This window comes from Homo sapiens, chromosome 13, assembly GCF_000001405.40.
Source record: "Homo sapiens chromosome 13, GRCh38.p14 Primary Assembly".
Lineage (NCBI taxonomy): Eukaryota > Metazoa > Chordata > Mammalia > Primates > Hominidae > Homo > Homo sapiens.
In genome coordinates, this window is record NC_000013.11 from 83,110,812 (window position 1) to 83,399,169 (window position 288,358).

Here is a 288,358-nt window from a genome sequence, read left to right on the forward strand (position 1 = left end):
TGTTTTTAACTACATCACTTCAGCAGCCTGTCTTAGTTAATGTATTTGTAAAAGGGCAATAAAAATTTAGATAATTAACACATTCTTAACAATAAATATTATAATCTTAATGTGGTGATTGCCTAAACAGTTTTCATGGCCTTAGAATTGACTCAGGACTTCTTGTGAACTTGAAAATAAATCTATTCTAATTCAATCATAAAAATAAACTCACTACATTGAAATCACATCTCTATGTTATGATATAAAGACATTCACTACATTGGCATATTTGTTTGGGGGGAATGACAAAGTAGGTACTAGATATAATTTGAAATGGAGTAAAATGTCTTATGTCGCAAGTTCCAAAGATTCATCATTAAATTCATTTTATCACTGATTCTTCATGAGAAAACAGACATTTGGCAAAGTTGATATTTTACAAGATAAATTTACAACATGTTTTTATTTTGCTGAGGAAATGGTGGTGTTCTAGGTGGTGAAAGTTTGCATAGCACACTTCGTTGTTCTGCAAATTGATATATTGGAATACTTAGCAACTTGGGAGATAACAAAGAATTAGAGCATTCTTTCGAAGACAGATACAGAAGTTGAAAGCTATAGGAAAAAAGTGGGAGAAAGTAAAAATCAATGCATTCAACATATTTTGTCAACAATCATTTATTGAGATATTTCTATTTGCTAGAATTATGGTTCTGGTAATATTACAATACATGTTAAAAATCCAGGCCAATGAGATCATAATCAGTTGGCTAGTTCAAAGTTTACTAGCATAGGATAAACAAAACACAAAACGGAGATATAAAAAGTCATATTGTAAAGTGAAGATAACTTAAATAACTATGGTTATTTTTAAACAAATAATATATTCTCTGTGAATTAAATATTTTGCCCTTCTAAAGAACACTCTATACCCATAAATAGGTTATCTAACTAAAAGTAGACATGTGCTGATACAAATTTTTCCAATCATATATCATAATATTATCAGAAAGCAAAGCAAGTACTCAAAACAATTGACAACTAATTGCAATATTACAGTCTGAATATAAATGTTAATATAAAATGTGACTATTTGGAATACTATTTGATGTATAATGGACATCTACAGCACAATTTTAAACAGAACATACATTGATGATATGGCTATCTTAATTTTTCTTATCTTGAGTGACTATTCTGTATGTGTTTATACAGATGATTTATAATTTTTTCTTCCATCTGACAACTATTTATTGGCCTAAGTGAAAACTTCAATGAGACCAGAAGTTATTTTGTAGATTGAATTAATTAATTAGATACTATTATAAATAAAATAATTTAATTCAGTAGAAAACATTACTGTATGTAATAACAATTAATAAGAAAGGAGTGTTTTTGGTTGATCCAAGCATTATAATTACTGTCAATAATGTAATTTATTTATATCTCTCTGAACTTAAAGTACTTTGCTATTAGGGCTTTAGACTAAACTAAGATGTATTGTGTAAATAGAATTTCAACAAATAATATGAATAGGAAGTAAATAGGAAGGACAAAAGGAAAAGTAAAGAAGAGCATAAATCAGACTATTCTTCCATTTTATATAATATTGGGGATTTTAGAGTTTAACAATTTCCAAGTTACTTCATAAGAAAAAAAAAATATATATATATATATAGTTACCAGATAATATACCATGATTCATTTCCCAAAATATGCCTAACACAGGCAACTTTAATGCTATTATTAAGTAAATAACAAGTAGCCTATAATCCCAGCACTTTTGGAGGCCGAGTTGGGTGGATCACTTGAGGTCAGGAGTTCGAGACAAGTGTGGCCAGCATGGTGAAACCCCATCTCTACTAAAAATATAAAAATTAGCCAGGTATGGTGGTGGGTGCCTGTAATCTCAGCTACTAAAGAGGCTAAGGCAGGAGAATCGCTTGAACCTGGGAGGCAGAGGTTGCAGTGAACTGAGATCACGCCACTGCACTCCAGCCTGGGTGACAGAGTGAGATGTCTCAAAAAAAAAAAAAATTAAAGGTTATCTGTAGGCAATAATTAAAGGAATTATTATCTGTAGGAATTTATTTTCCTATCTAATATCCTCATGGCAAACACCCTCATTTGTTTCTAATAATTTTACGTATTATCTGCCTTTGGGGTCTAGCTTAACTAGACTATTTACTTACATATTTTATAATTGACAAATCAAATTGTATATATTTACTATGCAGAACATTATTTTGAAGTCTATTTCTATTGTGGAGTGACTAAATCTAGCTAATAAACATACATTTTCTCATATAATTATCATTTTTGTGGTGAGAATCCTTTATACCCATCCTCTTATCATTTTTCAAAAATATATTTTTAACTATAGTCACCATGCTGTACAAAAGATCACTTGAACTTTTTCCTTGTATCTAACTGAAATTTTGTGTCCTTTGTTCAACATCGCCCCCAAACACTCACTCAATCACCCCAGCCCCTGGCAATCAACATTCTGCTCTACGTCTCTAAAGTATAGTTTTTTAGATTTCACATATGAGTGATATCATGCGATATTTGTCTTTCTGTGTCTGGTTTATTGCAATTTACATATTGTCTCCTAGGTTCATCTATGCTGTTGCAAATGTCAGGATTTAATTATTTCTGAAAGCTAAAGAGTATTTCAATGTGTATATGGACCACATTTTCTTTATCCATTCATTCAATGAATGGATTGAATGTGAGGAACTGTGAATGTGAGGAACTGTGAGGAATATGAGAGTGCAAATATCTCTTCAAGCACTGATTACATTTCCTTTGGATATACACCCAGTAGTGGGATTATGGGATCATAGGCTAGTTCTATTTTTAATTTTTTGAGGAAACTTCGTACATTTTTTCATAATGGCTATACTAATTTACATTTCTACCAACAGTCTGCAAGGATTCCCTTTTCTGTACATCTCTGCCAATACTTATTCACCTATTTGATTATAGCCATTCTAACCTGTGTGTGATGTTATATCATGGTGGCTTTAATTTACATTTCCTTGATTATTAGGGATGTTGATTAGTGCATTTTTAATGTACCTTCTGATCATTAGTGTGCCTTACTCTGAGAATCTTTCATTCACATCATTTCTCTGTTTTTAAATTGGCTTATTTGTTTTCTGACAAGTGAGTTGTTTGAGCCTCTCATGTATTTTGCATATTAACCTCTTATCAGATGAATAATGTGTGTATATTTTCCCCCACTATTTACTTTGTCTTTTCACTCTGTCAATTGTTTGCTATGCAGAAGCTTTTAGTATGATGTAATCCCATTTGTCTATTTTTGTTTCTGTTGCCTGTACTTTTGGGGACATATCCAGTAAAACACTACCCAGATCAATGTCATGGAGATTTTTCCTTGTTTTATTTTAGTAGTTTCATAGGTACAGGGCATATACTGTCTTTCATCTATTCGGATTTGATTTTTTTATATGGTATGAAATACATGTCTAATTTTATCCCTCTGTATGATGATATCCAGTTTTACCAATAACATTTACTGGGTGGGGTGCAGTGGTTCATGCCTATAATCCCAGAACTTTTGGAGGCCGAAGTGGGTGGATCACCTGAGGTCAGGAGTTCGAGATGAGCTTGGCCTCATCTCTACCAAATGGTAAAACCTCGTCTCTACTAAAAAAGTACAAAAAAATTAGCTAGGTGTGGTGGCATGTGTCTGTAGTCCCAGGTACTTGGAAGGCTGAGGCACGATAATCACTTCAACCTGAGGGGCTGAGGTTGGAGTGAGCCGAGATCATGCCACTGCACTCCAGACTAGGCAACAGAGTAAGACTCTGTCTCAAAAATAATAATAATAATAACATTTGATTGTATAAGTGTAGATTCATATCTAAGATCCTTATTCTTTTCCACAGGCCTATGTGTCTATTTTTATGCTGGTGTCATTCTGCTTTGCTTACTATAGCCTATGACACCTTTTTAAGCCTGGTAGTGTGATACCTCTAGCTTTATTCTTTCAGCGTAAGATTGCTTTAGGTATTTGTGGTCTTATTCAGTTTCATACACATTTTAGCATTGCTTCTTATATTTATATGAAGATTATCTTGGTATTTTGATAGAAATTGTATTGAATTTTTCATCATTTTGGGTAGTATAAACATTTTAACATTAATTCTTTCAATAAATGAACATATAATATCTTTACATTTATTTATGTCTCAACTTCTTTGACGAATGTTTTTTTTTCAGTACACAGATCTTTGACTTTCTTGGTTAAATTTATTCCCAAACACTTAATTTTCATTGTGATTGTAAATAGAATTGTTTTCTTAATATAACTTTCAGATAATTTGCTGTTAGTGCATAGGAACACTACTGATTGTTGTATGCTGGTTTTGTTTCCTCCAAATAAGCCTTTGGAGAATATGGCTCAGAAAATATTGAGAAAACACTAACTAGGCCATAGTCCTGATTTCTACATGGCAGAAAACACTGCAAAATGATGTGATGAGAAGATGGCTGACTCCTCTTTAAAGAAACTGAATGATGAACTCATACATAATGCATCTAGAAAATGGTATACATGGGACTCTAATTAATGAATCATATTTTAGAAAGTGTTACCTCTACAGCAAATGATTTATGAAGAAATTTAAATAAATTATGAATAGTGACCATCTTTACCAATCAATTGTTGATCAGTAATTATTTGTTATAAATATCTATTGATGGTCATAATTAATAATTTATATGATTAATATATAAATTTAAATAAAAAAAGTGAATCACTGAGTATTTAAATAGATTCATGTTTCTATGCCAGTAAATGATTAATAATAGTGTTTTAGAACTATAACATAAAGGAGGTTTTAAATTTCAGATATGAAATCTAGTTGTACAGATGATTACATTAAAAATATTTATTGAGAGACTACTGTGAGCTAGGCACTATTCTGGACACTGAGATATAGAGTAGATAGATAGATAGGTAGATAGATAGATAGATATAGATAGATGCTAAAGACAAACAGTAAAAAACTTGAATATGTAAATTATTCATTCTGTAGGTCCATTTTCACTCTGTTCTTTGCTTCCTTTGTTGTGCGGAAGCATTTTAGTTTGATTTTAAGTACTAGTTTTTTCTTGAAAACACACAGAGCCTGTATTATTTATATTTTGTTTTCACTACTAAGTCAATCATTATAAGGCTATCCAAAATGTTAAGAATCACGGCTAAATATTGTCTGTCAATTCTAAGACAAAGGGTCATGTCAGGATTAAGAAAATAATGATTATATTGATATAAATTATTAATAGAAAAATAATGATGTGTCATTACTATTTTTACTCTTTTGTTTGTGAGTAGATTAATTTTAAATGTAGCTCTAGGAGCTAAAATGCTAATATATTCATTACTTTCCAAGTCTTCAATTAAGAATTGTATTTGCTAAAGTTTTATGACTTCTGTTGTCTTAATATTGATATGTCAAATTTATCTCAAAGGCTTTTTATATTATATTTTTAAAAATATTTCAGATACTTTTTATTAATATTAGATTTTATTTTAAAACTATTTTCATAAATCCAAATATAATTGATTTAAATAGTAGTAAGATCTTAGTTTTCCATTACCATACAGAGCTTGTACATAACTGAAAGCAAATTAATTTTTCTCCACAAATTTTGCTGTTAAGAACACATTTTTGTTCTTAACATAGCAAAAGATTTTAACACAGTTTTTCTTGGAAGAAATTTAGTAAGAGGCAATGCTTCTAGCTTGTGTAAATCTCTAAACTCTATCATGTCTGTGCCCAATTTTGATAAAAATTGAAAGCACTCAAATCAAATTTCTAAAATATCTAGAATTTTAAATGAAACTTTAAACAGAGAAAACATTTCAAATAAAAGGTAGATTCCATAACAAAATTGTAATGAGCATTTAAAGTATCTTCATTTGAATACTGACCATGTTTCAAAGTTTAGGTATTTTTGCTTTGAGCTGTGGAGACACGTTTTTTCTTTAGTAATTTAACTACATTCGAAGCCACTGTTCTCAGTGATATGAAACGGCAAAAGACAGGAATAATTGTTTTGAAAGTGGATGCAAAAGCACCCCTCCCATAACTTTTACACATAAGAATAGACACTTCTCCCTTCTTTGGAATTCTATCTGCTGAATTTTGAACATAGACCTTCTTCTGTGGAGGTAAATGACTTTCTACAAATGGGGAACATTTAATAACCTACTCAGTTAATAGCTTACTAGGTTACTCCTGCATTTTTTATGAGAAAATGTTTTACTCATCTATTGCCACTTCTTTTAGTGATCGGTGTGTTTCAGATGCCTTTGTCCTTCTCCTGAGACAAAACTCTCTCTACTTTGTTTTCTTTACTCTCATGGCCCTTAGATCGTAACACTGTCTGCTCATCTCTGATTGACAGACCTCGGAGACTCTGTCAAGGCTGCTGGTCCCCAATGCCATTAAACTGTCATTCATCTTCCCAGCTTCACAACTCTAAAAAGAGTTTTCCATTACTATTAGCTCACCTGGAGAGTGTGTTCTCTTTCTGTAGTACTTGCGTCTTTTATTCTAAAGGTGGCTTTATCTTTGATATAGTCAAATGTGTTTTAACAAAAATAACTTTGAGATATATGTGTGTGTATATGTATATATAAATTGATAAAATTGTATATGTTTGTGGTGTATGACATAATGTTTTGATAAATGTACACATTGTGAAGTGGCTAAGTTAAGCTAATTAGCTTATTCATTATCTTACCACTTTTGAGATAAAAACACTTAAAATCTACTATCTTAGCAATATTCAGGTATATAATATACTTTTATAAACTACTGTTACCTTATGGGGTACAATAGTTCTCTTGAACTTATTCTTCATGTTTAACCAAAATTTTATATCATTTCATCCACATCTCCCCTACCTCTCACTTTGGGTTACTGCCATTTTGTTCTTTGTTTCTATAGGTTTAATTTTAAGATTCCACTCCTAAGTCAAATTTTATGATATTTACCTTTCTGAACCTGGCTTATTTTACTTAATGTCCTCCAGGTTCATCTATATTGTCAATAAAATGACAGGAATTCCTTCTCTATATGGCTGAATAGTATTCCCTTGTGTATATGTATATATCATGTTTTCTTTATTTCTTTATCCACTTATGGACATCTAGGTTGATTCATATCTTGGCTATTGTTAACAATGCTGTAGGGAACATAGAAGTTCAGATATCTCTTCGACATACGTGTTTCATTTCTTTAGGGTATATATATACTCAGTAGTGGATGGTGGATCACATGATAATTCAATAAAGATTTTTGATTTAAATTTTTCTTACTGAAATTTACATGTTTTTCAAAGTAAATGTATAACAAATAGCAAGACTGTTAGAGAAATAAGTATCATTATTTAAATAGTTGGTTTACATTACAATTCCTTATCTTATTTTTTGACATTTTCCAGGAGTCTCAGTCCATTAGCGCTGCTCTAACAAAATACTTCAGACTGGGTCATTTACAAATAATACAAATTTATTTCTCATAGTTTTTAAGCTGAAAAGTCTAAGGTTCAGGTGCCAGTAGATTCAGTGTCTGGCACAGCCTTGCTCTCCACTTTCAAGATGGTGCCTCTTGCTGTGTCCTCACGTGCCAGTGTTTGTTTGTATCTTGATTGTCTAATTATCTGCGCATTTGATGTGGGTAGTTCTGTTTTACGCCTTGTAAGGATTACTTTTCGATTAGAGTACAATCTCTTATGAAAACTGTGGGTTTGAGCTTTGAACAATAATATGATAGCATCATGGACTGTTCACTTTCTCATTATTTAATTTTGCTATAATCAAACTTCTAAAATTTAAAATACTGGCTTCTAATTTTTCATGAGAATTATTCCAAAGCTTGTGAGACTGCATATCCTAAGGACTCAGTTGTCAAAATTTCAATAAAGAAGTCATTTAAGGAAGGAGTATCAGGGGTGCTTTGAAATTGTGTGCAGACTAATATGCATACAATCTGGGAGCCCTGTTAGAAGAAAAATCACACAAATTTACAAATACAAATTTAGAGCCATGGAAGATACTCATTCAAGTGAGAGTCCATACAGCTTAAAGTTTATTAGCTTCATGGTAAGTCCAATTTTACTAAAGAATATATATTTCAAAAAACTTCCCAGGTGATTCAAAGGTGTGAATTCTATAAACCATGCTTTTGAATTTTTTTCTTCTAACTTCGCATGATCAAGTTCAGATAGTTGCTATAAGTTTTTACACATGTATATGTATACACATGGTTTGGACATGGGAGAAATTATTCAAAAATAGTTATTTCTGGATACAAAACTTGACTTCTCACTTTATGTTAAATACTACATCTCCAAATTTAAATAAAGAGCTCCATTAAATGTTATTTCATGGGAATGCCATATGTTTGGTAGGTAATACACATTAATCAATCTATTCATAAATATTTGAAATTATTTTTAAGTAGAACTATTGAAACCTAAGTTAATACATGAATATTAAATATATGGCTCCAGATTTGTAAGGCAGACAATTCTGATAAGAGCTTTCTGTCAACATAATTATTTTTCTTTTTTAAGTTTTCTAAATTTAAATTGACAAATAAATGAAAGAAGACTTTGTAAGTATTTATTAAGTGAACACTTTCATGTCAAAGTCCACTCTGTCTTATCATCATCAGCCAAAAATTATTGAGAGCTTGAAAAATATTTTATTTTATAAGTACCAACACTATTTATTAGTCACTGTCATTAAGTTTGTATTTCACACATAAATACATAATTGTGTATATAAATGGCTGCTTTTTTTCTCTTCCATATATCAGAATAGCATAACTCACTTTCAAGTAAGCATAATCTCACTTTCAGGAGGTACTTCAAAACCTTCATTTGTATTAAACAAATAATTCCAAGTGTTCTTGTATACATTTGACCTCCATTTAGCAGTGGGACTCAGCTTTCTCTGAGTTCTCAAGTAACTGCCTTACTTAAGCAAAAGTAAAATATAAAATAGTCTCAATATTAATTGAGACTGTTAATGACTCTTTTTCAAAATATGATGTCTTAATAGAGTGAATATCAATATTTAAACATACAACCTCTTTACAGATCAATAATGGTTTGTCCCTTAAATTCTGATACAATTATTTTTTCATTCAATTAGCTAATTGCTTTTATAGATTACATAGACATACATATATACATATGTATATATATTTTGTCTTTTCATAGTAGTTTTACACTTGGCTTATATGATGTAACTTTAATCACAGGATGAATTCTTAAGTTGAAAGTGATACCAATATTGTAAAACAGCTTCAAGCTCCAGAGTTGTGCATTTGAAATATCAAATGTGATTCATAATTTAGTAGACATTGAATTTTTTTACATTTTTCATAAGAAATTGAATGAGTTTTCCTAAAAGTAGTACATTGTGGTATGTTGTACAGATGGTATATTATACATTTTGGGAACATTAGTAGATTTTTGTAAAAACTAATTTTTTTCTACTTAAAGAGAAAAAAGGCAACTTGGGTAATTTCTGATTCAAACGAGGTGACATGAAACAGTTTTTTCCTGGCTTCTCCTCACTAACCACCATGATCATCCCTGGAAATGGTACAAGAGATAATCAAAAGAGGACTCTGAAATGTGGTAAGAAAAAGGCAAGCTGATTTGGGATCTCAGGACTGGACAAAAAGCACAGAGACAGGGCATCTTGGGTCTTACTTCTCAAAGAAGGCAATTTCGATCCTACATTGCAACAAAATTTGTTTAGAAACACATGTGTTTAGTCTCTACTCCCAGTCCCTGACACAGAGCTTCTAAATCCCTTGGAATTCAAGGTGATAGGAGTGTCTTGTTTAATGGGGTTTCTCTTGGTGAGCTTCTGGACAGTTTTTCAATGGAGGCTGGTCAGTAGAATGACCAAGCCATGATTAGAAGCTTGGCACTTTCAGTTACCCCCAGTCCCTATCCAGTGAGGCTGAAGATTGAATTGATTATCAATAGTGCATATATGATGAAGCCTGCATGAAGAGCCTAAACTCTGGTGTTCTGACACCTTCCAGATTGGTGAACACATTCATGTGAAGGGAGGGTGGTGAAACCCAACACCAAGAGACAGAATCTCCTCCACTTGGGATCCTTCTGGACCTTGCCCTACGTACCTCCTCATCTGGCTATTCATTTGTATGCTTTATAATATCCTTTATAAGAAACCATTAATAGAAAGTAACTTGTAATCCCTGAATGCTGTGAGCTATTCTAGCAAGCTATAGAACCAAGAAGGAAGTCACGGGATCTCTCCACTTGTCAGTCTGTCAGAAATACAAGAGGTCTAGACTTGTGATTGGCATTTGAAGTGGGGGTTGTTTTGTATGACTGAGCCCTTAATCTGTGGATTCTGTGTTAACTCTGAGTAGTTAGTGTCTCAGTTGAATTAAGCTGTAGAAAATCCAGTTGATGTGTACAGAAAACTGGAGCACAGCTTGGTGTGGAAAACCTACACATTTGATGTCAGAAGGGTTTCGAGTAGAGAAATGGCTTTTCTCTTAGTGTCAGAGAAGTGAGATGTGGTAACACAGCCTGTGACATAATTTGTGAAGAGAAAGAATGAAAAGTTAGAGAGCTGAGGAACTTTGATCTCTGGATGGATACTTAGTCACCTGTGGTATGAAACTGCAGCTGTGCTGTCATGAGTTACTAAAGGTAAAAGTTACCACCACGAATTAGAATTGGTGGTAGACCCAATTCTCAAGAAGTCAGCTCATTAGATAACTAAGGAAATGCAAAATAATAAGAAACATGCTAAACATACAATCCCTTGGTTATTGTTTTTTGTAATGGCTAAAATGAAAGAAGATGTTGGGTCAGGCCTTGATGCTCAACGGAGCTTAGACTCTGTTAGTCTGAGCTTCGGCCAGTAGCATTAAAGCTGCCTACAAAAGGAGAATTTATGCCATAACAACAGAAAGTACCTCTAAGGCTTCTAGTGATCAAGAAGATGATCCACATGAAGGGAGGGAAAATCTAAACTAAGAAACTACTGAAACCAGTTAAAAGAGTTGTCCCATATTGTAGGTCAGTATCATCAGCTTCCTGAAGAACCTTTACTGAAATCGATTTTAAGAGTGACTAATTTGGAAGTAGTGTATTTTATTTCAAATGCTGCAGAGTGGAAGAGCATATCTGGGCTGACACAAGACCTGCAGTTCGCTAGCATAATTACACATAGCTCTGTGTGATCCAGACACACAGGAAGTTATTCCCAAGGGAACAGCCAAGCCAGCCGAGTGGATCATATAAAAGGGACTTCCCAACTTCATCTGTAAATGTCATGTGAGACACTGCAGATAAAGCAGTTAGTATACTTTCTATGCAAGCTAAGTGGGACTGGCTTCAAAACGGCTGGGATGTTCACCCACTGAATATGCCTGTTCCTCACTGCCTTGCTGCATTTGGGTTGCTGTAACTGAATACCTTAGACTGGGTTGCTTATGGGCAACTAACATTTACTTCCCAGAGCCAAATGCACTGTGATTCTGAAAACTGCTAGTGAAGTTTTAATGGTGACTAAGGTTAGATTGGGAAGCTATGGTGATGCAATGATTAATGAGATTAGAGAAAAAGGTTAGATAAAAATTGTGAGTTTTTGTCACATATCCTTTGCCTGAACGTACTATTGAAATAGATATTATGTTTCACTTGGTATTTCTTTTCCCACCTAATACTGTAAAATAGAAAGTGCGAAAATCCTCTCTCAGACTAGTTTTAATTGAATAAGCTATCCAGGAACCAGTAGAACTGCCTGAGCCCATAGAAATTGTTAATTTAAAACTATATAGAATACCTAGATACCATTTTAATTAATGATATGAGTGATGGTTACTTTTATGTGCAACTTGACTAGGTTGAGGAATACCTAAGCCCTGGTAAAATGTTATTTCTATGTGCGTCTGTGAGTGTATTTCTGGAAGAAATTAGCTTTTCAATCAGTTACTGAATAAAGAAAATTGGCCGGGTGCGGTGGCTCACGCCTGTAATCCCAGCACTTTGGGAGGCCCAGGCAGGCAGATCACGAGGTCAGGAGATCGAGACCATCCTGACTAACATGGTGAAACCCCGTCTCTACTAAACATACAAAAATTAGCAGGGCATCGTGGCAGGTGCCTGTAGTCCCCAGCTACTCAGGAGGCTGAGGCAGGAGAATGGCGTGAACCCGGGAGGCGGAGGTTGCAGTGAGCCGAGATCATGCCACTGCACTCCAGTCTGGGTGACAAGGCGAGACTCCATCTCAAACAAAAAAAAAAAAAAAAAGGAAAAGAAAAAGAAAATCTGCTCTCACCAATGTGAGCAAGCATCATTCAAATCATTCAATTCCCTGAGGGCCTGGATAAAACAAAAAGTAAGAGAGAGGGTAAATGTGCTTTCTTTATGGAGCTGGGAAATTGTATTTTCTGCTGCCCTCAGATATGAGATCTTCTCTGGTTCTAAGGCCTTTCGACACAGACTGAACCACACCATCAACTTTCCTGGCTCTCTAGTTTGCAGATAGCATCCTGTGGGCCTTCTCAGGCTCCATAACTACACAAGTCAATTCTCATAGTAAATCCACTCTTACGTATCTATGTATACATTATATATCTATACAGAGTTCTCTAGTGAACCCTGACTAATACAACATGCTAGAAGCCGAAATGCTGGTAACAACACATTTTCTGTATAATAGCCCTTGTATGGCCTATAAAAAAAAATGAATGTCTCATGGAGACTAACAGGCTAGTGAGGCTTAAATTAAGTTGCACCTGACATAGCCTCATCAGTCCCAGACATGGTTTCCATAATGCAATAACTACAAAATGTTAAAAAAGACTGGTGCTTAGTGACTGATCTCACAAATGCTTTCTTCTATGTCTCAATCCTTGAAAAGTACCAACAGCAGTTTTATGTGTGACAGAGGCCAATTTACGTTTACTCTACTGCCACAGGGTTTATCTAAACTCACCAGTTTACTGTCATAATTAGGTCAGAAGAGATTTGGACTTAATGCAGGTGTATCCATGGAGACCCAAACTGTTGTGCTGTTGCTTCAAACAACACAAATTTATGATTTTACCATTCTGAAAATCTGAATTCCAAAATGTGTCTTACAGGGATAAAAATCGAGTTGTTGGCAGCGCTGAATGCCTTCTGGAAACTCTAGTGCTTTTTCTAACTTCTAGAGGCTTCCCTCATTCATTGGTTCATGGCCCCATTGCATCTTCAAAGCCAGCAGTCTCATGGTTCAAAACTCTGCTTCCTTCATCATAGCTCCTCTGACTCCTCTGACCCCAATTACATCTTCTAAAGACCTTGTGATTATAGTAAACCTATCTGGATAATCCAGGAAAATCACCCTCTTTTAAGATATTTAACTCAATTATATTTGCAAAGTCTACTTTTCCAAGAAAGAAAATATAGTCATGATTCAGGAGATTAACATGCAGACTTATCTGGATTCCATTATTCTGTCTACCACAGGTGACATGCAATGGTGATATAATGTATTAATATTTTTGATATGATGTGATGAGAATGGCATTTTGCCACTATCTTCCTCCCCAAAACAAATAACAATGGCCAAATCATGAGAACGAACAAAAGATAAATCCCAAATAAGGACATTTTACAAAATATCTAAGTAGCAGTCCTCAAAAGTTTCAAGGATATCACAAATTAGGAACATCTGAGAAATGGTTCAGCTAAGAGGAACCTAAGGAGGCATGATGAGTAAATGTAATCTAGTATACAGTATGCCATCCTAGAATAGAGAATGGATATTAGGCAAAAACTAGGAAAATTTTAGGAAAGTGTGAAATTTAATAATGTATAAGTATTGGCTTGCTAATTTTGACAAGTATACCATAATAATGTTAATCATAGAAGAAACTGTGGCAAACTCTTTGTACTTTGTTGAGTGTGTACAATTTCTTTGTAAACCTAAACTGTTCTAAATTTTAAAAGTTTATTTTAAGAAGAAAAGAACAAACAACACTATGATAAAAATTAAACAAGTGCCTGGAAATCTCTAGGCCCAGATGGTTTTACTGGAGAATTCCATCAATCATTTACATAATTAACATAAACTTTACACATCTTTTTCTCCAAATAAAAGAGGATGAAACACTTTCCTATTCATTTTTTGAGTATTGTGCTGATATCAAAATGTGATGAGAATATAAAAAATAAAAACTATAGGCTAATATGCTTTATAAAATTATATGCTAAAAACAAACAAAACACTCAACAATATATTGGCAAACAGAATCAGAAAACTCATAAAGATTGATCTTTGACAAATATGTCCACCAAATTTGATAAAAGAAGAATACGCTTCTTAACAAATATTTCTAAACAATTTGATATTCACATAAAAAAACTTGACATCAATGAAAATTTCACACTTCATATAAAAGATAGCTAAGGATAGATTATGGACTTAAATGTAAAACATAAACTGTAATAAAAAAAAAACATAGTACAAAATGTTCCATAGGCACAGTGTTCCTAGACTTGGCACTAAAACACAATACATGAATGAAAATCCTGATAATTTGTACCTTATCAAAATTAAAACAGGATAAAATTGTTTTTTGAATGCCCATGTAAAGACATTGAAAGATTGGCTACAAACTTGAAGAAAACAGCCTCAAACCACTTATCCAAAAATGAATGGTATCTAGAATATATGAGGAATTCTTAAATCTCAAAACAGCTACAATACATTGAAAATATATTAACAGACATTTCAGTGAATAGGACATACAGGTAAAAAAATAAGCAATGAGAAAGTAATTAACATCAGCATTAGGTAAAATAAAGGAAAAGCAAAGCGAAATTCACTACCTACCTATTAAGATGAGAAAATAAAATATGATGCATATCATATTTAAGTTTTTATTTCTCAATTAAATTAATACATTTTAAAAATTAGTGACAGCAGCAAATTCAAGGCAAGAAGGGAGAAGCTGGATCTCTAATACTTTACTGGTGGAAATGTAAAATGGTACAGACACTCTGAGAAACAATTTGGCAATTTCTTATCAGAATAAACATGCAATTACCATATGACCCAGAAATTGCACCCTTAGGCATCTATCCCAGAGAAATAAACAAACACAATGTTCATGGCAGCTGTATTTATAATAGCAAAGAATTGGAATCCGTTCAGATGTCCTTCAACAGGTGACATGATTAAGCCATCTTTGTTACATATATATTATGAAATACTAAACAATAACAAGGAGCACAGGAACACATGCAGAGATCTAAATATATATTTGTATTTGTGCATTATATATGTAATTTAACTTTGCCAATAAATTAAATTTATAATAAAAATAAAAATATAATAAAAATAGTTGAGAAAGAAAAGTAAGTGACATGCAATTAGTATAAAAAGTTAAATGTGATCTAATGGAAAAATGGCTTCAACTAGATTAATCACAAAAGTCATTATAATAGAATTAGGTGTTGAGATAGGACTTAAAAAATGGAAACAAAAATCAGAGAACAGACATTGAGTCTTAATGAATTTGTTTTCCCAGGATCACTTTGCCCAGTAATTGAAGGCTTACAATTTTCTCCTTTTTTAATTGAAATCTGTATTAAAAATAATCTGAAAAGTCATATTCTGAATGGTATAGAGGAAAGTAACTGTAGCTGATGCATCCATGAAAGACTACATTACAAACCTTTACGGCCAATAGCAATGATTGTGCACCTACTCTGGATCAGACATTGGTCCTGCTTTTAGGGACAGGAAATAAATGTGATGATATATCTCTGCTATCATAATTTTACAGATGAGATTAAAAGATATGTACTGCAATATACAAATTGCAAGACAAAGCGGCTATGACCTATGTTCCTGAACAAAGACGTAAAATAATACACCACAATTAGATTTCTAACAATTAACCCTCTGTATTGGATGACAAAATAAATTAGAATATTGTGGATTTCTCTCTCTCTCTCTCTCTGAATCTCTCTCTCTGTCTCAGTGTGTATATATATGCACATAGATATACATATCTCTGTGTGTATAATATATGTATGTATATTATACACACACAGAGAGAGTACATATATACGTCTCTCTCTTTTTGTATATATATACATATATTCACATCTGTCTCTGAGTGTGTATACTATATACATATACACATACTAAGAGAGATGTAAATATATGTATATATACATACATATACACTGTGTACAAACATATATATACACTGAGTATATACACAGTGTATATATACAGATAGAGACATACAGATGTATCTCTCTTAGTATATATATATGTACAATGTATGTGTGTGTATATATGTGTGTTATGTGTGTATGTGTGTATGTATATGTGTGTATGTATATATGTATACCAGTTTTACCCCTATATATATATATCCATTCTTTAAAGTTTATTTTTCTATTTCATCATTATGCAAGTGTTCTCCCTCATCCAAACTAAACCCAATTCTTAACACTTTAGGTGTTCCAAAGTCCTGAACTTCACTGATGTCCCTTTTTCCTGGTTTTCCAATTTCTTTTGATAAGTTTGTCCTTACCAGTGTCATTTGAACACATGATAAACATAGTAACTTTGTCTTTATCCCTTCTTACCCTGTAGTTAATTATCTTTCTTTATACCCATTCATCACCATTCTTTGTGAACTTTTATTCCACTTTGGGCCCATTACAAAATTTATTGAAACATGGCTTTGACCCTTACAATTCCATTCAATCAATTCTGCTAAAATTATTAATAACTTTAAAAATAATCAGGTTTCACCAATCAATTTTCTTGTACTCAGCTGTTTTTGACATGGTTGAATCTGTATGAAGCATTATTTTGCATAGGTAATTCTCCTACTTTGGGGTCACTCATCTTCCATTTTTTGTAGCTGTGCTTTTTTTATAATACCTTAAATATTTTTTCTACCATATCTACATTTGAATAAATAGCCCCCACCATCATCCCATCAGTAGCAGAAGCCAAATTGGCTTTACTGACGAGACCAACCTAACTGGTATCTGTTTATGTGTCTATCTGTTCATCTAGCTATCTATCCAAACACACACACACACACACACACACACACACACATATATACACACATGCACACGCACACACACACACAGAGATGGGGTGGAGAGAGAGAGAGAGAGAAAGAGAGAGAGAGAGATCTCCCTTACAGAGAAAAGAAAACAATTTAATATATGCCGATTTCAGAAAACAATATGAATCCAAAATACGTTTGTGCTGGTTAATTACCAACCATAAGAAAAATTATTCTGATTTATTGGGTTTATCTTCTTTAGGTTGTGGTTTGAGACTGCAGCTGAGCCTTTGGAGCTAAAATTGGAGACATTTTTCTATGATTTCTGTAATCACCTTGGGAAAGAGAAACAAGTGGGAAGCGATATTACTTGGCTGGAAATGAAATTGAGAGAAGGAAAAACTTTGAAAGATCTGAATCTGGATACACTTGGGGATTTTGTGGTTAGAATTTTGCCTGTTGGTTAGGATCTCACCTGCTTGTTTGATTCTCCTTAAGATGAAAAAGAGTGTTGCCTCCAAAGCTGAGATAGAGCAAGGGACTGACAAGCACTGAGAATGTGATGTGTCAGAGGCCATGCAAACTGCAATAGTAGACATGCCTGAAAAAACACTTCACGTCTTTCCACCCAGGATGGTGTTAAATTAAAAAGCCAAGTTTTCTGCACCCAAAAAAGGCACAGGGATTGGCAAACAAACAAAAAACTGTCCAGCAGGTCTGAGGGATCTCATACTCATCACAGAGAAAGTGGTGTAATTCTCCAGCTTTCGGATAGAAAAACTCTAGATCTTGTGATTGTATGATATATGCAGGGCTCAGACAGAGGGGGTACTATGTCAGAGAAACCAACGCATACGTAAAGTCAGTATGGGACCAAACATCTTCTATCATTTTTTCATTACAAAAAAGCCAACTAGGCATCTCCTGAACATAGAGACAGACCAGTAAGATGGAAGAGGAGAGAAACACACACTATTTGAACTGATTTCAAACATGACATTACTGCAAAAATACACAGCTTGACAGAATGTACAACTTGGAAGTGCATAGATGAACATTTCTGTCATCATTTTGGAGTTACTGGTATCCTTGATAAGAATATATTTAATAGGACTGCATCCAGACTGCAGTGGTCTAAAGATTGAAGAGCTCATGTAGAAAGGGATCAGGTCTTAGTTAATTTCACTGAATTGTTTCTATTAAAGCCAGACACTGTCCTGGGGTAGAAGTGTTATTATTCCATTTCTAAAGGTGAAAAAATGTAATTTTACTGAATTTAACCAGTCTTTAATCATGCAGCTATTAGTTGATGATGTCACAATTTGAACTTCTAATTTCCTGAATGAACTCTATGTATGTATACTTATTGAATTATATATGCATTAAAATCATATTTGATTGACTAATTTACTAATACCTAGTAAATTAATTGTTCAATAATTCTCATTCATAATGTTACTGAGTTGATTTTAATTTTATTAAGATCTCAAAATATTTGGCATATTGATCTTCATCATGTAAAATGCAGCTCAGGATCAAGTGGCATTATCTTTCTAGCCTGAGATCATGTAACATGCCCAAATGCATATGTACTGCAGGAATGCTGAACTTCTGGCATAATTAGATACTTTCTAATTTCAACTGCATGATGTTTCTCTTGAATAAAACATACTTTTTGTCCCTTTGTCAACAGAGGACAGTTCCTTTTTTATTGTCAAAAGAACCCAGGTTTGCAAATATTAATTTTTTGAAAATAATTCTAGCATTCCAAGAAGACCTGAGAAATTTCTCCTCTGATTTTTCATGTATATACTGCCATTAGAGACTTGTCTTATTTTGTAAGCATAAAATCATTTATCTATTCCCTATGGTATATTGTTCAGAAGGGTATCTATAATCTTTGTGGCACTAGTACCTATTACAACGACACAATTGATAAATATGTAATCATTTAATAGCTAGATATAGAATTAAAGTAAATCTCTGAGTGTTCTAAAGAATCATTCATTGTTTTTTTAAAAAAAGCGTGCTCTCCTGAAAATCAAATCCATCCCTATATAATATTATTTTCTACCCTGTTGATGCCATCTGTTACTTAAAGCTACCCAATTTGTTTTGCATTCTCTTTCTATACCTTGATAATTTCCCACACCGTAAGTTCTACCTCCTCAAACAGAATCCAGAAAGCATCCATGTTCAAGACTCCTTCTAAGTAGACTACAAGCATTTAATTCAAGTTTCTCCAGTGAAATGCAACCAAGCAAGTCTTGGATATAGCAGTGATCAACATCTAACAGAAGATCAGTTTTTTGTCAACCACTCTGATAAGGGTGCTCTGTTTCTTGGGGGTAGCAATGGCAGAATTGCTGTTACCAATTGTTGAATGCCTTAGAAGTCAACAAATAATGGCTATCATTTCAACATAGAAAAATCCCTATGATGTGTAGGGCATTGTTGCTGCCTCTGCCTGGCTCTTTGGCTTTAGCAGAGATTTTTTAAGTTTCCAATGAAGCTTAAATGAATTACATTTCTGGTTAAGTAACTCAGAGAGGATTCCGTTTTGAGGAACCAGGAATTCTGAACAATAAAAACTGATGTTACAGTACATGCTTGTTCATAGAAAGTTATTTTGATAATAGTGATAATATACTACAAACCTTTACATACATCTTTTTAATTTTTAGCATATATGCTGCAATAGGAAAGTCAGCAAATTGGGACAATTTCATTTCTTTTCGAGCCTACTATATGATTCTCTTGTGAGGCATAGATTTGCTTTTCATATACAGTTTTCATTAAGCAAACTGCCAGCAGCTCAGGAAAAGAGGGTTGAGAATTTCCAGTTGACTTCCTCAAGCAGACAAACATATTTGTCTTAGACTTAGACTAGCCACAAAGATAGATTCCTGCAAAGAGTATGAGTATATAATGTTAATTGTCTGAGTCAATCTGGAAGTTCGAATAGTGTGAGTGCTCAGGTGAGGTTTGCACCTGTTTTCAATATCTGTGACAAATGCACATGGAAAATCCCATTTCTTTCCCACTGGAACTCCATAAGCAGCTAGAAAGTAATAAGTGCCTATGCAAATAAAGAAGAAAAATATTTATGCTTGCATAAAGCCAATACAATATTCATTGTTATTTAATGAATTAAAATTAAAATTCCATAAATATGTATTTTAAGTAACATGATTATTTGCCATACATTTTATTTCTATATTAATAACTTTTGTAACTCTCCACAATCATAATTTTACAATCAGTTCACTTAAACAAATGTTAATTGGAGAGCTACAATATACTATAAAGTTTATGGTGAACTATACATGATATGAATGCAAAGATTTAATAAAACACAGCCTAGGCCTTGATAAAATAACACTGCAGAAACAAAATGAATAAAATTAAAGAAATGTCATTTTACTTGTACTTCATGCTATGGAATGTGTAGGAATTTTCACCAGTGTTTTACTTAGTGCTCATCACAGGCCTATAATTGAGATTTCAAAAACATTTAAATAATCTGTTCACGAGTACATAGATAGTAGGTTTTGTTGTGGTTTAGGGAGAAGCATAGATTCGGCTCATGTTTTGATGATTTCCAGAACTTAGTCCTTTTCTCTTCATCAGTAGTTCTTACCCTTTTGTTTGTAACAATTAAGTATAGCATATTATTAGGTCTCAAAATTTTAAATATATTTTAACATTTATATAGTATTAAATTACATCACTGATCATAGAGAGGGCAAATATGTGGAATATTATTACAATAGTCCAGAGAGAATAAATGAGTTTATTGCTAGAAATGAGCATGAAGCATAACACAGTGACAGGCTGTAAAGCCTAGGTTAGAAAGGTAACCAACAATGCATAGAGACAGACAAAAACATGAGTAAATATAAAAATAATAATATCTATCATTTACTAATAATTCATATATTTTTACTCCTGTGAAGAGTTTTCCATGGATTGGCTTATTTAATTATCATCCTATAACTTCATGTACAGATAAAGTCTCTTTTATTTTAGTTATTTATTTAGAAACAGGGTCACATGTTGCTGTCCCTAGAGTGCAGTGATGCATTCTAGCTCCGTACATCCTTATACTCTTGAGCTCAAGTGACCTTCCCACCTTAGCCTCCCAAGTAGCTAGGACTGGAGGTACATTCCACCATGTCTTGCTAATTCTTATTTTTTGTAAAGACAGGGTCTCTATAAGTTGCCCAGGCTGGTCTAGAACTCTTGGCCTCAAGGGATTCCCACCACTTCCAGCCTGTATATAAAGTCTGTAAGGCAAAGGAGCTCAATACTTTACCCCCAAATAACTTAGCAAGTAGGGGTGGATCCAGAATTATAACCCCAGAGTCTAGCTTCAAGTTGATGTTCTTATACCCTATATTAAACAAAAACTTACCTGATGTATCTTAAATATAATGTTTGCATAAATAGTTCTCTCAGACACTATTCAGAGTAGCAAAGACATGGAATCAACTTAGATGTCCATCAACAGTGGACTAGTTAAAGAAAATGTGGTACATATACACCATGGAATACTATGCAGCCATTAAAAAGAATGAAATAACATCCTTTGCAGCATAATAGATGCAGCTGGAGGTCATTATCATAAGCAAATGATGGCAAGAATGAAAAACCAAATACTGCATGTTCTCACCTATAAGTAGAAGCTACATACTGAGTACACATGTATATAAAGATGGAAACAATAGACACGGGGGACTACTGGAGGTGGGAGGATGGGAGCGGAGTGAGGGTTAAGAACTATCTGTTGAGTACTATACTCACTCTCTGGGTGACAGGTTCATTCTCATGCTAAACCTAACTGACATGCAATTTACCCATGTGACAAACCTGCACATGTATCCCCTGAAACTAAAATAAAAATTAAAAAAAAAAAACAAAAAAAAAACAAGAATGCACATAAGGATGACCTTGAGGGCTCATGTAAAAAGCAATAACAATACACTCAAGGACAGATATAAGCAAAGGACATCATTTTTAATTTTAGCATAAAAGAAAGGACTCAGTAGAATTTCCATAAGACTAAATACATAAAAAGAAAGAGAAATTTAGAATGAAACAAAATAAAAATTAGCATCTTCATCTTATCCATTATAGATTTTCTTTAACAAATTAGAAATAAAGATTTGGGCATTAAAGTGACAAATTCACTTTATTTACCCTCTGAAGAAAAGGCCATGTTGGTTATATGAAGCCCACAAACATAAAATCATCTAAAATAGAAATATAAATGCATCTCCAAAGTATAATTTTAAACATCAATTCTAACTCTATCTCTACATTCTAACCAAACAGATATCTTTGCCCGAGAGATATTACCACTTTCATTTGCATTTCTTCTAGCTAGCCAGAATTAAACAGTTCCTTCTGTCCATTTATTTACAGTTTTAGAAAGTTGAAACCAATGCAAAATAATTCATTAATTACATGGCTTCTAGCAAAATTTTGGCTTTTACCAGACATCTTGAGAGCTAAATTTTGCTAATAATGCTTCCGAAAGTGATTTCTGATATACACAACAAATGCAGGATTACCTCTTTCCAACTGTTTAGGTGTTCTCTACTATAATGGAACACAATTTTACTTTCACATCTTTTCTTCTCATCTTACACAGATGAAATTCTGACTTATTGATGGGAGTTGAACAATGAGAACACATGGACACAGGGAGGGGAACAACACACACTGGGGCCTGTCAGGAGAGGGTGGAGTGAGAGGTGTGAAAACATCAGGAAAAATAGCTGATGCATGCTGGGCTTAATACCTAGGTGATGGGTTGATAGGTGCAGCAAACCACCATGGCACACATTTATCTGTGTAACAAACATTCACATCCTGCACATGTAACCCGGAACTTAAAATAATAATAATAATAATAAAAGAAATCGGTTTTCTTCCTCTTTTAGTTTATTTCTGATAGTAGTTTGGGTACTTCAAGTGATAACCTTAAATATAAAGTAATGGAAATTACCAGTAGATAATAAGGATGCTAGAGCCACTTTACTGAAATGGCTTTCAGAACCCCTTCACATGTTTTACTTAAGGGAAAAATAGCCATGAATATGATACAACCCAAAGAAAGAAATATTATGGGTATAAAAAGCAACAGCCTTATTTTAAAGCACTTTAATGTATTCCACAAAAATATAAAGTTACTTAAAGTTGTTATGTGTTACTTAAAAAACTTATTTATTCGACCAGGCGTGGTGGCTCACGCCTGTAATCCCAGCACTTTGGGAGGCCAGGGTGGGTGGATCACAAGGTCAGGAGATCGAGACAATCCTGGCTAACAAGATGAAACCCCATCTCTACTAAACATACAGAAATTAGCCGGGTGTGGTGGCGGGCGCCTGTAGTCCCAGCTACTCGGGAGGCTGAGGCAGGAGAATGGCGTGAACCCAGGAGGTGGAGCTTGCAGTGAGCCGTGATCATACCACTGCATTCCAGTCTGGGCAACAGAGCAAGACTCTGTCTCAAAACAAAACAAAATGTATTTATTCAATATAATGTAACTATAATTCTATCTGGAATCAAAACCTGTTTAAATGTCTTACAAGTAAATTATTTGAGTTATTGAAATGAAGCAATTGTGAAAATTTTCTTTGAGATTATTACTAATTTTACTTTAGTCATTATTTTGTTTTAATATATTAATTTTCATTATTTATATAAAAATAGCATCTATCCAAATTTTCGCTATCAAAACCAGAAATAATTGTATCAATAATATGTAATTTTTAAGAGCTTCATTATTAAATCAGGGAAAGTTAGAACAAATAAAGACTGCATATAGATAAAAATAATGTATTACCTTTTATGTGCATTTAAGACAAACAACCAAATAACACTTCAAATCTTATAGGACTAAGACTGATTTCAATATTAAAATTAACTGATTACATTTGAATTAACTAAAAACCAGTTACATCTTATTTTCATATCAAACATAACATTTCACTGAATATAAAGAGCTTTCTCTCTCCTTCCCTCCTCCTTTCACTCCCACTCTTTCCCTACCTCTGAATTTGACTGAAATAAACATTAAGAAGTACCAAACAAATGCTATATTGAGCTATAGTAAAAAGCAAATGATGTATTTCATAAGACGAATATAACCAGCACAAGTTGAAAATACACCCATACATCCCATTATTCTTCCGTCTCTTCTTAACAGAAAGGGAAACACTATCTCAATACTCAACATGTTAGTTTAATTTTGACTTTTTAAAGATTAATATAAAAGGTGCCAAAGACTATGTACTTATTTCAATATTGTGTTGGTAAAATTTTCTACAATTGTCTTCTGTAGCTGTTGTTCATTAATTTATATGACAATTTAGTATATTTTCACTCCACCGTTAATGGGAGCTTGGGCTATTTCTCACATTATTGACTATGAACAACTATTAACACTTTTATAAATATATATTGGTGTAGGTGATGTAAAAATTTGTAATACATTTTAATAATACTATCAATATGTTTCTGTCCAAATTTTACATAATTACACATTCACTTATGAACAAGAGTTAAACTTACTCAACATCATTGCATAAACTTATAAATAATATTCAATTATATTTATAACAAATAAAATATAATTATTAATATCATATATGTAATACGATACAATGTTAGGCAGCGCAATACAATTTAATATGGCATACCTATTCCTCTAAGTTTACAATGATTTGCATTTCCTGAGCTAATAATTTTGAATATTCTTTTGTAATGTTATTGATCATTTTCACAAGATTTTTTAACAAAGAAATTGTATTACTTTTTGCCTATATGTTTCCAAATAGTTTTCTCTCTTTTTATTATTGATTTGCAGGGTTTTTTTTTTTCAAATATTGTCTTAATAAAAGCTCTTTGTTAATAATGTGTTGCAAATTTTGTATTCTGTGTCTTACATTTTAACTTTTTTTTTTTTTCTGAGACGGAGTCTCGCTGTGTTGCCCAGGCTGGAGTGCAGTGGCAGGATCTTGGCTCACTGCAAGCTCCGTCTCCCGGGTTCACGCCACTCTCCTGCCTCAGCCTCCCTAGTAGCTGGGACTATAGGCGCCCGTCACCATGCCTGGCTAATTTTTTGTATTTTTAGTAGAGACGGGGTTTCACCATGTTAGCCAGAATGGTCTCGATTTCCTGACCTCGTGATCTGCCCGCCTCGGCCTCCCAAAGTGCTGGGATTACAGGCATATTTTAACTTTTTGAATGATATTTTTAAATAAAAATAAATTTGAAATTTTGATTTAGTTAAATATAGATATATATTTCCCTTATATTTAATGCTTTCTGTGTCCCAATAAAGAAATCTATCCTCAAACCAAATTAACACATTATTTCTTCTCACGGCTGTAATCCCAGCACTTTGGGAGGCAGAGGAGAACTGATCACGAAGTCAGGTGATCAAGACCATCCTGGCTAACACAGTGAAACCCTGTCTCTACTAAAAATACAAAAAAAAAAAAAAATTAGTTGGGCGTAGTGGCACGCACCTGCAGTCCCAGCTAGTAGGGAGGCTGAGGCAGGAGGAGAATGGCTTGAACCCGGGAGGCATAGTTTGCAGTGAGTCGAGATCTTGCCATTGCACTCCAGCCTGGGCGACAGACAAAGACCCTATCTCAAAAAATAAAAAAAGATATTATATCTTAAGGTCAATGAATTTCAACACTTGTCTATTACATTATGAAAAAAAACTCTAGCCTCATTTATTTCCATTTAAAGTCCAATTTACTCAATAGGAATTTACTGGGTTGGGGGAAAGTAATACTGCTACAGAGCAGAAAGTTTGTAAAAAACAAAATGACCCGCTGGGCGCGGTGGCTCACGCCCGTAATCCCACCGCTTTGGGAGGCCGAGGCGGGTGCATCACTTGAGGTCAGGAGTTTCAGACCAGCCTACCCAACATGGCGGAACCCCGTCTCTACTAAAAATGCAAAAATTAGCCCAGCGTGGTGGCGCGTGCCCTTAGTCCCAGCTACTCAGGAGGCTGAGGCAAGGAGAATGGCTTGAACCCGGGAGGCGGAGGTTGCAGTGATCTAAGATAGCGCCACCGCACTCCAGCCTGGGTGACAGAGTGAGTATCTGTCTCAAAAAAAAAATTATCTGTAGATCTGTTTCTGGCCTCTGTTCTACTCTTTTTGCCTATTTGTTTATACTGATGTCCAAACTACACTATCTTGGTTACTGTTGCTTTCCGCTAAATTTTGGTATCTGGTATAGAAAGTACACTCCTTTTGTTTTTCTCTGTGGCCATTCTTGACTCATCCCTCATCTCATAGAGAAAGCTGTATTTTTTTTTCTGTAGGTTTCATTTAGGTATACTCTACCAAATTCATGAGCGGATGATATTAATTAAATATCTTTTCTAAGTCTATAAAGCTGATTATTAAATAGTATGTTTTATCTACATGTAACATAGATGATATATTTGATTGGTACAAAAGTGATAACATTGTGTATTATATTTTGGTTACTAGGCTCAATTATGTTATTATTTTTTATTACTAAACTAATTTTGTTTTTTGTAATAAATGGAATTCATTTTGGTGTATTTTTCATATGCCTGCATTGTTTAATAATTTATTTTGGAATTTACATATGTAGACATAATGTTACTGGCATTTAATTTTTTCTCTTAATGCTCTTACAAGTTTTGATAATGAGTTCACACTAGTCTGACAAAATCAATTGTGAACTGACCGTACTTGTCCTCCTTAGGAGAATTTATGTACAATAGATATAATTTCTTTTTTAAACATTCAGTTGAATTTGCTAGAAAAGATATCTGGACCTAGGGTGCTTGTTCTGGGAAAGTAATCTGCTTACTTGTTTGTTTCAAGTTTCAAATTTTATCTTTCATATTAGCTATTAAATGTGTTATTGAAGTAAAATATACATAATAGAAGCTAAACATAGATAGCATAAATGTACAGCCTATTGTATCAAAAGAATGTATTCATACAGCAAGCTTCTCCATCAAGAAACAGTGTTTTCAGCACCCCTGGAGACCTTTCTGTGCTTCCTTCCAGTCACTTGACCCCTAGGAATACCTTCATCCTTCTAACAGAATAGGTTATTTTTGCCCACTTTTTAAATTTTATATAAATGAAATCATGCAGTTTGTACTTTTTGCTGCCTAGATTCTTTCAGTCAATATTATATTTGTGAGATACATTAACATTGTTATGTAGAATTGTAGATTCTTTACTTTTTCTTGCTATATAGTATTCCACTGTATAAATCATACCACCAACTATTTAGTAATTTCATTGGTGTTAGTGGGCATTTGGGAGCTGTTGCAAGTTGTGTTACTGTGTACATTACAGTCCACATGTTTTCATAAAAATATTTGTTCATTTTGGAAGGTACCTATACCTAGGAGTAGAATGCGAGTTCATAGAGCATTCCCATGTCTGTTTTAGCACATATCGCCAAACATTCTGCAAAAATGATTCACCAACGGATAGCCTCAGTGCCATCAATAGGAGTTATGATTGTATCACATGCTCGCCAGAACTTAATGTCTCCAATTTTTAAAATTCCTTATTTGGTATGTGGAATTGGAAAAGTTGGAAAACATATGTTTTGGTCTAATTTGCATGTTGATAATGAATAACGATATTTTTCAACTTTTGAATACTTGTTATTTGGATATCCTTTTGTGCAAAGTGTTTGTTCATATTTTTAAGAACAAATTTTTCTATTGCTTCTTTGACTTTAATTTTGGGTTTGAAAACAGGTGAGATTTATGTCTGCTTGAAAAGCAGATTTGATTGTAACCAAATTGTAGATATCTATGGAAATTTGAGCAACTCCATATGGAAAATTACATTTTAAGTTTGAAGTTATATGAAAAACTGCTAATAAAGAGGATTTACCCATTCTTCAATGGGATTAGAATTTAAAGGCTGAGAACTGAAAATAAATACATAAAAATGTCCTAAATCTTACCAAGCTTTTTTTGGCTGCCTGAAATGAAATAGGTTCTGATGACAATTTACACAATATTCCACCATTATTGATAACAAAATAAATCTTGGTTGATTTTTTTAATACAATTCATATTAAAACACACTGTTACTTGAAACATCTTGAATTTCAACAAAACATGACAAATTCGTGTTGGACTTAAACAAGATTTAATCATAATATTAAGCTTTTAAACTAAGGTGTTAGAATTTCATTTAGAATACTTAAAAATAATCTTTAGTAAACTAATCTGATCTATCTGTAGCTGAAATATAACACATCTATTTAATCAAAAGCATTTTTGTGTGTGTTATACACACAAATGTTATACAGATGTGTTACAGTGTATAAAGTTATATTTGATACTACTTTTTAAAATTACCCTAAGAAAAAAAATCTCTAAAAGTCTTTTGCCTTTGGAATATTGATAACCATAGTATAGTTGAGAAGAAAATATTCTCTAATAGTATAATTTAAAAACATAATATATGATTGATAAAGAAATTTGAACATTTAATTTTGTAAAATGTTAACTTAGAAACATTTATATTTCTTTGTGTGTGTGTGTTTATATTAGAATTATTAGTGGAATACCATCTAATCAGTTAAAAAGAATATATGGATACACATATATTTATACACATTTATATATGCACACATGATATATATTTAATACACATATATACATATACATACACTCCACATGAACACATACAAATGCACACACACACTTTAACAATATAGTTAACTTTTCAAATATTGACATTTTTCTAGGTCGTTGCAACATTTATCTTAAACTAAAAAAAGATTTGCTTAACTCTTGTTTGCTTATAAAAACGTTAAAATTAAACATGCAAGTGAAAGAACTTTCTTATTTTGTCATATTTGTGCCTGGTAAAATTAACATTAAAAGAATATCATAGCTTAGAAGTATTCATATAAGTTTAAGAAATCCAAAAGTATAATCCTAACACAACTCCACAAATATATTAGGGTATCACATAGTTACATAAGAAGATATTTACATCTTACCCTCTGTATTTGAATAAAATATTTTTTGTTTAAAAAATTGTGGATCACTTTTTGCATTTTAGTTTCCTTTGTAATTTGTGTTTCATGATGTCAATATTTCTACAGATTTAAATAAGAACATGTGTACATAAACATATAAGTAATACAAAAAGCAATTTCCTTCTTGTTTAGTTGAGGTTGGAATAGAAACTCTATTTGTAAGTGACTAAAGTTAGCACTACAAAAAATAAAAGACATTAGTTTATTGTGGTGAAAACAAAGACATGTATTAGCTCCAGAGACCATAAATATGCTACCAGGGATGCAATGAATTAGAAAATAAATAGAACGTTTATACCAACTTTTATAATGGAAGGGATAGCTGTTTTTAAAACAGTTTTAACAATCATGCTTTTCAGTTTTCCATACATACTTTTTAAGCCCTAAGAATACAATTTTATTTATCATTAAACTTGATAAATAGTGTGATGCAATAGAGTTGCAAAACTTATTTTCCACTATAATGCTGATGTGCCTAGAAAGCATAATTTTTAAATTACTCTATAATTAATCTTACATAACAAAAGGGTCTATGTAAGGATGAGAAAGAAAAATAAACTCTGTTCTATTTGGTCAAAAATTATATGACACATGATTTTTATTTTTAAAATTTTTATAGATACATGACAGTTGTACATATTTATGGAGTACATGTGATATTTTTATGTAAACATACTATATACATTGATCAAATCAAGGTAAGTGGAATATCCATCACCTCAAGCATTGATTATTTCTTTGTGTTAGGAGCATTCCAGTTCCTTTCTTCTAGTTCTTCTGAAATACTCAATAAATTATTGCTAAACATAGTCGCTGAATTGTGCTACCCAAAACTGAATCACATTCCTTCTAGCTAACTACATTTTTGTGCCCATTAACCATTCCCTTTTTATCCCCTGCCACTACCCTTCTGAGCCTCTGTTAACCATGATTGATTCTGTCTATCTCCAAAAGATGTTTTTTTTTTAATCTCCCACATATGAGTGCAAACATGCAAAGTTTATTTTTCTGTGCCTGCCTTATTTAACTTACCATAATGTCTTCCAGTTCATTTTATGTTATGGTTGCAAATAACAGGATATCATTCTTTTTATGTCTGCATAAAATTCCACTGTGTATGTGTACCACATTTTCTTTATCCCTTTATATCTTGATGGGCACTGACTTAGGTTGATTCAAAATCTTGGCTATTGTGAATAATGCTGCAATAGACATGGGAGTGCAGATCTTTTTGATCTGCTGAGTTTCTTCCTTTGTATATATATCCAGAAGTCATATTGCTGGATCCAGTTATTTTTGACAAAGACATTAAGAACATAAATTGAAGAAAGGACAGATTATTTAATAATGATGCTGGGGAAACCAGATACCCTTATGCAGAAGAAAGAAACTAAACCCTGTCTCTTACCATATACAAAACCCAAATAAGAATGGATTAAATACTGAAATATAAAACCCGAAATATGAAGCTACAAGAAGATAATTTTGCAGAAACACCCAGGACATGGGTCTAGACATAGATTTGTTGAGTAAGACCTAAAAAGCACAGGCAACCTAAGCAAAAAAGAAATGAACTCATATCAAGTTAAAAAGACTTTGCACAGTAAAGAAAAAAAAAAGAAACAGAATAAAGAGACAAACTACAGAATGGGAGAAAATATTTGCAAACTATGTATCTGATGAATAATTAATAACCAGACTACATAATATATAACTACATATGTATGCTACATACGTAGCAAAAATCAAATAACCCAATTCAATAATGGCAAAAGATCTGAACAGATATTTCTCAAAATAAGATATACAAATGGCCAACAGGAATATGAAAAATATTCAACATCAGTAATCATCAGAGAAATATAAATAAAAACTACAATGAGATATCATCTTATCCCAGTTGAAATGGTTTTTATCAAAAAGACAGATAATAAGCAATGCTGGCAAGAATTTGAAGGACAAATCCTGAATCACTGTCGGTGGAAAAGTACATTACAGCAGCCACTATGGAGAACAATATGGAGGTTCCTCAGAAAACTAAAACTAGAGTTACCATATCGTACCATGTTTTTGATAGTCCCTTTTTTAAATAGTGTAAATAACTTCTCGATAAAATTGTATCATCACTCAGTATCCTTTTTCTCTTTTTCTATACCTTCAATGGCAAATTTCTTGGAGAATGTCAACTATCTATGTTGATCATCTGACTTACTGTCCAATCTGGAATACTTGGACAATGAAAAGAATTGCTGTACTCTTTCAAGAGTTACTTCCAAATTTTATAATTAAAAAATTATTTTAATTGACAAAATAATTATGCATCTTTATGGTGTGCAGTGTAATATTTCAATACAGTATATAATATGTAATAATCGAATTAGAATAATTAGCATACCATCCCTTAGACATTTATAATTTCTTTATGATGAGAACGTTCAAAATCCTCTCTTCCATATAATTTAAAATATATTATTGTTAACAATAATCACCATAATGTGCAATGGAACACTGGAATGTATTCCTCTAACTGGAACTTTGTACCCAGTGACCATCCTCTCCTCATCCAACTCCCACCCTCCCCAGCCTTTGGTACTCACTTTTCTACTCTCTACTTTTATGAGATCAACTTTTTTTAGGTTCCACGTATGGGTAAGATCATGTGGTATTTGTCTTTCTGTGCTTGGTTAATTTCACTTAACAAAATGTCCTCCAGGTTCATCCACTTGTTCAGTGTTTTGCTGGTTTTTAATTATAGCTCTGTCAATGTCGGTCATAGTGCTGGTTCACTGGTTCTTAATTCTAAATCCAAGGGTTCGGGGAGGCTTATGGTTCCTTCTTCCTAAATACATGGAGCTCACAGTGTTCTATGGTGATATCTATGCACCAATATTATTTTAGTTAGTTTAGTTTAGTCTTTATTTTGGGTTCTAGGAACATGTGCAGGATACGCAGGTTTGTTACACAGGTAAACGTGTGCCGTGGTGGTATGCTGCACCTATCAAGCCATCACCTAGTTATTAAACCCAGCATGCATTAACTACAAGCATTCTGGGTAGCCACTCCCTGATTTTCACATGGAAGAAAAGGTCAGCACCTCCTATCTCTGCCCTCCTAGTGCCTTCCCTGTTGTAACCCAAATTTCCCTATTTTAGTCTAAGGCTACGTAGAGGGAAAATAGAACTCACATTCAAATCTCATATTCATTCTCTCTCTCTTTCTCTCTCTTTTTCTTCTCATCCATCTAATCCCACCAGACCAGAAAATAATGCTTCTTTTCTACCAAAAATTAACAGTAAAAACATGTAGATGATGCCTACCCTGCATCTCATGGAGAATATTGTTATCTGTTTCCTGCCAATTTATTATTGATGTACTAACACCAAAGGTTGCAGAAAATCCAAAAATCCTCTCATTATAACAAACTGATTGAGGACATTGTACTCTCTAAAATATAATTTTTCATATTGGAACATTAATATAATTTCCCTACTGTATGTCCACCCCTCTATGACATATCTTAATCACCACGTTCCTTTTATAATTTATGTTTACCTCTTCTCATGAGGTGAAAATTTTAGGTACATCAGGCAAAAGAGAAAAGCAAATAAATAATAAATAATCTTGTATCTATAGGAATACATAACTCGAAGTTTTGCATGGAGTAAACAAAATAATTAATGTAATTTAGAGAGCAAATTCTGTTTAGTATATGTTTAAAGAAAGAGCTATCATTTCCACATCTTTCTTTAGTAAATCTAGATGTTCATAATACTTTCATAAAATTATTTCCATAATTTCGTATTTTTCCTAACATGAATAATAAATATAATTTTCTAAAACACAAAATATTTTCTACTATATTTTTCTACATAATAAGTATATAGTCTCTGTAATTTTACAAATTATTTTTCCTTATTGTATTATTTTAAGAAGAAATTCACATTCCAAATGAATCTATTTAAAAAAAAACAGTGAATGCAATACTAGCAACTCTAGTTTTTAATCTCGCCAATAAACCCTGTCACTGGTGACAATAGAAAACTTAAATGATAGTTAAGAAAAGTTTATATCTATTGCTTTTTAAATTAATATATTTGAAAGACGTTGTAGTGGATCTATTTTCCACAAAAACAAATAAACATTCAATATTAGCAGCAGTAGCAATTATAACAGAAGATCAAGATATGTTTGTACCTTCAAATATAATGCCTTAAAAGGCGATAAAGCAGAAATTTTCAGATTAAAGTTTCTATTATTAAGCACACAATTAGTATTAACACTGATAATGCTGAACATTTCAAGTAGGAAAATTATGCTTCATATGAAGATAGTACAAAAGTGATTAGATATTAAGGAGAACAAAATAATTTTTACTGTTAAAATAACCAAGTTATAAATAACATTTTGGACTTTTTTTGTTGAAGGGGACATTTAATATTCAGAGTCAGCCTTGTTAGAGAATAATTTATGTGTTTATTTTGCAATATGCACACTTCCAATTGTCTTTGTCACTTCCTTGATATGTACCCTGCCATATAATTACTTGAAAAAAATATCATATAACCCACTGTTAGAGAAATGTTAATGCTGTTAAACTTCTAATATATGTCTTGGATGCTCCAACTGCTTCACAAATGAAATTCTTGCATGTCATTCATTGTATGTCTGCCTCAAAACCAGTTGTTTCACATCCTGCCCTATCACTTCTTTACTTTTTCCGTGGTCACTAAGGAACGTTAATGGTACCTGAAAAAAGTCATGGGCTTCACAGAAGATCTCTACTTCATTCTTCATCTTAGAAAATGTTTTGTGTGCACTTCAGCAACAAACTTCCAGTTTCAAATCTTGACTCCATCTCATTGTTAGGCCCTGAGCATGTTTAATATCTCTGAGCCTCAATTTCTTCTTGTAAAAAGGCCAAATATTATCCATGTTATATTGTTATGCCATGTTAAAAGTTAACATAAGTGAAGTACTTATAACTTCAGATACAACATAAACAAGGGTTGTTTAGCCTATTGGTCAATAATTTCCACATTTATCTTAATATGTGCCTTAGTGACCAGGTTTTATAATAATAATTTTGTTTTCATATTCAAAAATTTGGATTTATATGTGTATCTAATGGATTAAGCTTTTATTTTTCTATATATTATATGCAATTTTATACTATATTTCCAAAAAGGCAACCAATATTTGAAGATCACCAATTCAATAATAATTAGCCTTAGGGGAAGAATATTGTGTCCTTAGATGCATTTTAATGTGTTTGATTAATTACAATTGATTTTGCCTAAGAATTCTTACAATTATAGTATTTAAATTGTTAGAAAATCATCTAAATATATATGTATGCAAGTTTGCTTGTGAAAATAAAATATGCAAGTGTGGAAAACCGTTAGGCAGTCTTGAAGGAAACTGAGATATTATGTATTTCCTAGAACCATGTGTTTACTATTTAGATTGGAACTATGTTAATATTTAGGAATGTAGTATGATTATAAACACACACACACGTCTGCACACACATAGTCACAGTGCTCGTCAATGCTCGTCATGGCTGCACATTTCCCCAAAGAGGTCTTCAGAACATTCAGAAACCCATTTTTACTGAGGATGCACCAGGGCGAGCATTTCTGAGAGGTGATTACATGGATCCGGAGCCTGCTGAGCATCCAGGAGAAGGAATTTGAGAAGTTTAAATTAGCATTTGTAATGATGGGCCGACTCCAGTATAAATGAAGACGAGTATGAAGTAAATTTGAAAGACTTTGAGCCACAGCCTGGTAACATGTCTCATCCTCAGCCTTGGATAGGGCTCAACCACTTCAACACAGTCCCAAAGAGGAGTAGCTACACTTACCTTGCACAGGCTATTAAAATCCATAACTGACTTCCAAGCCAGTGTATTCAAGGCAAGGATGGTGTCTGCATGTGCCCCTTAACAGCCAGGGACTTTCGCGCCCGTGCCCTCTAGCCAGAGTCTTCAGCAAGAGGATTTGTTGCTGATGTGAACTTTATTTTATTCAGTCTGTTCAGTCTGGCGTCTCCTTAGCTATTGACTGCCTTTTTGAGCAAAATGAAGGTGTTTCTATAAAATACACACGCACACACACACACACACACACAGCCTTTGCGACTGCCATTCATTTAAGTTGGTTGAATCAAAAAAAAGTTATTAAGAAAACACTGCATACTTTTCAAATTGACAGATATTACTAGAAATGTGCAAAATGTGATTATTCAGTAACCATAGTCATTATATAACATATTCACAGTTTTAACTGGTTAATAAAATGACCATCTCTTCCTTTGTGTTAAATAATTGCTTCTCACTCCAATATAACTAAAGGGACAATATTGTTGTGCTATTGACTACCAGTAATTTATGGACTTTTGTCTTTTTTAACCACTAAAAAAGGCTACATTTCCCAGTAATGGTCAAAAAATAGTCATATTCAAAAATGAAAAATGAAATTACTTGTTTATACTTTTCTATTAATATAATGCAGACATTATCTTTCATTTTGTCTTTTTTTCTTTAAGGCAATCTTCAGAGTGATTATTAATCTCGTAACTATTTAAATACTATACATTGGAACAATTAATTCTAAATTTCATTTTGTTTAATAAATATCTTGTACAAAATTATATTGGTGCTATGACAGTCTGCACTTAATATAATTCAGTCATCACTTGTGATCAGTGACAAGGGCTAATATATATGCCACATTCGTTTCAGTCATGTCATCAAATTAAAGGCAATGTAACATTTTGTGGATGAATTCATATAGAAGTGTAATTTCTCTTGATAGGTGGTGGATGCACATATATTACAATTACCTAGAATACAAATAACCCACATTTGAAAACTGAATATAATGTTATTAAGAAGAAAAAATAAACTGTTTCCAAGTGCAATTTTATAATACTCTACCAAACCATATACATTCCAGACCTTGAGATGGTCTTCTTGCAATATTTAAAAATTAAGCTTTATGGGTTTTCAAGTAAGGAAATATTTCCATATTTCTGATAAATAAGCTCCTTCACTTGAAAATTGAATGGTGACTGGGCACAATGGCTCACACCCTGTAATCCCAGCACTTTGGGAGGCCGAGGTGGGTGGATCACGAGGTCAGGGGTTCAAGACCAGTCTGGCCAAGATGGTGAAACCCCGTCTCTACTAAGAATACCAAAATTAGCTGAGTGTGGTGGTGGGGTGCCTGTAATCTCAGCTGTTTGGGAGGCTGAGGCAGAAGAATCGCTTGAACCTGGGAGGCGGAGGTTGCAGTGAGCCAAGATTGCGCCACTGCACTCCAGCCTGGGCGACAGAGCAAGACTATGTCTCAATAAAAACAATAAAATAAAGAAGATCTAATGGTAACTTGTTTCCAATATCCTATTTTGAAATCACAGAGTAGTACATAAGGAAGATGAGAATAGATACTTTTTGTGAGTTTGCAAACATATTTTTTTTCAATAGTTAAATTTTGGTAAAATACACAATATAAATTTACCACCTTAACTATTTTAATTGTACAGTTCAGTATTATTAAATATATTCATAAGTTGCAACGATCACACCATTCATTCTTATAACTGTTTTTATTTTGTAAAATTGAAACTGTGTACCCATTAAACTATAACTCTCTATTTCCCCCTCCCACCAGCTGGCGACCACATTCTACTTTCTGTCTTTATTATTTTGATTGCACTAAGTATCTCATATAACTGGAAACATACATTATATGTCTTTTTGTGACTGGCTTATTTCGCTTAGCATAATGTCCATAAGGTTCATCCATGTTGTGCTTGTAGCATATGTTAGAATTTTCTTCTTTTAAAGACTGAAGAATTTTTCATTGTGTGTATATTTCACATTTTGCTTACTCATTCATTCATTGATGGACACTTGGGTTGTTTTCACTATTGTGAAAACACCATTTTCCATGTTTTCACTATTGTGAATAATGCTACTATGGGCATGGATGTACAAATATCTCTTTGAGGCCCTGCTTTCAATTCTTTTGATTATATGCCCAGAATTGGAACTGTAGGATCATATGGTAATTCTAGTTTTAAGTTTTTGAGGAACTGCCATACTGTTCCCTAGAGTGGCTATGCCATTTTACATTCTCACTAACAAGGGTTCCAATTTCTCTACTTCCTTATCACTATCTGTTAATTTCTGATTTTTTCTATAGTAACCATCCTACTGGATGTAAAATAGTACATCATTGTAGTTTTTTAATTTGCATTGCATTTTCCTAATGATTAGTGAAGTCAAACATCATTTTGTGTGCTTATTGGACATTTTATATCTCCTTTGGGGAATGTCTATATCTGATAAAGGGTTGTTATCTAGACTATATAGAGAACTCCTATATATAAAATTCAACAATAACAACAACAACAACAAAACAAATAACCTAGTGCCAACAGAAATTTTTAAATGCTGTATCAACAATTTGGTTACATTCAAATATTTGTGAAATTTTTCTAGAGAGAGAAGGTTGATTCTGCTTATTCACATACAGTGTAAAAGGAGGAATGAGGACTAGCAGTAGAGATAAAAGGAAAACCATTTGCCTTGCGAGTGATGAAGGATCTCCAATAACTAGAATTAGGCAGGGACCTTACACCCATTATTGATGAGAGTATAATTATCTCTGTCTTCTGTCAGAGTTTCTACCAAAGAGCTTTGAAAAATTTTCCTGTTCATATGATTCTGTTAATAGCATCAGAAGCACTAAGGTTAAGGATGTCTGTAGGGGTGAGAGAAGGGTTTACTACAAATAGAGAACTCTATGTCTGTCATTTCTTTTGAACACTATGTAGCTTTATTCTAACACCCTAATGTTATTCCTTAAGAAAACTGACTTTGGAAGCAGCAATAAGTTTATAAAATGTAACATTCAAGTTGTACAGACATGTTTCCTCTTATTTGTTTTAGAGTCCTAGTGAATAGATCTGTAATTATGCTAACAAAAAAAGTATAAAATGATGCTTTGAGAACAAAAATACTAATTGAGAATACTAATTGAGGCATTTATTATTATTTGGCTTAAAATATGTTTCCTGTTTGGCACCTGATTGCACAAGGAAGAGTAAGATGAAAGGGAAGCAATAATATGTTTTCTAAATGGAGGGTCTCTGATAATACTTTTTCAAATTTGACTTGAGGAATATTCTAGAAGTCACAGACAATATTCTCTAAGGTCAGATATGTTACTTTTGCTGGGAGATTCTAACTGAGGAAACACGTTTTCTTCTGGCTGAGGTGATGATGTCAAATTAAATACTTCATTTTATGAGAGAAGCAAATGGAGTAGAGACTATAGAAGTGGCACTTAGCCAGCCACATCAGTGAAGCAGTATAATAGATGAGAGGGCCAACTTGTTCTCAGATCACATATGTCAAGGGGTATTTTCATAATGTCCACTGTTAGGCTCACCAATACCTCCTAATTAAATCAAATCCTCTCACTCTCTCATAGTATTCATTTTGAAACAATATAAGAATTGGCAGAGATAACAGGGATAGATTCCACAGAGTCCCATTACAGAAGTTTCATTAAATGAAAATAATTAAATACTTTCAGTACCATGCTGTTTACTCTCTCACTTGACTGTTTGATGATGTATTAAGAACTGAGTGTTAGGGTAATTGTGATGATATTTCAAATAAAATGGTTTATTTGAAACCATGAACTAATTCAATTAAAAGTTTATTTCAAATATATGTTTTCTTTGCATGGGCCCATTTGTCATCTTGCAGTGTGATTTTGTGAAGAAGAGGTAATAAATATCTCGTGCCTCAAGGATTCTTATGCTTGGTTTCTTTCTAAAGGTCTGAAGTGTATATCTTAAAGTATGTGTTGTAAAAATGCAAATATAATTAAAATTATATACAATACCAATACTCAAAAGAAACCAGTGTCTTATAAACTATTATTGCAAGTAGAAAAATAAATGAAAGGCAATTATTAGGAAATAAGTGATTATGTGAATAAATATTCATATATATTATACTACATATGTATATTATTTATTCAGGCATAGCACTTTACTTTTTTAATGGAAACTTGCTCAAATTTAAGTGTTCCATAAATGATGATATTGATGTCAATGATCATTATCATTAATGTAACCTCATTGTGATTTTCTGTAGATGGAATATAATACTTGCTTAGTGAATGAGCAGGTGAGAAAATTGAAAAGGAAGATTTAATTACGCCTATTAAGAAAAAACAGTGAATTAATCATGACACAAAGCAGAATCTAACTCTGTCACCCAGGCTGGGCTGCAGTAGCACAATTATGGCTCAGCGCAGCCTTGAAGTGGGCTCAAGAGATCCTTCCACCCTGGCCTGCTGTATAGCTAGGATAACGGGCCTGTGCCACTATGCTGGCTATTTTTCTTTTTAATTTATAGAGATGGGGTGGGGGGGGGTCTCCTTATGTTGCCCAGGCTCGTCTCTAACTCGTGGCCTCAAACGGTGCTCCCATTTAGGCTTCCCAAAGTGCTAGGATTACAGGTGTGAGCCACCAGGCCCTTCCTTGTTTATTCTTACAATGTTTTACCATGTCAATTTTAAGAACATTGTATACAATAATTATGAATTGCCTTACTAAACTTCATAGGTTCCCTCTAGTTGTATTCAACGTATTATGCAGCCTTGATATTCCCCCAAGCATTGAACTAAAGGATCAGATATGAGTATGTGCCAATTTCATATCCATGCAGACAATGCTATTTGTATCCATGCAGACAATGCTATCTGTGTGTTCTCTGTTCATGTTTTCTTTCTTTACAGAGAGAACACTGATATTATTCAGTGTGTTGGCATTCAGATCAACTTAAATAATAAGTTCCAACGATTCCCATGCAGGTAAAAATGATGTACACGATCAATGCACTTCTGTCCAGTTGAGGTATCGAATGAGGATTATTGAAAAAATATGTAAATACCCAGGCTCAGCTGGCATGCGCCTTTTGTCTTTTATTTGTATCTCTTCCCTACTTCTTCCTGCTTGAAACAAATGAATTCCCGGAAAGGAGCAGACATCTGGCTACCATGAGCATAAAAGACACCATTAGAATGACATAAAATGCGGCCAAAAGTGCTTAGTGTTTGGAAAATTTCTCTGAATGTATGCCATGGCTGTAGACTGCCTCCATCTGGACACCTTGTGATCTGAGAAAAATAAGACCCCAAATTGATTTGGTCAAAGGCAATTATGAATGATGCAACACAGCAACCTTGGGAGAAATAATAACCTTAGAGGACTATATATACGCCTAATAATTAACTTAAATAGGAACATTCCCCAATAAAAATCAAATGCTGCATTTTAAAACATACCAGTGTAGCTAAGCCAAGAATGGTGGTAGCTTACAGCTTATCACTAAGATGATCTCTGTGGAAAATTAGTTTTTGTTATTTCACCATAGATGATGATTAGTGGCATAAAAATGCATTTTTTTCTTTGATGTTGCTCTTCTCTTCAGAAGCATGAGAGTCCTTTAATGTTAAGTATTATGGGATCTTGCTGTCTATCCCACTTTCTCCTTCAAAATGAAAAGAATCTTATTTTTTATTGGAAATAATTTTATTCCATAAAATGAATAAAATTTTATTAAAATAGATATATCCAATTTGTTAGTCTTAAATGTATGTGCGTTTTTGTTTTACATTTTTGTATAATTGAAACTGTAGTAGATAATTACTATAACGGTTAAAAAGGCAATTAATAAAAGTAAATAATAAAATCTTTTTAATCCCACCTTTTAAAGATAAACCTTAGTAGTGTATTTAATAGCTTTATAAATTTGTTTTGTGTTTCTGTCCATGTTTGATAAATTTGTTTATATATGCTTAAATATATTAAAATGTCTTTGTATTAATGATTCCAACAAATACATATGAAACATGTGTATTATTTCTCAAGTATGGTGCTAATTAATAATCCTTTTTTTATTGCAAATGACAAAAGATAAAATAATACACTTATAAAAAGTTTTCCTTAATACATTTTCATCCACATTCACATAATTTTTAGTTCTTTAAAGGATGCTAAATTTGTTTCAGGATTTTTCTTATCTTTAAGACAATTTTTGAAGTAATCTCTTCCTTCTGTACTTTTGAAAGACTGACATTTATCTCAGGGCCTCTTTTTTCCCTTCTCTCTTTTATTTTTGCCTTTGTGGGGATGACAGTGTATTCAGAAAGAGAAGACTATGGAGGCAAAGGAGGAGATGGGAAAGTAAGAGAGCAATACCGTCTCATTCCCTAGCTGGACATCTAATTAGGCATTGGCTTTAGGAGTATAAACAACTACCACCACTCCCATCACCACCATCACCTACAATCATAGAAGGAGGGAGGACACATATAAAACTGTGATGGGAATGTTAGACCAGATTGATTGTAAGACCAGAGATCCCACTATACTTGTATATGTTCCCTGGAGAGCACAAAAGACCATCGTTTTATCAAGTAGATGAGAATTGTTCTGGTGAAGGTTACGTTTACTTTCCTGAACAGTTAAAGGTTGCTGTCCTCGGTAGACAATGATGTACTCCAGGAAGTGCTGTCATGGAACTGTTTTCCTGGTATAAGGAAGTATAACAAGATTCTAGAATGGCAGATATTAGACGGCGGCCCTCAAACACAGATGAATGGTCAAAATTACTACAACAGGAAATAAGGCCAGAGTGGAGGTGAAGGTACCTTAACCTTCTAGAATCTGTGAAAATTACCAATGTATCACCATGTTTCCAGGTAAAGAAAAACAGAAGAACAGAGTAGTAGAGTATTAGTAAACCAAGTTTTGGTGAGCTGAAGGCTGACAAGAGACACCCTTATGCAAAAAATTGTTAGCTTAAGATTCTTTACAACTCTCAATGCCTACCAAATTCAGTGGAGGATGGGATTCCTTGAGGAAAGACTAAGTAATGACCTTGCAAGTGTGTGTGTCTGTGTGTGTGCATGAGAGTGTGTATGTGTGTGTCTATGTATGTATATATATTCTCCATTTCTTCCCATCTGGAGCCTACAGTTATTTACCATCTTAATTATTTGTTGGGGAAAAGAAATATCCAGATTTCAAGAGCTTTTCTTTTGGTTGTTGTTTTACAGTTCTAGCTTATATTGATCTCAAGGGATCTCAGAAGTTAAGCAAAAAAAAAAAATGATGACAAAGAGGATATCAAGAGCATTGAAAGTATTTGTGATGCTAAATAATTGAATTGGGAGCACTAAAGAGAGTGAAAAGCTGAAAAGACAGGACATGGTAATCAGAAAGCTTGTTCCAATAAATTGAGTTTATTCAAGTATTGCTGTTATTGACAATATCAACTCTAATCTACCTAGGCTATAATGTCTTTGAATTGAAAGGATCTGTAGAACAATAATGAAGCAGAAAATAAAATCATTGAGAAATGAGAGGAAATATCTCTGGAGTAAAGTACTTAACAATATAAGGGAAGTTAGCTTATGTTTTGATGACATGATACTCAAAGTTGATTAACATTGGGAATAAGGGGAGAAACAGTTTGAATATGGCCAAAAAAAAGGAAGAGATTAATACCACTTCCAGGACCAGTATGAGAGTTCTGGAAGAAAATACTAATCTAAATGTTTAGATATTTAGTATTTTAGTAGAGCATGTAGGAAAATCAGTATTCTCCGGAGACAGTCTGGATACCATTATGTTATGAACAAAGAGAAATCTAGGGATACAGGGGATTTTGTTAAATATGAACCATAAATTTCAGAGAACAGAGTGGAATGTGGATAAGAAGCAGGTGTAGGTGAATGAAACAGAATAGAAAATACATGTGAAGATTAGACTACAAGACAACAAGTGGCACCTGGAAAAAACCGTGAGTCTCAAGAGCATAACTTCATTAATTGTGATTTGAGGCATTCAGTAGTGTGAAACTGGTAATGTTCTGTACATAGCAACAGATGGAAGCTGGAGTTACCTCTTAACTGTTGACAACAGAGGTGAAAATATCTTGTAAACAATGTCTTAGTTCCAATGTGGGAAACCTCTGTTGAACCTGGAACCATTCCAATCTAAAGGGTTCTTGTTTTTCTATTACTGTAAAAGTGCACTCATGAAGTCAGTTGGTGGTTTCTAGACCCCAAACAGGAATAGATTGCAGGAAATAACTACAGATAAAGTGAAAATTAAAAGAATCGTTAGAACATTTTTCACTCAAATCAATATTTGTTAACTGGATTACATAGCTTTCCTAACAGGAAGATCTAATTTACTACAACAGACTGCAGAAGCAATACAATATCTAATAAAGCAACTTTACAAAATACATACAGTTATATGAAAGCACATTTTTTGCCCCTTAAAATGCAACATACACAGATATATTTACAAGAAAAATTACTCTAAGTCTTTATAGACTAGATGATTCCAAGAGTAATACATTTTCTTAGACCAGAAAGAAATAAGGAAATTATCTGAGTTATTTTTATGAGAATAAAATATTGACAATAAATTTAGATATTATTCACTTAATAACATTCAAAAATTTTAAGAAACAAAACCATGCAACATTTTTAATAGATAATCACTCAGGGACAAGTAAACATTATCCTGGCAATGCAAACATGGTTATATTAGAGGCATTTTCTTAAATAATTCAACAAATCAATAGATGAAAGCAGAAAAATATATAGTCCCCAGTGAAGATACCAAACATACATTTAATATATAACACATTCTTTCTTTCTTTCTTTTTTTTTTTTTTTTGAGACAGACTTTCGCTTTTGTTGCCCAGGCTGGAGTACAATGGCGTGATCTCGGCTCACTGCAACCTCGGCCTCCCGGGTTCAAGTGACTCTCCTGCCTCAGCCTCCTGAGTAGCTGGGATTACAGGCACCTGCCACCATGCCTGGCAAATTTTATTGTATTTTTAGTACAGATGGGGTTTCACCATGTTGTCCAGGCTGGTCTCAAACTCCTGACCTCAGGTGATCCGGCCGCCTCAGCCTCTCGAAATGCTGGGATTACAGGCGTGAGCCACCACGCCCGGCCAACATATCACTTCTTAATCAAAAATAAATTTTCAGCTGGGCTTGGTGGCATGTGCTTGTAGTCCCAGCTACTCTAGTGTAGAGTGGCTGAGGCAGGGAGATCTCTTGAGTTTAGTAGTTTGAAGCTGCAGTGAGCTAAGATCACACCACTGCACTCCAGCCTGTGTGACAGAGTAAGACCCTGTCTGTAAAATAAATAAATAAATAAATAAACTCTTGTTAAAAGAATAGATAATACAAGCTACTAAGAGATAAAATGTGACTATTTCCACCCAAAAGCTATCATCATGTTTGATAGAGACCCAAATTGAAATAGCCTCAGAAATTTTAAAGAGGAAGAGCAGTTTTTCCTCTCTACCATTAGTTAATATTACAGAATTTTTAATAAAAAAGGAAATATAGACACAAGTTAAAATTAACAAATAATAATTCTCATCTACATATGGTATTTCTGTAAAATAAAATAAATGGATACTGCTTCACACAACAGGAGGTTCAGTAATTAGTGAGATTCAACAAAACATCTGGCATTTAATGCAATTCATAGACACAAAAACACCAAGTTATCACAATAACAACAATAATAAAGGAAACAAACCAAAAAATACTTGATAAATGTGTAAATAAAGATAACCTTAAAACTTTTCTGAAGGAAAAAAACGTAAAAATTAGCTGAATGTTTTACTATTTGTATAAAAAATTTACCAAACAATATAGCCAGTAATACATTTTAAAAAGAAATAAAAATAGGCTTACCCTACCACATATTAAATTATATCATAGTAATACCACAAAGTCTTAAATATAACAGTGTGGTTAGAGGGAAAGTATTAAGAGATTTACTGGCAAAAATGTATAACTCAGAAATAGACTTACAGACATGAGAACTTCTTGTACTTGATATGCTGCTGACTCTTATCTCATGGGTGAAGAAACATAGATTAATCAATAAATGGCAGTGGGATCATAAGTTAAGTTCCTGGAAATCAAAATTTTAAAGTAATATTTATTCATTTCTACATAGTCTATTAGGATATATTTCAAATGAATTCCATATTTAAATCTAAATAATAAAAGCAAAAGTTGAAAACATGAAATAATTATTTTATATCACAGACATATCAAATCATCACACTGTACACTTTAAAGTTATACAATTTTATTTGTCAATTATACCTCAGTACAGATAGGGGAAAAAAAATCTGATGGAATTCTTAAAAGAATGCCGATGAAAGAGTGGGTCTCTTCTCAGAAGCAGCCCCCAGGAGTGCCTCACTCTCACAATAGCCCACACCTAGTCTCCTGAATTGTATCATTTTTTTCAATGTATTATCAAGATTATCGGTTCAGTGTTTATACCACTGTATAGCTCCAGTGGCCTGTGTTTCAGATAAACAGATACTGCCTGATGTAACTCTCTGGGTATGACTTTCTCCCCAGATTTACAACAGCAATAGGTAGCAATAGGTCTCATGACTTTACTTCTCTAATGGATTGAAGAAAAACCAGTGAATTTTAATTTGTCCTGCCTTTGCTTTTTGTGAAATGAGAACAACTTACAAGCCCTTCAGATATTAGAGCTAATACTAGAAATCCTCTGGTGAGGTTTTTATTACTTATGTTATATTTTACAATCACAAATTCTCTATTTGCCTCTTTTAAAAAAATGTTTTCTAGGTGGGAGTGGTGGCTCAGGTAAGCAGATACTGCCTCATGTAACTCTCTGGGTATGACTTTCTCCCGGATTTAAGGGTAGCAATAGGTCTCATGACTTCAGTTCTCTAATGGATTGAAGAAAAACCAGTGAATTTTAAATTGTCCTGCCTTTACTTTTTGTGAAACGAGAACAACTTACAAGCCCTTCAGATGTTGGAGCTAAAACTAGAAATCCTCTGGTGAGATTTTTATTACTTCAGTTATATTTTACAATCACAAATTCTCTATTTGCCTCTTTTAAAAAATATTTTCTAGGTGGGAGTGGTGGCTCATGCCTGTAATCCCAGCACTTTGGGAGGCCGAGGCGTGCGGATCACCTGCCTGAGGTCTGGAGTTCGAAACCAGCCTGGCCAACATGGTGAAACCCTGTCTCTACTAAAAATACAAAAATTATCCAGGCACGGTGGTGGGCACCTGTAATCCCAGCTACTCAGGAGACTGAGGCAGGAGAATTACTTGAACCCGAGAGGCAGAGGTTGCAGCAAGCCAAGATCGCACCATTGCACTCCAGCCTGGGAGACAGAGTGAGACTCTGTCTCAAAAAAATTTTTTTTTTTCTATTTACCTACTGATATGGTTAGGCTTTGTATCCCCACCCAAGTCCCATCTTGAAATGTAATGCCCAGGTGTTGAGGGAGAGACCTGGTGGGAGGTTAATGGATCACGGAGGCAGTTTCTTCCATGCTGTTCTCGTGATAGTGAGCGAGTTCTGATGAGCTCTGGTGGTTTTATAAGACAGTTTTCCCTGCTGTCTCTTGTACTTGCTCTCTCTTGCCTGCCACCATGTAAGACATGCCTGCTTCCCTTTTCTACCATGATTGTAAATACCCTGAGGCATCCCAATCATGTGGAACTGTGAATCAATTAAACCTCTTTTCTTTATAAATTACCCAGCCTCAGGTATGTATTTAGAGGAGTATGAAAATGCACAAATACATCTGTTACATTTCTTACAATTTCATTTATTCCAATATGTTTTTTATATCATTGTACATAGATATAATAGCTGCTTTCAAGTCCTTGCCTAAAACTCCCAACCTCTGGATGATGATCTATGCTAACTTTTTCCAGGATCTGCATGTGTCATTTTATTTTATTTTATTTTTTTGGTTTGTATCCTGAACATTGTGATGTTAACTTTTATAGCCTCTCAGTTTTGTTAAGTTCTCCTAGATAGCAGAAATGTTTTTGTTAAGTAAAAAATTAAATTGATAAATTATGAATTAGAATCAAACTTCGGGTAGATGACAATTCAAGCCTCAGTTTAATTATTTGAGCCTTAGCTTGGTGGCAGCCTATGAATATGAGGTTTAGCCAGTGGCTCGGAAAAGTTTAAACAGGAACACCAGGGCTCCCTGTTTCTGGATTGTCATATTAGATTTCTGCTGCAGTGGGCAGACCTTGCTCTGTCATTTGAGCCAGAATAATGGTGGGTTGTTGATTGGAGCTTCTGCCACCAAACATCACTCTGCCTAGCACCACTTCCTTGATCCAAAGCCTCCTAATTTAGTAATTTCTCCTCTGATTTCCTGAAAGTTTCAGCTCTTTTTTAAGATTGTGTGCCTTTGTTCACTCTATGTAGACTTCAGGCAGTTTTTCTTAATTTTTATTTTGTGTTATGTATTTTGTCCAGAGTTTATCATTGTTCTTCTAAAGGTTTGTACCTTACATATTTACTCTCATATTAAATATGGTGCTCTCCAAAAATATAATATTTCTTAATTTTCTCGATGAGCTGTGATTGTTTCTTTTGCCCTGAATTACCTAATGGGTATTTTTCTTGGCACCTCCACTGAAAGAAAAAAAGTGAAACCCCTTATGTAGAAAAACTAGTGATGACAACAATAAAAATTTCCATAAAAGCTTGTTACTGGTTTTGAAATTAAAGCATTATCTGTACATTCATTATTGTGTCAGTTACATTTGCATATTATCATAATGCTATTTTATGCTGTCCTTTTCATTGGTATCAAATAATATATGATTACAAAAAATTGATATGTTTCTTTCTGCATTGTTGTGTGACAAGCAATTGCAAAGAAGCCAGTGAAGTGAACATAATACAAAAAATGTTAATTAGCTTGATGTTACCCAATCAGGAGGAAGCAGAAGTAAGTCTGCAACTGAGAAGTGAACTAAAGTACTTTTATGTAAGCTACAGGGTACCTACATTTACAGAAATTGTGTATTTATAGATTGGGGAATTATACTTGAAGAACATATATAATATGTTCCTAGGTATTGGAAAATAAATAAAAACATATTATGGCTCTTTTGGAAAAAAGTTATTACCAATTTTCAAGTTCTTATAAACTATATCTAACTCTAAAATATAAAAAGAATTGAAGATATTAAAAATAAAACTAAATTTGTTTCAAATTTTATATTATGATCAACCCTTGAACTCTTTTTTTTTTCTTTTATTATTATACTTTAAGTTTTAGGGTACATGTGCACATTGTGCAGGTTAGTTACATATGTATACATGTGCCATGCTGGTGCACTGCACCCACTAACTCGTCATCTAGCATTAGGTATATCTCCCAATGCTATCCGTCCCCCCTCCCCCCACCCCACAACAGTCCCCAGAGTGTGATGTTCCCCTTCCTGTGTCCATGTGATCTCATTGTTCAATTCCCACCTATAAGTGAGAATATGCGGTGTTTGGTTTTTTGTTCTTGTGATAGTTTACTGAGAATGATGATTTCCAATTTCATCCATGTCCCTACAAAGGACATGAACTCATCATTTTTTATGGCTGCATAGTATTCCATGGTGTATATGTGCCACATTTTCTTAATCCAGTCTATCATTGTTGGACATTTGGGTTGGTCCCTTGAACTCTTTTAGTAACTCTATACATTACTAATTTTAATATGATTTAATGCTTAAATCTAAAAGTTCAAGGGTATCAACACTACTTTGCACCAAAATACTAGAAATATATAAACTCAAAGTGTTCAGATTTTGACTATAAACAACATAAACTAGTTAAGATAAAAATTATTGAACATGGCCGGGCGCGGTGGCTCACGCCTGTAATCCCAACACTTTGGGAGGCCGAGGTGGATGGATCACCTAAGATCGGGAGATTGAGACCAGCCTGACCAACTTGAAGAAACCCCATCTCCACTAAAAATACAAAATTAGCCAGTCATGGTGGTGGGTGCCTGTAATCCCAGCTACTCAGGAGGCTGAGGCAGAAGAATCCTTGAGCCCAGGAGGCAGCGGTTGCAGTGAGCCGAGATCATGCCATTGCACTCCAGCCTGGGCAACAAGAGCAAAACTCCACCTCAAAAAAAAAAAAAAAAAAAAAAAAAAAAAAGAACATTTTCTAAATGCTTGTTCTGCAGTTACCTCAATGAATCAATGTCATTTCTATCAGGAAATAATGTTTATTGAAACTTCATTTCTACACGATTGGTGGCTATATTGATACACCATTTAATAAAATTAGAATTTGTTAATATAAATATTACATTTATGCATGATCAATATTTATTTTCCATAATTGTTGCTTAAGATCCATTTTTATAATGCAAAGATTCACATACAATATGTATATTTTTATTAATGTTTCCTGATTTTTAGGTGATAATTATTGTCCTCATGGGTAGAAGAAGCAGCTGAAGGATATTCTCATTGGTTGTGTATTCATATGCACCACACAACTTTAATTCCTATTTCAAAGCTATACAAATAGCAAAAGCTGCTCAAGAACATACCAACAAATCCTTAAATCGGGTAATGCACTAAAAAAAGACATATTAGTCATGGTTGACAGGTTTAAAAAGAAAAAGAACATAAACTGATTATTTATGCAGGCAGTGCTGCTCTTTCTACTGTAACTGACTACTTTGCAACTCACAATTTGATTATGCATCCATCGGTATGTTATACAACTTTTTAGGTTGATATTTGGAAACACTTGTTAACTCTACACAAAAGCAAAATTAACAACTTCTCTTTTTCTTTTATTGTGGTAAAACCATATAAGATCTACCCTCTTAACAAATTTTAAGTGTACAGTAAAATATTATGAACTATAACCACAATGTTATACAGCAGTTCTCTATAACGTTTTCATTTTACATAACTGAAATTTTATACCCAAAGAACATTAAGTCCTCATTGCTCCGGCAACACTGCCCCTGTAGCCACCATTTTACTTTCTACTTCAATGAGTTTGACTACTCTAAATACCTTATATCAGTGGAATGATGGTATATTGTGGTTTTTGACTGATTTATTTCACTTAGCATAATGTCCTCAAGGTTTATTTATGTTGTAACACAGGGGTCTCCAATATCCGGGCCATGGACCAGTACTGGTCTGAGGCTTATTAGGAACCAGGCAGCACAGCAGGAGGTGAGCGGTGGGCAGGCAAGCATTACTGCGTGAGCTCCACCTCCTGCCAGATCAAGGGCAGTGTGAGATTCTTAACAGGAGCAGGAACCCTATTGTGAACTGCACACGCAAGGAATCTAGGTTGCGTGCTCCTTATGAGAATCTAATGTCTGATAATCTGAGTTGGAACAGTTTCATCCCCAAACCATCCCCGTCAAGTCCCTCCCATGGAAAAATTGTCTTCCACAAAACTGGTCCCTGGTGCCAAAAAGGTTGGGGATCACTGTTCTAGCATATAACAGGGTTTCCTTTTTGTGGCTGAATAATATTCCACTATATCTACATTTTGATGTAAAAATTTGGTTAATGGAGATTAACTAATTTAAGTTAGTTAATAGTTATACTACCTAAATTAAGTTAATAGATATACTTACTAATATTAACTACATTTTTATGCACTGCATAACAATGTTTTGCTTGATAACAGACTGCATATATGATGCTGATCCCATTAGATTATAATATTATAGTTTTTCTATTCATTTTCTATCTTTAGATACACAAATACCATTGTGTTATAACTGCCTACAGTTTTCTGGACAGTGACATACTGTACAGGTTTATAGCCTACGAGCAATAGGTTATACCACATATCACAGGTATATGGTAGGCTCTACCCACCAGGTTTTTATAAGTACACTCTGTGATATTTACACACTGACAAAATTGTCTAACAACACATTTCTCAGAATGTAACCTGTTGTTATGCAATGTACACTGTACTGTAGGAAAAGGTTTTCATTCTAAAAACATTATTTTTAAAAGTCCGTAGCATTTTAAATTGATGATAGAATTAGTTCTACATGGCTGGTAATAAAATATAACCACACTGATCTTCACACTTTAGCTTACATATTTTTATTTTGAGATATTTATAGGATAGTTTTTAAAAATCTACTTGTAGATGTTTACACAAATGAATATTATTTTGTAACCTCCTACAATGTGGTTAACTCAAGTGTTTTCCAAATTTTGATTGCAGATAAAATTAGTATTCCGCCAAAATATGATTGAATATTTTCTTTTTACTTACTTTTTATTCCTTTTTAAATCAGTAATACACAAAATATAATTAATATTTTGTTGATTAAACATTTATCAATATTATTTGATTCAAGTACAGGTAAATAGCAGTCTTGTCTTTGGTCAAGACAAATATTTCAAAGTTTAATGAACATTAAATATATTCAAATGTATTGAATTCCTTTTAGTATTTCAGCCAAAAATGTCATGATAACGTTTTCACTTATCATATATAGTTTCTTCTCTAAAATCTTTTAATATTGTGTCAATAAATTTCTTCAGAATACCTACACTTCTAACAGTTTCTGGTAAAGACCATTTTCATCAAGTAAAGGACATCAGATTGTTTCTGTTGCCATCTATGGCAAGCAGTGGGCTGAATCTGATAAAAGTTAGTAGTCCTATTTCTGTGAGCTCCTTGCAGCTTGTTCTCAGTATCAGATACTTATAGTGCTGACATTTCAAAAGCACAGATGGTGCAGAGGAAGTCCTAAGACGTCACCAGAGGGCGGTTTTCAAATCTTTGTCACAGGTTTAGAGAGATACAACTTGAAAGACCAAAACTTTTTCACTAAGCTCTCCATTTGCAACTGAAAGTTAGTTATCTTCAAAAACACTGAAATTACAAAGACCTTACCTGAATTTGTAAAATAGTTACATCATATGTTTTCTATGAATTAGAGGCAATGTTGGCGCTTTCAACCTTTGCATAAACATTGTAAATAATTTCTATAGGAGTATTTATATTTCCTTCCGTGTACTGATATTGTTGTAACTCTCCATCATGAGCTTTGTAAAATATAACAATAATAATCGTATAGTGTGGTATTAAAATATCTATATTTTATTGTAATTATTGGACTATAGGTTGTCTCAGAGTCCGGAATTTTCAGTCCTTCTTTTCTCTTGCAGACCATTGTGCCTAGTTTAGTATTTGGTATGCTGATGGTGCAAGTAAATGTTCACTGAATGTTTAAATGAATGAATATTTTTTCAGTTATGAGACTAAAATTATTTTATGTGAAGGAGAAGGGACAAAGCATTTTTATAAGGCAGAGGTTAAGTTAAAATTACAGAATGTAGAATAATAATTGAAATATTCTGTTTATTTTATGATGTGAGTAGTCCTTGATTTTAAAAAAACTACAAATTTAGTTTATAATTAGAGGAAAAAACATGAGCAGAAATAATAGGAAATATTATATTATCTTACTCCATAGTTTCATAAGCAGGTATTTATATTTTTAAAAAGTTACGCATACTTTAATATTATAAATGCTCATTTTTAAATCAAGACTTTTGGCAAAGTCTTAAAAACTACAGTTAACGTCTGACTTTTTCAGGCCAGTGATCAAAAATATCTGTGGTGTTTGCACAATAGGTTTTTTTTTCTATACATTTGGAAATGATTTCCCAACATTAATATAATTTGTGTGTATCTTTTAAAGAAGTATGCATTGCACAACATGTTAGTAACTCAGTAAATAGCTTCAAATGTAAATATAATATCTGACAAATATTCTTAAATTCCTAGTAATAACTTTAAAAGTAATGCATCATCTATTTTACACACTAATGTTAAAACCATATTGTATTATATTGTTCTGATCATTATTTCTGAACTGATATATAATAATCATATAAACAAACATATATTCTTAGGTCTATTTTATTTTTCACCTTTTAACTAATAAACTGATTTTTTAAAAATGATAAATTTATAAGCATCTGCAATTTAAATCACACAGTAAAAGACATGGAGGAATGTATTCATTATGTGAAATTCAACTTTCAAAGATAATAATGTATGTCTTTTCTTTAGCTTTACTCCAGATCTTACTAAATGCATATATGTACATAGCACACTTTTTCATATAGTTTTTCATAATGGAGATAGTATTATATGTGAATTTCTCTACATATACTATTTGTATATGCATAATTATTTTAAAATAATCTCATACTATAGTGCTTAATAGCTGAGGGAATGCTTTGTATATATTGTAATTTACATATTGTGTTCTCTTACTAGATATTCAAAATGTCTTCAAAATTTTAAAATAAAATCAAAGATTTTTGAGATACTTTATGAATTAATATTTTTTTCATCTTTGTAACCATATTTGTAGGGCAAATCCATAGAAGTAGAATTGCTGGATCAAAAGAAACAGATACTTTACAATGTCAAAATGAACACCCCAAAAGAATGCATAAAACAATGTGTTAACAACAGTAATGATATTCTGATGAATATGGATTTTCTTTCCAAAAGTAAAATATCATAAATGTTTCTTTTGTCCTCTAGTAAAACAGTTTTTATCATAGTCTTTCGTCTCTCATTTTATTTATTTTAACATACTGAGTGTTTTTGTTTTCTGTTTTCTAGTCTATTTTCTACTCGTTTAATTTTTGGCATAGAAAACTCTTCTTGTGTGTATTAATTATGTTATTAGCCAATTGATAGCAATTTCTAATATTTCAAAAATATTTTACTGTTTTACAGTGGGCTTTCACATATAACATCTTACTTGCATACAATCACAATTTTGTCTTTGTTTTTCTGTTTCAATATGTATACTTCTTATTTCATTTGCTGTTTATGTGCACTGGCTAGCTCTTTAAGAATAATATGAAAGTACCAAATATTTATTCATTATTTCCATGGTCCTTCTTATAAAAGAACTCTAATATTTTGATTACTATTATAAGAAAATGCTCACATTTTGCATTTGATTATCTTTTAAAATATTTAGGGGATACAATATTAACTTATTTGTGATAATCTTTTCCCAAAACTAATCAAATTTTCATCTAAGTTTCAGAATTCATATGTCAGAAATTATTAAAGGAAAACTGGATACTAGTATGTAGTATGGTCAAGAGGCTAGTACTTTAAGATAACACAATATTTATGTAAACAGAAATCTTGCAAATGAAGAAGAAATAAAAGATCCTTACCATTAGAAAGACTTCTTATCATATTTGCTATTATTAGAGCATAGTGGACTAATTTTTATCTTGTTTCCAGACTATTCTTATAAAGGCTATTCCACCTCTCTTTAACAATATTTTCATGCTTCTAAGTTAGGCATGTTGAAATGTATTTAATTGGCTATGTTTCAGATAAAATAGTGATGCAAGCTCAAAACATACTTAATCATATATTAAAAGGAGATAGTGTATAATTATGAAAGGCTTAAGGAAGAAATATAGTCTGTGATGGGAGTTGACAATATTGACAAGAGTTGTCAATAAGTCTCTAGAAAGTATTTTCTTGGCTTAAAGAAGGTTAATAAACTGAGATCTAAAAGTACTGGAGAGGACAACCTAAGTAATTATCTTGTTAGACTTATTTTAATTTCAGGTAATGGACTAGGAAATATAATAAAGTAATTGATCTTTTAGAAGAAGGGCTTGATGAATTGAATAAAAAGTTGTCTGCACAAGTTTCAGCGGCACAGTTGCAAACTTATGTAATAAATCAATTTTGACAGAGTAATTGATAAAGTTGACAGGACAATGTGCCATGTGTAATGTAACCAGGTTAAAGTCAAACTAAAGATGTTGTTCTGTTACTGCCTTCTTTTAACAAACAATGCATCCCGAGTATCACTCAAAAAGGTGTACTATGAATGAAATTATATGAAAATTACCCTAATTATTAGAAATATATTCTTTCAATCATGTTTGCTTGAATTGCTTCATTGTTTGGAGATTTCAAATTATATTTTCCTTAATTACTTTTCTGGAAGCCTTATCTATGTGTGTCAAAATAACCTTCCTAAAATTTTCTTTTACCATATGATATAATAGCAAAAGCCACAATTACTTTTGCACTAAACGAATATAATTTTATAAAACACAGTTATTGAACATCTCATTAACTCATTAAAGAGCAAATAGTTCTGTATATTTTTTTCTTTTTATTCATATAAAGGGTCTCAATCAGACCTTCTGCTACCCAGTATATAGTTTTGATTAATTGAAAAGACGAGTAGGCTTTGATTTCCCTCCACCCTTCAGATTACATTAAAACAGCTCTTTGTAAAACAAATAAAATACCTAAATATGAATATTAAGTAGCATAATTTTCTCAAAAATACGCACTTAAAATATGGAGATAATAAAACTGGATTACAAGTACATTTTTATATTCCCAAATTTAATTGTTACAACTATTTGTTTGTACCAGTTTTCTTTCCAAGCAAACTATTTATGAGCCATTATCTTATAGATTGTCCAAATAGTTAGCTGTAAGCTTTTGGGTAATATTAGTCTTAAATACTTAGAGGAGAATTCCCTTTCCTCTGCATTCATACATTCACTGACTTCCAACATTAAAAAAAAAATACCTCCTATGTGCCAAGAAAAACCTGATAAAATCCTTGCTCTTGTGGAGCTTATATTCTAGTAGGGAGTGTTGTTAATAAGTAAACAAACCAACATAATATAATTTCAGAAGTAATATGACAGGATAAGAAGATGAAGAGTGATAAGTGAGGAGACTCTTTTTATAAGGACAGTCCAGGAAGGCAGTGACATTTGAGCAGGCACTGAATGAAGTGAGGAGCAAGAGGAAATTGCTGACCTTTTTTTCTTTCCAATTTAGTCTTGAGGTCTCCCTCCAAGGAGTGGCTATAAACTCTAGCCCTACCCTAATGAGACTCCAGGAATTTGGTCCTAGATGTTTACAGTTTGCCTTTCACAAGATACTTCTTGAACCTTGTGGACAGCCTAATGCCACCGTGTCAGACCTGTGATCAGGTGTCCCTCACACAGGATAATTGTTCACACCAGCAGATGTCCTTGTGGCTTTTGTTTGACCTGTGCCCAGTTTATTCCTGCCAAGACAGTCATTCTCTACGAGAGCACTGAACAGGAAAGAAGTTAGATTCTAGTTTGTTAGGTGAGACACAGAGGAGGCAACTTAAGATATATGAAATAGCAGAAGCAATGTATTACTTATAAATCCCAGAAAGAAGAGAACAGCACACCTTGCAGGGCCAATGGGAAATGGGGAGTTGTCTGGGACATGTGCCCAAGCAGCAGGTGGAGAGCAAGAAAGACAGTGAGGGACTTGTAGGTCAAAGCCTTTACTGGAGTCCATGGTGTTACCAAGGTAGGTTTCCCATGGGGAGTTATAATTTGTGGGTTTAGAGCAAGCAGGCATGAGTTCCATGGGATCACGTGACTGAGAAGTAGTCATGGTGGCATAACTGTGCAGTCCATGGGGCATGTGGGCTCAGCGGTAGAAGTCAAACAGGCTGTATTTAGCTGTCTCATAGGAAAATGGTCACCAGGAGACGGTTGTATAAGGTAGATATCTGGATTAAACACATTGAAGAAATGAGAGAAGACAAAAAACTGGAACTGTATCAAGGATAACAAAGCCCAGCTTCTGGTATGAGCAAGTTTAACTTATAATCAAAGTGAATGCCAAGGCACCATAAAATTATAAGAAATCACTACAGAGGGCTGGGTGTGGTGGCTCATGCCTGTAATCCCAACACTTTCACAGAGGGCTGGGTGTGGTGGCTCATGCCTGTAATCCCAACACTTTGGGAGGCCGAGGCGGGTGGATCACCTGAGGTCAGGAGTTCAAGACCAGCCTGACCAACATGGTGAAACCCCGTCTCTACTAAAAATACAAAAATTAGCCGGGCGTGGTAGCAGGCGCCTGTAGTCCCAGCTACTTGGGAGGCTGAGGCAGGAGAATCGCTAGAACCCAGGAGGCATAGGTTGCAGTGAGCTGAGATGTGCCACTGCACTTCAGCCTGGGGGACAGAGCGAGACTCCATCTACAGAGAGATCATTCTTGGCATAGAGAAAAGGAAAAAAAGTTTATTGATATGAAAACTAAATTGTGATTATGAAGAAGAGCAAAGACGTATATTTTCCTGAAGTAGAGTGAGCTAGGGGTAATATGGCAGGAATTGACTTAGAGCAAAAGCTATGGGGTAGTTAATGTAGGTTTTTGTTTTGTATTATTATATGTATTTTTAGATGAGAGCAAGAATTTGAAGTTTATTCTGATGTGATCAAGAGGTTGGGTTTTTTTAGTATACAATTAATCATGTTTTGAAACTTTTTAAAATTATTATTTAAAGTAGCCCCCAAAAATATTTTAAATTCAATAAACTTACTATATTTTGTGACAACAAATAACAGACAATATAAATAATTTTCTAGCATTTTATCTATGTATGATATAATTGATTTAGATATTATTATATAGGTAAAAATGTATCATAAACGTATTGAATCAAACACATGTATCATTTATAGGCTATTTACTTTTTGCATTTATTTTGTAATATAGGTTAATAAGCCAACCTTCATTTCATACCTAGAGATGGATTAGGCAATTTAAATTTTAGTGGTGACTTGCTGCCTTGCTTTATGTCCTGCTCATATGGTTTTATAAACCTAAGAAGGACTTTTAAAAAAATGGTTTCTAGGATATACTATTTCTACATTCCATAGTTCTAACCATGTGGATTTATCATGGCAAATTCTTTTAACATTTCCTAACAATATCTTAAGTAGTGGAGCGTAACAAAAATGTGCTGCTAGGGAAATGCTAACTTACTGGCATGTGCTATAGGAGATTTTCTTTTTGTTACTTCTTCCAAGATTTATAAGTGTGGTTATGATGGTTTGATTCATTTGAATGATGACAGGCTAAAAGTCCAATACAGTCTTTTCTTCTGTATAAAACCAAGTAAGTTGTCCTCCTTTCAAACCCTTTTGTCTATGGAATGCTTACCTTTTAGAATTATTTTCACGAAAAGCAATTCCTCATGTGATGCTAAAAATAACATTGTTCAGTTCATGTTAATAGTGGATTAAACTCTGAAAACTATTATAAGGATTTGGCTTACATAAGAATTAGAAAAGTAAAAGAAGAAATACCTGAGACTCAAAATAAATATTTCTTGTAGGACTATTTTCTAATGGAGTATGGATTGTGTGATTATCATATAATATTATTTATATCCTCTAGAGTGAAAAATCTGTCCTGGAAAAGCAGTACTTTGCTACATGTTTGACTGTTGTAAAGCCATAGTCTATTTCTATATATATATATAAATATGCAATTACATATAACAAATAACAAAGTAAGATGATATGATAAATATCTAATGATATATGATATATTATATATATCATATTATATATATTATATGTAAGCCATTACATATATGTTCTGCTTATATATAAACAATTACATATGTATAATTGTACACTTATACATATGTATATATATGTATTATATACTTATTCAAATGTATATATATATGCTTATATATAAGCAGTTAAGATGTATCATACATAAACAATAGCCTACTTAATTTTACATTATTACATGCTTTTGGTGATAAAAAATAAAATATATTAGAAACCATAAAAGGTACCATAGCAAATTTTCAAAACAACCATACAGGCTGGTACAAACTCATACTTCCAACCATGTTGGAGTAACCGATAGCAGACATTCCATCTCCTTTTTAAATAAAAAGGAAACTGAAACATATATTTTTAAAAAGTGTTTTAGATATTGGTAAGCAGGCGGCCCAGGACTGTGATTCATGAGTGAAAGGAACCAAACAAGGAAAGTCCTAGTACTGCTTCAAGTATATCCCTGCAAAACCCTTTCAGATATAGTATAAAGATCAACTTTTTAAGAGAAAACATAATTATGATGATTAGGGAAATAAAAGCTAAACAATAGCCTGTAATCCCAGGACTTTGGGAGGCCAAGGCAAGTGGATGACCAGAGGTCAGGAGTTCGAGACCAGCCTGGCCAACATGTTGAAACCCTGTTTCCACTAAAAATACAAAAATTAGCTGAGTGTGGTGGCATGCACCTGTAAACCCAGCTACTCTAGAGGCCTAGGCAGGAGAATCACTTGAACCCGGGAGATGGAGGTTGCAGTGAGCCGAGATCATGCCACTGCACTCCAGCCTGGGTGACAGAGCGAGACTCCATCTCAAAACAAAAACAAAAACAAAAAAACTAAATGATAAAAACTCTGTTGTAAAAAATTTACTGGATAGATGGATAGATATCTGAGAAATATAAATAATGTTAAAGAAAATATCAGTGACTAACTCAAGGCATACTAAAAGACAATTCTATCTGGCAAGATTTTTTAGACATGGAGAAGACACATATAACAAACATGATTGATAAAAAATGGACATCACTACAGATGTTGAAGGTAACAAAAATAAGATGATATGATAAATATCTAATGATATATTTAAGAAATTTGGAAACTTACATAACAAAGGAAATAAATCTAGAAAAATGAAACGAACCAGAATTGCCTAAAGAAGAAATAACAGATCTTAAAAAGTACTTATCAATAATAAATTGACTATGTAATAATTTTGAAATACCTCTCCCACTGTCACTCTTATGCAAATTCCAGGTCCAAGTGATTTCACTAGTTAGATATGACAAAAGTGAATAAAAAATAATTTCAAAATTACAAAATCTATTTTTGACAATAGAAGAACATTTGTAATTTAGAAATTATTTTGTTACTAAATAGAATAGAGAATATAAAAGTCATGGACTTTTCCCAACTCTTGTTATATAATCTTGAATCAAAACATGGAAGAGACAGTAAAACAGGGTCATTATAGGTCAGTCTCACTATATGTCAAACAGAATACAAAAACTAAAATTGTAGCATATATAAAAGAGCCATGTTTTTTAGGAATGCATTTTAATCTGGACAAAAAGATATATTTAGAAAATTTTTAAAGTCATATTTTCTGAAGAAAAATAAGTACTTGCAAAAATACTAAATTCACACCATAATTTTAAATATTTTAGTCAGGTGTAGACACTTACTTAACTTAGTATAGTTTATCTACAAAGCCTAAAGCAGATACGTCTAAATAGTAGAATTTTCTTTGAAATAGAAAATAAAGACACTCAATAGGAGGTACCAAGATGGCTGAATAGGAACAGCTCCAGTCTATAGCTCCAAGCATGAGTGACACAGAAGACTGGTGATTTCTGCATTTCCAACTGAGGTACAAGGTTCATCTCACTGGGGCTTGTCGGACAGTGGGTGCAGCCCATGGAGCATGAGCCAAAGCAGGGCAGGGCATCGCCTCACCTGGGAAGTGCAAGGGGTCGGGGAATTCCCTTTCCTAGCCAAGGGAAGCAATAACAGACTGTACCTGGAAAATTGGGACACTCCCACCCTAATACTGCACTTTTACAATGGTCTTAGCAAATGGCACACCAGGAGATTATATCCCACACCTGGCTCCGAGGGTCCCACGCCCACGGAGCCTCACTCACTGCTAGCACAGCAGTCTGAGATCAAACTGCAAGGCAGCAGCAAGGCCAGGGGAGAGGTGTCTGCCATTGCTGAGGCTTGAGTAGGTAAACAAAGTGGCCGGGAAGCTTAAACTGGGTGGAACCCATTACAGCTCAAGGAGCCTGCCTCTGTAGACTCCACCTCAGGGGGCAAGGCATAGCTGAATAAAAGGCAGCAGAAACTTCTGCAGACTTAAACATCCCTGTCTGACAGCTTTGAAGAGAGTAATGGTTCTCCCAGCATGGAGTTTGAGATCTGAGAACGGACAGACTGCCTCCTCAAGTGGGTCCCTGACCCCGGAGTAGCCTAACTGGGAGGCACCTCCCAGTAGGGGCTGACTGACACTTCATACGGCCAGATGCCTCTCTGAGATGAAGCTTCCAGAGGAAGGATCAGACAGAAACATTTGCCGTTCTGCAATATTTGCTGTTCTGCAGCCTCCGCTGGTGATACTCAGGCAAATAGGGTCTGGAGTGGGCCTCCAGCAAACTCCAACAGACCTGCAGCTGAAGGTCCTGACTGTTAGAAGGAAAACTAACAAACAGAAAGGACATCCACACCAAAACCCCATCTGTACGTCACCATCATTAAAAACCAAAGATAGATAAAACCACAAAGATGGGGATAAACCAGAGCAGAAAGCTGAAAATTCTAAAAATCAGAGCACCTCTTCTCCTCCAAACGGATGCAGCTTCTCACCAGCAATGGAACAAAGCTGGTTGGAGAATGACTTTGACAAGTTGAGAGAAGAAGGCTTCAGACGATCAGTAATAACAAACTTCTCTGAGCTAAAGGAGGATGTTCGAGCTCATCGCAAAGAAACTAAAAACCTTGAAAAAAGATTAGACGAATGGTTAACTGGAATAAACAGCATAGAGAAGACCTTAAATGACCTGATGGAGCTGAAAACCATGGCATGAGAACTACATGATGCATACACAAGCTTCAGTAGCCAATTTGATCAAGTGGAAGAAAGGGTATCAGTGATTGAAGATCAAATGAATGAAATGAAGCGAGAAGAGAAGTTTAGAGAAAAAAGAGTAAAAAGAAATGAACAAAGCCTCCAAGAAATATGGGACTATGTGAAAAGACCAAATCTACGTCTGATTGGTATACCTGAAAGTGACGGGGAGAATAGAACCAAGTTGGAAAACACTCTTCAGGATATTATCCAGGAGAACCTCCCCAACCTGGCAAGACAGGCCAACATTCAAATTCAGGAAATACAGAGAAAGCCACAAAGATATTCCTCGAGAAGAGCAACTCCAAGACACGTAATTGTCAGATTCACCAAATTTGAAATGAAGGAAAAAATGTTAAGAGCAGCCAGAGAGAAAGGTCGGGTTACCCACAAAAGGAAGCCCATCAGACTAACAGCAGATCTCTCAGCAGAAACTCTACAAGCCAAAAGAGAGTGGGGGCCAATATTCAACTTCTTAAAGAAAATAATTTTCAACCCAGAATTTCATATCCCCCCAAACTAAGCTTCATAAGTGAAGGAGAAATAAAATACTTTACAGACAAGCAAATGCTGAGAGATTTTGTCACCACCAGGCCTGCCTTACAAGAGCTCCAAAAGGAAGCACTAAACATGGAAAGGAACAACCTGTACCAGCCACTGCAAAAACATGCCAAATTGTAAAGACCATCGATGCTAGGAAGAAACTGCATCAACTAACGGCAAAATAACCAGCTAATATCATAATGACAGGATCAAATTCAAACATAACAATATTACCTTAAATGTAAATGGGCTAAATGCTCCAATTAAAAGACACAGACTGGCAAATTGGATAAAGAATCAAGACCCATTAGTATGCAGTATTCAGGAGACCTATCTCACGTGCAGAGACACACATAGGCTCAAAATAAAGGGATGGAGGAAGATCTACCAAACAAATGGAAAACACAAAAAAAGGCAGGGGTTGCAATCCTAGTCTCTGATAAAACAGCCTTTAGACCAACAAAGATCAAAAGAGACAAAGAAGGCCATTACATAATGGTAAAGGGATCAATTCAACAAGAAGAGCTAACTATCCTAAATATATATGCACCCAATACAGGAGCACCCAGATTCATAAAGCAAGTCCTCAGAGACCTACAAAGAGACTTAGACTCCCAGACAATAATAATGGGCAATTTTAACACCCCACTGTCAACATTAGACAGATCAATCAGATATAAAGTTAACAAGGATATCCAGGAATTGAACTCAGCTCTGTACCAAGCGGACCTAATAGACATCTACAGAACTCTCCACCCCAAATCAACAGAATATACATTCTTCTCAGCACCACATCGCACTTATTCCAAAATTGACCACATACTTGGAAGTAAAGAACTCCTCAGCAAATGTAAAAGAACAGAAATTAAAACAAACTGCCTCTCAGACCACAGTGCAATCAAACAAGAACTCAGGATTAAGAAACTCACTCAAAACCACTCAGCTACATGGAAACTGAACAACCTACTCCTGAATGACTACTGGGTACATAAGGAAATGAAAGCAGAAATAAAGATGTTCTTTGAAACCAATGAGAACAAAGACACAAACATACCAGAATCTCTGGGACACATTTAAAGCAGTGTGTAGAGGGAAATTTATAGCACTAAATGCCCACAAGAGAAATCAGGAAAGATCTAAAATTGACACCCTAACATCACAATTAAGAGAACTAGAGAAGCAAGAGCAAACACATTCAAAAGCTAGCAGAAGGCAAGAAATAACTAAGAACAGAGCAGAACTGAGGGAGATAGAGACACAAAAAACCCTTCAAAAAAATCAATGAGTCCAAGAGCTGGTTTTTTGAAAAGATCAACAAAATTGATAGACTGCTAGCAAGACTAATAAAGAAGAAAAGAAAGAAGAATCAAATAGATGCAATAAAAAATGATAAAGGGGATATCACCACCAATCCCACAGAAATAAAAAGTACCATCAGAGAATACTATAAACAACTCTATGCAAATAAACTAGAAAATCTAGAAGAAATGGATAAATTCCTGGACACTACACCCTCCCAAGACTAAAGAACGAAGAAGTTGAATCCCTTAATAGACCAATAACAGGCTCTGAAATTGAGGCAATAATTAATAGCCTACCAACCAAAAAAGTCCAGGACCAGACTAATTTACAGACGAATTCTACCAGATGTACAAAGAGGAGCTGGTACCATTCCTTCTGAAACTATTCCAATCAATAGAAAAAGAGGGAATCCTTCCAAATTCATTTTATGAGGCCAGCATCATCCTGATACGAAAGACTGGCAGAGACATAACAAAAAAAGAGAATTTTAGACCAATATCCCTGATGAACATAGATGCAAAAATCCTCAGTAAAATACTGGCAAACCAAATCCAGCAGCACATCAAAAAGCTTATCCACCACAATAAAGTTGGTTTCATCCCTAGGATGCAAGGCTGGTTCAACATATGCAAATCAATAAATGTAATCTAGCATATAAACAGAACAGCGTATAACAGTTAATGGGTGCAGCACACCAATATGGCATATGTATACATATGTAACAAACCTGCACGTTGTGCACATGTACCCTAGAACTTAAAGTATAATAAAAAAATAAATAAATTAAAAAAAAGAAAAGAAAGACACTCCATATCACTTCTATATGAAGTTGTGATTAAGTATTGGCAAGTTCAATATGGTTAAAAAAAAGGAATATATGTATATTAAAAACTTCGTTCTCAAAAGATGTGATTGTGTCTTTATGAAGTCCATAAGTATCCATATATTAAGTATTAGAATTAATAAGAGTATGACAAAATCACTAGATATTAAATTACTACACAAAATTCAGTTGCATTTTGACTGTCTACAAATGTAATATTTTGATTGATATAATGCAGAATAACTAAAATATGAAATATACACATATACATTTTTTAAATTTGTAAGACATAAAAATGTAAACCTCTGATAGCTGTATTAACAGAGTTCATTAATTTAATTGGCATAACATGTTCATATTTTAACACCACACATTAGGAGATATCAAGTACTATCAAATTGTTCAATAGATTTATTGAATCTGAGCCAAAATAACAAAAATTGTAGAAATTTGTAAGCTTCTTCTAACGCATATATTAAGACGTATGAATCAAGTATAGTGAATACTATAATATACAAGATTTAAGAATTTTATTTGCAAAGTATCCAGATACACAGGTAAACCTTGGAGATATTGTGGATTCAGTTCCAGACCACCCCCATGTAGCAAATATTGCAATGAAGTGAGTCGCAGAAATGTTTTCATTTCCTAGTGCATATAAATGTTACTTTACACTTTGCCATAGTCTATTACATGTGCAATAGCATCATGTCTAATAAACTAATATATATGTACCTTAATTGAAAATTCTTTATTGCTAAAAAATATGGTAACCATCATCTGAGCCTTCGGTAAGTCATAATCTTTTTGCTGGTACAGAGGCTTTCCTTGATATTGATGGCTGCCAACTGAACAGGGTGGTTGTTGAATATTCCGGGGGCTGGGGCAATTTCTTAAAATAAGACAGCAATAAAGTTTCTGCATTGATGCATCAATTGACTCTTCCTTTCACAGTAGATTTCTCTATAGCATGCAATGCTATTTGATAGCTTTTTAACCACATTAGAACTTCTTTCAAAATTAGTCAATCCTCTCAAATCCTGCAGCTGTTGTATCAACCAAGTTTATGTAATACTATAAATCCTTTCTTATTTCAACAATTTTCAGAGCATCTTCACTAGGAGTAGATTCCATGTCAAGAAACTACTTCTTTGGCTAATTCATATGAAACAACTTCTTTTTCATTCAGGTTTTTAGATGACATTGTAGCGATTCGATCACATCTTCAGGTTTCATTTCTAATTCTAGTTCTCTTCCTTTTTCCACCACATCTGCAGTTACTTCCTCCACTTACGTCTTGAACTCCTGAAAGTTATCCATGAAGGTTAACATCAACATCCTCCAACTCTTATTAATGTTGATATTTTGCTAAAACAAAATTCAGTTTAAAATCATGAATTCAAAGTAAAACCATACCTTCTATTTCACTTTTTTAAAAAAACATTTTATTTATTTATTTTTTTGAGACACAGTCTCACTCTGTCTCCCAGGCTGGGGTGCAGTGGCGTGATATCGGCTCACTGCAAGCTCCGCCTCCCGGATTCACGCCATTCTCCTGCCTCAGCCTCCTGAGTAGCTGGGACTACAGGCGCCTGCCACCAAGCCTGGCTAATTTTTTGTATTTTTAGTAGTGACGGGGTTTCACCGTGTTATCCAGAATGGTCTCGATCTCCTGACCTCGTAATCCACCCACCTCAGCCTCCCGAAGTGCTGGGATTACAGGTGTGAGCCACCACGCCCGGCCCTATTTCACTTTTGTACACACAAACTCATAAAAAATTGCATAGGCATTCTCTAATAGTTGTTCCTTGATTTACATGGACTGATATTTAAGATAATATTCATCCTTACAAAAGAGCATATTATGTGGCAGATCCATGTTAGTGGAACTGGGCTATTTCAAACTTTAAGGTTAAAAAGAAATGTAGATCACTGTATCTGCCTTTCTGTCTTACACAATTATTTCAAGATTAATATTGTCTAAAACACTTTTAGTTTAGAATTTATGTTTTCTCAAATATGCACAATCAAGAGCTTTAGAATATAGACCTCTTTTGAAATATAAATCACTGAACAATTTTATGTAAAAATCTAATATAATAATATAGGAGATAGAGATACTGGCAAGAGAATGCACAGTATTTAATTATTTAAGTTACTTGATTAATTTTTCCAACTTTTATTTTCCTATTTGATATAGTTTTGAAGGAAAACATAATAATAGCAAATATATATATACATAATGTGTTAAAATAGGCTGGCAGTAATCAAGATACCTATGAAAACAAGACGTGGGTTTCACAAAAAGTTCAGAAAATTCTTATAAAGGAAATTATGAACCTCATGTACAATACGAATGAGTATTAAGGGGAAGACACTTCTTGCTTGGGGAATTTGAGGTCGGGAGAGTAGAAATGCCGTCAGTAATCTTGCGGGATGTTAAAATTAGCTCATCTCTGGGACTCTCTTCCCATCACTTAGAGAAAGGAAGAAGTACAGGAAAGAGTTTGTGTTTATGGATTTATCATGCTCATTTCTATACTTACTCTATTTGAGTCTGTAAGCAAATTTCTTTAGATAAATACCTTATAGCAGCATATTGTGGGGAAAAACTTTTCGATGATTTGTTGAACAGACCAAGAAGAGGGAGCTTCAACTGAGTGTATCAAGAATACATGCCATATTTAGCTACTGCAACATGCATTTTATGAAAAACAATTCTTATTGTTATTTTTCTACTTGTATTTAAATATCTACATCAATTTTTAGATAACAAAATCAACTTTTAATTACTTGATAATATAATACAGTCTTCAGTGAATAAATATGACTGGAACCTGAGATACTATCATACTAACATTTTATAACAAAAATATATTTGTCATTGTGAAGTAGCTTTTTTAATAGACTGAGTAAAGTAAAAGTATTTTTATTGTGTGTGTCATCTTCCAGAAACTATTGTAATTTTTCATTTTTATATACATTTACTCTTGTATAGAGGATATGTTATGACTATAAACCTCTGACTAAAACTTAATTCAAGTTTACATTCAGTACATATCTCAGATACATAGCACCATAGAATATGTGACAACTTTTCTCTTTTAAACAAGATTCTGTCAAGTGTCTGCAGACAAAATACAGATGTGAATTCATCTGAAGGCAATAGATGCCATCTTCTGCATGTGTGCGTGTATATATATATATATGTGTATATATATATGTATATATGTATATATATGTATATATACATATATATATATATATATAGTCTTTTTTACTCTTAGTTTCTTCTTTTCTTTAGTTAGCTTCACAGTTTTATGACTGTTAGTCACAGAAAGAACATGACTCAAATAGCTGGGTTCAAAGCTTTATGTGTGAATTGCCATGACATTTCTTTATTTTGTCATTTTTCAACTTTGCATTGAAATCTAACAAACATACAGAAAATTACATATAATCAATCTTCAGTTTCGTAAATTTACGTAAACTGAACATACCACTGTAGTCAGCTCCTAGATAAGTAAACAATACACCTAGCACTATCCATCCCACCTGCCCCCTGTTGCTCAGCCCCTAACATTCCTTCAATAATATCATTACTGATTTTGAGTATATTTTGAACAGTCCTACCTGTTTTTATATTTTATGTAAAGAAAATCCTATAACATGAACTTATTTGTATTTGACTTCTTTTGCTCAATATTATCTTTGGGAGATATATTCATATTGCTGGATGTAGATTAAACTATTCATTCTCATTGCTGAATAATAGTTTATTGCATATGTGTATCATAATTTATTCCTTTTAATGCTGATGTGTATTTGGATATTCTGAATTTTTTACCATTTTTTTAGACTTGCCACAAGGATTCTTGCACATAACTTTTGTCGAATATTTAAACACTCTTCTATAGGTTATCTGCTAAGGATAGGAGTTTCTGGGTTACAGAGAATGTATTTATTTAGCATTAATATCTACTAAAAACAATTTTCCAAAGTGATTATACAATTTACACTTTCACTGGCAGTGTATGAGAGTTCTAGTAGGTCTACATATGGGTAAACGCTTGACATTTTCAGTCTTTATTTTTCATTCTGTGTAAAAGAGCAATAGTACTTCTGTGCTTAAACTTATGTTTCCCTTACAATTGAGTTTAAGCATATTTTTAGATGTTAAGTGGCCACTAGAATACAGTGTTTTGAAGTGTTTATTACTGTCTTCTTCTGGTTTTTTAATTATGCTGTCCTGTATATGTACATGTATCTGTGACTCCATCAACTTTTCACTCTCTTAAACGTAACTTTTGAAAAACACATATTTTAATCATAATATACTGCAAAGTTTCAATATTTTATTTCTGATTAGTGGTTCTTGTGTCTTGCTTAAGAAATCATTGATAAGTTATCAGATATGTTCCCTTAAATTTTCCTCTAAAATCTTCAATTTAGCTTTCACATTGATATCCAAAATCCATCAAGAATTTAGTACATTATGGTGTGAGACAGGAATCATTTATTTTTATATGGATATCTAATTAATTCACAACTATGTATTAAAAAATACATCTTCCCTCCACACAATTCCATTGGTGCCTTTGTCATAATTCGAGTGATTGTGTAGTTATGGTCCTGCTTTTGGATTCTTGTGTTTCCTTGATCCTCATACCAAAACCACAATGTCTTAATTAATATAGTATTAAAATTGTTTCTGATATTTAGTACCCTACAGCTTAATCTTCTCTATTAAAATTGCCTTAACGAATGCTGGCTCTTTCTTTGTCCATATAAATTTTGGAATTATTTTATCAATTTCCATAAATTTTGATTTAAATTGTTTGGAATGTATAGATTAATTTAGGGAGAAATAATAACTCAACTGCATCCACTGTTTTACTCTATTCACATTGTATAATTCTTCATTTACTTAATTTAATGCATTTAATGTATTCTTTTCAGATTTTTTGTTTTCTCTCATCTCATTTGTGAAAAATGTTGTTAGTCCTTCTAAAGCATTATGCTTATTATTTTATTCTGTCTTGTTCCTCTTTACAAGACTCATAGTAATGTGCTCAAAGAGTTCTTAAAGCAAACAACCCTGTCTTATTTACAATAAGAGGGAAAGTTTTGATGATTCCGTTGTAGGATGTTTGCTAAAATTATAAGTTTGTATTGAGTTCGCTAAGAAATGTTATGAATTTTATGTATCTATTGAGACGATGATATGACTTTACCTTAATTTATTTTGAAATTTTAATCTGATTTTGGAAACTAACATAAACCTCACTTCACGTTATATTGATACTTCATCTTCTCTTCTATATCACCGGATATATTTTACTAAAATTCTGCTTATTCTTTTTGCACGTATTTAAATAATTGATTGTCCTATACTTTTCTTTTTAAAATTGAGGGAACAAGAACACCATGTTATTTATAAAATAAATTGCTCCTTTGAAAATACCTTTTTATACTAGAAAGAACACTTATATAAAGGCCATTTTTTTCCTTTAGACTTACAGTGCAGTTTATAACATAAACCATACATACACACATTTTTATATCTATTTATATCTATTTCTGTATCAGTCAGGTAGGACTAGGCTTATTGTGCACTAGCAAACAACATCTGAATATTACTGGTTTAAACAATAAAAATTCACTTCTTGCTCATGCTATAGTACCACTGAATGTTTTCTTGTAGACTCTGCTCTACCATCTATACTGAGAAAGGGGCTTTCAATGTAGCATTGCAGGCCACTGGTTCTAAAGTAAAGCAAATATAGCATATCATGCACTGGCCAAAAAATTTCACATGATCACACCTATTTTGACACAGCAGGGGACTTCAACTCCATTATGTATTGCAAAGAAGGAGAAACAAAACAGTCACACACACACACACACACACACACACACCCCATCATCATCACCTCCTTCCTTGATTTTCTAAACATACATTTGAAAAAGTAATTGGATTTTTCTTTGCTATATAATTCCAATTGTTCTCTTACCTCACTACGTATATTCTGCTTCAGTTATTCTATTTAAACTGTTATGAGACCACTATTGATTTAACTGTTAAGCTGACTGCAAGCTTTTGAGTATAATCTTATTTAATCACTTTTCAATACCAGCTAATATTGACTATCCTTCCTTTTTGGAAAAAAAAAAAACATTATTTTGTTCTTATTCTCCTCTTTTTACACCAATTTTGGCTTCTCTCCATAGTTCTTAAACAGTTTCCCAGCTCCTCCCTCTCTGGCATATTTTTCTTCTCACTCTATATATGGTCAAATTGATCTAGACCCAACAATAATATATAAGTGAAGGCATAAATACATATATATACATATATATGTTTGTGTGTGTATATGTGTGTGTATATATACACACACATATAGCCTAGATCACTCTTTAAAAATCCATGGTTTACATCCAAATGTCTCCTGAATCATTCAACTTATGTGAAATTACCAGACTTAAAATAAATTACCAGACTTAAAATAAATCACATCTCACTAGATGTGCCTTTGTTTTCCTTATAGTATTTTTTGGCTAATCTAAAAATCCAGTTTTATTATCTTACATCTTTACGTACAAGTAGGAAAGTCCTTTTCTTTTTCCATCTAATTATCTAGAACTCTAGCTTTCCTGCCAACATCACTGTCTTTGCCATTATTCAAGGTTTACTAACTCTCATCTCATTTCTCACTCTGAATGCCTCTTTTTTCCTCCTTTGAATTTAGGACAGTTACTCTCCAATTGCCAACTTGTCTTCTGGACTTCTCTTTTAAAATGTAGCTTGTTCATTACACTCAAGCTCATTCCTTACCCTAGCAAGAAAGGGATTTGTGCTTAGGCCTCAAATTTGCCTGCCTATCTCTTTGCAGGAGGCATTGAGTTGTAGAAAGGAGAGTTTTTTTCCAGAGGTACCAATAATTAAAATTTATCATGAGAAAATGATTACTCTCTGGTGACCCAATAGCTCTGACTTTTTTTCTTCTACTTTTTGAAAGATTTTCTTATCTATCACCAAATAAAGTTTTATGAGCATTAAACTAAGTTATTCATGTGAAAGACTAAATAGTCTAAGTCATAATGGGCTCTTAATAAATGCAATTACCTGCTGACACTTCGTCAAGAATGTTCTTATTCCTTATCATATCAGGTTACTTTCAGATCACTGAGTAGATAATCCTTTTAATTTATCTATGTCTTTGTTAATGTTGTCTCTTATTCCTGGTATGTACTTCTTAATTTTAAGGGGCAGGGGTGTGACAAATTTGTATTCTTTGAACAAATAATGTTTCATTTTTATTTCTTTTGTGGTGATTATTTTCTTTATACATAGTCTTTGTTAAAAATTTTTCTCATATTGTATGTTGAGTGTAACTAGCAGGTTCTACTTTACAACTATTTCCAAATTAAAACAAAAATAAAATAATTATATTGGTCTATCAGTTTATCAAATACAGGAATTTTATTTTACTAAACAGTTACAAAAGTGATTACATATTATATATATATTTATATATATGTGTATGTGTGTATGTTTGTATTCAATGTATGCTTATCTAATGATTGACAACATTTCACTGATTGAATGACCTACTTAATATATGAATGAATGTGTTACAGGAGCCTTAGGGTGTCTTTTCTCCAGCTGGAAACCTCTGGGGTCAGTGGCGCCTTTTCCCGAGTTTTGCTTGGACCTCCTGGGTTCGTTCTGCCCACTCTGCCTGGCAGGCTGCACTCGGCTCATGCAGCTGCCTGGATCCCAAGCCTGCCAAGGGTGAGCAACGTGTGGAGCAGTGAGGGGTGTATATGCAAGTGAGCGTGGAGTCTGGCCACTGTGTAACAGCCAGGCACACCAGCTGTTGCTGCGGGGCAGGCAGCTCTAGGTGCCAGCACAGGTGCCTGCACCATGCAAGGCTGTGGCTGGATCAGATATAGTGCAAGTGGCTTCCGCTGTGGGCACCTGCATCTGGATAAGGGGAATGCAATGATACTTGGAAGCTTGGGGGCACCAGGAACCTCAGAGCCCAAAACAGGGTGTCACAGCCCTGCCTCAGAAGGGTCCTAGGTCTGGGCTGCCCAAAAGGCCACAGCTCTTCTCTCCTTCTCATCACCCGTAACATGGATTGCAGGAGGAGAGGGAGTGAGTTTCAGCCCTATTTTTGTTACAGCTCTTTTAGTCCTGCCATTTGGTGTGTCTCAATTTTTGGTCCCGCATACAGGAAGAATGAGGTAGGCAGACAACTGGAGCATGAGCAAGGCAGAGAGGAGCTTTATTGAGTAAAAGGACAACTCAGCGGAGACCCGCAGTGAATAGCTCCTTTCAGCAGTCAGGTCATCCCAACCAGTGAGTGAGTCTGGCTCAGTCTAGGGATTTTATGTGCTCTGAATGGAGTAAGTGCATGCTGATTGGTCCATGGGTGGCCACAGGCAGGCCTGGAAAAAGCACCATCCAATAGGCCGAACAGTCATCAATCAAGTTCTCACTCTAAGCTGTGAACTTCGCAGGCAACCGGCAGATAGCCCCCAGGCCTCAGGCCTTCACTGGCCTGAAAGTGAGGTTTCACTGTGGACCTGCGCCTTCCCACCTAAGAACCTGTCTGCCTTTAACATGCCATCCACAGCACCCAAGCTGGACATGCTGAGAGTTGCTTGCAGGCCTGGGCCGAGCCTCCTTCAGCACCCCTGGTCCCCGCGCATGCTCGTTGGCACCTAAAGGCCAGAGAGGGCTAAGATGGCAGGGGCTGGCATGTCAGAGCCACCCGAAGTGCATGTAAACCCAGCCGGGTTGCAACAGTGCCCTGGCTCTGCCACAACTTTGCTCCGTCCTGGAGCAGGGGTGGGAGCAGGCAGGGGCCAGGGAGTGGGAGCAGGCAATTTCAAGCCTGTGGGGCCAGGGGCTTCCTGGGCCCCGGAGAACAAAGGGATGCTGTGGTCTGGGCAGCAGTAGCTGTGCCCAGGAGCATGGGCTCCTGCCCCGCTAACTTGGTAGCGGGCAGGGCTCTCTCCCAATCCTGGCTCTCTCCCAATCCCCGCTCCTGCCCAATCCTGGCTCCCGCGGGCTCTGCAAAGCCTGCAGCCCTGGCGGCGCCTTACCTGCTGCAGCCAGCATCCTTGCAGTGGCTACTCCAGACCGGCTACCGCTGCCATCAGAAGTATATATTAACTGAGTGGTTAAAAATAAAGGATTTGAAAAATATGTTCCATCATCGTATTTCATGTTAAAATGTTATTATTTACCTGTCGATCCTAACACTTCTTCCTAATCTCACAATAATTTTTTCACTGGTTAAATGCGGTTAGAAAACAATTCCATTCTTAAATGTTTGAATTGTGATTGATAGTTTATTGAATTTGATAAATTGATCCATGACACAAAATTTTACCAAGCACTTATATACCCAGTATAATTTCAAGTAATTAGGGGCATATTCTTTAGTTTTGCTAACAATATCCCATCTACCTTTCTTGTTGTTATAATAAATTTGGTTTGTAAATTCTTAAATTATGTGGAATTATGTTTACAGGACTATATTTCTGCTTTAATATTGAAAGAGATATGAAAGTCATATATACGGTATTAAACTTTGTAATAGCAAAATTTTTCACAAGTATCGGATGTTCACATCTAAAACTGTTTTAAGACCATCTACTTAATTATTTTTTATATGTACTTAGAACCTAACTAAAAACAGGTTTAATTACATTCAAACATCCCCAGATATTCGTTTTGGAAGTTAAACTTCCCATATCTCCAAATAAACAGATAGTTAAGCAAAGCATGTTACTCATTTCAAAAATATTCATGAGGCAATAGGACATTTCTTGTGAAATAAGGATATAAGAGTTTTTGAAGAGAATATCTCCAGGCAGAATTTCAATGTATTTTTCAAACATCAGTTTCACATGACAGCCACTACCTTTAGATGCAGCCAAAGGGATTTTGAAATGAGAGATCTGAGTCTGGCACTTAAGTTAATCCTGCTATTTAGAATGCAGTTTTAGATCACATTTGGCGTTTGATAATCCTCAGAAACATCAGGTATCTATGTGCTTTGTGTTCATCTGATATCAATTATAAGAAAATAAAAACTTTTAATTGAAGGAAACTGATTAGAAAAAAAGACAGTAATTCATTTTCATCCTTTTGGAGAATATAAGTATTTATTTTATTCTGGTTAGGTTTCAGCAAGCGTAAGTTTGGACATGAAAAATTTTGCTACCATTGTGTACACTTAAAAGGATAATTTTGTATCATTCTCCTATGTATAGTTTTCTTCCTTAATAAAACATATTCAATACAAAGTTAACAATTTTTCTGTAAATTATAAATTAACTTCTGTTCTTTTGAATTGTCTTCAGCATCACCAATAAAAGTTGCCTTGTTGCTATAATCACCGTTCATGTTTAGCCATTACATTTATTGTCCAGTTGGTGTCTATATTAATAAAAACATTCTTAAAGTCGTTGGTTTATGTAACAAAACATTTCTAAAATAGTAGATCTAAAATATTTTGAGCAATGTTGTTATCATGGCAAAGAATATGCACTGTCTTCAAACTGATTAACGGATATTTAAAGGGTTTTCTTAAAATAACGTTAGTTATTTGTATTACATACTTTGTAAATTTGGCAATGGTAACAGCTTCCAAAGCAAAAATCATCTTATTTATATCAGGAAAGCCAAATGAGTAACCGAATTACAAATTGTGGACAAATTAACATTAGTTCACTAGACACATAACATGGATTAAGGGCAAGGGATACCCTACAGCATTAATGGAAATATCTGTATTCATTGAATCTAGTGTTGAGATGTGACATCCAATGAAAAGACATGGAAATATGTGACCTTTAGTGTAAATAAAATCATAGAAGAATAAAAGTATTTCGGCAGTATGAAGTTGCTAGAAAGCCATGTTTGAGAAAAATGGAAGAATTTAAGTATCACTCTTTCAGAGCCAGACAGAGAAAAATCATCACTGAAGACAGAGATGTCAAAGAAAATGTGTGTTCTCTTCTCAACAAGGATAAAGAAAGTGGTTTCTAATAATACCTGTTATTATTCTCAAAATTAAAGGACAATGTAACTAAGTAATAGCTGACCTTATGCTTTTCCCCCATTCAAGTAGTAAATTGTTTTTTGATGATAAAAAAATTTGTTTCTAAAGAGTTTTACTATAGAAAATATGGGAATTTGTTGAAATTAACCTACTGTATTCTCCCAAAGATAATGTTTATTATTCTGCCATCCTATAAAAATTTATCTTAGCAATGCAAATAGTTTACAGTGTTATTTTATTTATATTTTATTTAACTTTCAAAGAATTTATAGGAATAAGGCCAATTTTTATATTCTTTTCTTATATTCTTGGCTTAAAATATTCTAAATTTTTTATAATTGATATTTAAAAAGTTATATAATACAGATTGATATGGTTTGGCTGTGTCTCATCTTGAATTGTAACTTCCACAATTCCCACGTGTCATGGGAGGTGATTGAATTGTGGGGTGGGTCTTTCCTGTGCTGTTCTCATGATAGTGAATGAGTCTCATAAGATCCCATGGTTTTATAAAGGGGAGTTTACCTGCACAACCTCTCTTCTCTTGTCTGCCACCATGGGAGATCAGCCTTTCAACTTCCACCATGATTGTGAGGCTTCCCCAGTCACGTGGAACTGTAAGTCCATTATAAAAGCCTTTGTAAATTCCCCAGTCTCAGTTATGTCTTTATCAGTGGTATGAAAATGCACTAATACAGTAAATTAGTACCAGAAGTGGGGTGAGCTGGAAAGATACCCAAAACTGTGGAAATGACTTTGGGTAACAGGTAGAGGTTTGAACAATTTGGAGGGCTCAGAAAAAGACAGGAAAATGTGGGAAAGTTTGGAACTTCCTAGAGACTTGCTGAATGGATTTGACCAAAAGCCTGGTAGTGATATGGACAATAAGGTCCAGGCTGAGGTGGTCTCAGATGGAGATGAGAAAGTTGTTAGGAACTGGAGCAAATGTGACTCTTGTTATGTTTTAGCAAAGAGCCTGGTGGCGTTTTGCCCCAACCCTAGAGATTTATGGAACTTTGAACTTGAGAGAGATGGATTAGGGTATCTGGCAGAAGAAATTTCTAACCATCAAAGCATGCAAGTTGTGACTTGGGTGCTGTTAAAGGCATTCTGTTTTATAAGGAAAGCAGAGCATAAATATTTGGAAAATTTGTAGCCTGACAATGTGATAGAAAAGAAAAATCCCATTTTCTGAGGTGAAATTCAAGCTGGCTGCAGAAATTTGCATAAATAACAAGGATCCAAATGTAAATCCTCAAGATAATGGGGAAAATGTCTCCAGGGTATGTCACAGGTCTTCACAAAAGCCCTTCCCATCACAGGCCTGGAGGCCTAGGAGGAAAAAGTTGTTTTGTGGGCCAGGCACAGGTTCCCCATGCTGTGTGCAGGCTAGGGACTTGGTGCCCTGCATCCCAGCCACTCCAGCCATGGCTGAAAGGGGCCAACATAAAGTTCAGGCTGTGGCTTCAGAGGGTGCAAGCCCCAAGTCTTTATAGTTTCCATGTGGTTTTGAGCCTGTGAGTGCACAGAATAATTGGAGTTTGGGAAATTCCAGCTAGTTTTCAGAAGATGTATGGAAATGCCTGGTTGCCAAGGGAGAAGTTTGTCACAGGGGCAGGGCATTCACGGAGAACTTCTTCTAGGGCAGTGCATAAGGAAAATGTGGGGTCTCGTGGGGTCAGAGCCCTCACACAGACTCCCTGCTGGGGCACTGCCTAGTGGAGCTGTGAGAAGAGGGCCACTGTCTTCCAGACCCCAGAATGTTAGATTCAACAACAGCTTGCACTTTGTGCCTGGGAAAGCCACAGACACTCAATACCAGCCTATGAAAGCAACCAGCAGGGAAGCTGTACCCTGCAGAGCCACAGGGGTGGAGCTGCCCAAGACCATGAGAATGTACCTCTTGACTTAGTGTGACCAAGATGCAAGACATGCAGTCAAAGGAGATAATTTTGAAGCTTTAAGATTTAACTGCCTTGCTGGATTTCAGACTTGCATGGGGCCTGTAGCCCCTTGGTTTTGCCCCATTTCTTCCATTTGGAACAGCTGTATTTACCCAATGCCTATACCCCCATTGTATCTAGGAAGTAACTAACTTGCTCTTTATTTTACAGGCTCATAGGTGGAAGGAACTTGCCTTGTCTGAGATGAGACATTGGACTGTGGACTTTTGAGTTAATGCTCACATGAATTAATTCTTTGGGGGACTGTTGGGAAGACATGATTGGTTTTGAAATGTGAGGACATGTGGGTTGGGAGGGGCAGGTGTGGGATGATATGGTTTGGCTGTGCCCCCACCCAAATCTTGTATTGTAACTCCCACAATTCCCACATGTCATGGGATGTGATTGAATTATAGAGTAGGTCTCTCCCATACTGTTCTCATGATAGTGAATGAGCATCATAAGATCTGTTGGTTTTAAAAAGGGAAGTTTCCCTGCACAACGTCTCTTCTCTTGTCTGCTGCCATGTGAGATGTGCCTTTCATTTTCCACCATGATTGTGAGGCTTCCCCAGCCACATGGAACTATAAGTCCATTATAAACCTCTTTTGTAAATTGCCCAGGCTCAGTTATGTCTTTATCAGCATTGTGAAAACAGATTAATACACATATTTATAATTATTATTGATTGTTTCTCAATTAATAATAAATATAGCCAATGCTTTATAGAATATACTATAAAATATTTGCACATATTTTTGAGAGTAGTAAATTATCCTTATGCCAGAATTGATAGTATACACTAATTTTTTCCCCATTAATAGTCCCATTCTTTGCAACAATGACTATCCTCCACTTTAATTAGAACATTCTGTACAATTGATTGTTTTGGTTACTTATTGCTGTGTTAAAAATTATGCCAAGACTTAGTGGCTTAAAGCAGTGATTATATGGGTCAGAAATTTAACAAAGATTTCATGAGGCTTCTTTTCTTTTCATGACATCAGGTGAGAAGGCTGACTGAAGCCAGAGGGTAGCCTTTGAAGGTGGTTCACCAACCACTCACATGGCTGGGAGGTTTATATTGGCTACCACCTCAGACATCAGCTGGTAAACTCAAAAGTGTCTTCACTGGTATATATGAACTTCTCAGAGCAGGGAGGCTGAGTTTCAACATATAGGAAAATGTACATTGTCATTCTCTTAAGTCCTGGGCCTTAAAACTGACAAGATTATAACTTCTATTGGTCAAAGCAACCAAAAGAACCCACTCAGATTCAGAAGGAGGAAGCACAGGCCCTACATCTAATGCAAGAATGTCAGTAATCTCCCCTCAGTCATACTGATAATACACTGATAAGAATAAAATTAATTTTCAATCAGCCTGACTTCAAATAAAACAGTTGTGTTGCCAGATAGAAGAAGGTTTGGCTGAACAGAGATATTATTTAGCACATCTACTTTGCTCAGTCTGCTCTCTAAATTAGACCACTGACACCAATCCATGGCAGTGCCCTTGAGAAAACTTTTCTACTTTGCCCCTTTGGTGAACATTAGAATACTTCTAAGACACATAAAAGCAGGAATTTTGAGGTATAAGATACAAAAGAATCAGTGATTGTGAATAAAACTGGTGAATATTAGGAAAGCAATACCTTTGTTTCAAACACTTAGTGTTGACAACTGGATTCTGAGACCAAATAAGCCACACTTCTGACTTCTTACGGAAATTTCAGTTGTGTCAGTTAGTCATTTTGAAGCTATTTTCTACTTTTTTTTCTCTGCTTATAGGACAAAATACGATATATAAATTTTATTATTTCTTATTCTACACGATTTATTCTTTCCATCTATTTTTTGTGTTTTGTGGTTGTTATTGTTGTTTGAGGTTTCTGTTTTATCAGAAAACCTTTGGTTAGGACAATGACTAACTTTGTGTCTATGACTAAGAGCAAACTGTTGTGTGTTATCAAAAGTGAACATGCGTTGCCCATTGCTATGGATGTGTTTTGTTGTTGTTATTGTTGTTTGAGGTTTTTGTTTTATCAAAAAACTTTTGGTTAGGACAATGACTAACTTTGTGTCTACTACTAAGAGCAAACTGCTATGTGTTATCAAAAGCGAACATGCATTGCCCATCTATGGATGCATAACATATTGGAAATAACTGTAAATGTGTCATGTATAAAGTACATATTGTGTATATGATTATGAAAGTTCACAAGATGGATCTTGTGATTTATATGGAAATGAAAGTTAGGGAAATAGCCAAAACAAGTATAAAGAAGAAAGTCCACTCTATATTAATTTATAATTAATACACAGATACTGAATTAACCAGAGTGCTATAGGTCCAAGAATAGGCAAATTAATCAATAAAATAAATTCAAGATTCCAAAAGGAGACCTATATAAAATGGATCTTCATGCACTGAAAAGATAGCCCTTTAGAGTGGTGTAAAATAAAGTCTTTTAAAATAATGCTGTTGAATCAAATCAATTGCTATATAAAAAACCAATAAAGTATGAATGCTACCAACAATCATACACCAAACCTATTCTGAGTAGATTGTAGATTTTAAAATAGAAGACAAAAGAATACAGCTTCTAAAAATAGCATAAGAAAAAGTATCTAGTATCTTGAAATAGCCAATACCATCTTAAATAGGACACAGAACAGAACATGAAAAATAATGGAAGCACTATAGATTGACATGAATTAAAAATAAGAGCTACTAGTATTTAAAAATCATAATTGTATTAGTTTTCTATCATTATGTGATAAATTACCAAAAACCTTATGACTTAACAAAATGCATATTTGTAATCTCTGCGGATCAGAAGTTCAGGCATAATTTAGCTAACTGCTGTACTCAGGGGCTTACAAGTCTACAATCAATATATTAGCTGGGCTGCTGTCACACACAGAAGTTTGGAAAATCCTCTTACAAGCTCATTCAGACTGTTGTCAAAATTAATTCTTTCTAACTGCATGACTGAGGGTTCTGGCTTTTTTCTGGATAACTCATAGAAACTTCTCTCAAGTCACAAAAGCCACATACTGTTCCTCGCACTGTGGGCTTCTTCAACGTGGCTGCTCACTTCATCAAGCTAATAAGAATTTTTGATTCCACTTTAATCAAAATGTCTTACAAAATAACATAATCATAGGAGAGAGATCTCAATTCTTTGCCATGTAATATAACCTAATCAAACAAGTAGCATTTCATCTGCTTTGTTATTTTCTATCTGTAAAAAATAAGTTTAGGGAAGGGTAACCCAAAGGCATGGACACCTGGAAGTTGAAAAATCATTGGAAGTGACCTCAGCATCTGTCCACTGAAACCATCAAGGAAGTAAAAGTGCAAACCCTGGAGTGTAAGAAGATATTTATAATTGTTATAATTTACAATGAGTTTATTCTCAGATATGAAAAACCCCTATAAATGCATAATAAAAAGAGAAGTCCTAAGAGTACAATGGGCAAGAGAAAACACAAATAATACGATTAATATTCATTAATATTTATTAATATTATTTGTATATTAATATACAAATAATACAATGTCACAAATAATACAATTAAATATAATATTTTAAAAGCTCTCAAATATTACTTATTAAGGAAATTAAATTAATATCTCACTGAAAATACACTACAATGGCTTAAAAAATGGTTGCATGGACATGAAATAATGTTAATATTCTAACTCTCCTGTTAAGAATAAATTACCCACATAAGTGATCATAAATGCCTCCATTCATAGGTATATACCCAACAGTAATGCAGTAATCAATGCATTAAAAGTAATGTGTAGATATGTTTAATCATACTATGACTGGAAACTAGTCAAACAGTCAATAGGAAATTGAAAAAAATGCATTGCCTTATTACTTAAATAATTTTATATAACATTGAAAATAAATGGAATATTGCTACATGAAACAACATAATATTAATTGAAACATATCAGAAGCAAAAAGTAGATACAAGATTATTCCAGTCACATAAAGTTCAAAAGAATGAAAATGAATCCATAAAAGTATACTTAAATATTATAGTTATTTTGGGAAAATGTGATTAAATATTTATAGTCTTACTATTGTTATTTTTCTAAATTTATGTGGTGGTTGCATAGTTACATCAAGTTTTTGATAATTCATTGAGCCTCTCACGTAAGATTTGTGCCCTTTTTTTATGTTTGCTATACCTCAATTTAAAAAATTGATAAAGTAACTGTACACAAATTTATGCTCTGTTATTAAATTTTATTTATAGTTATATGTCTAAAGTGCATATTTTTAAAACTTCCGTGAATTTAATCATTTGTTGGTGAAATTTTTAAATGAAGACAGCATCTGTCTAATTTATAGAAATAACATTTTTATTATTTTGGGTAAATTGGTTCAGCAGCTAATTTGCAAAAATATCTTGGTGCCTTTTTCAAAGCATTCTAAAATATTTCATTATGTAAAAGCTAGCCATATTAAATTTTTCCAGAAAACCAATGCTATTACCTTAAATATGTCTTTTTAGGTAAATAAATCTCATACTTAAAGGAAGTTCTTGAAAACAAAAATAACAATGAAAGTAATTTTTGTAGCAAACAGTATTAAAAAGAAGTGAACATTTCTGGAAACAAAGCAAAATGAATAAATACGTACATTTTATTTTGCTCCAGAATTTAAACTTCAGTAGTTGTAATTTTAAAATTAATTTCTATAATGTTGACAATTGAAATATTTTTAAAGTGTTTGCCCATGGACTTTTAATAGAAAAATGTCCATAGAAATATGAAACTGTCTTTGTATAACTCAGTTTCAAGTTAACATGTTTATACGGTTTAAGAAAAAATATTTATTTGTTCAGAAATTTTAGTTAAGATAAATGGATAAACTTAATGTGCACTGCAACTCAGTTTCAATGCTAACATGTATTAAATTCTTATTTACCTGAATTTTATATATATTGACTCAATTATTCTTCCTGGAAACCCTATGAATTAGAATTAGAAGGTTTTGTCTTCATTACACGTAGAAACTGAAACTTAGATAAATTAAATAACTTGCCTCAAGCTACCCAACTTGGAAAGAGAACTGCTTTTTGAACCCAAACTGGTTGACCGTGACATTAAACTGGTTGACTGGCTGACATTAAACAAAAATCTAATAGCACATCAAAAGGATAATATACCACAGTCAACTGGATTTTATTGCAAAGGTACAAGGATGGTTCAACATATACACAAATTAATAAATGTGATGCACTACATAAACAGAATTAAAACCAGAATCCAGATGATCACCTCAATAGATGCAGAAACAGCATCTGATAAAATATAGAATTCCTTTATGATAAAAACCGTCAACAAACTAGGCGTAGAAAAAACATATCTCAAAGTAATGAAAGCCATATAAAACAAACCCACAGCCAACAGCCTCCTGAATGGGGAAAAATTAAAAGCATTCTCCCTAAGAACTGAAACAAGAATTCCACTTTCACCACTGTCACTTTTACCACTTTCACCACTCCGAGTCAACATAGTACTGGCAGTCCTAAACACAGCAATCAGGCAAGAGAAAGAAATACAAGGCATCTAAATTGGAAAAGAGGAAATCAAATTATCCCTGGAGAAAGGACTCCATATTCCAAAAATGTGGCTGAGAAAATTGGATGGCCATATGCAGAAGAATTAAAATAGTCCCGTACATCTCACCATATACAAAAATTAACTCAAGATGGCTTAAAAATTAAATATAATACCTGGAATTAAAAAAATGCTGTAAAAAATTTAAGATAGACTCCTGGATATTGGCCTAAGCAAAGAGTTCATAACTAAGACCTCAAGAGCAAATACAACAAAAACAAAAATGGATAAATGAGACTTAACTAAACTAAAATGCTTCTGCACAACAAAATAAATGATCAGCAGGGAAAACAGATAACCTACAGAATGGAAGAAAATACTAGTGAACTATGCAACCAACAAAGGACTAGTATCCAGGATCTACAGGAAACTCAAACAATTCAACAGGAATAAAAATCATCATTAAAATTGCACAAAAAACACAAATAGACATTTTTCAAAAGAAGGCATAAATGGCCAAAATACATATGAAAAAATGTTCAATAGCAATAATCATCAGATAAATGCAACTAAAACCACATTGTGATACCATCATACTCCAGTCAGAATGGCTATTATTAACAAGTCAAAAAATAACAGACATTGCTGAGGATGTGGACAAAAGAGACATTTCTCAAAAGAAGACATGGAAATTGCCAACAGGCTAAGAAAAAAATGTTAAACATCACTTATGATCAGGGAAACGCAAATTAAAATCACAATGAGATATCACTTCACTCCAGTTAGAATGGCTATTTATCAAAAGACAAAAGAAAGAAAGTATTGGTGAGGATATGGAGAAACAATAACACATACTGTTGGTGGGATTGTTAATTAGCACAGCACTATGGAAAACAGTATACAGATTCTTAAAAAATTACAGATAGAACTACTATATGATCCAGCAATCCCACTACTGGATATATAACCAAAAAGAAAAAGAAAATCAGCATGTCAAAGAGACCAACTAGTGTCCAACAATTATAAAAGTATAAAGAAAATGCAATACAGTTAACACAACGGAATACTATTCCGTCATGAAAAATAAAAAATCTGCAATTTGCAACAACACAGTTGGACCTGTAGGACATCATGTTAAGTGAAATAAGCCAGACACAGAAAGACAAATACCATATGATTTTACTCATGTGGAATTATAAAAAAAAAAAACGGTTGATATCATAGAAGCAGATATTAATACAATGGCCTCTGGAGTCTGGGGTGGGGAAGGGGAAAGGAAGGGATGGTGGGAAGAAGTTGGTCAATTGGTACCACGTTATTTCAAAACAATTAGATGGAATGAGTAAAACCTGGTGTTTTTGCCACAGCAGGGTGATGATCATTAACAATAAGCATTGTGTATTACAAAATAGCTAGAAGAGAGAACTTTGAATGTTTTTACCACAAAAAAGGAAACATGTATGAGGTGATGTGTATGTTTAATACCCTGATTTGATCATTGTACAACTTATGTATCAAAGCATAAAACTGTACCACAGAGACATACCAGTTTTTAAAAATAAAATGTTGCAAAGTCATAGTATTTTATATGGACAATGGTGGAATATTAATGGTCCTCTTATGTTCATTAAAACACATTCGAACATCAGACAATACTTTTCATGCCCTGCTTTCACCTTATAATAAAAACTTTTCCTCATCTATATATTGTCCTGCTCAGCTATTTTTGGTTTTGTGCATTTCATCTTACTATTACTTTATCCAAGCAATAACCTAATTTTGCTCAAGTGTTTTAATTGGTATAATACTAAAATATAAGTCTCATTCCAATTCCCACATCACTACACAAAACAAAAAAAGCCATAATATTTAGAAACACTAACAAAATCAAATGAAATCATTAGAGTTACATGTTAACAGAGAAAATAATTATACTCAATAAAGTATATAATGTTTTTGGAACCAGTTAAGGTATTCACCATAGAAAAGAAACAATATGTTTGTCTCTAAGTCATGCAAAATACTAAGTAAATTGATGTAGGATAGAAAAAAATCACATAATTTGACAGCTACCTTTGTTTGGACACTAAAGATAATATAAAACTCGCTACTTCATTGAAAGTGATTGTGCATTTATAATTGAGAGAAAGTTTTATTTCCTTATAAGGTTTGCCACCTTGTTACTCTAACTTGATTGATTGGTTGATTAATCTTTTTTGAATGCTTCTATTTTGCCAGGCTATAGTACTGAGCCCTTGTTTTGTGTCATGGTGTATTATGTCTGAAATATAATAGTGATCATGACACAAATTTTGCATTATAGGAAATAAAGAAATATATATGTCAATAATGAGGTAAAGGCTATAAGAGAAATATATAATGATATAGGAACACTTAGTTACAAAAACGCACCAAGAAAACTAAAGTATTCCAGGGGAAAGCAGACTTCAGATGAAGACTATGCCTTATCCAGGTGAAGATAAATGTAAAGAGAGCAAGATCCACAAAGGGCCAAAATCAAACAACTCATACATTTAAGTGAGATGTAAAAGATTCAGGATGGCCAGAGTGTTTATCATTCATAAGAATATGAGGATGCTTGTTGGTCACATAAAAGTCTTCTTTTGAGAAGTGTCTGTTCATATCCTTCACCCCCTTATTGATGGGGTTGTTTGTTTTTCTCTTGTAAATTTGCTGAAGTTCCTTGTAGATTCTGGATGTTAGACTTCTGTCTGATGGGTAGATTGCAAAAATGTTCTTGCATTCTCTAGGTTGCATGTTCACTCTGATGATAGTTTTTTTGGCTGTGCAGAAACTCTTTAGTTTGATTAGATCGCATTTGTCTATTTTGGCTTTTGTTGCAATTGCTTTTGGTGTTTCAGTCATGAAGTCTTTGCCTATTCCTATGCAGCCATAAAAAAGAATGAGTCCATGTCCTTCGCAGGGACATGGATGAAGCTGGAAGCCATCATTCTCAGCAAACTAACACAGGAACAGAAAACCAAACACTGCATGTTCTTACTCATAAGTGGGAGTTGAACAATGAGAATACATAGACACAGGGAGGGGAACATCACACACCGGTGCCTGTCAGGGGGTGGGGAGCAAGGGGAGGGAGAGCATTAGAACAAATACCTAATGTATGCAGGGCTTAAAACTCAGATGACGGGTTGATAGGTGCAGCAAACCACCGTGGCATATGTATACCTGCACGTTCTGCACATGTATCCCAGAAGTTAAAGTAAAATTTAAAAAAAGAATAAAAATAAAATAAAATTGAAATTAAAATTAAAAAAGAATATGAGGGTGCATCATTCAGCAGCATTTGTGTTTGAAATGCTCTTGTGGGCAATGTTAGACAATTTGGACTTTATTTTAAGAAAACTATCAGGACTTTAAAAGACACTGAGCAACACAATGACATAATGAAAATGACTGTTTGGAACATCACTTTAGCTGCAGTGTGGAAAACCGACAGGAGAGAAACAGGATAGGACTTGTGTAAAATTTATAAATAGGATGACGGTGGTAGCTGAAATGAGTGTATTTGAAGAAAGGATAAATAGACATCCAGATTTTTGAGAAATATTTAGGAGAATAACGAAAAGCTTGATTAATTGGATGTGAGGGGGAATCATAGAAAATACCCAGCTTTTTTCCCGAGCAACTTCAACTTGGACTTATGCATAGTTTTGTAAATATGCTGACTACATCTTATTTCTCTTCTGTATTTCTCTTCAACTAAATGTATGGACACACTTGTATATATATCTGATCTAATCAGGCTTAATTGTCAACACAGATGTTCTTTAGCTTTATTATTTTATAATGTGGTTTCAAGACCATTGATGTCTAGATACAGATTAGTGTGTTAATGACCTTTAAAAATTGCAATAACTTAAATTTAAAATATTACTGTAATGTAAAATCACTGACACAAAATGTAGTGGAAATATTACTTTTAGTATTTAGAAAAAAATGAAACTGTATGGTGGCTTAAATATTTTTAAGAGGCCAGGCATGGTGGCTCATGCCTGTAATCCCAGCACTTGTGGGGAAGCCAAGGCAGGCGGATCACTTGAGGTCAGGAGTTCAAGACCAGCCTGGCCAACATGGTGAAACTCAGTCTCTACTAAGAAAACAAATATCATCTGGGCGTGGTGGCATGGGCCTGTAATCCACCTACTATATCGGCTGAGGCACCAAAATTGCTTGAACCTGGGATGGGAAGGTTACAGTGAACAGAGCTTTTGCCACTGCGCTCCAGACTGGGTTACAGAGCAAGACCTTGTCTCAAAAAAAAAAAAAGCTTTTTTTTTTTCTTTTCTTTCTTTCTTTTTTTTTTTTTAAAGAGGTGTATAAAAAAAGAAGATAAATATTTTTAAAGACTATATTATAAGCTTTCCTCAAACACTCCTACTAATGATTTGGTACCAATCCTGTATTAATAAATCCTCAAACAATCAATTATTTTTTCTATACATAATTTTAGTTAATAATTTGTTTAATTGTTACATTCACACACTAATAATTAACAAATACACTTCACCTTTTAGAATAACAAAACATTACAGTTAAGAATAAAATCTGCTTTTAACTACCAACCTTTATCTTTTTTAATGTATAAGCTTCAAGGATGTGTGTGTGTGTGTGTTCATGCACTTCTATAAACACACACATACAGTATATGTAATATGACATATTTAATGTTATACATACTCATAAATATTTATGTATGGATTTGCATATGTCTATATATGTGTGCATATTTTTATATAATCTTCCAAAAAGAAGATAAAACATTTGGCATAATGACTTGAAAGTAGTCTGAAAATTGCTTTATATTCATGAATATGCTTAATAATCTACATGAGTACTCATAATTCTCAGTCATTTCAAATCATTAATAATATTTTATCCATAAATATATTACCATACTGAACCTTCTACTGATTTATATTGAGGTATACAATTTATTTTCAATAAAATATAGATTTTTAAGTTTATTGACCAAGTTAATGATAAAAATGAATGGAAACGAGCTCAAATATAAGAAAAAACGGTTTTTAATATTACTAGCCTCTATCATGTTATTCAGCACAATTGAAGAATATTCTTTTCCCAAATCACCTTTGAATTGTTTTGCCATTCACCCTTGTGCTAAACATTAACAACAGATATCCAACAGGAGTGATGGAGGTTGCAAAATTTATAGTTTGCCTGTACATACGAAAAGAAGGTATGAGAGAAAGCCTTCTTATAATTTATGTAATTAGATTCTATTCTTCACTAATTACTCCTTCTCAGTGCTGTAATATAAGCTATGAGTATGAAAGTGGATATCACTAAGACATTTCCCTCCTCTTCAACCTTCTCCTCACCTTAACTCTAAAGTTTCAGAGTCCAAATCCTTCAGGAATTCATTTTTCCATCCACTCATTAAATCTGGATTAATAAAGTAATTCCTCAGAGTAAAAGACATATTATACAAATTCCAGCAGCAACTGATTTTGGTATTCGCCTATTTGGAATTTGACCTTAAATAACTGGTCAAATGGAAGTAGTTATGATGGATTCAGTGAACTCCATTGTTGTAATTGATTTGTTAATGCAATAACTGTTCCTCTGTAATTGCTGTAAATAGCATTCATTACTATTAATTGGAAGTTATTATTAGGGTCATATAAATCATTGAAAAGAGATATTTGTGGTATAGAGTGGAGAACTCATGGAGGACTGTAAACAGATCTTATTGCTAATGTAATGCATGAAAAGTAACTGTGAACTTACTGCATGATGTAGAAACTCAAATAATAAGTAATCTAAAGGTAATTTAAAATACCCCAGCAGACATTTTTTTATTAAAAATAAGGTGTTTGGATTATCAAATTGATATGGACAGGAGACAGGAACACTTGATAGAAGAGGGCAGTTCCCTGGGAAAGGCCCCACCCTCAAGCCTGGACAGCTGCGGTCCTAAAAGAGAACAAGCATTCCTTTTTCAGGCCCAAAAAGTTTCCTTTGGGCCCACACGCCCCCTATGCTTTACCCACATAAACCTCTAACTCCAGTCTCCAGAGCAGACCAGCAGACAAGGAGATGAGACAAGCAGATGAATGGCAGAATGACATGGTAGAGAAAGAGAAAAGAGGAGGAATGTCTGAACAATGAGAAGAGTTTGGCTGGGGATAGTCTGAGAGGAGTTCGGCAGGTAGACAGCCCAACTCCAGGGTAAGATCATCTTCCCACTCCATCCACCTTCCAGCTCCCCATCCATCCCAATGAGAGCCACTTCCACCATGCAATAAAACTACACATTCATCCTTCAAGGCCCTGTGTGAACTGATTCTTCCGGGATGCTGGGCAAGAGCTCAGCATACAGAAAACTGTCACAATGGCCCTCTGCCCTTGCAAAAAGGCAGAGAGTCCATCGAGTTGATTAACACTTAAAGCCATCTACAGACGACAAGGCTAAGAGAGCATTGTAACATTGGGTTTGCAGGCACCCACGCCTAGACACTACCATTGAGCTGGAGCCCAAAGCATTGTCCCAGCCTCTGCACCTGCCTATCTACATGCTCCCACTCCTGCAAGGGATTTGAGCAGTGGCGGTGACTGAATAAGCGAGCCACACCCCTGTCTCATGTCCTCCAAGAAGGATCAGGGAACTCTCCTGTTTCAAAATCAGAATAAGCCAACCAATGCATTTCCTTCTCCACAAAATTCATATCATGGAACAGTGGGGAGTGTCATTTTAGAAATATATTCAATGATTCTGACTTTGGGCAATGAAATTAATAGACACTGAAGATAATTTTGTGCATTCACAGTATGTTAAATGGCTTGTAGAGGGAGATTTTTGCAGAAAATTATTTTAATAATACAAATACGAGTACAAGGACTTACATGTGTAAACTGATGAAGAGATAAGAGTTCAAAATTTTAATCAATCAATATGAATGCATAAAATAAGGAAAATTATTGAGTCAAAAAATATTTCAAATTTCCTTCATTGGAAGAAACATAAGAGAAAGTGTGTTATTGCCTGCCAAGTTAAAAAAGTTGCATTCCCAAATAAAATACCAAAGGCATTAAGATATTTATATCAAGAGCTAATTCAATAAAATTTAATTCAGACTGAAATATAGTTTGTGAGGGAAAAAAATCCAATAGATAAGTAGACTATATTATATTGAGACTATTTATCACATTTGTTCCACTTTGTCTTATTTGATTAAAAATAAATTTGTATTAGGAACTACAATTAACCCTAATAATCCAGAACTCTTTGATCTTCATTAAACCTGTCCTCTTATAAAATTATTTTATATTGAATTGTGGCTATTGTTTTGGAAATTAAGGAAAAACAATTAATTATTTTTTTCTTCAAATTCCCTTAGTGAGTAAACTAGATACCACACTCATGTTACCAATTTATTGTAAACTTAGTGTGTCAGTTTTGAATGCTCTTATTTGGATAGAATTCATTTGGTTAAAAAGATAAACTTCCTTATTATGATAAAAGCATGTCATTAATTTATAAACCTTATTTTTAATCTATCTTGCTGAGGACTGGACAGAGAATTGAATAAAATGCACCTTCAAAATAAATAGTTCCTTCAGCTATATGAATGTGCCAAGATACCATGGTGATTTTTACAACACAATTGTTGCTAAGAGTGTTGAGATTATTCTCCCACCTTCCTTTCATCCTACTCAGAGAGTTCTGTTCAATTTATTCTTTCAGCAAGTTAACAAAAATCAAATGGACAAGAACCTGATGTTCTGAAGAAAGCATTTAGAAAGCAGCTAGAGGTTTTGCTGCCTCAGCTGGGAGATGCGGCATTTACCCTTTTCCAGTGATCTCTGACTGCGTTTGGATTGTCAAGATAGTGGGTAGAAGCCAGGAACATCTTTACCATCTGTGCTTGGCATCTTTTTATATAGTGCCTGCCAAAGGAGAAACAGCTTCTTTTAGTACACACCTCAGTGCCATTTTTCCTACCTTTTAACTCTCCATGAAATTACATTACAGATGACTTGGCAGCAGAGTCATAGACCAGCTAGAAATACGAGGAATGCACAAAATACAGTAAATTATCATTTTAGAAGAAGTATTTGTTATCTCAATACTTCTAGGCATAATCCATTTTGCTAAACATTATGCATTTACCTAATTCCTATACTGTAATTTGATAAAAAATCTCTTCTGAAATGCCATGAATAAAATTTATGAATGAGAAGGAATAGGTGTAAAGCCTAACTCAGACAAGAAAATCCACAAATATTTTGAACTTAGCAATTTTCTTAAATATAGGTGCTAAATGTGAAGGGTTAATTAATTTTGTTATATGACTTTGTTCTACTGGATAATTTTCTTGAATTTACAATATAAATATTTTACATGGAAATAAAAGATTTTTTAAAAGCTAAGTACACACTGAAGTAAGGCAGAAAATAAAATAATGGAAATGGAAAAGTCTGCAATCAAAATTATTTTTCAATTACAATGTATAAGTTAAAACAAAAAAAATCAAAATAATACATGCATTAATGCTCACTGTGCCCATTACATTGTATCTTATGTTACAATGGATTCATGTATTCATTATAAGCTCCAAAAATGGTTGGTAAACTATGTGATGAGAGGAGCCTTTTGTATGAAATTATTACTGAAATATGTTTTATAGTTTTCTGCTCCCATTGAGCTATGGATAAATATTTTGAATAAATGCACATTAGTTAATAACTTTTCCCAAGTAGCTTACAACTGATTAAAGAAAACACATATCTAGATAAACTTACATCAGGAAACTTTTGATAGTTCTTATAAAAATTACAAAATCTTTGTTATGTTTTCAAAATGTACAGAATTCATATGTACTTGAGTTAACAAGGAAATGGTATTTTAGATGTAATTGAAGACTTTGTAGAAAAAAACAGGAAATACTAGAGAGTATCATATGTGCTGAAAGAATTAGCAACCTATGTAATAGTAACTAGTTTGCTTTGATGTGTTACAGACAGAGGAATAGCAGGAAATAATACTGGGATGTTAATGTATTATATATCATCCTGAGTATCTGGCTTTAAAGTGACATAATTAGGTAAGAAAATAAAGGAAGTAATGAATCAATAGCTCAGGCAGGAGAATAAAATGTTTTAACACTTAAAGAAAATTAAGCCAAATATATATCCATATATAAATGTATGTATACACACATATATGTTTATTTAATTATTTATTTATTTATTTATTCATGGTGAGTTGAAGAAAAGATACTCGGTGCCAGGAAACTGGAATTGCAACAGATGAGGGAGGTAGTGATAAACGCTGGCTTGCATGAGGCAGTGGCTCTGGAAATAAGAGTGATTCAAAAGTAACTGGAATAATGATGGGCCATTTTGAGGTCTATTCTTGCCTAACAAAATCTCTAAACACTCATATAATACCAGAAACCTTGAATATTTTTTGAGTTAACAAAAGATAGGTAATCACTCTATGGAAATAAACTACTTTTAAAGGTTCATTAAGCATCGTATCTATTTTTCCTATGTCTCTCTGCACACGTTTCTCTCCTGATCCATTTTTCGTCTTTCTTCATTGCTGTTAGATCACCTTTAAAAGAAAATCTTGTCATGAAACATAAATCAGACTATTTTAAAATACATAACTTTTAGAAAATATAGTGTTTTTATAGTTCTTTGATATCTAATGAATGAGCTAACACGGTTTATTAATTGTGAATGCCAGAGTCTCCAATGAGTTGAATCCCGTGATTCATATAAAGTTATTCACAGAGTTCAGGGCATATACTACATAGCTAATCATCATTGGCAATTATACCCATTTAAATTCCATTTCTTATAGTTAGAGTAAATTGTTTTGACTAGGTTTTCCAAATACAAAAGTAGTTAAGTCTATGCTCTGCCATCTTCAATTTATTTGTTCTAATAATCCTGGAGCTAGTTTACTAAGAATTTTGGACAATGCTAGCAAGACATTCAGGTTGTAATTCCTAAAAATCAATTATATAAGAAAACTTAAAATAATTTCATGAGGAAAACTCAAAAGATATATTGACTGTGAAATCATTTTTAAAGTGACAGTGGCCAGTGGTAGAAGTGGACAAGATTGCCACAAGAAGTACAGCTATTTGCAAACAACAAAAAAATGAGAAGTGGAGAGAGGAGAGTATCTTTAAAAACACCTAGATTTGAACAAAAAGACCTAATCAAATGAAAAGTAGTGCTATGCTCAAAGGAAAATGAGCAAAGCACAATGATTGAAGGACCTGGGGTAAAAAGGCTTTATTATCATGACTTTTGCTGCAAGAGTGATGAGAAACATGAACATCTTGTGAGAGGTTTCCTTTTTTTTTCTTTTTCTAGTATTTGGGGGAGGTCAGAAATCAGATCTCTAGGAGTAGACTGCCGCTATCCTTTAAAGAGATTTGTAAATAGTGATAAAACGAACACTTTGATAAGGTTGTGAGTTTCTAGTCGCATGATTTAATCATGTAGAACCTGAATGACCACTAACGAATTAGTAATAGAGAGGATGGATCCAAACATATTTGGAATTTTTAACACATGATCTTAAAAACATTTTCTTACCTTACTACTATATGATTCCTATGCGTTAAACAGATAAGGTAAAATGTGAATATGTAGCAAGATTGGTGATGTCTTCCTGAGGTGTATTCATTCAGAAATGTTTACTCTAGAACTTTTAGTCAGATTCTATTCAAGAAATTGTGGATTCAGTGGCAAACAATGTGAAAAACACATGTAGTTTAATGGAATTTACATGAAAGTTAAGATCTATCAGAAAACAGTCAAATCACAAATTAACAGCGTATTTTGGATATTAATAGGTAATAAAAAGCACATGAAAAGAACAAGGTGTGAAACTTTGAGAAATGAAATTCTACTTTTATATGGGTGGTTAACATATATCTCTCTGCAACATTGTCTTCATTCGATTTATGCTGCCATAACAGAATACAAGAGGCATGGTAATGTATATGTGAATGAAATTTATTCATCACAGTTGTAAAGTCTCGGAAGCCCAAGATTGAGTGGCCAGCATTTTATAAGGGTCATTTTGCTGTGGCATTCCATGGCAGAAAGTGAAAGGGCAAGAGAGGGAAAGAGACAAAAGGGAACCAAACTCACTGTTTTATGAGGAATCCTCTCTGAAGATAATGGCATTATTCCATTCACAGTAGAGCCCTTATGCTTCCAATACATGCTTTTGAAAGGACACACTCAAACCACAGAAAACAATGACACAGCTGGAAATTTTAAAGATAGAACAGAAGGCAACCATGGAATGAGCTGTAGGGAGAAAGTTTCCAGCTGTGGAATCTGTATATTCAATGATCCTGAGCTTGGTGTTTTAAGAAATGGAATGGGCTAGGCGTGGTGGCTCAAGCCTGTAATCCACCACTTTGGGAGGCCGAGGTGGGCGGATCACCTGAGGCCAGGAGTTCGAGACTAGCCTGGCCAACATGGTGAGACCCTGTGTCTACTAAACATACAAAAATTAGCCAGGCATGGTGGCAGGCGCTTGTAACCCAACTACTCAGGAAGCTGAGGAAGGAGAATCGCTTGAATCTGGGAGGCGGAGGTTGCAGTGAGCTGAGAAAGCGCCACTGCACTCCAGCCTGGACGACAAGAGCAAAACTCTAACTCAAAAAAAAAAAAAAAAAAGAAAAAGAAAAAGAAAGAAATAAATGGAATGAAGACTGGTGTACTAAGTAGTCATAAATAAAGGAGGGCTTTGTAGAAGTTTGGTGCAGCACTGATAGAACTATTAAAGAGTAGAGATAGGAGATGTCTGCAAGGGTGAAAAATACTGGAGAAGTGGAGATCGGAGCAGCCTAAACTTTTAATTTTATTTATTTATTTATTTTATTTTATTTGAGATGGAGTCTCGTTCTGTCGCCCAGGCTGGAGTGCAGTGGCGCTATCTCGGCTCACCGCAAGCTCCGCCTCCCAGGTTCACACCATTCTCCTGCCTCAGCCTCCCAAGTAGCTGGGACTACAGGTGCCCACCACCATGCCCAGCTAATTTTTTGTATTTTTAGTAGAGACGGGGTTTCACCGTGTTAGCCAGGATGGTCTCGATCTCCTGACCTCGTGATCCACCCGCCTCCGCCTCCCAAAGTGCTGGGGTTACAGGCGTGAGTCACTACGCCCTGCCTAACCTTTTATTTTTAAAGATATGAGAGACACTTAATGATGCAGGAGTATTGTTGAGGTACAAATTAGGGATTCAGATCAGCGTTTATGTCATAGCCCTATTTCCAGTCGTTTATAAAGCAATCATCTGAGATAGAAGGAAATAAAGATTGTTTAGGCAGAAAGGGAGAGTAATGGAAATTTGTATCATTTTCTCAGGAAGTGCCAAAGGATTTTAAAAATTACATATTTCCAATGGCCAATTAGAATAAATGCATACATCAAATAAACATTTATTAAGCACTTACTATCTCCGAAATTAAGGACTAGGCACTGGGAACATAAAGAATAAAATATGTGATCCACGTTAGTTAATACTTGCATGAGAGATAGCACCACTAAAACTCCCATGAGTTTGCAGTAGTTCCCATCAACATAAACTTAAAAATGTATGCAATGAGTCCTAATCATACAAATTACAATAAATGTCTTTATTTTATTCTCTTCCATTAATAACAAAATCTGTAGTATGTGCACTGTGGAATTCTGCATTAATAATACTGTGGAAAGTAATGCATAACCATGAATTGGCCTCAGGCCTATAATTTTCTCTGTTGACAAGCATAGAAACTGATAATGTAGAGTGAATCACAGACATTATCTTGAATTAATGCAGCTGCTTGCTGTTATATGCAATTATTTGGATTCAGTTCCTTCACTCAGATCCATTAAAATATGTAAAAACATATGGAGTTTTCTTTAATCTTCAAGGTCAATATGTGCAATGCCAATAAACACTAAAATAATGTATAGATAAATATAAATGACAAATTTTGAACTCTGATGCCTTGCAAATTAAGCATACTCTTTGTCAGCTAAAGTGATAATAAATTTATAGAATGCTTAGTGTGAATATATATCTCCATTTACCTTTCTCTGGGTCAATAATAAATGGTTAGCCAAAACATTCTGAGGTCTCCTATATTGTTGAATTCATTAGTGTGCAATAAAGATATTTATATTTCCATATAATCCATTGTTATATTTTGACTTGCACTGTGCATATTAAGTTATTTAAATATTTTTCCATCTTAGAAATTAGGCTACATATTTTTTCCTACTAATTATACCCCAAATAATCATTTCCCCACATCTTGTTTTTTTGTATTGCCAGAGTCCTCCTCACCATTAGTTTATCCAAAACTGTAAAGGTATAAGAGATAAAATAATATTTTTAACTCACTAAAGGACAATCAATATTTTGCCAAACTCTTAAATGTTTAACTCCAGAACTCTCTTCTGTGGTTCACTGATTTTAAAATAAACACTAAGATTTTTATAACATTAGTCAATTCAAATTTTTCATGCACATTGTCTAATTAAATTATATATTTACCTAATAGAACACAAAAAATAAAAATGAAAAGCCTCAGTTGTCTTCCACATATACTTTCTCTGCGAAAACCTTCACTAGCTATACAACAATTGCAACCACAAATCTAAAAGTCATTTCTGTTTCTCTTCATTACATTTTATTTAACCAATTAATTGCCCCAGGGCTGAATAAAAATTTAAAATATTTAATCAAATGCATTTTATCGAAGTTATACTTGTCACTAATGCAAGCCTCAGGCCTTCTTGAACTCTGGTAATAGTCCCTTACCTTCTACCTTTTTCAGCTTTTAATCTATACCTAGCTTTGATTGCTAGCTTGATATTACTCAAAAAAGAACTAATTTTTGATTTAATAATCAATATTTGCATTCAAATGTTCAAGATTCAATAATTCTCTAAACTATTCACATTTGTCTATATGACTTCGTTGCTGCATAGGAATCCCGGTATTTAGCAGGCTTACTATTGTTTTTAATACGACCAGTCTCTGGGAATTGATTTTCTGACCTATGAGAATGTTTTATAATTTTCTAGTGATTCTTAGAATGGTCTTTAGACTACATATATCAGGATCATATGAGGTGGGACTTATTAAAATTAATAATTATATTAGTTTCCGATTGTTGCTGAAATAAAATATAACAAGCTCAGTGGCTTAAAATAACACAAATATGTAATTTTATTATTATGGAGGTCATATTTCTAAAATCAAGGTATTGGTGGGGTTATGTATTCTTTTAATGGGGGCTTTAGAGGAGAATCTTGGTTTAACCAGCTTCTAAAGGCCACCTATTTTCCTTGTTACATGTGCTTTCATCTTCAAAGCCAGCAGTATAGCATTTCCAAATTTATCCCACTTTCATAATTAAATTGTTTTTTTCTAACTCTGCCCATCCTGCTTACCTTTTATAATGACCTTTTTAATTACACTGGGTTCTTCCAGATATCCCAGGACAACTTTCTTATCTAAAGGTACTAAACCATCTCTGCAAAGTCATTCGGCTATGTAAGGTAACACAAACACAGGTTGCAGAGTACAGGACATGATAATCATTGGTGGGACATTATTTTGTCTACCAAAATGATCCTGATCACTTCACTTCACACTATAGAATCAGACTTTCTGCAGTTTAAATTACAAATATTCATATTTGAAGACAATGATGAAAACTTGGAACAAACAGAAAGAAGAGAAGAAGAGAGAAGGGAAATCCTGGTGACACTCTAAGACAAAATTTCAACTTATTGTAACAAGTTTCTAGAATTTGGATCCTTCTTCAAGCTGAGTTTTACAAACAAAATACTCAAAACTAATGAAAGATGCCATAAAGTTTCTCTTAAAACAAAATTTTCTAAATAAATTACTATTTCTTCTCTTTCAATCCATATTTAATTTATTGTGATATCTTACCATACTCCAAAAATGCTGTTCACTTTAATACATTAATTCCTTTGCTCTTGATGGAATGTTATTCTTTCAACCTGAAAGTTTGTTAAAATATATCAATGCAATTTTCAATGTTACTTTGTTTCTGAATTTTTTCCCAAATTTCTTGGAAAAAATTTATCAGACACTCTTGCATATCCTCATATTTAGCAATTGTTTTTAATATGCTGACAGTGTTCATTGTGTAGCTTTCTAATAGTTACTTTAACTTGGAGAACTCTTAAATATCTAGAATTTTTTCTAGCATCCCTGGTGCCACACAAGACATATTACAAGCATTCAAAGTCATTATACACACCTGCAAATAGCTTGAAAACCAATCATCTTTAAAATTGAGAAACAAGGCAACAAGATGACAGATAAGAACAAGCCAGGTTATTACCCACCTATGGAAACAACAATTTGGCAACTATCCACAAGCAAAAGTAGAAACCTTTTGGAAGTTTTTTGACCTAAGTAAGAGGTAATCAAAACCCAATGAGGTTCAAGACAAGGAAAGTTTCTTGAGAAGGCAAGTTCATGCCCCAGTAGCAGGTATACCACCAAAGACTTGGCTCCAAACCTGGAAGCATCCCCATTTTGCTTGTGGATTTGCTTCCATTTCCAAATGTCCATGGTCTCAGAGGAAGTACTGTGCATCCTGGGACATGGCAGAAGCCTCATCTATTTATAGATGAGGCTTTTAACGGGCTCACCAACTGCTAACCTACTAGAGCTCCATGACCAGGTCCAGCCCTGCTTCACTGCAGAAGATCCTTTCCTGCCAAATCCAGTCTATAAGAACTGAAAGGGAAGTTTTCTCCTTTAAATTTACAGAAACAATGCAAGAATCATTAAGAGTCAATAAAACACAACATCCAAATTGAAACTAACAAAGCTTCAATAACTGATCCTTAAAGAAACGGATACCCATGAAGTGATTGACAAATAATGTGAAATAATCATCTTAAAGAAGTTTAATGAGCTGCAAGAGAACAGAGACAACTGAAAATATTATAAAAATATATGAACAAAATGAAACATTCAGGAAGAAATAGAAATCAGAAAAAATAAACAGAAATCCTGGAATGAAGGAATACAATGACTAAACCAGAAAATTCAAAAGAGAGTTTCAATGGTTGACCTTATTAAGCAGAAGAAAAAAGTAACAAAATCAAACAGGTGTTTTCAAATTACTCAATTAGAAAAACAGAGACAAAGGAATTCAAAAAAGTGAAGAATGCTACAGAACTGATGGGACACCATAAAGCAGACAAATAATATATTACAGAAGTCTCAAAAGTAAATCAGAGAAGGTATGTAGAGAAATAATGAATGAAAATGTCCCAAATCAAAGAAAATGAATGGATATCAAAATATTAGGAAGCCCAAATATCTACAAATAGTTCAACTCAAAAAAAGCCAACACTGAAATATGTTATTATTAAATTTCTAAAATCAAAGACAGAGGATTTCGAAAGTAGTGAGAGAAAAATGACTTGCCACACAGAAAGTAATGTCTATTAGACTCTCAGTAATTTATCAGCAGAGATCTTGCAGGCCAGGAGAGAGTGGGATAATATATTCAAAGCACTAAAATTTAAAAAAAAAAAAAGCCCTGCCAGCTAAGACTACTTTGCCCAGCAAAATTGTCCTTTAAGAACATAGAAGTAGATTGTACCAGGCATTACGGCTCATACCTGTAATCCCTGCACTTTAGGAGGCCAGGATGGGTGGATCAGTTGATGTCAGGAGTTCAAGACCAGCCTGGGAAACACAGTGAAACCTCATCTCTACTGAAAATAATAAAAATTAGCTGGGTATGATTGTGCATCCCTGTAATTCTAGCTACTCAGGAGGCTGAGGCATAAGAATCACTTGAACCCAGGAGGCAGAGATTGCCATGAGCCGAGATCTCACCACTGCACTCTAGCCTGGGTGACAGAGTGAGACTCAGTCTCAAAAAAGAAAAACAAAACACTATATATATACATATATGTGTGTGTGTGTGTGTGTGCATATATATATGTATGTATATATAAATATATATATATATATATTAGATTGAACCAGGAAAAAATTGAAACCCTGAACAGATCAATAATGAATTCCAAAATTGAATCAGTAATAAAAAAAATACCAACCAGAAAAAGCTCTGGACCACAGGGATTCACAGTTGAATTCAACCAGATGCATACAGAAGAACTGACACCTACCCTACTGAAACTATTCCAAAAAATTGAGGAGTGGGTATTCCTAATCATCCTGAGGCCAGCATCTTTCAAATACCAAAACCTGGCCGAGACACAATGAAAAAATAAAAAAAAAAAACTTCAGGCCAATATTCCTGATGAATATAGATGCAAAAATTCTCAAAGAAAGTCCACCACACCAAATCCAGCAGCACATCAAAAAGGTAATCCACTACAATCAAGTAGTCTTTATTCCTGGGATGCAAGGTAGGTGCAACATACATAAATCAAGAAATGTGATTTATCACATAAAGAGAACTAAAAACACAACCAATATGATTATCTCAATGGACACAAAAATACTTTAAATATGATGGAATATCCTTTTATGTTAAAAATCCATAACAAATGAGGCATTAAAGGAATGTACCTAAAAATAATAAGAGCCATCTATGACACACCCACAGCCAACATCATACTGAATGACCAAAAGCTGGAAGCATTCCTTTGAGAACTGAAACCAGAGAAGTATGCTCATTCTCATCATTCCTATTCAACATAGTACTGGAAGTCCTAGCCAGAGCAATCTGTAAACGGAAAGAAATAGAAGGCATCCAAATAGAAAGAAAGTCAAACTACCTGTATTTGCAGACAATATGATTTTACACCTGAAAACTGCATAGTCTCTTCACAAAGACTCCCATATCTAATAAAAAAAGAAAAAATCTTCAGCAAAGTTTTACTGTACAAAATCAGTGTACAAAAATCAATACCATTTCTATACACTAACAACATCCAAGTTGACAGCCAAATAAAAAATACAATTCTATTCCCAAGGTCACAAAAAGAATAAAAGACCTAGGAACATGCCTGGCTAGGGAGGTGACATATATCTACAATAGGAGTTAGAAAGCACTAATAATAATAAAAAATAATCAGAGACAACACAAGTGAATGGAAAAGTATTCCATGCTCATGAGGAGGAAGAATCAATATTGTTAAAATGGTTATAATGCCCAAGGCAGTTTACAGATTTAATGTTATTGCTATCAAACTACCAATGATATTTTCACAAAATTAGGAAAAAAATGGTTCCGAAATTCATTCGGAATAACAAAAGATCCCAAAGAGCCAATACAATCTTAAGTAGAAAGCAAAAAGCTAGTCATCACACAACTCTACTTCAAACTATAATGCAAAGCTATAATAACCAAAACAGCATGGTACTGGTACAAAAACATACATGTAGACCAATGAAACTGGTTAGACAATCCAGAAATAAAGTCACACACCTACAACCATCTGATAATTTACAAAGTTGACAGTACAAAGCAATGGGTAACAGGCTCTCTATTCAATAAATGGTGCTGGGATAATGGGTTAGACGTATACAGAAGGGTGAACCTGGACTTCTTCTTTTTACAATATACAAAAATCAACTTACAATGCATTAAAAACTTAACTGTGAAACCTAAAGGTATAAAAACCATGTAAGAAAACCTAGGAAATGCCATTTTGGACGTAGGCCCTAGCAAAGATTTTATGATGTATTAAGACTCCAAAGCAATTCTAAAACCAACAAACAAAACTTGACAAGTGTGGTCTCAGAGTTTCTGTACAGCAAAAGCAACTATCAGCATAATAAATAGATAACTTACAGAATGGGAGAAAATATTTGCAAACTATGCTTTAACAAAGGTCTAATATTCAAAATCTATTAGAAACCTAAACAATTAACAAGCAACACCAAACAACTCTATTAAATGGACAAAGAACATGAGAAACATATCTCAATAAAAGACATTTTTGTGGCCAAGAAACACATGAAAAAATACTCAATGTCATTAATCATTAGAGAAATGCAAATCAAAAACCACAATAAAATACCACCTCACACTAGACTTCTCAAAGAACTTAAAATAGAGACAATTTACCTCAATTTATCTCTCTCTTCTTACATTTTACTATTAGCAGTCAGAAGAAACCAAGCCATTTCTGAAACATTTATTTTAGAATTTCCTGAGCTAAATAGCTAATTTAATTCCTCACATGTTCTGCCATCTACGAAATGCTACAACATAAACACAATTCAGTCAAGTTCTTTGCCACTTCATAACAAAGGTTACTGTTTCTCTAGTTTCCAATAATATGTTTTTCATTGCCATTTGTAATCTCCTCGGAATAGCTTTTAATGTCCATATTTCTACCTACATTCTAATCCATTTTTTTTTATTCTCAGTGTACCCTCAAATTTCTCTCACGATGTGTTAAGTGGGTTTTGAAGGCAAACATTTAATAAAATAAAGGTAAGTTAAAGACAGAACTATTAAATATAAGGGAGCCAAAAATTGCTAGGATGGAAAACTTAATTCTTATTCTTGCCTGTGAAAAGGCAAATGATGTTATAATTAAAAAAATACTTTTATACAGAATGAAATCCAAGGCACTCTTTCCTACCCTTTATTTGATGGTACAAATATGATGCCAAGGTTATTACTGTACAATCTTTAGCCAGGAGCTCAGAAATATTTCTTTAAGGCAGTGCCTCATAGACCACATCACGTAGAGAAAGGACTGTTACAAACCGACAAAAAAGCTTCTAAAAATCTTAAGCCTGTGCTTCGCAAATTATCTCCTTTAAATAGCAGACATCCTTTGGATTTAAGGACATTGCCCTACAGCATCTTGACAGGGATGCAAACAGGAAGTGCCTCATTTCAAATAGATCAGTGGAAGTGACTTTTGTCTAATAACATGTTCTTCATTTCCCTCATTTATATCACCAGAATGGGCTTAAATGTCTACATTTCTATCAACAGTCTGTTCGTGATTACTTAAATATTCTCTAAGAAGATGAAAGCATTCTCTCTAGTTCTCCTCTTCTGTTTCAGCCCTCACCAGAATAGCCAGAGGCTGGAATCATCTCAACTCTTGGTCAGGAAGTTGGGCCTGTCAGTAGGGACATTAGCTATGACTGTCAGCCAAAATTTTCATGTGGCTTTTCAATGTACACTGTCAAATACATAATTTTATGATATGCAAAAATTATCATATTTTCTAATTTAATCAACATTGAATAAAACAGTAGCATGACCAAATGTGTAGCTCACTTAATGATCATCTCATTAATGAAATATGCAGACAGCTAGAAGGAGATTTTTATGACATTATTTGTAACTCATTAAGTAGCAAATACGTGGTGCCCCTCTTTCTCAAAATCAAGTGAAAACAAGACAAAATGTCATAAAGATGAGTTTTGACAATAAATGCCAAAGACATTTTGTGATTCATCAAGACTTTTGTGATAAAGAGAAACTTTTCTCTTTTAAAAGCTCATGAAATGCAGTGTGCATGTGCAGGCAATGACGTTAGTATACTTAAGTTTGGTTTGTAAGAAGAAGAAAAATAATGCTTAACGATAATTTGAATAAAGAAAGAATAACATGATAATCTCAGATCTGAGAATGTGTTAAAAGAAGACATGGCTAAACCAGAAACTGGTTTGAACAAGCAAGATTCCCCATTCAATGCTGTGAAAGCTTCACTGTGAGCCTTAATTTCCATATTATACTGCAGATGAGATACTGGAATTCTCAAGTTATAGCTGTCTCAAATGATTCTCTTAAAATATTAATGAAAATAAATAATGACAAATGTTTAAAGAATGTAAACCATAACGTATTAGTCCATTCTCATGCTGCTGATAAAGACATATCTGAGACTGGGTTATTTATAAAGAAAAAGGTTAATGGACTCACAGTTCCATGTGGCTGGGGAGGACTCACAATCATGGCAAAATGGGAAAGGAACATCTTACATGGCAGCAGACAATAGAGAGAGAATTTGTGCAGGGAAACTCACCTTTATAAAACCAACAGATCTCCTGAAACTTATTCACTATCACAAGAACAGGACAGGAAAGACCTGCCCCCATGATTCAATTACCTCCTAGTGGGTCTCTCCCATGACACATGGGAATTGTGGGAGCTACAATTCCAGATGAGATTTGGGTGGGGACACAGCCAAACCATATCACATAATACAGATGCAGGTACAGGGATTATTACCGAAGCAGGCTTAGGTGATTAAGATCATGGACTCCCAAATCAGTGAAAATGTGGTCTGAATTTTGGCTCTGCCACTTCCTAGTCAAATGACCCTTTTTGTGTTTCTTGATATATCTATACCTCTGTTTCCTCATCAGTCAGATGGGGATTATGAGTGAACCTATCTCATAGGCAACTGCAGCGGATTAAATATTCTAAGTGGATATAAAGGAATCAGAACAATTCCCAGGAAACAACAAGAGCTTTATAATTGTCTTCAATTATCATTATTTGTGATTTATTCCTGGTTCTGTGCTTTTTAGTTTCTGAATTAAATTGAGTAATGGAAGTAAATTCTACTTTGTATAGTATCTTGCAAGTCAGAGGGAAAATCTGAACCACCATTGAAATATAAAAAATTCAGTGGAGATAGTTTTCTTGATATAATTTGGCAAAGGTTAGAGGTTCATTTTACTCTAACATATTCTTTCTGTGAGGAACAACATTTCCTTGGAGAGGACATAGGTTTATTTCAGTTTCAGAAATAACTACCCTACAGAGTAACAATTTACAGATTTACAAGTTTAAACAGTAAAAAATAATAAGCTAGCTAAATTACCCATTGGAGTAAACTCTTCCAAAATTTAGGAACATATTATCTATAAAGCACAAAGTTAACTTTAAAATGTTTAAGGCCCATGATAGTGCTCAATATGTTACAATCAAGAAACTATTAAAATCTCTCAGTCAGTTGATACCACATTGCTGAGTGAATGAATCATGCACAATTTCCTGCAAGCTAATAAAAGAACATTCCAATTTCCACATGGAAGCAAGTTTTCTTAGAAGATGTAACTTTTTTGTGTTGTAAGGATTAACTGCCTGAAGAATTTGTGTTTTAGGAAACTCCAAATTTTTTTTTACAGTTTGTCAATATTAATTCATTTGGGGAAATTGATGAGGAGATCTTTACCGATATTTTAAGTTAGATATTGGTCTACTTGTCTGTTGCAGCTTAAAAAGTTAATACCAAAATTTAATGACTTAAAGAAACATTTATTTTACTAATGAATATGCAATCCTGGAAGAACTCAGTAGGGATGGCTTATCATTGCTCTATTCTGCAAAAGCTAGAGGCCTCAAAGGCCAGAGACTGGAAATATCTAATCACTTGGGCAGGGATTTGGTGTTGTCAGTAGGGACATTAGCTGAGACTGTCATTGAAACACCTTTATGAGGCTTCTCAATGTAGCCTCAAAACTTTTACAATATGTTGACTGGCTTTCAAAGCAAACTATACCAAGAAATGAAAGAATGATGAAGATAAAACTATTAAATATAAAGGAACTCAAAATTGCTAGGATAGAAAAGTGAACTCTAACACAATTCCTGCCTTTCAAAAAGGCAAATGATGCTATAGTTAAGAAATTACTTTCATATAAAACCAAATCCAAGGCCTTGCTCCCTCCCCTTGATTTGGGTGGTACAGAAAAATGAAGCCAAGGTTATTATTCAAAAACCTGTAGCCAGTAACTCAGAAATATTTAAGGCAGTGGTTTATAGACTGTTTTACATATACAAAAGACTTTCCAACAGACAAAAGGCCCTCTGAGAATCATAGGGCTGTTCTTTGCAAATCCTCTCTTTTAAATAATAAAGCTCCTTTGAATTTAAGGACATTGCCATACAGTAGTTTAACAGGGATGTAAACAAGAAGGGACTTATTTCAAAGAGTTCAGTGGAAATGACTTATGTCTAATGTAATTGCTAGGGGTGGACGAGGGCATCAGCAAACTATAAACAAAAGGCCAGATCAAGCTCACTGAATATTTCTGCAGGTAAAAATTCATTCACACACTGCCACATACCTTCATTTACATATTGTTTATGGTTGTTTTCATGCTACAACCACAGAGCTGAATAATTGTGTCAGAGAACATATGGCTGCAAAAAGAGAAATATTTCTTTTCTGACCTTTACAGAAAAAAATGCTAACTCCTTTTACAGATTATTTACTCATTCATAAACAACTCAAATAGCTTTCAAATGAATTGTATTAGTTGGACTTAACAGGACCAGGACAGCTCAAAATGGGGAGAAGCTTTTGGACTCTCATATTTCTGTGGGCAACAAGAAGGATGATAAAAATACTGAACTACAAATTGGGGGTAACTTTTATATAAAATAAAGAATAACTGAGATGGTAAAAGAGAGGTCCAGAGGGTTGAGTCAAGAATTTGGAGAATATTTCCAAAGCTATAATTCTCCATAGCGCTATACTGTAATCAAGGAACTGACAGCATATGTCTGGATTTTAGGATTGTCATGGCCAAGTCACTGACTATAGTGTTCCTGCTATATTTCTCCTTTATGCTGGGAAGTATCTATGGCAGATATCCTATACCTAGTCCAACAGCATATGTTGGGATGCATGTGGAAAAATACATGTCTTGTTATACTGCTTGTTTTCTGAATGAGAAGGTTGATAACTGAAAGAGTTACACTGAGATATGATACTAGACTGAAAAGAATCATCTACACCTGGACCTGATTTAGATACCAAAATCTTCAAGCCTCTAGGCTAATCCAATGTTGTCACAGGATAAGACTTTGATGGGTTTGGGAACAATGGTGAGGGTATTTTGCAAATAAGAGAAATTTTTTTGTTTGTTTGTTTGTTTTTTGTTTTGTTTTTTTTTTTTTTGGTGAGGCCAGAAGACAATGTGACTGATATGGTGTGAATGTGTTCTCCAAAGTTTGTGCATTGGGAACTTAATCTCCAATGCAACAGTGGTGGAAGGTGGGCCTAATAAAAGGTAATTAAGTTATGAGGGACCTGCTCTCATTAGTGGGTTAATGTCATTATTGCAGAAGTTGGTTTGTTATCATGAGAGTGGGTTTGTTAAAAAAGTGAGTTTGGCTGCCTCTCGCTTGCTTGTGTTCTCTTGCCCTTCCTTCTGTTTTCCACCATTGGATGTTGTAGCAAGATGGTCCTCACCAGACGGACCTTGGACTTCCAGCCCTCCAGAAGTATAAGAAATAAACTTTTTTTTTTTTTATGAATTACCTAGTCTCAGGTATTCTGGTATAGCAGCACAAAATTGACCAAGACATTGGCAAATTTAATTTTCAAAAATATTTTCAATTGCACATGCTTTTCCAGCCCCTGCCACAGTTTACTGAGAAAATGGAATCCATGTCCTCTATTTTTGAATATGGATGGGCCTTTGTAGCTACTTCTATAAACAGAATATTTTGGAAATAACACTGTGTTTTTCTATGCTAGATCATAAAAGATGATACAGGCCTTCACCACTTGCCCTGACTCCAGACTTGAAGAGCCCTCACAATAGCTTACACTATTTTCATGGATGTAAAGCACTAGTTGTCACCAGCACCTCTCCCACTGACTGAAGAGAGACTACTTTGCTCATACTCTCACCAGACCGAACACATGGGGGTTCCACCTTATCCAGGGACTGTCAGACAGAAGCCCAAAAAGGGGACTCTGGCCAATGGGATACTGGAAAATTATTTGATATCCCCTTTTCTCAAGATAGATTATTCCAGCACAGAATGATTTCATGCATCTTCTATGGAGATGTTTCAAGTGATTAGGCTAACAGATTTGAATTATTGCAAAGCAATGTCTAGCTCAGTAACATTATTTTCTTATTTGCGCTCTCCCATTCCTTCTTTAGTTACCTGTTTCCTTTCCCTCTTATTCTCTGTTTTGCAACACCTGGAGAAAGTGTTAGCACATAAGCTTTTCATTTAGAATCTGTTTCTTAGAGAATGCAAGGAATGAATAATCCTGGCTAAGAAAATATCCTTGTCTTCAGAAGGCTAAAATTAGATTGATTAGCTGTATGTATGTATGTGTATGTGTATGCATAAACTCATATCGCTAAAATTATATTAATTTTCTACATATGTGTGGGGAGAGAGAATAGTCAGGAAATATTGACCTGGAATAAAACTACTTAAGTCCAAATCCCTACACTGTCTTTTAGACTCTGTGTAATCTCCTGACCCAGTTTCCCTTTGGTTAAAAAATGATAATCATAATTTTTCATTTGGGACTCATAGAACACTGGCTGCAATAGAGGAAGCTCTTAGAAATTTTTATAATTCATTTATTATTATTATTATCATTATTTTTATGGAAAAATCATATTCTACATGCAGGTTTCAAATACAGCAATAAAATTTATAAGGTTATTTTTAGAATATAACACTTTAAAAAAGTAATGGCATTGCATTAGTTATAGATATGTTAACTGTTACATTAAATTAATCATGAGCTAAATACATTCATGTATACATTAACCTACTTGAAATCACGTAATATGCAGATTGAATTAACTAACATATTTTTTAATAATGTGCTTGTCTGTATTATATCTTTCATGGGTTTATTAAACTGCATAAATCAGCATTAAGGATAAACATATATTTAGTTATACAGTTAGGCAATGCTACTAATTTTAGCTGTGAAAATGGATTTTATTTCAAATTATTTCAATTCAATACTTTCTATATACAATGTACAAACCCAAAACTAAATTATCTTTCATTTACTAACAAGAATTTTATTGAAGTTTTTTTCTTCTGTGGCCATGTTATAAAAATAAGTTAGCAGTTTTTATACTATTTTTAAATATTTGATAATCTTATTACTACTCTTTCATTCTTCTTTCATTCAGCTTAAATTATGCTACAACAAATGACCCTACTACAGCAGTGGCTTGTGAAATAAAAGCTTATTTCTCACTCAAGTTACATGTCTACTGAGTGTCAAGAATGTCTCTGTTTTGTGTGTTTACTCTGAATATTAGTTTAACGGAAAAGCCCCAATTTGGTCCAGACTGATCTCGTGGCAAAGAGAAAATAACTTGGCAAAAGTAAACTTGACTTATAAAAAGCACACATCATGTGTGCTCACATGTAATTGACCAAAGCAAGTCACATGACCACTTCCTAGTTCAACAGAAAACACACCTGCAACCCTCAAGTCACATGACCATATTTAATTTCAATAAGCTTGAATACAGTGTGAGGCAAAACATATTTTCACGATCATATCATTTATATGTTATTTCTTTTCTCCACACAAAATTCATGCAACCCCTTTTCAAGGGATACAAGATAAAAGTCACATAAAAATTCTGTATAGTCTTAAGAGTCCAGAATCTCATGATTAGATATAGATGTATCTCTATGGAACTAACTCTATAATGAGAGAAAGAATATATCAAGCAGGAATCATGAAAGTATGAATTACCTACCACTCCCTTCCTTTCAGGCCTCAGTTTCAAATACCTTTGTGAAGTTTCTCTTTCTGTATATGCGAAGGTGGCAATGATAACAGGCTGAACATACAGTTGCACCACTCTGTGATCTAGCTGGGCTGAGTCACATTCAGTGGCTTATTTTGAGACAGGTTTCTAAATAGAAGCTTACAGAAATAAGATCCACTGTCCTAGCCCCCAGCTCTTTTCATCCCATTGGCTCTAAGTTTTCAGTTGATGTCAGAGATGGTATCAGAGACAAATCGTTTAATATTAAAAGACCCCATCTTCATGATACCTAGAAATATAAATGGCACCCATTTTATTTCCTAAATATTTTCACACTGTAAAACACACACTAAATACACCCTTCTACTTTAGTTTTTCACAAAAGAGGCAACAATATCTTATTTGAAGAATAACAATTCCAGAATCCATCCCTCTTGTCAAATTGACCTTATAGTCTCACAGAGTTGTGCAATGTCTGGCAGTATGTATGTGTCAAAAATTATAGGTTTTAGTCATGGGAATACATTAGCATGACAATATGTCAGAAAAATAAAAAAGTATATATAGAAAGGTCATAAAATTTCATGCCAGACAGCCCTAAGTGTAAACCCTGATTCTGGTATTTGTCAACTATACAACTATCACTCAGAACTTCCCTGCTGCAGTTCTCACCCCTTAAGAGTAGTTATTTCTCTATACGAGATCATATAGGTTTGAGTAAACAAAAGTAACCATTTCAACCATCTGCAACCTATAGAAATTGAGCAGAATTAGATACAATTAAACAAGAACCACTACATCTTAATTGTGAAAAAGCACTCCAGCTGTCTGACTGTAATAATACCACCTTCTCTTCAATATTCATATAACTGTCAGAGCAGTGCAGTTGCTCAGAATGTAGATATTTCTATCTTCCCAGTAGCATAGATGAAGTTTCAGAAGTTGGATCTCTCTTATTAAGTAGCTTATTCACCTCAGTGTTCTAATCAGTTGATTCCAATGAAGTTTTCTAAATCTCAACATGCAGCTCCTATGTAATTGCTACTACTTCTCAAGATAACCATAAGCTCCTCCTTCTTTGGCTAGAAGCCAGGTCTCACAGCTACACTTCAGCTGCTAACAAGTAGGGAAGAGATGGAGATCTCTGCATAGCTACCTACTGGGTGAATGTTGGGACTTAAAAACAGTGTACGGAGTCTGGGATTTCAGCTGCTGAAGTTTTGGAGGCAACAGATTTGAGGAAATTAAGACATCTGGCACACAGACTTCACCTAATGACCAGTTTCAGGTGCTACTTTCTGAACTCATCCAGGATGCACAACTAATCTAAGGAACGCAATCATTACCCAAGTCACAGAAGGGTTCAGTGAATACTATCAAATTCATGTTTTATGTAGATTCCTTTAAAAAATTATTTGGCTATCTCTGAAGTTTCTGCCCCAAGGTTATTTCGCCTTATTAACAGGCTTTTCCACCAGCCCAACGGGGCAAACAAATACGTGCTTGTGGTCATTTGGTGGTTAAAACTGTAAGTTGCGTCTCATGTGAGGGACTAATGAAATGTTGTGGTAAGGTGATAAATGACGCATCAACAAATAGGCCCCAGGTAAGCCATCATCCATTTAATCATTTCACTTATACTTTAAGACCCTTTCCTGGCAACTTTTTCAATGTTAAAGAATAGGAAGTTGCTTTTGCCAAGGGAAAATAATCACAGAAGAATGAGACAGCAAATTACTCATCATTTTGGCAAAAGTTTTGAACAGCCAAAAATACGTCTTAGTTCAGGTCCAAGAATACAGATGTCTGTATTAGATGACTAAGCAGGTTTATCACTGGCAAATTCATCTAGAGTCCTTCTATTCCAGGAAGTGAAAAACTGGCAAGGTAAATGGTTTCTTCATGTATTAAATACTGAGAAAGGACCCTGAAAATGTCTTACATTTGTGACAAGAGAAGAAGCTGGGATTCTAAACCTCGATGAAGAAAGAAACGGAGTATTCCTATGTATGCCAATATAAAGTATAACAACTTGAAAGAATATATTAATACTATATTGTACACTTTGCAGTTGAGAGTTTTAGACAGAACATTGTGGCTAAGGAAACCACTCCTACTCTCACTTTCACATAAATAACTTGGCCTCTCAAGTGATCTACACTGGCATAGAAAGAGACGTACAATTAAAAAATAATAATAATAACCAGAAGTATAGTTATGGGTTACAAGACTATATGATTAAAAAAGAAAAAAAAAGATCTTGGAAAAAGCATTCTCAGCCCACATTAATTTATAATTCTTAGTGTTGAGGTGATATTTACATGTTAACTATCTGGTTGTGAAAGCAAACAAGAAATATATTCAGTGATAAAATGTGTAATATTCATGTGTAAACTAACCCAGAAAAAAATTCTTAATCATTTTATAATGAATGATAACTTTTCTCAGAAGCCACAAAATGGTGCTTTTATTTTCTTCTTTATACACATAAACACACACACGTACACAAGTATGTTCTATATAACTCAAATGATTTTATCCTAAACCCAAAATTCATGTAGCTTATTAGTATTTATTATTAAAGTTTATTATAAAAAGTGTTTAAAAAATGATTTAAAACACCAAGTTTGTTTAAGTGGGCTGACAAAGGTCAATGTATTTGGCTTTTCATCTTCCTTTTTTTTTAAAATAGTGTTTTAGAGCAGTTTTACATTCACAGCAAAATTAAGAAAATGGTACAAAGTTTTCCCATATATGAATACTTCCTCTAACCATAGTTACATAGCTTTCCCCCATTACCAACCCTCCCTTTTACCCAGCAGAGTGATACATTGATGAGCCTACATTAACACATCATCACCAAAATTTTGTAGTTTACATTAGAATTCACTCTTAATGTTGTACATTCCATGTGATTAGACGGACCTATATCCATGGTTACACTAGTATATAGGGTACAACAGCCTCCCCTTATCCAAAGGGGATATGCTACAAGACCCTCAATGGATGCCTAAAAGAGGATAGTACTGAAATTTATGTATCACGTGTTTTCTCTTATACCTTTTAGGATACATACATACCTATGATAAAATTTAGTTTATAAATTAGGTACAATAAAAGATTAACAGCAATAACTAATATTTAAATAGAACAATCATAACAACATAACTGTACTATAATAAAAGTTATATAAATGTGGTTTTTCTCTCCCTCTCAAAGTATCTTATACTGTGCTCACTCTTCATTCTCTCATAATGAAGAAAGAAAAGAGTGGAACAGTGTGAGATTTCATCACACTACTCAGAACAATACACAATCTAAAACTTATCAATTGTTTATTTCTGAAATTTTCCATTTAGCATTTTCGCTGTACTAACATCCTCTGTGTTCTGCCTTGTCATTGTTCCCTCCCCCATCAAACATCCAGCAACCACTGATCTTTTTATTTCATAATTTTGCCCTTTCCAAAATATCACATAGTTGAAATTATACAATACATAGCATTTCCACATTGCCTTCTTTCACTTAGTAATATGCATTTAAATTTTCTCCCTGTCTTTACATGGCCTGATAACTCTTTTATTTTTTAGTGCTGAATAATATGGCATTGTCTGAATGTACAGCAGTCAATTTATCTATTCACAGACTGAAGGACATGCTAGATGATTTCAAATTTGGGCAGTTAGAAGTAAAGCTGCTATAAGCATCTATTTGCAGGTTTGTATGGACATAAATTTTTAAATCCTTTGCGTAAATACCAAAGAACATGCTTGCTAGATCATATGGTAAAGATATGTTCAGTTTTGCAAGAATCCGCCAGATTGTCCTCCAAAATGACTCTGCCATTTTGCATTCCCACCAGCAGCAAAGGAGAGTTCCTCTTGCTGTACATGATCATCAGTCTTTGGTGTTTTCTCACCAGTCTTTGTCAGTGTGGATTCTGAGTTCTCACCTTTTTAAATAGGAATTCTCATAAGAAACTCTACAGTTTTATGTCTGTACAAGTAATCATTACTTAGCAATAAAGGGTAAACATGCATTAATTTATTATTTCATTCACTTAGCAGTAAGTATGGGTATGAAATAAGTAGAGTTATGCTAGAAATAAAAATATAAAACCGTTAAGTTTGAAGTGTCCTACCTTTTTAAAATTTTATCTCCAAATGCAGAAAAAGAAACATTACAATATTTTGTTATATGTGTTAGGATTAAAGTATTTAAAAAATGTCATAGAGTCCGAGACCAGGTGCTCAGTCTGGGAATGGGGAAAAGGTATTTGAAAGAGCTATCACTTATATTGTATTATTGTATAATGTGTTTAACTTAGGATATTTGCAGTTCAGATCATCCAATTACATTATTATATCAGGCATTTATGCTTTTATTGGATGTTTGAGTTTTTCTTATATTCAATTTTTTTGTATTATATTAATAAAGTAGAATTTGCTTTTTAGTTTATTCCCTTCATTGAAGATCTTATATATAATAACAAGGTACTCTTAAACTAATCAAATGATATTCCATTTACCTCTTTTATTAACTCATATTTGCTTTAATTCAGTAAATGTTTGAGATACAAAGGTGAATGTGACAGGTCTTGGATTGGATGACAAAGCAGGAATAGAAAGATCAACTTGATACAATCAGGAAAAGTTTTGCAATGTTTGTTAGTAATGTATGAATTGAATCTTAAAAATAGGAAGGAATTTGCCGATGACAAATGTGCACACTGTGTTCCAGAAAAGTAAAGCTGTATAGTAACATGAAAAATTATGTTTTCACCATAATCCCATTTTTCTTATTTATGAAAATATTCGACAAAGCTTTTTATTTAAATATCTTATGATACTCTGGGACACAGACACATTGTGTTAGAAAAACTATCACTCTAACCTGTCTACACTATGGTAATGCTAATACTACTTTTTAGTGATTTAATTAATTTTAATAAATCTCAAGAACAAAGAGTTTTTAAAAATTGTAACACTTCAAAATAATATATTTTTTTTTCTGCAAGGTGGATTGGTGACATCCAGCAATGATAACAAAATAAAGCAAACCTAAGTCGTTGAATACATAACATTAAAGGAACTTGTATTTAAAAATTTGTCAGCTGGTATTATTTGTAGGAGTAATCTAGATGTTGGCAAAATAGCACTCCTCTGTTTCATTTTTTAAAATAAACTATGAAATAGAAAATTACACACGATTAAAACTAATGGAATACTATGTTTTTAAAAACCCTAAAATATAATAATATAAAGTACCAAGGTAAAGGTGCAGGGTGGGGTCACTAAAGTACATGCTCCCCAGCAAAGGCATCTGTTTAAAAAAGAGCGAATTATAAAAGTGCAGCTTAGCTCTCTTTCTGCTTCATTTTGGGAGAGACTATTTCATTTCCACTTATTAAAAATAGTAGAGATTTTTTTTCCACATGAATATATTCAGCTTAAATAAGTATTACTGAAAAATTGGGTGATATGTTTTCAAACTTAGAAGGAAATATTGCTCATCCAGAATTAATAATAGCTTAGTATTATTAATGTATTTTCTAATACTCTCTATTATGAAAAATAGTTTTCATCTGATTCATTACTCAAAACCAATTTTTTTTATTCAATAGCCCATTTTTTTCCCAAGCAAATCTTATGCTGTTTAAAAAAATTAATTTTGGGGAAGAAGAAAAAATTTTAGTTGTTTTTCTATATCAATTTTGTCATGGAGTAAGTACCTTTAGTTACCCCTTTTTCCCTGTAACTTACCATTTTGCACACTCAGGTATACTTGAAGAAGTCATTTACCAGATGTGTTTTCAATAAACTTTTCATTAAATAAATAATTTTAAATTAGAGATATATGTCTTTATCATTTATAAATTGTACCAATTGATTCAACACTTTCTCACTCCCAGTAATTCCTAACATACTACAACTCTTTTACATTTTTATCCTCTGTTTTTAAGTCACCTACTATTTTATATATCATCCAATTATTATCAGAAAAAGAATAGAAAAATCAATTGTCCTGCAGCAACAACCAAACCAAATTTGCTCATTTTTCTAAGTATAGACTAACTTAGTTGTACAAAAATATCTCTAGGAATACCATATATTTTTTCAGTTTATCATTTGGGTAACAGACACTTTCAAGGCGACTTAAGTTTTTCAGTGATTGAGATGGACAGTGATGGTTCCTCTTCTCTCTTTGGTTTGTTTTTCTATCTCTATGCTAGTTAAGTCCTCTGTGCTGCACTCAGTGTACTTTCCACCCAATTCAGCCTTCTCCTGATAGAATATATCTTCTCAACATTTTCATACTTTTTTAAATTGTAAAATCTCACTGTCTTGTGTCTACTTCTTTTGCATTTTACTATGCAGCTAATTACTGCCCCGTGATCAATCAATTACTGTTTAGATACTAATGGTGATACAGGTTTAAAATCTCCATCTGTTTCTCTTTTCCTTTATATTTGAATTCTCCTACAAGTCATCTGAAAGCTTCAATGCTTTATTCCTGATTAACATTTTAGTGATTAAGTAAATCTTGAGGGTGGGAAAAAATGTCTGTCTTGATGGACAATCATTTGTGATTAAATGAATGAATGGATATTAAGATCTTTGTATGAGTATTTTTATAATACACACCCCTGAAAATCCCACATTCAGCATTCATGATTCTCAGCATTTAGGAACAAATCTTAAAATATGTGAAACTTTGTATTTTTGCTAGATAAAATTGTTAACAATATCTGAGCAGTTAGCTGTTAAATTAGCCAACCAATCTCATGATTTCCATGTGATATCTGAACTTTTATCATTATCTATTTTATTTTTATACCCATTAAATATCATGTTACCTTTTAAATAAAATAAAGTCCTAAAGAAAGTCATTTGTGAATTACTTCATTAATATTTAAGTGAAGATGTCTAATAAAATATGTCTACTGATTCACGAATCATGAGTTTTAGCCGGTTTTTTGTTTTGTTTTTATTTTTGAGACAGGGTCTTGCTCTGTCACCCAGACTGGAGTGCAGTGGTGTGATCATGGCTCACTGCAGCCTCAGCCTTCCAGGTTCAAGTGATTCTGCCACCTCAGTATCACAAGTAGGTTGGTCTAGAGGTGCATGCCATTATACCCAGCTAATTTTTAAGTTTTTTTGTAGAGATGAGATCTCACTCTGTTGCCCAAACTGTTCTCAAATTCCTGGCCTCAAGCAGTCTTCCCACCTTGGCTTCCCAAAGTGCTGGGAGTCACCTTGCTTAGCCAGAGAGTTAATCAGTTTTAATCAGAAAAATGTCTGGGAATATTAAAAAGACTAGGCTTAATATTTGCTAATATAATCTACATGTCTCACATGACCTATATATTCTCTACGTCACCCTGCTTGGTTACTCTAAAAATTTGCCATTATGTGGAAAACAGGTTAACTAGAAACTAAAAAGATAACATGAGTAAACTTGATTAGACTTTGAGAAAAAATAAAATTAAAACTGCTGTAAAAGATAATTTAAGTGAAAATTGGTCTAGATATCTGACAGCATTTTTTAATATATTGTATTAAGAAATTTCTCAGCCAGTCATAGTGGCTCACACTTGTAATCCCAACACTTTGGGAACCCCATGCAGGAAGGCTGCTTGAGACCAAGAGTTTGAAACCAGCCTGGACATTACAGAGAGACCCCAACTCTGCAAAAAAAAAAAAAAAAAATCCTGGGCATGGTGGAATATTCCTGTGTTCCCAGTTTCTCCCAGGGCTGCGTTTGGAGGATTGTTTGAGCCCAGGTGATCAAGGCTGCACTGAGCCATAATCATATCACTGCACTCTGGACTGGACAATAGAGTGAGACCCTGTCTCTAAATAAATAAATTAATTAAATTTCTCTTTACTTTCTTATGTGCACATGCACATGAAGGTTGGTCTTCAGTTGCCCTGTTGAAATTAGAGTGTGGTGAAACAATGCAAGATATACTGTGGAGGTTTTTTATTTGTTTTTGTTTTCCTGTGAGTTATAAACAGTTCATTCTCTGATGCAGAGGTATGGTGTTTCCCTCAACATATGTTGTACTAAACTGGCAGGCTAACTTGTTAGCTTGTAAGTAGGGTAAATCTCAGATCTTTCACAATTTAACTCAAAATTTTTGAAAGCAAGGATGATACAACATTGAAGACCTTTGTAGAGGAAGTCGAGAACCACACAAGTCAATAAGAATCAGTAGCAGACAGATTGACCAACTGTAGTTTCAATTAGGCAAAACTGGTCTTTCTCTTTGCTGTACATTAATAAGGAAAGGTTATTGAAGGCCTACATCTAGGACGTAGGGTTGAAATAAGTGAACGGGAAGCCCTAATGGTCAGGGGGAGAAAAGGTCAAGGAATTTCCAAAGCTTGTATAAGGCTTTTGTCAAGAAGAAAACATTAGAAATGATTTTGTTTGTTGCTGTCTTTACCAGGTAGGAACAGAAAGGGATAATTAGCTTCCAGAGCTCTTGTAAGGCTGAAGGTCATCCAAGAACATGGGTAGTTGAACCATAAAAAGTCATTGCACTGCTCTAACCTAGCTTACTTATTAGCATGAAGACTCTTTAATAGATTTGCCCATTCCTTTCTTCCCCCTCTATTCAAACCTCAGTTGCCTGAAGGATTCTTGGTGATTTCTTCGTCTCACTACAGCAAAGGGAAACTGGAATTTTTTTCTACCCATCTGAATATACCATGGAACTCAGGGAAAGGAGGGACTCAAACTTTTGTAACTATATTGCAAACATGTGCCCACATCACCAACAGGTCAAATTCTGTTGGGGAGGAGTGCTGAGTATATGAGTGAATGAAGATGTGGAAGAATGTCACTCTTGGCAGGTAAAAGGACAGAAAGGAAGAGCCTCTGACTCTGAGAGGCCCCCACCAACCATACAACCCCAGATGCCCGCAGTGCTTGGGGAATAAAATAAAGAACAAAATACAGAAAAAAAGCTCATCATCTTCCTCCCACATGCCCACCCTGTAGCCTTACCACTCTGAGTCTGTTTTTGCCTCAAAGCCCCAGATGAGAGAGAACATTGGGATTTCATGGCAGTTGTAATTATAGCCCTTGAAATGCCAAATTCAGCTACTAGGGCTTGAGCAAAACTTGCAGTGAATGAAAACAAAATGGTTAAAGTTATTTTATGATCAGAGTCCTTTAGGCTGATTTATGGAATTGAGTCCTTATTTGCTTCTACATTTAAATCTATGATAGAAACAGATGATAAGTTATATTAATTCCTCTTCTCATACGTTTCTCAGGGAATTATCCCAGTGAAAAAACAGCTACAGGTAGAGAACTCTGTTCCTGGGACAGATTTCCCTGCCATTTCCCACTGGTGAGATAATTTATATTTATAGCAGTTGACTCAAGCCACTGACATTCTAGCAAATCAAGAAAATACTATGTACCTCTGTTCCCTTATCAAAAAGGAGGCTTAGGACCTTATTGAGTCAAGCATTGCTTTTCAACAAGGGCACTGTAGACAAAAAGGAGCTGCTTTTAAAGTAGCATATCTAGTAGCCATGACAAAAGCCTAAGTTCCAAAAGCCCAAGAAATTTTTATCCCCTTTGGTCAGAGATACAAATCAGCAAAAAATATCATCAGTTAAAAGAAAGTTGCTTCACTTATAGAGGCCTGACAACTTGGGGGTTGGTTTAGTTAGGACTTTATAACTAGTAAAACAGGAAGGGACCAAAAAGCCTCATTTGTCAAATGGACACTGATAATTGAGGAATGTGGCCAACCTAATCCCCAGGGAAATAATGACTTTGCAAGAAAAATGGTAGCTATTTCTGTGAGTAAAACATGACTTCCAATTCACTGGCTAGAGCAAAACTACTCACTCAATAAGATATTCAATTCACAGAAGGGTGCCTTTCATACCTGTGTTTTGTTTAAGGATGTTAAGCTAAACCAAAGCCCAATGGTGTCTGCTGTAGCTGTTTCAGCCTCATCACCAGTTATGCTGGGATATAAGAGGGCAGTGGTTATTATTCCCAGTGGGAAGAACACAGACAGTAGAATTACTGCAAATTATAGACACCCCTTCCTTAGACGATGAACCATGAAACATCATGATTGCTGATCGAACCATCTGGGTTACTCTTAAATGCCCATGGGAAGGGCCCATTCTCTGATGAGACTGACTGGAATCGAAAACTTTCAGCCCGTGCTGCCTAGATTGTCATGATAATTCCATGGCAACCTCTCTACTATCGTAGACTGGATACAGAAGCAAGGATTCTAGGTTTCTGATGCAGAGGCTACCACTTCATGGCAGACTTGTGTCTCCTGCCAACAATTTGCCTGGTTATCCCAAGGTTGCGGAGGCCACATTCTAGATACTGTGACTACCCCCCAACACACATGCTCATTTTGAGCATACGGCTTACATGAGGTTTTTCCCTTCTCGGGGCTATTGGTGGTGCCTTGCTGTTGTTAACACCTTTTTAGGTTATGAAATCTCTGTCATGCTCCAGACATGAGACTATAGCTGCTCTGGAAACAAATATGCATTATGAGTTTAGCTTTCTAGACTCTTGGAATTGTGTCAATAATGTTCATTTTATAATGAAAGCCACTCAAGACCTTAGACTGAAAGTCAAGGTATTCAATAGATATTCAATGTTCATTACTATCTACAAGCATAAGATATTATTGAGCATTGGAATTCTGCTTCAAAATTTTACCCTAACTTATTTCTGTCTCTACTTACCATGCATTTTCCCAGTAAACACAGACTACATTAAGGTAGCTTAGTCATTAAGTGAAACCACCCCTGCCCACAAAAGGGATGATCTTTTCTAAGTTGTTTACTGAATAATGATCAGGATCATAAAAGTCCAATTTATAATGACCTATGTGAAAATTCAGAATTTGGTCCTAACCATTCCCAAGCATCATTTGCCATTCTGTATCTTAGAAGCAAATATAAACCCAGCTAATTGGTAGCCTGACTAAAAAGGGCTTAGGGGATTTAAACTTAGTTCCAGTTAAATCGTCTAAAAATATTTTTGATCCTCTTTTATTCAGCCACTCCAGACGAAAGGTCTGGGTAAAAGTTAGGGATGATTTTAAGAGGGGCAGGTATAGTTACTAAAATGATAACCAACAGAATTTGTGCAGATGGAAGGACAGAAAAATCCTCTGCATCTTGGGAAAGATTATCATAGATTTTTGGAGTATAGGGAAGGGGAAAATTAATTTTTAAAAATCTTTTAAAACCCCCTCCGGTGCTTTCTTCTCAAAGGAAAACAGTGTGGTGCTACTCTTGCAAACCGTTGTGGAAACCTGTGGATTAAACTCTCCACTGAGTTTCTCAGCCATAACCAGATGCCACTGACAACAAAACAGCCTGTCCCACACCAAAAATATCTCTACATTTGTCCTATCTTTATGCTTATTTATTCTATGGGGATCAATAAATTGGTGTACTGGACAAGTAGGACACATTGAACTGACTGCTTTTAGATGATACCTGCTAGAAAACCCCTCTGGAAGTATGAGAATGGCACTGTCAAGCTGTGCATACTGACTGATGTATATTCCATTTGGGTGGAAGGGGGAGACAACTATAAACAATAATTATTTCCAGAGGCACCACACATATCTTTGGGATTGCCTTTCTTGTGTGAGAGCCAGGTATTGACTTGTCTCCCTCACAGGAGACATGGTGATTTGTATGTTAAGGCATGTTAGTGACATTTGACTATATAAAGAAAATGCACAAATAGATCATGTAGCCTTCAGATAACTGCAGAGGTCTCTCAAAAATGAAGCTACCCTCAGATATTCAGGGAAATCCCAGAAGGATACAAGACTCATGACTTGTGCTATGTGGGCAGTTTTAACTACAATGGGAATCATTCGATTACAAATGATATTATAAAATGTGTCTGTGACTTAGGTAAAATAATCGATGACACCCTCCTAGCCATGGAAGGCATTCAAACCATCTTCAACTCATTAGACAGAAATTTTATGAATGATACCAGTATTCTCACCTTCAAACAAAAAGATTAAGGGGGAAGTAGCTATCATGCTAGGACTTTGGTAATGCCTCAAAGAAGTTGGAAAAGTCATTACAGAAATTTATATAGAAAACTACCTGGCTTTCTGAAGTTGACCTGAAGGTTTACGGTATTTGTTCCTCTGGCTATATCAAGGCTGCTTGACATGGTTGAGTTCAATAGTATAAGTTTGACACTAGTCTTAAGTAAGTGCTACATAAGACAAGCTGATGAACAGATTTGATATCAGCCAGGGTGAATTATATTAGAGTAACAGAGGGAGTGGGGAATAATACAAAAATTTGCCAAGAGCCAGGGCATTGTAAAACCAGGAAGTGGATATTCAGAGAGAAAATTCTCCTTGGGTTTCTCATATTCCATGCATTCTGGGCAAAGGACATGACAAACTATAATAAAAATAGAAAACACCTACCCACACACTCCTTGGAATTGCTTTTCAGGGTTGTAAGAAACTAAGGACCTCCCCCTACACTCACCAAAGAGAATTTGTTTATTTTGTAGAAGTAAAAATAAGGTTTTCATATATTTCCAGAGAAAACGGTAACAGATGTGCTAGCAGCCCCTGTGTTAGCTCTGAATCTCATGATGTTGGAGTTCCTCCTTTATGTAAAACCCAATACATGTGCTGAAAAACCACTCACCCTCACTGTTACACTGTTGGAAACTGGGGTGTGGGGAACTAATGGCAAATACTATCCTATCTTCTGTGCTCCGTGTAATAAAATGTTTGTTTTTTATAGAAACACCAGACTACTATATAAGATAAAAGACTATTACAACCAAAAAGTAGCTGAAGTGTGTACGTAGGCATATATGTAAGCATGTGCATACATGTGTTTATGTGTGTATGTATGTGTATACGCACACATAGTTTTAGTTAACAGAATAAAACTGCTTTCATTTTTAAAAATTTACATATAAACATATGTATATATATTTATAAAAGCTGATAGAATTTAGCCAATGTTAGTGTGTACCTTTAGCTTTGGATTCCTTGAAATTATATTTTCAAACCAACTATAACATAAAACATAGAGTATCTTCTCAGCTAGGTATTATTTTATTATATTTCTTGCAGCTATCTTTAAACTTTTTACAAGATACATTATCATATAATTTGACCATTATTTATTTGTAGGCACACATTTAAATTCAAATAATATAGCTACATTGATTATCTATTGTAGATTGGAAAAACATACAGTAAACATTGGAAACACAATTAAATAATTCACAAAGAAAATCAAATTGGTAATTATTCCAGATTGAGTCTGATTTCTTGATTACATTTTATTTACTAAGAATAATGCTTCTATACTTAAATTTGTATTTTTAAAAATTCTACTTGATATGCCTTTACCTGTACAGAACATGTAAGCTTTTTGAAAGAATTAAGTGCGTCATTATTTATTTTTATAATCAACTCTAATTATAATTAAGGCCTTAATATGTAATTTGTTATACGATTACCTTTTGTATCTTTCTAAATAATATGACCCCTATTTACTGTTCAAGTTCAACCTAATTATTACAGGAATTACTTTTTGGTTTCTAAGACATTTTACATAAAAAAAGTTTTGATAAATGTTATTGAGCTTCAAGAATCGATTTTGGTTACTGTACAAAAACTTTTTTGGATGGTGTAATTATTTAAGATTTCTTAGCAAAATATTCTATGACATAAATTAATGCAATGACAAATATATTAAATTCAAATGTCTTAAGAATTCTCATTACAATTATCTACAAACTCAATTATTATCATGCCAAAACAAATCAGTTGCCACATTCAACATTTTAAAAATACTTTAATTCAAAAACCTATTGCAGAAAACACTGTATCAGTTTCTTAAAAGATATACCTGTAACTGCCATGTGACACAGAAATTGCACTCTTGCATGTCTATCCCAAAGAAATAAAAACTCATGTTCATACAAAAACCTGTACACAAGTGTCCATAGCAGCTTTATTCATAAAAGCCAAAAATGAAATCAGCCCTAATGTCTTTCAACAGGTGAATGGCTAAACAGACCGCTGAAGTTCTATAACATGAAATACTTCTCAGCAATCATAAAGGCACTGGCTATTAATTTATACTCATCATGAACGACTCATCAGAGAATTATTCTGAGTAAAAAAAAAAAAAATTAATTCCAGAACGTTACATAGTGTATAATTCCATTTACATGAATTTTTAAAATTATAGTATAAATAAGAACCTAGGAAGTTAAATTGAGAGTTTTAGAAAAGCATAATGTATTTTTAGAATTTTTAAAACCAGTTAATGCTTATGTAAACCTGAAGTAGTATAGGTGTAGTAGTGGTATTGTAAGTAGTTCTGAGGTTTGTAGCAGTAAAAGCTTCCTCAATATTAACAGTTCCAGTGATCTATCCATTACCATGCCTCACTAACTTTTTTAAATTTTCTGTAGAGATGGGGTCTTGCTTTGTTGCCTATAGGTCTTGAACTCCTGGCCTCAAGCAATCCTACTGCCTCTGTCTCCTAAAGCACTGGGATTACAGGTGTAAGCCTTTGCACTCAGACCATTTTCAAGAGATTCATGTCTTACAATGCCTATATTAATTAATATTCACTCTTAATTTCTGAAATTAATTTATATTTTATAAAATATAAAATTTTATCATTTTAAAAGATTGATATCAGAAATAGCCTTAATTATTATTTTTAAATTGCATTGTCATTCTTCTTTTCTGCTTTTGTCCTTCCAATGATTTGGACTTTGTGAAAGAGAGCTTCCCTGAATGTTTTCAAAAGACAGATGGGAAACATGTTGGCTTTTCTTGCTTACACAATTTCCTGTTGAGTGTGAAATTAGTAGGAACATTCTAAATGACTCTGCCTGATTATCAGTGGAACTTTGTCACAGACAACCTTTAATAATGATTGGATATTATTAGTTTTAGGAAGTCCCAGAATAACTATATCTCTTCTAATTAAATTTTAGTTGTGTCAACTATCTTATCCCAAAAGTGTAATTCTAATTTTAATTATTTTTTTCCGACTGGATAATATGTTTGAAGAATAAACAGACATGTTTTATGACTCCTAAATCTTGATACAAATATAGTGAACTAAAAAGTTATAGCTTCTCAAAAAAATAGATTCAAACCACAAACTTGTTGCTGAGTGTTGACCGTGAGATTAGATTTGGGGATGGTCCAGGCTGATTCAGCAGTCTTTGCAGGTAGGTTTTACTGGGGGCGGGGTGGGGGGGCAGAGTAGGAATTAAAGATGAAAACAAATTATTTTTCCCTTCTCTCATCAAGAAATGAAAAAGATTTTTCCTTCCCTTAAACCTCGGCTAGAATTTTGACATGCTTTGACTAACTGAATATAGCAAAAGTGATGCTGTTTAACTTCTGAATCATTAAGAAAGATGCAGCTTCCACTTTTGCATGCTTGGAACCCACCTTTAAAGCTAAGAAAAGCATAAAAGACATGGATAGGCCACAAGAAAAACAACAAAGATCTCTGATCAACAGCCCCAGCTCAATTCCAAGCCTAGGGTTAGCATCAGCTGACAGTGATATGCAAAGTTATCTTGAACATTCCAGTACAGTTGAGCCTCCAGATGATTGCGGCCTCATTAAATAACACTTGGAGCAGAAGAATTGCTCATCTGGGCTATATTAACCATAGAATCATCCATAATAGTTCTTGTCTTAGCCTACATAATTTTAGGGTAAACTGTTATACAGCAGTAGATAACTACAACTGGATAAATTGATTTTCTGAATTTCAACAACTCCTTTTATATTACTGGACACACTTGGGCAACTTGGATAATAGAGTGTCATAATAAGCAAAAGGTAGAAAAAATACGAGAATATGAAATAAACAGTGTACCCTCTCATAAGAAGCCAACATATCAGTCCTTCTGATGAGAAGATGAGTGCAAAGGAAAAACGGTAAGAATCACAGGAGGAGGCAAGGTAAAGGGCACTTTTTGAAACATTAGATCAGTTTAGCTCTCTATGCTCCTTTTACTCAAACATCCTGCATAAAGGCAATAGAATGGCACTAATCAAGAGAGATTTCAACAAAACAGGAAAATGATGCTGTTATTGTGTATGAGACCAACATTTTCCTGCATGCCCACAAGGGGTTTTCAGAGAGCTAAGAGACAAATAAGCCTGGGGTCAGAAAATGGGGGATCCAGAAAGTGGAATCTCACCAAGAACTCAGGCTAAGAGAGCAGGAGATACCGGTACATATACAGACGCTGAATGGAACCTTTCATGATCACCGGCAGATTCAATTAAGACATAGGTTAAAGGTCAGGGAAACAAGGATGACAAGGCAGCACAACCAAAGACCAGAAAATACCAGGAGAAATGAACATTTTCCTCAAAATGAACCTCAAAATTCATTTCCTCAAAATGAACCTCAAAATTGCTATCATGAAGACATATAGCATCCTTCATACACAGATTATATCAAGGCACATTTTCTGTTTATTAGTTTCTGTAACGCTCTTAACTTACCTTAAAGAGATTCTGTTGATTTGACAGAGATGGGGATGTATTATCTTGTCCACAATTGTTGTACATTTGATAATGCATGAGAAATCAAATCTAGAGTCATGTAACTGGTGCAGCACTGGATCTGCATAAACACACGTGGATTCTTGAGGGCTTATATGCTCCCATCTCGACCTAACAGTAGAATAAGCAGAAGACTCTGGTATTAGCCTTTCTCATCTTGGGTTTTCCCACTCCCTATAGACTGCACTGGTCATTAAAATAGAAAATACTTAGGAAAAAAAGCAAAAACTTAGTCCACTCAGTTGTTTATATCCCTTTATCATACCTTTCTTTCTGAAGTGTTGTCACCTTGTGTGTTGTAAGTTAGAGCAAAAACAATTTAATCCAAGTATGGGTCATCATTGTCTCCAATCATTAAAGGGAGACAAAATCTTTATGGTTTAGCCAAGCTTGTACTTTTACAGGTTAAGATTAAATACTTCTTATAACTTAGTATACTGGGAATGATTTAAGAAGTTAAAACAATGGTAAATGCTATGTTTTTTGTTTGTACATCTGTGATCTTACAGCTTTATTATAACATGAAAATTCAACACATTCTTTCTCTATATACCTTTTAAGTTTTACAAACTGCATGATACATGCATTAAAATGTAGATGGCCTTAGATTATACAGCATAGAAGGCCAAAGGTCATAAGGCTAATGTTCACAAGCCAAAATTCAATTTCAGGTTACTATATTCTTGGGTTACGATTATGAGCTTATTTTTTCATCTGTAAATAGAGGACAAAAATGTCTGTTTTGTCTCTTAAAGAGTAATGACAACATTTGAATACGATAATTGATAGCAACAGTTTTTGGAGAATTTCTTAATGGGAGATATACAGCAGGAAATTGAGGCAGCAGAAGGTCAGAAGCCAGGAGACAGGAAGCGGGATGATAGTGAGAGAGAAATTGTAGTCAGAATCCTCAGCAATGAGACATTCCTAGGTATAATGGAGAATAGGGAAGGCATCAGTAGTTGAATCTCGGAAAAGACAAGCAGAGGCCTGATAAACTCCATCTCAATTATGACATATCATCGACGGGGCATTGTAAAGAGAAATCCAATTACCCAGGATATCTGAGTTTGCAGTGGAGAAAGATTTCTTCACTGCATTATTTCCCTAAGTAGCCTCAACATATATGCCCTTTCACATTATGTGAATGTAGAAAAATATCACATGTACACCAAAAAATATGTGTATCTATTATATATCAATTAAAATATCCATCAAGAAGAGAACAGAAGTGTGTCTTTTGCTTGCAACTTTAAAGAATCAAATTACAAAAATATAATATCTTGAAGGCAGGAAATGTACAAATTATATACGTTTTAGTAAGTTATCACAGTGGCTCACACCTATAATCCCAACACTTTGGGAGGCTGAGGCAGATGGATCACCTGAGGACAGGAGTTCGAGACCATCCTGGTTAAACTGGTGAAACCCCATCTCTACTAAAAATACAAAAATTAGCAGGGCATGGTGGTGGGCGCCTGTAATCCCAGCTACTTGGGAGGCTGAGGCAGGAGAATCACTTGAATCTGAGAGGCAGAAGTTGCAGTGAGCCGAGATCATGCCATTGCACTCCAGCCTGCATGACAGAGACAGACTCCATCTCAAAAAAAGAAAGTTATATTGCTTTTGACTTCAAAACTCATTCAAACTTCTATTAAAATATTAACATTTTAGTTCTGTGCTTTGAATTAGCTGGTTTAATGTTTAGAAAAATTCTTGAAGCCGTAAAGGTGGTTGTTAACAGGACTGCTGATTTGAATACAATCTTTCAGTCACCACCTTATACCATTGCAAAAGCAACAAGGGAAATTTCAAAATAAAATTTTCAGAATCTATTAGCAGTAAAACTAGAACACAGATAAATCAAATACTCCAAAATTTGGTAAAGATTATTGAAAGAGCTAAGATCAGGTAGAAATTCAGGGAGAAGAAGTAAAGAAAATATGATAAAGTGCTTAAAAAGCCCAAAGGTAATGAATTTTAGAAAAAAATAACAGAAAAAAATATGAAGGTAAAATCGTGTCATGAAATGATCTTTTAATCCCTTTTTTTGAAACAAGCTAAAAAATGATGTGAATCTGAACTCTGTCAGAATTTCCCTGGGACCTCCTTTGGTCAGATAACAGATGGTACAGCTTTATACTAATAATGACTACAACAAGATAGCTCAAAGAAAGTAGTCTGTCTGACTCTGTAATTTAGAAAAAGTTTGCCTTTGGATTATTAATACCAAAAGGCTATTCTGCCTCTTCCTCTTCATGATTATCCTAAACTGCCTTCAAATATCTACTTTGAAAAGAATCTATTTTATGTATTATTAAAAAATAAGATAAAATAAATTAGTACACATAGATACAATAACACCATAAGGAGAAACAAATTTTAAGTCATAATCATAAATCATAAGCACACAGTAGAAAAATGCTCAAATATTTCCACAAAATATTAGTTTTGTTGAAATAGGTTGCCATTAATTTTTAAAATAAAGTTAATGATGTAACTTTCTATCTGAAAAATTACAAAGCAGAATAACAGGGATGTAGAGAAGAATTAGTGAGACAAGGGGGATTAGAAGTGAACACAAAGAATTAAGTGGGATTAGAAAAAATTATTAATCATAAGAAGGGCAAGACAAAATGCAGATAGAGAAAGATACTGTGAGAAATGAAAATATAAAAGAGAAGAACAATTTAACTAAATGGACTAAGTGGAATTGTGAAATAAAATTAAAGAGAAGCTTTACTTCAAGCAGTGGAGTGGTTTGTAAAAGAAAAATGTTCTTAGATGAGGAAGACGAGGGAAGAGCAAGGAGGGGATGAAGGACAAGGACCACCACCACACACACATGCGCACACACACACACACACAAACACACACAGATTCACACTATGCATTAGATTATCTCTACAAATGTTCACATCAAATGTCTGGCACTCAAAAAAAAGGTAGGTAAGCATAAAAGAAGAAGCAATTAATAAAAAATTCCAGAGAATAGCATAAAACTAAAAACCATAGAAGATGTAGATATTGGGATGGCCAGACATGCAATGCACATTAAAATAATTGTGAATGAAACATATTTTTAACAAAAGAACAGGAGAGTCTTTTAAAATTAAACTAGATTTTTAAAAACTGAAATGAAGCATTAGTTGAATTGAATGAGCAAAATTTAGAAAATAATTTATTTATTTATTTATTTATTTTCAATTATACTTTAAGTTTTAGGGTATATGTGCACAACGTGCAGGTTAGTTACATACATATACATGTGCCATGTTGGTGTGCTGCACCCAGTAACTCGTTATTTAACATTAGGTATATCTCCAAATGCTATCCCTCCCCCCTCTCCCCACCCCACAACAGACCCCAGTGTGTGATGTTCCCCTTCCTGTGTCCATGTGTTCTCATTGTTCAGTTCCCACCTGTGAATGAGAACATGCTGAGTTTGGTTTTTTGTCCTTGTGATAGTTTGCTGAGATTGATGGTTTCCAGCTTCATCCATGTCTCTACAAAGGACATGAACTCACCCTTTTTTATGGCTGCATAGTATTCCATGGTGTATATGTGCCACATTTTCTTAATCCAGTCTATCACTATTGGGCATTTGTTTGGTTCCAAGTCTTTGCTATTGTGAATACTGCTGCAATAAACATACGTTTGCATGTGTCTTTATAGCAGCATGATTTATAATCCTTTGGGTATATACCCAGTAATGGGATTGCTGGGTCAAATGGTATTTCTAGTTCTAGATCCCTGAGGAATCGTCACACTGACTTCCACAATGGTTGAACTAGTTTACAGTCCCACCAACAGTGTAAAAGTGTTCCTATTTCTCCACATCCTCTCCAACGCCCGTTGTTTCCTGACTTTTTAATGATCGCCATTCTACCTGGTGTGAGATGGTATCTCATCGTGGTTTTGATTTGCATGTCTCTGATGGCCAGTGATGATGAGCATTTTTTCATGTGTCTTTTGTCTGCATAAATGTCTTCTTTTGAGAAGTGTCTGTTCATATCCTCTGCCCACTTTTTGATGGGGTTGTTTCTTTTTTTCTTGTAAATTTGTTGGAGTTCTTTGTAGATTCTGGACATTAGCCCTTTGTCAGATGAGTAGATTGCAAAAATTTTCTCCCATTCTGTAGGTTGCCTGTTCACTTGGATGGTAGTTTCTTTTGCTGTGCAGAAGCTCTTTAGTTTAATTAGATCCCATTTGTCAATTTTGGCTTTTGTTGCCATTGCTTTTGGTGTTTTAGACATGTCCTTGCCCAAGCCTATGTTCTGAATGGTATTGCCTAGGTTTTCTTCTAGGGTTTTTATGGTTTTAGGTCTAATATTTAAGTCTTTAATCCATCCTGAATTAATTTTTGTATAAGGTGTAAGGAAGAGATCCAGTTTCAGCTTTCTACATATGGCTAGCCAGTTTTCCCAGCACCATTTATTAAATAGGGAATCCTTTCCCCATTGCTTGTTTTTGTCAGGTTTGTCAAAGATCAAATGGTTGTAGATATGCAGCATTATTTCTGGGGGCTCTGTTCTGTTCCACTGGTCTCTGTCTCTGTTTTGGTACCAGTACCATGCTGTCTTGGTTACTGTAGCCTTGTAGTATAGTTTGAAGTCAGGTAGTGTGATGCCTCCAGCTTTGTTCTTTTGGCTTAGGATTGACTTGGCGATGCGGGCTCTTTTTTGGTTCCATATGGACTTTAAAGTAGTTTTTTCCAATTCTGTGAAGAAAGTCATTGATAGCTTGATGGGGATGGCATTGAATCTATAAATTACCTTGGGCAGTATGGCCATTTTCACAATATTGATTCTTTCTACCCATGAGCATGGAATGTTCTTCCATTTGTTTGTATCCTCTTTTATTTCATTGAGCAGTGGTTTGTAGTTCTCCTTGAAGAGGTCCTTCACGTCCCCTGTAAGTTGGATTCCTAGGTATTTTATTCTCTTTGAAGCAATTGTGAATGGGAGTTCACTCATGATTTGGCTCTCTGTTTGTCTGTTATTGGTGTATAAGAACGCTTGTGATTTTTGCACATTGATTTTGTATCCTGAGACTTTGCTGAAGTTGCCTATCAGCTTAAAGAGATTTTGGGCTGAGACGATGGGGTTTTCTAGATATACAATCATGTCATCTGCAAACAGGGACAATCTGACTTCCTCTTTTCCTAATTGAATACACTTTATTTCCTTCTCCTGCCTAATTGCCCTGGCCAGAACTTCCAACACTATGTTGAATAGGAGTGGTGAGAGAGGCCATCCCTGTCTTGTGCCAATTTTCAAGGGGAATGCAAATCAATAAACATAATCCAGCATATAAACAGAACCAACAACAAAAACCATATAATTATCTCAATAGATGCAGAAAAGGCCTTTGACAAAATTCAACAACCCTTCATGCTAAGAACTCTCAATAAATTAGGTATTGATGGGATGTATCTCAAAATAATAAGAGCTATCTATGACAAACCCACAGCTAATATCATACTGAATGGGCAAAAACTAGGAAATAATTTAAAGTGAATTTGTGATATGGACTATTGCACAGGAAAAAATCCAGACTTAAGCATAGGGTAGTATTATAATAGAAAAAAAATGTAAAAATATATATGAAACACAATAAAGGATGATTAATCTATTTCTAAGAATTCTACAGAGAAAAAAAGAATAGGGAAGTAACAAGTAGCCAAAGAGATGATGGGTGTAAATTTTCAATACTAGTGAAAATCATCTGTCTACAGATCCTACACACCTGTGCCTTAGTAAAGATAAATATAAAGAGAATAACTCCTAGACATATGACAGAAAATGGTTAATTTTTTATATTTACAATGAAAAAAATCTCATAAGGAGTCAGAAAAAAATATTTAAAGGAATATATAGTAGGAAGATGAACTTTTAAAAAATATATATTAGTTTTTTCCTTGAAATATTGGTATGTAACCATTTCATAATCTCAGTGGTTTATTGCAAACATGCTTTATTTTTTTCATTTCATGGGTCTTGTAGATCAACTGGAGTTCACTTAATCTCAGCAGGGCTTACCTGCTGGACCAGTGTGGATTGAAGACTTGCAGTCAGGTAAGATCTATTCCATGCGTTCTTTCTAGAGCCCTGTAAGAAGCAACAGCAGCTACAGGGAGCAGACTCTTCTTGTGATGGACCATAGAGGCAAGCCAAACCACACAAGTATATTTAAAGCTAAGCTTTTAGTCTTATTGGCTAACATTCGATTGGCCAAAGTACAGCTGCATTAAATAGTTGGGAAAGTATACTTTGCCTACTGTAATTGGAGGAAATTGGAAAGTCACATGCAAAAACCCGTGGATGTATAATTCTACACAGAAAGCATGTAAATTAGTGGGAATACTTTCCCCTAACTACTACATAATGGAAGCTATTAAACAATGAAATGAAATCTTTAATATGCTAAAAGAATATGGCTTACAAATTACATTTCTTTTTTCATAGAAAACTTCAACAATATTTTACCTATTAACTCTTTTTGAAGAAATTATTCCAGATATAGTTTAGGCAACCAAGTAATTACTAGGATACCGTGACAGAAACACTGGCTTTGAACACCATATATGTTTAATCAAGGATATTTAAGTGTAATAATGTGGGAGTTAAAGTTACCGAGCAAAAATGTAAATATTTAAGCTCTAATTTTTTTGAAAACTCAATAAAACCGTGTGTAGAAGAAGAGAAAATAACTTGGGAGCTGTAAGTCTTGTAATTGCCTGCTTTGTAATAACTGAGTGTCAAAAGTATTAAAGCTGACAAGTAAAATAACAGTATTATCATATAGAACCGTGGAAAGAAAAACAAGTATATTATTATTGACAAAACAGAGTTAATGGAAAAGGATATAATGATCTTCAGTGATAATTATAGATTATGCCTAAATTAGTATAATATTAAAGGTATCATATAACTATAATAAAACCAAAAACAAAAATATAAACCATAGAAAATAGAGAAATAAATGACTATATTGCAGAAAAAAACAGAGATCAAAGCACATACTTAGAGAAAAACAATACAAGAGAAATAAAAGGCATAATTGTGATAAGATATGCCCCAGTACAATCATTATGTCTTATACGTAAATACAATTGAGTTAACCTAATCTTTAAAAAAAGAAGTTTAAATCATGTAACAGAGACAGTTAGCTCTTCTCCAGTCTTTTTTTTTTATTATTATACTTTAAGTTCTAGGGTACACGGGCACAACGTGCAGGTTTGTTACATACGTATACATGTGCCATGTTGGTGTGCTGCACCCATTAACTCATCATTTACATTAGGTATATCTCCTAATGCTATCCCTCCCCACACCATACGCCATGACAGGCCCCAATGTGTGTTGCTCCCCATCCTGTGTCCAAGTGTTCTCTTTGTTCAATTCCCACCTATGAGAGAGAACATGCAATGTTTGGTTTTCTGTCCTTGCAATAGTTTGCTGAGAATGATGGTTTCCATCTTCATCCATGTCCCTACAAAGGACATGAACTCATGATTTTTTATGGCCGCATAGTATTCCATGGTGTATAAGTGCCACATTTTCTTAATCCAGTCTATCATTGATGGTCATTTGGGTTGGTTCCAAGTCTTTGCTATTGTGCATAGTGCTGCAATAAACATACATATGCCTGTGTCTTTATAGTAGCGTGACATACCCAATCCTGCTGGAAATGACAAAGGATACTATTTAATTTATGATATTAGGGGACATTAAATTTGGTTTAAGCTCATTTGAAACTGCCTTATTTTTAAAAGTATTGTTTTAAGCAACCCTTCATTTCCTCGCTGAAACTTAAAAAATTATAAGATTGACTAATTTAAATTTCAGAATTTTTCTTGACCTATGGGTTACCTAAACTATACTTCTATAGTAAGAATATTTAAGAATTACCATTAGTATTACTATTCTGATTTCTAACAATATTTGTTTTACAAAATTTTTATTGCTGTTATTTCCTGCTGTGATGGTGGATCAGAATGGTCAATTAAATTGTAATTAACTCTCAGAAATATTTATCTAAAAACCCAAACTATAACATATGTGATGAATGAAAGCTTACTTTTTTGGTAAAAATGGAAATGTGGGAACTTACATAAGGGTAAAAATCTTACCAAAGTGTAGTTAGAAATTCCTCATAACTCTAAGAGACTGAACTCTCTATATACAGCAAACAATAAATTGAAATATCTAAAACAGTCAGCTTCATAACTAACAAAAGATCAGGCGTTGATACAATATTTGTTAAAAAAACGTGATTAAACCTTGCTATAAGCAAGTCTGCAAAATAATATAATTACAATTTGTTGAGTACAATAACAAAATGACCAGAAGAGCCATTATAAAGGCAATAATTAAATAATCATATAAAAACAAATGGCATTTTACATACTTCTAGGAAAAAAGAGCCCATGAGTTCTGTTATTAGAATCTTCAATCCATCTGTCTTTGTTTCTTTAGCAATTAAAACTATGAAATGTGTTACTCTTAGAAGCTTAATCTTCCAGGCACTCTCTAGAAAACTTTCTCCATGTTTTGTACTATGAAATTGAATATATATGTAGTCACTTTATTCTGTATTGTAAAGTTTAAATATGATCACTTCTTTTATGTTAATTCTGAATACCTCTTAATCATTCAATTATTACATTATATCCAATATGAAAATAATTATTTTATATACATATTATATGTGTATATATATATATTTACCCAAAGAAAGAACTCAATTTTTCAGTTAAATTTATCTTTTAGTGATACATTGATTTAGTGTATACATGTCTTTCAAAAGCTTCCTAGAAGGAAAAAAAATCACAGAAATCATGAGTATATTAGTCTAAAAATAAGTTAGACCATCTAGAATGAAGTTAACTTCCTTTCCTTGGAGTATTAGTAATGTGTTAGAATACATGGATGTGATAGACTCACAAAGAAGGAAATTTGCCATGCTATATTTTATAAAGTCTAATAACACCAAGGAAAAGAGTCTGATCTTTGAAATTGTTTTACTACTAGAAATATTGAAATGACCTTGACTACACCTTCTAAAATTGCCACACTTTGTTAATGTGATTATAAGTTGCAAAATGGCTTTGTCTCCTTTCCTCATGAATATAGCTACAGACATATAACGGAGAGGCTGTTTTGAGTGGATTAGCAACTGCTAGCTTTGATTATCTTTGCCAAATAATCAACCCAATTGTAAAACTTACTTTAATAAAGCTGACATTAAAATACTGACTTTCAATTGGTGTTTTGAGTTTAAAATAAATGGAAAATAAATAGTAGGTTTCAAATATAAATGCCTCATTTACAAGAAAAGAAATACAATAAAATATTTTGACAACATATCTGACTAAATTAGCAAACTGCTAATACATCCAGAAACTTTGCTATCTCGAAAACTTCAAGTAATCTGTTGAAATATGGTGACTCCTGTGAACTTTAGTTGACTATGGGATGGTCCTTAAGGTACATATATTATTCTTATTCTATATAGCCTTTTGTTTCAGACAAGATCAGTGAGCAAACCAAGATTTTGATAATCGTCCAAATAGAGTCCTACAAATAGAATAAACAATGCATACAAAATGTTGGCTTAATAATAATTCAATCAATTGAAAATAACAAACTCAAAACAAAATAAACATAATTTTAAAAATTTGGTTAACATAATTAAGGAAACAAAAAGGAGAAACAGTTTCCATCTCTTGTCTCTGAAATTTTCTTTGACTTGCATTCATCTTATTGCTCTACTTTTTCCACATGGTGATTTATATGCCCCTGTTAGTGATTGATTCCTCTATGCACAGTCCCCAGGGAGAGGCATACCTTTAGACTAATTACATTGACTATAATATTAAACTAATATGTTCAATTGTGTGTGAATTACATAAGTGACTCTGAGACAAATAGGGATATTATAATTATCAAATATACCCCAAAATGGCAAAAATTGAAGTGTGCTGGAAAAAGAAAAAAAATACTAAGTGAGAAAATAGTCTTGCAAGAGGAGATACATCAACTATTATATTTTACTTTATCATAGAAATATTAGAGAAGCAAATAAGATTGTATTAAAGTTGGACTTTAATGGAGAGCAATCATTCTCTTTCCTTTTACATATCTGTTTCATCTAAATTAGTGAGATGATAGGGCATTTTTAACATAATAGTAGATCCATACAACAACATTGTTTGCCATTTTGTGATGTTAATATATATACTTTCTCAGTAAACATAAATAGTAATTCATAAAGCTTAAAACAATGAGATATTAGCCATATCAAAAGTAAACTATAATACCTCATTAGAAAATTTTTAAAAAGACCTGAATATGTAAATGTACTGAACATTCAAATTGTTTTTATTTTTCCTTCTTAAATGTACAATGAGATCGAATGTTATAAATACACCATTTCTTCATTTCAGAATGAAGTAGCTAAAGGAGTATTTTTGTTGCTAAGAAAATGACTATATTTGTACGTCAGGATTAAAACATAGAGAAGAATATTAAAAAACACTTTGGGAAATAACGGTAAAATATCACTTTAGGCCTATGATATAAAATACCTAATACTAACTCTCACAAAAGTATAGGTAATCCAATGAAGCACATTTCAGAAAGAAAGGGAGCCACAACTAAATTTAATAAGAAAAATAAAAACAAACAAAAAACTCTTCTGTTTTCATATATGAAATAGACTGGCTTCTTGAAAAGGTCATCCTCTATTTTTCTAAACTAGATCTCCTTCTTTATCCTTTAGGAATCACCCCAATGATGTTCCATTATATACTCCCATCATCAAATTTCTCAAACAACTCATTGACCAGTTACTCACAGTTGCTCATTTCTTACCAACTACGTTGTCTTAACCAAACTTTACTCAGCCTCTGTCTTTTCTACAAGCATCTAAACCAAGATTGAGCAGATTCACAAAAAAGTGAAACATGGCTCCCTTATCAGCTTCTTCTAAGAATCAGCTGACCACAAAGAGCCCCTATTCCTGTTGACTCCACTGTCATTTTCCCCTTCCTTGTTCAGCTTCTTCTTCATAGATTCTGCTTATTTTTGCTTGCCATCTTATTGATCACATAAAAGAAAATCCATTTCTTTTTTTTTTTCTATCCCCCAAATGAATGGAGTCCCTCTCTTCATGCTGAACTGCTTGGGGCTGTGCAAGGGGTGAGACGAGCAACCTTGTGGCCACCAACACAAGGACCACAATGGGTAAGACCCAAAGCCAACACAGCACTAGGTCTTGCCCAAGGCCTGTGGCGATCACTGCCTGGCCACCACCAGTATTCAGTCAAGACCAAGTGCTCTTCAGTAAACAGGTGACAAATCCAGCCAGGCTTGTATCCTTCTCTTCAGGGAAGCAAGCTCCCTCACAGCCCAGGATGGATCTAGAAACACTGTTCAGGAGCCAGGGCCCACAATTCCTTAAGGAATCCAGTAGTTGGGAATCTACTTGGTGCTTTATCTTACTGTGGCTGAGCTGGCACAAAAGCTGCAAGACGTAGTCATTCTCACTCTTTTCTCTCCTTTACTTAAGCATATGGAGTCTTTCCTTTTTGCCACCACTGCTCCAGATCACCCACAGTGAGTACTACCTGGCTACTTTCAATGTTCACTCAATGCCTAGGTGCTCTTCAGTCAGCCTGTGGTAAATGCTGCCAGGCCTGTGACTCTCCCTTCAGGAAACTGGGCTCCTCTCTGGCCTAGGTAAGTTCCAGGAATGTCACTAGGGAGCCAAGGCCCAGAAATGGGAACTCCAAGAGCTCACTTTTTGCTCTACCGCACTGTGACTGAGCTGGTACCCAAGCTACAAGACAAAGACTCCTTCATTATTTTCTCTCTTTCCTCAAGTAGAAAGAGCCTCTCCCCTTGGCCACCGAAGCTGGGAATGTACTAGATCACCCATGAAGCCAGCATGGCACTGGATCTCAGCCAAGTTCTGCAGCAAGTACTGCTGGCTACGGCAGATATTTATGCAAGACCCAAGGGATATTTGGTCATTCGGGGATGGATTCTGCCAAGATTAAGTCATTCTCCTTAAGGCAGTGGGTTTCTTTCTGGCCCAGGGCGTGTCTAATAATGTTGTCCGGGAGCTAGGACCTGGTATGGGGCCTCAAGACTCTGCCTGGTTCCCTATTCTACTGGCTGAGCTGGTATTCAAATTGCAAGAAAAATTATCTTTACCCTTCCTTCTCCTCTCCTCTAACAGAAGGAAAGAGTCTGTTGTGGAGCACAAACTTGCTGCCTGGGATTGGAGGAAGGGTGACACAAGCACTAAGTTGGCTACCCCGGCTGGTGTCTCATTAGGTTGCATGCACCCCAAGTCCACTGGCTCTCAGCCCAGCACAGCACCCGCACTTGCACAGGAATTGCAATCTATGTGGCTTAAATGCCTTCTAAGTTCATTTAGGACCCCAGAGTGCTTTAGCCAGTGTCGACAGAGTGCTTTAGCTGGTTTAGCCAGAACTCAGGTTCTGACCACTGGAATGGACAATTCTGGCTAGGGCTGATCTAAATAATTCCTCTGTGGGTGCTGCCTGAATACTTCCATGTGTTGCTTTTCACTGTGACAACCATCACTGCATTCCAGTGCAAAGTTCCACAATCACTGCACTCCCCCGACTCCTTCACTCAAACACATAGATTCTCTCTCCGTGCCACGCTGTGATGCTGAGAGTTGAAGGAAGGATGACATTGGCAATTCAAAACTGTCTTTCCTATACTCTTCAGTGTCTCTTTCTTTGATAAAATGTTAAAACCATGTACTGTGGCTGCTCATCTGAATTTTGGTTCTTATATAGGTGCTTTCTTGTGTGGATAGTTGTTCAATAATTTGGTGCTCCTGCAAAGGGGACAATTCCTGGAAGGTTCTGTTTAGCTATCTTGCTCCACGTCCAATTGCAAAATCCATTTTCTTTTTAATTTAAAGATACTTGTAGATTTCTGAGATAGAAGCATTCTCCCTAATGTAATAGTATTTCATTCAAATTTAAGATTCTCTCTTCCTAGAGTCCAGATTTGTTTTGAGTGAAAAACACATTTTGATATTCAAGGATGTGGAGAAGTAGGAACCCTTTTGCACTGTTTGTGGGAGTGTAAGTTAGTTCAACCACTGTGGAAGAGAGCGTGGAAATTCCTTAAGGATCTAGAACCAGAAATACCATTTGATCCAGCAATCCCATTACTGGGTATATACCCGAAGGATTACAAATCATTTTACTTTAAAGACACATGCACACGTATATTTATTGCAGCACTATTCACAATAGCAAAGGCTTGGAACCAACCCAAATGCCCATCAATGATAGACTGGATAAAGAAAATGTGGCAAATATACACCATGGAATACTCTGCAGCCATAAAAAAGGGCGGGTTCATGTCCTTTGCAGGGACATGGATGAAGCTGGAAACCGTCATTCTCAGAAAAATAACACAAGAACAGAAAACCAAACACCACATGTTCTCACTCATAAGTGGTAGTTGAAAAATGAGAACACATGGACACAGGGAAGGGAACATCACACACTGGGGCCTGTCATGGGGTGGGAGGTTAGGGGAGGGATAGCATTAGGAGAAATAATGTAGATGATGGGTTGATGGGTGCAGCAAACCACCGTGGCACATGTATACCTATGTAACAAACCTGCACGTTCTGCACATGTATCCCAGAACCTAAAGTATAATAATAAAAAAAATTATTTAAAAAACCCTCATTCTTGACACTGTAAGTCCCTGTAGCTATTGCACCTGTTCTCTTCTCTACTTTAAAATAAAACTTTCACAATGACATATTCCTCTTCTACTTAAAATAATTTTTTTCTTAATATCTCCAGTGTCTCCCCTTCCATGGTCTGCACCACTTCACAAAAAGTCAGAAGCAGCAGCCATTGCAACATCCATATACACATACAAACTTTGAGTAGTTGTCAAAGTAATGTGCCATATATAGTACCATATATATTTGTTAACCACTTAACATGTGCAAAATAGTAGTACTCCTTTATATTTTTTATCTTTGCTTGTCATTAATGAAGTTTTTTTTAATCCTGTGCCTCTCACATAATATTTTCCTATAAGCTTTGTGATTTTATTTGCACAAGTTTGCATAAAAATTTTTCAGGAATGCATATGTCTGTAACCGAAGAACTGTCTACACTTACAACACTCTCATTATGCAAACTCATGGGTCTTTTCAGTTTTTGAAAATAATTGTTAGTTTTTTATTTAAATAATAGTCATTTTATGTTGTTTTGTTAATTTTCTTCAGAGATGTCTGTTAAACATATTCAGAAAATGAAAATTAAATGACTTAAATTAAATCACCTTTAAAATGCATAGGAACATCAAATACAAACAGAAGAAAATAATTAAAACAACCATCATATAGTAAGTAATATTGACAATTTTTTATAATTTATTTAAAAAAATTGTAAGTGTACTCACAATTAAATACATTATTAATATTTGAATACAATATCTATTACTAGGAAATTACCCTATGATATTATAATGCATATGACTTGATTATACATTCATTATAAAATGTTTAGATATTTTGAATACACTACTGAGCACCAGTAAAGTTCTTCAAATTTAAATTTGCTTTATATTTTCAAAACATATAGGATCTCCCTCTCATAGAGGTAAAAGTTTCCCAAAATAATGCAGCTAGTCAAGAAATTAGCAAGAATTTATGCTTACATTTGTCAAATTTCAGTATTTATTATTTTCTTCATTTTGTGACATCATGTTTTATTTAAAGCAATAATTCAATAAATCAAGTAGCCTATATTATTACAATCATTTTGGATATTAAAAATTTTAAAAACTAAACATTTAATATTATGTAAATGCTGCATAAAAATTAAAACAGTAAAATCACTGTTAAAATTATATCCTGTGCACACATTATAGAAATATTCAAATTGTTTATGCCGTAGTAAACGTAAAGAAAAAAAGATTTCTAGCTTCAGTCTACAGACTACACTAAAGCAGACAAATATTAAATAAATTTACGTGTATGTAAAGTTACAAATAGATGGCATTACATAAAGTTTTAAACTGGTAGTGTAAGGTACAAAAACAATTTTTCAAGATGAATAATCTAGAAGTTGGCATTCTGCAAAACTTTATGCAAATCAGCTACAGTGATGTAAATTAAAGCAATGAAACCTAATAGAAGTTTAAGATAGTCAAGGGGTTCTTTGAAACTAATGAGAACAAAGATATAACATACCACAATTTCTGGGACACAGCTAAGGCAGTGTTAAGAGGGAAACTCATAGCACTAAATGTCCACATCAAAAAGTTAGAAAGATTTCAAATTAACAACCTAACTTCAGAACTGAAAGAATTAGAGAAACAAGAACAAATCAACCCCAAACCTAGCAGAAGATAAGGAAAAGAAAAAATCAAAGCTGAACTAAAAGAAATTGAGTCCCCCCAAAAATTCAAAGGATCAATGAATCCAGGAGTTGGTTTTCAGAAATAATTAATAAAATAGATAGGCTACTAGCTAGACTAATAGAGAAGAAAAGAGAGAAAATCCAAATAAACACAATTAGAAATGGCGAAGGAAATGTTACCACTGATGCCACAGAAATAAAAACCACCATCAGAAACTACTATGAACACCTCTATGCCCAAAACTGGAAAACCTAGATGAGATGGATAAATTCTTCCCAAGTCAGAACCAGAAAGAAATTGATTCCCTGAACACGTCACCACCAGCTTCCAAAATTGAATCAGTAATAAACAGCACACCAAGCAATATAAGGTAAGGGCCCGATGAATCCACAGTCAAATTCTACCTGATGTACAAAATAAAAAAGGTGGTACCATTTTTACAGAAACTATTTCAAAAATTAAGGAGGAGGGACTCTTCCCCAACTCATTCTATGAAGCCAGCATCATCTTAATACCAAAACCTGGCAGAAACACAACACAAAAAGAAAATTTTAGGCCAATAATCTTGATGAACATTAATGCAAAAATTCTCAAGAAAATATGCAAACTGAATCCAGCAGCACATCAAAAAGCTAATTCACCACAATCAAGTAGGCTTTATCCACAGGACGTAAGGTTGGTTGAACATAAGCAAATTAATAAATGTGACTTATAACATAAACAGAAGTAAATACAAAACCACATGTTTATCTCAACAGATGCAAAAAAAAATAAAATTTAACATTCCTTCATGTTAACTCTCAATAAACTACATATTAAAGGAACATGCCTCGAAATAATAAGAACCATCTATAACAAATCTACAGACAACATTATACTGAATGGGCAAGCACTGGAAGAATTCCCCTTGGAAACCAGCACAAGACAAGAATGCTCTCTCTCACTACTTCTATCCAATACAATATTGGAAGTCCTAGCCAGAGCAATGAGGCAAGAGCAAGAAATAAAGGCCATGGAAATCGGCAGAGAGGAAGTCAAACTATGTCTGTTTGCAGATGACATGATTCTATATCTAGAAAACCCAATAATCTCGGCCTAAAAGCTCCTCCAGCTGATAAACAACTTCAACAAAGTTGCAGGATACAAAATCAATGTATAAAATTCACTAGCGTTCCTATACACCAACAAGAGCCAAACTGAGAACCAAATCAGAAAGGCAATCCCATTCACAATTTCCACAAAAGGAATAAAATGCCTTGGAATACAGCTAACCAGGGAGGTGAAAGAGCTCTACAATGAGATTCGCAAAACACCACTCAAAGAAATCAGAGAAGACACCAACAAATGGAGTAACATCGCATGCTCATGGATAGGAAGAATCAATATGATTAAAATGGCTATATTGCCCAAAGCAATTTAAGTATTTAATACTGTATCAAACTACCGATGACATTCTTCACAGAGCTAGAAAAAAAGTACTTTAAAATTCATATGGAACCAAAAAGAGCGTGAATAGCCAAGGCAATCCTAAGAAAAAGAACAAAGCTGGAGGCATCGTGTTACCTGACTTCAAACTGTATTATGAGGCCACAGTAACCAAAACAGCGTGGTACTAGTACAAAAACAGGCACATAGGCCAAGGAAACAGAATAGAGAGCTGAGAAACAATGCTGCATATCTACGACCATGTGATCTTCCACAAAGCTGACAAAAACAAGCAATGGGTAAAAAAGACACTTTGTTTAATACATAATGCTGAGATGACTGGCGAGGCTATTGCAGGAGATTGAAACTGGGCCACTTCCTTACATCATACACAAAAATCAACTCAAGATGAATTAAAAACTTAAATGTAAAACCAAAAACTATAAAAACCCTGGAAGACAACCTAAGAAACACCATTCTGGACATAAGAATGGGCAAAGATTTCATGACAAAGATACCAAAAGCAATCACAAAAGAAGGAAAAATTGGCACGTGGGATCTCATTAAATTTAAGAGCTTCTACACAGCAAAAGAAACTATCAACAGAGTAAACCAATAACCTATAGAATGGGAGAAAACATTTGCAAAGTATGCAACAATAAAGTCTAATATCCAGCATCTATAGGAAACTTAAGCAAATTTACAAGAGAAAAAATAAACCATTAAAAAGTGGGCAAAGGACCTGAACAGACACTTCTCTGTTGTCTTAGAAGACATATATGCAGCCAACAAGAATATGAAAAAAAGCTCAATAACACTGATTATTAAAGAAACATAAATCAAAACCACAATGAGATACCATCTCAAACCAGTCATAATGGCTATTACTAAAAAATAAAAAAGTAACAGATAATGGCAAGGTTGCAGAGAAAAGGTAACACTTATACACTGTTGGTGGCAGTGTAAATTAGTTCATCTATTGTGGAAAGCAGTATGACAACTCCTCAAAGAGCTAAAAGCAGAACTCCCATTCAACCCAGCAATCTCAAAACTGGGTATATACCTGAAAGAATATAAATTATTCTACCATAAAGTCATACATACTCATATGTTCATTGCAGTACTATTCACAATAGCAAAGTCGTGGAATCAACCTAAATGTGCATCAATGACAGATTGGATTAAGAAAATGTGTTACATAAACTGCATGGAATACTATACAGCCATAAAAGTAACAAGATCATGTCTTTTGTGGGAACATGGATGGAGCCAAAGGCTATTATACTTAGCAAACTAACACAGAAACAAAAAAGCAAATACCACGTGTTCTCACTTACAAGTTGGAACTAAATGATAAAAACTTATGAACACAAAGAAGAAAACAACAGACCTGGGGTCTATTTGAGGGTGAAGGGTGGGAGGAGGGAGAGGAGCAGAAAAGATAACTTTTGGGTCCTGGGCTTAATACATGAATTATGAAATAATATGTGCAGCAAAGACCTGTGATATGAGCTTACCTGTGTAACAAATCTTCACATATACCGTGAAACCTAAAATAAAAGTTAACAAAAAGAAAAAAAGAATCAGTTCACCCACTAACCATGTCACATAAGACACAATCACAGTCTTAGACTTTCTTCCCAGAATCATATTGCAAGAGAAGCTAGGGCTCCCTCCACAGTGACTGTTGATTGTAGATCATGCCACTGACATGGAGTAACAGCAATCACAAAATTTGAACCATTGCCCTCCAAACATGTCATGCAAGGAGCTATGCTACCCTGTCCATGAAGGAGAAGATGGAACCTGTCACAATCTACTGATGTCCTCTGTATTCCTTTTAGATTCCAGCCTCTGATGAAGCCAGGAGATAGAGTGGTGGCCCTCTAGTCATGCATCTTAAAAGTCACTTGGTCCAAAAGTCAGAGTCCTCTGTAGAAATTTGATCCTCTCTAGAATCTGATCTAGAAATATACTCCTCCTAGATGTCTGTGCATTCCTTAGAATGTAGTGGGGAATAGGAGACCCATACCTGTTCTCATGATTCTATTTACATGCCGGATATATATTTAAAATAACTATAGTACTGTACTTTAAATTTTTAAAAGTCAAAAAAGGATTAATTTTACTAAATAATTATAACATGTAGGTGATAAACTGAATATAGTCATAGTTGCCTTGAATTATGGCTAAAATTCTATTTCACCGTAGACATTTATATGAATGCATAAAACTAGATTTGTATATATTATAGTTAAAATTATGATTAGCCTAAACTTGCAAATGTAATTATTTTACAACTGGAGATTATTGTTTATTAATCAATTTTTTAGAGATTTTAGAGTTTGTATGTTAAAATATTAAAAGTAGCTTAAATTCTACAGCTTTGTCATGCTAAGCTTTGTTATTATTGAAGCTTTATACTAAAATAATTCTGATAAAATATGCATCCTGGTAGAAGGAAATGCAGATGGTTTTGTTTGAAAATCAGTGTCATTGGAGAAATGTTGCAGATTGACAGTAAAATGTGTTGATAGAATAATAACCAGTTGACTAGCTTTACTGAGCAAATTAAAAAAATGATGATAGAGAACTAAGAACTCTCATTATTTATTATTTTTTGCACAGGATATTAATGAGTGAAGTATTTCATGCATATGATTGTGCATGTATAACACATAAGCATGTCTGCTTTATCACAATTGAAATAAGAATCATATATAACTCCTCGCTTTATTATGAGGGCTTTATTTAACTTCTTCATGCTTCTTGTGTTTGAACATTTTTTCAATCTTGAAAAGGTATGTGCTATCCTATGAATTGCTGCTTATCATATTGAACAATCTAATAATAACTCTATGTATATTTGAAGATTAACAACTATTTGTACAACATTGTGTAAGACTCAGTACATAAAATAACTTCAGGGATAGATTATGAAATTATCATTTCCTCTAATAAATTTTACATTTGTCACTATTTTGACTTGAGGGTGAATCCTTTTTATACTTTTATATAAACATATCTGGAAAAAGTTATAAGAATCTTTAGACAACAAACTTTGGGTATGGAAAATACTTTTGTTTCCAGCCATTATAGAATAATGAAGTCTAGACTGTCCTCCCACCATATGCAACAACAACAACAACAACAACAAAAATCCTGGAGAAAATATATGAAACAATATTTTACACACATTAGGGAGAAAAGGTCAGTTATGAGATCCATAAAAAGAATAATTGAACAGGGTTAGTTATAAAGTCACTCTGGCTTTCTTTCTGAGGACACTCTTTAGATTTCGGTGCACAGATGGGGAATGGAGCAGAGAAACATAGTTTTGATGAGGAGGTGCAGAGGTCAGAATTCAAGGGATCTAAGGTGGCTGGAAATTGAAGGCAGAATGCCAGACAGAAGGGAGCCACTCTGAGAAAGAACTTGAGACATCTGCATAGAGGACAGCTTGGGTCTCTGGCTAATAGTAAACTGAACTGTGTAAGGTGGTATTTTATGAAGCCAGTCAAAAGCAGCAATGGGGGGAGAATAAATAGCAGTGAGGAAAAGCTAAAAAAAATCCCAGATACCACGTAGGACAGGGAGACAAGCAAGTTCTGACTAGGCATCATGGAGAGATTGTGTTAAAACCTGGAGGTTTTAGTAGAGAACTGAAAAAGGTCACTCTTATAGTAATAGTGAATTAGCCTTAAATTTAAGGCTATTCTATGGAGTGCTTAGGGTTTTCTAAATATGTGATAGTGTCATCTGAACACATCCATAATTTTACTTCTTTTTCAATTTGTATGTCTTTTATTTGTTAGAAGTAATGAACAAATTCAGTAAAACTACAGAGTACAAAATCAGCATACAAGAATTAGTTGAGTTTATATATCCCAACAATGAACTATCCAGAAAGGAAACTCAGGAAACAATTTCATTCACTACAGCATCAAAATAATAAAATACTTGTGATTAAACTTAACTAAGAAGGTGAAATACTTGTATACTGAAAAATCTAAAACATTGATGAAAGATTAAAGACACATAAATGGAAAGATATTATGTGTTTATAGATTATGAGATTAAATATTTTTAAAATGTCCAAACATCCTAAAGTGATCTAGACATTCAAAGAAATCTGCATCAAAATTCCAGTGCCACATTTTACAGAAAGAGAAAAAATTATAAAGCTTATATAAAACCAAAAATGACCCTGGAGAGCAAAAAAAAAAGAAAAAAAGAACAAAGCCAGAGGCATTACACTCCATTATTTTGAAATATAAACCCACACAAATACAGTCAACTGACCTTTGCCAAGGGTGCCAAGGATACACAATGAATGGAGAAAAGATAGTTTCTACAATGAATGATGTTGGAAAATTTTGATGTCTACATGAAAAAGAATGATAGTGGACACTTTACTATACTCAAAAATCAATTCAAAAAGGATTAATTACACACGTGACCTTAAAATATAAAACTCGTAAAAAATATATAGGAAAGAATCTTCTTCATGTTGGTCTTGGCCATGATTTTTTCAATACAATACTGAAAGCACAGGCAACAAAAGCAAAAATAAGAGTACATCAAAATAGAAAGCTTCCGCACAGCAAATGAAACAATCAAAATAGTGAAAAGGGATCACATGGAATGGTAGAAAATATTTGTAAACCATATATCTGATAAGTAGTTGTTATCTAAAATAAAGAACTTTTCTAAATCAACATTAAAATAAACCATACATTTTTTTTTAAATGGGCAAAGGACTTAAATAGAAGTCTTAAACAAGACATACAAATGGGCAGCATGAGTATGAAAAGATGCTCAGCCTCACTAATCATCAGGGTAATGCAAATCAAAACTACAATGAGATATCACCTACCACTTGTTAGGATAGCTGTTATTTTAAAATAAGAGAGAAAGAGAGAGAGAAAGTTTTTATGAGGATATATTGAAATTGGGACTCCCCTGTATGGTTTTTGGAAACGTAAAATGGCACAGCCCCTATAGAAAATAGTTTAGAGTTTCCTAAAATATCTATAAATAAAACTACTTTATGACCCAGCAATCTCACTTATGGGCAATAATCCAAAGTAATTAAAATCAGGATCTCAAAGAGTTATCTGTACTCCTATGTTTATTGCAGGATTATTGCCAACAACAAAGATATAGAAACAATCTGAATGTCCATTGCTGGGTGACTGGATAAAGAAACGTAGTATATGTATACATATATGTACAATGAAATATTATTAAGCCTTAAAATGAAAGAATTGTGCCATATGCTACAACATGGATGAAATGTGAGGACAGTATGCTCAGTGAAACAAGCCAACCACAGAAGAATAAATGGGTGATTTATTCACACATATGTGAATGGTTCCATTTATATAAAATAGTCAACAAAATGATCTGTAGTTTTAATCCTATCCCTATCAAAGTACCAGTGATAGTCTTCACAGAAATAGAAAATGAAAACTAAAAACATATGGAACCACAAAAGACCCCAAATAGCCAAAGCCATTTTCAGCAATAATAACAAAATTGGTGCCATCACACTACCTGACTTTAAAACATACTACAAAGCTATCACAACCAAAGCATCATGGTACTGGCATAGAAACAGAAACGTAGGCCAATATAAAATCCGTGAATATATCCATGCATCTACAGAAAACTGAGTTTAGGTAAAAGTGTTAAGTACACAGAATGGAGAGAGAAAAGCCCTTTCAATAAATGATGCTGAGAAAACTGGATATCCACATGCAGAAAAATAAAATCAGGCCTTTTTTCTTACCACATACGAAAGTCAACAAAAATTGAATAAAGACCTAACTGTAAGGTCAAAAACTACATAACTATTGGAAGAAAACATAGTAGAAAAGCCCCATGAAATTGGTCTAGGCAAACATTTTTTTGGATAAAACTCCAAAAGCAGATGCAACAAAAGCAAATATGGACAAATGGGATTATATCAGCAAATGAAACAATCAACAGAGCAAAGAGACAACCTGTAGAATGGGAGAATATATTTGTCAACTTTATATCTGATAAGCAGTTAATGTTCAAAATACATAAGCAACAAAACAACTAAACAACCACAAAATAATCCAGTTAAAAATGGGCAAAAGACTCAGATATATCTAAGAGAAGACATACAAATGGCCAATGGATATATGAAAAGAAAAATGCTCAATATCACTGATCATTAGAAAAATGCATATCAAAACTATAATGAGTTATCACCTCATTTTAGTTAGAATGGCTACTATTGAAAAATCAAAAGAAACATATACTGGAAAGGAAATACTAACAAAGGGATCCCTTACTCACTGCCTGCTTGTAGGAATGAAAATTTAGTATAATGATGATGGAAAACACTATATAGCTTCTTCAAAAAATTAAATATAGAACTACTATGTGATCCAGCAATCCTACTACTTGGTAGCTATCTAAAGGAAAGAAAATCACTATGTGGAAAAGATATTTTCACTCCTATGTTTATTGCGGCATTTTTTACATTGGCAAAGATATGAAATCAACCTAAGAGTCCATCAACAGGTGAATAGATAAAGAAAACATGGTATATTTACACAATTGAATACTATTCAGCCACAAAAATAAATGAAATCCTGTCATTTGTGACAACATAAATGCACCTGAAGGACATTATGTTAAGTGAAATAAGCTAGGCATAGAGGGATAAATACCACATGATTTTATTTATATGTGAAATCTAAATAAGCTGAATTCAAAGAAGTAAAGAGTAGAATAGTGGTTAACAGAGGCTGGGGAGGAGAAGGGGAAGGGGAGAGACTGGTCATCAGGACAAAGCTACAGTTACATATGAAAAATAAGTCCTGGCATTCTATTCCATAGTAAGATAAATAGAGTGACTAATATTATATATTGTATATTAGTATTGCATAATCATACAATACTAAATAGCTTTTTGTATATTTCAAAATAGCTTTAAGAGAGCTTTTTGAATGTTCTCATTGCAAATAAATGATAAATGTTTAAGATGATGGATATGCTAATTACCCTTATTTGATTTTTACACAATAAATGCGTATATTGAAATATGGCAAATACCTCATAATTATATACAATTATTATATGTCAATCATAAAACAAAACAAGAGAGGGAGAACTACTATAAACTTAGATTTATCCTAAAGTTGGTATATCTCATATTATTTCCACACTAAAAAAGGTAGTCTATTCTAACCACACCTGAAGAAACTTAAAAGTCAGATTCTAATGGATCCAATAAGAAATTTCCCCAATTTGATTAAAAATACAACGTTGAGAGGTTTATAACTTTTCCACTAAAATTCAGAAATGGACAACTTGCCTGCTTTCTATATTCTATTCAGTTTTGTACTGCAGGTCCTTGAAAGTGAAATAAGTTAATGAAAATAAATGCACTACATACACATCTACAATAATTTTTTAAAGTTTGTCTACATATAATAATATATTCTGTAGAAAAAAGTAATAAGCAAAAAAGCTACTGAAAGGTAAATTGAGCACATATTCAATGTAAAAGGTGAGTACTAAAACGTCAATTGCATTTCCATATGCTGGCAATTAATAATTGGAAATTGAAACAAAATCTGCTGTTGAAATAATATTGACAATGGAAACACACACACACACAAATAACAAAATGTGTGCAAGTCCTGTACATTGAAAACTACAGGACACTGCTGAAAGAAACTGAGGAAGATTATAAATGAAGACATATGCAATTTTGATGAATTAGAAGGCTCCTTTTTAACAACTTTATTGAGGTATATTTCCATACCATAGAACTGACACAACTACAAGTACAATCCAATGGTTTTCCAAATCTTCATAGACTTGTACATATACCATCAAAATTAATTATAAATCATTTTATCATCCCACATTAACTAGCAATAACTCCACACTTTTCATAACCCCTAACTGTCCCTTACTCCCTTTTCTAATTTCAGTAATAAGCAGTAAATTTCTATCTTTCTCTATAAATTTGCCTATTCTGGACATTTCATGTAAATGAAATCATACAATATTTGATTTTTTTGTGACCGGATATTTTTGTTAACCAATGTTTTCAAGGTTCATCCATGTTGTTTCTTATATCAGTACTTCATTTTTTTATTTTTTTAAAATTATTTAATTGTATGGATACACCACATTTTATGTATTTATTCACTTAGCTGTTAGGAATGCTGTTGCCATGATCATTCATGTACAAATGTCATGGGTAACTTCTTCCAATAGTCTTGGGTATATACCTAGGAGTGGAATTGCTGGATGGTATATTAACTTAAGTTTAGCCTTTCGAGTTGTTGCCAGACTTATTTTTCCAAAGTGACTGTATTATTTGGTATTACCACCAACAGTGCATAGTGTTTCCACTTATCCACTTCCTCAGTAACAGTTATCTTTTCTTTTGATAATAGCCATCTTAGTGAGTGTGAGGTGGTATCTCACTCTGGCTTTGATTTTCATTTCCTTGATGGCTAATATCTTTTGCATTTCTTTCCACAAAGTTTTGTACTTTCCGGAGTATATGCTTTGCACTTCTTTGGTTAAATGTATCCATAGTTACTTTATTCTTTGTCCTGCTATTATAAATGAAATTGTTTTCTTAATTTGTTTTCAGATTGTTAATTGCATGTAGAAATGTAGTTGGCTTATTTATATTCACCATGTACCTTGTGACCTTTCCTAAACTCATGTATTAATTCCAATAGAATTTTAGTGGATATTTAACATTCTCTATATCCAAGATTATGTTACCCGCAAACAGAGCTATTTTATGTCTTATCAATCTTGATGACTTTGATTTCATGTTTTTACTGAGTTGCCCTGGCTAGAACCTCTTACAAAACTTTGGCTAGCACTTGTGAAAGCAGGGACAACCTTGCCTTGTTATTAAACTTATGGGCATGATTTGAGGCTCCCCAAAACAACTACAGTAGTAACATTAAAGATCACTGATCACAGATCATCATAACAGATACAATTATTTAAAAGTTCGAACTTTGCAAGAATTACAAAATGTGTCACACAGCTAGTGATATGGTTTGGCTGTATCGCCACCCAAATCTCATCTTGAACTGTAGTGCCCATAATCCCCACGTGTTGTGAGAAGAACCCAGTAAGAGCTTTAATCATGGGAGCAGTTACCTCATGCTGTTTTCATGATAGTGAGCGAGTTCTCACAAGAACTGATGGTTGTATAAGGGGCTTTACCCCCTTTCATCTAGGCAATTCTCCTTCCTGTTGCCATGTAAAATAGGACGTGTTTGCTTCCCCTTCTGCCATGATTGTCAGTTTCCTGAGGCTTCTGCAGCCATGCTGAACAACTGTAAGACAATTAAACCTCTTTCCTTTATCAATTACCCAGTCTCAGGTATGTCTATATTAGCAGCATGAGGACAGACTAAAACAATAAATTAGTACTGATAGAGTGGGGAGCTGCTATAAGAATATCTGAAAATGTGGAAGCAATTTTGGAACTTGGTAACAGGCAGAGGTTGGAATAGTTTACTGGACTCAGAAGAAGACAGAAAAATATGGGAATGTTTGGAACCCCTAGAGACTTGGAGGGTTCAGAAGAAAGGAATATGTAGGAAAGTTAGGCCTTCCTAGAGAGTTGTTGAATGGCTTTGACCAAAATGATTATAGTGATATGGACAATGAATTCCAGGCTGAGGTGGTCTCAGATGGAGAGGAGGAACTTGTTGGGAACTGCAATAAAGGTCACTCTTGCTATGCAAATAGAATGGTGGCATTTTGCCCCTACCCTATAGATCTGTGGAACTTTGAACTTGAGAGAGATGATTTAGGGTATGTGGTGGAAGAAATTTCTAAGTGGCAAAGTGTTCAAGAGAACGCAGAGCAAAAAAGTCTGGAAACTTTGCAGCCTGATGATGCAATAGGGGAAAAAAAACACTTTCTGGGGAGAAATTCAAGCTGACTGCAGAAATTTCTATAAGTAATGAGGAGGCGAATGTTAATCACCAAGACAATGGGGAAAATGTCTCCCGGGCGTATCAGAGACCTTCATGGCAGCCCCTCCCATCAGAGGCCTAGAGACCTAGGAGGAAAAAAATGGTTTTGTGAGCCAAATCCAGAGCCTCCCCACCATACTCTGTGCAGCCTCAACACATGGCACCCTGCATCCTATCTGCTTCAGCTATAGCCATGGCTAAAAGGGCCCAAGGTGCAGCTAATGCCATTACTTCAGAGGGTGCAGGACCCAAGCTTTGGCAGCTTCCATGAGGTGCTGGGTTTGCATGTGCACGGAAGACAAGAATTGAGGTTTGGGAACCTCTGCCTAGATGAAAGAATTTATGGTAACACCTGATTGTCCAGGCAGAAATTTGGTCCAAGGGTGGGGCCCTTGGCGAACCTCTGCTAAGGCAGTGTGCAAGGGAAATGTGGGGTTGCAGTCCCCACACAGAGACCCCACTGGGGTACTGCCTAGTGGAGCTGTGAGTAGAAGGCCACTATCCTCCAGACCCCAGAATGGTATATCCATCAAAAGCTTGCACCATGCGCATGGAAAAGCTGCAGTTACTCAACACCAGCTGTGAAACCAGCCGGGAGTGGTCTGTACCCTCCAAAACCACAAGGGCAGAACTGCCCAACACTGTGGGAGCCCACCACTTGCATCAGCATGACCTGGATATGAGGCATGGAGTCAAAGGAGATCATTTGGTAACTTTAAGATTTAATAACTGCCCTATTGAATTTTGGACATGTCTTGTCTTAGATGAGAATTAAGGCTTAAACTTTTGATGTAATGCTAGAATGAGTTAAGATTTTGGGGGACTGTTGGAAGAGCATAATTGTATTTTAAAATGTGAGATCATGTGATTTGAAAGGGCCAGAGGTGGAATGATATGGTTTGGCTTTGTCCCCACTGAAATGTCCTCTTGAATAATCCCCACATGTTGCAGGAGGAACTTGATGGGGGTAATTTAATCACGGGAGCAGTTACCCTCATACTGTTCTCATGATAGTGAGTGAATTCTCGTAAGAGCTGATCGTTTTACAAGGATCTTTTCTCCCTTTTGGCTTGGCACTTCTCTTTCCAATCACCACGTGAAAAGATGTGTTTGCTTCCCCTTCCACCATGATTGTAAGTTTTTTGAGGCCTCCTCCACCCTGTGGAGCTGTGAGTCAATTAAACCTCTTTCCTTTATAAATTATCCAGTCTCAGGTATGTCTTCACTAGCAGTGTGAGAACAGACTAATATATGTAGAAAATGAGCATGTGCTGTTGGAAAACTGGTTCTGATAGACTTGCTTAATGCAGGGGTTGCTACAAAGCAATTTTTGATAAATGCAACATCTGTGATGCACAATTAATCAAATTCTATAAAAGGAGGTATGCCTGTATTATTATTGAAGTCTGTAATTACTATTGTTGCCTTGTCCTTTTCACCCTTTATTTATGTCAGTTTTGCCTTATGTATTACGGAGTTCTATTGCTAAGGATGTGTAGGTTTGTTGATAAATGTATCTTTTTTCATTATAAGATGTTTTTCTTTGCTCAAGTAATAATCTTCATCTTTAAGGCTGTTATGTAAGTACAGCTATTCCAGATTTCCTTGGGTTTCTTATTTATTTATTTATTTATTTATTTATTTATTTATTTATTTGAGAATGGGTCTTGCTCTGTCACTCAGACTGAAGCACAGTGATGCAATCTGGGCTCCCTGCAACCTCCATCTCCCAGGCTCCAGTGATCCCCACACCTCAGCCTCCCAAGTAGCTGAAACGACAGGCGCACACCACCATACGTGGCTAATATTTGTGTTTTTGGTAGAGACGGGGTGTTGACATGTTTCCCAAGCTGGTCTAGAACTGGTGAGCTCATGTGATCCATCCACCTCAGCTTCCCAAAGTGCATGGATTATACGCATGAGCCATTGTGCCCAGCCTTGGTTTCTTTTGGCTCCATGTTGCATATTATGCATTTTCCTATCCTTTTGCCTAGAACATCTTTGTATCATTAAATCTGAAGTGTGGCTCCTGTAGCACAAGGTTGAAACATATTCCGTTTTTTATTTGTTGTTTAAAACAATTTCAAAATCTTTACTTTTTATTGTATTTCTTGAACCATTTGCATTTAATGTTATTGATATATGTGAGTTTAGTTTGCTATTTTTATTTTTGATTTCTATACACCTCATTTTATTTTAAAAGACTTTATTTTTTATAGAGGTTGTAGGTTTCACTGCAAAATCAAGAGGAAGGTACAGAGATGCCCATATACCTGATACTCCCACACAAACATACCTCTGCCATTATAAATATCTTTCACCAGAGTGGTACAATTGTTAAAATTGATGAATCTACATAAACATATTATTATCACTCAAAGTCCACAGTTTACATCAGGGTTGACTCTTGGTGGTACCTTTATACCATTTTTGCTCCTCTATTATTTTACTGCTTTATTATTTCTTAAAATAATATATCCTGTTGTGTCATTTTAACTTCTTAAATTATATTTCACTATGTTTGTTTGAATCTTTTTCTTAGAGGTTAATCTTTAGCTTAAAATATACATTGTAAATTATCAGTTTCTGTTTTAGTTTTGTGCTAATGTAATTCTAATGAAATGCAAAAATGTTAATCCTATATAGGTCTATGTCTTTTTCCCTCTTCTGATACTGAAATTATTTATATATATAAAACTTATATATTCATTGCAAATTCAAAACTACATTGTTATGATTACTACTGTATAAAATTGTATGCCATTTAAAGAAGCTCAAATTAGAAACAATGCTTTTTAAAATTTACTTTTAATATTTACTTTTTTTGTTTCTCTTAATTTCTTCAGGCATATTTGAGTCAATATCTCAAACATTGTCATTTCCTCACTTCAATTCAGTTTTACTCCCACCACCTTCTTTGTGCTGTTTTTGCTAAATACATTGTATGTCTATCTATTATAAACTTAATAATACAATTCCAAACGAATTATTTTATACATTTGCTTTCCAAATTGGTTAAAGATAGAAGGAATAAATACACCTTCATACTGTCTTTCATAATTACATAATGGCTTGCCTTTACCAATGTTGAGCTACTTTTTTTTTTCTTATATGGAATTGATCAGTCTTGAATCATTTTATTTTAGCCTAAATAATCTTATCAAGTATTTTTTGGAAGGCAGATCTGCAGGCAACAAAATTTGGTTGTGTTTTTATTTTGCTCCCATTTTTGAAATATAGTTTTTCTGCTTTTTTTCCCCGAACTTTGTGTGTGTCAACTTAAAACCTTTTGTAGCTTCCATTATTTCTGATGAGATGTCAGTTGTAAATTTTATTGGGCTAACTTTTATGCAATCAGTGATTTTTGACTTCGTGCTTTCAAGATGTTTTCTTTGCCTTTCACTTTCAATATTTCCACACTCAGATATATCTGAGTCTGCATCTTTTTGCCTTGCTTGGAGATGTTTGAACTTCTTAGGTATGCCGATGAATGTTTTTCATCAGATGTGCATTTTCTGCCTTTATTCATTTGAATACTTTTTCTGATCTATTGCTGTGTTCATTCTTCATGAAACACCAAGAACAGTTATATTAGTGTGCTTAATGAAGTACCACATTTTTGCGAAGGCCCTGTTTCAAACTCCTTGGTTTATTTTTCTCTTTGTTGTTAAGACTGTTTAGTTTCTATTAATCTATCTTAATCTTTGCTGTTTTTTTCTTCTACAAGTACATTCTACTATTAATCCTCTCTAATAATTTTTTATTATATTATTTTTTAAAATTTTATTACTGTGGAGTTTTAATTTCGTTCTTCTTTATCATTCCCAACTCTCTGTTAATATACTCCATTTAATTGCACATTGCCATTATACCTTTCTTTACTTCCTTAAGCATGGCTCTTTTTAGTTAACGTACATATAATAGCTTTCTGAGATATTCATTTGTCTGTTAAATTTGACAACTAAGACTTCTCGGTGATAGTTATGGTTGACTATTTAATTTTTTTCCTTGTGTATGGTTTATACATTTCAGGACTTTTCTTTTTGTATTTGTTATAAATTTGTGTTGACAATTGGCCCTTTAAATACTGCTTTGTAGTAACTCTATACATTGACCCTCCCTTCTCCAAGACATATTATTTTTGGTGACTGTTTATACTTTCAGTTTCTTGGAGGGACTATATCAGTGACTTCTCCAGGCTATGCAGCCTCTGATGTTCTTCCTCAGAAGGCACAGCCTTGAGCATGCACACATTTCCTTGGGATGACAGTGGTTTTAGCAGAACTCTTTTGGGTTGTTTGTCTGATTTATTTGTAGCGGTGTCTCTCTTGTTGCTATCACACCCAACTGATAGCCATAACTAATTTTCAGTTGATTGTTCTATTGTTTTTAATAATAATAATAATACTCTGGGGAAATAAATTGCCCAACAGGCTGATCCAATTAAATGCAATCCTCTTTGCAGAGATAAACATTAGGTCTATTCTCTTTCAGATGACAGCAGGGCTCTTCTCATCTATTTCTTTCCCTGCTTGTCTCTGGTAAGTGTCTAAACAGTTTAAGGTTTAGCTTCCAAATCTCATGTTGCTATAAGCCTCCTTTTAATTACTTATCAACAAAACACTTATCATTTTCCACACCATGCTTAGGTCTGAATTGCTCCATGATCTTCAAATAAACACAGTTCCTTTACTGAGGACTTTGGAGCTTATGGTTTTCATGTTCGCCTCTCCCCTGAGCAAAACCTCTGTACCACCATTCCAGAGCTGAGCACGGGGATAGTGGCATGCTTATCTCAGAGTGGCAACCCTGTTATAAGAATGCTGAATTGGGGCAGTGGCCTCTTAACTCTTGGCATTTCTATTCTGGCATGAGCCATCCACCTTTAAAATGAGAATGTGAGAGGGCAATTAGCACTCCAGTATTATTTGCCTACCATGCCTGGGGTAGAGCTTTCATGGAAAAAACGGGGGTTGGATAGAGGAAGTGAGCCCCAGAATTCACAGCTGTTTTTTCTTGCTATAAGGTTCTGAAATTTCAAACTGGGGGAATGTGATAAATCTTGGTGGCCTGTCTTTCCCAGGGACTTGTCATAGTGCTAGAATGAAACCTGTGTACAGAGTGTGGCCTTTGTTCTTGTCTGCATCAACACATAGAGGAGGTTCATCATACTGAGCTGTGGCAAAAGAGAACAGGTCTTGGCTCAAGTGACATAGACTCCGGAAGCTCTTTCCCAACTTAGTGTACTTTCTTGAATAAATGTTTCTTCATTTTCTGTAGAACAACAGGATTTCCAGATATTTTAGCTTGTTTTATTATTACATTAATGTGTAGTGATGGTCATTTGGTTGGGGAGAGGCTCCATGCAGCTTCTCATGCCACCATTATGGAAAACATTCTCCAAGATTAAATCTATATTTTAGATGTCAGTAATATCTGCTCCAACTCAATTTTGTAGAAATTGACAAATTGATTCTAAAAGTAATGTGTAAACTTATAATAGAAACAACTAGAGTCGTCAAAAACTTTTAGGAAAAAAGGAAAAGTTGGAGTAATTACTCAATTTTAAGACTTGAAATTAAGTTTCAGTAGTCGAGGCAGTATGTTTTTGGTATAAGCATATGCATAAGACGGTATAACAGGATAAATGGTCTAGAAATAGATCCACAAAATATAGTCAACTTTTAAGTACTAAGGTAAGAGTTTTAAACAAATATTGCTAGAACAAATCAATATCCACTTGGAGCAAAATGAGTATCAACTGTTTTACTTATAATACACAAAATTAACAAGATATTGTGTATAAATCTAAATGAAAATGATGAAGCTATACTTTCTAGAATCTGACAAAGGAGAAAAGTTTAGTTACCTTAAAATACGCAAAGTTTTATGATATTACATGCATACAAAAAAAGAAACTTCTGCCCTTTGAAAGAGCTAAGAAAATGTAAAGGTGCGTTATGGATTTATTGATGATTTATAATTTAGTTGTAAGCTTTTTTCATATATTCTAAGACCATTTTTTTCAGATACATCTATTATTAATATGTCCTCCAAATCTGTGTGAGAAATTATTCAAAATGATACACATATGTTCTTAAAATTAAAATCTGTTCTTCAAAAAGGTGCCATTAAAATTGCTCAAATCAAATACTGGCACAAATGTGGAGAAAGATAAATTCTTGTACACTTTTGGTGGAAATGTAAATTAGTGCATCCATTATGAGAAACAGTAGGGAAGTTTCTCTAAAATTAAAAATAGAACTACCATATGATGCAGCAATCCTGCTACATATTCCAAGGAAATGATATCGGTGTGTCAAAGAGATATCTGCATTTCCATGTTCATTGCAGCACTGTTCACAATACCCAAGATACTAAATCAACCTAAATATCAATAGATAAAGAAAATGTGGTAAATATGCACAAAGGAATACTGTTCAGCCATAAAAATGAATGAAAGTCCTCATTTTTGGCAACATGAACAAACTTGGAGGACATTATGTTGAATGAAGTTAGCCAGACAGAGAAAGACAAATACTAAATGATCCCACTCATATAGGGAATCTAAAGAACTTGAATTCATAGAAGGAGTGAGTAGAACAGTGATTACGAGAAGCTGAGAAGGGTAGAGGACAGGACGGGAGAGGAAGAGATTGGTCACCAGGTACAAAGTTACAGTTAGACAGGACAAATAGGCTCTGGTGTTCTATTGCTCAGTAGGGTGACTATTGTTAATAATATTGTACTGTACATTTCAAAATAGCTAGAAGAGAGTATTTTACATGTTATCACCACAAAGAAATGATATATTTATGAATATGCTAAATACCTTAATTTGATCATGTGTATCAAAACACCAAAATGTACCCTATTCATCTGTATAATTGTTGTGTCAATTGGAAAAAAAAATAAGTGAAATGAGACTACTAGAAAAGCTTTGTCATTTAAAAATAAAGAATCATTAATTCAGAACAGGCCAAAAAAAAATAGCTACTCTATGTCTTGAATGCAGATGTTTATAATAATAGCCCCAAACTGGGGAAAGGCAAACCATATGTTCATCAATTGATGAATGAGAGAACATCATCCAATGTATTTGTAATATGGAGCAAAACTAAGCAATTTTTAAAAAATAACTTAGAGATATATTCAATAGCATGAATTAATCTCAGCAGCATTATTCTGAGTCAAAGGATCCTTATGCAAATTAACAAATACTACTTTATTCTATTTATATGAAATCTTAGAATAATCAAAATTATGATAAATTAACGACAAAGAAACAGATCTTTGGTGGCTTGAGTCTGAGATGTGGAGGACTGACTCCAAAGTAAATGTTTTGTCACAGTGAAAACATCCTATATCTTCATTGTTATGGTGATTAAATGTTATTTATCAAAAGCATTTGTCAAAACAAATGGTACTCCACAATTAAGATGAGTACATCTTATGTATGTTGTATTTCAATAATGATAATTTACAAAGAAAAAAATAAAAAAGTAAAAATAGCAAAAATTCTATCTATATTGCTCATGGATTTACTCAGTGAGAAAATGAAAATGATAGTTATTGGATACATTACCATGTCAACAATATCTAATCACTATGATTAGAAATTCCACTGATAGAGATAAAATTAAAGACCATGCAATTTGGTGTGAGGAAGTGAATATGAACATAGGAATTAAGAACACTTACACAAACACTAAAAATATAATTATTGAACTTTGAGTGAGTAAAGGAGTCATAGGATGACTAACATGTTACAGACTTTTTTTTTTTTTTTTTTTTTTTTTTTTTGAGACAGATGCTCGTTCTGTGGCCCAGGCTGGAGTGCAGTGGCATGATCTCGGCTCACTGCAACCTCCACCTCCCAGGTTCAGGCGATTCTCCTGCCTCAGCCTCCTGAGTAGCTGGGACTACAGGCACATACCACCATGCCTCGCTAATTTTTGTGTTTTTGGTAGAGATGGGGTTTCACCATATTGGCTGGGCCACTCTCAAACTCCTAACCTTGTGATCCGCCTGCCTCGGCCTCCCAAAGTGCTGGGATTACAGGTATGAGCCACCCTGCCGGGCCAATGTTACAGACTCTTTAATCAGATTTCTCTTCTCCCTTTCTCCAAATATATAACCTTAAAATAAAAAGCCAAAATGAGCTCTGAAACTTCAATGTTCTTAAACACAATAAATATAAAAATAGTCAACATTAACAAATTATAAAACAGCAAGTTCACCATATTTGTATATAATTCAAAACATTTTCTTAAAACATATGATGATTTCAGTGAGCATATTGATTTCAAGAAACATAAATTGTTATTTCAAAATATATGTCAAAGTACATCGAATTATGATGAAATGTTCCTGCTCTGAAAGGCAAAACAAAGGGATTAGTTTTTATTTCAAACAGAACACTGTTCCATTCATTTTACTTATCAGGTCTAAACTATAATTCTTTGTTTTCAGTTTGGATGATCTCCCAAATTCAATGACCAACAGGGAAGTTTGTCACTGTATTTTGAAACCCAACTTAAAACCTTTAGAAATGAAAAGTTATTTTTGCACTAAAGGGGGAAAATGAAAAAAATTATTAATTCAATCAAGAACAACTTTTGAAACTGAATCATAATTGTGATTGTTTATTATATCAGTATTTCCATTTTTAAAATTCTTTATTTTAATTTTTGTGGTATTTTATCCAACCAAATGTCCAAAATCTTTTTAAAGAAATGACAATAAGGTATATAATAGTTTATTTTAATATTTTAAAAAAGTAAAAGAACATAAGGTACATTTGCTCTTGCATTCAAAATAATAAATGCTTTCTTAAAAATTATATTTCAAAGGTACTTAAGACTTGGGAATAATTATCTTGCCTTACATGGAAACAGCAACTTCAAAAAAACCTTTTTTCAGCAATCCCCACAGCTGTCTTCTCCACACTGAATACTAAATACCATTCTGCCACTATGGCATACGTACAGCAGCATTAACACACTGCTTTCTGACTAGCAATATTATTCATGATCTTTCCCAATTAGTTGTGCTTAAAATGAAGACAGCTGTTAAACTGGATTCTTTCATCATATACATATATTATTAAATTTGCTCCAAAATGGCAATAAAACTGTGAGTGATTTCCAAGGTGGAAGAGTTTCTTAAGAAAACAAACACACACAGAAAACAAGCATTTAGTGAGCACTTTCTCTTAGCCAAGCATTTTGCTAAGCATATGAAAATAAATTACCTCTAATCCTCACAACAATACTTCAAGCCAGATATTTTGTGCATTTTAGAGAGGAAAATACTGAAGTGTCAAACATGAAGAAGGTTTCCCCAATTTTAAACAGCCAATATTGGCAAGAAAGGATGTATCCTCAGGCCAGCTGGACTTCAATGTCTAGGAAGTGACCACCATCCCTTGACCCTCCCCATTTCTTTCCTCATGAATGGCTTGAGAGCTTAAAACCAGAAATCGAGAGAAGAAGAAACAACCTAGTAAATTCAGATGCTCCGTATTTAGGAAAAATGGTGAAGATATTTATGAGATTGTGAATTCTATCAGAACTTGTTATCTTCTATTGCTCATTTAGAAATCAGAGAAAACATAGATTTCAAATTTGTAGTTGAGTATTGATGAAAATATTATTGTGTTTGTGGGTTACTGAAGGAAAAATTAATCATTTTCATCAAACGTCTAAGACGTTAAGATTCCAGGAAAATAATTAACTGAACAGTGAAGATATCAAACCAGATTGACAAAATTAAGTGTGTCACATTAGAAAATAGGTAGCTAATATTTATTATTGACATGCATGCAAGTAGATATTATCTACCTACATGCAGAACAAAATATTTCATTTCATGTTTAAAGCATATAACAGAAGTAAAAAAATGCAGTTAAATAATCTGTTTGCTATTAAGAATTAGCTTAAAAACAGAATTTAAAACATAAAATTAATAGCCAGATTAGAAACTTGGGTTTAACATGGCATATTTTGGAGATCAGAATTGTGCCACAGTATAAAACTTTTTATATGGCTGCTATAGTTCGTTACTGATAATTAATTAACACAATATACAAACATTTGGGAAATTGCCCTTATTGCTATCAATAATATAAAATATATTTTAAAGCTATTTTAGAGACAACAAATAAACATCTCAAATATTGATTTCTGAACACTTCACAAAACTTATTAAATTGCAATACCGAGTCTTTCAATTACAATTTCAAAGTCACTTCATTCTGTTATTATATAAATATAGTCATTATATAAATACTATTCTTCTTCATCTCCAATTTAGCAGGGAATAATCATGGGCTTTCTATGTGAATTATGAAAAAGCCCAGAATACCTAAGATATCATATTAATTTCTGGGAGTTTTGCCATCCTACAATAAGAAAATGCTAGGTAATATGTCAGCTGCTATTTTGGTATCAGGCAGCATTATATTTGATCTACTACTAAAATTTAAGACCTAAAAGAGTCTATTTAAATATATGGACCAAATGTATATTTTAAAAATCAAACATTTATTATTTTTTTCTGGCATGATAAAACATAGATAGTAATAATTTTTTTCTAGATATTAATGGCTTTCTATATATGTAGAGGAAATAATAATATCACAATTTGAACGGTGTTTTAACTTGCCATGTTCTTTCTCATCAAAATTTTAGCCTTGAGTACTTAATAAATAAACTCATCTACTATCCAATTGTAGATTTGGTACTTCCATTACTATCTCCTTCAGTAACCTTGTAAAAGATTGTGGGACATCATTAAACATGAATTATGAAAGCATCCTTTTAAAGATAACACAGGACTGCTATCAATTGAATATATGTAAAAAGAAGAACTAACAACTATCTTGTGGCTTAATATGATTTAATCATACTATGCAACATTTAGGGACAATTAATTGGTTCAAGACAGTCAAGCCATCTCATGTCTAGATAATTTGCTGAATGCCCTTAGGCTGATTCCAAGTCCTAGTACAGCTTAGGGACTTAGATAGTTTATCAAAACATGTATTCATAGTCATAGATTCCCCCTCATTTGTATTTGTGTCATAACCCACAGGACTCTAGAGATGAAAGAACAATTATCATGATTCTTTCAAACCATGCTTTTTGGCCAATAGCAATAAAGATGCTTTGATAAAAAATAAAATAACATTCAATTTAGCTCAGTGAACACTGAGCACTTACCAAGAATAAGGCACATTAGGCTCTAAGGAAAAACTGAGAATATCACAAAGCAAACATTTCACAGTGGAATGCAAACCTTTAAATTAGTTGATTGATATGGAGATAAGTAAGAAAGAATAACTAGTTAACAGGAAAGAGACATTGATTTATCAGTTCCTAAGGACTGAGTTAAGGAGATTGGGAGGTGCTTTTCTACCTGTGTTTTTGACACCCATGAAATCCCTGCTGTCTGAGCCCCCAAATTACCTTTCACACTCAACTACTCCTCAGAATTTTCCACATCATCCTCTGTTGGTCTGAACTACTGTCATTTGTCAGGTAGACATCCCCCTTAACCTGCTATCTAGTCTGCCTGTACACTTTCAGTCTCCCAATCTCCAGCACAATTCTAGATGGCCCCAGGAATTATCTTTCCTTTCATCTAAATTAAAACATATGCATCCTCACGGCATGATACACCATCTCATTTTCAGGGAAGACTTTCCTATCCTCCTTGACTGAGTCAATTTCACCTAAAAGAGGTTTCACTGCATTATGAGCCTCTTTAACATAACACTTTAAATTTCTTACTAGTATTAGTCTCTTCCATTATACTATAATCTCAATATTGGCAAAGGCCAGTTATGGACTCAATTCTGCACAGTAATTGGGCCTTAAAATTATTTTTACCCTCATTGAGCTTATTGTAAAGAGAAAAAGTGACTAGACCAGGGCTTTGCACTTAGTTAGCTATTACTAACTATATATATATATATAGACATAAACACACACACACACACACACACATTTATTGTATATATAGACATTTAGCGTATATATACACACACTAAAAGTATAAGACACTGAATGTCTATATATACACTAAAATGTATGAGACACTAAATGTCTATGTATATAGTAAAATGAAATAAAATGAAATAAAAATGATTTTAGTAATATATACACTAAAATAAAATAAAAATCAAAAATACATATCTATATATACACACTCATAGTGTATATAATTATATATAATATATAGTGTATATACATATATACACACAGTAATGAATGTATATATAGTATTTTATTTTTAGTTTATTTCAGTTTATTACATCTATATATACTCATTTTAGTTTTATTTATACTCATTTTTTCATTCATTATATAGCTTACTAAGTATACATACTGAATGTAAAAGTGAATAACCATTAAATATCTTTAAGACTGAAACATGGTATGATTTATGTGGGAATTTAGGTTTGACCGTTTAACTCATACAGAAGAAAACCCAAAAGAAAATCCATAATTAAAAGCTATCACTTTTATATATTTAACTGAAATATAACAGCAAGTCCTACTAAAAATACCCTTACAGAAGCCACAATAGGTGGCCCATATGGGGACATGAGGAAGGGTGAGTAAAACATGGATCCCAAAATCTCTTTCTCTTTTGTTTCTGAGCTTTCTTACTCACAGACATTTTCTGAGGGCAGGGGAAACTGCACCCTCCTACCCCGTCCCTCTCAGGGGTTGGGAATGTTGGCCTTGATCCAACCCAGTCTTTTCTATGGCATTTTCCTCCTTTTTTGGGAATATAATGACATTGTCTTTTACAATATTTGGGGTGTTCTACCCCAACCCCAATGGCCACAGGTGCATACACTGGAAGGGTGGGCAAGGGACAGCTCCCTGCTCCTTTCCTTTCCAGCTGTGGAACATGATTTTTCTTGCCACATGTACATGCAGCATCCAACGGCTACACACAGCAGGAATGAACCACAGCCACTGCCACTGCCCAGAACCCAGGATGGCCTTGGGGACCCATGCTCCACGTGGCCCGCTGGCCAGCATTTCCCATCACTGTCTAAGGTGTCTTCCCCTTTCCCAGCTGAAGGATCAAGCTCAGTCTGACAGAAATTAAAAGTTTCTCTTCCTGTTGAAGAAACTCATTTGCATAAGAATAAGAGATTTCTTCCCCAGGCATCTTTTTTTTCCTCCAACCCGTCAGCAATTAATGCAGCTCTGTACTTAAGTTTTGTTTTGTTTTTTTTTTTTTGGTTGTTTGTTTGCTTATTTTTTAATTTTCTCCACCCTGTCAGCAGTTAATACAGCGCTGCATTTAAGCCTTTTTTTTTTTTTTTCTTTTCCCCACCAGGTCAGGAGTTGTTGAGTAGGTAAGAAAGTAGTTGTGGTTTTTTTTATTAATAAGAATGGCAGGGACCGTGATTACTCTTGCACCAACATAGTAACACAGCCCTCTTCTCTATACCGGAGGGTTTTTTGTTGTTGTTGTTGTTGTTGTTTTGTTTTGGAAGGTGTCTTATTAGATCAGGACACCAATTCATAAGACATCTTTTCTCTCCCATGTTTGAGGAGGCAGCAAAGGAGCAACACCACTGGCTGCTGGCTGCAGTCTGATGAGAGACACCTGGGACTTGATGAGTCCATGCACCCTTGAGGCAGTTCTTTTGTCCCAAACTCAATTCCAAGCTCAGGTCGAAGCCCTAAGAAAGAAAACTGGATCTGAGGGATCCAGAGGTGGACAACAACAGAAGTTAAAAGGTACACACAGCTGAGCATGGCTAATTCCTGCTGATTAAACCAAGTCTCCAATTTCATGGATAAAGGTCATGCTAGTATCCATGGCATAAATGAGGTCTAGGAAACTAGAAGGCTATTGACAGCAGGGAGAAAGGCAGCACATGGGTAAATGTGGATAATTGCACCCACTAGTCCCTCTGTTGGCATTGGTGAAAAACCACATTGGTACCCACGGTACCAGGGCTGAGGTCGCTGAGACTCAGGGATATAAGAATGGAAGAAAGAAAGAGGATGCTTTTTCCTTCTCTCCCTCACGTATTCTAGGTATTCACTAGGAAGAGAAAGGAAATAGGGATGCCTGGCTCCCCTCTTTCTAGATGTGTAGCCATTCATCTTCAGTCTGTTCCCCTTTCAAATGCATCCTGAACGCCTGGAGCATACAGAAAAGAGGTAAACAAGATTACCTAACATGTTTAGGAACTTGGGATTGCCAGAATGATGTTTAATATCCTTCAGGTTATATTTTAGTAAGTAATATTCATATATGTTCCAAAATTGTATAGGTTTTCTAAAATTCTAATGTCTGAGTATATGCTATCAATCACAATTAAGGGTGTTAAGTTATTGTAAACCACAGAGATAAACAGATTTCTTTGTCAATTGTGTTTTTGACTATAACTACCTTGAACATTTTTGTTCTTTGCAGACAACTGTTGTCTTGTTTTTATCCTCTTCAAAAGATGGTTTATAATCAGCTATAGAACTTTGACAGGTACTCTCAAATACAGGTTTCTGATAACTTTGGAGATTTTGACATTGGAATAAAGGAAAAACATGCAGGACTCATGAAGAGCTGAAATTTTCATTAATATCAAGCAGAACAAGAGTTAACTGAATGGACTGAACTACTAAAAACCTGAGATTATCTTTTTTTTTTTTTTTTTACTCTTCTTTGTTTTGTTTTTCAGACTCAAGGTAACTTTCATTTTGAGTTACTTACAGTACTTAATAATCAAGTAAAGTATATTCCTGTGAACAAAATTTGGAGCATATTTGCTCGTCTATGCCTGCTTCCTTTAGAATTTGGAAATTATCTGTGAGTATTCTGAACTCATGGCAATATAGTTATTTGCATCAGTGCAGTAAGAATTCATTTTCTTTGGCAACAGCATACAATTGGAGGAATTGGTTGTTTTACCAAAGCTTTGGCTCGAAGGGTGTGTTTCCCTTTAAGGAATCAAATTTGATTTGCAGAGCCAATACAAGCCTCTAGAGAAAAGTGGCCTCATACCTTGTCTACACAGTCTCTGTACTGGGTTCCTAACCTGTATGAATAAAGAATGTGACTCTCTAACAGACCCAGCCACCCCATGTTTGTGGGACCTCAAGAAGAGAGGAATTTACCCAACTCAAAAGTATTTGAGGGTACAATCCCATTGCTGGGCTTGGCTTTAAAGGGTCTTATCTGATGTTCCTTGTGGAACAGACTTCTATCAAAGTCAATTTAAAAGGCCTATGTAAAAATAACTATTTTTTCTGCACTTTATGCCAATAAATAGGCCAGGTATAAGACTAAAGTTTATTTTACAAACAACTCAGTACTATCATGATTTGTTTTTAACAAAAATGAGGACTGAAGAGAGAGAAATTATGTTTCTAAACTTATGCATTTGTCATTAAATTCTAGACTCATTAATTGTTTTTAAGTTTTTGGCCTACATTTTAGACCAACCCTGTTTATTCCTGTAAACCAACCAGTGATCTCTGGCTGCCGCTCAGAAGAAAAAAAGGGATGGGTAATGTAAAAATCTGGTCCAATATTCTAGTTCTGGACAGTTATCCTACAAATTCTGCCAGGTGATAGGAATAAATAGGGTGCCCATAACGCAAAGGTTTATTTTTTGAGAAATTAAGACCAAGAGAGCTAACCAAAGCCAAGCCCCATGGACACTAATCTTAGCAGGCATAACTACGGCCACCAGGTTATCTGGGCATGATGGCAGCCTAGGGATTTTTGAGCTATCCTTACCCAACCACCCCTTGTTTCATTTTGATACATTTCTTCTAATAAATCGGTTTGTCTCTTCTCATGTTTAGGCCATTGAAATCCAAACAGTCATGCAACCAGAGCTTCTAATAATTACCTCCTTTTACCTGGGACCCTTAGATAGGCCTCTGAGGGAGATCTGACTGCCATTTTCCCGAAACAGCACTCCGTCAGCAGGAAGCAGTTAAGACAGGTCATTGTCCTTATCCTTATCCTAATGGCAGTTAGATGTACTTCTTCAGAGTGGAGAATGATAGAGGCAGAAGACAGTCAAATGCCTAAGCAGATAAGGAAGGGTCCCTGGAGAAGCTCTAATCCCCCAGGTCATTGAGCACAGGGAGCTTCCCTAAACATGTGCATGGTGAAACATTCCGTCCCTTAACACATGTGCAGTAAAGGAAATAAATCAATGGGGAGCACTTCAGACTAAAAGCCCACATGTGCACTGGAAGAATGGGGTGAAGTCACCAGGAATTTGTGCCTTATGCACAAGGAGCTTAGCCTCTTCAGCTCATGTTGGTGGTCTGGTATTTGACTTTGTGAGGTGGAAACCTGCTTACAGAACCCCTCTTTTTCTTGAGAGCTTTCCTTTTGCTTAATAAATTCCACCCTCCTCATCTTTCAATATGTCTGCGTGCCTAATTATTCCTGTCATGAGACAATAACCTGGATTTTAGCTGAACTAAGGAGCAAAAAGTACTGCATCACTAATATCAAATACTATATGCATATGGGGAAGCCAGAGTGGAAGAATGTGCTATTCACATCTTCCCAACTTCTTCCCAACTATATTTCTTCAAGTCAGTGCTCTCAGAAGGTAGAAGCAGAAATCTTTAAGGAGGTAAAATTTCACATATATGTACATTGTATATTTTTTTCATAAAAAATCACAGATACATAAAATATCACATTGCATTTTTCCCACGATATTAGTCATTACTGAAGATCATACTCATTCCTCAGAAGGCTTACAAAGTCAGGAAAATATAGTTGGTCGTTTTGATGTCTAGTTTAATTAATTTAGTTAAATTTCATTTCATAATCATCATGACAAGGAAATGGACAGCAATATTATCCACTGCTAATTGCCTATTAAGGGTTCATTTACTGTACCTTTTGTTTTACAACAAAAATTGGTTTTTATTTATTTATTTATTTTTTTAGGAATCTACTTTCTCCCATAACCATATGTCTCAGGAAAATCTTTTTTCACTCAGAGCCAAGAGCGTGGCAGAGAATAAGCCTGTCCATAATTTGAGAAATGAAGAGGAAGTAAATAATTTTTGCCATTACATTTTGAAGAGAAGTATATTATATGCCTATAAAAACAACCATACAAGAGAAAAAAACTGATGACTTGACTGAAGATGGTTGCAGTGGGAATACAAAATTGAAATTATAGGCACCAATAAAAAAGATAGGTTTAGCAGAAGTTGGTTAATAATTTATGTGAGGTCTAAGGAAAGTGAAATATAAAGGAGACCCTCAGATTTCTCTCCAAATGGCAAAGTAAGATCCTAGCAAATAAAATCACACAGATTATCACAAGAGATTTGGGGATGCAGAACTTGAATTTGAGAAATTTTCTAGAGATGATGATAAACCTTGGGAAGTAAGATGCTCTGTGTTGAAAATCAGCATTGTGGTAATGTGGGACATTACCATGAGATGTAGTAATAAAATGGTCATAGAACACAGCCATACAGAGAATACAAATAATTATGATGGAGGAAGGGAAGAATGCAAAGTCTGAGAAGTCAGTTAGCCAGCTAACAAATAGAGAAATAAAAAAAGATAAAGAGGGAGAAAGGCAGACAGAAAAAGTTATTCACTGAAAGTGGAAAATGTTAGTTGGTAGAAATATTATACAAAATTGGAGAACATTAGGATGAGGAAAGATCATTAGATTTCTTAGCTAGAAAATGAGAAGCAAATTTTTACTGTGTATTTCAGTTGAGGTTTTCTGAAGACAATTTTACTTGCATCCCACAAAAATGATTCTCATAATAAAATATGTTACACATTCAGGGAATAAAATTAAGAAACACTGATATGGAAAATGTGTACAAAGTACGTGGTGTATTCTTCATGTGTGTAGTGGACATATTTTGGATGGCTCTAATTTTACATTGTGAACACAGAAATGTGTTAATCATAGAAGTGTTATCCCAGCCAATATCCCCAAGCATGTGATGTAAACAAATGTGGAATTGGATTAGTAGAAACATATTTTCAAACTTTGCTGAACTAGCAACAGCTGCATTAGAGTAATGGCTTGAGGAGTTGCAGGTCATCAGCATTTATACTGTTGTTCCCAGAAGCAATAACATTTTCAAGCATTACATTGGCAGTGACACCCATGCAATTAAAAAAAAAAAATCTCCAAGGGAAAAATACAGTTTAAATGAGAATTTCATCCTGAATTTTATTTCAGCTTTTGAACTTCTAATATAAACTGCTTTTAAAGGAAAGTGGTTCAATTCAGACTATGTCGACATGCTATTTTAACAAAGATTGTATCACTAAACTGTATTAAATGTGACCAGAAATTGTGAATAAAATGTATGTGTATTTTATGCTGAGGTTTATCAGGTTTCTCTTTAATCCAGGAAAGTAGAGGAGAGTTGTTTGTTTACTAATTGGAGAGAATTATACATTTGTTCACAGAGGAACACTTGCAATGAAAAGAGAAAACACAAAAGGCAAAGTTTAGAAAGGGCTGAAAATGTTAAAAGTTCAGTGTTACATCATGCAAAATAATAAAAATACTAAAACTGGACAGAAAAAAATTAGGTGAATATAATGTTTTTGGAAAATAATGGCATAGTGCTTCATGGTCCCCAGGGACCTAATTATGAACTCTTTTGAATAGTGCACCTCAAATATTGACAGACAGACTGTTTATATTTTGTTCTTAATTAAAGATTCTCCCCTCACACCCCAGAAAGGGTTTATCAGACATCTTTCTACACTAACAAGCATAGTGTGAAGCCACATGTTGGGAGGCAAAAATAAATGAATAAAGAAAAGGGAGTACAAATGTCTTCACAAACTAGAAAAGAGAAACTTTTCTATAACTTTCAAGGAAAAAAAAAGATCTTTTCACTTAGCTGTCTAAGTTTCCAGTCATTTTTTTTATATTTCCCATATTGCACATAAAGATCAGTCACACATTTTTGAGCTCCCAGAACAGCATCTATAGTGGTAAATTTTATGAAAAATAGCAATCTGGGGATAATCTTATAAAAACAGTATGACTCTTCAGTTTCTTTGATGAATGCTTTTAATCCAATTTCTATCTAGAAATTCCTAATTTTTAGTTTACTTTTTTACTCTAAACAGGAAATTGACAATGTTCTAATTGTATCAGGTTTATTTTAGTAATAATGTCCTGTCTTGAGACTGTTGGAAAAAAAAAAAGAGAGTAACACTGACAACCTAGCCAGAATATTGTACAATATATTGATTTATTGAAGGGTCAAATGGCAAAGAACAGGAACATTAGAAATATAAATAAGTTGCAGTAGTATATTTCAGGTGCAGACAAGTTTTTACTTTATGTCAGTATCTTTACTAGGGACTTTCTAGATGTACCATTTAATTGAGCTCCCAAGTACGGCAAATAGTATATTGTTATCCTCTTTTTATATAGAACAGAACATGAACATAGACCTGTCTGGTCGCAAAGAAGGGCTCTTACGATTTTTACTAGTCAATGTTTAGAGCTAGCCCTTAAAGGAGAAAGCTTTCTTACAAAAGTGCGATTCACCAGAAGAAACATTGACTTTGGTTTCCTCGAAATGTACTGAGCACTCATTAGATAATTTGTACCGAGCATTAATTAGTTATTTTGGCAGAGTTCTGGTTTTCAGGGGTGCTATTTAGTCAACCACACTTGTCTAACTAGGATTTTTAGCAAATATATTTTTGTGGCCTTGTATATTCTTTCTATTCTACTACTATTCTTTGTATCTCTTTTGCTTTCTAGTCTTTAATTACTTAATTACTCTTAAGAAGAATTTGCGTCATTCCAAAATGTGTTTTCTTATTCGCCCACATTGTTTGCAGAGTTTAAAGTTTACTTTGTTCTATTAAGCATCAAAATATTTTAAACATTATAAAAATATAATAATATTTAGAAGCTGTAAAATATTAATGATTTTCCAGGTGATGGACTAAAATATTGACATAATTCTCAATGTATAGATTCTGAAGAAGATAATTAAAGATTATATTTTATCTCCTTCTTTGGAAAAATAAAGGCATATCACAGCCAAATAATCCCATTCTTAGAACCTACATTTCAGGTGATTGAAAAATGTTTACCTATCACATTTTCTAAACAAAAGACAAAATCCAGAGCTGTGTACTGTGTAAGAATTAAACCACTGGAACCATTGCAACAAGGCACTCTGCTCTTCACTGCGGATGTCATGCCACTGTGTTTCTACTGTGGTGACATTTGACTAATGTGGGACCATTGAGATAAAAACATACTCCCAAATGTGAATAAGTTTTTCCTTTTAATGTTAATCTATTTTCCAGCTCTTTCCTATCATTTATTGCTAAAAACTAAACACCAAATTTTCTTAACTTCTCTCCTAAGAGGACCTAATTTAAGTATATAGTTATCTGAATATACATTATTCTTCTAATGTGAATACACAGTTAGTATCATAGAAACAAAATGGTTAAAGTCCTGTGAGAAGTCACCAAACTTACCGGCCTGTTACAAAGAAGTTGACCTTGTCAACAATATAGGCACAAAATTAACCACATTCTTTAAAAAAAAAAAATCTCCAGAAAAGAACAAGCAAACAAATCTGATTTCTGAAGAACAATCCCTGAGAAATTTCTATGATTAATCTTTTTAAACCACTTTATATCATAGGCTTTTGAAATATTTTCGCCAAGGCTCACATTAAAACCAAACAGAACAAAATAAAAACAAACATATGAAACCCAACATATTATAAACCAGTTCTCTATCTCATACACACACCTTCTTACTCTGCCACAAACAAAACTTTTCTATGTTGTATTCTAATATTTTCACTTCTCTTGTTCTTCTATCTTATCTCATTAATTTGATATAGTAACCATACAATTTGAAAATTAACTCTTTAACCCAGAGGCGGTAACTTCCTGGAATATGAGACATATCTGTTTACAGCTTGAATAATGAATCTGATGCTTTATGGCAATCTTAGCATTTTCAGCTAACATATATAAATATGCTCAATAAAAATGTTAAAAAAAACACTTCTTACATTAATTTCTGTTGTACACATTACAACCTGAAATTTGTCTTTGGGTTTGCTTTGAAAAGTAACATTGAACAAGGAAAACGGTAACACAGGAAAAGTTAAAGTAGGATTGTTTTTGTGCCATGTCCTTTGAATAAGATTTACAAAACCATAGGTTTAACTTATTCAATCCAATAAAAAGTAATTATCAATGAGTTGGGAGGTTGACTACTTATCTGAAGTTGCTCAAAGGTTATTTAACTGATAAACTCATCAAAACTTTTTGACATTGTTTACATACCTTTGTATATGTTCATTTCCTTAACAAAGTATAAAACTAAAAGAAAAAATATTTCCAATTTTTTGTTAAAGAAAAATTTATTCATTACTTTCAAAGTTAGAGTTTTCCTATGTAAATGACCACTTTAAAAATAATTTTCTCATGGATAATAACTCCAAAGATAACACGACAGCATTGGAACATTTAACATTGTTATACCTATAATCTTTTAATGTTGAAATGCATTTTTGGATGTAATAGTCTATTTTCTATAAAACACAAAAATTATCCCTACATATATAAAGGATTATTTTTGTCAGATTCATAACATCTCTTCAGAGATAAAAATTATTTGAAACATGTTAAAAATATAAAAGTGCTGTTATAATTAAAAGTTGAATTAAGCTTTGCTTTTGAAACAGTTAATACAGCACAGAAAGCCATGACAAATCTGCCCCACCGCCCTGGACAAAAGGACCTGGGGATGACCCAACTTTTTATTGAGTATTGCCTTTTCAGATGTTCATTATGTACATGGTGATGGTCTGCAGGGGGAAAGGTAGTGAGAAAGATTGAGCAGCCAGTAGTCTGAGTCCTCTCACCGTAGAAATGTGCCCGCTTGCCCACCAAGCAAGCACTCTTGTTCTTGCCCTCTCTGCCCTTTTGCCAATTCTGCCTCTGGTTTCTGATGATGTTAGAACTGTTTCACCCTCATTCTACCCAGTGTGACTCCATGCCTGTCTTAGGTAGTAGCTTTACCCAGTGAGACATGTCCCAGCTTCCATCATACATGCTCTCTGATGGAAAGGTGACTGAGTCAGAGGAAGCTCTTTAGGATACTCTCCCTAGCTTTGTTGCTAATCCAGGGCCAACACTCTTTGCCATGGATTACGTGAAAAGATCCATGCCACTGCCTTTCAAGAGCAAGCTGAAGAGATGAGGGCTTCTTCCTTCCCACTGCTACTCTCTTGCCCCATCAGGTCCTGAGCAGCTGGGCCTGAGAGGTTCAAAGGACCATCTGTCCTATCTCTTTGCACAGTAGAAGTCTAGGAGTTCCATCTGTGGTCCCTTTTCCGCAAATTTCTACCTCATCCTTCCTTCTATTCTGCCAGCTGTTTTACTTACTATTAGATTTGAACTATTTATGTAAGGAGATAATATGAAAATGCATCTATTATATAGATGGATAGATAGATAGAGAGATAGATAGATAAAACAAAGTTGCCATTATTAGTTTAAATAAAGTGTTATCCATTCTTTTTTTGTGAACATAAAAGTTCAATTATACAGATTATAAAACTAACTTTATGTGATCAATTTTTATAACTGTCACTAAGGATCAATATGCTATTATGTTTTTCCATTCGCCATTTTCACTCAATAAGACTTGCTGTTTTTTGTTTTCTTTTATCTTTCAATTTCCAGGTCAAGTTCTCATTTTCTCATTTTGTGTCAGCCTATGCTGATTGTTTTCTGGTTTTTTATACAGCCCTTGCTGATTAATTTTTTATTACCATCTTTGAGTATATGTTGTAATTAGCTAAGGTAAGAATAATTAAGAATAGATCACTGTGAAAAATAATGAAATTATATTTTATGTTTTCCTCTCCTTTCTTAGAGCTGTCATTATTATTATTGCTAAATGTTAAGGCTCACTGTCTGAGCCTTTAATTAGGAAACTTCCCCCAAAGCTAGTATTAGTCAACATTAAAACACATGGTGCTTCCTGAACTTTGGCATCAAAAGAAATTAATAGTTTACCCTGAATGACATCACTAGTCATCATCAGGCAGGAAATGTCTAGTTTTACTGCTCTCTGTGTGGATTGTGGCACTGAACTATTAAATCATGGTCACCTTAGGTTATATGCCTTTTTGTTTTTTACAACAACACATTAAGCAATTCAGTTCAAATTATATGTCATTCTAATTGGAACTGGAGAGCAATTAACTTTTCTGTGGCAAAATATCATGTACTTTTTTCTTTTTACCCATCAAAGGGAATTTTGTCAAGAGAAGACTAGAACTTCATATAAATTAAAATTGTTGCTATAAATTGATCTCTGTTGTAATTAGCTTACGAACTACTTTAACTATGACTAAAGATAAGAACTAAGAAATTCAATAACTAGTGACTATTTGGCCACTTGACATAGTATCACTTCTCATGAGTCAAGATCAGTGCAAGTTCTAATACAAATGAATAGATTTTTCTCCATTATATAAAAAAGAGAAATGTATAAGATGTCCTTTTTCTCACTCTAGCATCAGTTTCCTTAAACTTAGATTAATGAAAACGACTATGTTTATAAATTATAAATAATTATAGGACATAAGACAGCACCATAAGTCTCATACCACAGAACTAAATAACAGACAAGAAGTTGCATAAGCAGAATTTATATTATCTTCCTCCACATGCATAATTGGATACATTCCCTGGCTCTATTGTAAATTATAATTCAACATAATTCAGTTAAAAAATGGTAGATTCATCTATTTATTTCTGCTTCTTTTTCTTTCTCTGTCCATTTTCTTCTTTCAATGTAACATCAAAAAGTGCTGAATTATTGAATTTTGGTAACAAGCTAGAAAAATATCCAGGAATTAGTCAATTGTCAAAAATAAAATATAAGGTATTACAGAAATGTGATAGAAAACAGCCATGCAATGTCAGACATTTTTGATAATCTGAAGAGACATTTCAATTTAAAATTGAATATATACATGTGAAAACAAAGTATGAGATTTTGTTGTACTGCTAAATATATAGGAGAAGCCCCGGATAAACTGATTTATAGAGTAACAGCATGTATATACATATATTACACAGAGGCCAAAGTCAGAACATACTTCAGTTCTCTGTTAAATATTTTTTCATATTTATATCAAAACCCTCCACTTTATCAACTTAACAAGTTACTATATAAGGAATATATGTGTTTTACAGCTGATAGTCTGATACTTAATTGGAATTATAGTTGCTGAGGTCCAGTATACAGTTAAACATTTTGAGACATATAATTTAATCTGTGTACTTTAAGAAAATATATGTAAAAACTCACATTCATTTATTTAATGAATACTAATGAATATTAATGAACACTATTTAATGAATATTAATGAATACATTAATAATTAATGATGATTAATATGTATTAATCATCATCTTTGGCCAAGTTATGTGTAAGGGGTAGCAGTTAACAAAATGTCAAAATGCCTTACCCTTAGCAGGATGGATAGATATTTAATAATTTAATAATCAATTGAACAGTTTATATTTTGATTAGAAGTATGATGCGGTATTTATCAGAGAAGTTTAAGTTTATGAAACAGTGTATAATAGGGATATGAAGTTATCCTAAAGGTCAGTGAAAAGCTCTCTTAAGAAGAGCTGATTTACTCTGAAAACTCAAGAAAGTGAAAGAGTTAACTTACAAAATGATAATGATTAATTGGGTAAGGGAAGATGTGGAAATACAAAGTTGAAAAGCAAAATCCCTGAGGAAGGAAAATATTCTATTTATTACAGGAATTGAATGAAAGTCAATATGGCAGTTGAATACCTGTAAGTTGCTGATAGTGTGATGCTGGAATAGACTAGAGAGACAGAAGCTAATTATTCAAGGGACCACAGGGCATGTTGATAATTTGTTCTTTATGCTAAGAACAATGTGGGGGAAGGTTTCATACTAGTCAGAGTTCTTCAGGCAGCTGACTTAAACACGCCTCAAACTAAGTGTATGGAGAATGTATAGACTCACATTACTGAAAAGTCTATGATTTATATCTTATTGTGATAGATTGAATACAGAAATGGACAATAGCCAGACCATATGTAAAAATAGAACTCTGCCCCATAAACTGCATCTACCTATCCAGGAAATCCTTTATTTAAAGTCACCAGCCCAGGAGGCCAGCCTGCAGTAAGTTTTGCAGAGAGCCATATTGCTATCTCTACTGACAGTCTAGGAAGCCAAACAACAATCCCTGTAATAAGAGGCTCCTAATAGTCAAGACTTCATGAGTCACTAGCAACTTCCCTATTTTTTGTGCCTGCTTCCAACTTAAAACCAACTAAGGATATCTAAATATGCACCCCAATGAATACCCTAGCCAATACAATTCTCTGCTATTAGTTAGCCTGCCTACATTTCCCTATGCCAACAGCCTCCAACTTGGGCATACTGAAGCCTTCCCTTTTTCCCATTATAAAACTTTCCCACCTCTCTACCTACCTTTGAGTCTCTGCTGAAATGCAAGTGAAAGCGCTGACTACCTTGCTACAAGTTCAGAATAAATAACTTTTGCTTGTTCTCATTTGATTGGTCTTTATTTCCACAACTAAATTAAGACACTCACAGAAGCTATTAGTCATCTCTCTCTCCTTCTCGCTATATATATATATCCATCTCCCAGGTCAACTTTCCTCTATTTTATTTTCTTTCATAAGATAAAGATGTCCACAAGCAAATCAAGGTTTATACCATGCTACAGAAGGAAATCGCAGAGAAAAACAAAAATATGTATGGTATAGACAGATGTAGAAAAATGTCCAGGGTGAATCTAGTCCCATCTTAGAGCACGGGTCCATTTCTGCATCAATAATTGGTTCCAAGTGGGCGAGTTCATTGGATTTGTTACTGGACTGCATAAGATTACTTTGGGGCAGAATTGTTGTCTAGTTGCACTTTTATTTTAGATAAGCAACAAATACTTTAAAATACAATAATGGCCCATGGAATAATATATGAAAATATTTACTGTTTGCCTCAGATTCAAATTTACCTGGGCATTTTGTGTATTGTATGGTAACCCTCCTGGTAGGGTAGTGAAGGCAAAGCCATTACAACTCATCCAGCCAGGTGTGAGTTTGTTCAGGGACACACCCAGAAAGAAAACATATTCAGCTGAAAACAGTAATAGATGCTACTAAATATTTCAAACTAAAACAACAAAAAAATAAGATGATTTGAAAAAAATAAGCCTGTTTGCTATGTTGCTGGGAAATTAGAATAAGTAAGAGAGTGTAGAATTATCCTAGTGCAGCCGATAAGTTGAGATTGTACGTAAGCGGTTTCAACTGGAATGATGATACAGGTATTAAAACAAACACATTAGACATGGGTAATAGAATGAATAGAGGTTTGTAATTGTCCATTGTTAGTTAAGGAAAGTAAACTTTACAAGATTACAATTAAGCTGCTAGAATTTTAAAAACTTAACAGGTGTAATGGATTTAAGGTTACTTTGTAAATTTAATTTTATTTTTATTAAGCAAATATAAACAATTCAAAAATAAAGCTTAAAGCAATGACATTTAAATCACCACATGACTGAAACATTATAATTACCACATGACTGAAAATAAAGTTAATAAAATCTGGGTAAGATCTCTACACAGTAAGATATAAAGCTATTGAGAGTAGTTGCTGAATACCTGATTAACTACAGGCAAACACTCTGTTTATTGATTAGAACATAAATATGTAAAGTTGAAAATTTCCCCACATTTGTATATAAATATATTGCAACCACAATTAAAATCCCAGCAAGTGTTTTTGTAAAAATGCATAAGTTGGTTCTAAAATAAATATGGAAATACAAAGAGCTAAATATAGCCAAGGCAATCTTGGAAAGGCACATGGTAGTTGAACATACTTTACCTTATTCTAAGACATGTATTAAATACCTTCAGAGATTTGGCATTGATACAAGGATAAACAAAAAGACAATGAAACAGAATTGAGTCTTAAAGCAGAACAAAGTACATATGCCTAATTATTTAAACCAAACCAGACTTGCAGAACAAAGTTAACATCATTCTTTCCAATTAAGGGTTCTGGCTCAATGAAAGTTCAATAAAGAATATCTGTATGAAAAACATGAAAAAAAATGACGTTTCTTTCATCACAAAGTCAAGCATAATAAGCAGACTTACAGACTGTAGATGTATATGTGAAAGAAAAAAAGAAGGAAATGAGTGGTGGATAATAGATTAGTATATAACAATTACATTTGTGTTAGAAATGATTCTTAAATAGAAAACAAATTGTTCTATGAATGAAATAATTTAGAAGTCTGACATATTAAAATTAAGAAATTCTCTATTAAAATATCACATTAGCAACCAAAGTTATATAAAACAGAATTTTAAAGACAGAGAAAATATTTGAAACACATATATCCAGCAACAAGCTTATGCTAATACATTTTTAAGACCATAGAAAATGGAATGATGGAAAGTATCCTGTTTTAAGTGAAGTGATACAATAGTAACTCTAAGTAGACTGTAAAAAGTTATGAATGCATATCAAAATTCCTATATCATCACAAAAATATATAAGCTTAATAACTAAAACAATAAATACATTAAAATTAAATTCTAAGAAACTCAATTCAAAAGAGATAGGTAAGTAGAAACAGAAGATTAAAAATTAGAGCGAATAAATAGAATACAAATACTAAAAAGATAGACCTATATCCAATTATTTCAATAATTGTATTAAATGTTGCTGGACTAAATAATCCAGTTAGTTATTATTACATATTACACTCAGGTAGCACCAGGGGCCTCCTTTTTTTCCATTACTTTTTTTCTTCCTTCAATATATTACAATGTTTGTAATGAAGATAATTATTTGGAACGACTAAAAAAAAGAAAAAAATTACTCAGCCACTTATATTCTTTCACTGTCTATAAAACAATTATTTATACAAATTTAAGCACAATGGAAAAGCAAAGAAACTTAAGTTTAAAAACTAAACAACATTTGTGTCAAATAGGCAGCATATATCCCCCAAATTCAAAGTCAAGTGCTTCCTCCTCTGCAATTATGCAAAAACTTGGGTGATTTACATTTTTGTTAGTCAAAATACAGTAAGCAAATAATGTACTTTGCTTAACAAAATACGATGTGGATGAGTAACAGAATTTTGTAGAGAATCACAAGAATCTAGAACTAATCGTCATGTGATTATCATGAAACCGTTGTGAAGATAAGCCTGTCACTGGGCATAGAGCAATCTTATCTGTTCATCTAATATGGAGGAAACCTCTTATTTGAATTTCTTCTCAAATTTTGTTCTTTTATATAGGAATTATATGTCCTATACTGATAATATAAACACTAATTTGTAGTGATTTTCCTGCAATTCCTTCTTCTTCTCTCCAAGTGCTTAGTGAACATCATCATTGTCAGACATAAACTAGGCCTTAAAATTCGTATTCAAACTTTGAATACGTAATTATCTTCAGGTAAAACATGTAGTCTTTGAGATTTATCTGTTTGATGCTTTTGGAGATTCTTTATGGTGTAAAATATACATATACATAAAAAAGGAACTGCTTTAGTTTGAATTTCTCAATGTTAGCTTCTTGAAATAAGACAAAGAAAATGGAAAACTACAGTCATACTTCAGAGACACTGCAGGTTCTGGATGCAAAATCTCTGAAGTATGACTGCAGATAAAGCAACAAAACAAATATTGCAATAAAGCAAATATTGCAATAATGATAGCCACACTTTTTTTGTTTCTCAGTGTATATAAAACTTAGGTTTACACTATACTGTAGTCTAGTAAATGTGCAATAGCATTATTTTATGGATAAATATGCCAACAAGCATGGTCATCTGAGTCTTCAGTGAGTCCTGAGTTTTTGTTGGTGGAGGACTTGTCTCAATGTTGATGACTACTGTCTAATAAGGATGGTGGTTGCTGAAGGTTGAAATGGCTGAGGTAATTTTTAAAATAAAGCAATGAAGTTTGTCCCATTGACTGACTCTCCATTTCATGAAAAATGTATCATGCACTGCTACTTGATAGCATTTTACCCAGAGTAGAACTTCTTTCAAAATTGGAGTCAATCCTCTCAAACCCTGCACTGCTTTATCAATGAAGTTTACGTAATATTCTAAATGCTTTGTTGTCATTTTAACAATGTTCATAAAATCTTCATTGGTTAGATTCCATCTCAAGAAATCACTTTCTTTACTCACCCCTAATATGCAACTCCTTGTCATTTCAAGTTTCATAATGAGATTGCAGCAAATCAGGCGCATTTTCAGGATCTAATTCCTAATTCCGGTTCTCTTGCTATTTCCACCACACTGCAGTCACTTTCTCCATTGAAGTCTGAACACCCCAAAGTCCTCCATGAAGATTGGAATCAACTTCTTCCAAACTCCTGTCAATATTGATATTTTGAACTACACCTATGAATCACCAATGTTCTTAATGGCATCTAGAATGGTGAATCTGTTCCAGAAAATTTTCGATTTACTTTTCCTAAATCTGTCAGAGGAATCACTATCTATGGCAGCCATAGTCATATGAAATGTCTTTCTATAATAAAACTTGAACATCAAAATTACTCCTTGATCCATGAACTATGGAATAACTGGGGTGTGAGCTAGCATGAAATCAGCACTGACCTCCTTGTATATCTCCATCAGAGCTCTTACGGGACCAGGTGATGTGAATGAACAATAATATTTTGAAAGGAATCTTTTATTTGGGGCCGCATGTCTCAAAATATTTAGTCAACCATGCTGTAGATCAATGTGCTGTTATCCAGACATGGCTCTTCCATTTTAGAGCACAGGCAGAGTAGATTTATCATAATTCCTTTTTTAAAAATTACATTTTAGATTGAGGGGATACATGCACTTGTTGTTCACCTGAGTATATTGCATAATGCTGAGGTTCAGGGTCCAAATGACCCTGTCACCCAGGTACTGAGCATAGGACTCAATAGATGATAGCTTTTCAAGCCTTTTTATCCCTCTTTCCCCTCCCTCCTCTACTAGTCCCCAGCTTCTATTGTTCCCATCTTTATGTAGATGAGTATTCAATCTTTAGCTCCAACTTATGAGAACATGCAGTATTTGCTTTTCTTTTCCTGTGTTAATTTGCTTAGGATAATGGTCTCCAGCTGCATCCATGTTGCTGGCAAGAATATGATCTCATTCTTTTTTATGGCTGCATAGTATTCCATGGTGGTATGTACCACATGTGCTTTTCACAATCCACTGTTTATTGGCATCAAGATTGAATCCATGTCTTTGTTATTGTGAGTAGTGCTATGACGAACATATGAGTGCAGAATCTTTTTATTAGAAAGAGGTGTTTTATTTTGACTATATACCTGGTAATGGGATTGCTGTGTTAAATAGCAGTTTTAACTTTTTGAGAAATCTCCAAACTGCTTTCCAAAATGGCTGGATTAATTTACCTTCCCACTGGCAGTGTATAAGCATTCCCTTTACCCCACAGCATTGCCAACATCTATTGTTTTTTGACTTTGTAGTAATGGCTATTCTGACTGGTGTGACATGGTATCTCATTGTGGTTTTGAATTGAGTTTCTTTGATAATTAGTGACATGGAGCATTTTTTCATATTTGTTGGCTACTTGTTTATCTTCCTTTGAAAAGTGTCTGTTCAGTTTTTTTAGTCCATTTTTTTAATGGAGTCATTTGGGTTTTGCTTATTGGTTCGTTATGGATTGTGGATATTAGACCTTTGTTGAATGTGTATTTTGCAAGTATTTTCTTTTTCATTTTGCTAGGTTGTCTGCTTACTCTACTGATAGCTTCCCTTGCTGTGCAGAGGCTCTTTAGTTTAATTAGGTCCCACTTGTCAATTTTTGTTTTTGTTGCAGTTGGTTTTGAGGAATTAGTCATAAATTCTTTCTCAAGACTTATGTCCAGAATGGTGTTTTTCTTAGATTTTCTTATAGGATTCTTATAGTTTAAGGTCTTACATTTAAATCTTTAATCTATCTTGAATTAATTGTTGTATATCGTAAAAAGAAGGGTTCTAGTTTCATTCTTCTGCATGTGGCTAGCCAGCTGACCCAGCATCACTTATCGAATAGAAAATACTTTCCCCATTGCTTATTTTTTGTTAGCTTTCTTAAAAATCAGATGGCCATAGATGTGTGGCTTTATTTCTGGGTTCTCTATTCTGTTCCATTGGTCTATGTGTCTGTTTTTGTACCAGTACCATGCTGTTTGGGTTACTGTTGCCTTGTAGTGTAGTTTGAAGTCAGGTAATGTGATGCTTCCAACTTTGTTCTTTTTGCTTAGGATGGCATTGACTATATGAGATAATTTTTGATTTCATACAAACTTTAAAATAGTATTTTCCAGTTTTGTGAAAATGATGTTGGTAGTTTGATAGGATAACTTTGTATCTGTAGATTCCTTTGGGTAGTTTGACCATTTTAATGATACTGATTTGTTTATGTCATTTTTTATTTCTTTTAGGAGTGTTTTGTAGTTATCCTCACAGAATATTCTACCTCCTTGGTTAGATGTATTCTGAGGTATTTTATTTGTGTGTGTATGGCTATTGTAAATGAGACTGTGTTCCTGACTGGGCTCTCAGTTTGAATGTTATTGGTTTATAGAAAAGTTACTAATTTTTATACATTGGTTTTATATCGTGAAACTTTACTGAATTTGTTTATCAGTTTCAGGAGTCTTTTGATGGAGACTTCAGGGTTTTCTAGTTATAGAATCATTTCATCCATGAACATAGACACTTTGAATTCTTCTCTTCCTATTTTAATGCCTTTTATTTATTTTTGTTGCATGATTGCTGTGGCTAGCACATCCAGTACTATTTTAAATAGGAGTGATGAGATGGACATCCTTGTCTTGTTTCAGTCTTCAATAGGAACACTTACTTCCCAGTTTTGCCTGTTCAGTCTGATGTTGACTGTGGTTTTGTCATAGACAGCTCATTATTTTAAGGAATGTTTCTTGGATGTTTAGTCTGTTGAGAGCTTTTATCATTAGGGAATGTTGGATTTATTAAAAGCTTTTTTTTCTGTGTCTATTGAGATGATCATATGGTTTTTGTTTATAATTGTTTTTATGTGATGAATCATATTTATTGATTTCTGTATGTTAAACCAACTTTGCAACCCAGGAATGAAGCCTACTTGTTCTTGGTGAATAAGTTTTGATATGTTGTTTGCATTTGATTTGCTAGTTATTTTGTAGAGAATTTTTGTATCTATATTCATCAGAGATACTTGCCTGTAATTTTCTTATTTTTGTGGGTGACTGCCAGGCTTTGGTATCAGAGTGATGCTTGCTTTCTAGAATGAATTACAGAGAAGTCCTTCCTCCTTAATTCTTTAGAATAGTTTCAGTATAGATGATGCCAGATCTTCTTTGTAAATCTGTTAGAATATGACGGTGAATCCCTCTTTGTCTGTTTTTTTTTTTTTTTTTGGTTGACTTTTTTTTATTACTGATTGAATTTTAGAACTCAATATTGGTCTGTTCAGTGTTTCAATTTCTTCTTAATTCAATCTTGGAAGATTGTATGTTTCTAGGAATTTATACATTTTCTCTAGATTTTCTAATTTGTGTTCATAGAGGGGTCCATAACAGTCTCTGAGGAACATTTTCATTTCTGTGGCATTGCTTGTAATGCCACCTTTGTTGTTTCTGATTATCCTTGTGTGGATCTCTGTTCTTTTTCTTTGATAATTTAGTTAGTGGTCTATCAATATTGTTTATTCTTTTAAAAATGGCTTTTGCTTTTGTTCATTTTTTGTATGGATTTTTGGGTTTCAATTTCATTCAGTTCTCTCAGTTTAATTTTCTGCTGCTAGCATTGGCGATAGTTTATTCTTATTTTGTGTCATTTTTTATCATTAGTTTGAGATTTTTCTAGTTTTTTGGGTAGGTATTTAGCACTGTAAACTTTTCTCTTGACAATCCTTTTGCTGAATTCCAGAGATTTTGATGTGTTGTGTCTCTCTTTTCATTTACTTCCAAGATTTTTTTTTTAATTTCTGGATTAACGTTTTTTTACCTTGAAGTCATTCAGAAGCAAGATGTTTGATTTCCATGTAATTTTGTATTTTTCAGGGATATTTTTGGTACTGTTTTCTATTTTTACTTCACTGTTGTCTGAGACTATGGTTGGTATGATTTCAAATTTTTTGAATTTATTGAGACTTGCTTTAAAATCAAGTAATGCGGTCAATCTTGAAGTATGCTCTGTGTATAATAGAGAATAACATACATTCTGTGGTTAACAGGTGAAGTATTCTATTGATGTCTATTCTGCCCAATTTGTCAAGTGTTGGATTTATGTACAGAATTTCTTTGCTAGTTTCCTGTCTAATACTGTCAGTCAGGTGTTGAAGTCTTCCACTATGCTTGTGTGGTTGTCAAGTCTTTCATAGGTTTAGAAGTTCTTCCTTTATAAATCTGGGTGCTCCAGTATTGGAAGTGTATATATTTAGGAAAGTTAAGTCTTCTTTTTACATTGAACCTTTATCATTATGTAATACTCTTTTTTATTCTTTATTTTACTGCTGTTGGTTTAAAGTCTGTTGTATGTGATATAAAATTAGAGACTCTGCTGTCTTTTGTTTTCCATTTATGTGGTAGATCTTTCTCCACCCCTTTACTTTGAGCTTATGGGTGTCACTACTTGTGAAATTGGTCTTTTGAAGACAGCAGATGGATGGGTCTTATTTTTTTATTCAGCTTGCCACTGTGTGCCTTTTTTCTTTCTTTTTTTTTTTTTTTTTGAGATTGAGTCTTGCTCTGTTACCCAGACAAGTGCAGTGGCGCAATCTTGGCTCACTGCAACCTCTGTCTCCCGGGTTCATGCAATTCTCCTGCTAATTTATGTATTTGTAGTAGAGGCAAGGTTTCGCTTTGTTGGCCAAGCTGGTCTTGAACTCCTGACCTCAGGTGATCCGCCCACCTCGGCCTCCCAAAGTGCTGGAATTACAGACATGAGCCACCGTGCTTGGCCCCACTCTGTGCCTTTTAAGTAGAGGCATTTAGACCATTTAAACTCAGATTTAATATTGGTATGTGAGGTTTTGATCCTATTGTGAAGTTTTTAGCTGCTTGCTTTGTAATTTCTAGTAAAAATATGGAACTAATTTGTGAATCATCCTTGCTCAGGGGTCATACTAATCTATGTATCATTTCAATTTTATTATATGTGCTGCCGAAATGAGCATGATTTAGCATAGTTCATAAAAGCCGTAGGATTTTTGAAATGGTAAATAAGCATTGGATTCAACTTTAAGTCCCCAGCTGCTTTAGATCCTAACAAGAGAATCAGCCTGCTTTTTGAAGTTTTGAAGTGTGGCACTGAGTTTTCCTCTCTAACTATGAAAGTCTTAGATGGCATCTTCTTTCAATATAAGGCTGCTTTGTCTACACTGAAAATCTGTTATTTAGTGTAGCCACCTTCATTCATTATCTCATATATTTTGTATAACTTGTTGCAGTTTCTGTATCAGCACTTTCTATCTCAACTTGCATTTTATGTTATAGAGATGGCTTCATTCATTAAACCTCATGAACCAACTTCTGCTAACTTCATTTGTTTGTGTGTGTGTGTGTGTGTGTGTGTGTGTGTGTGTGTGTGTGTGTAGGCAGCTTTCTTACCTTTCTAGGCCTTCATAAAATTGAAAAAAATTAAGCCCTGGCTTTGGATTAGGCTTTGGCTTGAGGGAATGTTGTGCCTGGTTAAATCTTTTATCCAGACCCCTAAATCTTTCTCCATATCAGCGATAAGGCAATTACACTTTATCATTTATATGTCCATGTAAGTAGCAATTTTAATTACCTTCAAAACCTTTGCCATTGCATTTACAACATGACTAACTGTTTAGCACATCCTTTCAGCCTGTCTCAGTTTTCAACATGCCTTCCTTGCTAACATTAATCATGTTCACTTTTGATTTAAAATGTGATAACTATGACTCCTCCTCCCTTTTAAACACTTAAAAGCTATTGTAATTTTTTTCATTCTAACATCTTGTAAATCATGAAATTCATTGCTTCATATTGCCCATATTTTATCTTGTTTTATTCTTAAAATTGCAGACTTTTAAAATATTTGAGAATGAGATGTAACTTTTTCTTTTTTGAAAATCTCTCAATATAGCCAAAGTACTTTTTGGCTTAATGGCATATGCAAAAGTTAAGAGTACAACTTCTTACTTACCATTCCATTGTTTCTGCAAGTAACAAATTAAAAGAAATTCTAGGATAGATAGAGTTACATCTTCAACAATAACAAAAATATTCAAATATTGTAAAGTATAAATATAATACTTATTGTTTTGGTTTGTTTCATTTTGACTGACTGGGAATTTGTGAGGGACAGGTGCCACTCCCACCACCAGGCTCAGAGCCATGGGTCAGACATTTTACCTAGGTGGAAAGAAAGATCATAAAACAGAGAAATCACAAGCAATTTTCAAAGGAATTGACTTTATTACCAAGACACAGTGGTGAAGCTTGAGATTAAGAATGCTTTCAAAAGTAAGGGAGGTTGTCATAAAAAGTAATTAAGAGGAAACTGGACATTATATCATTGATATAAGTTAACTATAAGACAGCTAAATTTTCAGAGAGAGGCAAGAATAAAGACATTTGAGAAGAGCCCTCATAGAGTCACAACAAATCTCAAGCATTGACCATAAAAACGTATTTCTACAAGGACTCCAGACCCTTAAAACAGTGATCCAGTTATTTCACGTATTTTTTAATGCATTATTCAGAGTTGTATATTAATTTTAGCAGTATATAGATACACACACATATACATATACACATATACATTTAGTGGTTGCTCTAGAACATAAATATAATAAATTATTTTTAAGTAGGAGGGATTCTACTTTTCAGAGTATATTCCTGTTGTTTTTGTTTGTTTTTCAAATAACATTACAAAATAGAATATGGAAAAACACTTCATTCTGAAGCACTAAAATTTTATCATAGCTCCATATTTATGACTTCTGTAAGAATTGCTCTTCATGATTAGTGGCCCAGCGAATCGCATTTACTGAGGGAAAATTTATGCCTTGAAGACAAATCTCAATATCTGTTTTAGAACACAGAGACTGTTTTTATTCTTCATACATCTTATTTTATAAGCTTCAAAATTTATTATCAATAAAAACCTACCAGAATGGCTAAAATTAATATACAACTCTGAATAATGGGTTGAAAAATATGGAAATAGCTGGATTACTCTTTTAAGAGTTCTGGGAATATAACTGTTAAAGGTACTTTGGAAAGCCATTTTGCAGTAACTATTGAAGGCTAATGTATTTATAACCTACAGCCCACAAAATCACTCGCAGAGACATATCTAAGAGAAATTCATAAATATGTGCAGAAAAGACATGTACAGGAATGTTAACAGCAATATTCATAAGGTCTCAAACTGGAAATAATTCAAATTCCTATCAACCTTAAAATAGGAATAAAAAAATAACTGAAGTTTATTTCAAAATTATATGTTGTTTTGATATATTAAAAAAAAGTTAGATGAATCTCACACATAATATTGCCTGAGCAACACCAGACACAAAGGAACATCTTGGGGTTACTAGATTTACAACAAAATAAGATAATGATATTGAGGACAGGTAATGACTGAGATGGGGAGACGTCAACAAGTACAGGGTGAATAGAAAATAATAGGTGTGCAGGAGTGCCTTAGTTTTGTAAAATTTATTTGACTGCACACTTAAGATATGTGTACTTTGTAAAGGTTATGTTATACTTAAAAAATAACTTTTAAAAATACAAAATGTTATTTCTACTAGGTATACTAGTATCCTTTCATATAATTTATACTTAGGATCTTAATATTGATATTGATATTTTTACTATCAGAAGTATTAAGAGAAAAGAGGTGTTCAGAGAGACAGTCTTTTATATGGAAAGACATTTAAGGGATAAAGGTTAGTGACTAGTAAAAAATATTGTTAAGAAATAAAATCAGCACAAAGCAAGCATTCTGTTCAGCTAACTTATTGTATTTATATTATAACCGTAAAAATTATGCAAATTAAGCACACAGTAAATAAAGAGCATCCTATATAATTTAGTAAACTACATAACCAGGAAAAAATAGAGATTAAGAAAATAATTTTTTTGTCCCATTATTCTCAATACAAGTAAGCACTTGTTAAGAACCTCCTCTTTTATTGTATTATACCTATTCTAGGTGCTAGAAAGACAAGTTTTTTTTTTAAATTGTTTTATCCTATCTCTCAGCCCCTGGCTGTACCATATTCATATCTTATAGATTTCATCTCCATTTCTATTTTTCAGCTTTATCTTTCAGGATATTATGGTGGTTATATCTATGGATAAGAAACTGTTTCGTGATACCCACACTTTTGAGATATATTTTTCTCCTCTAATGAAATCCTTTTCTTCTTTACTAACTGGCCACCTCTTCCCTATATTTCCTTGAGAGACAAGGATCTCTGCTATTTCTAAAACACCCCTGCAAAAAAATAAGAATTCTTGGACCTATGTGCAGAATCTAATGAAGTTACACACCAGGAAATCATGCTGGGCCCTGACAGAGTACATTTATATCGACATCAGCCTATCTTGGTTTTCTGGCTCCACAGATCCTAGATCACCACATGTTTGTGCTCTTCCCTAAAGCTATTGACTCTGCATTTACTACTTCTTTATGAGTAGGCCTAGCCCTTTAAAGTAAAGGTAAAAGCAGAAGGACTTTCTGAGTTAAAGACTATGTAGATTACTCTGAGCCCCATAGAGCAGTTGTCCCCAACCTTTTTGGCACCAAGGACCAGTTTCATGAAATAAAATTTTTTCATGGACCTCTGGCTAGGGGATAGTAGGAGATGATTTAAGTGCATTACATTTACTGTGCACGTTATTTCTATTATTATTACATTGTAATTAATTACACAATTCACCATAATCTAGAATCAGTGGGAGGCCTGGGCCTGTTCAAGCCTTAGATTCTCATAAGGAGTGTGTGCAACCTAGATCCCTCACATTCACAGTTAACAACAGGATTTGTATTCCTTTGAGAATCTAATGCCACTGCTGAACTGAGAGGAGGTGAAGCCCAGGTGGTAGTTTGAGCAATGGGGAGCCACTGCAAATACAGATGAAACTTCCCTTGCTTTCCTGTTCTTCACCTCCTGCAGTGTGGCCCTGTTAATAACAGGCCAAGGACTGCGACCTGTCTGTGGCCTAGGGGCTTGGGACTCCTGCTTTACAGAATATATTGGGAGAGGGAGAATCCATGGTTTCCCATCTGTGCATTTCTGATATCTGAGTATGGTGATCCAAAATGTGCATATTTGAAACTTAATCATCAATGTGATAAGATTAAGAGGTGGAACCCTTAGGAGGACTATAGCCCTCATGAATGGGATTAGTTCCCATATAAAAGAGGTGTGAGGAAGCTGTTCTCCACTCCTGCCCCTTTACCCTTCTGTCTCTTCTGACCCATGAAGATGTAACAAGAGGTGCCACCCTGGAAGCACAGATGGAGCTCTCACCAGACATTGAACCTGCCAGTAACTTGATCTTAGAATTCCCAGCTTCTAGAGCTGTGAGACATTAATTTCTATTATTTATAAATTGTTTCAGTCTTGGGTTTTTTATTATAGTAGCACAAACAGACTAAGACACTGAGTTTTACTTATAGAAAAAGAAACATGAGAAGCCTGAATGAGAACACCTGGTCACAAAATTACATGATGCAGTATCTAGCACACTGATGAAAGCCCTGACAATGCAGGAGAAACCTGGGAACAGCATGACTTGGAAGATCTATCTTGCCCCACAGGTTCAAGCCAACACATTTAAGAACATAAGCCCTTTTCCTACTCTATAGGAGAATATGATATTATGCAGAAAATCTCCACTGAACCATTTCCTTTCATACCTTCTGCTATTGTGCAACTCATCAGGTCATATGTAGCTATTGATCAAATTACAGTTCTCTTTTTTTGCATGCAGTTTTTTACTTCGTAATTTTATTATCACCAAGTGTGGATTTTATTGCTAAGAAAATAAGAAGTAAAATATGACAGCTTGGACAAGGCTTTAATTCTATCTGATAGAAATAATGTTAGGACCTTAGCAACCCATATTTGCATGGTGAAAACAAAACAACTAAATGACCCCACTCTTCCTCCGAGTTTCTCCCTCAGTCTTATTCTCTCTCTCTCCCTAAACCACTTTGCTGCTTTCTGTCTTGTTGATCTGTAACAATTTCTTTTAAAAATTGTTCTTTAAATCTTTTCATTTCCACTAGATAAATGTAATGTCTTTCCCACCTTCATATTGCTTATATTCCTTATGTCACAAATAATTATCTTTCAGCAACAGCAATTTTATGTCATATTCTGTTCTTAAATTATACTTATTTTTAATGTGAAATTTATATCTTGAAACGTAAAACACGTGAAAAGCAAAAATGTGCTTTAAAACCAAATATGTTTTAAAAATGAGTAGTCGTACTATATTCAGCCATTCAGTGGTTTACACGAACACACTCAAATGGAATAAAACAAATTCTACATGGTCTTTCAGTCAAACTAGCTACAGGATTGTGGCTCACATTAGCTTTTGATTTATGTTTGTCTATAATTGTGATTCACTGTGGATTTCATCCAGTTGGGGAAAGCCAACTGCACTGGCATTCTCAGGCACTGTTATTCTCTTCCATGAAAGTAATTTTCCACATCCCTACTATAATTAAGCACAACATTTCACATGAATTAGAGGAAATGTTTATTTCTTTCAGGCTCATATTGAGTTGAAGGGCACCATTCTAGAAACTGCAATGTTAACTAGAGTTTTCATAAATACTGAGGTGGTGAAATGGCCATATCTTTTCTAGAAAATACTCTAGCTCAATGTAGTCATGGGACTATATTAAGATAACCAAGCATGTATGACCACGGCTAATTATTTCAACACATGTAGAAAGATCCAAAAACTATATAACCAACCCACAAGTTTTCTTCTCTGCTCATGAATTTTATAAATATATTATTGCAAAAATCTTCTAAAAATTGTACTTTCATAAAAAGGGATTTTAGTAACATCTTATATGATACCATTTATCTTTCTAGGGTTTTTTTTTTCGCTTTATCTCTTTATTTTTATCAGAGTCCCACTTAGCTTATTATCTGACCTTGACATCACAGCCAAGCCCTAAATCAAAGCATTTTATCACTCTCTATTTTTGCTAAAGAAGATCCTGAACTTTTATTATGCAAGCAATAACTATCTTATTTCTGTGACTTCTTATCATTTCTTTAGCCACATCATAAATAAGTATAATCTTATGTTGACAAAGAAAGTTCTATTATACTTTTTTTGAAGAAACATGGTGAACAAGTTGAATAAGACCTCTTATTTTTTATACTCCTAAACATCTGTTTAACAACTTTAACAACATTTTTAAAACATTTTGTTAAAATGGTACTAAATAATAGTTTTTTTCCAGTTCTGTGAAGAAAGTCAATGGTAGCTTGATTAGGATAGCATTGAATCTATAAATTGCTTTGGGCAGTATAGCCATTTTCACGATATTGATTCTTCTTATCCATGAGCATAGAATGCTAGTTTTTTGAAAAGATCAACAAAATAGATAGACCACTAGCCAGACTAATAAAGAAGGAAAGAGAGAAGAATCAAATAGATGCAATAAAAAATGATAGAGGGGATATCACTACCGATCCCACAGAAATACAAACAACCATCAGAGAATACTATAAACACTTCTATGCAAATAAAGTGGAAAATCTAGAAGAAATGGATACATTCCTGGACACATACACCCTCCCAAGACTAAACCAGGAAGAAGTTGAATCCCTGAATAGACCAATAACGAATTCTGAAATTGAGGCAGTAATTAATAGCCTACCAACCAAAAAAAGTCCAGGACCAGACTGATTCACAGCCGAATTCTACCAGAGGTACAAACAGGAGCTGGTATCATTCCTTCTGAAACTATTCCAAGCAATAGAAAAAGAGGAAATCCTCCCTAACTTATTTATGAGGCCAGCATCATCCTGTTACCAAAACCTGGCAGAGACGAAACAAAAAAAGAAAATTTTAGGCCAATGTCCCTGATGAACATCTATGTGAAAATCCTCACTAAAATATTGGAAAACCAAATCCAGCAGCATATCAATAACTTATCCACCATGAGCAAGCTGACTTCATCCCTGGGATGCAAGGCTGGTTCAACATATGCAAATCTATAAACATAATCCATCACATAAAAAGAACCAATGGCAAAAACCACATGATTATCTCAATAGATGCAGAAAAGGCCTTCAACAAAATTCAACAGCCCTTCATGCTAAAAACTCTCAAAAAACTAGGTATTGATGGAACGTATCTCAAAATAATAAGAGCTATTTATGACAAACCCACAGCCAATATGATACTGAATGGGCAAAAGCTGGAAGCATTCCCTTTAAAAATGGACATAAGACAAGGTTTTGACCAGCTTCTGAATTTATTGATTTTTTGAAGGGTTCTCTATCTCCTTCAGTTCTGCTCTGATTTTAGTTATTTATTGTCTTCTGCTAGCTTTTGAATTTATTTGCTCTTGCTTCTCTAGTTCTTTTAATTGTGATGTTATGGTGTCAATTTTAGATATTTCCTGCTTTCTCTTGTATGGACATTTAATGTTATAAATATCCCTCTATACACTGCTTTAAATGTGTCCCAGAGATTCTGGTTTGTTGTGTCTTTGTTCTCATTGGTTTCAAAGAACATCTTTATTTCTGCCTTAATTTCATTTTTTATCCAGTAGTCATTCAGGAGCAGGCTGTTCAGTTTCCATGTAGTTGTGTGGTTTTGAATAAGTTTCTTAATGCTGAGTTCTAATTTGATTGCACTGTGGTCTGAGAGACAGTTTGTTATGATTTCTGTTCTTTTGCATGTGCTGAGGAGTGTTTTACTTCCAATTTTGTGGTCAACTTTAGAACAAGTGCGATGTGGTGTTGAGAAAAATGTATACTCTGTTGATTTGGGGTGGAGAGTTCTGTAGATGTCTATTAGGTCCATTTAGTCCAGAGCTGAGTTTAAGTCCTGGATATCCTTGCTATTTTTCTGTCTCATTGATCTGTCTAATATTAACAGTGGGGTGTTAAAGTCTCCCAGTGTTATTGTGAGGGAGTCTAAGTCTCTTTGTAGGTCTCTAAGAACTTGCTTTATGAATCTGGGTGCTCCTGTACTGGGTGCATATATATTTAGGATAGTTAGCTCTTCTTGTTTCATTGATCCCTTTACCATTATGTAATGCTTTCTTTGTCTCTTTTGATCTTTATTGGTTTAAAATCTGTTTTATCAGAGACTAGGATCGCAATCTCTGCTTTGTTTTGCTTTTCATTTGCTTGGTAAATCTTCCTCTACCCCTTTATTTTGAGCCTATGTGTGTCTTTGCACGTGAGATAGGTCTCCTGAATACAGCACACCAATAGGTCTTGACTCTTTATCTAATTTACCAGTCTGTGTCTTCTAATTGCAGCATTTTGTCTGTTTGCATTTAAGGTTAATATTATTATGTGTGAATTTGATCCTTTCATTAAAATGCTAGCTGGTTATTTTGCCTGTTAGTTGATGCAGTTTCTTCATAGTGTCGATGGTCATTAAAATTTGGTATGTTTTTGCCGTGGCTGGTACAGGTTTTTCCTTTTCATGTTTAGCGCATCCTTCAGGAACTCTTGATTTCACATGATTTCCAATATTGTAGGGTTTTCTCGCAGGTCTATTAATGCCTAGTGTTCCATTAGTGGAACGAACGCTAAGCATGTGGGAGTTTTATTTATACGCTCTGAAGAAAAACAAGAAAATAACATGTAGGAGTTTTATTTACATCCTACTGCTCAAGGTCATTGCAAAAGTCTGATTTTTCACACAAAAAATTTGCAACTGCTGGCATAAATTGGTGAATTCTTTCTTTATAAAGATCAGAGTTTTCATGAATTACCACAGCATTCAAAATAAACATTTATCAAAGACAAACCAAGTAGTGGCAGAGAAAAATGAACTAATCAAATAGCAAGAATAAGCAAATATGTTCCTGCAACTTATTCTGTGGCTATCTGTAGCTATTTATCATTCATTCATGAGTATAACAAGGTTCATACTATTATTTGGAAAAAGGCAGAGTACCGGTTGATTGACCTCTCAAACAAATAAAAGTTTTTAAAGAGTCTTCCCTATCTTTACTTGCCGGCAACATGCAATCAAGAAAACAAAAATAAAGGAGAATACATAAGCTACTCTAATAGGCCAGAATTTGTAGAGTCTGCTTATTGCAAGGAAGTTGTACATATTTTCTCTTTCAAATTTATCACTAAACATAAAGCCAAGCTTAACTAATTACCTAATTTCTTTATATGTTCATTGATTGGAAAAATATATGTGATATTCATGGGAAAAAAGGGAAAAAACCAGTAAGCCCTTTCAAAGGTCATATTGTCTTCCTCTTCTTTTTTCTCAGCATATTATTTTGAAAATAGCTGCTGATGGCAATTCTTACACAAGACCATTCCTTCCTTTGTAGAATCATATAATTACAAAAATAGTTCAAAGTAGAAATTAAAGCATATGACAATGCAAAGATATGAACATTTGGGAAAACCATAGCACAGGCAGTGCTAAGAGCAGGAAGGGAAGAAAAGAGGGCACAGTGAGAATGGGCCATTTTCTTTATAGTACAATGCCCATGCTGTAGAATATATGATCACTTATAACAATAATAAAAATTGTTAATTAAAATAATAAAGTCCAAATTTGTCTCTGAGATTGTGATGAAGGTTGGGTGAGAAGAGAATCATAGAATTCTCATTATGCACATACAAATATTCTCAAAACGATTCTCATTACGCTTAACCTGCATCTCACTTTCAACCTCTATGATGTATTTCACTTTTTTCATAAAATCTACTAAATTTTAGAATAATTTTTTTACTACATGATTAATGCTCTCTTATCTTGAACGATCATAAGATATTATGGGAAATGTATCCAGTAACCAAGAATTGGCTGATTATTTGTGCCATTAATACTCCTTTGGCAAAAATCCCAGCTTCCTTCTAAAAGTACTGCCATGTTATGTAGCCTAGTGTCAGAGGAGGGTAATGTCTCTGATCATAAATGATCTTTCTGTAAGAAAGACACACACACACACACACACACACAAATAAATATGCAAAATTGTCTTTAAATTGGGGGATTTAATAAAGCTTCCAAGAATTGCAGGTTCCACAAGAAAATGAATTTAGGAAAATAGTTATACTATGCTGTTTATGATAGTCAGCACATCAGATGAGTTGTGCAATAGCCATGGGATCTTTAACCTTCAATGAGATACCATCTGTCTGGTGGTTGCTTTTTCATATTTATATGTATTTTTATTTTTGAGACAGAGTCTCGCTCTGCCACCCAGGCTGGTGTGCAGTGGCACGATCTCGGCTCACTGCAACCTCCGCTTCTGGGTTCAAGCAATTCTCCTACCTCAGCCTCCCGAGTAGCTGGGATTACAGGCACCCTACACTATGCCCAGCTAACTGTTGTATTTTCAGTAGAGATGGGGTTTCACCATGTTGGCCAGGCTGGGCTCAAACTCCTGACCTCAGGTATCTGCTCACCTTGGCCTCCCAAAGCGCTGGGATTATAGGCATGAGCCACCTTGCACAACTTGGTGGTTGCTTTTAAGAAAGGTCCTCAGGAGAGCACCTTTCTGGACACTGGACACTTTGTCTCTTTTTTTATACTCCATTTCTCTCGCTGTTTTGAATCAGCCTCTTCTAAATCCTGAAATATGGTCTATCCTATATTTAATTCCATCTTTCAGTCTTTAAATTCCATTATATTTTTGTGGTGCCAGAATTGAACTCCTTAATATTTTTCCTAGTTCCCAAGCTAAGGAAGCCTCAGAAGTTTCTGCCATCCTTGCCCAGGTTAGGACATGTTTTGATTCTTTTCTCTTTCTGACTTCAATATATTAGACTACAGGAAGCATAGAAGGATAAGAAAACCATTCCTTTCATTTTATGTTTTGTCCATCCAAAGATTTATTGTTTGGTTTATTTAGCCAAATAAATTGGGATATCCACTTAAATGTGCTGGTTCTGTAAATCAAAAATGCTATTTACTACCTTATCTCTAAATTATAAATTAAATAAATGCAAATATCACAATGACCAGGACATTTAAATTGGAATTATAGATATATTATAGTCTATTGGTATATTTTTACTGGAAGTCACACTGGAATCAAAGAGTACTAGATAATCGTTAATTTAAAATGAAAGTGGAGAGTGGTGTGATTCAAAAGTATGAGAAGCAGTTATAGATGCAATACACATAATGGCTGAAGGTCATGAACTCTGAACCAGTCACAGTGAATGCAAATCCTGACTCTGACACTAACTGCTATGTCACCTTGGGTAGGTTACTTCACTCCTCAGTGTTTCATTTTTTTTCATCTGTACAATGATGATTATAGTAGTATCTACATATGCAGTTGTTTCGGAGGTTAAAACCACTTACACCAATTTCTTATCCATGTTGAGCCAATCAACCAATACTATCAAATTATAATATCTTGATACATTCTTCTCTACAGAAGAAATATTACCATCCCAGAGGCTATTTATTATTATTATTATTATTATTATTATTATTATTATTATTATTATTATTTTGAGACAGAGTTTTGCTCTCATTGCCCAGGCTCGAGTGCAGTAGCGCTATCTTGGCTCACTGCAACCTCCCCCTCCCTGGTTCAAGCAATTGTCCTGCCTCAGCCTCCCAAGTATCTGGGATTACAGGCAAGCACCACACCAGGCTAATTTTGTATTTTTAGTAGAGATGGAGTTTCCCCATGTTGGTCAGGCTGGTCTTGAACTCCTGACCTCAGGTGATCCACCTGCCTCAGCCTCCCAAAGTGCTGGGATTACAGGTGTGAGCCACCACACCTGGCCCCAGAGACCATAATTATTGACCACATGAGCCAGGAAATGTTTTCCTTTAATAGTGTCAGAAATATATTGCTAACACAGGGCTTAATAGCTTCATTTTGCTGTGCTTCATTCACTGCCACCTCATTCACTTTGCAATCTTTTCTCAGAGAAGAAAATATCAGGTTCAGTTAAGCAAGTTATCATCCCACTTTGGTTCTACCTTTCAAAGATTTTCCCTGGGGATTGTAATGATGTTTTGAGTATCCCCAAAGTTATCAGTTTTAGGTTTATGTTTAACAATCACATTTCCTCTCAAGTAGTACAATTAATGTCTATTACAGTCGAACTTATCCTTTAGTGGGAAATCCCTATTCTTATTGAAAGTTATTGAGTTATTTTTTGCTTTCTAGAATCAAGTAGCTTAAAAATAAGTAATACTGATATATTGAGGGGTTTATAAATTACATCAGAATACTCCTAGGATGGAATTATGAAATTTATTACTCAATAATGGCCTGAGACAGTATAAAAATACAAATTGTCCATTAATAACTAAGTGTTACCAGAATTCCTCACTTTGTATTGGCAGAATCATGTGGACTATGTCAATTATCAATGATTTTACTTATTCAAATATGTCCATAGATTCATTGGAGAAATGTATTATTGATTTAATCCAATTCTATGTTCTTAAAAATATTAGTATTTTATCTTAGTTGATAGCTTCTGCAAATGCAGTCTCATTTTTTATTTGAATGACTTTTTCTCTCGATTTTACTTGGTCATATCTTTGAACAATACAATAATATGTAGTTCTTGATTTTTTCCTCCCATAATATGGAAAGCCAGAGAAGTGAAATATGAAGCAATCTAAGCCTGCAAATAAATCCTCAAATGACAAGTAGAATTGAAATGCTCTATGTTGATTCAGCAGTCTCTTGAATTATCTCTCTAGCGGACCCCACAAGGCACTGAGTTTCTACCACATTGGGCATGTATCATCTAATCTAACTCTCATAAAACTCTTGGAGACACTGATTTTCAGAGAAGCAAAAAAAATGGCACAACCACATTCTACTTTTGTCTCTTATAATTCTAATAATGATAGAAGAACTTTGTTTCAAATCATGTTTCACAGTCATGTACATCTTAATTTCTTTACTTGAGTTGATGTCATTCAGAAATATTGTTAGTGTGCTTTGCAAATTTATTTTCTTGAAGGACTATATTATTTTATCATAAGAATCCCTAAATAAGAGTCTTACTCCCATTCCTGAGAAAAATTTAAAGTAGTGTGTTTGCTGAATGATATTATTAATATTCCTATTAATAGTTTCTATTTTCCCAAAGTAAAGCCATAGTAAAAAATATTCCCAAATCATTTCCAAGATAATATTAACACTCCAGCAGTTAGACTAAATCAGATGAAAGAATAAGGACATTGATATAAACAAGTATGTGTTCTAGTTGTGAGATATGCTAAGCAGGTCCTATTTTGACTTATTTATTTTTAAAATGAATAATAAAATAGATATCTCCAAGATTTCTTTCAGATTTACATGTTAGAATTTTGATCTTATTAGCTTCTTCGTATTACATTTCTAAAACTATGCTATTTAATATTGTGCCCTCAGCTCTGAGTGTGGAAGATGAATCTTTATGAAACAGAACAATTCATGATCTAGTTTTCATGAGTTATAGTCAAGAAAATAAAACATGGTTTCAACAAGTCACAAGAAGTACATTTATCTATTTACCATTCATCCTTGCTTGTTAGAAACAGATTGGAAATTAAGGAATATAAATAGTATATTTTATTAAAGCAGATTTTTTTTAAATTTCATGGAGGACATAGATCTTGAAAATTCCCAGACAGACATCAGAATTGACCAAGTTACTGTGTAATCTCCCAGTGATGGGAAATCAGAGGAGATTTTTCCACCTCTCTACAAAGCCACTCGATCCTCATCCTAATGCTACATAAGCACATAATTTTGTCTCTTATGCAAATTGCCAGTGCTCTATATTAAATCTTCAGGTTTTTCTTTTCCAGCCATTTCAAGATGTAGGTATTTGAGAATGCCACACATAGTGAGCTGGAGGGTTCCAGAAATGAAAGATATTTTTTCCTGAAACAGTTTATCTTTGAAGTGATATGTGTACAAGCTGATTTATTCTTTGAATTCTTAGCTGTGGTTTCTAGGTCAGAGATTTTAAGATATGCATATAACAGAGAATTTCCAGAAAAGACACCATTTAAAAAAATACAGAATCTAAATGAATGTAATAAAACCTATGCAAATGTAACATTGTTTTGTTTGGTAAATTTACAAATAAGTTAATCATTTACATATTTCTATATACTGTATAGTGTTATTTTAATGTATTCCCCATGAAGGAGATGCCTGCAATGGGAATAGTGACAGGCTGAAATGACCCAACATGTGAGGAATGCAGATATATGAGCTAGTGTGCTATAATAGGAAAGTTTTTATCTCTCTTCAAGATTTGAGCGACAGAAGATCAGAAATGTATATCAAAACATAGTAATGTATTTTAGATGGGAATTGAGAAAAAAATAAAACATTTGCTTAAATAGTAAATTATCATGATATAGGCATTATTATCACCCATGAGGAATAGTTTGGTATTTCTAGATTTATTGTAGGATACATAAATAAGCGTGTGAAAGTTTTTCTATTTTGGAAAGTGGGGGGAAATTGCATTTAATACTGTCAAGTCCCCTGTTAGTCACTTTTCTCATATTTTCTTTTCCACTTATTTTGTGGTTTTTGGCAATGCAAAAAAAGCAGTCACTGCAGGTGGGAAGAAGAGTTCAAATTCTGACCCTAGGTCTTACAAGTTATGTAATCTTGTAGAATTTATTTCGAATCTCTGAGCCAAGGATTCCTCATCTGTTCCAATAAGCTAAATACAGTATATTGGTATATTGTGTAACAGCTGTGATAAATTTATATACACATATATACAAACATACACATACAATACACAGACAGCACAATGGCAGTAAAAGATGATCATGAAATTTAGGTGTATATACTCTGAAGCACATTTCCAATATGTGTGTATTTACCATATCTTGGTTCTCAGAGGCTTGTAGACTTTCAAAAATTGTTTCAAAATTGATTATATATAAAAACATTTATATTTCATGAAAAATATATCTATGGATTAAAAGCTAAACACAACTATACATTTTTAATTGCCATTACCAGGAGTCTGTTTCAGTGTCTTTATTTAATTTTAATTGGAAGGATTTACCTGACAGATGACTTCTGAAACACAGTGTGTTGATCCTATTAAATTCTGCTTGCATAAGATTAAACTTGACTGTCACTGGCATTAGCCATTTTCACTCTCTCATTGACAGAATTGTTCCCAGGGTGACACCTGTGTCCTCTACTTTATTTCTGGTCCAGAGATCTAAGAGAAATATAGAAATATATTGCAACCTTGAAAATATTCTTAGATTATGTTGTTGTTGTTATTAAAAGCTCTGGTTTTATGGAAAAGTAGAATACAATTTCAAATTTTATATGTTCTTTATATGATAACTTATTAATGTTATAGCTAATTATACAGGAGGTTAAATTTCCATTTATACAGTAATTAAATAATTAGAACATTGGACACAACATTTATATTGTACATTTTCTTTGAAAATGAATTATTTTTGAACTAAGTAATTATCCATAATTATCTATATAAAATAATTATCTATATAGGTAATGCTATATAGATATTAATCTATATAGAAAAATTTAATATTTTTGAACTACATAATTATTCATAATTATCTCTATAAAATAATTATATAGATATTTATATAGAAATTCTATATAGATAATTATCCATAATTTATTTAAATTTCCTGAAATAATGATCATTTTAAATTTTAGATGTTTAGGAATCAGAATGTATTTGTATTATTTTACGGTTTAAAGGAATTATTTTCAAAATAAAAAATAATACTTCACTAATTTTCATTTATCCACTTGAATTAATTTTCATGACTAATCTGTTGGATTAGATTATTAAACTTTTGTAGAAAAACACCCATATAATTGTATTTGAGATATTCTTACTTCATACATACAATGTTGCTTGTCATCTTCAATTTGACACATAATATATCATATCATATTTAAATATATTTTCTTTTATAGGTTAAAGTTGCATATCTATTATGTTGTCCATGGAATTCAATACTTCCAAACTTAAGGAAATTTACATATTTCATAATTCTTAGTTTATTGGGTTTCTGTGTACAGCAAAATAGTTTTTTCTTGCACAGTTCTATCTTATTTCTGACATTTTACGAATGGTGGGATACACTGGTATATTATATATTTTTATATTGGGCCAATATTTCTTTATTGAAACATAACTATGTACTCTTAGGTATATTTGCCCAAATAACTGTCTGCAAGGATCAACAAAAACCATATTCAAAAATTTATATTTTATTATGTAAATGTAGAAAATAAATAAGTGCTTTTAACATGGTTTTTTCTATAATAAATGATAAGCATGCATATCTTAGCAAATGTATGTTTACAGAGACAAAAATGTAATTTAAACACAGTTTTAAAAATGTTATGCTAATTACAATTATTTTAATAGATTTGTGTCACCTTTGAGATCATTCAACCGATCTTTTGAAAATTAAGAAGCACATCGATTAAGGAGGCCTGAATTTCACATGCTAATATGAGACTCTGAAAGCTATTCCCTGAATTAAGGATAAAGTATATCAGATAACTAAGACATTTTTTGTGATTAATGGAGAGAACAATTACCAGAGGTATATATTAAAAATATTTTTTAATCTCTGATGCAGAGAATGGACTAATCTATCTAATGACAAGTTCAATTAGAGCCAACATCTGTTTGACTTTAAGATACATTCCTAGAGTAAATAAATAGCCAAATTGCGGGATATGTGGCAATCCTTGGTACAAATGACATTGGAAGAAGAGACGTTTTTTCTGTTCTTTTTGAAATATGTAAAAAGAGTGGGTGAAACATTAAAATAGGCATTATATTTACCCCTTAGGATGTCAACTATGAAAAAGTAACACATGTTATTTAAAACTCAGTTTATACATAAAATGTAAAGAGATAAATTTTAAACTTTCTATTCTAATAGAGATCACAAAGTGTAGGCATTTAAACTATTTCAATATTGACAGGAAGAAAATAGCCAAATCCAATAGAAAAATAGGGAAAATATATGAAGAGGAATTTTACTGTGGAGCAAATCCGAATAGTCAATACAAACATGAAAACATGGTCAAATTTACTGATGAGGGATGCAAATTAGAGCAACAACAATATGTAATTTTAGAATAATACAAGTATCAAATTATAATAGACCTCTATGTAATACGTAATTTTTGCAGCAGTGAAGGAAAAAGGGTGATCTTATACATTGTTGAATGAAGTGAAAAGAGTAACAATTTTAGAAAGCAATGTGCAAACCAATGTTAAAACTAAAAATATTTCAACAACCCATCAATATTATTCATTTGTTACATTCCAAGATTACATATTATATATTATGTAGCAAACAAATGTTACCAGAATAGACGCATTGGGTAATTTATTGAAATATTTTTTATATAATGCAAAAAAAGAAATCAAAATGAAAAAAGCTGATAAAGTATGCTACTTCTTTGTCATGAAATATTATGGTCATTAAGTAGACTATTTTTAGTCATTATTTTCACTAGTACACTTGGGGTTATTTTTACAATGCATTGCTGGATGAGAAAAGCAGGATTTAGAAAACTGTGTAGGAAATTCTATTTTTGGAAATAATAACATTAAAGAAATGTGCCTTTGTATTTACCTCTAAACACATAAAAAATTAATGTATGGGCTCAGCAAGTGATATAAAAGAACACAGCTAAAACTTTCAATATTGATTTCATTCCTGATGGTATGAAAGAGTGAAGGCAGAAGGAGAAAGCTGATGTTAATCTATTCTATTCTATATTATTTTTTCCCTTACTATTTAAATATTATATGCACCATACAAATTATTATTTACTTCTGTAAGGTATCATGAGTGCTCAGAAATAACATTTGGTTGTTTTGGAAACCTGATCTTTGGTATATTTTTAAAGTGAATAATGGAAGAAACTTTTGTAGTCCCAAACTTACTCAAGTCAAAACTTCAATGTAATGAGAATAAATAAGCCATGTGTCGTTTTCTGTTTCCTGTCGCTTTAACAGAATATAGCAGACTGGGTAATTAATAAAGAAGGGATGCTTATATTGCTCAAGGTTCTGAAGGCTGAGAAGTTCAAGAGCATGGCAGTGGCATTCAGTAAGGAGCCTTCCTTGTTGGAAAGTCAGAAGGCAGAGGCGAGCATAAGGGACAGAGAGAGGTAACAGTGGCCAAACCTGCTTTATAGCACACACTCACAGTAACTCATCCACCCTTGTGATAGCGTTAATCCATTCATGAGGGCTTCACCTTCATTACTCAATCACTTCTTATTGGGTCCTCACTGCTTAACACTGTTACAATGGCAATTACGTTTTTAACACGTGGAATTTGGGAGGCACATTCAAACCGCAACACCTTGATTCTCCCTATTTACATTTTTAGAGTCCACACTTAAGCATTTTAGTTTAGTTCATTTATGTATTCCAGTTTAGTTTCTGGAAAAATATAAATTCTTAGTCAATACAAAAACTAATTAATTTTTTACCAAGTGACTAGTCAGAAACTAGTTGCAAACTGTTAGATTTATTTGATTACATTGACTTGTCAGTGAACTGTGGCAACAAGTTAATACATTTTCAATCAATTGAAATAATTTAACTCATTTAGACTGAAATTAGCAAAGAGAAAATGATAATATTAAATGGCAACAAAGCCTAAAGTAAAGTGTGTGGACTTTAGGACTTTTCTGGACCTGACATACACTGTTAGAACTGTTAATATATGTTATATTAAGCAGACATTGATTGTCAAAAATTAGTGTATAATATTATATGCCAATCTTTCTATGATTAAGCGTTCTCAAATAAGTGATTGCACTTATGTCTCTAAGTAAGCTCTGAAATGGAAATAATAGTTTTCATCTCCATTAATGTAATTGATATTAATAAATAACACCATAATTATAAATTAATAAGGTATCTACTTCCTTATATGAAAATGTCATAAATTTATAATACAATGGGAGGCTTTTATTTTTATTCCGAAATTAAGGAAATATAAACATAAAATTTCATGATAAAAGATATGACAAAATAGATGCTAATACATTACTCAAAGCCCATTATTATACTTGAAACAAAAATTTATCTTCTCATTTCATGAAATATCAAGAAGACAAAGTGTTATGAATATCCTATTGCAAAAAAGCATCTATTTTATTATTAGAACAATCTTTTAACTATTACTATCTGATGAAATGGATTTTCATGTGCACAATTTCAGACTGTAAAAAAGAATGATTTATTTATTTGTTTTTACTATAATCTCCTCAACACTGAAAATCCTCCTTTCAAACCTGCACCAATTCTGGCCAAATATAAAGTATTCATGGATTAAACCAATACAAAGTTATGGCCAGAACAGTCAATATGCAAGTGACATGGATTTAGGATTTACGTCTGTCAAGAATGTGTTATCTTGAATCAACATTAATGTTACAAAACAACACCACAACACCACTCCTCGAACCATGCAATTAACAGAAACCACATTTCTAATTGTGCTATAAAATGCAACTTTGTTTGCTTTTAGAAATCTTATGAATTATATAGTATCGTGGAATTTCCTGCTGCCAGTAAAACTGTACTAGTAATATTCAAACTAATTTGAGCACATATATCTATTGAACCTTGATGAAGGATTGCCACAAATAATTTAATACTAAGTTTAGGGTATTGAAAACATTATTAGAATATGACTTCAGAAATATTGTTCCAATATATTTGGAACTATTCATGGTGCTAGCCCCAGTAATAAATAGAATGAGTACATATTATTTATTTGAATCATAGGATGAGAGTTTTATCGTATAAATTTATATATGATACGATATGATATGAAGTTTTAGTCCTCTATACACTTGCTACCTAAGGATGAATTCTTTTTTAGACTTTATACTTTCAATTCTACACATACCATTAGAAAACATCAAATTATTTTAAAAGTATTCAAAATATTATAAATTGTATGAATTTTAAAATTATTTTGATAATATGCTGTTTCATTTACACTTGTATTTTATTTTCCTTTTGTCAAGGGTTAAATCAAACAGTATCTCCAATTTAGTGATTCTGTGCAATATTAGTAGAAAGAAAACAAGAACAAAAATAACCACAGGACAGAAAGAAAAAAGTATCAATTTCATTTTTATTTTTAACTGAAGTACCACATTTTCTGTTATTGGAAAAAAATAACTGCAGAAATTATCCTGTCTCTATGAAATTTTTGTCTTTGAAATTCACTTAAAAATACATAGAACCTTTGAAGGACCTTATTAGCTTCTTATCTTTTAATATTCCCCAGCTATTAAATCTTATTCAAATCCCTCTTTCTTAAAATATTAAACCAATATTAATGTATTTCTTCTAGCTTGAAGGAATACTTGGATGAAATAGAAGCCATCTTTTATGAATGTCATTTTTTGGAACCAGTAGAGTGTCTACAAGTTTGGTGGGTAAAGATAAGCATGGGAGTTAAAGTTTTTTATAGATATTATTTAAAAATGACTTTCAGTACACTGTAGACATGCAAAATAAGACTCATGTCAGAAATTAAGAAAAGCAGCATGTTTGAGAGAAAACTTAGAGATATAAGGGATACATTACAGAAAAATGACAGAGAAGGGGACACCAATGTAGATTCTGATCACACGCAGGATGAAAACAATACAAATACATTCTATTAAAAGCATGGGAATAATCTTAAGTTTTTGTTAAAATGAAAGTTTATGTAGACCACTTAAAACAATTATTTCCAAATTCCGTCAATATAACATAAGTCAATAGACCTAATTTTGATTTTAGATATTTTTTCTCCATACACTAGTAGTAGCTTGAATTTGTCATTTCCTACAAAGACACATAACTAAGCATTTGGCTGTCTAGGCCAATTACCTGTATGTGTGTTTGTTTTTTCCCTAAGAACATACAATCAGAAGATGTAATGTTAATAAATCTGATTAAGTATACTAATGTAAATTAGTTACAGTTTAATACAGTGGATAGAACATTAGACTGGCAGTCCAGAAACTAGCATTTTTGCATGAGCAAGGACATCACTTATGTGACTTTGTAGAATATTTGTGATATGGTCATATCATTCCATAGAACAAAATGACTTAATCATTTATGTTTTAGAAATTCATATGGGCTCTTATTCCTTCCACCCATAACATTTGATACATTCTTCAAAATATACTAGAATTTTTAATTAAGATGTGAAAGGAGAGGTCAATGTTTTTTCTATTACAAAATGTCTATTTTAATGATGAGTAAGGAGCATGAATGTATTCAATGATTTAGAAGCAATTAATTACACAAAGATTAGATCAGAATAATGTGAATTAATTTTGGACAGTTATTACTGGTCTTTGATAGATCATGCAAGGGAAAAAAGTCCTTGGAATTCATTTTACTTCTGCCTGTGAAAAGATCACAGGTACATTTACAGTCAAGAGACTTCATAAGTCTTAAAATTTGTGACAGGAACTTGAAGAACTCAGGCAATAAAGAAAGCTAGAGACTGAGTATCCTTTAATTTGCTCTGAATTATCATGAGGATGCTGCATACCATGGAGGTATTAAAAGTGTGTGATTTATTTGCTTTGTTTTGTCTGAATGTTCAGCATTGTACTGCTGTCTCTAACAGTAAGATATATTTATACGTAAGTTAGCACCATTTAACTCCTTAACTCTATGGGGAAAAAAGTCTGTCAGATGATTCAATGAACATCACCTTATATCAATGCCAATTTTCTTTACATCAAACATAAAGAATTCATTGAAATATTTTTATAATAACTCAGCAGATGTAAAAGGAATGGCAGAATTTGGAAGACATGAGTGAGAAAAATCTTTAATTCTTCCTTCCTTCCTTCCTTCCTTCCATCTCTTACCCTTCAGAATAATAAAGACAAAAAAGAGTAAGAAAAAAATCCAAGATGGGCAAGTAGCATTATGCCTGTTGTCAGTTTTTGTTTATTTGTTCAATAATCATTTGATAAAGGTAAGTGGCACATTTAAATTATTTTTTGAACACCTTGGAACATAGAATTTAAATAGAAATTGGAATAACGATTATATAATTCAAACTTTCACACTATGTCCACCATGTAGGCAAGAATGTTCTTTTAAATTGCCAGGAAATTCCTTAGTGACAAAAGAAATGGGAAGCAATGTGTGATTCCAATAAAACCATAAAGTCCATATATTTTGGGGAATTGTTTCTATTTAAAATTTATGTAATTCTGTTATGTTTTTGAAGTACACAATTACACACACCATCACCAACTGCAAATGAAAGAAAGATCTTCAGTAGTATGTCATTTTGGTGGCAATCACACTTAAGGATAGGGATATTTTCTGCTGATTTGAAGAAGGATAATCTACATAAATTATTTAGAATTCTTCTGGACATGCGATTTGATCATTCTCCCTATTTACTTATTTTTCAGTAATTTATTTATATCTATGTGGACCTGGGGTATTTATTTTAAATGTAGAGAGATAATCTAATATATTATGCATTTTCTGCTCAATTTGGTCCAGCTTTTGCTATTGAAAAATCTTTCGGGTGAAAGGTGTCCTTTTGACATATTCCCAAGGGGTGTGTGTTTGTGTGTGTGTGTGTGTTTGTGAGAGAGAGGAAGAGAGAGAAAGAGAGAGGGGAAGAAAGAAAGAGAGTGATATAGAGAGACACAGAGAGTCTGTGTGTATGTTTTGTGCACTTTATTAACTTCTGCAACTGTAAGATGCTCCAGGCTAATCCTGTAGATTTCTTCCCCTGTGATAGATTCTTCCATTTATTCAAAGAACGTTAGTTTCTTTTATTGAATAATAGCATTCAAAACCTAAATCTGGCTGCTAGATGTTCTCATTATCAATGAGCATTGTTAGCCCATTTTCATACCACTATAAAGAACTGCCTGAGACTGGGTAATTTATAAAGGAAAGAAGTTTAATTGCCTCAAAATTCAGCATGGCTGGGGAGGCCTAAGGAAATGTACAATCATGGTGGAAGGCAAAGGAAAGGCAAGGCACTTTCTTCACAATGTAGCAGGAAGGAGAAGTGTCAAGCAAAGTGGGGAGAGCCCTTTATAAACCCATCAGATCTCATGAGAACTCACTCACTATCATGAGAACAGCATGGGGGAAATTCATAATTCAATTACCTGGTCTCTCCGTTGATGTGTGGAGATTATAGAGATTTTAATTCAATATGAGATTTGGGTGGGGACAAAAAGCCTACCCATATAATTCTGCCCCTGTCCCGTCCAATATCTCATGTCACCATCACACTTCAAAATCAATCATGCCTTCCCAATAGTTCTCCAAGGTCTTAATTCATTCCAGCATTAACCCAAAAGTCCAAGTCCAAAGTCTCATCTGAGGCAAGGCAAGTTCCTTCCACCTATGAGCCTCTAAAATCAAAAGCAAGTTAGTTCCTAGATACAGTTAGAGTACAGGATTCCTAGATACAGTTAGAGTACAGGCATTGGGTAAATACATCTGTTCCAAATGGGAGAAATGTGCCAAAATAAAAGAGCTACAGGCCTCATGCAAGTCCAAAATCAAGCAGGCACTCAAGTCTTAAAGCTCCGAAAGCATCTCCTTTGATTCTATGTCTCATATCTGGGTCAAATTGATGTAAGAGGTGGGTTCCTATGATCTTGGGCAGCTCCACCCCTGTGGCTTTGCAAAGTAGAGCCTCCGTCCCAGCTGTTTTCCTGGGCTGGAGTTAAGTGTCTGCAGCTTTTCCAGGCACACAGTGCAAGCTGTGTGTGGATCTACCATTCCGGGGTCTGGAAGACAGTGGCCCTCTTCTCACAGCTTCACTAGGCAGTGCCTCAGTGGGGACTCCGTGTGGGGGCCCCAACCCCACATTTTCCTTCTGCACTATCCTAGCAGAGGTTCTCCATGAGGGGTCCACCCTTCAAACAAACTTCTGTATGGAAATCCAGTCACTTCCATACATCCTCTGAAATCTAGGTGGAGGTTCCCAAACATCAATTATTGGCTTCTGTGCACCCACAGGCCCAACATCATGTGTAATCCACCAAGGCTTGAGGTTTGCACCCTCTGAAGCAATGGCCTGAGCTGTACTTTGGCCCCTTTTAGCCATGGCTGAGACACAGGGCAACAAATCCAGAGACTGAACAAAGCAGCAAGGCCCTGGGCCCAGCCTAGGAAACCATTTATCCCTTCTTGGCCTCTATGCCTATGATGGAAGGGGCTGCCATCAAGACCTCTGACATGTCCTTGAGACATTTTCCCCATTGTCTTGGTGATTAACATTTGGCTCCTGGATACTTATGCAAATTTCTGCAGCTGGCTTGAATTTCTTCTTAGAAAATGTTTTTTTCTTTTCTATCACATAGTGAGACAGCAAATTTTCCAAAATTTTATGCTCTGCTTCCCTTTTAAACATAGGTTTTAATTCCAAACCATCTCTTTGTGAATGCATAAAACTGAATGCTGTTGACAGCACCCAACTCACTTCTTAAATGCTTTGCTGCTTAGAAATTTCATTTGCCAGATACCCTAAAACATCTCTCTCTAGTTCAAAGTTTCACAGATCTCTAGGGAAGGGGCAAAATGCTGCCAGTCTTTTTGCTAAAGCATAACAAGTGTAGCCTTTATTCCAGTTCCCAACAAGTTTCTCATCCCCATCTAAGACCACCCTCACCTGGACTTTATTGTGCGTATCACTATCGGCATTTCAGTCAAAGCCATTCAACCAGTCTCTAGGAAGTTCCAAATTTTCCCACATCTTTGTGTCTCTTCTGAGCCTTCCAAACTGTTTCAACCTCTGCCTGTAACCCAGTTACAAAGTTACTTCTGCATTTTCAGGAATCGTTACAGCAGTGCCTCACTATCTTGGTTCCAATTTACTGTATTAGTCTGTTTTCATACTGCTATAAAGAACTGTCTGAACCTGTGTAGTTTCTAAAGGAAAGGTTTAATTGACTCAGTTCAGCATGGCTGGGCACGCTTCAGAAAACCTACAATCATGGGAGAAGGTGAAGAGGAAGCAAGGCACCTTCTTCAAAGGCAGCAAGAAGGAGAAGTGCCAAGTGAAGGGAGAAAGTCCTTTACAAAACAATCAGATCTCATGAGAGCTTACTATCACAAGAACAGCATGGGGGAAACTGCCCCCTGAGATTTAATTAACTCCACCTGGTCTCTCCCTGGACACAAGGTGATTATGGGGATTATAATTCAAGATGAGATTTGAGTTTGGACACAAAGCCTAATCGCAACAAGTGCCATCACTTCTAGACCATTTTAACTCACAGAAAATAAATATATGTGTGTATACTAAACTGCATATGAACACACACCTAAAATATATCTATATGTAATTATCCATATCGACATTAAGCAGAACATGAGTTCATACTGATGTTCCCCTACTCTAATCCATAACAACATGGATTATCCATCCTCTCATTGATGATCTTAATATCCCACTGTAAATGTAAGAAATTGTTTCTCAACATTCACAATTCACTTAGTTAGTTTCATACATGTAGAACAGTATTATAGTTGTCAACTGTACTCCTGTGGGAAACAACACTATCAATTAGAGTATAATTTGTACAGTTTGTTTGACATTTAGTGTTATAGTATCCATTTAGAACATAACCTAGGTCAGCACTGCTCCTTTCCATATTTCCTCAGTGAGATTGTTTCATACATTTAGAATGCAGTTACGTTATCTTGTCATACCCTGCATTCTACCCTAGTATCCCATGATCTCTTAAACCCCATTAAAAAGTGAGCAAAGGACATGACACTCCTCCAAAGATGATATACATGTGGCCAATGATCATATGAGAAAAAGCTCAACATCACTGATCATTAAAGAAATGCAAATCAAAACCGCAATGAGATACCATCTCACATCGGTCAAAATGGTTATAATTAAAAAGTCAAAAAATAACAGATGTTGGTGAGGTTGTGGGGAAAAAGGTGTGTTTATTCACTATTGGTGGGAGTGTAAATTAGTTCAACTATTGTGGAAGAGAATGTGGTGATTCTTCAAAGACCTAAAGACAGAAATGTCATTTGACCCAGCAATCCCATTACTGGGTATATACCCAGATGAATATAAAATGTTCTATTAAAAAGACACCAGACATGCACGCATATATTCACTGCAGCACTATTCACAACAGCAAAGATGTGGTATCAACTGCTCATCAATGATAGACTGGATAAAAAAAATGTGGTACATATACAAGGTGAAATATTATGGAGCTGTAAAAAAGAGCAAGATTATGTACTTTGCAGAGACATGGATGGAGCTGGAGGCCATTATTCTTAGCAAACTAACAAAGGAAGAGAAAACCAAATACCATATATTTTTCACTTATAAGTGGGAGCTGAATGATGAAAACACATGGAAACACAGAGAGGAACAACACACACTGGGACTTTTTGGAGGGTGGATGGTGGGAGGAGGAAGAGGATCAGGAAAAAGAACTAATGGGTACTAGGCCTAATACCTAGGTGATAAATAATCTGCACAACAAACACCCCTGACATGTTTACCAATGTAACAAAACTGCACATGTACCCCTGTGCTTAAAGTACAAGTTTAAAATATATGAATATATATGTATATGTGTATATACACATACGCTTACATATATACATACATATAAATACATGTGCATATACATACATACCCATATATGTTACCCATATATGTATATATACATATATGGGTATGTATGTATATGTATTATATGTTATATATGTATATTATATATAATATACTTATATGTGTGTATTATATATTATATACTTATATGTATACATATATATACACACACTTTAAACTTCACCCTTTTGCTATAAAATACAATGGTTTTGACAAATGCAGTGTAATGTATTACCATTACAGAAAGATGGAATAGTTTCATTTAACCTAAAATTCACACTTTTTTACCTACTTAAACTCCCCCTGCCACATACACACAAACATGTCCCATGGCAACAGCAATGTGTTTGTTATATTTATAGTTTGGCCTTTTATAGAATGCTATATGATTGGAATCACACAATATGTAGCTTTTTCACAAGATTCCTTTTATTTGGCAATATGCATGCATTTATGCAGGTATTTGCATAACTACATAGCTCATTTCATTTTAGTGCTGAATGTTAGTCTATTGTGTGAATGTACCATGGTTTTTAACACATTCACTTTTTAAAGGACATATTGGTTGCTTACAATTTTGAGTGATTATGATTAAAGCTGCAATAAACATTTATTTTCAGGTTTTCATGTAGAAATATGTTTTCCAAGCAGTTAAATCACCTAAGAGTGTGATTGCTGGATTCTGTGGCAAGAATGCTTAGCTGTGTTAGAAACTATCAAAGTATCTTGTAAAGTGGATGCATCGTTTTGCATTCCCACCAGCTATGAACAAGCATTCCTGCTGGCTAGCATCATTGGCAGCAATAGGAATTGCCAATTTCCATATCTTAGTCATTTTAACAGATGTGTAGTAGTGCTCATGAAAGGAAGTATTCAAGGAAATCAAATAATAAATTTTCAATGTTGTTTTCCTAATACTCAAAGGATAAGTTTCTTAAGTGAACATAAATTTTTTAAAAATGTTCTATATGTTTGCTTAAGGTGTCGCCTAAAATTATATCTTATTTTCCACTTCTATTTTGTATACTTTGTCATTGATAATATGAGACCTGACAGTGTTCATACATTTTCTAAAAGAAGTAGAGCTTTATAAGAATAAATCTTTATAATATCCAATAAAATTAAATCAATATTATGATAATGTCCAGTTATACAGAGTCATGCTTTTAAATATATTTCTCTACAGAGGAGTGAGTTAATGTCTTCTGGTCAGAAGAGAATCATTATTTACATAATCACTGAATGCTCCATACTTTTCTGAAGAAAATAAACTCAAAATCTGAATTCATGTTACTTTAATTATACCAGGGAATAAAATAGATTCCACCGAACCTTGGTAACTTGAGTCACATTGTCTTGATGCTTAGTCCAATTTACTGTGGATTTGACGTTTGTATACAATTGCAAAGTACAATTCTTGTTTTGTTTTAATTTTCCTACATAAAATAAAGGGTAAGTATTAATTAGTTCATCCTGCTACAAAGTAATCTATCATAGATATGTAACCTATATAATAAGCAAACAATAGTATAAAGAAGATAGTCTGGATCTGACCTTTTGTTGTGTTGAAAACTATGCTAAAGAGTAAAAAACATGACATTCTGTGTGATGGAAAACACAAAACTCGTCAGGAGAAAAGAAGAGAGTATAAGGCAGGTAAAAGGAATCAGGAAATTAATACAAAAGTATAACATGAATCACTTAAAATTATAACAAAAGTAATATATTTTATTAACATAAATAATTTAACAAAATTATCTTGATAAGATTTGAGACAGTAATAAAAGTTAGCCAAGACACCGTAGAAAGGGCATGATCTGCATGAAATATATCTAATTCAAAAATATATAAAGATTACAAATACAAGTTTAAAGGATAACTTTGTTTCTCAATTATATGGAATACTATTACAAACAGTCACATAGAATAGTAGTAAATAAAGTATGGCAACAAAGTCTTAGAGAAGTAGATAAAGAAGTACACCTGTGGTATCAAGTATGTGGGCCATTTATTAGTATTTATCTTCTTGAAAGAAAGCTAACACTAAGAATTTTACCGAAAAGCTAACTGTATTTCTCTGGAATGTTCATTATAAAAATGGAGTATAACGTCATCTGTGTTACTTCTTGATGTTTTATTAATTCCTGAAAAGATGGATTATGGTGATGTTTATAATGATGATGATGATGATGATGATTTGTTGAGCAGGCACTACTTGGCAAGACCTCATTGAGTTCTTGACTTTTACTATGCTATTTAATATTCTTATCTCCATTTCATATATGGAGAAACTGAGACTTGGATTAAGTCGTTTGTTCAAGATCTCATAAGAGGGAGAATCAGCATATGAAACTTTTAAATCTTGGAATGTTGTCAAGTAGGTTTTCAACCACTGCACTAGTCTGACTGCCTGGAGAGGATGTGACTATCACGGTAATTATAGTTTCGTGGGCATTATACGATGACACAGCAAAGAAGAAAAGGATCATATGTTTTTATTACACCATTAAAATTCAAGTTTCATTCATTAAAATTCACAGTGGTTCATGCCTATAATCCCAGCATTTTTGCAAGCCAAATTGGGCCGTTCACTTAAACTCATGAATTTGAGACCAGCCTGGGCAACATGGCAAAACCACATCTCTACAACAAATAGAAAAATTAGTTGGGCATGGTGGTGCCCATCTGTAGACCCAGCTACTCTGCAGGCTGAGGTAGGAGCATGACTTGAGCCAGAAAGTCAGAGGTTTCAGTGAGCTGAGATTGTGCTATTACACTGCAACGTGGGTGATAGGGCCAGACCTTGTTTCACAAAGTAAAAACAAAAATAGAAATAACTTTAATTTCACAGTTTATTTTAAGTAACAGTAAACTATGAAATATTGAATGCATATTCGTGACCATTAATTATTTTATAGACAACACCTAGATTACCTTACACATTTATCCTAAAAGAAAGTTGATTGTTAGATATAACATCAAAAGCATGAGAAACAAAAGAAAAATGGAATAAATAGGACTTCATCAAAATTACAAAGGCTTGTGCTTCAGACGACACTATTAAGAATGGTAAAAGACATTTCAGATGGCAGACTAGAGGCACCTGACACTTGCCTCCCCCGTAAAGAAGGACAAAACCAATGAGCAGACAACTAGCCATCGTATAGAGCTTCTAAGAGAGAAGACTGGAATTCAGCATGGAAGTGACAAGGAACCCCTGATGAACAGGAGAGGGAAGCAAAGCATTCAGTTGGGCCAGGAATGGCTTGGAGAGAGGCAGCACTCCCCATTGCAGTAAAAAGGTAAGTGGGAGATTGTCAGCAGTCTACACTATCACTGTAGACTTCTGCACTCCTAGCCATGGAGTCCCTTGACCCTTGGGGCCCTGTGACTAATACAGAGTGCTGCCTAGAGTTCAAGTGACAGCATTGTTCCAGAGAGAGTGTTCACACTGAGGCCCACACACCCTCCTAAGACCCAAGCAGCTGAAGCATAACATCATTATGAGAACCTGGCCCCCACAAGAATACACCCTGCTCTGAGTCCCAACAGCCCCTGTACCTCTACATCTCTGGATGCCCAATTACTTTTTCTCATGCCCACCCAGAGGGCTGCAGCATTATGACACCAGCTGGATCAACCAAGAAGAAAAGTGAAGACCCAGATAAATTATATAGGAAAGAAAAAAGGAGACATTACAAATTATATGACAAAGTACAAAGAATCATTAAAGACTATTGTTTGCTAACAAATTAGAAAACCAAGAGAAAATGGACGAAATTTTGTAAATCAACAACCTAGCACAATTAAACCAGAAAGAAATATAAAACCTGAATAGACCAATAAAAGTAATGTGGTTGATTCAGTAATAAAAAGTATAAAAAGCATCCCAACACAAAAAGGCCAGGACTGGATGAATCTACTACTGAATCCTACCAAACTTATAAAGCAGAACTAATACAAATTCTTCTAAACTATTGTCAAAAATTGAAGAGGAAGGAATTCATACTAATTCATATTATGAGGTCAAAATTAACCTAATAGTAAAATCAGACAAGGACACAACCACCAAAAAAGAGAATACTACAGGCCAATATCTCAAATACGCACAGATGCAAAAATCCTCAGCATTTTACTCACAAACCAAATTCAACAACACATCAAAAAGATAATTCACCATAACCAAGTATTGAAGCCCATTGTTCTCACAATCAAATCTCATTGCTGGGATTTTTTCCAAGGATGCAATGATGTTTATGTAAATCAATAAATATAATAATCACATCAACAGAATGAAAGACAAACAACATGTGACTTTTTTTCAAGACCTATTGAAAAAGCATTTGATACCATTTAACATCCCTTAATAAAACAAACTAGTTATAGAAGGAGCATATCAAAATAAAAGAGGCCATGTATGGCAGGCCTACAACTTACATTGTGCTGAATAGGGAAAAACTGAGATACTTTTTTTAAAGAACTGGAAAAAGACAAGGATGTGCACTTTAACTACCATTCAACGATGTACTGGAAGTCCTAGCTAGAGCAATGGGGCAGAGAAATAAATACAAGTCTTCCAAATGTGAAAACAGAATGATAAATAGTCTCACTTTGCATATAACATAATCTTTTATTGAGAAAAATCTAAAGACTCCACCAAAAAGCTCTTAGAACTAATATATGAATTCAGTTAAGTTTTAGGACACAAATCCAACATACAAAGAGCAGTAGCATTTCTGTACACCAATAACAAACTAGCTGAAAAAATTTCAAGAAAGCAAACCCACGTACAACAGCTCTAAAAAATAAAATACCCAGGAATAAATCTAACCAAGGTAGTGAAAGACCTTTGTGATGAAACTATGAAACACTTCTGAAAGAAATAGAAGAGGATACAAACAAATGTAAGGACATCCCATGCTCATAGATTGAAAAAATTAATATTGACTATACTACTCAAGGTAATTTACAATTATTCAATTAATAATAATTAATAATTTACAATTACCTAAGGTAATTTGATTTAATGCAATCCCTATTAAAATGCTAATGCCATTTTCAACAAAAATAGAAAAAATCTAAAATTATATGGATCCACAAAAATATCCAAGTCACTAAAGAAATCCTGAGCAAAAAGAACAAAGCATCATGCTACCTGACTTCAAAATATGCTACAAAGCTATAGTAACCAAAATAGTATAGTATTGAAATTAAAAACAAACACCAATGGCCAATGGAACAGAACAGGTAATTCAAAAATATATCTATATCAACTAATTCTAGACAAAGGTATCAAGAACAGACATTGGGGAAAAGACACCCTTTTCAATAAACAGTGCTGAGAAAACTAGATATCCATACGTAAAAAATTGAAACTAGACTCTTACCTCTCACCATATATAAACATCAACTCAAAATAAATTAAAGGCTCACACTTAAGACCTGGAACTATGAAACTCCTAGAAGAAAACACAGAATGAATTAGCCAGGACTTTGGTCTAGGCAAAGATTTTGCAGCTAAGACTTCACAGGCACAAACACACACGCACAAAAAAAAACACAACACGGGCAACAAAAACAAAAATAGACAAATGGGGGCCAGGCATGGTGGTTCACACCTGTAATCTCAATGTCTTGGGAGGCCAAGGAGGGGGGATTGATTGAGGCCAGGAGTTTGAGACCATCCTGGGCAACGCAGCAAAATCATCTCTATAAAAAAATTGGAAAATTTGTCTGGCATGGTGGCACATGTCTGTAGCCCTCGCTAATTGAAAGACTAAGACAAGAAAACCACTTGAGCCCGTGAGTTCGAGCCTGTGCCACTGAACTCCAGCCTGAGCAACAAGGAGAGATCATGTCTCTAAATTTAAATTAAAAAAAAATAGACAAGTGGGACTATATGAAGCCAAAAACCTTCTGCACAGGAAAGGAAACAGTTCACAGAATGAAAAGACAACCAATAGGATGGGAGAAAATTTTTTTATCTATTCATCCAATAAGAAACTAATATCCAGAATACATGGGGAACTCAAACAAAGCAACAGCAAAAAGTAAATGAATTATTGCATTAAAGTGTGGTCAAAGAACACAAACAGACATTTCTCAAAAGAATACATACAAATGGCCCACAGGTATACAAAAAAATGCTCAACATCCCTAATCATCAAGAAAATGCAGATCAAAACCACAATAAGATACCATCTCACCCAAATTAGAATGGCTGTTATCAAAAAGACAAAAACTAACAAATGCTGGTGAGGATTCAGAGGGAAGGGATCTCTACTACACTGTTGGTGAGAAAGTAAATTAGCACAGCCACAATGGAAAACAGTATGGAGGTTTCTCAGAAATCTAAAAATAGAACTACCATATGATCCAGCAATCTAACTACTGGGAATTTATCCAAATGAAAGGAAAACAGGATATCAAAGGGATACTTCCACTTCCATATTTATTGCAGCACTGTTCACGATGAACAAGATATGGAACCTAAGTGTCCATCAAATGAATGAATGGATAAAGGAAATGAATTAGATATACTCAATGGAATACTATTATGCTGTATATAAAAATGAAATCTCTTCATTTGCAGCAATATGAATGGAACTGGAGGTGTTTAGGTTAAGTGAAATAAGCCAGACCCAGAAAGACAAATATTGCATGTTATAACTCATATGTTGGAGCTAAATAAGTAGATTCCATGAAGATGGAGTAGAATGACAGATGCTAGAGACTAGGAAAGATGAGAGGATGAAGAAAGATTGGTTAAGGGTACAAAAATAAATTTAGATTGCAATAACATGTTCTAGCATACAATAGCAATAAGGATGACTATAGTTAAGAATAATTTCTGTCTATTTCAAAATAACTAGAAGAGAAGATTTAAAATGTTTGTAACAAAAATGATAAACAAACAAATATCCAAAATACTCTGATTTGATCACTACATATTTTATGCATGTTTCAAAATATTATATATACCCCTATTGAATATGTACAATTATTATGCATCAATAAAAATGAAAGGTAAAAGATAGTACACAGGATGGAAAAAATGTTTGCAAATTATGTATCTGATGAGTGACTTGTATGTAGAATATGCAGATCTAAGATCTTTAGATCTTTCAATTCAGAATAAAAAGAGAAATATCTCAAGTGAAAATTAGAGTTCTGAATAAAAATTCCTCCAAGGAGGATAAACAAATTGCCAATATGAACATGAAAAGATGTTCAACATCATAGTTATTAGAGAAATGAAAATTAAAATCCCAATGAGATACTACTTTACACCTTCTATCATAATTAGAATTAAAACGAATGATAATAACTAGTTTTGGTATCATTTCCATTAGTGTAACTGTAGAAAAATTGGAACCCTTATATGGTGTTGGTGAGAATGAAATAGTTGTAGCCATGTAGAGGAAAGCTCTAGCAGTTCATCAAACAATTAAAGAGTTATTTATGACCCAGAAATTTCACTTCTAGATATATACCCAAGAGAAATAAAATCATATATACTTACAAAAACTTGTAAATCAATACTGATAGCAGCATTGTCCATATACAATGTGGAAATGGTCCAAATGCCCATGAATGTGTGAATGAGATACCTCCGTCATATAGAATATTATTTAGCCACAAAAAATAATAAAGTCCTAAAATATGCTTTAAGTGTGGAGAAACTTTAAGAATATTATTGTACGTTTTTAAAAAAGCCTCAAAAGCTCACATATTCTATGATTGCATTCACATAAAAGTCCAGAATAGGGATAACCATAAAGGCAGAAAATAGATTAGTAGCTGCTTAGGGCTGAATTTAGGGTTATTGGGGGATTAGGAGCATTATAGCTAAGAGGTACTACGTTTATTTTGATGTGAAGTAAATGTTCTAAGTTGTGGTGATGGTTCCACATATCTGTAATAGAGACCATTTAATTGTATAGTATAAAAGACCTAATTGTATAGTATGTAAATTATATATCAATAAAGCAGCTAAAAAACCACAGTGTAACGCGATCACAAATCCAGACTGTAGAAAGTTTCAGTGACTGCTAACAACAACTCTGGTAGGAATGCGAAAACAATGAGATCTTTTATTCATTGTGGTCTGTAATGTAGACATGTCCATCCACTTTGGAAAACCCTTAATTATACACAAACTTTATAACCCAGCAACTCCACTCCTAGGTATATAACCTAGAGAAACATATGCAAATATCTCTAGGATTCTACAATATATTTAACAAAGAAATTGATATCAGCACAGCTCATGATAAGCAAAAAAAAGAGAAGCAATTCAATTGTTCATCAAGGTTAAGTAGACGAATAAATGTGGACTTATTCCTGGTGATTCAATATTAGATAACAAAATAAATGAACAGCAGTTACATGTAAAAACACAGATGACTCCCACAAATGCATAATTGAGTGAGAATGGCATTTTGTAAAATGATACATACAATATGATTTTTATTTATACACTATTCAACAATAAGTAACATCAGACCAGACTGTATAGGGATGTTACATATATATCAAGACTATTTAAAACATTTAAATAGTTTTTACCTGAGTGAGAGAGTTGAAAGTTTGTGGCAAGGGAACCAAACACGGAGAACTTCGGAGATTTGTTTGTTTATTTATTTATGTTTTTACATTTTACTTCTTAAACTGAGATGGGAATATATAATGGTTTTAGCTACAACTTATATTTAAAGTGACCCTTCCATATGAATGAATGTGACCTTAGTTATAATTACTAAGAAAAAATGGAGAAAAAATAAATCATAGTAAGTATAAGAAAAACTACACATCCCGATATTAAAACGTGACAGAGAGACTTTGTTACAGATTATAGAACAAGATTTGATGTGGCTGTAGCACGAAGTAAATGGAAGAGAGAGAGATTGAAACATGTTGTTACAGGAAATAAAGTACAGCCACAGGTGCTGTGCGGAGCAACTTAAAACTTGATCTGGGTGATTTAGAACCACTGGATGCTTTTTAACTGAATAGACACAGACAGATAAAAGTTGCCTTTTTTATTCAATCTGACTACAAGATATAGACAGAGAAACAAAACAAGCATTGAGCCTGGAGGCAGGAAGACATTTTAGAATGCTCTTACACAACTTCGGATACTTGAATAAGATAAAAGGAAACAGGTATTTATACACATAATATAGAGGGTATAGTAAATACTTGGCTGCAGAGAGACAATAAAGAATCAATTCTGGCATCAACATATCAAGCTTAATATACTAGAATTTAGTTATTGGTGTCAATATCCTTGAGCAAGGACCTGGGGGAAGAGAACATAAGGTGTGCCAGAAGAGGACATTTTTGAGGCTTATGTGAGTCACCACACCACACAGAAACAAAGAAACGTCCAAAATTTCATGCTTCTCTCATGCCTAATTTATTTATCAACCCAGTTTTCCCAATATCCATAAACATTTTATTTTTCCCTTTTATATCAGAGCAATTATCAGTTTATTCCATTCTACGTCTTACATGTTGTCTCATATTATCATCACTTATTGTGTTCTTTATAATATTATTGAGGACAAGGGTCTACACCTGTTTATTGATGTATTCCAATGTCCTGAAATATTTCTTGACTCATAAAAGTCAATAGACAATTTGTTTTCAATGAATGAAGAATCTGATGTCATCAAATGTTTTTCATTTTTTTCTCTCCTTCCATGAATTTCCTTAAGAAGGAAACAGTTATTGAAAGTAAGGAAATATCTCCACTATAAATATTCCTACATTACAGAAAATTCTAGTTACCAGATTTACAATGGTTAAAGATATGTTATTTTGAACATTATTGATTCTTTTATTAATGATTTGTGTGTATTATCTTTATATACACGCCATGCATAGGCATTGGATATAGATAAGGAAGTTAATAGTGCCAGTTTATAGTTTACTAAACAATTTACATATCATAAAATTTACCATTTAAAACATTTAAAAATACGTAACTCAGTATTTTTTATACCATATTCATATAATCTTGCACACCCATAATTGCTAATTCTAGAGCTATTTCATCACTCCAAAAAGAAATCCTGCACTCCTAATTTTCCTCTCACTTCATCCTCTGGAAAGCACTAATATACTCTCTTTCTCTATGAATTTGCCTATTCTTAAAATTTTATATAAATGGAATCACACAATCTATGACCTTTTGTATTTGGCAGTCTTTATGTAGCATAAAGTTAAATTTCACCCTAAATAATTCAATTTAGCTTATCTTGAAGTACAGGTTTTTCAGTGATAAACTGTCTCAGTTTTTGCTTATCTAGGGAGGTCTTAATTTCTCTTTTTTTAATCATAGGTTTGTTTCTCTCCATAAATGTCTGGGGGCAGGTAGACAATGATAGGGCTTTTTCATGTGTTCTATGAGACTTTCTGGAGCCAGTTGACTTCAAACTCACTAGCCCATCCTTAGATTACGGCCTTGTCCTCTGGTCCAAGCTACCATCTACTTTCCAGAAAGCAGTATGGAGAAACAGAAGAGGCAAAGGGTGTATATCAGGGAACATTCTTGGAAGCTGCCACATATGCTTCTGCTTATGTTTGACATGGCTACATCTAGCTGTGATGTAGATGTAGGACTGTAGTTTTTACTCCTTACAGTCTTGTGCCCAATAAAAAATTCTAATTTTTTTTTTTTTTTTTTTTTGAGACGGAGTCCCGCTGTTTAGCCCAGGCCGGATTGCAGTGGCGCAATCTCGGCTCACTGCAAGCTCCGCCTCCCAGGTCCACACCATTCTCCTGCCTCAGCCTCCCGAGTAGCTGGGACTACAGGCGCCCGCCACCGCGCCCGGCTAATTTTTTGTATTTTTAGTAGAGACGGGGTTTCACCGTGTTAGCCAAGATGGTCTCGATCTCCTGACCTTGTGATCCGCCCGCCTCGGCCTCCCAAAGTGCTGGGATTACAGGCGTGAGCCACCGCGCCCAGCCAAAATTCTAATAATTTTTAAGAAGAGGAGAATGAATATTGGTAATAATTAATAGTCTTTTTCACAGGTATACATTTTAAAATAACTCTAAAAGAATAACGAGAAACTAAAAGCATTTGTTATTTGAAGAATAAACAGCTTAGAATGGTGCAGATGAGAGTAAGAATGCCTGGGAAAGTTCTCACTATATATGTTGTCAATTTTTTTGATTTCTGACCAATGTATATATATATATAAAATCAGCCTTCTGTATTTTGGGTTCTTCATCCGTGGATTCAACCAACTACATGTGAAATATATTCAGGTAAGTTAAATAAAAGGGTGACTGTGTCTGCGCTAAACATGTACCAACATTTTTTTTCATTGTCATTATTCCCTAAATAATACAGTATAACTAAGTGTTGTAAGTAATCTGGAGGTAATTTAAATTGTAGGGGAGTATGTATATAGGTTATAAGCAAATACAACACCATTTTATGTAAGGCACTTAAGCATCCAGGGATTTGGGTATCCCACAGGGGGTCCTGGAACCAAAACCCATGGATACCTAGGCTTAACTAAATTACCTATTTGCAAACTTAAATAGATTTAAAAATACCCTCCCTAAAGATAAATACATAAAAAAGAAAAGAAATATATTCCAAATAGTCTCAACGTGAATGAACCAAGGATGGTCTTCTGTCCACGCTTGGGTCAAAGTGTCACATGAGGAATAAATGCCTTGGAGATCAGTGGACTAAGGGCTCTATCAGTTCTAATGACTAATCACAAGAAGGCATAAAACAAGGTGTTTTAGTTTTCTATTGCTGTGTAACAGCACCAACAACAAAAAACACAAACTTAGCAGCTCAAGACAACACACGTTTATTATCTCACATTTCCCTTGTGTCAGGAGTCTAACATGTTTTAATTGTGTTCTCTGTTCAGAAATTCATAATGCTGAAATCAAGACATTGAGTGATTGTGCCATTATCTGGAGGTTCTACACTGGCAAGATCACTTGTCAGATCATTTGGAATGTTGAGAGAATTCAGTTCCTTGTAGCTGTGGGATCATGTTACCTGTGTTGTTGGTGATTAGGATAGGCACACCTCAATAATTTCCCTTTTTTAAAGTCAACTGTATTACACAGTGTAACCTAATCACACTAGTAATATCTCATTATATTCACAGGTTACACCCATATTCAAAGGGATGAGGATTATCTCCTCCATTTTTGAAAAGAAGTTTTTGCCAGATACAGAATTATTAGTTGAAATTTTGTGGGTATTTTTCTTTATGAAAATTGAATATTTTAACCCACTGCCTAGTGGCCTGGGATATATTCTGTGTTGCATGCAGTTACAGATACCTTTTTTTTCCATCAGCTTACTGGTCATCTAATGATTGGACAGAAATTTCCTTTAGTGTTTGGCACAACAGTAAAATCTCCCCACTTCTGCAGAGTGACTGTGGTATGTTGGAAATGCCTCCAGCATGAAGCCACAACATTTAGAGCTTCACCTTATCTTTATTTCCCACTTTCACATACCCTCAAGGTAAAGAAGAAGAAGAAGGAGGAGGAGAAGGAGGAGGAGGAAGAGGAAGAGGAGGAGGAGGAGGAGGAGGAGAAGTAGTTAGACATTAATGCTTCCTCTGGTGTCTTCTGAGTATGTGCAGAATTCTGGGCATGCACTTGGCCTTATAAATTCTCTAGAATATGTCAGATCTTCTCAAAGCCCTTATTCCCTAAAGCATCTCATTCTTCAACCTCTCCTCTTAAGCATTTTGTTTATTCTCTTGTTTGCCACAACTGTAATCCTTTGCATTAGACAGCTCTGACTAAAGCGTTTGCCTACATATGTTTTCTTCAAATACCCACTGGGTAGCAGCTTAATTATCCTAGGCCCAGAGGCCTAGCAGGAAAAAATTGTTTCATGACCAGGCCCAGTATCCCTGTGCTGTGTGTAGTGTAGGGACTTAGTGCCCTGCATCCCAGCCATTCCAGCTGTGGCTGAAAGGGCCCAACATGAAGCTCGGGCTGTGGCTTCAGAGGATGCAAGTTCCTAGGAAGCAGTGACTTCCATGGATCTGACTTCCACATTCCATGATGTGACTTCCAAGGAGTCACCAGACAGGTGAAAACAAAAGTGGCAATTCTTTAAAAATGAAGTCCATTATGTTTCATCTAATACTGCTGCTAGAAGTGCAGGCTGTTTCTTCACAGCTACTACTGAGCTGGAGAGTGGAAAATGGGACTTTGGTAAGTTAAAATACCATACCACTGGCTGTTTTTTTAAAACCAAAATTCAACTCTTTTCTTTAAAAAGTGCTGCTACGCTGACTCCATACTCTTGGTTAGTTTCTAGTGCTCTAAAAACTTGATTCTAACTGATTTTTGACTGTTTTTAAATTGCTTTTATGGAGTGGTGGAGTTTTTACTCCATCATTTTCATGGAAGTCCAGTAATATTAGTATGATCTCACCTTTACAGAAGACAAATCCAGACCAGATTATATTGATGCAGACTGTAAAATCAACATAAAAATAGATATTCCTGTTTTTTACTTGCAACCCACATCCACATTAGGTGGAAATTTGAGGTTTGCTTTATTCATTTATACATTTTGTCAATTTCAGACTCTATATTTTTAATTTTAGAATGTAACAGTTTTTTAGGATACACTTAATACTTCATTTTCAGTATTAATAAGTACAAACTCCGAAAACATTTGCTCAAATAAATAAGATCATAAGAATAGAATATGTTTTGCTATAACAATGACAGTTGTTTCCTTAAACTCTCAAATTCTGGGCAAAAATCATACAGTCAATACTTTTTTTAAATTATTCATTATTTTACAACTTAATTATATCTTTCTTCAGGATTTTCGAAAGCAAGTAACTGGAAAACACATGAAGTACAAACAGGGGGTTTACTTAGTCAATTAATGTGTAACTTTTTAAATATTACAACCAGTAGCAAAATGTTATTTGTCCTCTGCTAGGTACAATGTATTTCACTGAGATTCAGAATAGTTGATAATTTTGTTTTGGAAAACAGCAGATGCTTATTTGTACAAAGTGGGAAAAGAGGCCATATAGAGCCTTAAATACAAATTTATTCTCTGCCGTATCCATTTTAACATATAATGTATAATATACAAAGTATACAGAAATTGAGATTTTAGAAATTGTTTTATTTAAATGTTACTGTATCTGTTTATAGGCCACTTGAGAACTATTCCTAAAACCCATATTAATAACCGCTTTTTTATTTTTCATCTGGTAATTGCTCTATAACTAGCAAGAAAAAGATAATATATTTTGTTTAAAAAGTAATGACAAAAGATTAACCCAGTTAACCTGGAGGGTAAGTAAAGCCTGCATACTGTAAGTATGATGTCATGTTATTAAGGGTTTATTCAAAGACCAAAAGAAAAAGGCATTATCTGGTGAGCAGCTGCCAAGTGGTATCATTTTCAGGAATGCTATTCCTCAAATATCCAGCATAATACTTGGATATTGTTTACCAAAAATTTAAAACTAATTTTTTCAAACTCAGAGTACTCAACTCAGAAGTGTGATGCTAGACTTCAAGATGTCATTTGGTGATACCATTTTATAAGTGAACAAATACTGCTTCTATCGATTTCTCTTTTAATTTTCAACTTTTGTAATATTCATATTCTGTTGGCAGGATATTAATGGACAGGGAAAATAGCTTATCACATTACTCTTTAGACATCATGAGATTACAAAATGTGTCAACATGGTCTTTATAAAAAGATAAAATCACAACTTCAATATATTGAAGATAATATCTACAACTAAAAATATTTTAGGGTGTTATTCAAGTAATATCTTTGTTTTCTCTTTTTAAATTGAAAAGAGTTTATGTTATTCATGAGAAAAGATCTTAAAGTTGAAGTCACAACTGAATGTGGCAGAGATTATCTGACTGGTGTGGGTTGAATTGTGTCCTCCACAAATGATAATGTTTAGTTCCTAATCCCCGGTACCTCTGAATGATACTTTATTTATAAATAGGGACTTTTCAGATTTAATAAAGATGATATCATACTGGATTAGGGTGGACTCTGATTCCAATGACTGGTGTCCTTAAGAAAGAGAGATTTGGAGACACAGGGACATAGAGAGTTTCACAGAAAAGACCTTGTAAGGACAGAGGCAGAGTTTGGAGTTATGCTTTCACAAACCAAGGAATGCCCAAAATTACAGGCACCATCAGAAGCTAGAAGAAGCAAGGAAGGATTTTCCCTAGAGCCTGTGGCATGAACATGACCCTGGTGACCCCTTGATTTCAAACTTCTAGCCTCCAGAATTGTGAGAGAATAAATTTATGTTTTTAAAGCCACTCTGTAGTAATATGTTCTGGCAGCCCTAGAAAAATAATACATTTTCATTAAATCCATGTAATTGGTGGGGAGTGGGCATGCAGTTGGACAGAAATCATCAGACTGTCTTGGTGACACTAGGTGTCACTCATTACTAAGTGTCACTCATCGCTAGGTGACACTCATTACTCAGTTTTTTATGTTCTTTCCTGTTCTGGCTTTATAGCCTTCCAGGGCAATCTGGTGAGACACTTACTGGAGAAGGCAGGTCCTCTATCAGCCTAGGCCCCTCATAGTTTCTATTGACTGTAGCCACTGAAACTGCTGAGCAAACTAACTGCATTCAACTGTTATCTTAGCAAAAAATAAGGTTCGATTTTGTTCTGCTCCTAAAAATTTGATGTTTTTTTGCTAAAGATATGAATTATTAAAGTGCAGTTACACAGATGTGTAGTATATTAGTCCAAACTAAAACACTTATATTGTTAGATGCAGTGATAATTCTTAAAATGGTGGACCAATTTTTTCATAAAGTAAAATGCAAACTTGGTAATGTAAAAAGAACAATGTTCCAGTATTCATTTAAATCTGATAGACAATTTTAATTTTAGGGTAAATAGGACTTTAATACTAAATAAATCTGTTTAGCAGGGTTCTTTATTTTATATATTTATTTTAAATAGAAGGTGTGTGAGAAGATGACAGGGACCAGAGCATAGTTTTTAAATCCAGAATAATTTTTACATTACAAAAGACAAAACATAATGAAACTAAATTCCATGGGAAAAACTTAAAAGAAAATTAACTGATGATGTTTCTATGAAAGATGTAACACCAGTGAGTGAGGACAAACCAGCAAGAGACATAAGACCTACATGACATCAGACAGAGGTTGCTTAAAGGACGTGTTACTTTTTCTTGCCCCAGAATTGGTTTAATGCTCTGCCATCACTTTAATTCTTTATTATTTTTGAACAAAAGTTTTCACATTTTTCATTTTTGCACCAGGCCTCATAAATTATACCAGTCCTGGTGTCAAAATCTGTAAACTTGTACAGGAGAAAACAGCAGCTGACAGATTTGGCAAAATAATTCAAAATAACCAACAGATATTTATGAGACAAGTATGTTGGAGAACAGCAGCCGAAACAGGGATAAGTTTTACCTTTTCCAGTAGTGAGTTAGTGCACGGGGCCTATGGTAAGATGACTTGATGTGGCTTTAGCTAACTAATCCTGATGAACTACCATCCCTTTCCTCTCAGTGCTCCACTCTAAGACAAGACTAAATATTGACAAGATTCCCCTGAAAATGCATTCAAATTGAGTAGGAAATGGACAACAGAGACAGAAAAAAGAGAAGCCTCTTGACCAAAATAGCAGAGGATAATAACACCAGGAAATCCCAAAAATTAAACAAAAGGTGCCATATGTTTGGACACTTCTTGGAAACAACAGAATATAGAACTCTAGGAAGTTAAAAAGCTCTCCTGAAAACTGCCTCATTTTCAAGTTTAGGAAAATTAATTTCACACGAAGACAGAAAAGAGAATATTATTGAGTTCAAATTCCACAGTTAGTATTAAAACACCAGAAAGAATAGAGAACAGAATAGTATCTCTCCAGGTATAAACTCAGAAAATTGTGTCCATTAAAGTAACACAACCATAATCTAGTATTTTAAAACAACTAATAGACTTTAAGAGAATGAAGGAAAAGAAGAAAAAAAAAACTTGAATCAGAGCCACAATAACTCAGATATTTGGAGAAAGATCAGAAAAAAATTAGAATGTAGTCTCATTTACAATAGCCATTAAAGAAATAAAATACCTAGGAATATATTTAACCAAGGATGTGTGATCTGTACAAGGAGAACTACAAAACATTATGAAAGAAATAATAGATTACATAAACAAATAAAATAACATGCCATGCTGATCGATTGAGAGAGTCACTATTGTTAAAATGATCGATATGGTTTGGCTGTGTCCCCACCCAAATCTCACCTTGAATTGCCGTATGTTGTGGGAAGGACCCAGTGGGAGATGATTGAATCATGGGGTCAGATCTTTCCTGTGCTGTTCTCGTGATAGGAGAATGTGGGAAAGTTTGGAACTTCCTAGAGACTTGTTGAATGGCTTTGACCAAAATGGTGGTAGTGAAATGGACAACGAAATCCAGGTTCAGATATTCTCAGATGGAGGTGAGGAACTTGTTGGGAACTGGGGCAAAGATGACTCTTGGTATGTTTTAGCAAAGAGACTGGCAGCATTTTGCCCCTGCCCTAGAGATTTGTGGAACTTTGAACTTGAGAGAGATGATTTAGGGTCTCTGGCAGGATAAGTTTCTGGGTAGCAAAGCATTCAAGAGGTGACTTGGGTGCTGTTAAAGACATTTAGTTTTATAAGGGAAGCAGAATATAAAAGTTTGGAAAATTTGCAGCCTAACAATTTTACAGAAAATAAAATCCCATTTTCTGAGGAGAAATTCAAGCTGGCTGCATAAATTTGCATACGTAATGAGGAGCTGAATGTTAATTGCCAAGACAATGGGGAAAGTGTCTCCAGGGCATGTCAGAGGTTTTCATAGCAGCCCCTCCCATCACAAGCCCAGAGGCCTAGGAGGAAAAAAACTGTTTCATGGGCTAGGCCCAGCATTCCTGTGCTGTGTGTAGTGTAGGGACTTAGTGCCCTGCATCCCAGCTCTTCCAGCTGTGGCTGAAAGGGCCCAACATAGAGCTCAGGCTGTGGCTTCAGAGGGTGCAAGTCCCAAGCCTAGGCAGCTTCCACATGTGTTGAGTCTACAAGTGCACAGAAGTCAAGAATTGAGGTTTGGGAACCTCCGCCTAGATTTCAGAGTATGTATGGAAACACCTGGATGCCCAGGCAGAAGTTTGCTGCAGGAGCAGGGCACTCATGGAGAAACTCTGCTAGGGCAGTGCAGAATGGAAATGTGGAATGTGAGTCCTCACATAGAATCCCTATTGGGACACTGCCTAGTGGAGCTCTGAGAAGTGTGCCTCTGTCCTCCAGACCCCGGAATGGTAGATCCACCAACAGCTTGCATTGTGCACCTGGAAAAGCTGCAGAAACTCAATGCCAGCCTCCAAAAGCAGCCAGGAGGGAGGCTGTACCCTGCAAAGCCACTGGGATGGAGCTGCTCAAGACCATGGGAACCACCTCTTGCATCAGTGTGACCTGGATGTGAGACATGGAGTCAAAGGAGATCATTCTGGAGCTTTAAGATTTGATTGCCCCACTGGATTTTGGACTTGCAAGGGGCCTGTAGCCCCTTTGTTTTGGCCAATTTCTCCCATTTGGAATGGCTGTATTTACCCAATGCCTGTACCCCCATTATATCTAGGAAGTAACTAACTTGTGTTTGATTTTACAAGCTCATAGGTGGAAGGGACTTGCCTCGTCTAAGATGAAACTTTGGACTGTGGACTTTTGAGTTAATACTGAAATGAGTTAAGACGTTGGGGGGACTGTTGGGAAGGCATGAGTGGTTTTGAAATGTGAGGACATAGATTTGGGAGGGACCAGGAATGACATGGTTTGGCTGTGTCCCCACCCAAATCTCATTTTCAATTTCCGTGTGTTGCAGGAGGGACCTGGTGGGAGGTAATTGAATCATGGGGGAAGGTCTTCCCTATGCTGTTCTCATGATAGTGAATAAGTCTCGCGAGGCTTGATGGTTTTATAAAAAGAGGAGTTCTCCTGCACAAACTCTTTATCTTTGCCTGCTGCCATCCATGTAAGATGTGATCTGCTCCTCTTTGCTTTCTGCCATGATTGTGAGGTCTCCCCAGCCATGTAGAACTGTAAGTCCATCAAACCTCCTTTTTTTTTTTTTGTAAATTGCCCAGTCTCAAGAATGTCTTTATCAGCAGTGTGAAACAGACTAATAAAATGATCAGACTTCCCAAAACAATCTATAGATCAATGCAATTCATATTAAATTGCCAACATTATTTTTCACAGAATTAGAAAACATAATCCTAAAATTCATATGCACCCAAAGGAAGCCCAAATAACCAAAGCAGTCCTAAGTAAAAAGAACAAAGCTGGAGGCATTACATTACCTGACTTCAAATTATGCTACATGACAAGAGTAACCAAAACAGCATGGCATTGCTAGAAAATAGACACATAGATCAATGGAACAAAATAGAGAAACCACAAGTAAAGCCACATACCTATAACCACTGAACTTTGACAAAGCCAACAAAAATAAACAATAAGGAAAGGACATCCTGGTTAATCAATGGTGCTGGGGAAATCAGATCACCATATGCAGAAGAATAAAACTGGACTCCTACATCTCACTATATACAAAAAATAACTCAAGATGGATTAAAGACTTAAATGTCAGACCTGAAGCTATAAAAGCCCCAGAAGAACACATAGGACAAACTCTTCTGGACATTAGCCTGGCATAGAATTTGTGACTAAGACTGCAAAAGCAAATGCAACAAAAATTAAAATACACAAGTGGGAACAGATTAAAATAAAAAGCTTCTGCAAAGCAAAAGAAATGATCAACAGAGTAAACAGACCGCCTACAGAAGAAAATATTTGCAAAAATGCATCTGATAAAAGACAAATATTCAGAATCTATAAGAAATTCAAGTCGACAAGAAAAAAAACAACTTCATTAAAATTTTGCAAAGGATATGAACAGATGTTTCTCAAAGGAGACATAATACAAGTGTCCAGCAAACATACAAAAAAATGTTCAACATCACTAATCATCAGAGAAATGCACTGGAGAGGATGGGGGAAAGTGGGGATGGTTAATGGGTAGAAAGAATAGTTAGAAAGAATGAATAAGATCTAATATTTGATAGTACAACAGAGTGAATGTAGTCAATAACAATTTAATTGTACCTTTTCAACTAACTAAAAGAGTATAATTAGAGTGTTTGTAACACAAAGGATGAACACTTAAGGTGATGGAAACCCCATTTACCCTGATATGATTATTACTCACTGCCTGCTTGTATCAAAATATCTCATGGAACTCATAAATATACATATCTACATAGCCAGAAATATTAAAAATTTAAAAAATATCAAATCTCATACTAGTCAGAATGACTAATATTAAAAAGTCAATGAAACAACAGATGTTGGCAGGTTGTGGAGAAAAGGGAATGTTTATTCACTGTTGGTGGGAATGTAAATTAGTACAACATTTATGGAAAAAAAAAATGGGGATTTCTCAAAGAACAAAAAGCAGAACTACCATTTGTCCAAGCAACCCCACAACTGGCTATCTACCAGAAGAAAAGAAATCATTATATTAAAAAATCTGCACCTGTATGTTTATTGCCGCACTATGCACAATAGCAAAATCATGAAATCAACCTAAATGCTCATCAACAGAGGACTAAATAAAGAAAATGTGGTATACACACATCATGGAATACTATACAGCCACGAAAGAATGAAATGATGTATTTTGTGGCAACATGGATGAAGCTGGAAGCCATTATCTTAAGTGAATTAACTCAGAAACAGAAAATCAAATACCTCAAGTTTTCACTAATGACTGAGAGCTAAACAATATGTACACATGGGCATAAAGACGGAAATAATAGAAACTTTCGTCTCCAAAAGGTCGGAGGGTGGGAGGTGTACGAGACTGGAAAAATTACCTATTAGGTGCAGTGTTCACTATTTGGATGATGGGCACACTAGAAGCCCAAACCTTACCCTCAACACAATATATCCATGTAACAAACTTGCTCATGTACCCCCTGAATCTATAATATTTTCTTAACAAAGGATAAAACATTATTACAGAAACAAGGGAAAAGTAACACAAAAATTAACTAATACAACAGAAGATGTTATAACAGAAGATGAGTTGAAAAAGGAAAATAAATATCGGAAAGAATTGATTGCAATCAGATTTAAAATGTAGCATAAGGGCGAAAAATTACTGGATGGGATAGAGTTCTTGCTTTTGCTCAGAAAAAAAAGTTGTTCCTCTCAATCCTTCCTGCAAACACAAGGTACAGTTTCTATGTTCAAGAAGAACATTATCATTATGTGTGATTACCATACTCATTTAGAAGTTACAGATTGGGAAGAATCATTCAACCACTTTAAGAAGGGGGTAATTAAAATTCTTAAGTCAAAGGAAGAAAAGAAACGACATAGAGGAACATAAAACAGGTGAAATAATTAGAACACAGATACTAAATCAGTTCATACAAGCCAAAATCAATTTAATGAACATGTTATATATCAACTGAGTACTTTCAAGAGAAATCGTAAAATATTCTGTGATACTGGCATAAAAAACAATATGCTCATAAGAGCATATAAGCATTAAAAAGGTGAAAGTAAAAATAAAGGAAAACGTACTGAAATTTGACACTAATCAAAAAAAATTGCATAGATATACTACTATCAGGCATTCAGTGCAAGGGCTACTTAAGATAATGTAGGTTTTGCACTTTGTACAATGTTAAGGTGCAAAATTGCATAGCCATAGTATAAATTTTATGCAGTAAAGTGCATAAATCATACACTTAAACTTGATTTATTTTCACTGATTAACAGACCCATGTAAGCGTCACTCAGATCAGAAATGACTCTAAAAGTATACATAAGGGCCCCTTATTAATCCTTGGTAGCCAACTCTCAAGAATAATCATTGTCTCTACTTTTAACAGTATAAATTAGTTTTGTATATTTTTATATTTTATGTAGGTGGAATCCTACAGAATGTGTTTTGCGTTTGTCTTCCATTACTTAATTTTTTTTGTTGTTGAAATTCATTCATGTTTTAGATCATTCATTCTCATTGCTGTTTAGTATTCCATTTTATGTAGGAAAAAAGTAACCTTGAGCTCTACATAACACTGCACACAAATTGTACATAAAACACATTCTAAACTGATAATACACCTTTAATTTGAAAGATAAAACAAGAAAGACTTCCTTTAAAAAAAGAAAATGTGCAAGATAAAAATTAGTTAAGAGAAAGTGCCAAATATTAAGGATAACAATATCATATAGCTAACCTGTAACTTACAGATAATGCAATTCTCTAAAGAAGAAAATTGAAGGAAATAGAAAAGATACTAAAAATTATAATTCAAGGAAACTCCCTGAAAATTTTGAAAATATTACTGAAATGGCACACCACACAACTGAGAATACCAATTCGGGACATTTCAGAAGTTTAAAGAAAAAATAATTATTTGGGCATCACAAAATGAAATAAAGTTAAAAGCATGATATTTATAAGAGAAATAAAAATTGGATTAATTTCAAAACTATCCATACCTTACCCTTAATGCAATATATCCATGTAACAAACCTGCTCATGTACCCCCTACTTTATGGTAGAACAACTGTATAAGGCAATGATTATATATCCAGCAAAACTGACTTTCAACCAATTCAATCAAAAAGCAAAAACTTTGATTTTATGCATGGGCCCTTCTGGAGGAATCTACTAATGATAAAATTTAAACAATCAAAATGAATTAGAGAAACTTTCACACAGGTCCTTTGCCTGCTGTGGAAATGGGCACTGAAAGGTAGAAAAAAAATAGTATGTAATCATAGAATGATCTACTTTTATTATTCTCTGTATCCCGAAGGATCAGGAATGTTGGTATGAAACAAAAGAGATACAGATGTATCAAGAATACAAGAATATGTTTTAATGAAAGTCTTGTTGTCTTCAACTTGATTTGAACATCAATTTGAATCAATGAGTTGTCTCAAAAAGTCCTAGAAATGGTTGCCCACCAACAATGAGCATCCATGCTCAAGATTGTAGTCTTGCAGTGACTTTCCTCACTAGAAGATTTCAGCCATCTTAGGAAAATAGCTTATTTCAGGTATTAAGAAGATAATATACAAGATGATGTTGTATCATATTTCAAGAGATATTTTCCAGGCATCTAGGGATATGTTGAAGGTACCGAGGTTTCCACTAGGTAGAGATGCAAAGTTTTGAGCTTTAATTTTGATAATAATTATAATGGATTAGAAATAATATAATACATTTAAATAATGAGTTTGTAAAAATATTTTAAATTATGTAGTCACCTTCAGGAAATGATAGCAAATCAGTATCTTGGAAACTAATAAACAGAATAAAGGGCAAGCATTTGTCTTGACTTTCCTGCATAAACTGTACCAAATAACACCTGAAACAAAATTATACATGAGGGAAGCATACCTTTATTAGAAAAATCTCAACTAGTAAATGGATAAAAAAATTATAAAATCATAACACCACCACAGTGAATACATTAGATAGATATAAACTACATATTAATCAATTAAAATAAGTATTAAGCATCAATGGCTCCTAACATCACAGATTGGAGAAAATTAGACATCATTTGTCTTTTGTTGTCCTACTATGTATCATATACGTATGTGAGCCACATACATCATATATGTATGTGATACATATACATATGCATATACATCACATATGTATGTGATACATATACATATGCATATACTATGTATCACATGGCTATGTATAGTCAAAGTTTGAGTCTTGCAAAGGATACTAAACTTAAGATTGATTCATTCTCTGGATGGAGGTGCCAGTTTGCCAGGAAATAGAGAAAAATAAGAAATATGTTGAGCTGCACCAATAAATAGAATCAGCAAAATTCAGAGTTCAGAGAATACTATAATTCAAATGTCCTAAAATCATTAGCAGATAGATTTTTTTTAAAAAAAAGGAGACTGGAGTGCTACCGATTAAAAGGAACTTAAAATACCTATCTCAAGAAAATAGGCAAAACTATACTGCCTAATTGTAATAATACCTGAGAAATTTAAAACTATACAAATGCAAATAACAAATTTGTTTATGAGGGGAGGAAGGGATATGAAAAAAATCAAAATGGATTCTAAAGTTGATGGTACATGCTACTTATTGATCTAGATGGTGGATACAAGTGGAAATAAGAGTGTTTGCTATAGAATAACATAAAAATTTATTAAAATAACGAGTCAAAACGCCATCTATAAAACAAGACAAAAAAGAGGTTAAGTCAGACATGTAAAATACAGAATATTTAAAATGTAACTAAGGTGGGTAGTTACAAAGTTTCTCGGCAGAGGAGCAACCAAAGTTTCTTATAAATTCTAAAATCTGCATATATTACTACTTAACAAATAAAACGTTATTATTGTGGAGCCCCAAGAAAAGGTGACAACAAATTCTGCTTGTTTTAGAGAACTCCTTTTTTAAAAAAGCAAAGCATAAGTATATAATGTACTTACTTTATTTAGAAATTGTGAAAAATATTGTAAGAAACAACTTATATTTCTTGTAAAATTGAAACATGGTAGCAATTGTAAGAGAAAACCACCTTGTGAAGCTTTTTTTAAACATCAAAAACAATTATATTAAAAAATGTTAATTACTTCTGAAATGTTCAAATGAGGAAAAATTATTGCTTTCTTTAGTTGTCTAATGTCAACAAATAATATAGTATTAAGAAAAACAGGCCGGGGGAGGTGGCTCATGCCTGTAATCCTAGCACTTTGGGAGGCTGAGGCAGGTGGATCACGAGGTCAGGAGTTCAAGACCAGCCTGGCCAACATGGTGAAACCCCGTCTCTACTAAAAATACAAAAATTAGCCAAGCGTGGTGGCTGGTGCCTGTAAGCCCAGCTATTGGGGAAGCTGAGGCAGGAGAATCACTTGAAACCAGAAGGCAGAGGTTGCAGTGAGCCGAGATCATACCACTGCACTTCAGCCTGGGCAAAAGAGGGAAACTCTGTCTAAAACAACCAACCAACCAAACAAACAAACAAAAAAACCCCCTGACATTTCTAAACGAAAACAAGTACTGAAACGTAAATGTAAAATTGTAGTAAAAATGTGCATGCATACATGCTTATTTAAAAATAGTTTTCTTTGTATACCTACTCTTACCAGATACTGAAATTTACATCATAAAATGGACATATTTTGCCTTCCAGAAATATTAAGTAGATCCATGCAAAGAAAGTGTTATTAAAAATGTAAATATTTCGTTCTATAAATAGAAACTAAACTGGTATAGAAACTTTTTTCTGAATTACATTTTTGAATTGAAATGTATACTTTATTCTTTAAATTGTGTAAAGAGAGTTAAAGTGTTTTATTTGTCAATACAGTAATTTCAGACACCCACTTATGTCAAAATGTATACACAAGCATTCTATTCCGTAATATGTGAATAAATCAGGAAATTATTGAAAAAATGTTGTGATACATAAAAGACAAAAAGAAAGCACTGTATTTGTCCATGCTGAAGTTTATGAGAATACTATAAACACAAATTCTGCTGTGTCTAACTTAGTCACAACTCCTCCCAGTTAATAGCAAAACCAAGGGAAAGAACAGCAATATCATCAAATATAGGAAAAGCCACAGGAAATTAGCTACCAAGTTGATGAGTATGGTTAAAAACCAACACACTTAAAAACAAATACAAATTACAACACCTATTTAGACTTTTCAAAATATGTATTGCAGGAAAACAAATCTGTGAGACTGGAATAGTGTCACCGCTTAGGGAGTGAGTAAGTGTAGACATAAGATGACATTTGGCTGGATGTGATTCATACCACATGATGGAGTTTGAGTCAGCCGCTGAGAAATTCAAATTTATTTAATTGGCTCCAGCTTCTAGGTTAAAAATTCTTGATTTGCTCCTGGACATCTAGAAAGTTCAAACAGGAAATTAAATGGCTCCTTGTACCCCCCAAAAAAATATAGGAGCACTATTATTTATTATTTGGCAGTTTGACAGAGTAGAGATTAATCACTTTATCAGGTTCTAATTTAAATAAGTCTATATATCTCAAAGGTAATAAATTATAGTTTAAGTTTAGGAATGCACTTAATCATTTCTGCTGATTTTTATTTCTTAGTCAACTATACCTTCTACCCAAAGACATCTATAATTTTGAAATTAAGTGGGAGTTTGTCCAGTGAAGGGAAAAAAAACTTATCAATAAAGAGAAGAATGGACTCAAAATGCTGCAGTTAGTTGTTGTCATAAAATACAAAACGAAACTGGGGACCCTACTATATTTTAGTTATAAAAATAAAGAACATTTGGATATAATCTTGTGAAAATATCATGGAATTCTACAACATATTAATTATTGATAACTGCACTTTAGGGTATTCTATATCATTAAGTATGAAATAACACAAACATTTGATGTAGCTTTGTGGCATAAGAGAGGCAAGTATAGGAAGCTAGTTAATTATTAACATTCTCGTTTATGCCTTCTCTTTGGAAAACTGTGACGTTGATCTAAAGTATTAGAGGGTATTAGTAAAGTATTAAAGTATTTTCCACTATTAATCTCTTGGGAATATAAATCAGAGAGCAAAATATGGACAATTCATAGCTGGGATCAGGAGATATCCATACTCTTGACTTTCTCAGAATTTTAAAATATTATCTTCTTGAAGACAGAGGGAATTTTTCGCAACTTGGAGTAAAAGTTATGAAGTAGGGGTGACTATCCTTCTCAATTGTATTAGCTTAATCTCCTGTTATGTCAGAGTAAATGTTTTGAAACAAGAAAGGAAGGAGAGAAGGAAGGAAGGAAGGAAAGAAGGAAGGGAGGGAGGGAGGAAGGGAGAAAGGAAGGGGGGAAGGAAGGAAGGAAAGAAGGAAGGAAGGAAGGAAAGAAGGAAGGAAGGAGGGAGGGAGGGAGGAAGGAGGGAAGGAGGGAGGGAGGAAGGAGCAAGCCTACTTTCCTCTGTTCTTAAGGTCACTATCTTAGTTTCCCTAACTTAACTATTCTTCCCAATTACAGTAAGTTCTCTCTTACAGCTAATGTGACTTGTTGAGAATTCAAGTAAGAAGATACTACAAACAGAAGGGACCTAAAACCCAGTTTCCTCATACCATCTTGGGATGGCAGCAAGATGTAAAAAAATATATTTTTTGCTATACCTTAAGACCCTCAGCAATTTAAGTTTCCATTGTCGCAGACTGACATGTCATCTACAGAATGTTTTCTATGCACCCTATTTCTATCAAAATAGAAAAAAAAATCCAAACCCAAAGGATGAAAGGAAGGATACTTGGTGTCTTTATAAACAAAGACTGCTTGCATCCCTAACAAGTTTATAATCCTGAGGAATAACAAATGATAAAAGCTCTAAACAATGAGTTTGAGTTATACCTCCCTTGCAGAATAAAGATTGAGGCCAAAAAGCATATGAAAAAAAGCTCAACATCACAGATCATTCCAGAAATGCCAATCAAAAGCACAATGAGATACCATCTACACGAGTCAGAATGGCTATTATTAAAAAGTCAAAAAAATATCAGGTGCTGGTGAGGCTGTGTAGAAAAGGGAATACTTACACACTGTTGGTGGGATTGTAAATTAGTTGAATCATTGTGGGAGGCAGTGTGGCAATTCCTCAAAGACCTAAAACCAGAACTACCAGTCCACCCAGCAAGCCCATTACTGGGTATATACCCAGAGGAATATAATCACTCTACCATAAAGATACATACACACAAATTTTCATTGCAGCACTATTTACAATAGCAAGAAGATAGAAGCAGTCTAAATGCCCCTTAATGGTAGAGGAAAAGAAAAGTGTGGTACATATACACCATGGGATACTATGCAGCCATAAAAAAATGAGATCGTGTCTTTTGTGGGAACATGGATGGAACTGGAGGCCATTATCCTCAGCAAATGAACATGGGAACAAAAAACCAAATACTGCATATTCTCACTTACAGGTGGGAGCTAAATGATGAGAACACACAAACACATAGAGGGGAACAACACACTGGGCCTTTTGGAGGGTGAAGGGTGGGAGGAGGGAGAGGATCAGGAAAAATAACTAATGGTTACTAGGCTTAATACCTGGGGTAATGAAATAATCTGTACAACAAACCCCCATGACACAGGTTTACCTATATAAAAAACCTGCACATGTACCCCTGAATTTAAAAGTTTTTAAAAAGGAAAGTAAATTTTTTTTTCTGTGAGATGTATGGTAATATTCCCACATATGTTTGCACAAGATCAAATTAAAACTTTTGAAGTATGGATGGTTTCTGGTTTTAAACCAATCAGTGTAGTTTGCTATAAATTTAGAGAAAATTGAGGAAGGACATATGAATATAATAATTTCTGCTTGTACTTACCTGCAAGAGTAGTGCAATGGATTGAATATTTGGGTTACTCCAAAATTCATATAGAAATTTAATCCCCAATGCAATAGTATTATAAAGTACCACTTTGAGGAGATGATAAAGTCATGAGGCTCTGTTCTTATAAAAGGGGTTGAGGGAATGTATTTGGCTGCTTTTTGCCCTTCTACCAAATGAGGACACAGCAACAAAGCACTACCTATGATGCAGACAGTGAGGCTTCACTACATCTACTGGTGCCTTGATCATGGACTCCCCAGCATCCAAGACTGTGATAAAGAAGTTTCTATTATTTATATAATACCTAGTCTAAGGTATTATAGCTTTATTATAGTTGCCCACATGAACTGAGACAAGCTCTTAATGTACATTTTATATTAAGATATTGAATTATGGGTACTTTAAAACTGCCATTCAGTGTATATTTTATAATTAAAAAACCTCACAAAGCTAAGTAGATGATTTACTTTGTAACACAGTTGCATTGCATTAAGCGTATAAAATTAATACACCTGGATACATGTATTTAATTGCTAGTACGATTTATATCTGTGAGGATAGAATTACCAACAACTTTCATTTTTCCAGGAATTATTTGAATTGCATTTTAGTAGTCGCTATAAATTGTAAAAATAAATGTTTTTACAATGTGTATTGACAATAACTACAGCAACAATAACATTATTTTTCCTGATTTTTTAGATCTGTAGCTAGTTATTGAATCTGTATAAATATGATCAAATAAATGCTTAGAGATTCAAACTTTGATCAATTAAATTAGCAAAAGTCATACTTAGTGTTAAAATTCATCCTGATATCAGCATGTGGTAGATCCGCTGAATTAAACCAAATTTTCCACCCAAACAGGTTAATTAGTGCTAATTAGCAAACTCATTCATTTTGCTAATCTCTGCCAGGCTCTGTGACTCTTCTGAATATTAGACAGATGTTATCTTCTAGCACTGCTGAAAATTCCCTACAGAGAGACTCTTCCAACTCCTTTTTCAACGGCCCTTTGTTCCTAACAATTACAACTCTTGTCACCTTTGGGATAATTCCCTGGATAACATCTATTTTTTAATTTTTAAAACAGATATAGAAATAATTAGACCAAAAATATAGATTAATTCACATTTTATCAACCGCTTTTGTTCCCATTATCCCATTTTGCTCTAGTCAACTACACTCTTAAATGATTTATTGCTATTATTTTATTGCTAAAGTAAAAAACATTTTTGTTCAACCAAGTTCATGTAATTTGAAGCTTATAAGGGCTTCAACTTACATGAACTTACATAGCTTCAACTCAGGTCTTCTGAGTGCAACTGTGTATCATTTACATGTACACACACACACACACACACACACTCAATTTCATTCTAAATGTAACTTTGTATTATTCACATTGGTATAACACTGCAATGTGTATTGGAGTGTCATTTCAATAAATAGCTTTGATTTAAATTGCTCAGTAATATATACAAAGTACTGTTCAAAGCTTTGTGAGCTCAATAGTCATTTCTCCTCTCATTTAATGTACAGTTTTGTGAGATGTAAAATTATAATTATTACTAGTAATGTATACAGTTTTTTTTTGCTTCCTTAAAAAATGTATCACTAAACATGGATGGGATTGAGAAGACTGAGCACAGGCACCAGAATCAAAATTAAGTCAGTCTTCCACCTCTCTTTAATGAAAGTCAGATTTTAAGTAAGTTACTTAACTCTCAGAGTCTCATTTTTTTTTACCATCATGATGAATTATTTTAGCAAGGAAATAACTAATGCTTTGAAAATATAACTTAGAATGCTTCTCACAAGTAACTGTGCAATTAGTGTTTGCTACCTTTAAATTATCATCTCAATGAAGAGACAAATTTAAGTGCTTATTCAGCATTTTCTTATTTAAATAAACATAATGTTCTGAGGATATTCAGTGACCCCCAGAAAATTCAGCGCTACAAATGGAAGCACCTACAATAGCTGTAAAATATTCACTATTTAAGAGTGAGAATTAATTAAAAAGTAATTTTCAGTTTGATTATGAAAGTAAAGGCTTGAGGATGAAATTTTGATATTGCTATTTGTGTATCTTTTGTTCACATCCTGATGTCCATTTGCCATTTGTTTGCAAAGTTTGTATCTCTGTTGCACATATAATTGGATAAATTGGTATCTATCTCTCTATCTATCTAATATATCCATATATATGTATATGTGTGTGTGAAGTAAGCTACCTTGAGAGCAAGAGTAACCTTTTTTCCAAGTGACAAAACAAGTCCAAGTGATACAAGAAGGAAATTGAGGAAATAATATATATTTATAAAAATATATAATATAGATGTATAGAATTTTAAAATGTAAATCATAAAATGTCAATATTTGAGTGTGGACAAGAAGAATATTTTAAAACACCATTTTACTGTAATTTTCTAATTATTTTCTATTATTAAATGTTGCTTCCATAATTTCTATGTGCTTTTTGGTAGAAGCTTCATTTCACATTACACCATTGATGCCTCCTCTCCATTACTCTCCATTGCCCAGTAGTTTGTTTGCATACTTTCTTCATGTGAAGTGCCCCAACTCACAACGTATGTGTAGCTATTTTAATATCAGATTATCTTGCATTTCAGTAGAATACAGGTAACCATGAAAATGTATGCTTCTCAAAGGCAATGATTTTTATTGTTTTTGTCACTATTATTTCATCATTGCCAAGAAGAGTGTGTGATACTAAGTATATATTCAGCTAATATTTTAAGTTAATTAATAAGACAATCACCAGAATAAATAAATGCATGCTTTGTTACTATATTGAGACAGATCTAATTATTTTTAAACTCTAAATAAGAGTTACAAATGAATAGTTCATGGCTGTTCATTAAGTATTTTGAATGGATAAGTGTCTCTCTGCTTGAAAATGTAATCCTGGACTTATAGTACTAAGCCTAAAGAGTACAAGGATTTTAAATGATTGCCAGCCTTTTATGTATTTGTTTGTCTCAACATGCAAACCAGTAGTATTTAACAGACTCTGATAACTAAAAATGCTTTAAAAGAGTGGAGTCCTGAGAGAGAATAAGAGAATGATACTCCATAGGGAAGAGATATAGAAGCTCTAAAAGTAGAATGCATGTTTACTTAAACATTTCCCACATTCCCTAAATTTATGTTATTTGTCTCAAAAAGAACATGTTTTTAGCCAACTGTCTGCCTCTGATCATTGTTGCTCATTAATACGAATTGATTAGCTGTGGAAATAGGTTTAGAGAAACATTGTGATCTTACCTTTAATTTTGTGATAAGGTTGGCCTCCTGGGTAGAACAAATAATGTTACCTCTTTGGGTCCTAATCCTGGGCAATGGGTGCTGAAAATATGTCTTTTCTTTATGAATAAATAAATAATATATGTACACATACATACATATGTTTTTATTTTTACATATATGTGTATGGGTGTGTGTGTGTGTAATGATATCCCATATGGCCTATGGAAAATATGATCATTCCCTCTTATCTCAAGCACAATTAACTCTAGCTCCCTAAATTTCACATAGGATCTAAATCATTCTACAGACAGATCCGTTTATATTTATTTTATTTTGAATAAAAGTATTATAAAGCCATCCTGAATCCTTTCTGTCTTCTGGATCCACCATCCACCTTTACCCTTCTTGCTTTCTGCCTCAGAAGAAGACCATTATGACTAGAAATATGAGGGGGCTCCTGTGACCTCTTTCTTTTTTGTACCATTTTTTATTTCATTAATTTCTCTTGTGAGGCTAACTTGGATTTACTGTGTCACTTGGACAGAAGATCATTGCTTCTCTCAAGTTAGCTTACTTCATTTTACTGACTTGCTATGAATTCTAGTAACCTCCCCTTTCCCTTGTTCCTTCAGACTTGCAGGCAGTGATAATCCACCTCTTCCAGCTTAGGGTTCCTGTGCTAATCATTATGGTTTGTTTTATCTAACCTATACCTTCATAAAATAGTTTTTGTAAATGTTCTAATTATCTTAATTTGATTATATTATATTTATCTAGTTGTGGCTTTGATAATAATTTACATTAGAATTATCCCAGAAAATATGAACTCATAATGAGATTCTAGGGTTGGTTGGCTCAAATTTTCAAGGCAAAGCATGTTCAAGCCAAATTCTTGACACATAGGACTAATCCATAGCAAAAGGGGTACAACAATTTCTCATATTGTCACCAGTAGTAACATAGGATGAATTATAGGTAGAAAGTATAATATTCAGAGAGAAAGTGGTTGTGGTATTTAGTTACTATAGCAACTAGATTGATTATAAAGATTTTAGAATCACCTTTCTTTGTACAGCTCTAGAGAACACAGAGAAAAGAAAGATTATCAATATCCAGTGAAGCATGCACCTAGAAAAGGAAGTTTTAAAAAGTTCTCTCAGCTTCTGTAATAACAGGGAAGGACCTTTAATATGAGAAACAATATACACCTTGCAGACCTTCAGCACAAAATTGAATGCTCTCTCATTTTAGACATTTTATGCTAAAGTACTTACTTTACTCTCATGGGGACAAAAGCAGGATCCCCCACCAAGAGAAGGGATGAGAATTTGGGGAAAGATATTGGTAAGTTTAAGAACCTTGAAACTCTACATTTTCCTGAATTTCCTATGCTCCTACCCCTATCCAGGATATGATCTCTGAATGCAAACATTTTAATGGCTACATTCAGAAAGTTTTCTCAGAAACAGAGGTCAAATATACTTAGATGTGCCCACATGGCCTTTCATTCCTTCAAGTCCCTAATGAGAGTCAAACACAACAAATCTCTGATGGAGAAGTGCAAGTCTTGAGCCATGAGAAAATTGCCTTGACATTGAAAGACTTATAAGCCTGGGAAGCATTTTTGGAAGTGATTCTAGTACGACACATCAAAGAAGACATAATAAAAACTTGATTTGGTCAAATGTATTAAAAATAGAGTACAGCATTTGAGCATTAAAGTATTGACTGGATTGACAGAGAGCAATAATAATCTACTAGTTGTGCTCTTGATAGCTGTACTAAAAAACATTAATTAATAACATGAAAATGCTGGAATTTCATTGTATGTTGAAGAGAATGGAGTCTGAAGAGTTAATATTGAAATGTTAAAGCTAGTCTATTATGTGCGTGTTGCTCAGCTGTTCCTAAGAATATCTCCCAACCGGGCCTTCCATTACCAAATATTAAGAAGAGCGTTTTGACCTTCAAGAGCTTTGTATATTGGAGATGACTAAGAGTGATAATACACTGGACACACATAGCCTGATGTCATTGGCGTAATAAGATCTAAAGATGTAGAAGCAAGTTGGCAATAATTAACCATCAGGGACAGCATGGTTATAATTACCACAATAAAGTTACATTCACATAAATTAAATTAGATGTTTTTTAAGCACAGTGATTTGTGAGAATAACTAAATGATCTCAGGGTTCCTAAATATTAAATAGAATTTCAGCTTCCAAAAGTACTGCTTGACTTACGTACCAAAAATTGTTCTATGTCTGCTGAGATCTACTCAGCAGAAAACCAACTTGACTATAATAATGGCTAGTCTAATAGCCAGGTAGAGTTTCTTAGATATAGACTCCAAATGGGAGCTGATTTTTTGATTTTTGGTTACTACTACAGTTTTTCCACCCAGAGTAAAGATTTGTAGCAGTTATCTGGTAAATGAATTCTTGGTCTGATTCTAAAGTAGGTTTAGTGAGGCAATTGTTTCCTTGAATTATTTCCTCAATTCTGAAATGAATAGTTGGAACCTACATATTTGATGCGTAACAGAATACTCAGTTTGATTTCTTAACCCATGAAGTGAGGGAAACATGCCAAATGGAAGTTCCATGTTTGAGTTTCTCTTTCCTTCAGCCAAGATAGTAAACCAAAAGTAATGCCACATTTGTGCAGGAATTGCAGAGATCAATGTCAATTAAAGTCTTTATTTTTATTTTACTTTTTCAATTTAAATGTATCCATGGGTTTTGGGGAGACAGGTGATATTTGATTACATGAGTAAGTTCTTCAGTGGTGATTTGTGAGATTTTGGTGCACCCATTACCCAAGCAGTATACACTGAACCCAATCCATGTGCCTGATCTCATCCATTTAGAATCTTTAGAGATACATGCTTGCTAATTTCCACCATATCTCCTTTTAACTCATCTATTTGTCCAATGAACAGTCCACTAGTTAAGGTATATTATCTGTGACTTAGATATTCAGTCATTCAGTGCCTTGCAAATGACAGCTCAACAAAATTTCTTAAATGAGGGCAGAAACATACAAATATTGAGGTCTGGATTCAAACCTCACACAATGTCCATTCCAATGTGTTTTATTGTCAAAGCAAATCCAGAGGCTATCCCATAGTCAAGGGATAAAGAAAAAGACTCAAAATGTTTATGGAAGGAGCAACAACATTATAATACAAAGTTGTCTGCATATGGGAAGAAGTGGATGATTTCCAACATTTTTATACTTTGATATGAATGACAATGGTTGTGACCAATGATTAACTAGGGTTCCTCCTATCATACTCTTGCTCATTAATATTAGTCAAAGGAAAACTTCAGAAATCCAATGGAGACGAGATTGCAAGAAATATGATGCTGTGGGAATATCAAGTATAGTAGATATCACAGTCAAAGTGTTAGAAGATGCCAAGGAAAAAAGGGAATTTGTAAATGTACAGGACACAAATAATTTTACATCATCATCAAGGGTAGAAACAATATGGGAACTATATTCTTATTCTTTGTTACTCACTTATTATTTTCATCTCTGTTTTACTCCATGATCTTATATAAAAACCATTATGTGCGGCTGACGTTTAATTTTCAGGTGGGGATATGGCTAAGCAAATATCATCATACATTAATATGGTTTTGGTCATCCTTTGAGTCAATAACACAAATTTTTAATCTAGAAAAGATATCCAAGAGGATCCTGAAAATTTACATAATACTGTACTGAATATCTGCCTGTTATCTCCCAGGGTTTCAAGAAGCATGGACTGAGAGTTATTCAATGCTTTCTGGCTCTCATTTATTTTAGTCACAAGATGCTCTGGCAGTGATCAGAGAAATGGAGGAGAAGGAAGTAATTTTTCTTAAGGCATCCTGCTGAAAAAAATTCCTTCTTCTAAGGCCATTGAAGTTATTACCAATATTCAACACTGTGCATTATATAGAATTTCTGGTAGCTATAAATAATGCAACCTTACTACAGATGACGTGATCACTCATGAACAGTTTAAAGGTATTCACAAAAGATCAAATCAGCAAGAATCTTTTCAATAGATATTTTGGTGAATTTCCAAAATGCCTGTATCATTATTTATGTTTTATTAGATAACTCTCAGAATATATTTTTAAAAATCAATGAAACTAAATATTTGACATAAACAAAAAATGATAGACTATACTGTAACCATTACCTTGTCTATAGTTTCTTTGGATTTTAGTGTTGTACGGCAGATATATTTTTTTTAATTAACTTGAAAAGATTGGTAAAGTTTCAGTAACTTACTTCTTTCTGGCTTCATACCCTTTGAGATGTGCTTTCAGAACCAATCGTTCTCTCAGCTCTGGATACCTGTTCTGAGTTGCATCAATTTTAATTTCTCTTCCTATTAACCCAGAAGGGATACAGTTCTCTTAGTTCAACACCATCTCTACACGAAGAACAGTTCTACATGCACTTCAGAGAGCTCCTTGCACGACGTTCATAGTCGGTATTCAGAGGAAGGGGTAAAGGAAGATGGTAAAGCCATATATGCATTAGTGGGTGGGTTTCCAGGAGGCAAGTGAAAAGGACATCCTGGAGAGCTTGCTCTGAGCAATTAGGGCTCAGCTAGTTTGAAAGGGGAAGCAAAAATATATGGCAGAAGAACTTAGAAGCAGAAATGGGTTTTTACCAAAAACATTAACATTTGAATATTAAAAATAGCATGATCTTATGATAGAAAATAAAAGCTGAGCAATTGCAATCCTTATTTCCAATGTAAAGAATGCTAATGTTCTATCATAAAGTAATGAGTGTTCCATACAATATTTTTAAAGCTTAAATGATTTTTGGAAACCTCGAAATCTGTATTCCTTTTCTTGGTAAGTCACAAATTATACTAACACGTTAAAAAGCATGATGAAAATCTAAAGAAAAAAATACTTCTTTAAAATCACAAAAATCCTTCAGAAACACAAAAGGTAAACATTTCATGGATGTGGAACTGTGAGAACTTACTTGTCCTTTGAAAGTATATATTAAAATATGCTTATCTGAGGTAATATTATGTGTCATATAATAAGGAAAGAATCGTGTGTGAGATTGTGTTACTAGTAACAGATATCTTGAACATATTTCTTTAAGTCAGAGAAATACTGATGGAATATAAACAGAAACAAAAAAAGTGTTTGGATAAGACGAGATGTGAAGAATCAAGAAAATGCTATTTATGCAAAAATAAAATAATAGTCAAAAAATGTAATATAGTTGGAAAACCAGTTATCATGGATGGTGATGTAGAATTTGTATAGAATAAATACTTTTTTGACAAACTCTTAGATGTAGCTACTTTAAAATACATTTTAAAAGCCTACTGTATAACATGTTAAGTGCTTTGCATTTTATATGCTATTTAATTTTAATCACCAAATCCCAGGAAAAAATGAGTATCAAAAATGAGAAAATTAAAGTTTAAAATTTTTGTTATGGAATATAACATTAGATTTTGCCAAACACTTTCTCTTTTATCTTATTGCTCTGCCCCATGGCTTACGGCTAAATTGTATTTTAGAAAAAAATTGTAACATGTTCTGGCATGAGAGTATAAAGCAAATGTTACTTTTAAATTTGAGTTTGATTGTATGGTAGCTATTTATAATTTTCTGTTGAAGATCACATTATTTAAATTCATTTTTTCCCTTAATCTATTGGTTTGTCCTGATTCTTAAACAAGTGGGTTAGAAGATGTAAATTCTTTTTTATTATTTTTATTATACTTTAAGTTCTAGGGCACATGTGCACAAACTGAAGGTTTGTTACATATGTATACATGAGCCATGTTGGTGTGCTGCACCCATTAACTCCTCATTTACATTAGGTATATCTCCTAATGCTATCCCTCCCCCCTCCCCCAGCTCCCCCCCCCCTCCGCCCTATGACAGGCCTCAGTGTGTGATGTTCCCCTTCCTGTGTCCAAATGTTCTCATTGTTCAATTTCCACCTATGAGTGACAACATGCAGTGTTTGGTTTTTTGTCCTTGTGATAGTTTGCTGAGAATGATGGTTTCCAGCTTCATCCATGTCCCTGCAAAGGACATGAACTCATCCTTTTTTATGGCTGCATAGGGTTCCCTGGTGTATATGTGCCACTTTTTCTTAATCCAGTCTATCATTGATGGACATCTGCGTTGGTTCCAAGTCTTTGCTATTGTGAATAGTGCAGCAATAAACATAGGTGTGCATGTGTCTTTATAGCAGCATGACTTATAATCCTTTCGATAAATACCCAGTAATGGGATGGCTAGGTTAAATGGTATTTCTAGTTCTAGATCCTTGAGGAATTGCCACACTGTCTTCCACAATGGTTGAACTAGTTTACAGTCCCATCAACAGTGTAAAAGTGTTCTTATTTCTCCACATCCTCTGCAGCACCTGTTGTTTCCTGACTTTTTAACGATTGCCATTCTACCTGGTGTGAGATGGTATCTCACTGTGGTTTTGATTTGCATTTCTCTGATGGCCAGTGATGATGAGCATTTTTTCATGTGTCTATTGGCTGCATAAATGTCTTCTTTTGAGAAGTGTCTGTTCATATCTTTTGCCCACTTTTTCATGGGGTTGTTTGTTTTTTTCTTGAAAGTTTGTTGAGTTCTTTGTAGATTCTGGATATTAGCCCTTTGTCAGATGAGTAGATTGAAAAAATTTTCTCCCATTCTGTAGGCTGCCTGTTCACTCTGATGGTAGTTTCTTTTGCTGTGCAGAAGCTCTTTAATTAGATCCCATTTGTCAATTTTGGCTTTTGTTGCCATTGCTTTTGGTGTTTTAGACATGAAGTCCTTGCCCATGCCTATGTCCTGAATGGTATTGTTTAGGTTTTCTTCTAGAGTTTTTATGATTTTAGGTCTAACATTGAAGTCTTTAATCCATCTTGAATTAATTTTTGTATAAGGTGTAAGGAACAGATCCAGTTTCAGCTTTCTACCTAAGGCTAGCCAGTTTTCCCAGCACCATTTATTAAATAGGGAATCCTTTCCCCATTTCTTGTTTTTGTCAGGTTTGTCAAAGATCAGATGGTTGTAGATGTGTGCTATTATTTCTGAGGGCTCTGTTCTGTTCCATTGATCTATAGCTCTGATTTGGTACCAGTACCATGCCATTTTGGTTAGGGTAGCCTTGTAGTATAGTTTGAAGTCAGGTAGTGTGATGCCTCCAGCTTTGTTCTTTTGGCTTAGGATTGACTTGGCAATGCGGGCTCCTTTTTGGTTCCATATGAACTTTAAAGTAGTTTTTTCCAATTCTGTGAAGAAAGTCATTGGTAGCTTGATGGGAATAATATTGAATCTATAAATTACCTTGGGCAGTATGGCCATTTTCATGATATTGTTTCTGCTATCCATGAGCATGGAATGTTCTTCCATTTGTTTGTGTCTTCTTTTATTTCGTTGAGCAGTGGTTTGTAGTTCTCCTTGAAGAGATCCTTCACATCGCTTGTAAGTTGGATTTCTAGGTATTTTATTCTCTTTGAAGCAATTGTGAATGGGAGTTCACTCATGATTTGGCTCTCTGTTTGTCTGTTATTGGTGCATAAGAATGCTTGTGATTTTTGCACATTGATTTTTTTATCTTGAGACTTTGCTGAAGTTGCTTATCAGCTTAAGGAGATTTTGGGCTGAGACGATGGGGTTTTCTAAATATACAATCATGTCATCTGCAAACAGGGATAATTTGACTTTCTCTTTTCCTAATTGAATGCCCTTTATTTCTTTCTCCTGCTTGATTTCCCTGGCCAGAACTTCCAACACTATGTTGAATAGGAGTGGTGAGAGAGGTCATCCCAGTTTTGTGCCAGTTTTCAAAGGGAATGCTTCCAGTTTTTGCCCATTCAGTATGATATTGGCTGTGGGTTTGTCATAAATAGCTCTTATTATTTTGAGATACGTCCCATCAATACCTAATTTACTCAGAGTTTTTAGCACGAAGTGCTGTTGAATTTTGTCAAAGGCCTTTTCTGCATCTATTGAGATAATGATGTGGTTTTTGTCTTTGATTCTGTTGATATGCTGGATTATGTTTATTGATATGCGTATGTTGAACCAGCCTTGCATCCCAGGGATGAAGCCCACTTGATCATGGTGGATAAGCTTTTTGATGTGCTGCTGGATTTGGTTTGCCAGTATTTTATTGAGGATTTTTGCATCGATGTTCATCAGGGATATTGGTCTAAAATTCTTTTTTTGTTGTGTCTCTGCCAGGCTTTGGTATCAGGAAGATGCTGGCCTCATAAAATGAATTAGAGAGGACTCCTTCTTTTTCTATTGATTGGAATAGTTTCAGAAGGAATGGTAACAGCTCCTCCTTGTACCTCTGGTAGAATTCGGCTGTGAATCCATCTGGTCCTGGACTTTTTTTGGTTGGTATGCTATTAATTATTGCCTCAATTTTAGAGCCTGTTATTGGTCTATTCAGCGATTCAACTTCTTCCTGGTTTAGTCTTGGGAGGGTTTATGTGTCCAGGAATTTATCTATTTCTTCTAGATTTTCTAGTTTATTTGTGTAGAGGTGTTTATAGTATTCTCTGATGGTAGTTTGTATTTCTGTGGGATTAGTGGTGATATCCCCTTTATCATTTTTTATTGCATCTATTTGATTATTCTCTCTTTTCTTCTTTATTAGTCTTGCTAGCAGTCTATCAATTTTGTTGATCTTTTCAAAATATCAGCTCCTGGATTTGTTGATTTTTTGAAGGGTTTTTTGTGTACCTATCTCCTTCAGTTCTGCTCTGATCTTAGTTATAGAAGATGTATATTCTTAACAACATCTTGGATTGAAGCATTCCTTGTTTACTGTGTCTGTCCAGATATTCCTGAGAAAAAGTACATTTGCCTTTATTCTTATCTATTATTATCCTCACAAAAGTATTAGCATTTAAATATAATAGCATCTTTCATAAACTTTTTGAAAATGTCAACATCTAAACAATCTTCTTCATAAAATATTTGATTGAATTCACTGGTGGAAGAGAAAGTACTTGAGCCAGTAGTTTAGTTTGTATGAAAACTTATAATAAAAATTTCACTTTGTTGAATCAATAAGGGCTATTCAGATCTTTCATTTTTTACTATGTTAATTTTGGTAAATTAGAATTTTACATGAATTTATTCATTTTAAATTTATTGCTTCTAAACATACAAATTTTTCTTATTGTCCTTTTAATACCTGTAATATATGTAGTGCCATTTCCTTTTTTATTGTAGTGTTAATTTGTTTTTTCTTTCTTTTTGCAAATAACCAACTTTTTGCTTAGTTGGCATTCTCTAATGTTTGTCAGTTTTTGTCCTTATTTTATTGTTTCCTGTTTACTGCTTACTCCTTGTTTTATTTATTATTCTTAAGCTAATGTTTAAAAATGAAGTTTAGATCACCAATTTTAAGCTTCTTTCCCCATGTTACATGAACTTTCACAAATATAGATTTTTTTCTACAGAACTATAAGGTGGAGCACAAATTCTGATTTTCTGTATATTTAATATAACTCAGTAAATGGTCCATGTTATTTATTCTATAATTGATATATTCTTTAGAAAAGACCTACTTAATTTTCAAAAATTTTGGGTTTTCAATGATATCTTATTACATATGTTAATTTAATTTAGTTGGGGTCAAATAATATATATGGATCTTTAAGAGCCTTTACAATTTATTGAAAATCTGTTCATGTACTACTATCATGTCGTCCTTAGTGAATTTTCCACCTGCAATTAAATTGTATTAAACAGTTGTTGGTTGTATTTATTTATTTATTTATTTTATTTTATTTTTTGAGAAAGAGTCTCGCTCTGTCACCCAGGCTGGAGTGCAGTGGCACCATCTTTGCTCACTGCAAGCTCCGCCTCACTGGTTCACACCATTCTCCTGCCTCAGCCTCTGGAGTAGCTGGGACTACAGGCGACCACCACCACACCTGGCTAATTTTTTTTATGTTTAGTAGAGACGGGGTTTCACCGTGTTAGCCAGTGTTGGTCGTATGTTTTTAAACTTTCATTTCATTTTTTTTTGTCCAAGCTATCACTTATCAGTGCTTTGTTTTAATATTCAAAAGTACTGTGTATTACTTTCTTAGGGCTGCCATAACAAATTATCACAAACTGGGTGTTTTAAAACAATAAAAAATATCCTCTCACAGTCCTTAAAACTAGAAGTCCAAAATCCAAGTGTCAGAAGAGTTGGCTGATCCTGTAAGTTTTGAGGGAGAAACTATTTCATGCCTCTCCCCTAGTTTCTACTGTTTGCTGGCAATGCTTGGTGTTTCTTGCATTGTAGATCTGTCACTTTCATGTTTATGTCTGTCTTCACATGACTTTTCTGCTGTGTGACTATGTCTTCACATTATCTTATTTTGTGGTTGTCTGTGTTCAAATTTTCCTCTTATAAGGACAACGATCATTGAATTAGTGCTCACCATAAGCCAGTATGACCCCTTCTTAACTTGATTAAAGCAGCTTGATCCTATTTTTAAATGTGGTCACATTCACAGGCACCTGGTGTCAGGATTTCAACATTTTTTAAGAATGGACATATTTCAACTGACAACATATGGTTACTACTTTTAGTCTTTAAACAGAATTTGAACTTAAACATAATACATAAACATATCTAGGTAATAGCAAGCATTCAAAATTCTTTGTGATTTTCTGTGTAGCTATTTCTATCGTCAATTTTTAATAAATATTGTATTCAAGAGAGAACAAAATATATATAATTAGAGGCGCCATTTATGTCATCAATTGTGGTGTTTCATATAATGTTAATAAAGTTTGTTGATTATTATGTTGAACCTTTCATATTCCTAAATTTTTGTCTGCTTCACCTGTCTTAAATTGAGAAATGTATATTTAAAGCTCAGTATGATGAGAATTGGACAATTGGTAACTGGTGTTACATACATATCTATCAAAGTCTACTTTTGCATATGCATGCAAATAAACTCCCAAACAAAAATACCCAATTCAGTCTTCACTACTTTACTTTCATGTACTTTACAAACTTGTGTTTTAGTAGTGTCCTTTTAAAATGAAATATTTTTTACTTTTTACATTTAATCTTTGTTTTTAATTGGTGAGGTTAGTCCTTATGTTTGTTGTGATTAGATACAATGTTTTCTTATTTTATACTATTTTTAACTTCTAATTATTCTATCTTTTTGTATGCTATTTATTTTTCCTTTACAAATATATTATTTTTTTCTTTACTGGTTTGTATGCTAATTTGGTCTCCTTCAATTTATCCATAGGCTTTCTTTTGTTACATATCATGATATGTAACAAAATGCAAACTTATTATATTAACTATCATTGTAAACAACACAAGGTTATCAAAAAGGTTTATACCAATCATCCTCAGATTACTTGCATGTTGTTTGTTTACAGTACTTCATATTGTACTTTTCTCTCATATAAAATAGACAGTATCATCAATATCATCATTATCATTTTGTAAAGATAGAGCTTATTTTATTTACATTTATTTACATTTATCCACATGTTTAAAGATTATTGGCTTCTCTATTTGTTTATTTTTCCCATCCTTGCCCTTCTAGCTCAGGCATTCTTTCTAGGGTAATTCTTCGTGTTTTCAAAGTACATCCTAATGAACTTATACTGATAAATTATATTTTTAATCTCAACACATTTTTCTCAAATAATATTATAAGAAAGTGGTTGCTGGTACAAATGATGTTGTTCAGTTATTCTATATCTTTGCTGATAGGCTGTTAAGTATTTCTATCAGTCATTGAGAGGGTTATTGCCTTAGTCCTTATTGCCTTAGGTTATTTTCTGTTGTTATAAGAGAATACCACAGACAAGGTAATTTGAAATAAGATAAGTGTATTAAGCACGGTTTTGGAGCAGTAGCCTAAATGATTTGATGCTTAAATATTTCTTCAGCCAGATATTCAAGTTTGTTCATATTAAATTCTGCATTCCATAAAGCTTTCAGGTAAAAAACAGTTTGGTCAAATTCCTTTCTACTTTATATGAGGTTGGCCCTTGCCTTGGTTTCCAAAACCTTGTTCTTCAGTTCTACTTGAGAACCATCGAAGTCATATTCAATGTCTGTATTTCTATCCACATTCTGTTCACAACCACTTAAATTATCTCTAGGAAGTTCAGGATTTTCTCTGATCTCTCCTACCAAGCCCTCACCAGAATCACTGTTAACACTTCATTTACCACAATACAGAATTTTTCTAGCCTGTTCCTCCAAATTCATATGGCTTCTACCCATCACTCATTTTCAAAACGGCTCCCACATTTTTAGGGAATTGTTATAGCAACGGCCTTATTTCTCAGAACCAATTTTCTGTTTAGTTTGTTTTTTGTTGCTATAATGAAATATCACAGACTGAGTAATTTATAAAGAAAATACATTTATTTAGCATATGATTCTGGAGGCTGAGAAGTCCAAAAACAATGGTAATGGCATCTGGTGAGATTCTTCTTGCTGTGTCCATGGTGGAGGAAATACCATGGCAAGAGAGCAAACACAACAGAGATAGAGACAGCACACTTGTATTAAAAAGTCATTCCCATAATAACAAACCCACTTCTATGATAGCAACATTAATCCATTCACTAAAGCAGCAGAATTAAGCTCGTGACATATAAACTTTCGAAGGAAACATTAAAATTATAGAAGTACATTCACAAATATAGTTGTGAATTTGTCTATTTCTCATTTCAGCTCTGTCAGTTTTTATGTAATGTATTTTGAGACTGTGTCATTTGGTGCACACACAATTAGGATGATTAGACTATACTGATGAATTGATACTTTTATCAATACATAATGTCCCTCTCTTTATGTCTCATAATTTATATTGTTCCAAAATCAAATATGTCTGACAATATATAGCCATTCTTGCCTTTGCTTTTTTAGTTTATTTTAAGTTATGCTTGTAAAGTGTATTAGTTCCCATATATCTGGCTTGAAACTAGGTCATTGCATTTGAAATGAGTTTTTGACATAAAATAGTTAATTGACATGTTTTTTAACCCAGTTGGTCAATCTTTTATTCATTTGTTCAAAATTTTTAAGTTATATTTTTATATGTCCATAGTAGGTATATATATTTATGGGGTACAGGAGATATTTTGATACTAGATGCAATTCATAATAATCACATCAGGATAAATGGGATATTCATCACCTCCAGCATTTATCATTTTGTAGTGTTACAAACATGCCAATTACATTCTTTAAGTTGTTTTAAAATGTACAGTGTTATTGTTGACCGTAGTCATCCTGTTGTGCTATCAAATATTAGATCTTATTCTTTCTATATAATTATGTGTTTATATTCATTAATCATCCCTGCTTTCCTCTCCAACTTCTCAGTACCCTTCCCAGGCTCTAGCAACCATCAACCTACTATGTTCATGAACTCAATTGTTTTAATTTTTAACTCTCAAAAATAAGTGAGAACATATGGCTTTTGTGTTTCAGTGCCTGACTTATTTTACCTAATATAATGTCCTCCAGTTCCAACCATGTTGCTGCAAATGACAGATTTGCATTAATTTTTTATGGCTGACTGGAATTCCATTGTGTCTATGTACCACATTTTTTTAACATATTCATTTGTCAATGGACATAAACGTGGCTTCCAAATCTCAGCTATTGTGAATTGTGCTGCAATAAACATGGTCATGCAGATATCTCTTTGATATTCTGATCTCCTTTCTTTAGGCATTTACCTAGCAGAGGGATTGCTGGATCATATGGTATTTCCATTTTTAATTGTTCAAGGAAAATCTACAGTGTTCTCCATAATGGATGTACTAACTTACATTCACAACAATAGTGTAAGACAGCTACTTTTTCTCTACATCCTTACTGGCATTTGTTATTACTTATCGTTTGCTTTTGAGACAGAATTTTACTCTTTTTGCCCAGGTTGGAGTGCAATGGTGTGATCTCGGCTCACTGCAAACTCTGTCTCCCAGGTTCAAGTGATTCTCCTGCCTCAGCCTCCCAAGTAGCTGGGATTACAGGTGTGCACCACCACACCTGGCTAATTTTGTATTTTTAGTAGAGATGGAGTTTCACCATGTTGCCAGGCTGGTCTCAAATTCCTGACCTCAGGCGATCAATCTGCCCTCCTCAGCTTCCCAAAGTACTGGGATTACAGGCATGAGCAACCATGCCCGGCCTTAGTATAGATTTGATTTTCATTTCTCTGATGATCAATGATTGTGAGCACCTTTTCATATACTTGTTTGTTATTTGTATGTCATCTTTTGAGAAGTGTAAATTCAGATCTCTTGCCCATTTTAAAATTGGATTATTAGATGTTTACAATAGAGTTACTAAATTTCCCTTTCTGTTCTAGTTATTAATTACTTGTCAGATGATATATTATTAATAGTTCATTCTAATACTACTATAAAGAACTACCTGAGACTGGATAATTTATATAAAAGACAAAGAGTTTTAATCAACTCACAGTTCCACAGGCTGTACAGGAGACTTGGCTGGGGAGTCCTCAAGAAACTTACAATCATGGTAGACAGGCAAAGATGAAGCAAACATGTCTTCATATGGTTGCAGGAGAGACAGAGAGTGAACAGGGTAGTGCTACACACTTTTAAACAGCCAGATCTCAAGAGAATGCACTCACTGTCATGAGAACAGCAAGGGAGAAGTCTTCCCCCAGGATCCAATCAACTCCCACCAGGTACCTCCCACAACACTGGAGATTACAATTCAACAAGAGATTTGGGTCAGGACACAGAGCCAAACCATATCATTCCACACCAGCCTCAAAAGTCTGAGTCCAAAGTCTCATCCAAGACAAAGCAAGTTCCTTCTGCCTATGAGCCTGTAAAATCAAAACCAAGTTAGTTACTTCCAAGATACAATGAGGGTACAGGCATTGGGTAAATGTTCCCATTCCAAATGTGAGAAAGTTGCCAAAACAAGGGGGCAACAGGCCTCATGCAAGTCCAAAACTCAGCGTGACAGTCAATAAATCTTAAAGCTCCAAAATAATCTCCTTTGACTCCATGTCTCACATCCAGGTAATGCTGATGCAAGAGATGGACTGCGAAGGCCTTGGGCAGCTCCACCCCTGTGGTTCTGCAGGGTTCAGCCCCCACGGCTGCTTTCATGGGCTGGTGTTGAGTGCCTGCGGCTTTTCCAGGTACACAGAGCAAGTTGTCGGTAGACATAACATTCTGGGATCTGGAGTATGGTGGCCTTCTTCTCACTACTCCACTAGGCAGTGCCCCAGTGGGGACTCTGTGTGAAGGTTCCAACCCCACATTTCCCCTCTCCTTTGCCCTATTAGAGGTTCTCCATGAGGGCTCTGTTCCTGAAGCAGACTTCTTCCTGGGCATTTAGGCATTTCATACATCCTCTGAAATATAGGTGGAGGCTCCCAAACCTCAATCCTTGCCTTCTGTGCACCCACTGGCCCAAAAACATTTGCAAGCCACCAAGGCTTGGGGCTTGCACCCTATGAAGCAAAGGCCTGAGCTGTACCTTGGCCCCTTTTAGCCATGACTGGAGTGGAACAGCTGTGATGTATGATGCCAAGTCCCAATGCTGCACAGAACAGTGGGGCACTAATCCAGGCCCACTGAACCATTTTCCCTCCTAGGCCTCTAGGTCTGTGATGGAAGGGGCTGTCACAAAGTTATCTGAAAAGACTTGGAGGCATTTTCCCCATTTTTTTGGGTATAACATTTCAGCTCCCCTTTGCTTATGCAAATTCCTACAGCCTTCTGGAATTTCTCCCCAGAAAATGGGTTTTTCTTTTCTACCACATGACTACGATGCAATTTTTTCAAACTTTTATTCTCTGCTTCCCTTTTAAATATAAGTACCAGTTTCTGTTTATTTCTTTGTTTATGCAAATGGCAATAGGCTTTAGAAGCAGCCACGCCACATCTTTAATGCTTTGCTGCTTAGAAATTTCTTCCACGACTTACCCTAAATCATCTCTCTCAATTTCAAAGTTCCAGAAATCCCCAGAGAAGGGGCCCAATGCTGCCCGTCTCTTTGCTAAAGCATGACCTTCACTCCAGTCAAGAGTGATCTTTACTCCAGTTTCCAATAAGTTCCTAATTTCCATCTGAGATATCCTCATCCATGACTTCGTTGTCCATATCACTATCAGCATTTTGGTCAAAATGATTCAACCAGTCTCTAGGAAGTTCCAAACATTTCCTCATCTTCCTGATTGGTCACTGGTGTATTATTTATGTCATTTGGTGAGGTCATGTTTTCTTGGATGATCTTGATGCTTGTGGATATTTTTTCATGTCTGGGTATTGATGAGTTACGTATTTATCATTGTCTGCACAGTCTAGGCTTGTTTGTGCTCATCCTACTTGGGAAGGCTTTCCAAGTATTCAGAGAGAGTTGAGTGCTGTGATGTAAGACTTTGTTCACTGCAGCTTTTTTTTTTTGACGTAGCAGGCACCCTATGCTCAGGAATGCTGTGACTCTTACAGACTCATAAATGTACTGTCTTGGTTGTCTTGGGTAAGATCTGGGAGAATTCCCTAGATTACCATGCAAAGACTTTTGTTCTCGACCCTTCCTTTCCCCCAACAAACAAAGTGTCTCTGTCTGTGCTGAGCTGCCCAGAGATGGTGGAGAGATGACACAAGTCCCCCTGTGACCAACACCACTGGCACTACACTGGGTCAGACCCAAAGCTAGCACAGTACTAGGTCATTAACAAGGCCCATGCCAACCACTGCCTGGCTATGTTCTCTCAAGGCCCTAGGGCTCTTCAGTCAGCAAATAATGAATCCAGCTAGGTTCCTGTCTTTCCCTTAATGGTGGCAAGTTCCTCTTTGGCCCAAGGCAGGTTAAGAAATGTCATCTTGGAGTCAGTGCTTGAAATAAAAACCTTAGAAATTGCCTTGGTGCTCCATTCTACTGTGGCTGAGCAGGCATCCCATCTTCAAAGTCCTTCCCACTCTTCTCTGACCTCTTCTCAAGCAGAAGGAGTCTCTCCCCTGACCACCACTACCCCATTGTGAATACTGCTGGCTACCACTGATGTTCTCTCAAGGGCTAAGGACTCTTCAATCCACTTATTATAAATTCTGCCAAGCCTGGGTCTCTCCCATCAGAGAGGTGGGCTGCCCTGTAATCCTTGATGGGTCCAGAAATGCCACCCAGAAGCCAAGTTCTGGAATCGGCAACTCCAGGATCCCACTTGGCACTCTACTGAACTATGGCCAAGCTGATACTCAAACTGCAAGGCAAAGATTCCTTTACTTTCCACTCTCCTTTCTTCAAGAAGAACGAGTCTCTCTTCTTGGATGACACAGCTAGAAATGTGCTGGGTCACACCTGAAGCCAACAAAGCCTTGGGTTTTACCCAAGGCCTGTAGTGAATACTGCCTGGCTATCACTCATGTTTCTTTAAGTCCCGTGGCCTCTTTAATCTGCAGATGATGAATTATGCCAGGACTGGATTCTTCCTTTCAAGGCAATGGGCTCCCTTCAGGCACAGTGTGTGTCTAGAACTGTTGTCTGAAAGCTAGGACCTGGAATGGGGGCCTCAGGACTCCGCCTGGTGCCCTTTTCTATTGTGGTTGAGCAGTTATCTGAGTTGTCAAAGTCCTCTTTACTTTCCCCTCTCCTCTCTTTAAGTTAAAACATGGAGTCTGTTCTGTACCTACGAGTTGTGCTCCCTGGGATCGGGGAGGGGATGACGCAAGCACTGTTTTGGCTACCTTGGTTGGTGTCTCACCAGGTTGCATATGCCCCAAGTCTACTTGCTCCAAGCCTGGAACAGCACCAGGACTTGCTTAGGAATTGTAGTCCTGGTGGCCTAGATTGCCTTTTAGATTTATTTAGGACCTCAGAGTGCTTTCGCCGGCAGTGGTAGAGCTAGCCGGAAGTTCTGACTACTGGGATGGATAATTCCTCCCTTGCTAGGGCTATTTTCATTGCTTCCTTGGTGGGCACTGGCCAAATTCTGCCCTGTATTGCTTTCTGCTGTTACAAGGCAGCACTGAGTTCTATAGCAAAGTCCACAATCCCTGCTCTTTCTTTCCCAAGCACACAAATTCTCTCTCCACACCACATGGTTGCTGCCAGGGGATGGAGGAGGGTTGGTGTAGGCAATTCAAGACTGTCTTTCTTACCCTCGTTGGTGCCTTTTTCATTGATATGATGTGAAAACCAGGTACTGTGGTCACTTACCTGATCTTTCTGTCTTGTGAAGGTCCTCTATTTGTGTGGATAGTTGTTCAACTTGGTATTCTTGCAGGATGGGAGGAATCACTGGAGGGTGTTATTTGACTATCTTCCTCTGCCTTGTAACTCCAATCTTTATTTTTTAATTGGGATATTACACGTTTAGAGGATAGAGATAGAAGAGTATGAGTGACTATAATATGAAGATCTTTATGTTTTTTTTTATTATTAAATATTTCCTTTATTTTTTTTTTTCATGTCAACATGGCACATCCAGGAAGTAGTACTTGGGAATCACAGGATTGGGAGATCTTTAAGATTATTTTCCGGTGAAACCCCGTCTCTACTAAAAATACAAAAAATTAGCCGGGCGTAGTGGCGGGCGCCTGTAGTCCCAGCTACTTGGGAGGCTGAGGCAGGAGAATGGCGTGAACCCGGGAGGCGGAGCTTGCAGTGAGCCGAGATTGCGCCACTGCACTCCAGCCTGGGCGACAGAGTGAGACTCCGTCTCAAAAAAAAAAAAAAAAAAAAAAAAAAAAAGATTATTTTCAGCTTACTCATTCTAGATATTTTTGTTTGTTTTTGTGTCTTTTTGTTGTTGTTTATGAAATCAAGTTTTTATTATTTTTTATATATATATTTTTATTATACTTTAAGTTCTAGGGTACATGTGCACGACGTGCAGGTTTGTTACATATGTATACATGTGCCATGTTGGTGTGCTGCACCCATTAACTCGTCATTTACATTAGGTATATCTCCTAATGCTATCCCTCCCCCCTCCCCCCACCCCACAACAGGCCCTGGTGTGTGATGTTCCCCTTCCTGTGTCCAAGTGTTCTCATTGTTCAATTCCCACCTATGAGTGAGAACTCAGCAAACTATCGCAAGATCTTTATTAAATGGTTGAGAAGATGAAGATAAAAATATTACCAAACATCAGCCATTGAGGTTGCACAGATATGAGTATGATCTGACATCTAAAAGATGCAAACAGAAAGTCTCTGAAGATGCAGTAGTTAACTGTCAATGTTTAATAGAAAGAAAAATTATATATTATGTGATATGAATTGGTTATAGCTTTCTATAAGTTATTAATGTTAAGAAAGGATGTTTTCTTATAATAATGAGGGCAGATCGAAGAATCAATGAAAGATAATAAAATTCAAAAGCAAATTAATTCACTTTTTCCTGCGGACTGTGAGTGTGAAGAAAAATTCTGTAGGTAAGGATGGTAGCTAGAATGGAAAGTACAGTAATTTTCAGTAATCATGTTTCCGTCTTGTTCTGTAGTTCAAATTGCTAGAATTTAGAATTCTAAATTTAGATTTTTTTGAAAATGTGTATGCTTTTGAGAAAGAACAAGGAGAGTACCTGAAGAACAGAGGAAATGAAACATTTATTTCATTTGAATGTAGCAGAAGAGAAAGATAGAAGGAAGAGTGAAAAGATTGGCTGATAGATTTAGTACTAGGAAGCAAACTGATTCTTTCAGTGCTTATATTTTCTAAAAATAGATGGTGAGCTTATCTGCTGAGCATAAAAATGAGGAAAAAAAAGAATTCTTAACTGTGTGGAGAGTACAGCATTTTAGAAATAGTGCACATTTTAAAAAACATACTAACATCACTATGACTGCATTGACACTTTTAGTGAATTGTTAAGAAGAACAGCCATGAATTTAAAGAGACATTTTTAGTTGAAAAGAACAGTGAAGTATATGAGATTTTACCCTGCTTTCACAGTAACAAGTTAATCTGTCATATTTTCATAGGCGATAGCAGAAAATGTGAAAAACTTGGGTCAGATACAACAGTTTATTAATCACAACAACAACAGTAGTCAGAATATCAGTATTTGTGCTTGTTCTACATGATACAGATCCACAGGGCAAGGCAAATAGGACAATCTGATACCTGCACAGGGCTGAAATAAAAGAGTAGAACCACATGCTTTGGAATTTTTTTTTAATAATAGGTAGTTAATCAGTTTGACATTTGCCCAGAGGGTAATTATCTTTATAATACTAGACAATGCACAAACACCTTTTGCTGTGTAATTATCCTCATAAAATAGTTTGGAAGAAAGAAAGGCACTGCTTCTACTCATAAGGCATGCAGAAACATGAGAGACATGTGCTTGCAATTAGGTCAAATGAACTTCCCATGCTTTTAGCCTACCCAGTGCTCTAACTGTAAAAAGTAATCTAAATATACATTCAAATAAATTATATCTCAATAAACTGATGGTTAAAAGCACTTGGCAAAGGTTGCTTCTAGGAATAAGGCACAGAGCATTGTAGAAATATTTCCTCAGTTTTATAATTAGGACACAGAATGGATAGTTTAGAAAAAAAAACGGACCATTTTAAAGAAAAAAAATTCAATTGTATCTGGATGACAACTGTGGTCAGCCCATATGTGTGGGCTATTTTATATATATAACACATATGTAATTTATATATTAATATATTATATGTAATACATATGTGAGTAAGCACTGTAACATTGGACTTGAAGTCTTAGGTGCATGTATGGTAGTTTTTATTATTTCTGCATAATTTTTGCAATTATTTGTTTCTCCTTACCCTTTCTATGCTTGCCCATCTCATTGACTCTGCAGCTTGGCTATGTGAACTGTGCTGAACAGCAGTATATAAGCAGATATGATATTTGCCATTTTTTAACGGAAGATATGTGTTTTAAATAGCTTGTTTGAGGCACTCATTCAGTTATTCTGTATTATAACAGCATGTCTCACATGCAGAAATCCCCTTAGGCCTGGATTGTAAAATAAACATTAAAAGATGCATAAAGTTCAACCTGGCCAAGAAAACTAGGGTCAAATTTAGTCCAGTGAAACCAAGTTGAGCCTGAGCAATCTGAACTAAGCCAAATCAGGCTGAAGGCCAGGAAAACACATCAGAGTCACAACTATTCCACTACAGTCATGAAGGTTAGATTAAATATATATATTTCTTCAAATTTCTCTCTCTCTCTCTGTCTATATATATATACACATATATATATGTATATATATACTCAATGAGACAAGATTTTTTGTTATACAGCATCAAATGGTCGAAGCTAATACAATGTTCATAAATTCATTATGAAAAAGTGAAAAGAAGCTAATATATAGAGTGGTATTCATGAAGTTCAAACGTGTATTATTAGATATCATTCTGTAACAGTTGGAAAAATGCCATTCATAGTAATTACAAATTCTAGGGTTTGGTCTATGCCCTTCCATTAACATGCAGTGAACTTCAGAAAGTCAGTTTATTTCTAATATATGTTTTTCATTTATGATATGGGAGAGTTCTAAAACTGAGTTCTAAGTGTTCTACCCTATCTTAAAATTTTCTGATCCTTTGTACTAAGAAGTGGCTTAAGAATACAGACTTTGTCAAGGGCTGTGAAAGGCTGCATATTTTGACCCTACTTATAAGCTAATAAGATAGGTTGTCACAGTTTTGTTGATACTGATGCAATATAAGAGACTCCTGGGATAGAAACAAATGATAATTTATTATTCTTCCCCAGGGTGATATAAAGAAGACGAGGCTGGCAGGGGATTTTGTGACAAAGAGAAAACCTAAGCTTAGAAAACCTAATTTAAAGAAAAAAATTATAATCAGAAATAAGCATGCTTCCCCAAAGAGAAACCTTATTTTGATCTTCAAAGGCTTTCACTACACAAACATCATTGGAAGATAGGGCAGAAAAATGCAGCCAGTGCCTCTGCTCAAAAGATAGGCAGAAATGTGAGACCCATACAGAATTGTCTCCAGGCAGACTTAGGCAAAAAATATTCATGGTATTAATATTGTTAGTATATTAGTATATAGAATGAGTTTTAATTAATACTAAATACATGGAATAACTTTTAATGTAAAACCGTGTCTGCATTTATGTTGTGTAAAATATCTACTACTAAAATACACTATTTAATTCAGTTCTGTCTGTATTTATTGTGAGTGGGTGCCTAGCGTACCCTTGAGCTACAAGGAATAGAAAATGAGTATAAGATATAGCCTGAATTCTCTCAAGAGGTAACAAGTAATATGTACTGAACATAGTAGTTGGGAAAATGTAATTATGTGTCAAACACATTTTCCAAATAGATACTAAAGAAAAACAGGGGAAAAAAAACGACATAATGTCTTTGACTAACCAGAAGAAAAGAAAGGAAAGAATTAAGTCAGGCAATAATGGTGATTAGAGTTCTACACAGTTAGACAGGAAGATGACCTCAGAATACCACATAATTTCATCACTATGTCCTGGGATATGAATCAGAATATCAGTCTGGGGTCTTGAGCATTAGTAATTGAGTCTCACAGAAACCCTTTTTTTTCTCTTTGAGACAGAGTCTCACTCTGTTGCCCAGGCTGGAGTGCAGTGTGGCAAGATCTTGGCTCACTGCAACTTCCACCTCCCAGGTTCAAGAGATTCTCCTGCCTCACCCTCCTGAGTAGCTGGGATTACAGGCGCCCACCACTACGCCAAGCTAATTTTTTATATTTTTAGTAAAGATGGGGTTTCACCATGTTGGCCAGGCTGGTCTCCAACTCCTGACTTGGTGATTCTCCCGCCTCAGCCTCCGAAAGAGCTAGGATTACAGATGTGAGCCACTGGGTCCAGCCCACAGAAACCCTTTAAGACAGACATCTAAAAAGCATTTTTGCTCCTATTGTATATGTAGAAACTGAAGTTCCAATGGGAAAAATGACTTGTTAGGGGTGATACAACTGTCGAGCCCAGAAACAGGCCTTTATCTTATGTTCACTATTTTCTAATCTCTTATTATTTTGAAATAACCACACCCATTTCTAACAATAAATAAGAAAGTCGTTTTGAAGCCCTGAAAAATTAAAATTGCATATTTTGTCATGTATAGTCATTTGTAATTAATACATGAAAACTTTACCAAAATACTAAAAACAGACAACTGACTTTAAAACAGTTGATGGAGAAGATCTGGAGGTGAGATTACCAGCTAAATATAATTAGAGAGACTGCAGGCGTGGTGTGTGTGTGTGTGGGTGTGTGGGTGTGTATATGTGTGTCTCCTGTGAGATCTATACCCTCTTACCTTCTTTTGTTTCTGTTTTTGCTCTATTTCAACAATCCTGAATATACAAACTGTGTTTGTATCATAGCGGAAGTATTTAATTTGCATTATGTTTTAACTAGGATATATTTTCTTCCATTGACCGAGCAAGTTGATGGTTAAGTGTGGATTTGGGGATGCCTATTTAATGTATTCATGGCCACATTAAAATGTACTGTCACTTAATAAAAATAATGAGACTTTTTTCTTAAATGGTTTCAAAGTGCTTTATTTTAGAATTTGTATGTGTTTTTGGATTTCTATTTCAATGTAAATCATCACAGGTTTTTCTTTCATATTTTGTAATTTAATGTGCCGGAAAGGAAATTGTGCATACCCTGTATATCAGGAACATCTCATTAAATCTGAGAAAACTGAGCCAGCATTAGATTTTAAATATTGTACTGTAAGACTAAATACCACAATTTTCTTTATTTCCTTCTTTCCTTACATCATTTCTTCATTTTCTTCTCTTTCCTTCTGCCTTCTTTTCTTCTTTCTCCCTTCCTCCCTCCCTCTCTTCCTTCCTTTCTCCTCCTCCCCCCCTCCCTCCCTCCCTCCCTTCCTTCCTTCCTTCTTTCCTTCTGTCCTTCCTTCCTTCTCCTCCCCCTCCCTCCCCCTTCCTTCCTTCTTTCCTTCTGTCCTTCCTTCCTTCTCTTCCCCCTCCCTCCCCCTTCCTTCCTTCTTTCCTTCCTTCCTTGTTTCCTTCCTTCCTCCTTCCCTCCCTTCCTTGCTTCCTTCCTCCTCCTCCCCCTCCCTCCTTCCCTTCCTTCCTTCCTCCTCCTCCCACTCCCTCCTTCCCTCCCTTCCTTCCTTCTCCTCTCCCTTCCTCCCTTCCTCCCTTCCTTCCTCCCATTCTCTCTTTCTCTCTCTTTCTTTCTTTTCTTTCTTTCCTATAGAATATGAGTAAAATGGGGATCATGTCTCTATTATATTAAATACATATTTTAAGGCAGTAAAAATGATGTATCATTTAACTTTGTGACTATATGAACTACCGCATGGATATATTGATAAAAGTTTGCAAGCTTGCGTTTTAATCAATGCTTTGCTTATGCAATGTCAACGTTCTGACAATTTTCAAGTTATGAATAACTATGGTGAAAGTTACTAAATTAATCACAAGATACATTCTTAATAAATTTGTACCTAATATTATGAGTAATATATTTAATGTATAAACTTAAATTTAAAAGCCAGATGCACTTACAGTGTAAATATATGTGAATTAATATTTTTAGATAATTCATGAAAATATTATTTGAAATTAGGTAAATATGTGTATGTATTAGGGTTCCCTAGAAGGACAGAACTAATAGGATAGATGTGTATATAAAGGGGAGTTTATTAAGGGTTATTGACTCACACGATCACAAGGCGAGGTCCCACAATAGGTCATCTGCGAGCTGAGGAGCAAGGAAGCCAGTCCGAGTCCCAAAGCTGAAGAACTTGGAGTCTGATGTTTGAGGGCAGGAAGTGCCCAGCACGGGAGAAAGATTTAGGCCAGAAGACAAAACCAGTCTAGTCTTCCCACGTTCTTCTGCTTGCTTTTATTCTGGCCTCGCAGGCAGCTGATTAGATTGTGCCCACCTAGGCTGAGGGTGGGTCTGCCTTTCCCAGTCCAATGACTCAAATGTTAATCTCCTTTGGCAACACCCTCACAGACACACCTAAGATCAATACTTTGCATCAATCAATCCGATCAAGTTGACACATAATATTAACCATCACAATGTGGTTTAATATTTTTAGATAATTCCAGAAAATGTTATTTTAAGTTTAGATAAATACATGTGGTTTAATATTTTCAGGTAATTCCAGAAAAATATTATTTTAAATTTGAATGTCAGACTTAATTAGGAAAGTCTTTAAAGCTACAGAGATTGATTGTGGAGTTATTCTTACAACTTTTTTTTCATAAAAATATTCATTTAACAAAATGTTGTTGGAAAATAAATCATAAAAAAGTTGGCAGGAAAACAGCTTTAGTAGAAAATTTTACTCTAAGGACAACATTTCCATATGTTTAATTAAAGTTGCAGCCACTGACATTTCTGTTTTTATAATTTAACTATATAAAAGTATGTATCCATGTGTGCCCAAACTCCATTAAAGGTGGTCATTTCCTGTATACCATATGCAACTGTGTTGTTTTAAGTGTGTGTGTATGGGCAGTGCAATTTATAATTTACATTTTGAAAACAATATAATAAAATAAAATATGAAAAATTATCCTGATAATAGAAAAATAAACATATTTACTTGTAATTAAGACACTCTGGATCAGTAGCAATTAGCAGAGTAGTATGATTTTTCTAATTATTTTGTTTAATGTAAGGACAAAATTAAGATAAAGACAATATGCTTTCAAAATGATTCTTAATTCAGGTTTTTCAGCAAGACGCATCAAAATTTTTTTCCCCAGATTGTACAGATTGGTGAATCTTTGCTTAAATATTAAGCATGTGGTATTTTTTTCTTCTTGATTCTTTGTTGTAGACAAATTCATACTTGTGCAATGAGTACCAGAAAAGAACTGTGGCCTGTGGCTATTGATTTTAAAACTTTAATCTAACATGAGTATTTTAGTAAAGTTAATAATTATTATTAATTATTGATGGGATCACTGGGTGAAAAGGGCCAACTGTGATCACAGTCACCAAAGATAAGGGGATTATCAATACCTTAATGAATAGCAAATTCAAAATAGTAAAAACAAAAAGAAATTACTTGCAGAGATCTTTTGTGTTAGCAAGTCGATTGTGGTGTCTGTAGAACTAAAATGGAAGGCTAGTCCATGGAATAACTATGGGATAAAGACTTTATGAAGGGCTAGGACTAGGGCAAGGTAAAAGAGGAGCCTGGAGCACACAATGTAGGGAGGCACAGGCATAACTCTGAGTGTGGGTGTCTCCTTAAATTTTCTTCTCTATGAATCTTTTTATCCTGGCTGGAAAGAGAAATTCTGTAGTCCTGACAGGAGAGAATAAGTGGAAGCCACAAGAATTGCTTCAACTCAAAAAACAGGTAAACCAAAGTAATACCACTTTCCTGGAGGGATTACAGGGATGAGTGCCACCATCAAGGATTTGTAGGAGGAAGAAGTGGAGTTCCCCATCATATTCTGCTTTAATTAGCCTATTTGGCCTTTGCAGAAGACAGCCTGATGTCAGAGAATGAAAGAGGATTTTTGTAAACTTAATCAGGTGGTGACCCCAGTCGTAGTTGCTGCTCCAATTGTGGTTTCATTGTAGGAGTAAATCAATAAATCTCATGACACTTGATTATTGATCTGGGGAATACTTTTTCTCTGTACCTTTTTCAAAAACGCCACCAAAAGCAATTCATTTTCAGCTAATGAGGCCAGCAATATATCTCCACTCTCCTATTACCTTAGCAGTATATCAATTCTCTAACTTTATGTTATAATCTAGTACACGGGTACCCTGAACACCTTTTTATTTTCATAGAATACCATCCTGGCCCATTATGTTGATGCTATTAATCTTATTGGACCTGATGAGCAGGAAGGAGATACTATTTTATATAATTTGCTAGACGACTGTACGCCAAAAGGTGGAAGATAAATTTCAGAAACACTTAATTACATATTTAATTTATATAGTTAATCAAATTTCTATTTTTTCTTGTGACATTTTTAATAATTTGTGTCTTACTAGTGTTTTTCCACTTATTTTAAATTTTTTGTACATAATAGCCCATAATATAATATTATAAACTCAACATCTTTAGAATTAGACTTACCATATATTACATATTTACCCTTCTTATTGTTGTTAATTCTTTCCTGCATTTAGTTAATTTTTCCATCTTGAGGAATATGTTCAATGTTTATGGCATTATGGGTGGACAGTTAAATGTTTTCATTACATTAATTATGCCATTCATTATATTCTGACTTGCATAATTACTGTTGAAATTCAAATGTCAGTCTAATTGTTTATTCTTTTGTTGTTAATATGTCTTTTTCTCTGGTGCTGTTTGGCATTTTATATTGGCTTTTATTTTTAGTAGCTATATTGCAATATCTAAGTGAGATTATCTTTGTATCTATTTTTCTTGTGGTGAAGATACAGTGATTTTCATATCTCTGACAAGATATCTCATCAATACTTATGACCTGTTTTTTTTTTTTAATCTCTTTCCAGTCTGGGACTCTAATTAGATAGATATTAGATCTTTGCAGCATAATTTCTATATCTCATAGTTTTTTTTTCTTCTTTTAAAAATCTCTGCTTCAGTTTACTGATCTTTTTCCATTCAACTAATACTCTGCTCACCTGTGTAAAATATTCTGTAATTCATCTCAATCACTTTATTTTTAATATCTAGGATTTCAAAGACTTTGATTTGATTTATTTTTTTGATAAGACTCCCTGTTCGCTGGCAAAATTTATATACTGTTTTCTATTTCTGCTGAAAATGTTTATCAAAGCTATTTTAAAGTCCATATCTGATAACTCTTGAGATCTGGGTCTTATACAGCTCTGCTTATATTGTCTAATTTGTAGGTACTGACTGTTGATAACTTTTAAATGGAATGCCCAGAAATTTTCTATAAGAAATTATAGAGATAGTAGAGGATATTTTTTCTTAAGGTAAGATTAACCCCATGCTTTAATAGGCATACATAATAGCAGGCCGATCTCAATTCAGTCAGAGACTGAGCCCTCAACGTGTTTCAATTTTTAAAGACTGATTCTTTTTCTGATTGGCCTTCAATAGTAGCATGCAATCCTTAAAGAATCTCAACAGAGAATATATGGTGTTTACCACTGCCTCTGCTTTTCAGATATTCTTGAACTCAATTATTCCTCTCCCCAGCAAGGTGAGACTTCCAAAAATTCCACTACATTTTCTTATATTTCTTAGCCACCATTTCTGGGAAGACTATGGATACATAAATGATTGGCATGTAAGAGAAGCAAAGAATGCACAACATACTTCTATATATGTTTGTTTGTTTCTCTTTAAAATATTAGTTCATCAAGCCTTTGCTGCCTTGACAGGCTCATAGTCAATTTTTGTGCTTTATCATCTTATGAGTTGGCAGGACTGCCTTTCATTGGCCAGCTACTTTCTCAGTCTGTAAATTTCCCAACGTCTCCAATCAAGTGTATTTGTATTTATTATCCTTCAACAAATACAGATTCTGAAGCATATGTCTTTCATATGGTGAATATTATTGCACTATACTTTCTTCTTTGCTGTATTACCATATTATATTGTTGATTTCTTGCATTCTATGATGAAATGGTGCCGAATTTAGGCAATAAAACTTTGACTATAATTACCAATTAATGTCATGGAGTTGGAAAATGTTGCAAAATAAGACTTGTGAAGACAGTTGGATTCTTTGAAAGACCAATTCCTGGCTTGTATATACTAAGTAGCAAGAGATCATTGAAAAAATCTCAACTAGGCAAAATATTTATTGACTAGTCACTTAAAATTACCATTGGGCTAGACTGAAGTTCCTTGGTTATTTATGATGTCTTTGTAATGATGTCCTAACAGAGTTCCTTAGGAAGTATTATTTTTAGGTTTCAAGACACAGATATAGTTTAAATTGTTTCTTTTTTATTGGCAAAGTTAAAGAGTGATTAGAAATATCATATTAGTATCCAGTTGCATAATTTATATTTCAAATTAGAAATATAACTGAAAATTTAAAAAAGTAAATAACATTTTTTATGTAGGTGTAAGTGAGTTTTGTAAGTATTAGCTCAGTGAACTCATCTGAAGCTTAGTTCAGGCTGCTTGTCAGGATTTTGTTGCCTTGACATACTTTTATTTTATTCCAGAAACCTAGAAACCAGCTTTAAAAATGTACAGGAAGAAGCAAACAGAAATGTTGAACTTTGTACTGAAGATGCTTTTGATATCCAAGTTATGTCCTGGGTGCAGGAAACAGTGCTATCTATAATTAAAGAAATGATGTCCATCACTCCTTCTGACCTGAAAAAATTCACTGTTAAAAAAATCAAACAAATACATTCATAAAATAATCTGCAATGTGTTTTAAGGCAGTTAACAATATTACAGTGGTAAAAGTTTTCACCAATAAGTCCAATGCATTAAAAGCAACTACCTTCATGCCTCACATTCACCTCGCCTCAAAAACAAAACAGAACAGAGCAAAACAAAATGAAATAAACCAAAATCCCGTTCTTTTAGCCTGTGTTCTCCAGACTGAATTGTAGATGTGACGCATAATAACATCTTATTATGCAGAATCTTAACATCTTACATGTGCAGAATACATATCCACATATTTTTCAATGTGCAAAATGCATGCCCACCTATCCTTCAAGGAAACTGTGAGGAGATTCTTGGTGGGAAACAAAACTGATGAGAGAAAGAACAACAAGAAACCTCTGTCTGTTGGGGCTTTATTTCCTCTAGTCTTCCTACTGCTTGGTAAGTTATCTGAAAAGAGAATACAACAGGAAGAGAGCATATTTTGGCCGGACGCAGTGGCTCATACCTGTAATCCCAGGACTTTGGGAGGCCGCGGTAGGCAGATCACTTGAGGCCAGGAGTTCCAGACCAGCCTGGCCAACATGGTGAAAACCCATCTCTACTAAAAATGCAAAAATTCACCAGATGTGGTGGCACAAGCCTGTAATCCCAGCTACTCAGGTGGCTGAGGCAGGAGAACTGCTTGAACCCAGGAGGCAGAGATTTTGGTGAATGGAGATCACACCACTCTACTCCAGCCTGGGCTACAGAGTGAGACTCTGTCTCAAAAAAAAGAAAGCATATTTTGTACACATCTAAGTTGTTACTCAGGTTCTATTTCCTCCCAATGTTTATTTAAATATTGCTGACATAAGTACTTTATTACTCAACATACTTATTTGAAGCCTATTCTGTATAATACTACAGCACAATGTGCTTTCATTCATTACAGCAGCTGCTTCATTTCCACAACTTATCTCCTTGTTATGAAAGGTTTAATTTCTATAACAATTCTCATTTTTACTTATACTGTCTCTGCTTTTTTGACTGAGCTCGGACTGATACATTGATGATAATTAAGAAAATGGTGAAACTTTTGTGGATGTATGAATGAATAGTAGGATTTTTCGCAAGTTGAACTGAAAATCAACCATTGTGAATCTAGATTTATTTTATTTTATTTTATTATTGTTATTTTTTGAGACGGAAGTCTCACTCTGTTGCTCAGGCTGGAGTGCAGTGGTGCCATCTCAACTCACTGCAAACTCCGCCTCCCGGGTTCAATTGCTTCTTCTGCCTCAGTAGCTGGGTTTACAGGCGCTTGCCACCATGCCCAGCTAGTTTTTGTGTTTTTAGTAGAGACGGGGTTTCTCCATGTTGGCCAGGCTGGTCTCAAACTCCTGACCTCAGGCGATCCGCCCTCCTCAGCTTCCCAACATTCTGCGATTACAGGCATGAGCCACCGCATCTGGCCCTGTATAAAGTTTTAAATAAAACATATATAAAATAACTTAAAACTGCAACATATAGGATTTAATCTTAAGCAAGAAAGGTACCACTAAAGATGGCAGAACAGGAAGCTCATGTAAACTGATCTCCATGTTAAAGAAGCAATCCCCAACAAGATAACTGGATAGTATATTTGCCCAACAATATTTTAAACTTATATTTAATAATCACTTTCTAATACCAAGGATGGATGAATTTTGGCTCTGGTTGTTTCATAAGTAAGATTGATTCAAACATCAACTTTTCAGAGTATGTCTTGATAAAATGCATTATTGGAAAATTATTTTAAAAACTTGAAAAGAAGAGGCCCTAGGAGAAAAAAAATTAGTATTTTAGGTCACATTTTAGATCCAGATGGCTTAATGATAAACTATCTTCTTGTATATCTATTAAATAATTAAATATTCAGATGCTAAGGATATACAAAGACAAAATTACGTTTCTTTTTAGCAACAAAAAAAATGCATGGATCCATAATAGCTTTAGTTACACAATGGTTTCTTTGTGACAATAATTTCAGAAGTTTTTGATTCATTGATTTCATTAAAGGTTAAGAGAATAAAGCTTAGGACTCACAGTGACTTAGACATATTCTGGGGTTTTCAAAGAGCATTGCCGCTGGTTAAGATAAAGGCACAGAATGTGCTGAGATCAATCTGAACCTCACCGGCACAGAATCAACAACATGACACAAACCCTTTCAGTGCAAGTGTCCTTTCATGCTGGAAAAGTGAAATGCTGAAAGTTACTGGTCCTCTTTATCAGTGTATTTACATGAAAAATCCAACCAAATCAAATATATCTTCTTTACGATTGTAAGTTAGGTAGTCTTTCAGTAAAAGCATAACCAAAATTTATATTATTACATGGGACTTTCTAGGCTGAGGCAGGATCTCTACTGAGCAAGTAGAACATATGAAGAAGATGATATTCACGGTTGGGAGAATGGAAGTGGTTGTGGTCATTTCCAAAGTGGTTCTGACTGTGGACAGAGGAAAGAGTAGGGGGAGTAATTTGGTTCTTTAGAAAATCGTACTTAACCTAGTAGAAGGAAGTGCTCATTCACAGGACTCATTGTTAACAGAAGATTGCACTTTTCAAATGGAGGCACTGCTGGCATTCATAAGCAGACACTTTGCTCTGTATGCTATTATTAATAATAGAAATAATAAATTATTAATAATAATAACTTATTAGTAATAAATAGAATGCGTGCCACAAAGTTGCAAAGTATTATTGATCATGATATAGTAATATTTTCTCACAATTTTTTTGCATTAAAAGTTTAGTGATGCTACATAAAACTCTAAGCCTCTCTTTACTCCACGTGAAATAAAATGTCATAACGAAATTGATTTTGTGAAACGTCTTAGAGGATAAATTAACTGGGGAATATGGATAAATTAGATCTTGCAACCTGCTGTGTGGCTTATTTAATGTTGGCCCACAGTTAGTTTGCATGGCTGATTTGAAGTTTCTTTCCTCAAATCCAGTGTAGAGACAGGTAACACCAAATCCCAATTTTCCTGTGGATCAAATGAGAAATGTTACTGGGAGAAATTTGCTCATGCCCTGAAGGAGAAGTGTTGTGAGTGTGTGTATGTGTGCATGTGAGCATGTGTGTATGTTCCTTCCAATTAGTGTTCAAGCCGGATTTTAGCTGAGTTTGAACTTGTTTTTCATTCTTAATTGTTTCTCTGTTCATATGTTCTGTACTTCTAGCCCATTCCCAGTGAGCTGTTCTGAACATAGAACTGAGCCACAGGAATTTTTGAGTATGTAAATGAAACCCTTCATCAAAGCAGCTCCATGGAGAGGGAAAAGAGCAAAGGGGAAGATTCAGACATGAATTCAGCTAATAAAGCCTATGGGGAGTTCTGCTTATAGTTGGCTCTTGTATTGGGCTAAAAAAAATGTTTCATTTGATGTGGAATATCATGGCTTAGTTGTAAATGAGTTTCAGTCAGTTTCATATTTACTGGTGTTTGTGTGTGTGCACGTGTGTGAGGGTAGGGGTGTGTGGACCTTCGGGCTTAAATAGCTATACAGTTTTCTTTCTTCCCCCAAACATATTTTAGAAATGAAAAGGGGAATATTTTAAACAGATGCCTAGTAAACATACCTATTTTAAAAACAGTTATTGCTGTTTGATATATTTTGAAAATTATTACCATTTATTGCATATTTTATAATGCAGAAACTTTTGCAGTAAATACTCATATTCTTTAACAGTTCTTATTAATGTATTACTAGACCTAATGTAGCCATATACTTTCCTCTAGGATACATGCATGTAAGACCCTTTAGATTACATGTGGTAATACAACATAAGACTTGCATGCATTTTTTTTACTTTTTATAATCTAATCAATAGGTTGTAAGAAAGGTTAAAGTTAATGCAGATTATGACTGATATAAGCTATAGTATTAGGTATTATCAGTTACAATGACTATTTTAAAATGTTAGCAAAGGAGGCCATCACAAGTGAATTTAATGTACTTAGCTATCTGCCAGGTGAACCATAATAAATGAGGCAAAGGATTCAAAACATTAGTCAATTTCACTTTGGTATTTACTATCACCTTATAAAAATGGTGAATAATGGTGCATTAAAAATGAAATCACAAAATGAATGTACCTCATAATCTATTTTCATACCACTTTGTTGCTACTAGGTATTTCATACTGATTTGGTGCTTCCTATCTTATTCTTTTTTCTAAAGTCCTTTTATAATTAAAATTACTTTTTAATTTTTTTGGGTTTTAGACTTACTAATGTCCGTTCTATATGTACACTTGTCTCTAGACAGTTGTCTTACAAAATATTTTGAAACGCATTGCATCTTGCAAAGAGGAAAAACCCACATTTGTCTGATATATTCTATTAGCCTTTATTCATCTACCATGATTGTAAGCAGTTCCAAAAATTCTGGAGCTAAACGTTTGCTCTTTTAATGCTTTCTTTCCCATATTAGATAACATGAAATATCTCAAAACCTAAAAGTTGTCTGGAATTTGGTTTTTACTTAAATAATAATGTGTCAATCACAAGACTTCTGCAACCTTTCTACACTATTTTAGTAGCCACCATGTTCTTCTAAGTTTGAAAGTAAATAAAATGAGAAAGACAAGTAAAAGGAAAACAAAATAATGTATTTTCATATATTTAGACATATCTTGACTTTTTATCCCCAATCACGGGTTACTTAACAGGACAGAAAGCTCAATGATAGTGATTTTACTTAAGGTTTCTTTCTATTTGGGCTTAAAAATGTATCCTTTTGAATTCAAAAATGAGATATCTATGCTTCTGTATAGAAAACTAATGTATCTTCATCACTGTTTTCTGTAGAAAGAGATAATATGACCATTTCTTTCAAAAATTGGAAGAAGGAACAAACACACAAAACTGAGAATTATACAAGATCATATATGATTAAATTTTAAAATGAGCATGAAAGATAAGTGCTATATAAATTCATAGAAAGTGAAAATCAAAATGAAATGGAGAGTGTAGAAAAGGATGACTTTTTATCCTTTGCTATTTCTAAAGGAGGAGAGAATTCTTTCTCAGGACAGGGCAATAGCACCCTTTGTAGTAATCACATACAGTTACCTCTGTGTGGGAACCTGGTATCCTGGCAAATTTTCATAATGAACACAATCATGTGGGCTTTCGATTTCAGAATAAAGTTATTTACACAAAAAGTTATATCTCCTTAAAAATAGGAGTTTCTAAAATTCCTTTACATTTTATATTGGGCTCATTTAACGGTTGCTCACCATTGTCATGTGACAAAATTTGTGCCTACATCTAGTTCCTTTGCTTGCCTTTTTTTGATGCTGTATTTAGCTGGAAACTTCTATAATTGAATTGCACTCAAATTTATTACCATTAAAATAGTTTTTCATCTTTACATATTTTTATTATTTGGTTAATCCAGTCAGTTTTATATATAAGATTTAACATGTGTAATATAAATTTTTGTCTTTACATGTGTAATATAAATTTTTACAATATGGTGAATTTTATTCTTAGTTTGTGATGAAATAGGATTTATCACACACACATAAAGTTCGGTATCTATTGATATGAAATGTCATCTTGCTATAAATTTTAATTAAAAGTTAAGTTCCCCACTTTATTTTGGATTTCTTATTTTCTTGCAACATTTTTGACCACCTGACTCAATTTTTTAAGATATTACACATATGTATATAACAAGGTACTGTTAGAACCATCATGATAGATATTGTTTAAAAGGGATTCCACGTATTTATTTGGGAATGATCACGATAATTGATATTAAATGTCATCTTGCTATACATTATAAATAAAATAGTTAAGTTCCCCAATTTACTTTGGCTTTCTTGTTTTCTTTCAACTATTTTGACTACTTGACTCAATTTTTTTGAGATGTGACACATATAACAAAGAAATGTTGGAATCGTAATGATAACGATAGATATTGTTTAAAAGGTATTCCACATATTTATTTAGGAATGATCATGCTATTTTTTAATATTTGAAAAGATTTGTTCTGAGCCAAATATGAGTGACCATGGCCTGGAGCACAGTCTCAAGAGGTCCTGAGAGCATCCACCCAAGGTGGTTGGATTGATGCATGGTTTTATATGTTTTAGACAGAAATAAGACATAAACCAATACATGTGAGGTATACACTTGTTCAGTCTAGAAAAGCAGGAAACCTCTAAGTAGGGGCATACAGGTCATAGGTGAATTCAAAGGTTTCTTTTTGGGCAAGTTTCTGTTGAAAGAGTTATTATGTAACTCTTGTTGAAAGAGTTATTACCTAAAAATATGGAATCAATATAAAGGAGTGTCTGGGTTAAAAAGAGGTTGTGGAGACCAAGTTTCTTATTATGTAGATGAAGTCTCTTAGGTCCTATTCAAACCTTCAAATGTGCTAGACTCTCAGTTAATCTCTTCATTATTGGGATGGCCTGAAAAGGGAAAGAGTTAGTTATGTTAATAGAGATACGTTATAGAAGCAAATTTTCCCCCACGAAATATGTCTTTGCAGGGCCATTTCAAAATACACCAAAGAAACATATGGGGTAAAATATTTTGATTTTTTTATTTATCTGTCATGTGATATGCCTGAATCAGGTTGGAAAGTAAAGCCATATTATATAGCATTAAATAACCCATATGATGTGATTTTTACGGCTTGTAGTGAATGACTTCCCAGGCCTGTTAGATAGGTATTTGGGCAAAAGAATAATATGGTTTGGCTGTGTCCCCACCTAAATCTCATCTTGAATTCCCACGTGTTGTGGGAGGGACCCAGTGGGAGGTAATTGAATCATGGGGGCAAGTCTTTCCCATGCTGTTCTCATGATGGTGAATAAGTCTCATGAGATCTGATGGTTTTAAAAAGAGGAGTTGCCCTACACAAGTTTTCTTTCTTTGCCTGCTGCCATCCATGTAAGACATGACTTGCTCCTCCTTGCCTTCTGCCATGATTGTGAGGCCTCCCCAGTCACATGAAACTGTAAGTACAATTAAACCTCTTTCTTTTGCAAATTGCCCAGTCTTGGGCATGAAAATGGACTAATACAGAGGGAGAGAAAAAGAAGATCAGAGTTTAGTCTTGAGTCTCCTCTCTTGGCCAAAAATTATTCCATAAATTGCATGTGCAAGCCAACAAATGGCAGGGAGTACTATGACGCTAGGAAGGCTCATTCTTACAGTAGTCCAATGGATGTCAATAGTTTCAATATTACCAATGTTGGGTCCCAGGGAAGGACACAGTCTGACCTTGTTTAATAGCTAATTATTTAAGAGGCAAGAAAGAATCAGGCCTAGAAGTCAGCCTGAAAAAAAAATCTTGGCTCAGATCTACTATGCAAGCTATCTTGATCTAGGCCTTCCATGTTTTTTTTTTTTTTATTTTTTGACTCAATCATGACATTTATGAGAGATAGATAACAATAATATAATGATAAGCATCATAAAAATAGTGAATATTTGGTGTTTAAGAAAGTCGTAGATAGAACTGGAGGACAGTAAACAACCTAACCAGCCAAAACAAAAGAAAAATCCCCTGAATGTAACATCATATCTTTAATCAGACATACAATATGTTTGCCTTCCTTAGCAAGGTCATTTGCTTATTTGAGAACCGTAGCACAGTATTAGTCCATTCTCACTCTGCTATGAAGAAATACCGCAGACTGTGTAATTTATAAAGGAAGGGGTTTAACTGGCACACGATTCCACAGGGTTTGGGAGGCCTCAGGAAACTTACAATCATGGAGGAAAGAGAAGAAACCATGTCCTTCTTCCCATGGCAGCAGCAAGGAGAAGTGCAGAGAGAAGTGGGTAAAAGCTGTTTATAAAACCATCATGTCTTGTGAGAATTCACTCTCATGAGAACAGCATGGAGGTAACTGCCCCCATGATTCAGCTACCTCCCGCTGGGTCCCTCGGACAACACGTGGGGATTATGGGAACTACAATTGAAGAAGAGATTTGGGTGAGGACACAGCCAAACCATATCAAGCACCAACATTAAATCAGACTCCATCAAATTTAATTTCTCTTCTGGTCAATTGGTGTCTATAGGTGTGACATCCTGAGGAGCGTATAAATCAATTTTGAGAGCTACTTGATGCTCAGTACCTAAATTGTCATAGAACTTGTTTACGATAGTCAAATCTATTTTCCCCACCACTTTTCTGTTACACCATACAGTGGTATTTGGAGGAGAAAAAGAGGTTATTTTCCTGGCGAAAAACAGGGAATGAGGAAAAGATCCCCTATTCAATAAATGGTGCTGAGATACCTGGCTAACCAAATGCAGAAGATTCAAACTGGGTATTTTCCTTACACCATATACAAAAGTTAACTCAAGATGGATTAAAGACTTAAATGTAAAACCCAAAAGTATAAAAACCCTGGAAGACAACCTAGGCAACACCATTTAGGACACAGCATGTGTGAAGATTTTATGACAAATATGCCAAAAGCAATTGCAACAAAAGCAAAAATTGATAAATGGGATTTGATTAAACTAATGATCTTCTGCACAGCAAAAGAAACAATCAACAGAGGAAATAGACAACCTACAGAATGGGAGAATTTCTTGTAGACTTTGCATTCGACAAAGGTCTGATATCCAGTATCTATAAGGAAATTAAACAATTACAAGAAAAAAAAAACAAACAACCCCATAAAAAAGTGGGCAAAGGACATAAACAGACACTTTTCAAAAGAAGACATACATGTGACCAACAGTCATATGAAAAAAGCTTAACATCACCAATCATTAGAGAAATGCAAATCACAACCACAATGAGATACCATCTCACACCAATCAGAACGGATATTATTAAAATGTCAAAAAATCACAGACTCTGGTGAGGTTGAAGAGAAAAAGGAATGCTAATACAGTGTTGGTGGGAGTGTAAATTAGTTCAACCATTGTGGAAGATAGTGTGGCAGCTCCTCAAAGAGCTGAAGACTTTTGACCCAAACCTCAAATACCACTTGACCCAGCAATCCCATTACTGGGTATGTAAAGAAAAGAATATAAATCATTCTCTTATGAAGACACACACATGTGTATATTTATTGCAGCACTATTCACAATAGCAAAGATATGGAATCAACCTAAATGATAGGTCAGTGATAGCCTGGATAAGGAAAATGTGGTACGTATACACAATGACAGACTGGATAAGAAAATGACAGACTGGATAAAGAAAATGTGATATACATACACAGTGGAATACTCGGCAGCCATGAAAAAGAAAGAGAGCATGTCCTTTGCAGGGACATGGATAGAGCTGGAAGCCATTATTCTCAGCAAACTAATGCGGGAACAGAAAACCAAACAGCATCTTCTCATTTATAAGTGGGAACTAAATGACGAGAACACATGAACACAATGAGGGGAACAACACACACTGGAACCTTTTGGACGGTGGAGGGTGGGAGGAGAGGGCAGATCAGGAAAAATAACTAATTAAGCCATTATTAGGACTAGGTTTAACACCTGAGTGATGAAATAATCTGTAGAACAAACCCCATGACACAAGTTTACCTATATAACAAACCTGCACTTGTAGCCCTAAACTTAAAAGAAAAGTTTTAAAAAAAGAGATTTTGTTACAGGATAAGTCATGTAATTCTACAGTGTTATTTTGTTGTCCCTCCCAACAAAAATGGCCCTTTCGCATATACCAAATGGTATGTATCATGTGGGTGGGTATTAGCAGCCAAGTAAGGACTCAGGAGGCAAAGCCCTTTATTTTGTTTCTATGTGTAGGCATTTGTGTGCCTCCTTGATTTAGAGGATCTAAATTAATTTTATCTCTCAAAACCGACCCTTAAAATCTCACATGCCCACCTCTTTTGCAATTGAGTCTGAAAAGTTGCCTATATAGTTTTAGCAGCAGGGCGTTAGCAATGAGAATAGTCCAGGCCCAGTGGGATTCGAAATGGTTTTTAAATTTTGAAGATATCAGGTAGAGAGAGAAAGGTAATCTTGTTGTTTTACCCAATTTTGTAAGCTACAGATAGACTTACCAATGTTTTAAACAAAAAGGACATAAACCCTGCCTAGGTCTGATAATGAAAAAACAAGGAGAGTCATGGGTAGCTAAACATTTAAATTATTCAGTATTAAGGCATAGAACAAATTATATTATTTTATATAGAGGAAAATGTATTAAATGAGTTTTGTTTTCATACAGGGTCTTGCTTTTTTGCATAGGCTGGAGTGCCATGGCATGATGATGGCTCACTGTAGCCTCAAATTTCTGTGCTCCAGTCAGGCTCCCAGCTCAGCCCCTCAAGTAGCTGGAGCTACAGGCACATACAACCACGCCTGGCTAATTTTAAAGAAAAAATTTTTGTAGAGGCGTGGTCTCATTATGTTGCCCAGGCTGGTCTCAAACTCCTGGCCTCAAGTAATTCTCCTGCCTCAGCCTCCTAAAGTACTTGGATTATAGGTGTGAGGCACCGTGCCTGGCGTATTAAATGAGTATGCCTTCATATACATGCCTGGCCCAGTGTCCTACGAAAGCAGTTTACTTTTACTGTCATCTCCCAGGTCTGAAGATAGGGTTTTGGTGAACTTGAATTTGGTGCCGGATGCCAGTGTTGAAATTTAACATTCAGTAGAGATCAGTGTTCCTTTTTAGATGAGGTATGTGTACCTAGGAGTCAAAGCCCTGCAACTTCATAGCACAAGTGTTAGTTAACAATATATGATAAACACCTTTTTTTGAAGGGGGCTGGAGAGAATCTCTCAATTGATGTTTAGACATCAGGCTGCAGGTGGTAATACTGGAGTTTATGACTTAGCTGGAAGTTGAAACTAATAATTACACAAAGTTTCATGAATAAAATAAATGAATTATCCAATATATACACAATATATCATAAAAAACATAAAAGTCTCCTTAACTTTAAAGTCATAACACTTACCTATACAATTAAAATAAAAGAAGGAATCTTACTTGTAATTCCTCAGGGTACAGTTCTTTACAATTTTATACTCAGATAACCAGTAAAGCAACTATCCATGACTCGGTATTTTGTTATGCTGTGGATTAAACTGTAAATCAGAGTTTATTTTCCTTTAAATGAACTTTCCTAAACATTCAATGAATATAAAAAAGCCTAATTCATTCACTTTATATAATATCATGATTCCTTTGACAAACAGGGATTAAAATCGTCAAGCCATTGTACTTGTCAACGTTATGAAACCATATGGTATTTAAGTGCTCACTAAGGTAGTCCACCTCATTAAGAACTCAACAAAGCAAATTCAGCAGCAACTTACATTTCAAGAGGAAAACACTTTTGTATCTTGCCACAGTTAAAGACTCAATAAGATTGATCTTCTGTATACTCTCTCAAGATACCAAAAGAAAGTACTTACTGAATTCATCAAGTGAGTTATATTGCCATCACTTCATGTACTTAAAAGCTGAAGATGCATTGTATGACATAAAATTGTCTAATTCTCTTTAAACTGTAAAATAAAAAGTTGTGAATATTTTTACTTACTTTAGCAAGGTACTTTTAGATACTTTTATTTTACTTTTTATACTAATTTGCTTTTAATAATATTAGCATAATTTTAGATACCTTTCCTATTTCTGCTTATAAGTTAAAATTTACTTATTTTTTAAACAAAAACAATTAATTCCCTTTACATACACACAGACAATAACCATATCATCCTTTAGCCACCAAACTCTCTTTCAATATTTCTTCAGAGGAATTTTCTTAAATATTCTATACTTGCTATGTCTGCACTCTAATGCAATATTCACTTCTCGACTCATAGCAATATTCCATCTGCCCCTAAACCCAAAACAGTTACTGTACGAAAGGTCTCTAATGAAGTATTATGATCAAACAAGTGAATACAATATTACTAATCTTATTTTACTTAAACTGGACTGCATATTTAACACTGTTGAAATTTTTTCTCTACTGTCATTTCTTTCCTTTACTTTAAGATCATCCTCAGCTGTTTCCTCTGTATTGATGGTCAATCCCACGCAAACTTTTCCAATGGCCACGCTTCTTTTTCTGTTGTTCCATAAAATTTAATAGTGCAAATGACTAATTCTTAGTTACCTGTTTTCTCACAATACTTTTTTTCTAGATTACTACTTATTTGGTAGTAATTTCTTAGTTTATGTCTTCTCAGGGATTCAGATTTCATTTTTGTAATGACCAATCTTAAGTCAACCATTTTCATGAAACATCTTTGGTCTCATTGCTTTTTCAAACTCTAAATTTGATATTTAATAGTATTTCCACCAATAAGTTGTGCAACTTCCTGTGTTTACTTACTGTTTTGACACATCTGCACAAAATAGAAACCAAGTAATCATCTTTAGTTTTTTTATTCTTGAATCTTGTGAGGTTCTGAATTATTTCCTTCTTCATGATAAATTTAATTCAGAAACTTATTGTAACTCACTTAGGTTTATTAGAGTAGCCTCCCATATTTATCTCCATTTTCTTTCTTCTTGAAGCCATCCTCCATAGAGTTTAATAAAACACAATTTTCCCCATGCCATTACCTTGGTTAAATACAAGTTTTGCTCTTCAGAGCCTAATCAATAAACACTGTACTCTTTATCGTCACATTATACCAGATCTTTATCATCTGGTCTTGCCCAACTGTCGTCATTCTGGCATTCACTTCTATTAATTCTTAACTGCATGCATTTCCACGATATAGCTGTGCGAGTCAAGCTTTCCATATCTACTATCTGGACCTTCTTTTTTTTTCTCCCTTTCCAATTACAGAGCAAAATAAAGCTACCTATGAGCCAAGATGTCTTTAAGTATATTCAGCAAATTAACCACTACATCCTCTTTCCAAAGACCATATTGCCTATATCCTTAGCTATCTCACTGTATTGCCAAAGTCACGGGTTAGACTTTTCCAACTTAAGGTCCATGAGTTATGCTTACTCATCTTTGTATTCTCAGTGCTTAATATATAATATTATAATATATAATGGCTTCCAAGTATTTCTTGATAAACTAAAAAATACATGTTCTAAATCTTATACTTACAAGGTCTAAGCATATGAAAATATGAAATACTTTAAAAAATTGACCAGTTGTTGGTTAACATTGAGTGTCAACTTGATTGGATTGATGGATGCAAAGTACTATTCCTGGGTGTGCCTGTGAGGGTATTGCCAAAGGAGATTAGCATTTGAGTCA

At 34.2% G+C, this 288,358-nt stretch overlaps 1 pseudogene; it reads right to left on the bottom strand.

Annotated features, from left to right (window-relative positions):
* On the bottom strand, window positions 187,260-187,356 carry RNU6-67P (RNA, U6 small nuclear 67, pseudogene; annotated as a pseudogene).